At 42.3% G+C, this 285,342-nt stretch overlaps 15 protein-coding genes, 2 non-coding genes and 1 pseudogene across 19 annotated transcripts; 15 read left to right on the top strand and 3 right to left on the bottom strand.

Moving 5' to 3' along the window:
* Window positions 1-34,152: 34,152 nt before the first annotated feature.
* Window positions 34,153-54,280, top strand: ngfa (nerve growth factor a (beta polypeptide)). Its single transcript, XM_085344899.1, has 3 exons — window positions 34,153-34,303; window positions 52,667-52,774; window positions 53,107-54,280. The coding sequence occupies exon 3, from the start codon at window positions 53,118-53,120 to the stop codon at window positions 54,006-54,008; it is 891 nt and encodes a 296-aa protein (XP_085201025.1). The 5' UTR covers window positions 34,153-34,303; window positions 52,667-52,774; window positions 53,107-53,117; the 3' UTR covers window positions 54,009-54,280.
* A 5,485-nt stretch (window positions 54,281-59,765) lies between these two features.
* On the top strand, window positions 59,766-71,672 carry LOC146610204 (tetraspanin-2-like). The gene is made up of 8 exons (XM_085344022.1): window positions 59,766-59,960; window positions 66,048-66,150; window positions 68,095-68,192; window positions 68,293-68,367; window positions 68,446-68,529; window positions 68,643-68,699; window positions 68,795-68,878; window positions 68,964-71,672. The coding sequence occupies exons 1-8, from the start codon at window positions 59,892-59,894 to the stop codon at window positions 69,027-69,029; spliced, it is 636 nt and encodes a 211-aa protein (XP_085200148.1). The 5' UTR covers window positions 59,766-59,891; the 3' UTR covers window positions 69,030-71,672.
* On the bottom strand, window positions 71,499-76,285 carry LOC146610203 (mitochondrial glutamate carrier 1-like). The gene is made up of 9 exons (XM_085344021.1): window positions 76,190-76,285; window positions 75,676-75,801; window positions 75,371-75,426; window positions 74,778-74,868; window positions 74,585-74,703; window positions 74,285-74,480; window positions 74,024-74,181; window positions 73,850-73,925; window positions 71,499-73,731 (listed from the first exon to the last, which is right to left on the bottom strand). Exons 1-9 carry the CDS (start codon window positions 76,210-76,212, stop codon window positions 73,572-73,574), a joined length of 1,005 nt encoding a protein of 334 aa, XP_085200147.1. The 5' UTR covers window positions 76,213-76,285; the 3' UTR covers window positions 71,499-73,571.
* A 1,111-nt stretch (window positions 76,286-77,396) lies between these two features.
* LOC146610202 (follitropin subunit beta pseudogene) lies at window positions 77,397-78,116 on the bottom strand (annotated as a pseudogene).
* A 2,830-nt stretch (window positions 78,117-80,946) lies between these two features.
* LOC146610201 (Nuclear RNase P) lies at window positions 80,947-81,238 on the bottom strand. Its single transcript, XR_014905039.1, has one exon.
* Window positions 81,239-125,542: 44,304 nt separating this feature from the next.
* On the top strand, window positions 125,543-142,407 carry camkvl (CaM kinase-like vesicle-associated, like). Of its 2 annotated transcripts, XM_085344649.1 has the most exons (11): window positions 125,543-125,637; window positions 126,659-126,790; window positions 127,040-127,114; window positions 128,981-129,119; window positions 131,292-131,412; window positions 132,996-133,071; window positions 135,255-135,391; window positions 135,647-135,725; window positions 135,803-135,890; window positions 139,691-139,699; window positions 140,929-142,407. In XM_085344649.1, exons 1-11 carry the CDS (start codon window positions 125,543-125,545, stop codon window positions 142,405-142,407), a joined length of 2,430 nt encoding a protein of 809 aa, XP_085200775.1. The 2 variants fall into 2 exon arrangements, with proteins under 2 accessions (XP_085200775.1, XP_085200774.1); XM_085344648.1 differs by lacking the exon at window positions 139,691-139,699.
* Window positions 142,408-143,964: 1,557 nt separating this feature from the next.
* Window positions 143,965-159,762, top strand: uba1 (ubiquitin-like modifier activating enzyme 1). 2 transcript variants are annotated; one of them, XM_085345500.1, is made up of 26 exons: window positions 143,965-144,157; window positions 147,235-147,351; window positions 147,431-147,489; window positions 147,595-147,763; window positions 150,698-150,832; window positions 150,916-151,022; window positions 151,107-151,197; window positions 151,327-151,459; window positions 151,569-151,666; window positions 151,832-151,978; window positions 152,151-152,327; window positions 152,549-152,656; window positions 152,746-152,826; window positions 153,522-153,674; window positions 154,117-154,282; window positions 154,383-154,579; window positions 154,977-155,041; window positions 155,445-155,640; window positions 156,524-156,598; window positions 156,682-156,871; window positions 157,016-157,101; window positions 157,465-157,557; window positions 157,811-158,002; window positions 158,307-158,408; window positions 158,506-158,606; window positions 158,695-159,762. In XM_085345500.1, the coding sequence occupies exons 2-26, from the start codon at window positions 147,235-147,237 to the stop codon at window positions 158,828-158,830; spliced, it is 3,174 nt and encodes a 1,057-aa protein (XP_085201626.1). In that variant the 5' UTR covers window positions 143,965-144,157; the 3' UTR covers window positions 158,831-159,762. The 2 variants fall into 2 exon arrangements, with proteins under 2 accessions (XP_085201626.1, XP_085201627.1); XM_085345501.1 differs by lacking the exon at window positions 143,965-144,157 and adding an exon at window positions 145,504-145,759.
* LOC146610199 (small nucleolar RNA U6-53/MBII-28) lies at window positions 158,093-158,214 on the top strand. Its single transcript, XR_014905047.1, has one exon. It is a non-coding gene; the product is annotated as a small nucleolar RNA U6-53/MBII-28 (small nucleolar RNA).
* Window positions 159,763-160,338: 576 nt separating the features above from the next.
* arhgef3l (Rho guanine nucleotide exchange factor (GEF) 3, like) lies at window positions 160,339-165,362 on the top strand. The gene is made up of 13 exons (XM_085345502.1): window positions 160,339-160,482; window positions 160,811-160,859; window positions 160,990-161,040; window positions 161,580-161,633; window positions 161,772-161,879; window positions 161,974-162,132; window positions 162,524-162,586; window positions 162,667-162,763; window positions 163,192-163,268; window positions 163,433-163,690; window positions 164,358-164,528; window positions 164,698-164,890; window positions 165,052-165,362. The coding sequence occupies exons 1-13, from the start codon at window positions 160,445-160,447 to the stop codon at window positions 165,297-165,299; spliced, it is 1,566 nt and encodes a 521-aa protein (XP_085201628.1). The 5' UTR covers window positions 160,339-160,444; the 3' UTR covers window positions 165,300-165,362.
* Window positions 165,363-166,496: 1,134 nt separating this feature from the next.
* Window positions 166,497-170,103, top strand: usp21 (ubiquitin specific peptidase 21). Its single transcript, XM_085345146.1, has 11 exons — window positions 166,497-166,652; window positions 167,096-167,152; window positions 167,246-167,363; window positions 167,458-167,572; window positions 167,742-167,861; window positions 167,952-168,016; window positions 168,099-168,286; window positions 168,935-169,013; window positions 169,114-169,221; window positions 169,745-169,859; window positions 170,010-170,103. The coding sequence occupies exons 1-11, from the start codon at window positions 166,497-166,499 to the stop codon at window positions 170,101-170,103; spliced, it is 1,215 nt and encodes a 404-aa protein (XP_085201272.1).
* A 1,900-nt stretch (window positions 170,104-172,003) lies between these two features.
* LOC146610195 (rho-related GTP-binding protein RhoA-C-like) lies at window positions 172,004-173,889 on the top strand. Its single transcript, XM_085345147.1, has 5 exons — window positions 172,004-172,075; window positions 172,621-172,776; window positions 173,217-173,337; window positions 173,423-173,553; window positions 173,651-173,889. Exons 1-5 carry the CDS (start codon window positions 172,004-172,006, stop codon window positions 173,822-173,824), a joined length of 654 nt encoding a protein of 217 aa, XP_085201273.1. The 3' UTR covers window positions 173,825-173,889.
* A 1,824-nt stretch (window positions 173,890-175,713) lies between these two features.
* Window positions 175,714-186,941, top strand: rbm10 (RNA binding motif protein 10). The gene is made up of 23 exons (XM_085344251.1): window positions 175,714-175,802; window positions 176,308-176,361; window positions 176,441-176,984; window positions 177,077-177,235; window positions 177,319-177,388; window positions 178,777-178,850; window positions 179,735-179,821; window positions 179,945-180,005; window positions 180,099-180,257; window positions 181,789-181,949; window positions 182,130-182,227; window positions 182,847-182,934; window positions 183,019-183,223; window positions 183,343-183,452; window positions 183,530-183,611; window positions 183,769-183,860; window positions 183,977-184,168; window positions 184,340-184,531; window positions 184,650-184,706; window positions 184,786-184,977; window positions 185,453-185,500; window positions 185,581-185,636; window positions 185,876-186,941. The coding sequence occupies exons 2-23, from the start codon at window positions 176,345-176,347 to the stop codon at window positions 185,964-185,966; spliced, it is 2,835 nt and encodes a 944-aa protein (XP_085200377.1). The 5' UTR covers window positions 175,714-175,802; window positions 176,308-176,344; the 3' UTR covers window positions 185,967-186,941.
* A 242-nt stretch (window positions 186,942-187,183) lies between these two features.
* Window positions 187,184-191,345, top strand: lrrc23 (leucine rich repeat containing 23). The gene is made up of 8 exons (XM_085344252.1): window positions 187,184-187,268; window positions 188,874-188,983; window positions 189,073-189,193; window positions 189,290-189,431; window positions 189,722-189,852; window positions 189,984-190,120; window positions 191,029-191,233; window positions 191,313-191,345. The coding sequence occupies exons 1-8, from the start codon at window positions 187,188-187,190 to the stop codon at window positions 191,343-191,345; spliced, it is 960 nt and encodes a 319-aa protein (XP_085200378.1). The 5' UTR covers window positions 187,184-187,187.
* An 879-nt stretch (window positions 191,346-192,224) lies between these two features.
* On the top strand, window positions 192,225-200,087 carry tktb (transketolase b). The gene is made up of 14 exons (XM_085344527.1): window positions 192,225-192,456; window positions 194,724-194,841; window positions 194,930-195,043; window positions 195,188-195,285; window positions 195,598-195,789; window positions 195,934-196,061; window positions 196,143-196,339; window positions 197,616-197,780; window positions 198,065-198,221; window positions 198,303-198,433; window positions 198,517-198,600; window positions 198,704-198,800; window positions 198,940-199,059; window positions 199,285-200,087. The coding sequence occupies exons 1-14, from the start codon at window positions 192,350-192,352 to the stop codon at window positions 199,455-199,457; spliced, it is 1,881 nt and encodes a 626-aa protein (XP_085200653.1). The 5' UTR covers window positions 192,225-192,349; the 3' UTR covers window positions 199,458-200,087.
* Window positions 200,088-203,663: 3,576 nt separating this feature from the next.
* LOC146610191 (extracellular matrix protein 2) lies at window positions 203,664-219,339 on the top strand. The gene is made up of 11 exons (XM_085345496.1): window positions 203,664-203,856; window positions 204,025-204,179; window positions 204,651-204,887; window positions 205,027-205,140; window positions 205,220-205,316; window positions 205,571-205,686; window positions 207,179-207,311; window positions 207,444-207,601; window positions 207,773-207,912; window positions 218,544-218,870; window positions 219,174-219,339. The coding sequence occupies exons 1-11, from the start codon at window positions 203,664-203,666 to the stop codon at window positions 219,337-219,339; spliced, it is 1,836 nt and encodes a 611-aa protein (XP_085201622.1).
* Window positions 219,340-224,905: 5,566 nt separating this feature from the next.
* Window positions 224,906-241,380, top strand: bgnb (biglycan b). The gene is made up of 8 exons (XM_085343929.1): window positions 224,906-224,963; window positions 230,210-230,471; window positions 235,376-235,488; window positions 236,333-236,546; window positions 236,666-236,776; window positions 237,072-237,165; window positions 239,740-239,878; window positions 239,979-241,380. The coding sequence occupies exons 2-8, from the start codon at window positions 230,225-230,227 to the stop codon at window positions 240,174-240,176; spliced, it is 1,116 nt and encodes a 371-aa protein (XP_085200055.1). The 5' UTR covers window positions 224,906-224,963; window positions 230,210-230,224; the 3' UTR covers window positions 240,177-241,380.
* A 495-nt stretch (window positions 241,381-241,875) lies between these two features.
* Window positions 241,876-248,049, top strand: b4galt3 (UDP-Gal:betaGlcNAc beta 1,4- galactosyltransferase, polypeptide 3). Its single transcript, XM_085343928.1, has 8 exons — window positions 241,876-242,120; window positions 242,724-242,817; window positions 242,904-243,430; window positions 243,571-243,806; window positions 245,267-245,457; window positions 245,557-245,679; window positions 246,494-246,598; window positions 247,060-248,049. The coding sequence occupies exons 3-8, from the start codon at window positions 243,148-243,150 to the stop codon at window positions 247,385-247,387; spliced, it is 1,266 nt and encodes a 421-aa protein (XP_085200054.1). The 5' UTR covers window positions 241,876-242,120; window positions 242,724-242,817; window positions 242,904-243,147; the 3' UTR covers window positions 247,388-248,049.
* Window positions 248,050-254,158: 6,109 nt separating this feature from the next.
* On the top strand, window positions 254,159-269,328 carry LOC146610188 (V-type proton ATPase subunit S1-like). The gene is made up of 9 exons (XM_085344953.1): window positions 254,159-254,360; window positions 254,486-254,566; window positions 261,167-261,204; window positions 263,326-263,392; window positions 264,828-264,910; window positions 266,302-266,540; window positions 266,707-266,757; window positions 266,894-267,137; window positions 267,471-269,328. The coding sequence occupies exons 1-9, from the start codon at window positions 254,159-254,161 to the stop codon at window positions 267,705-267,707; spliced, it is 1,242 nt and encodes a 413-aa protein (XP_085201079.1). The 3' UTR covers window positions 267,708-269,328.
* The last annotated feature ends 16,014 nt before the right edge of the window (window positions 269,329-285,342 follow it).

The raw sequence follows: 285,342 nt of genomic DNA, 5'->3' as shown, positions 1-285,342 counted from the left end.
CATCGAACTGCACATGTTTTATATTAGTGATGTCCGATGAGCACTTGTTGAATATTTTAGAGGCTTTAAAATTCTTCAATTTATTTTCTTTGTTCTCCTTCCCGATGTCTGCAGAATAGACAAAGTAGTCAAATTTTCTCATTATTTCCCACAAACAACTTTCATGAATGAATGGATAACGCATGTTACCTGCAAACCTTGTTTTCACATAGTCAGCCATAACACAAAAGAAGAAAGTCTGATGTTTTTTTATTAAATAAGGCTGCTAGGACAACACAGGACAACCTTTATTTCACAACAACAAAATACAACCAAAATAAGATCTGTTTGTATCTCTTCATCTTTCCATTGCTGTAACCTACAATGCAACATGCCACTTATGATTGACCACAAAACAATAACTGAGTTGCATCGTAGACAAGCAGAACAGTCAGTTCAGCAGAAATTGAAAAAGTCCAGAACACTAAAACCTGAAAACAATTACTAAGGCCAGCCAAGAGACAACAACAGAAACATGCATTCCAATATATGGTTATTTAGCTCTTTGGCCAGTATCCATACCACCCATATTCCTCTGATGGATTGCATTTATGTAACTCCAACCCAAAATAAACCAGTGTGGTTTGAGCTATTAGTCTGCTAGCTAGACAAAGGCTTTTGTTGGGTTTGTGATAGAAGCGATAATTTGAGCTGAAGAAATGCGTGTATTTATTTTAGGAAAACTCTCAGAATTCATTGGTTTGGGCTTTTTTTTTTTTAGTATTCCTCTTAACTTTAAAATGTATCATTAGCAATACACTCAAAATGTGTGTCTGCAAGATTAGATTTGTCACAGCTCGCTAAAAAGAGTACACAAGTAGCCCTATCATACCTCTGTCAGCCAATAAGTACCAAGGTTTATCCCACAGCTGAAAGCACAGAGCAGCAGGCCACTGCAAAGCACCACATTGCAACTTCTCTTCTGCTCTTTCATTCTGTGATTCACTCTCTTCTTCACACACACACAATTTGGCCTCAGTTTCATTCATGCTACTCCTCCATTAAGGGTCCTGGTGGTGGCAGTGGGGCTGCCCTATCAAACGCCTGAGCCCTGTTTGATCTCATTCTAGATTTCAAAGAGGGACACCTGATCCCCGCCCTGGGTGAGGTTGGTGGGGTAGAAGGGGATGGGTGTGGGGAAGGATCATGGGCAGTGAGTTCAGTGTTTGCAAAAGATTGGTCTAGGCCCGGTCCCCTCTTTCTGCCTTTCCCCTTGTCTGCCTCTCTTTACCACGGATTCTGTTTCAATAGACAGGTAAAGATGGACAGGTAGGGAGGCTGGGGTGGAGCCAGGGATCATCTCATATGACAAATCCTCATCAATTGCCACTTGTACTTGAAAATGTAGATTATAAACAACCACTACACAGTTTGTGAAAGACAAATGTAATTTTGTGTAAAGTGATTCCAGAATCGCAAACAGAAAACTGCAAACGTATAATCGGATAATCAAGTAGCAGCTGTCAGATAATTGGATTAAAACACTCCAAAAGGCACCAGTACCACAGACACAGCCAAGAGGTTCGATTCAGTGATTTGAATTGTCTTAAAGAAGGTAATGATACCTTAAAGCAGTAATAATGTGTCCAGGAACACCAGCTACACATTGGTTTACTTTTTATGACAATGAAAGGTTGACACTTGTTTTGTTCTACATTTTGAACATTTAGTGTAAAATGAGACTTGCATATAAAATACTGCAGCTATTTAATAGCCTTTCTCTGTGCATATACAAGCAGTTCAATGTAAAATGTGTACAGTCTTAATAGAAACTGCTCACACAGCTTTTTGGCATATGCACAAATTCTGTGTAAGAATGAACTACACACACTTAATGTCCTGGCCATTAAGCTTCTATAAATATTAAGTCTGGAAGGGAACTTGTTTTTTTGTTTTGTTTTTTCTAGTGAGACGTTTGCTTTTTCGGTCCTGCAAAAACACTTTTTTATTTTTGTGTTAAAAAGGCTCTTTTTTAAGTTATTTTTCATTGCGTGTATGAAGTGTTTTTAATGAAAGTCTTGAGTTAGTGCAAAGTCTGATTGGGCATGTTATAAACCTGGACCTAAGGGGCCTAGTGTGTTCTGGAGCCATAACAGGAATCTTCACTGTTTAAACAATCACCTTCCAAGCAGGTGGATTTCCTGCCAGTGGATGCGGATGTTTTGAACTTAAAGTTTATGATTCTTAAAAGACAACCTTGGAGCTGATTGTTGACCAAAGGCAGGCAGATGTTCACATCATCTATCAAACATGTAAACAGATGATTACTTGTTTGTTCAGACACAAACAAACAGTGTGTGCAATCATACAGAATACACAGTATGTTATCCTTTACTATACACATCAGAGACGTTCTTACACTGTTTAGAAAGGTTTGAGTCACAGAACGGAGAAACAGAATCATAGCTTCAAAACTAAAAGGAAATGGTGAAATTCAAATCAAGATGTTTCCGCTGGACAAGGACAAATTATTTATGTTAAAAACACCATTAAATACATCTGTAGCTCCACCAAACCCCTAAATCATAACCAAGGCTTATAAAGCAGTGCAGAAACCTGGTCACACAGTGCAACACTGAAGACCCGAACTTACAGGGCCATACATTGCATCACAAATGGTCTGTTAAAGACTGAAGCAACTCCTCAAATGATTACAGGAACCCCCACATCATTAAACAACTTACACACCACAGCTGAATTATTCTTGTTGATGTGGGATTCAAGGGATCTGATGTGCAATGACTTCTCTAGACCCTTAAATCACCCATGCGTCAATACATGTCAAGAGAAATCAAGCTGAAACCTCTGATGCAAGATTGTGCGTACACATGTGCTGGTGTGAGTGCATGCATGTGCAAAATGTGATTCATGCAATGTCAGACCCAGAGGTGTCTCTGGGGCAAGTTGCACCACGATGTCACAGAGTCAGAGATGCCAAACATACACCTGTGTCTGGAAGAGTGTCTGTAATTTGACCCCAGCTGTCGCGTTAGGAGAGTGCTGAGAAATATGTCCAGTGCTGAAAATAGTGAAAGAAACGTTTAGCAGCTAATTTTATCGATATTCTTGTGTGGCACAGGAATAATTGCATACTTGTAGTTTTTCAAGAGCAGTTACTAACTAATGACACAGACTAAAAGTTATTGGAGGGGTTTATTCATATAGCAGCAGCTTTGGATCTGTGCTGATCTTTCCTTTTTTTTCTAATGAGGTGATTTAATGAAACATACACTTTGTAATGGGAACCTTGTATTGTGCATTATTGCTCTTTTACATGCTTGAAGACTTGCAGTCATCCCACTATGCGCACACCCACACACACAGACACACACACATTATTGCATGTCTCAGTGAAAGGTTGGATAATTATATGTGATTAAGTAGTGAGAAATTTCACACTGCATCAATTAACCTGGACTCCCACCCAGCAATTACAGCATTTCCATTTCGACTAATTACATTAGCATCACAGTCATTTCCAATGTGCTCAGGCGCTGTGGTTTTAGTGGTAAGTCTCCACTGCAGAATTCCTGTATGGAGTTCCCACAAACTCATGAAGTTTTATGCAGTTTCACTGGTTTAGATAAATAAAGACTTCTTATTATGACTAAGCAGCCAAATGCCTTAACTTTATGAGATTCTCTTCCATGCCATTAGCATTGCAGTATACTGTAGTGCATCACTATCAGTCAAGCCTGAAAGTGTTATAGTAGGAGTGTGGCAGCTTGCACATTAATTACAACAGTGCTGGACCTATTTGAACTATTTGAAGCGAAAGTTTACAAAGGTATGATCATCTGTAGGACAAAGAGACCTGTCTCTCCGTGGGGTTTTATGGTCCTGCATATTTAAGCATTGTAAACAGTTTATTCATCCAATTAAAGCTAATGATCCACGCTGAACAAAGAGCAAGGTGGGGCAGCGTTTCCAAAACTAACTCCATAATTTGTCTTCATGGACAATGTTTATGTTCACTTTCGCCTCACGAGCCCTCACCGTCTCCCCTTCGTCTCCAGCCACATTCCTCCAGATGGGACGGGGTGTGTTGAGTCTGGTCTCCAAGCTCTTGTGCAACTTGAGCACATCACCTGGCATATCAAAAGCCAAGATTTGTTTTTTCATGTTATTGTGCACTTGAGTCAAACGGCCTATCTGGATAAATTATAAAGTCCCTGGTTAGAAAAAAAATCTGCAGTGACAAAATTTCATGTGATTTAGATTAGCTGGGAAAACTGCAACCACCCCCACGAAACACACACACACACACACACCACCCCTCAGCTCTGACCTGTGTTATGGTTTCCAAATTGAAACTCAAGCCCACAGAATGTCATACAGCAGTACAATGCAGTGTGCTGCCCATGCTGTGCTCAGCATATGTGGGCAGGATTGGTTTACTAAGGTCCAATGTTTTATTTAGCATGTGTCAAAGTGGTTGTGTGTGTGTGTGTGTGTGTGTGTGTGTGTGTGTGTGTGTGTGTGTGTGTGTGTGTGTGTGTGTGTGTGTGCTTGTCATTAGGGCATGTACCCCATGTTTAAAGGAGCGTCAGGGAATACTAATCAACAGTCTATTACAAATGTGATTGATGCATTTTGGCAGACAGCATCTTGCATCGCTTCTGTGTGTGTGTGTGTGTGTGTGTGTGTGTGTGTGTGTGTGTGTGTGTGTGTGTGTGTGTGTGTGTGTGTGTGTGTGTGTGTGTGTGTGTGTGTGTGTGTGCCTGTGCAAGCACATGTCTCCATATGTGGATAATATTTTATTCAGCAGATGTCACTGCCCCTGGTCACACTCATCTGAACATGAAGACACTCAGATGCAACCTGAAACTACAGGCTTGTAATAACCCTGAAAACATTAAAAATAAAGGGGGGACATGACAATTACCACCTATTAGAGTCTGCCTTGCTCAGCTGCACACAGCGTACCCATGACATGTGGTTCTTCTCGCATGATTTTTTTGTTCAGTAGGTAAATAGTTAAGTTAAAAATAATGTCTATACCTGTTTTTCTATATTATAATGTGTATTTACGACAAATGAGTAAATATCAAAATCGTTTTGATTACTTAAAAGCTTTTAAAACTGATTGCAGCTCCTCACAAAGACATAAATGAAATTAATTCAAGCTGTAGCCCTCCCGTAAAAGGCTTTTACAAGCATATTCTTTACCAGCATGTTAACTACCATAATCACAGCAGCAGCCCTCCAACGAGCCAGTTTGAGAGGAGAGAGGAAATCATTTGTGCAAAGTAGTGATCTCTAGCCAAAACGATACTTAGAAAAGAATATGTGGGTTACATTAGCTCCCATCATTATTTATCTCTCCGTCAGCTTCTAAACTAGCTCTAATGGATGTCTTTCCCCACGTATGTGAAATGTCTGTAACGTTCAGTTTTGCTCTCTTTTGGCTAAGCTTTTTAGTCTTTTACTTTATCTTTACTTCTTTTTCTTTTGGTTGCTCTTTTTGAACAAAAACCCTTCACTCAAATATCCACTTCCTTTGTTTTGGTTGCCTTAACTTTAACTTTCACAGTCCAATTTCTTTGAGCAAGCTTGTGATTTTTGCAGTCAGATTATGAAATTGCTACTGGGAATCCATTCAACGCAGCCTCCCTAAGAGTCTTTTTCACATGTAAGCACTTTAAATTGCTCCATGTTTATTTCCTAACGGTAGTACTGTTTGACAGCACGTAAACTTTGGTCCAGGCAGAATTGCTAACAGCTCACTTCCAAAGAAACTGTCCTTAGAGATGGACTGTAATCAAAAGGAGCCATGCGAGGTTTTATGTTAATGGTGTGTTAGTTCAGTTGAATTCCACTTAATGGACTAATTCTTTATATGCTGAGTTCTTTTACAAGACTTGCCTGGTATTCTGACATAGGTGGCCGTGACAACTGCTACGTTGAAACCAATTAGTCTCACAGTCTGGTGGTACAGAGGGATACTTCTGTATCGCCTGCCAGATGGCAGGAAGGTGAACAGGCTGTGTCTGGGGTGAGTATTATCTTTGGGCTCACCAATGTTAATCATGCTACAGATGGGTGACAGCAACATACTTGGTGATTCTAATCACCCACTGCAGAGCCGTCGAGCCCGTACGCATCAGAATCAGAATCAGAAACTTTATTGTCATTGTCATGAGAACAACGAAATTAAGAATGGTCCCCGATCATTGCATCATCCCTAGCAATATCAAAATATAAATAAAACAATAAAATTCAATAAATAAAATAGATAGAATACTTAAAATACTAATAAGATATAACAGTAAAACATTCACATACATTCCCACACACATGCTTCAGACCGTGCATAGATTAACACAAGAGTGGCGTGATGGACATTTTTTTGTAGTATTCAGATGTGTTATTGCAGTTGGATAACAGCTGTGTTTGAGTCTATTAGTCCTTGCTCTGATTGCCCTGTACCGTCTGCCTGAGGGCAACAGTTCGAACAGGGAGTGGCCAGGATGTGAGGTGTCTTTTATGATGTTTTGGGCCTTTTTAAAACAGTGGGCGTTGTGTAGAACTTCCAGTGTGGGGAGAGGGCAGCCAGTGATCTTTTGGGCGGTGTTAATGATCCCTTGGAGTGCTTTCCTCTGAGCCCCTGTGCAGCTAGTGTACCAGATGCATATGCAGTAAGTTAGAACACTCTCAATGGTGGCTCTGTAGAAGGACACCAGCAGTCTCTGTGTGATGTTATTCCTCCTGAGAATTCTCAGGAAGTACAGTCTCTGTTGGGCCTTTTTCAGCAGCTCGGAGGTGTTCACACTCCAGGAAAGGTTCTCCTCTATATTGACTCCCAGGAAGCGGAAGCTTGCCACCCTTTCTACACAGTCCCCATTTATGAATAGTGGTTGGATCTCTGCCTTTTTCCTTCTGAAGTCTATTATGAGTTCTTTGGTTTTTGAAGTGTTGAGGAGGAGGTTATTGGCCTTACACCATGACGTCAGCTGCTCCACCTCGTCTCTGTACGTAGACTCGTCTCCCTTGGAAATGAGCCCCACCACTGTGGTGTCATCTGCAAATTTCACAAAGATGTTGCTGTGGTGGCGAGGAGTGCAGTCGTGTGTGTAGAGAGAGTAGAGCAGTGGACTGAGCACACAGCCCTGGGGTGAGCCAGTGCTGAGACTCAGGGCTGAGGATGTGTGATGGCCAACTCTGACTCTCTGTCTACGGCCCGAGAGGAAGCTGTTGATCCACATGCAGGTGCTGTATGGAAGCCCCAGGTCTTGTAGCTTGGCCACCAGTTTGTGTGGAAGGATATCCCATACCTTGTTGTGATTTTTCCAGTTTTATACAGTTTGTGTTTTGCCCTCTTGAGTTTCTTCAAACAGCTCTAACAATACAGTCAGTCAGGGAACACCCCTGCTAAATCTGTGTTGGCAGTGATAGATTATTTCATTTCATCTGTCTGGTTAAATGGTAACAGTCCTGATTGCAGTATTGTTACCCACTCAAGATGTATGACAGCGTGTATTAGGCTGTTTAATTGGTAGCCTCTGAGAACATTGCGATTGATTTTCCATGGCTGTCCACACCGCCGCAGACTCAAGAATAGGCCTCCATTCTTGTGTGAGTGCGAGACGGAGCTATAAACACATGTTAATGGCCACGGACACCTGTGAATACTTCACTCTAGGCCCCCTTGGCTCTCTTTCGCTATTCTTCTCAAACGCACACTCACACAGACACACACACATTGATGTGTCTTTCCTGCAAGCTTCCCAAATCACGTCTGCATCTGTCAGTGGGTGTATGTAGTGAAAGTTCCTGGTTTTCCATGTTTTATTCTTTTTATTCTCTGTGAGTCATCTCCATATGTGTGCAGGCTCACACACATGCAGAATCCCTCCTGCAGACTAGCAATTGAGACCACCTGGTCACAATCAGTCAGGGCCAGGGGTTAAAATCATAGTGTCTTTAGTGTGGTGGAAAAGCGTCATGGGGAGATTGACAAAGCTGGAGGCAGGACTGAGTTGGATTTGGCAAAGTGTGATGTAACCACACTTCCCAAGCCTGAACACCTTCAAAATTCATTCATCTGTCTGTCGGATCTACCTCTGAAAATTTCCAGGCCCTCAACCGTGACAGATGTGGTTACTGTGTCATACAGACTTCAGTGCAAAAAATTTCTGCAAATGCTCTAAAGCCACACATTTAAGCATTTTCAGAGGCATAGTTCCAATTACACAGCTCTGATGTGTTACAAGGGAAATTTAATGGCTCAGAGTCTGATAGACCGCACATGTCAAAGAACTAAATCCTTCCTGTGAGAGGTATTGAGCCATGAGCAAAGGTTAACTGGGCCCCATGCCGTTTGATGCCTACTTTTCAAACCTCTGACTTATTACATCAGAACTTTAGTGCAGGAAGTAATGCTAATGTCAAAGACTGGGCTATCTGCTGACATTACATACCGTTAAGTCAAAGTAATCATCCACAGATGTCCACAAACTCACACAGAGATTTGGGGTTCTTTAAGAATCGTTTTTACCCAACGATTTTGAGCGTGCACCAACAGATTAACACTGACAGGAGCTGACGGAGAAGCAAAAGATGGCAACCGTGGGTTTGATCAAAACAGGCAAGCAATTTCCTGCCGACTCTGACCCATTACTGAAACTCAGCATCTGCCCACACTACATTGTATCAGTCCCCAGGTAAAATCTGGGGCAAGTCAAAGACAAAGAAAAACAAAGAAGGTCCTGAGTAACGTGTTTTCCTTTTTGCTGCAATGTGATACTTTGCTTGTAAGGTCGAACAAATGCTGTGGAAGTCCATACTCTACTGTGAGGAGCGTCCTATGCTTCAGACAGTGTGTGTCCCTCACCACTATCATCCAGTATGGCAACTTTCTTGTCTCAGGTACTCAAATAATATAATGTTTTTTAAAGAGTTTGAAAGTTTAGAGTCATCACTTTGTTTTGGTTTTCCCACTTCCCTTCAGCATTAAGTATTTTTTCAAATGTAGCTGGAAGTTGTTGGCTTAAAATAAGATGCAATCAGCCCTTGTGTTTCATCCTGCACTTACATACTCCTCTGTGCAAGTCAGGGACTCAGTGTCATCTCTGTTGTGTAGAAATCAGTCAGCTGGTTTTAATGGCTGCCTTGTCTCTGTGCCATATCATTCTTTCCAGAAGTGTTTCTCTTTTTTCTCTGTCTTCTAGCTCACTCTCTCTCTGTCTATATTTCTTTTTCTTTCTCTTCTAACTCCTTTTTTCAGGCAAGATGTAAACCAGAGATGGCCCCGATGGCAACACACACACAAAAGTTGTTGCTACAATAAGCATCTCATAACAAACAAAGAAATAAATGTGTGAAGGCAGAGGCTGTTCGCTGTAGCCCTTCAACAAGCGTTCGACACTCTGCAGGCCTTCCGTGTTGCAGCAGGAACATCTGACACTGTTAAAGTCAGCGGAGACAATGCGAACAGGACAAAGTGCCAGTTGGATATGGGATGAAGTACATTCACTATTTTCTTTCTGTTGGGAATGATACATTGCCTTCTCCATATATATATACACACACACACACACACACACACACACACACACACACACACACGCACGCACACACACACACACGCACGCACATTTTGGGCTGTGTTTGTTTTTAGTTAAAATAGACAATCCCATTTGAACTGCTTGATTCTAATACACAGCTGTTACTTAATATCTCGCTGCTACTAAATTTGTCCATCTCTTTACAACTGATGTTGGTTCTGTAGGACTTATAGCCAAACATGCGACCCTTTTTCAAAACAATATAAGAAATACTTCAGTAATTCCCTTTGTGCACTCGTGTTTATTACTTACAGGAACCACTTAAACGTGAATGACTATCCCATGAAGCACGTAACTTCTGTGCCGATGTTGAAGTTGAGTTACTATGGTTACTAAACAAATCTACTTTGCAATAATGTTACTTACTCTTCATTGTGGAGTACGTAGGAGGTAAGAACTTTCACAAACTGACTGGTTGCAATTGTTGCATCATTTTACAGGACCATGCTCAAATTCAGTGAGCTCTTGAAAATAGTGTACCAAGGGAAATTATGTCTTAAAACATGTTTGTTTGTATTTAGAGTACATGCTGAGGGTTTTAAATCCATCTGTTTTCTGAAAGAGATTAGGGATTAGACAAATCAAAGCTAGCTTGCACGAGGTAAAAATGTTAACTGTCCCCAACAATGTCACAGAAGTGACATATTTTATCGTACTTTTTTTCCCCTCTCTTCTAATTTCCTCCTTATACCTTTTGGGTTCCTCAAGGTTTTGGTCAGGTAAACAATATTATCAGTTCTATATCATTTGTCTATATTTATGCTCCAAAAAAGGCTCAGTGGGGTATCATATAAACACTCCTACCACCCATACATTATGTATCAAGTTACTTCCTAGTTACAGCCCTACTTTTTTAGTCTATACACATGCATACGGACTTGGACATGGGCATCTTTAAATCACAGTAACAAAGCAGGTCTAACATGGCTCACCATACCAGTACGACAGTGTTGGAGACTTTGGTATTTGTATGAATAAATGTTTGTTTACAGTGAAATTCCTCTGCTGTCAAAGGCAGAAACACATTCCCTTGTAGGAGTGTTAGGCGTGAGGTCCGTGCCTTACATGTGGTTTGGTTTACTGTTATTGTTATGTTTTTTTCCAAACACAGTCTTGCATATGGAGATAAAAGCATAACTGGTCCCAAGCTGTAAATCTTGTGCACATACACAACGGCTTCATTCTAAGATTACACGAATAACCATGAAGTGTTTCCCAGGTTCTCTTTTATTCTCTGCTCTTCAGCCAACCTCAAACAGCCGCTGCCTACAATGATGAAAATCATGGTGCATATATATCCCAAAACCATTCAGGCAGTTTCATCCCATTTTCCCTGTATTGTTGTGAAGCTGGTATTCGAAAGACTTTGTGTTCACAGTGGAGATTTTTGTTTGTTTGATTGTTTTTGTTTTTAGATAACAGCTACTTCCCCCATGATGTCCTGCAACAGACCCTATGCACCGTGCAGGATGACTTGGATAGTGTAAATCCATGAAGGGAAATGTTAAGCAGCTACAGTTACTCTAAGGCTTAATGTGTGATTCTGAGGCATCGTGTCTTACATATCCACCCACTTTATTGGAAAAATGCCACATTCGTTAAGATATCTTCTGGGATCTCTTGTCTTTGGGGGGAGTCATGGTTCATACCAAAGGCGTGATTATAATGGCGTCATTTTTAGTTTGTTAATGGTTTGAGAAGTGTAACCCAATGATCTTAGGATTGCTGAATAAGCACTAAACAAAAGTGCCTTTCTATGTTCATCACAGTTTAGTTTTTCTTTGTTCTGGTAAAAGCCAGTCAGGCAATAGCTTCTTTAGCACATCTGTCAAAGTAGGTATAGCCAAGTGTTAAAGCTTTAAAGTAGGTGTAGGATTGGTGACAGCGAGAAGTAAGGTTTGGCATGGCGTGGTCAAAGGATAATTGAAAAATTGGTCTTGTGCAGTCCCAGTGGGTTAGCAGCGAGTTAGACGCAGGTCTATGAATGGAGAGCAGGAGACATCTTTATGGCTCTGAGGCCCTCCCTCACTGTTAGACAACCCTAAACACAAGGATATCTAGGTTCAGCAGACCGCTGGGAGCCAAGAACATGACGTGTATGGATTTAAATGTGTGTGTGTGTGTGTGTGTGTGTGTGTGTGTGTGTGTGTGTGTGTGTGTGTGTGTGTGTGTGTGTGTGTGTGTGTGTGTGTGTGTGCACCCATGCTGTCTCTTACCTAGTTTCCACATGCAGCTCCTCAGAATTTGACACGAATACTTTTTGAAAAGGAAGCCGGTGCTTCTGGGGGGGGGGGGGGGGGGGGAGCTAGGCTCTCCATCCTGCTCTATGAACTCTGTGGGATAAAGTGAGAGTGCATAGATAAAAACACAGTCGAGCATGTTTTCTATGGGAAAATCAATGGAGAAACACGGCACCAATTACAGTGAAAGTTAAATTTGGCCATAAACACAGGCTGGAAATGCTTACTGAAACATTTTGTGTAACACGGTAAGCAGCTCCACCTTCATCGCATAGACACAGGATATTGAAATCTCTTTGGGGTCCATAATGAAATGATTATGAAACAGCCCCCATGTTTGAGTGAAATGTTGGAACCCCGTGCTGAATCGAGGGTGAAGCCACCACATCTTTTACCAGTTAAGGCGGCTTAGAGAGCAGCCATCTTGCTCCAGTGACCTGCGTTGATTAGAGAAGTGTCTGGCACAGAGGCAGGCTGTGTTTGCCAAGCTCTAACCACCCAAGAGCAGCACTGCACACACACGTGCTCCTTCTCACATCCACACTTTCCCATAATCACACATACGTAGACACAATGAAATGAGAATTTATTTTATTATTATAATTATTTTTTAATATATATAATATAATTAATATAATATATAAGTTGTAGCTGGCTTCCGAAAAACATAACTACTCAATTTTGGGAATTCATACCCAAAATGTCAGCTGTGGGTCAGAGTGAGTCTGGGTTCCTCATCATTTCCAGTCATTTAGGATCAATTAGTTGCTTCATTCCATTCCGCTGATGCTTCCTTTGCTCTTCATGGGATTCAATGGGGTGAGAACTGTCTTGTGGAATACTGTAATGGGAATGACTTGGGAGTTAATCAGTATTGTCTGCAGAGTTACACAGGCTGTGTGAAATATTCCACCAGTCAATCCAACTGAGCTTCTGCTTGGACGATAGTTATATCTAAAATATATTCAAATCAGACATGATCCCAAACCACAAAGCCGGGATAATTGCTGAAGGATATCTCACTCATAATCCTTCATCTTTTCCATTTCTTGTGTCACTCGTTTCACCGTGGTTTTCTCTGCCACCCCGCCCTCAATAGTATTTAGCGCACAGAAACATTGCGAGTGTTTGACCGTGCCTTTTGCACCCAAGAGAGCCACATTAAAGAGCTCAAATGAAAAGCAGACAGATGTGCGCTTAAAGGGAACATCTGTCCGGACCTATCCTCATGTCAAATGAGGTATCAAGAACTATGAAACTCAAAACAGGTTTTTTCATAAAGAATTGGAAAGAAAGGAGCAGAAAACCCCCCAAAACGTTTTGTTATCATTTGGCTTTGTTTACATGAGGAGGTGTCTCACTAGAAAATTAAAACTCCATTTCCACTCGAAAGACTCGGTTTCTTGGTTTTTGGCCTAATCTAACAACAGAAAAAAACACCTTTGGATGCTGTTTAACTTTTGGCTGGAAGTGCAAACATGATCCCAAAGCCATCATTTCAGAGATTTGAGCAGCAGTTTGGATTTTGAGTGATGGCTCAGGGGACAACGTTTCAACATTTTCTTCAAAGATTAGTATTTAGAAATTGTTATGTCCTGAAAACATCACACTTGAGCACAGCTGGTGTTTAAAGGCTGATGTCCAATTATTACTTCTTAGCTCTTATTTAATTGTTTTCTAACTCACTGTGGTAACTGATGAAAACTGGGAACATGTTCAGATGTTGCAACAATGAAGTCCGGCAGGCCAAAAAAGGCAAGTGGCCAGATGATCAGAGATTTTGCAAACAAGCCAAACAGAGAGATTGCAGACAATATTCCAGGATTTGTGTATCATTACCCTATATCACTTGCAGATTGCCACTTCTTCTTGCCCTGTCAAACCTACAATGTGTTACATTCTCAGCAATTAACTTCCACCATCAGTTTTCTTAATAATGTGGTTAACAAGGGTCGTGGTAGGACTGAAGCTTAATCCCAAGTCACTGGGTATGAGGTGGAGTACAGGACAGGTCATCAACCCATCACAGTTCAGCCATTAAAAGCTAGAAAAAACCTTTAATGCTCACATGCACAGCTACACCTAGAATCATAACTTAATCTGTTTAATAACATGCATGTCTTTAGACTGCAGGAGGAGCATGAGAGAACAGGACAGTGCTTCTAAAACATAAAGTGGTGTGCATAACCTAAAAGAGGCAGCTTTAGAGTCCAGCCTGATATTGTTAACCAGCAAATTATTGAATTGCTTACAAAAAAAAGTTCAGTGAACCATCAATTTTATGAAATGCAATTTGGTAAGCAAAGTAGAAAAATGTAATCAGGAACCATTCCACTATATCTTATTCAGTGCAAGGTCCAAATATGAGAAATTAATAGACTGAAAATTGCTCATCATATTAATTCAGTGGCAGAGATGGAGGGTCGGAGCCTGTAAGAACCACAGTAGTCTAAGTCGTTAATATCTTCAAACAGGAGCACGAGAACTTTTCTGTTTTGCTTGACTGGCACAATGGCTGCAATAATATTCTGTACGAATGTTTTAGATTGTTTTTGGCTTCAAGGCCACTCGATGTGGTTTATTAATTCAACTAATTAATTCATCAGCAACAGTTTTGGCTGCGTCACGATTTGTGTTCAAGCCTTTACGATCCAAGATTTTCTCCAAGCTTTAACTTCTGTCAAAGCCAGCTGTGGAGTTGTGAAGGAAAAGACCCTGAACTCTACAAAACTTCTGTCATGATGCTCCACAGCACCAGACAAATTACATCTGCCTTCAGTCTGATCCAATACACGCTACATTTTCAGCAGCTGATGTTTTATGGTTTGGAGATTCCTGTGTCCCTTTGTGAAAAGCCTTCCCCATCCCTCTCTTACTTACTCCTTACTATTTCTTTTCCTGCTCCACTTCTTCTCATTCTGGACACCCTAATTGCTTTAGCAGATGCTAGCTTAAAATTGCAGATAGTGGCTACTGTGTGGCAGCAGATGTGCCCCGTATTCTGGGATGTTTATAACTATAACTAAGCTCTGCAAGCCAGTACCAGCCCTGCTGTCTGTCAGACAGCAGCAGCAAGCCACCACACACAGAGGAGGTGACGAGTTTAAAGGACAATAGGAGTATTTGTGCACCATCAGCCAAGCTGATCCTGGGTGCCTGTTGTGTATTAGTGACCTTGCTTTTTGAAATCATGAAAGTGCCCGTGTCAAATTTAAATGCATTTTCTCACCTTCCCATTCATTCAGTTTGGGATATTCATGCAGACACCCAGTATTTGCATATAAACCTGATGTTTTAAAGTAACTGAATATCTGCCCACTTCAACGTGAAGCTCTACAAAATAGATAAAAATGAAATTGTGTATTTGTGGACTTCAGAACGACCTTAATTCTTTCTGGCAGAGATTGGGCAAAGTACTGGAAACATTCCTCAAGGTCCATATTGACAGCATAGCATCACACAGTTGGTGCAGATATGTCAGCTGACCAGACTCTCCTGGTCCATCCCATCCCAAAGGTCCTCTGGATTGAGATCCTGTGACTGTGGAGAACATTAGTGAACTCACTGTCATGTTCAAGAAACTAGTTTGAGATGATTTGAGCTTTTTGGTACGGCACATTATCCTGCTGGAAGCACTTGTCAAAAGACAGGTACACTGTGGTCATAAAGGGATGAATATGGTCACCAACAATACTCTGGTAGACTGTGGTGTTGATGCTCAGTTGGCTCTAAGAGGCCCAAAGTGTGCCAAGAACATATCACACATCACTACAACAGAAGCATCCTGAACTGTTAATAAAAAGTAGGATGGATCCATGCTTTCATGTTGTTTACAACAAATTCATACTCATCAGACCAGACAACGTTTTTCAGATCTTCTATTGTCAAACTGTGGGAAGCTCTTTCTAATTGTAGCGGACAGGAGTGACACCAGGTGAGCTCTTCTGCTGCTGTGTCTGCTTTAAGGCTTTTATAGATGTTCTGTTACATATCTCAGTTGTAATGAGTCACTATTTGAGTTACTGTTGCTTTCATTTTAGCTCAAAGCAGTCTGCCAAATTCTTTGCTGACTTCTTGCATCAACAAAGCATTTCGCCCAGGGAACTATCATTCTATTTTCTATAAACCCTAGATGATTGTGTGGGAAAATCCCAGTAGATCAGCAATTTCTGAAATACTCAGACCAACAAATCTGGTGCCAAGAACCGTGCCACATTCAAAGACACTTATACCACCTTTCTTCTCCATTATGTCTGCATGCCTAAATGCAAAAGAGTTGCTGCCACGTGACTGGCTGATTAGATATTTACCTTTCACGGTGAAATAGGCACCTAATGAAGTGCATTCATATTGTGATCAATACTATAAAATGGGTGATATGTCAAACCTTTCTATCAGCGTGTTACCCCAAGGAAATTAAAGAAAGTAACTACAAAGATACACACTTATCAAGAAAATGCTTTTTATTGATTGATTGATTGATATGAGTAGGAGGAGTCCTGAGCTTTGGTGGATATGCTAAAGCTTTTGTTCAAACAAAACAGCTGATTCTGAAGGGTTTGTACTGATTTCTCAGGTTACGACCCTAAACTTTATTCTGCTCATTACTCTGAAAGAGATATTTGAAGTACATGTTTCTAAAGCAGAAGCATCACGTGGAAGTAAATTCTCAATAACACTGATGCTGTTGTTTATATCAGTAATTCACTACATCCAGGGCCTTTCCAGTAAACTCTTAGCTTTAGTCAGATCTAAACACACGACAAAAATGGTCTCGAAGACTCACACAAACGTCAGTACATTCGATCTGGTGTGGCCCTCTAAGTAGCATATATCTTTGTATGTTGTGTACATGCCACAGTTCATCTCTGACCCTTGGTGTAAATTCCTCTGTATTAAATGCTGTGTGATATTGTGGTATTTAGCTTTCTGCTCCCTGCACCGACTCATATTGACATGATCTTTTATTTGCCTAAGTACATGAAGAACAGCTCAGGACAAAGGAATGACCCTAAAAGCTCATAAACCTTAAGAATGAACAAACATTTTTTCTGTTTTTGAGCGAGTGCTGAAAGCCTTTCTTGGTCTTCATATGCAGCTCTGGTTCAAAGGCTGCAAAGTCTCATCAGTTAATGCAACAAACCACTGCTGACCTTTACATCTATATGTCGTCATCCTAGACGTATGTTAAACCTGCACTGCTTTTATTGACCAGCAGGGGCTAACTTTATCAGTTGTTTCTAATATGACGTCACATGACATCTTACTGCTTGAGATTTGTCTGCAAAATTGAACGTGATGCAAGATGTTGCTAGGGAAAACTGACAAGCTATATGTTCCTTGATATTGCTCACATGTTAGGTGAAATCAGTTTCAAAGAAGGTGCTGCAACAATGACTACTTGGTGACTGCTTTGGTTGTTAGCAGATTCCCACAGTGGCCTGTAGTTTATCGTGTTTGTCTGAAAACACTTAACTACTCAAAAATGGAAGTATAAGTTGAGAAAGGCCAAAGCACGTTGGAAATGGAGAAGGCTCACCTTTAAACTTGGACCTCAGAGCTGAAGACAACACGTTTCAAAAGCCACAACTTTTAGTCTGAAGCTGTGTTTCAGCGCAGAGTTTCTTAGATAAGTTGTATTTGGAGTTAAGTTCTTCATTTTCATGCAAACTGTGGGTGACTGTAGCAATAACAAAGAGGCTTTTGCTAAATAGCTGAAGAAGATAAAATTTTCTCTAGAAGAAAATGGGGGTCAGTGACCGGTCTCTGGGCCTGTGTGACTGGGGCTTTAGTAATTATTTTCCCAGGGACTGCAATCAGCCTCCAACAACCACTCATTTTCCCTCACGATGGGTGGTTGCCAGATGGCCACTGACCAGTATCTAAGCCTACTGGGGACTTTTTCACTAATCCTACATTGTCACAAGTCCAAAATGTCCAATGAGTTAATGTCACGTGGTTAGCACATATTCAAATGTTTGCAAAACCTCAATAGATGTCTGATTGACTACAACTCTATGGGAAAATAACCCGTCTACTTCTTTGATCTATGAACTCAGTAATACTTTCTTGATGAGTTCATTGTCATCAGAAGTGAGTTTATGATCAGTGGGTTTCACAGTTTCACAGAGTGGGGTGTTGTTTAGAGCAGCCCTTGTGATTGACAAATCACTGCTGTTTTTATTGAAGTTCTAACATCATAAAATACTTTCTCAGCTAACACCTTTGTGGTTACCGAAAGCCCTTACTGCATGTCGTGTTGAATGCTTTGGCCTGGAACGATGTCTTGACACATATGAAGCTTTTCCAGTTCTGCTGCTGTCTGTACACATGGGAAAACAGCACCTTCACAGTTAGCAAGCTTCGATGCGAGCCCGCTGAGTTTATAGAGGGTGTGTCTCTCCCATAGACCAGCACTGTATTGAATGTTAGAGGTATGAGGGTTGCGTCTAAATTTTTGTGGGGGTAGTTAATCAAGCTTTTCCTGAGAAGTTTAATCTAGGTACACCGCTGGTTTTCACTCTCTCTCCTGTGCATTCCAGCTATGTAAAGCAATCCTACTCAGGTTCTTACATGGGTTTCATCCTTTACCTGCTCTTGTAAAGCACATTGAAAAAACAAAACAAACATTGCGTCTGTAAATACATTTTACATACCCAAACTGTACAGTTTAGTTAATATTAGAATCACCAGGGGATCACGTTAGTCTCATAAGGACGTCACAAGTTAGTTATATTTGTTGGATATGAGCAGATTTCTTAATCTGTTTTCCTTCCTTGCAACATCTTTATGTAACATGTTATCACTGCAGAGTTAAATATTGGGATGCAATCTTATCACAAAGCCCGCATCATACAATGGACCCCCATCAATATGAAAGAGAGGTTTGGTATTTTTTCTCAGAAAAACCCAGTAAAAATGAAGTGTCTCGGCGTACACACGGCAGGAGACTTAAACTATTTTTATTTTTAACAAAAGGAAACACATTTTCTCACTAGACAGGTGTTGTGTTTTGCGCGCGTATGAATGAATCCCTGTGTATTCGGTGTCTGAAGGTGTGCAGTTATGTACATGTAAACAATGTTTAACCTTTTAAAAGCTTTCTGTGTGGGACTTTTGAAAGACGAGCAGCGTTCTTTGTCTACTTGCAACCCACTCTGCCCCTCATTCCCCCCGCCCAATGTTTCCTCTCATCCTATAGTTTTCACCCAACCCCTTTACTCTTGTTATGTGAAGTCTTAAATTCACTTTGACACCTCAGTGTTTCAGCACGAATCCCTGAACCATGATCTAGCCATTTCCATATACAAACATTGCATTTACATCTGTGATTGGCGACAGAAAGACCATAACCATGTGCTTCCATAACAAGATCTTTCCAAGACTGCTTACATCAGCCAAGGCTGAAATTCCTTCCACACGATGCACACTTTGTCCCTGAATCCAGGATATCTGGATCCACATTGGATTCTTAAAAGCATCGACAGCTTGTCTCACATTTTTTCATATTTCAGTTTTATATGTATTTTTATTTGATATGACACAAAATGTTCGATGGGGAAAAAATCCTACATCCAACCCCTGAAGTCAGTTCTCATATGGGTGAAACCGGATCTCTCTTAAATATTTTACATAAATTTATATTAAAATTAGGAGTTTAATCCTGCTAACAGACACAGAGAAGCAAACAAACAGACTTTATGATTAAAATCAAATGCTTTGTGACCCATGCAGGGAAGTCCTATGTAGACATATAAGCTGCAGGACTGCTGGAAAACAGGGCTCAAGTAAATAAGGAATTTTTTGTTTGTTTGTTTGTTTTCTGCTTGTTTCCTTATCCCGTGGGTTGAACATATGCTAGAATTTAAAAGTGAATTGCTAACTACTCATCAAGCATTAGTGAAACTGTGAACAGTGTGACACAAAGCAGAAAGAGAGAATATTCACCTTCAAAGTAAAAGTAGAAAGGCACAACTTTGAAGGTGAACAGACTCCATTTCCAGTTTCCACTTTCTCAAGTTTCACTGCTGCTCAGTGGTTGGCCAGACGGATCTGTGACACCCATGCAAATAACATGCAGCAATCTGCTAGTGAGCAAAGCAATCACAAGGAGGTTTTTGGTGCGACTGGTTTCACCCAGTGTCAGACAGCAACCTTCAGGAACCACTCGCCAACTAATCTGCGAATAAATGTGTTCTCCATAAGGAAAGGTTGTTTCTACATTATGCCAACTAACCTTTAGCTACTGAAACTTATCTCAAGCAGGTTTTGTGATGTTTTCTGCCTAATTTCTTTCCACTCTTCATACTTCATCATTCATCTTTACTTTATGGCAAATAAAAGTTTTGAGTTTGTGGATTTAATTACTTAATGAATTAATTATGAATTACTCAAACCAAATGTAAAAATTTCTATATTTTTGATGAATGGATTAAGTAAGGCCAAGCATTGATTTATGACACTGAATAGAAAATGGGATGGGATGATGATGTCAAGTGCCGTTTGCATTCTGAATACCTGCTCGAGCTTGCTCACCTCTAGGTTTCGTAGTGTTGATCACAACAGTTATTGTCATGGTCTACGGTGGGTGGCTGGTTTTTCCATTAGGCTCCTGAACTGACCTGGGATCCGCCCCTGGGCAGGGCCAACTCCAGCTCCTGCACACCTGGAGCCTATTGCAGGCTATCAAGCCAGAGGGATTTAAACCACACATCGATGTTCACTCACTGCCAGTTCGTCATCAACCCATGTTGGTAACAGGTCTTGTGTTTCAAATTCTCGCTGTGATTTATCTTACTAACAAAGACTCTTTTGTACTACAGTTGCTGTACCCACCCTGGCTCACTCCACCTCCGGACTCGGGATACCTAGTGATCATTTTGGAAATCCCTCTGTGCCTCACCTGCCTGCCCTCCTGCCATCATACTCCATCTGGAGCCCCGGATCTCAGGTCAGCCTTTCCACGCCACTCAGCCTCCCCTGGATCTTCATCATCCCCCTCTCAAACACTCCAGGTCCCTAACTGCAAGTAAGAATTGCTGCTCTTATACTGGCCACTTCTGAGCTGCCTTCACTACCTGCCTAACTCCTATATCCTCTCCCCTCAGTGTGACTGTTCCCCACTCAGCTCCGTTCCACTTCTCAGGCCTCGTTCCCTCGCCCTAGCCACGTTCCCCTGGGCACGCCACACCAAGGCTCCACGTCTCGTCATTTTCTGTCTTTGCCACGTTTCCTTTTTTTCCCCCCTTGCACTTAACCGTAATAAACTGTTAAATCATCTACTGTCTCCGCTCTGGGTTTCTGCACCTGAGTCCTATTCAGTACCGGCCATCCGTCGCCGTGACAGTACGAACTGGCCAACAAATGGACTCAGCAGACCCAGTACGTGCAGCAGTCTCCAAGCAGGGAGCCGTTTTAGGGGCTCATGAGCAAGCGTTGCAGGTTCTCGACACCCGGTGTCAAGCCATAGGCGAGACCCAGGCTAGGATCTTAGCTTCCCTGCAGGAGATTCAGTCGGCTCTTTCCCCTCCTCCAGGCCCATCCTCCGCGTCCCCTGCGCCCGTGGCAGAACCTCCCCAGTCTTCCCCAGCTCCGACCCCTTCGGGCTCCGTGTTTCGCGATGCTGCATTCCCAGAACCCGAGCCGTACTCTGGGGAGCGGGGCCGCTGTACGGCCTTTCTACTGAAATGTTCTCTCGCGTTCACGCATTCACCCCGTTCATTTACTAGCGAATCAGCTCGGGTAGCATATCTGGTGGCTAAGCTACAGGGCAAGGCGCTGTTATGGGCCGAGGCGTACCTGTCGGCTCACCCGCTCCCAACCTGCTCGTTTGATGATTTTCTGTGCGAGTTTAAAAAGACCTTTACTCACCCAGTATCGGAGGGTAGTTCTGATGAAAGGTTGCTCGGGTTGCAACAGGGGAGCCGGAGTGTCGCTGAGTTCATTATCGACTTCCGTACCGCAGCCGCCGAGGCCAATTGGCCCGATCATGCCCTTCGGGGAGTGTTCCGTCGCGCCTTAAACGACGAGCTCAAAGACCAGCTCGCTTCCCGCGATGAGCCCGAATCCTTTGAAGACTTGGTCTCCCTTTCCCTTCGGATAGATAATCGCCTGAGGGAAAGGGAGGCAGAAAAGAACCAGAAACATCGTAAACCTGCGCCTCGTACGTTTTCACTTCCTCCACCGTCACGTCCGGTGTCAACATCCGCTCCCGTTTCCGTGGAAACGGACGCCGCTCCGGAGCCTATGCTAATCGGCCGCTCTCGTCTCACACCAGAGGAGCGAGAACGACGGCTTCGGTCGGGCGCGTGTTTTTACTGTGGCTCAGTGGAGCATAGGTTAGCGCAGTGTTCGGTTCGGCCAAAAGGCTCCGCCCGCCGGTAATTTCGGGGATACAGGTGGGCGGATCCTCTTTCAGTTCCAAACCCCGGTTAATTCTACCAGTCACCCTGTGTCTAAATAAGGTTTCTCACCCCCTCCATGCTCTCGTTGATTCCGGAGCAGAGCAAAATTTAATAGATTTAGCTCTCGCTAGACGCCTTCATTTGCCACTCAAGACTCTCGATCCTCCCATCCCTGTTACCGCATTAAACGATCAAATATTCTCTCAGATAACCCATCAGGCTGGCCCCGTAACCCTCGTCACCTCTGGAAACCACCATGAAGCCATTACCTTATTCACCTTCTCTTCTCCTGATTCACCACTCATCCTAGGCTACCCCTGGCTACAGAAACACAACCCTCATATAGACTGGTCTGGAAGTAAAATCGCTAGTTGGAGCCCTTTTTGTCTAGCCCACTGCCTCAAGTCTGCCCTATCGCCGGGTGCCCCTGACACTAACACCTCGGGCGTTGATCCGGTTGACCTCACACTCGTCCCACCTGAGTACCATGACCTCCAGGAAGTTTTCAGTAAAGACAGAGCGTCGTCCTTACCACCCCACAGGCCTTATGACTGCGCTATCGACCTTCTACCTGGTGCTCCGCTTCCCTCTAGCCGGCTATTCAACATCTCCAGACCAGAAAGAGAGTCCATGGAAAAGTACATCCACGAGTCATTAGCTGCAGGTATCATCCGCCCATCCTCCTCTCCAGTGGCCGCCGGCTTCTTTTTTGTGGAAAAGAAGGATAAATCACTCCGTCCATGCATAGACTACAGAGGGTTAAACGACATCACCATTAAAAACAAATATCCTTTACCCCTTATCAGCTCAGCCTTCGAACCCCTCCATGAAGTCACCGTATTCACCAAACTGGATCTCCGCAATGCCTACCACCTTGTCCGCATCAGGGAGGGGGACGAATGGAAAACGGCTTTTAATACGCCCCTAGGTCATTTTGAGTATTTGGTCATGCCGTTTGGGTTAACCAATGCCCCCGCTGTCTTTCAGAACCTGGTCAACGACGTGCTCCGTGATTTCCTGAACCAGTTTGTCTTTGTTTATCTTGATGACATACTCATTTTCTCCAAGACCCCCCAGGAACACCATGTCCACGTCCGAGCAGTCCTCCAACGCCTCCTGGAAAACCGACTTTACGTCAAAGCCGAGAAATGTGAGTTTCATGCACAATCTGTCACTTTTCTTGGCTATATACTCGCAGGAGGGCAGGTGAAGACTGATCCAGCCAAGATCCGCACGATCCTGGAGTGGCCCACGCCCACGTCACGCAAGCACCTACAACGTTTCCTCGGCTTTGCCAATTTCTACCGGAGGTTTATTCGCAACTACAGCCAGGTAGCCACTCCTCTCACTACACTCACATCCACCAAAAGACAGTTCATCTGGACACCTGAAGCTGAGGTAGCATTCAGTAGGCTCAAGCGCCTATTTACTTCAGCTCCAGTATTGTGTCACCCAGATCACTCCAAGCCATTTGTTCTAGAGGTAGACGCGTCCGACGTCGGCGTCGGAGCAGTCCTTTCACAGCATTCAGGTTCCAAGGTCAAGTTACACCCATGTGCCTTTTTTTCACGTCGACTCTCGTCAGCTGAACGCAACTATGATGTAGGAGACAGAGAGTTGCTGGCTATTAAGTTAGCCCTGGAAGAGTGGCGTCACCTATTGGAAGGAGCTGAACACCCATTCACCATCTTCACAGATCATAAAAACCTTACTTACCTCAAAACAGCTAAGCGTCTAAACGCCCGCCAGGCCCGTTGGTCTCTGTTCTTTGATCGCTTCAAGTTTGCCATCTCTTTCCGTCCAGGTTCCAAGAACGCCAAGGCTGATGCCCTGTCTCGTCTTTACGACCCAGACGCTGAACCCACCGAACCAGCTCCTGTGCTTCCTGCCTCCTGCCGCGTAGCGTTTTTATCCTGGGACATAGAGGAATCCATCCAGCGTGCTTTACTGGATGAACCAGACCCTGGCACAGGTCCTCCGGGCCGCCGCTTCATTCCCACAGCAACCCGTTCGGCTGTAATTAAGTGGGCTCATACCTCCCGGTTTTCCTGCCATCCTGGAATCGGCCGCACCATCGCACTACTACGTCGTCACTTCTGGTGGGCAACTCTGGAACATGATGTGCGGGACTACGTCTCTGCCTGTGACGTGTGCGCCAGGAACAAGACCCGAAATCAGCGACCATCCGGTCTTCTACAACCTCTAGCCGTACCTTCTCGTCCTTGGTCCCACATTTCCCTGGACTTTGTCACTGGACTGCCTAGGTCAGCAGGTAAAACAGTGATACGCTCTGTGATCGACAGGTTTTCAAAAGCAGCTCACTTCGTTGCCCTGGAGAAACTACCCACTGCCACGGAAACTGCAAGACTGATGGTTGACCACGTCTTCAAACTCCACGGGATTCCTGCCGAGGTCACTTCTGACAGGGGACCTCAGTTTACATCCCAGGTTTGGAAATCTTTCTGCTCTGCCCTGGGTGCTCGAGCCAACCTCAGTTCTGGTTACCACCCTCAAACCAACGGGCAGACTGAGAGGCTCAACCAAGAGCTGGAGTCCATGCTCCGCTGCATGGTTTCCCATAACCCGGCTACCTGGTCAGCACATCTCCCATGGGTGGAGTATGCGCACAATTCTCATGTTTCCGCATCCACTGGTCTCTCTCCATTTGAAGCGTCCCTGGGCTATCAGCCTCCCCTCTTCCCTGAGGAAGAGGCTGATTTGGCTGTGCCTTCCGTCCAGCACCATCTCCAGCGCTGCCGCCGCGTCTGGACTCGGACCCAGGAGGCACTGAAGAAAGCTGCTGCCCGCCACTGCCGCTATGCAGATCGTCTACGGTCGCCAGCTCCTCGGTACGCTCCAGGGCAGAAGGTGTGGCTGTCGGCTAAGGATGTTCCCCTTAAAGTTTCCTCCCGCAAGCTGGCTCCTCGGTTTATTGGGCCGTATGTCATCCACTCGGTCATCTCGCCCTCTGCTGTGAAGCTCGAGCTTCCTCCCAGTCTGCAGATTCACCCGGTTTTTCATGTTTCCCAAGTCAGGCCTGTGCTGTCCAGTGTGCTGTGCCCGCCTTCCGACCCCCCTCCGCCCGCCCGGCTCATCGATGGTCATCCGGCCTATACGGTTCAGCGGATCGTTGACGTCCGTCGCCGTGGTCGGGGTCGCCAGTTTTTGGTGGACTGGGAGGGGTATGGGCCTGAGGAACGTGCCTGGGTTCCTCGCTCGTTTATCCTTGATCCTGCTCTTGTCTCTGATTTTTTTCAGGTCACGTCGCGGGCTGGGGACCGGTCGGCCGCCGGGTGGTGTCCCTTGAGGGGGGGGTACTGTCATGGTCTACGGTGGGTGGCTGGAGTTTCCATTAGGCTCCTGAACTGACCTGGGATCCGCCCCTGGGCAGGGCCAACTCCAGCTCCTGCACACCTGGAGCCTATTGCAGGCTATCAAGCCAGAGGGATTTAAACCACACATCGATGTTCACTCACTGCCAGTTCGTCATCAACCCATGTTGGTAACAGGTCTTGTGTTTCAAATTCTCGCTGTGATTTATCTTACTAACAAAGACTCTTTTGTACTACAGTTGCTGTACCCACCCTGGCTCACTCCACCTCCGGACTCGGGATACCTAGTGATCATTTTGGAAATCCCTCTGTGCCTCACCTGCCTGCCCTCCTGCCATCATACTCCATCTGGAGCCCCGGATCTCAGGTCAGCCTTTCCACGCCACTCAGCCTCCCCTGGATCTTCATCATCCCCCTCTCAAACACTCCAGGTCCCTAACTGCAAGTAAGAATTGCTGCTCTTATACTGGCCACTTCTGAGCTGCCTTCACTACCTGCCTAACTCCTATATCCTCTCCCCTCAGTGTGACTGTTCCCCACTCAGCTCCGTTCCACTTCTCAGGCCTCGTTCCCTCGCCCTAGCCACGTTCCCCTGGGCACGCCACACCAAGGCTCCACGTCTCGTCATTTTCTGTCTTTGCCACGTTTCCTTTTTTTTCCCCCTTGCACTTAACCGTAATAAACTGTTAAATCATCTACTGTCTCCGCTCTGGGTTTCTGCACCTGAGTCCTATTCAGTACCGGCCATCCGTCGCCGTGACAGTTATGGAGTGAAAGTGAATGACTAAAGTTCTTTGAGTAATTCTGAGAAAAAAAAAAGTGTGACGTGTAGAAATCAGAGAATGCCTTCTGATGAGCGCTGGACTAGGATGTGAGTCACGGCTGGTTTGACTCCCGGTGGATGTCGGGAGGATTTTTTGGTCTTGTGTGTCATATCTATGGAATTCATTTGAAAGGGCGACAAAGTGGTTCAGTGGTTGCAACCGTTGCATCAGGGCAAAGGACTCCTGAGTTCAAACCCTGACGTCAATGAGGAGTTTGCACGTTAACCCTGCACTTCTGGACCTCTGGAAATTCCAGTCATTAAAAAAAAACATGCTACGTCAACCCTCCGTATCCAGGTCCAGGGCAGTTTGGTAAAAGATATTCCAGACTATATTTCCTGGAAATGCTTTAAAAAAAAAAAGGAGTGTGTGTGTCGATGATGGGATGATGGGAACAGTTTTCTTAGCAGAAAGTGGTGAAAACTGGATTCTGTCAAAGAGAATGTTTAAGTTTCTTTGTGCTATTTTGGGTATTAAAGTGGAAAAATTGGTGGAAAGTTACCACGAAACAGACTTTGATATCTGAGTGAACCTGAGCCAAGTGATTTCCTGTTCATAGCTGGTTCTTTTTTTTCTTTTGATAACATCTCCTATGTCAGACACACTGCACACTGTATCTTAAGTCTGCTCTGCCATTTCTATTGCCAGCTCAAGTGTGTGATATACATGCATACGGAAAGGATTTAGAACCACAGTGTGTTTTGAGGCAGAGAGAAACATATTTATGCTTTGTGAGCTGTGAAGCAAGAGACCCAGATATAGCAGCTCGTTTACAGGACATTATGCCCTCTGTGTTCGTGGGACATGCAGTCGGTATAGACGTTTATAGAGACATAGTGACAGAAATATCATATTCAAAAAATAGCTCATTTTCTAATATGGACAATGCAGTCATATCTGAAATTAGTTAGTATGTTATTGTTTTATTTACACTATATTTACACATTTTAAAAATTAATCTGGAACATCAATTTATATATATTTGTTTTCCTTGATTGGTAAATCCATTAAATCAATTCTCAGAAATGAATGCTAAAAGCATTAAAAAAGTGCAAGAGTCCTGTGACAAGACGTGAGCAGCAGTGTCTCTACAGTGGGATGATGGCTCTCATCCTTTGACTTTGGCAAAGACCCAGAAGTGAAATTAACACAAGATGTTGGTAACGTAATTTTGCCAAAATCTCTGGGAATGGGTTTCAGTAGCAGTGAGCCATGTTGCAAAAACAATGGTGAGAGAGGCTAAAGGTTAATACACTTACTTATCCAGTATCCAGAACCACAGTAACAGACACAGGCACACATAAACACACACGGGGACTTGGGGTTTAATGAAGTGCTTGCTTTCCATTGAGAGCAGATTAGGGTTGGAGGGCAAACTGTGGGAAAAACTGGAAAACTATTCAGTTCAGGAAAAACATCATAATATTTTCATGCAAAAGGATGGACATTTTGGAGTTTTTTCTGTATGTTCAGGTATGCTTTGCTGTCACTCTGCATCCATCGGTACATTGTGTGTATGGTGCACAGTATGCATTAGTTTGAGCCTGGCTGTTTGCGGGCCTGTGTTCTATGCAGACTGTCCTTGGGGGGACAATGGCAGGATTCTGCATAGCGGAGCCGTGGGAGGAAGGGGACAGAAGAGTCAATGAGTGAAGAGGCTTCTGGATGCGTCAGCACAAGGCCATGATGAGGGTGTAGGAGGACGGGTCCTCTAACGCAACAATGCATCGAGGAACATCCATTCAGTTGCCTCACAGGACAACACGCAGGCAATATAACATTGGGTACACATTGCTAACAAAGGTGCAGGTGAAATTAAGCCATCCATCTCTTTGACATATGGATGACTGGGACAGAAAGTGTCAGTGGCTGATTATTTTGTGTAGATTTCCACTAGTCATCAAGAAATAGATCAAAATGCTGCTGGGAAATGTCCTCATTGCTCAGTCTGTTTAAGTATAAAAAAAGCAGGTATAAAAATTGATGTCAGAGATCGTTTGCATTAGGATAATGATGGATCTCATTATAGTTAGACGATAGATGATTGTTTATGCATCCACCGGGAACATTTTGCTCAGATGACATCTTTTCAAGTTTGATGTGTAGCTCATCAGTTTTTGCAATAGTGCAAAAGTTAAAACATAAATTATGTGATCAGAATAAAATTAATATATGTTCTTTGAAAAGGCAAATCAAAGAAAATTTTCATTAGTTATGAAAAGAGTAGGTCACAAATCACAACAACACAAAACTAAGTATTCTTCTATTTTTTTCATTAAAATGCAATATTATGCTAATTGAAAAGTGTTGATTTATTTATAAATAAAATACTGCAGTGTAATGTAGTGAGATACTTTAAATGTTGACGTCTTTTTAAAGAGTAATCACACAATTATAACATCTATTATTACCTTTTCTGTTAAGTTTGACACAGTTACATACACCAGCAATTTATCTGAGTAAATGTTACAAGTGCCACTGCCTTATTTATAACAAATCAATACAACAATATTCAAAACAGACATGAAAAATCTCAGTGACTTCACTCATGGAGCTGTTAATGTTAAAGTTCAAATACTTAATTAACAAGGATTGTAATCTTTTCAGTGATATTGCTTGTTTGTTACCAGTGTTTCTGTGGCCAAGTGAAAAAGAGACACCGTGAGACTGTTTAAATGTAACTAAACACCATTTTTCTGGCCCTGGGATAGAAGAGTCACAGACATTTCTAAGTGTCCACTAGTGAATGTTACACTATGTAAAAAATAAAATAAAATAAATCCAATCAACCACAGAGAGCCAAACCACTTCCTAACATCAGTTTACAGCCGAACAGATTCCAACAGTAATTAAACAGTAATCAGCTGTTTAAACAAATCATCATTGTAATCTTGTGAAAATCCATTAAAATAGCATCAACAATCATTGCTCTGGCAAACGTGTTCTGGTGTGTTATGTGGATGACTAATAAATGCTTAACAACAGTATGGCAAAGTCAGAAGTATATTACATCATTCTTGCAACAACTGACATGAATGAAGATGTTTACGCCTACCTGTGTGGGCGTACACATGTCTGTAACCAGAGGTGGGACCAAGTCATTGTTTTGCAAGTCTCAAGTAAGTCTCAAGTCTTTATCCTCAAGTCTCAAGTCAAGTCTCAAGTAATGTCAGGCAAGTCAGAGTCGAGTCTCAAGTCACTGGTGTAAAAGTCCGAGTCAAGTCACAAGTCTGAAACTTTGAATTTCAAGTCCTTTCGAGTCTTTAAAAAAAAAAAAACGAAAAAATAATGTTGCAGTTATGCTAAATGTAAATATTAGACCATGTAATTTTTAAATCTGTGTTTTTCTCAACACATGACAAAATAGTGAACTTAGAAAATATACACAAATTGTGAAATTGCACCTCTTTAAAATGCAGCTCAATTAAACCTAGCTCCAAGAATAATTTTCACCGACAGTTCTGAGATAAGCTGCATGTTATTCTTGGATGCGGTTGTAGGACCAGCTTTAAAATCGCATGACAAAAATATACACATTAAAAAAAACTGTATCACCAACGTAGCCTGGACAACATTTGCTAGTTAGATGAAGTCAGCTATCTCATCGTAGCATATTTATATGCATATTTATAATCATACGGTTCTTGGAGTGAGTGCATACACTCATGAAGTTTAGTAACTTCAGGTCACTGCAACAAGCCCAGGTACAGTTTACCGACGGATGGGTGCAGGACCTTGAAATGCACCGTGTAGAACGAAAGACCATCGTACGTATCATAAGTTTACCAGTCTCACAAATTGTCGTCATAAATACACATTCCTTAACAGTTTATTAATAGGACCTTTGAGCTCAACGGTAATTAATTAGTAGTGGAAATAATTTCTGGTAGCATCACAGAAATGTAGCAGTGACAATAATACTGTATGCTGTAATCGTACTGGGCAATTAGTGATACAAAAAACCTGTTTTATCCTGTGAATAAAAGTATATGTTTTTGTCAATGTACCATAATAACAGAAGCGAAACGCAATATTGTGTCAGGACAATTTACTATTTATGCACAATAAATAAAGGAGCATAGCGCGACAATTTCTGTTCAGCGCCAGACTTGCTTGTAACCTATATCACCAATTATGTTATGAAAATGACGTATTAACTACTAAAAAACACTGACCTTCGTGTAAATGCTTGGAGCAGACTAACCTGTGAGCTGGAGTGTTCTGGGATGTTATATTTGATCTTTGAATGGCTGCAATCCAGGCCATCCTTCGCGTCTTTGTTACTTCGGAAACATGGCTTGAACAATTTCTCTTCAACGACGTAATCCGATAACAACCGATCTCTTTACCCGTCGGCTTCCCGTGGCTGTCATGCGACCGGCTATTGCAGTTAATAATACAACAGCTTCTTGACATTTTTGTGTTTCTTTTTATCGCTGTATAACTGATTTTAATTGAAAGCCTGCGTGCGCTAGTACCGCTTGCCACAAGTTCCCAGAATCCTTTGCGGTTCTACCCGTGAATGACGTCACATTTTCAATCTCTATATAATATGCATGTTAAATTTTATATTTGGGGTAAAATATCAAGTCTTTTCAAGTAAACCGGTTCAAGTCCAATTCAAGTCCCAGGTCATTGGTGTAAAAGTCCAAGTCAAGTCACAAGTCTTAGAACATTTTTTCAAGTCAAGTCTAAAGTCATAAAATTAATGACTCGAGTCTGACTCGAGTCCAAGTCATGTGACTCGAGTCCACACCTCTGTCTGTAACTCAACGGTATCTTTGAGAGTGGAGAAACCTGCCCGACCGCTTCCTTCCGGTATTACTGGGAGCATGTTGATCAGCTTGTCATTAAGTGCTTGGATGAAAACGGTGAGAAATTTGGGTTTATACATGGATTTATTGTGGGTTCGCTGCACTAGTTTGATGTTGTAGCATATCAGAAAGAAATGTACTCATGTTTTGTTTTGTGTTTTTTCTGTTTAGTTGTTTTTCTTTTGTTTTGTTTTGTTTTGTTTTGTGTTTTTTTTTTGTTTTTCTTTTGTTTTGTTTTGTTTTGTTTTGTTTTGTTGTTTTATTTTGTTTTTCTTTTGTGGCAAGTGAATAAAAATTAAGAAATTAAAATAGAAAAAATAGGGGAAAGAATATTCATAAAGCCAGATGGCGGATGAAATAACTTTTTTGACGTTCTGTCAAGCAACACGCGACAGTGTTAGTCGAGGCTAAATGTGCTTCTCTAGCCAACAACAGAAGGTGGGGCAGGTTATTCGTAATAGAGGAGGTTTGACAACATCCACTTTTCTGTCACTGCATGCAGATTGTCCATCTCCACCCATTTCCATCTCATTAAGCTTTTTATTATTGTTATTAAGCCTAGTATAAGCTTCGTTTAAGCCTATGATTATTACCACCTTATTGTTGGAAATAATGGTGGATTTTAGTCTTTAAGCTTTATAAAGCTTTATAAAACAATGTCTATATATGTATGTCCCCTTTAATAAGTATACAAGCACATTGGCAGAGAATTTGGGTTTTATAGCAAAGCTGTGTAGACGCTGTAAGGGATTTGCTCGTTCCGCATCACTTTGAAGTCACCTGTGGATGTTTCAGGCTCTGGTTGCCTAGGTGACCGTAATATATTTAATACCAGTTCATACATAAATCAGCTGGATTGTTCACTCTCATTGGTAGTCACTTCAGTTGTTCACCTGAAAGATGAGAAAGGTTTATCATCCATGTCGTGTTACCAGCAGTTATGCCTTTACACCATTCGCTTTCTTCACTTTCTGCGATCTCCACTCACCAAAGTGCTTCCAGTCTTGAGGTAGCTCACCTACATTAGGCCCGCTGTCTTTATCAAAACCAGACACACAAGTGGTTTGGTCCAAACAGCAACACAAAAGAATCATTTCACTGCTTACATTGCAAAGTTTATATTTCCCTTCATGGAACAGCAAGGTCTTTTACCATCAGCCGAGCTTTGCATGGGTTCTGTTAAGAAAAACCCTTCAAGGATTTGCTACGCACAAACAAATGCTGGATCCATATCAGCAGGTGAAAGTATGAACAAATAAACTCATGCTGTCTTCTTTAGGAAAGACAAACAAATCTAACAATGGGCAAATTTTCCAAGTCGGATAACACAGGAGATAGCACTGATGTACTCACTGTTACAGCTGATGACCATTTTAAGGGCTTCCCCTCTCTATGATATATGAGTCCAAGAGTAAAAAAAGAATCTCAATAAGGCTTACCTATGATGAAGAAGAAAAACAACAGCTGCGTGCCTTGTTATTGGACTTTTAAATTGTATGAAAGCATAATAGGTATACTTTAAATAGTTTAAATCATGTAAACCTAAGGTTTAAACTCTTATATGGAGGCACTGTTGACCGCCGCTCCACCATAGCAGCCATAGTCACCCCTCCTTAGCATTTTTCACACCTAACCAACCCCAGAGTGGGGCGTAGTTCAATAGTTTGCTGTCTGGAGTCTCCCCCTTTAGAGTCTCGATAACCACGGCTCAGGCAGTTTTGACAGTTACAAAAACCTTCACACATACACAACTTACAAAAAGCTCAAAAAGAGCTTTGCCACCTTTGGGGAAATGCCCACTTGGGCCTGAACTCAACAGTAGGGGGTCAAAATTCTTGAGCAGAGAGAGACCCTTCTCAAATTTTCACCTGTGTTTTTTCTTCTAGGCCCCATTTGCAACCAATATAGATTTCTCATTAACACTAAAATAGCACCAGCTTTTCTTCTGAAACTAAAGGAATTTCATTTTCCCAAGAGGAAGAAAAAGAAATAACACTGACACACAATCCTTCAGTTCCCTCATTTTTCCTCTCTAGGTCTGTCAGGAGATGGGTAGGATGTCTTTCTGCTCAGTGCCAGGGGCTCTGACAATGATATGGTTCAGGTCAGAGAGAAGCTGTGAAAAAGAAAAATTACGTACAACCAGATAGAGGCTGAGAAGGGAAAACCATAAAATGGGAAAACAAATATGGATAAACCAGGAAAGAACAGAAATATCAAAGAGACTGTTGTGATACAGGAGCCTGGAGGGGCCTGATGAATGCAGGGCGTGGTTGATGGGACCTGTGCGTTTGGTGTTTAGTTTTACGCTGCCGTATTTCCCGTCTTTTCTTCGACTGAAAAGTAACAGACATGAATTCCTTGTTGCAACAGACCATCAAAGTTTTATTAGTATTAGTCCATGAATTTCACTGAACTGTGCACATTTTCTAGGGTTGGACAGCAGAAGCCTGCGACTATTTGCGCAGTCAGCTTTTAAAGACAGGGATTTTACAACATCCCTAAAAGAGTTAATGAGTTATTTACCCTAGCTGGCCTCCATAACTATGCTGCACTACTAATGATATATTTTAGAGTCTGTGCGGCTAGAAGTAGCAAGAAATGACTCATATAGTGGAACAATAACGGCAATCAATGGCCCTCCTGACCTTACATATGACTTCAACTGTCACATGAACTGTCTGAATCAAATGGAGGCTTTTTCCACTGTTTTATACACACATGGATGAACGGAGAAAAGAAAAAATGAATGTCACTATTGAACATTTATTAAAAGTGCCACTTTTTTCTGTCACAGACGCACGTGGATAGGGTAGGCACTAGGACCTGCTGTGAGCCAAACAGCAGGGAGGAGAAGCTTTGGGACTGTAAACTTTTAGAGCAGTCCATTTCCCAAAGAGTGTGGGAGGGAGACAGACAGAAGTGGATGGCCCAAGACCTGGATTCACAGCTTTAAAAGTAGGAGCGGGATTTTGAGTTTGGGGCAATTCTTCCCCAGGCCTGGAGAGAGTGAGGTGGAATATAGCAGACTTTCTGTGGAAGTTTTTACTCAGTGGGGAGAAAGAAAAAGGAGCATTAAAGGGTGGTGAGTCCTACCTTGCTTTTTTTTTTTTGCTTTGTTTTTCTTTTTATTAAACACTGTAAATATGCGGGGCGTGTATCCACACATGGCACAGAAGCAGAATCTATTACAGAAACTCTGAGAGCATGTTGTTAAATGTAAGTTGAGCCTCTAAATTGAGATTGAGAACAGCAGCAGCCACTTTTCTATAGAGAGGGGGGATTTCAGCTGACTGCAACATACATGAGGCACTATTAAAAGTTTACTGAGATAATGTTGCTGATGATTGCATTTCTATGTCATTTTAATGTTGTGAGCCGGGTACAGAGGTTTTTCAGGTATTTGCAGATGCAAAGATCAAACGGAGGAGGACAGGGTGTAGAAAGAAGGAGAGAATAGAGGTGAGGAGTAGAAAAAAAGGGGGTTCTTCAAACTTCAATGGGAACCCGTTTACTGTTCAGAAAACTCCTGGGACATCAGGTTACCTTTTCTTTTTCTCCCTCTCTCTCTGTCTCTTTCTCTTTTTTCTATCTGTCATTCTCTCCACTCATGTTACACAATTCTCAAAAGACTTGCAGATTCTGATGAGCTCCAGTGTCCAATATGAAGCATGTTGAGGGTGTCCTCACACCTGGGTGGGGCTTGTTGTTTATAAGGTGTGCTACTAATCATTTTTTCAACTCTTTAAACTAAATTTTTAAAATTGTGTTGTGTATGCGTGCGTGTGTGTGTGTATATGCAAGCAAGCGTGGGTGCTAAACACAGACCTCACGCCTGCCACTCCTACGAGGGAATTCCTTTCGGGGTTTGACAGGAGAGGAATGTCACAGTGAGCCAAAGATTACACACACAAACAAACATGAAGCAAATCAACAGTGTCACTAAAGGCTTCACCTTTGTCATATACGTGTGGCTCTCTGTGAAAAACACATTCATTGGTTCTAATATAATGTGCCGAGGATGCTGTTTGGTTGTGGTCCATAAAATCACCAAATATCAACACTGATATATCAATATAGGTATCATATAGATAGCTGTTATGTTTTGTCACCCACCAACGTACCTGTATTATCTGCTTCAGCAGCAGTGTACTGTATTTATGCACCTTTGTGTTAGATAATAAAATAAAAACAGCTGAGGTTACTGCAGATTGGAACGAGTAAAGAAGTAAAGTTTCTTTAAAAACAGTGAAGTTATAAGTAAATGGCTGATGTTACTGGAGGGGATGTGATTGCCTTCATCTCCTCTCTGTTGGCCCTCTGTTGGCAAAGTGCTGCAGCAACCTGACTATATATCCTACATGACATGCTCTTCTTTATGGTTAACGCAGGAGGAGTCAGCCAAGGCTTAGTTAAAATGAATGTTTTGTAAGTTAAAAATAAAAATAAGATAGGCCGTAGTCAAACTTCAGGTCTGAAATGAGTTTTCTCAAGCAAAACAGGTTCTTTTTCTGAAAGGGAAATCACAGTAACTGTTATTACTGATTATATCTAGAGTACGCCTTGTTGACCTAGCTGCCGGTCTGCCATCTATGCAGACCGACCTGGACACTTGCTAAATTTGTAAAAGTCCAATTTATGACATATCTCTCTTTTTGCTTTTACCTTTTTTTTCTCTAATAATTAGAAAACAAAAGGTTTTCCTGTGTGTAACTGTGTTTGCAATTGAAACAGAAATGGTTTTACCCTGTAAATCTTTCAAACCTAGCAATGCATCCAATGCCAATGCTAAAAACAACTTAAGCCATATGAACTACCGTTCGTATATGTATGGAGGGCAGATGGACAGTGCTGTTTTCCCCCGCAGACAAAGATGTCTGTGATTATTCATGACCCTCTCAGGTTTCCCTTTGAAGCTGAGTTACAGCTTTCCCTATGTTAGCACCAGTGTGTGCAGTTGTGTATGTGTGCATTAGTGTGTGTGTGTGTGTGTGTGTGTGTGTGTGTGTGTGTGTGTGTGTGTGTGTGTGTGTGTGTGTGTGTGTGTGTGCGTGTGTGTGTGTGTGGGAGGGAGGGAGAGCGTAACAGAGTAACTCTTTACAAATGAACAAGTATTAAACTACTTAAACAGTGAAGAGGAACATATTCATGTGCAGCAAAGAATGGCCATAAGGAAACATACTGTAGAGTGTTTTTATGTCACAGCTATTTACCCAGAAAAAAAAATAACCGTGTTGACCTTTTTAAAGTTACAGACCAGCGTAATACATTTATCCCTTCTTGTTCTACATGCTGCATTTTTATCATTTTGTCAGTTTAAGACTCAAACACCACTGACAGCTTGTTGCTCTGCTTGCTATGTGGACAAGTGACATAATCTGAATCTGCAGTCACTCGGATTTTGACAAGAACAGGATCCACCCCTGAAACACATAAAGGAGGAGATGATGTGGGCTGTCTAGACTGAATGGTTGTATAGGACACCTGGGCAAGGGAGAGGCTGTGACAGCACACCTGTACTGTCAGTTTATCTTTGATTCTTTAACCCGAGGCCAGCGACAAACAGCTCTTAAAGTGACTCTAGATTTGCAAACACCATAAAATAAACATAATTTTAGTTGGGTTTTCAATGAACAATGAAAATTTTTATTATATCTCTTTTGATGGACATCTTTATTTAAATTATCAGTTGCACTTTGATTATTAATGTGACTAAACTGTGTGCCAAGCATTAGGATTATTCATGCAGTAATCTGCAGGCTAATATAGGATGGGAGTCATGTGACGCAATTTAGGTGACGTTTTAAAACCCACAGCTTCATGCTACTTCAGTAAAAATACCGTATCACCAGATTACACTCAAGTACTACTTGCAGAACTAGAAAAAACGGGGCGGTGCCAGTTGGCAACAGAATATTTAAAGGTTTCTTCACACTGGATGATAATGTCTTATCAGACCACAAAAGCTGGAGGCAGAATAATCATTTGCATTTACACCTGCCCACAAGCATTATCTGCACACCTGATCAGCCTCTGAATTGCTTTGCAAGCCTTTTCCATGCTTCATGATTCTTCATGCATCCTTTAGAGTAACACTTTTCGTAGCATTACACAACAGGTAGTAAAATTAGTAATATTGTGCGTATTCTAAATCCTTATGTGCTACAGTGTGGTGAAAATATATCATTGGTGATGTGAAGATGAGATTTCTTGATATAAAGGCTTATTTGATTATTTTACCATAATTTTACAATTTAGTAAACTAGTAGTTTTAAGGTGTAGGTTTTGTTAAAACTGTTTAAGTCAAACTTTGACTTTAAAAAATGAATCTAATAACTAAAATTTATTAGGTGAAGGAATCTCGTTTCTTTCTCTATGAGTGATGGTTATGCTCGATAAAGCAGAAGGAAGCATCCCTCTTTCTCGATAGTTCATGGGTCAGAATGTAAACCCAGGGCGCTGGTTATCTTTTGGGTCAATACACAAAGTCGGGTGAGAACATCTGGCGTAAAGTAAACTAGTCGAAGGGTCTGTCTGAAATCAGTGGGAAAGGTAAAAGGTCAGAGTTGGAGGTTATACCTCTGTGCTTGTGTAGGAAAAGCGGGATCTGGAGGCCACTGCAGGTCAGAATCCCGAAGGAGCTCTGAGCAGAACAGACAAAAAATATATATATAAAATATCGGAAATGTAACATCAGCTTTCTGCTGTAATTCTTGTTGACATCTCTTTTACAAACATCTTCTCACAATGTTTGGAAGGAAACGTGTTCAACAGAAATCTCAGCTAACATTGTTTGACATTTGTAACTTACTGGATTTGAACAGGGCTCTTGTCAAACATGTGCAGGATTCTTTATATGGACCTGGTTTTCTGCCCCTTTGCGCTGCACACAAACACGCTTCCGGACTTTTCCACAGATGAAAACTGAATCCAGTTGCAATTCTGTGTTGAAGATCTGATTTTGACAGGTGCTGCATCAAAGGGTTATGTCTGTGTGCTCTGATCTTATTTCTATCTCTATTGTGTGCATAGTACTATATATGCCTACAAAAAATACATCTAAATGTACTGACATGCCTGCTCATTCCACATAAATGCCTCTGTGACTTTTAGCTATGGCTTACTCTGGTTTCATGCATGTGCACGCAGCACAAACACAGTAGCTGAAAAATGGCCTTTCTTACAGCTATAATAACAGTGTTGTGGTCTTAATCTGTTGACTTTGTGTTTGTCTGATGTTGTGAATTGTTTCACTGCAACTCCTCGTTAGATGTGTGTGTACATTTGGATTAACGTGATGACACTGTCTCACTCTCACTTTCCTTTGCCTTTAACCCAATTGGTAGTTTAACTATAGCTTGTCTGGACATGAAACTTGCTCTTGTTGCCATCAACAGAACAAAATACTTGGTCTCCTCAAATATTTAGATTCAGTACAAAAGCCTCGTGAAAATAGCCTGATAGTTCACAATAGACCTTTTTTTGTAACAATGTTCTTTTTTTTACTCTACACAAACATCTCTTCTTATAAATTTTAAAGTGATACAATTTTCTCACCTGGCTATCAGAAGCTATCACAATACAGAGTGTAATAGTAACGGACACCAAGCCCAGCAGTGGGAGAATGGGGTTTGTCAATGAGTATTCACAAAGCGCATGTGTGTACATGTGTATGTATACATGTTTGTGTTGGATACCCTTCAAACACATAGACACGCCTTAGCCCCAAGGATACAAGCGAAGCCTCTCATTATGCACTCATTTTGATTCTGCCGATTTCAGAATGCACAGAATGCATGAGGATGAGCCACTGGCTAGTCGTAACAGATTAGCCTCCTGCACAGCCAGCAGGAGTTAACAAGGTGTTGTTCTACATATAGTTGTTTCAGCCAGACAGGATCCTGCAAAATACCAATACATCAAGGACTTTACAAGCAATTTTCTCTCCTCCAAACTATCCGTTTTATCTGTCATCGAGTTTTGTTGCAGTTAAAACTCACGGATTAATGGTGAGTCCTCAGGACTTTTGGGGCGTATGATGCTGCAGGCAGCAATTTCTCTCTGCTAGATTCTCTTTTAAGCCTTGTATTAAGCTCCATAGTAAATATTCATTTATCTAAACTCCTGTTCCAAGTCACTTACATGCAAAAAAAACATACACACACATAGAGCTGTGCTGGAAAGTAGCCACTTACTCTTTCACCAGAGCTCTGCTCACACAGTGAACATGGCATGCTGCTAACAGACAGAGGATGGGCCTGGGAGGTCCCATGCAGACAGGTGTTAGACATCAGCCAGAGGGGAAAAGTGTGGGAGAGTCAGGAAAGGAGGGAGATATGAAAAGGGAGATAGGGAGAGTGAGAGACATAGAAGCAGAGAGAGAGAGTGATGACAGCACGATGTGGAGACCACACAGAATAGAAACTGGTTCGGTCAAATCTTTAGTAAGAGGTATCATGGTACAATCAAACAAACACTGGGAGGGACAAAAACAAGATTCTTTGTACAATCTTGAGCAGATTCAGTGCACTTCTGACAAGCCTGTCTATAAGAGTGCAACAACATGGACTGCAGTAATCAGTGTTGTTTGGTTAACTAGAGACGAAGCTGGGTATCCTGGTTTTCATAAAGCTGGCAAAGTTCAGCCTCAAATTTGACTTTTTTTGGATGCATTAACAATATACAGCACTTATGCCTCCTTCAGACATCCACTAATGTCTTTCAGTCTGACTTAATGTGAAAGTATCTGTTTCATGTATGATTGTGCGTCATAAACACGTTTAAAAGTTAATGCTGCAGCCTTACTAGATAAGAATAAGAAACATTAGAAATAGCCACAGATTTCTTTTAAAACCGGCCCAGTCTGAGTGCCTGCCATTACAACAGACAGGAATGTGCTTTTTAACAATTTTAGCATTTTAGCACAAACACTAGAGCACAGATGGATGGTAGTTCTCATGCCTTGCAGACAGGCTTCCAAAAATCACCTAGTTTCCCTAATTGCCCCACAATGTTACATATATCACAGACTGAGATGTTAATAAGATTATTAAAGATTGAATCAGAAACTAACAGCACTGTGTTTTTCATGCAGTGAGTGAACCTTTATAAGCTGCTGTTCACTGGCTGTCTGTTCCACTGGACCAGGCGTATAGCAGTTATCAGTTAAGAATAAAACCATAGCTCCCAAATTTAAAAAAAACAAACCCCAACCTAATGCATATTTACCAAACCCAGAGTGAGCGCTGCTTTCAAAAAAGTGGGGCCAGTTTTTTCCTTATTATTATATTATTGCTGTCTTTTGAGGTGAGTTGGGTTGTGAACTTTCTGCCATTGTTACCACAAAGTTTTTGATTAAGAGTCACCAGTCAACAACCCTCTGGCAACTTCTTGAGAATAACCTGTATTTCTTTACTGTTTGGCGTGTGGTTGCTAGGAATGGGTATCGTTTAGGTTTTATCCGATACCGGTGCCAAACCGGTACTTTTGAAACGGTGCCGGTGCTTAAACGGTGCTCAAACCAGTGCTTAAAGAATGGAGAACACAAAATTGGTCCTAAAACCTCTCATGTTCAGCTGTTTTTTTGTAAAAAGATAACAATGTTAGCCTTTTCTGCAGCTATGGGGCATATATGGCATCACTCTTGGCTGGCAGCAGTGCTTAATCGATGGAAAAAACACCAATTTTGTCTAAAAACCTCTCATGTTTAACTGTTTTCCACTTTTTCTTTGGTCATTTTAGCCTTTTTGTCCAGGGTGAAGGGAGTATCTGCCATCAAACAAGAAGACAGCCGCATGTAACTACGACGGTGTTTGCTAGTTCACCTTACATGCATTAATGTAATAACGTGGTTAGCCTACTCAACGTAAATTACACACAAACAACATTAAGCTACTCACGCAGAGAAGAACAGCTGCTGCTGCATCATCATCATTTCTGCTACACTGGCAGGGCTAGGGGCCAGGACTCTCCTCTTCGGGTTTTTGGGGGATGTTGCTAACTCCGGGTCTGATAACAGGCACCACACCCGCAGTAGATGTGCACGGTGTGAGGTCTCGCAGCAAACTATCAAATACGGCGCATTTCTCGGCTTTTAAAAAAACGCTATGCGTCGCCAGCTGTTTAATCGAATTCTTGGTGTTACCTCCTTTGACAGTATCACAGTATCAGCTTAGAGCACTTGTTGCTGCTGAGTTTGCTCTTTTGCTGTGAAGTACAGCCAGACTTTGACCGCTTCGCTTTGGGCATTTTTAATCTGTAGCTCTGCTCTAAAAGAACGTACGTACCTGGACCCGCCTACTACGCTCGGAAACGTAAAATGATTGGCTAGAATCTAAAGTGTATCACAGCTCAGGGAAAAAAAGCACCGAAATAAAGCACCGAAATGTGCGCTGCTTTTCGGTCTGGTTACTACAGTTTATGACAGAACCGATACCGGTACCCATCCCTAGTGGTTGCTGGGGGTTGCTGGGTGAAATTAGTCTCAAAGAGAGTGCTTTTGACTGCTTTGCTAACAGTTTCACATGGAGGTTTTTGTTCCATATACAACTTTGGGAACAATTTCACCTGCAGACTACAAGCAACCTCCCACAAACGCTCTCCAATGAGTCAGAAAATATAAATTTAGGTGTGTGTATATGGGGCTTAGCAGTTGATTTCACAGTGACAGGAACCATTCACAAATGATCAGGGAATTTCCCTAGCAACTGGTGGTTGCCAAGCACTTGCCAACCAGTCTCTAGGCCTGTGTGACTGGGACCTAATGTCATGATCCTGGGTCCTTTTGTGTTTTCTCTTCGATTTTGGTTCCTCTGGTTAGTGTTTACTCTGTTCTGCCCGTGTGTTCCTGTATCTAGTCCGCGTTTCTTAGTTTGTGTCCTTTCATGTGTAAGTTCCTGTTTTATTGTGAAGGTCTGCGTCTTATGTGAGTGTTTTCAGTTTGCCTCCCTAGTCTCGTCATGTTAATCACTCCCAGCTGTGTTTCCCACCTGTGTGTAATCTCCCTGTGTTCTCTGAGTGTATTTAAGTTGTGTTTTCTGTCTTAGTTGCTGGTTCGTCTGTGTTGTTTCCCCTCGTCTCCCCGTATGTATTTCCTCGGACCTCCCTGCATCTTCGTTTCTGGTTTGTGTTGTTAGTTTCCCCAGTTTAGGTTTCCGGTTTCATGTTCACCCACCATTGCTGTTTGTACCCACTCCTGTAAATAAATACTCACCTGCACCAGAGCTGCCGCCTTTTGGGTCCTTTCTCCAACTCCACACGGCTTGCCCCGGCAAACCGTGACACCTAAATTGTTTCAATATTGCCTTTTTATTAAAATCTATAAAATATAACACAACCATTAGGGTAATTTTTGCATATTTTGCTTCTTTAGCGTCATGGAGCAATATTGGTTAACACTTCGCCCTAGACCCCAAAAACAAAAGCAATTAATCAGTTAAATCTAAAAAGTATTATGAGAAAGAAGTGGAAGGTAAAACTATTCAGCCAGCCTTTCAGACTGTTTCCTCTGTATTTGTTGACTATGTTTTAAAATTAATTTGAATTAATTTGAAGCGTCATGAAGGGATGCAACCAGAACTACTTTCCATGTATTAAAGTTTCCTTTTAGCTGTCTGTCAAACGTGAGAACTAGTTGTGTTTCCTGTGTCGTATATGCTACCATTACCAAATTCAATTAAGAATATTTAGAGAAAATCTTGCGTGCATATCTTAATGTTTGACATAGCATATACTCAGTCTTGCGTGACCACACCCGTGCTCATGGCGACAGACAGACCGCAACATAAACGGTGCGTAATGGAAAGTTTTAGTCTCTTAGCAAGCACATCTGTCTATTTACGCCCATGTTTCACTTTACGTTGCGCTGAAATCTACCTGGATGACTCACTCGGGGGTTGCTCAGCTGCTGATTTGTTTACAATACCATGAGGTGGCAAAATTACACACATTTGTCTCCTCAGATACTGCTGTTAAAAATACTCTGCTAAAGGTTTGAGCACTAAGATTCAACTTCTTTACTCAAGTAGAAGTGTTGAAGTACAGGCTCTGGAGTGTAATCAAGCTTTGGAGGACATTGCTACCAGCTCACTGAATCTAATGCCATAATAGTATCATACAAAAATAATATTAATATAAGGGAATACACAATTTATTTAAACTTAAATACCAATTCTAATGAATATACTCACCTTGAACATAATGTTATGAAGGACACAAGTAAAGGCAACCAAAGGAAATCTAATAAATGACTCTACTTACTGTTGCATTTATTGTAGATGGATGATTTTGCTTCTTCAAGTAAGTATAGCCAGGGGTTAAAGTGGGATTTGGCAGGTGACGTTGGTTGAAGTGGTAGAGCGTGGGAAAATGAAAAACTTAGAAATACATTTTGTGTACATTTTGTGATCAGCTGACCTGTGCTGGTGTTTTATGTTGTGATCGGCCAAATGAATTATTAAGATATAAGCAGATCTTATAAGAGCCATCGTCGCTGATTCTCCAGCTTTGACAGCATAGATCTAGTATAAAGGCAGAATTCAGTGAGTTAATCTAATCAAAAACATCACCTTAAATTTAATTTGATTTGTGCAACCTTGATGTAACATAACACTGTCCATGAACATCACAGCTGCTCCGCACATTCGATTCAGTTCAGTTCAATTTTATTCATGCAGCGCCAAATTACAACAACAGTTGTCTCAAGGCGCTTTATATTGTAAGTGCCACAATAATATATTACTGTAAACTTCACCGCAATCCTGAAAACTAACCAGTTTAGCCTGCTCTCTCCCTATGCAGCCTTTGAATAATAACAAGTCAGTATACTTCAGTTTCTTTGAAGTATACTGACTAAGTTTTTTTTCCCCTTCTTGATTTCTTACTCTTTTTCATATTTGTCACATTTAAATGTTTCAATTCATTAAAAGTAAAGATAAATGATGATTTCATTTATTGAAGGAAAAAAAGCTGTCCACACCTACATGGCCCTATGTGAAAAAGTAATTTCCCCATAAAGCTAATAACTAGTTGTGCCACCCTTGGCAGCAAGAACAGCATTTAAGCATATGTGATAAGTGGCAATAAGTCTTTTGCATCACGGTGGGGGAATTTTGGCCCACTTCTTTGCACAGTTGTTTTAATTCCATCACATTAGAGGGTTTTCAACTATACAGACGTGAATTTATTGGTGTGTTTCGAATCATTATCCTGCAGCATAAGCAAAGTGCACTTAAACTTTAGAGCATAAACTGATGGATATTCTCCTTCAAGATTTACTGGAAGAGTTCATAGTTCCATCATTAATGGCAAGTCATTCAGGTCCATGTCTGACGGTGGGTATGATGTTCTTTTTATGAAATGCTGTGTTAGTTTCACACCAGACCGAAATAGTGCGAAAAGTTCAAATTTTGAGTTTGCCAGTCCACAGACAAGACGGACCTCCAAATATTTACCCAAATTTTTGTGCCTTTTTCTTTGTTCTTCTTATCCATAAATCATTAACACTAACTGTGAGTGCTGTTCACCACTGTTCCACGTTTTCTCCATTTATAGATAATGGCGCTCACCGCGTTTCACTGGAGTTCCAAAGCCTTCGAAATGACTTTGTAACCTTTTCTCAGCTGTTCTTGAGTTTCTTTAGATCACTGGATTTTAGTCTAGTTAACTCAAATATAGTGAACACATATGTAACAAAGCAAAAATCAGAAAAGGGACAAATACATCTTCCCAACGGTGCATGTGTTTGTATTGATATTACAAATATTCATATTGGAAGATGGATCAAGTCAGAGAATTTTTTAATCCTAAACCACTCTTTGCCATTTTGATTAGATAATACACGTTCCCCAACTGGACGAGTAACAGCATGAGTGAAACTCTGCATAAATGGTGTTTGAGTTTTACTCTAACAATAAAGCTACAATATGATCTAACTCAAGCCTGAAACTGCTGGTTTTCTGTTAAAGCTATTGAGAGAAGACACAAAGTGATGAAACTCCACGTTTTCCTTTCTTTTGAATGCTTTGTAACTCCCCATTGCCTTTATTTCCTCCCTCTGACCCTGTCCTTGAACTCTTCTTTGTCTCAGTGTCTGTTCCACTATAAACTTGCCCTTCCTTACTTTGCTTCTCACATGCTCCTTTATGTGTGTAATTCTCTAGATATCTTATTGCCCATATGCATCCCGCCCTCCAATATTGCTGCCTCTCCCTATCCCTTGATGTATCTGATTCCTTCCTCTCCATCCTTCTGTCTTCATCGCTGTCTGTGGCCAGACAGGCATTCTTGCCTCTGGCCCTCCTCATGTCTCTGTGCTGCTGTGGGATTTTTAGATGCTCACCAGGAAGGGGGAGTTATTACCAGAGCCGAGCCAAAAGATTAAACACTTGTCACGAGAAGATTGTTGAATGTCAAGGTCATAAAAACTAGGGTTCTGGAAAACATGTTAATCATTGTGTTCATCCTGACTTCAAGGCTTGGAGGATCAGCCTCCCACGTCCACTGGTCCAGTGCAGGGAGAGGGTGGGTTGATTGGGGATGGGCCCATTATGTGGAGAGAAAGAAAGGGGGTGAAAAATGGAGAGAATGGCTTTCACTAACAAAACTGTGATGCTCTGACTGAGGTTTTGAGTGACTTCCAAAAAACTGTCATGTCTTGAACTCGGCTGGAATCGAACAACCAACATTTTTAGTAAGATTATAGAAAGTAGTTGAGCAGTTTGGTCAGAAACAAAGTTATAAAACTTGCTTAATACATCTCACCGACAGCTGAGAGAGTGAGTGAGCCAAGATTTTAAATCTTATTGAACAAATTCAAAGCTGTCTGGTACTTGTCTCCTCAGCGGCTGTGGTCTGAGAACACTTCGGCTTCATATTTTGCTCTCAGAAGAAGGTCCAGCAGAGTTTGGCGATTGTACATTAAGAGAGAGTTGACTCTACACTGGCGCCACTGTGACTTAAGTGTTTGCTTAGATGATCACATATTACTAATTGCTAAATGAACTTAAGTGACAGAGTCGAGGCCACTCTCCCTCCCATTGATCGCTGGTCGGTGCCCATATACGCCATCATCCATTTGATTAAACCACTTCCACTCCTTTTAGTTCGTCCCAGCAATCACTTCATGTTTCTCAGGGGTTTTTGGCACTGTGTGCTGGTACCCGTGATCGGCCATCAGCTCAAAGACCTCCTGGCAAACTTCTCGTTTCGGGCTGCTACCAATACTACCATCAGCCACTAAACACAAAAACATCTGCATCTCATGACGTCTGGTGATGTCATATTTTCATATCAACTCAGCTTACTAGGAGCAGGTACTGAAAAAGTTTCACCTAATGGAAACCGAGTGGAGTCAAGCCAGCCTAGAAGGTATAAGTGGAGGAGGGCTGCTGGTGTTCATGCTTTGTATCACAGGCGAATCACTCACGTTGTTCATTAATAAACAGTTTTGTTGCATGCTGACATTAATCTGATATTTTCATTGACAGTGGAATAAATTTTAGCCCTGTTTGTACAAACAAGCTTCGATTTGCTGCTTTTGCTTCCAAATTACTGCTGGAATGAAAGTATTGTTTATATTTTAGGTTCCTTTCACGAACGCCACAATGATTCAGTCTTTCTATTATGATGAATCAGTGTTCGACTTACTGTAAGACATCATGTGACAACAGTGGAACGGTTGACGTCGCACTGCAGCCACGTCTTTGCTTTGTCTCAGGTTTACCCGTAAATAAAACATGACTGTGGAACAAATGTTGTCAAGAGATGAAATTGAATGTGTTGCTGCACGAAGTTTCGGCAACAAAGACTTTCAGGTCCAACAGTATAGGAAGAGCCCTGGGATTCTTGGAACTGTTGTTCAGTATTTTGGTCGCCCTTAAATGCCCCGGGGCTTTGTTGCATTGTGGGAAGCTGTGACTTAAAGTCAACATAAGTATGTTATTGCGCCTATATTCTGCCGGATACACTGTCAGCTTTTATTTGTATGTATTTGTATTTGTATCCTCTTGACACAACACTTTGACATCTACTTCTCTTGAGTAGTTTAATAAAAGTGTAAAAGTGAAGCCATATGCGGACACAAAGCCCAGTTATTCCAGTTCCAAGAAAAATTCATTCCACAGGAAATGCTAATAGAAATCCTGTTGTCCTTGTGTTTGGTGAATATAAAAAAGTCAGTCACTTTAAGGCTTCTGAAGCAGAACCAGTATATATATTATTTTATCCCATAACAAAACATTTATGTATGCTCTGACTTCAGCAAGAGTTGGAAAGAAGAAAGACCCTCTCCAGTTAGAGTCTATGGATTTTATCAGAAAATGGTTGCGTAATTTTCCCCAAAGACGAGAAGATAATGGTCTGACCCTGTGCTTTGCACCTGCAAAGATGCACTATAGTGCTCAGATCTGCTTGCTGTTAGGCACAGAAACAGTCATGTACTCAGGAAGTTACCTCTGGCTTTTAACTGTGAGAGTAAAGATGAACACTGGGTCAAATTCCAGGAGCAAAAAAAAAAAAAAAAATGGAGAGACAGATAAATGAGAGACAGACGGAGAGAAACAGAAACCCAGAAAGCACGAAACAGCAGGATGAAGATGCTGGCTCTTTGCCAGTTTGTTCCCTTTAGTTCCAACACCATGGCTCCCCTCTTCCCTGATATTCTCAAGATGCCCTCGGCAGACATACAGAAGCTTTTATTTTACAACAGCTGATGGCAAAAACAGCTGTGCAAAATAGAGTATATTCATAAAGAATCATTTAGGTGCTGTCCTTTGGATGGTTGCTTATCAATTACCATCCCCTACTGCCGTTGTCATTTACAGTCCTCTAACACTGCAGGCAAATGTAACTGAAATGTTTGCAGAAAGCCCAAAGCTGTGGTTTATTTAAGATGTTTTTTGAACTACTGAGCCAAATGTTCAGCTGATTGCCAGCATGCCTCTCTATGGCTGCCAGTACCATTTAAATGAACGCTCGGTCTTTTGATAGCTACTCATTTGCAGAGGAATACATTTTAAAGTTGTATGTGCTGTTACCTGTGCATAGTTAAACCCTTACATATTTTATTGTTGGACATAGTAAACCGATCGAGTGAATTCAAGTTCATGTCGAGACCTCATACTTTGTTTTTCCACGCTGTAGCATTTGCCAGCTCCACATTTTGCACACCAAATGTTATTTTGTTCTCCATATCTCGCATCGTTTGTCATCCCTGCGACGAGTAAAGTACTTTAGCAGGTTATGTGTGCCTGCATGTGTGACACTACCTGTCTCGTTCCCCCCGTGTCCTGTGGCTAAAGCAGCAAAGTTTGGTGGTTGAAGTATGTCTGATTTACAGCAGGTGCTATTGTTGTCCATGTAAATGTCTTTTTAACATAAAGACCAGGGGGCGGTGAGGAACAAGGGTGCAGAACAGTACGCCACACAGGCTTAAAAAATGGCAGCATCATAGTAAATGGAAAACTGAACTATCATTAAACTCCTCTAATATAGTTTGGTTTTTGTTTCTGTTGGTGGTGGCGGTTAAAATATATATTTTAAGTTAAACAATTAAATTCACTTGAGAAAATGATGGCTCTAAGGTTAAATGGCTTTATGCAGACAATTTGAATTACAAATTGGCAAAACTAATGCTTAGTTAAGACAACTTAAAAGGTAAAGGTCACATCTGGTATCAAGAATCACCAGATACAACCTGACAAACCAGGAGAGTGACAGAAAAAAGTGTGACAAACTGGGAACAAGTAATAAACAATTAATAAATAAGATAATATGGTTACACTGGTAAGATAAGTGTGAGACAGCAGTTTTAAGAGAAAGCTTTTAGCATGATGATAATCTTACATTGGCAGCAACTGAAATCAGGAAAAGCACAAATGCCACAGAGAAAACAGAAAGAAGAAGTCAGCTGATCGAGGGTGAAATAACTCATAACAATGCTTCGGCTGAAATATGGAAGAAATCCACACTTTTAATGCGTAAGAGAGTCCAAACATTCTTTTAATTTTGGTGACTGCTGCACGTTTGCTGTGCCAAAAAATAGGAGTTTTAACGTGTTTCCAAGAAAAGACTCAGCCTTCCGAGAACCTTTGGGGAGTGTAATTTAATTGTTATTTTAACGCTGCATGACATCATTTTATGTGACAACAACTCGTGGCAGGTTGTTGTATCGGTTTCACATGGCAGCTAATCGAAACTGTGACACGTGATTTTCCTTCTGTAGCTGAAACATCGTGAATGGAAGCAGTGTAAGGATTATTTCGAAGCGTTATGTTATCGGCGAGTGTGTCGCTGTGAGGAGAAAAGTTCAAACTCTCTTACAACAGTGAGTTGTGACAAAAAGACTTTCATTTCAAACTTTCTCCAAAAAGCAAAACTCGTTTAGACTGAACACGAACTAGTCCAATTTTTTAAACACTGATAACATTTTTAGAGGAAATAAATATATCTTCAACATTTGGATGTGTGTTAAAGGAGAGAGCACGTTGACCTGGCGGTCATCCTGCCTGATAATTATTTCCAGTGGTTGACAGCAGGAGGAACTGTGCTCCACTGGGTTGATGAAAGACACAGAAAAGCTGTTTACCTTTCTCTGTTTTGCGCTCGGCCTCTTTTCTCTCCTCCTCCCTCTATCTCTGCCGCTGTCAGTCTCTCTTTCTCACCCCCTCATAATCTATGGCCGCTGTCATCGCTCTGAGAGAGCGGCGTGTGTTTGTTTGACACGCTGCTCCTGCATATCTTTTAACAAGGACATGTCACTAATAACTAATGTATCACACAGACAGGAAGACACCCTCGCTAACTGTAAACTAACCCCGGAGTGATGGCAGGCGATGCTCTCGTGCCTTCTTGTTTCACACGAGTGTGTAATGCTGTAAACTGTAGTCTGATCATTAGATCATCTTGTGGACTAGCAAAAAAAAGAAGTGTTACAAAGTCAGTACCAGTAACTGCGTGGCTGGTTTCCACTGTCTTTGGCTACATATGTGGTCTCTAAAGTCTTTTTCCCTTCCTGTTGCCCAATGATTAGTTTTCTAGGTCACAACCCGGCAGCTGTGTGACTAATGTCATCTTTTCCACTTGCTTTCATCAACTTTGGCAGTCTGGTTTGACCAGGTAGTGCCATGTGGTGCGTGGAACCCCAGCATGTGAAAGTGATGGATGACTCAAGAGAAAATGGTCTTGATTTACAAAGCTGGCCAATCAGCTTATTGTGAAAAAAGGGAAGCTCCTTATATTGATGGATGAATCATAAAAGAATATTGAACTACGGTTTCGTTTATCCACCAGTGTATTAATACAGCATGTGTAGTGTCTGGAAATATGAACCATACAGGGTCTGTCCTTTCTCTGGTTTGTGGTTTAACGGTTTTGGAATGCCTCTGTCATTACTTGGCCACAGGACTGTCTCCTTCTAGCTTTGCTGCTCTTCAAGGTACAACATTTTACTTTTTATCACTGCTGCAATGATCTTCCTTCTCTAGTGTTTGATGTAGGGTGTTAGCACCTAAATCCTAAATCTAGGATTCTTTTTTCCAGGCTCAATGTGGGCGATGTTTTTAAACTCCAGTGTAAAACGCAGTAGTGCTTACACAGAATCGTAAAACAAACAGTTTAGGGAGGAGATGTAAATCCTGCTCAACGTTCAGGAGAAACACCAGCTTGTGTGTTTGTTTTTCTGTGTATTTGTGCGAGAAGGTCAGAAGGATAGTCAGGCCGATTCTGATGCAGTGCCGAAGTAATTCTGTAAGTCAGAGGTGTTCTGCTCTGACCTGTGTGCTCATGCTCTGCAGTGTTTACGCTCCACCAGCATTAAACATAAGCCACATATTTTTAACATGAGGATCCTTCACCATAGGCCTTGCAAATAGTGAGCGGCACATCAGCCTGGATCAATCAGCTCACTGCCTGTTTGGTCCGGCTCCATGTGTGCAGGGTGTGGGTGTTTAAGTGTGTGTATGGTTGTGTTTATTGAAGCTAAAATACAATACAAAACCAGTAGGTATGTTTTATAAAACTATAGCTGTTTCCATCATCCGTGATTACTTGATTGTTTTACTGATCAGCTGCCAAACTGACTTTTTGGCAGTGTTTGAATAAGTATTAACAGAAGACGTCGTAACAATAGCACAGCGTAAAAGTATTGGATGCTTGTTAAACGCTGCATTAAAAGATTTACACAAGTAAAGGGCGTGGATCTACTTTCAAAAGCTAACAATCACAAAAACAAGAGTATATGAAAAGCTTTGTCTAACCGCAGGAAAGCTGTAGCGTTAATATTTGAGTAAAGAGCAAAACTGCACCGAATACAGTACTCGAGTACTGCATCATTACCTTTTACAAAGCCAACAGCAGAAACATGTTTAAAGAACATTAAAAGTCAAGGACTTTAACATTCTTAGCTTGTGGGAAAATACCTGAAGAGTGATTTAAACTCTTTTAGCTGAGCTGATATTCCTAATGGGAACAGAGCCAGTGACATTTTGATATTTTTCAGCTGTTTGAAAGGTGGACGCTGGTCTGTTCAGACGCAACACTGACCTCTGCTGGTTATAAGTGCTACACTGCAAGGATTACAGCAAAACTGGTTTTTGCAAGAAAACTGTAAAATATCACGGAAAAAAATCAGGTTTCTTTTTTGTTGTTGTTTTGTGAAGATTATCATATATCACTAATTGCTTTTTCTAACTTCCTCGTTTCTTTAATCTCCTTTCAAAAGGCTCCGCCTCCCACACCAAAGCAGTAAAACATGTTAAGTTAAATATTTATAACACTAATAAACTTGTGTTCCAGCACTAAGCAAGCAAAGTGAAACACCGACACAAGTTTAAAAAATAACAGTAATGCTGTCACACCAGCTTCCACTGACCTCTGTGACCTGCTGGGTGTTTGTCTGGAAGGAAGTGGGTGTATTCACACACAACGCGACGCTGTGCAAACGATCCATGAAAACAGCATTATGTGCATGTACACATACAGATGCATGGCACTATTTTCAGTGCATAGGTTCACTATGTAACGAGTAACACTGGATGAGGTGTTAAATGCCTCACATTCCAGTGTACGGAAAACGCAAGCTCTTAAAGTTAAACATGGTGAGTGTGTGTACACGGCATGAGATAAGGTTAGGTAATGATAAATTGTGTATGTCGGTAAAAAAAGGGTGGCAGGTTTGCGGGGCTGTCTAAATAAACGAAACCGCTTGTTAAGCATGTTTACATTCCTGATTGCTCTGAATGGCTTTTATGCCCATCTTGTCCCTTTGCAGGGCACTTAAACACATACTCCTTTTGAGTCGGAGGTTTGCCTTTAAGATTACTTTTCCTTTGATTTGGTTTGATCTGAAAAACGATAGCTCCAGATGTATTTATGAAAATGTCAACGCGTATTATATCTGACTAAAATAACATTTGCACAAGTATTTAGTGTGTTTTTTGTGTGTCTTTTGCAGAGCTGTAGTTCACGGAGTCCAGATGGCAGGCATGAGGGGCCCGACCTGCATTGGAGTCTGGCTCTAGAGTCCACAGGGGCTCACACTTCAACTGGACACATTCCACAGGTACCCTTAAACACTCACCAAGAGTAACACGTAAAAAGCAAGACATACTTGAGCAGGACCAAAGAAGTGCTCAGTGAATCAGAGCAAAAGAGTCAAACTAAGAACAGAACTAATGCCCCCTTAATGACAACGTCAATGATTCTGAATCTTAGATGTCACAAATGCACAGTAAAGGTAAAGTGTTACATTTTCCAAGTGGATTGCTCACTTAGAAACTATTTATCAATCCTTTCATACATTTTTCAGTGCATTTCAATTAGAAAATGTGTGAAACTTTTCACTTTAGACATTCATGTGACATTATCTCAATTGCGTGTTTGTGTTTGGTTTAGGACGTGTGCCCATGAGGTCGTCATCACTGGTCCTGCTCCTCCTGATCGGCGTCCAGGCTGTACTGAACATGGGAGGTGGATTGGCCCGGAGTGCCGGGGCACCCAACCACAAAGTAGGACAGCAGACGGCAGCCAATCACAGAGCAAGACAACAGCACACAGTAGCCAGGGACCATCTTACTGAAGAACACACTTCAAAGCAGCATCATAGGACCAGCCACCACAGGACCAAGAGGCCTCATCGGGCAGCTTTAAATGCAAAGGATAGGAGCCCTCTTGTTGGGCACTCTACGTTGGATTCCCTCCCTGACCCCTCCATCCCAGTGGTGGATCCCAAGCTCTTCTCCAAGAGACGTTACCGTTTCTCACCTCGTGTCGTCTTCAGTGAGGTTCCACCATCACATGATGCCCTAGAAGGTGAGGGCTATGAAATTGATGGAGTTAGAGGGGTGAGGGTAAGGCGCCGAGCAGGATCACGCACCATGCACCGAGGAGAGTACTCGGTATGTGACAGCATGAATACCTGGGTGAGCAACCTGACAAAAGCCACAGACATGTACGGAAATGAAGTGGAAGTGCTGCCCAATGTTACAATCAACAATGTGGTGAAGAAACAGTACTTCTATGAGACCACCTGTCGATCCCCTACTCAAAGGGGTTCTGGAAACGCAAATGGAGGGAAGCCGGGGGGTTGGGGTGGAAAACAAGGTTCCAAATCAGGCAACTCGGGCTGTCTCGGCATCGACAGTCGCCACTGGAACTCCTACTGCACCAACTCACATATTTTTGTAAGTGCCCTCACCACCTTCAATGAACAGACAGCCTGGCGTTACATCCGCATCAATGCCGCCTGTGTGTGCGTCCTCAGCCGGAAGTCTTGGGGAGGAAGACGGGGGCACTGACTGAGGCGGACGCCCGACCACCAGACTATGAACCGAGCACAAACATTTCTCATTAACAGCCACTGCAGCTTTATTGCTAATACTGTAATCCTTTCCCACACATCCAGACAAACACCCCCACTGACCAAAGCATCCAAACAACACACGTACTTAATGCAAACACACACATCCACACACTCGAACATCTGTCCAGCCCCTCGGCCCCCCGACCCTACCTCAGTCAAAGAAGTCCTGGTTGTTTTAAATTATGAGGACTGCATGTCATATTTATGGTTTATACAGTCAAATATAAAATTATATACCGTATGTGTATATATACAAAATGAATTCAAGCTTTTAATGTTGATGTTATTGTTGTTTTTGTGTTGTTCATGCTGTTATTTATTAAACACCTCAGTACTTGCCCGGTTTGTTGTGTCTGTTTGAGATCATGCTGACCGTCACACATCTGCAGGTCTGATCAACTCTGGTTGTTTTAACGTCTTTTAGCTCTTTGCTTTACAACTTTAGTTTCATTGTCTTCTGTAAACCATTACAAAATCCAACCAGCCGTTATAAACAGGTTCGATAAACTTTAGCGTTTAGCTCATGATAAATCCAAAAGCAGTAACCTTCGGGGAAACAAACAAGACACTAAACTTTATTTGATGTACTTGTGTTTTCTTTCTTTATAATCTTTGCTTATATTAAATATTGTAAGCATATTCACATATACAGTACCAGTTAAAGTGGGGACGAGAAATCTCAACATGTGCAGTAACACGGGGTTTCTAACAGTCATTGTCTTCTTTAAATGATTCCCACGTGCAAAAGCTAAAAGTCACAAGCCCAGACACTGAGTCACCTTAAATATTTTCCAAATATTGTTACCACATAATTATTATTATTATTCTATTTTCTTTTTTGTTCTTTTTTTTTAATTCCCAAATTTCTGGTGACTCATGTCTCTGCATTAAGATATTCCAGCACCCAAAAGCAGAGGAGGCAGTAGAAAGACTTGTATGTGAACATCGATGCCTGAAGGAATGTGATTCATTCCATGCAGGCACGAGAGACGTGCTTTGCATTTTATACACACAGATTTATTAGCTGTGATGTTCCCAGTGTTCCCAGCAGTAGTGGTGACTTCTCGCCAGCTTGGCATACCGGTGTAAACACTACGGGAAGTCTCTGTGCATTTGTACTTGGAAGGAATGAATATTGCATAGAGACAGGTTCACAACTAAAGAAAGAATAGCAAACTGTATCTTAGCAAGGTACTAGGGCCACAATGAGTGCCTACAACAGCTTTAATGTTTCTGATCTTAGAAAGTTTGGACACTGGTGGGAAAACATGCACATTTTTTCATGAGATAAGCTAAATGCAAGCATTTTTTTCACATGTAAATGCAACATCTAATACATTATTTTTCAATACCTTGTTTGGCCTTAATCAGATTATTAGGACTTGTGCTGCAAGTCAACTAATGCTTCTATAGCATGATCAATTTCAAATGTTTTGATACTCAGCAAGTGTGGCTGTGGAAATGTGAAGCTTACAAAGCCATGAAAGACTCTGTAATCATATCAAGTCAAACATGAACACCTCCGAGGTAAAATATCAATCATCTGAAATGTCAGGAAATGGCAATCAAGGGGAACTGAGGGGAAAAAGAACTAATGTGAAACATGTCTGCTAGGCTGGAAGGTTGCACAAAAACCTCATTGTGACTATAAAGAAAGTAGCTTAAGGAAGTAGCCTTGACTTGTTTACAGCAAAGGTGTAACCCTCCAACCTCATCAAAAGTTCAACTCGAAATCTATTGATAAAACAATTCAGCTTTGGAGGAATGTTTGGTCAAAGAGATGAGATGCATTTGATGGTTAAACATAGACTAGAAATGTGCTTTTGATTATGTGACATAGGTGCTGATACAACAGATCAATGTTTCAAGCAGCCAAGAATCCACTATAGGTTGTCCTCACCGTTCTCTCCCACACAACAATGACTGTCCGGCTGCATTTTCAGTTTTCTATGGGGCACAATTAGTCTTGACTGAAGCTGTTGACTAAGGGATACGAAGTATTGATTATATTTGAGCTAAAGGCCCCTTGTGATGCATGAATTCCAGTCACCATTTTGCATATTCCTGTGTTGTTTCTTTTTTATTTAGGAAAATATATTTATCACATTCCCTCTCTACAAGACATGTAATCATAACAATAATTCATGGGCAACAGTGAGACTTTGTCATTTGACTTGATGTTGTGTTTTGATAAGATCTGTGACATGCTAATTAAATACACTAACCACAACACACCACCTATCACTGAAATATGAGGTCTTACTGAGGGCAAAGTCCTACGGAGCCCCGCAAGGGACATGGGAGAAAAAAAATTAAGACGCACTTTTGCGAGATCTCGCAAAAGTTCATCGTAATTTTTTTTCTCCCATGTCCCTTGCGGGGCTCCGTAAAGTCCCGGACTTGGCCCATGCACTCGCGCATTCATGGCTAAAGCCTCTATTTAGGTGAGAATCTGCTACCCTCTTGTGGTCACATAGAGAACTGTACTTAACACTCAGATGAATAGCAGAGAACTTCTCTCACATAACTCTATTTCTTCCAAACAGCAGTTGAATTCTGCACCTCTTTTCACATCCTTGCCAGATACCTGGCTGCACTCTCACCTGCACTAACCCTGCGGGTTCACAGGTGCTTTTGAGCTCTGATCGTGTTGCCAGGAAACCTCATCACAGCAAGGCTGTCTGATCAAAGGGGGTTTTTTATGTTAAAATTGTGGCCTCAAAATACCTTTCACTTTGGAAAGAGCTGCTAACAGGCGGTCTGCTAACCCTGACATATTTTCCTTTGATTTTGCTGCAGTTGCTGTGAAGTTATACAAGACACTTGAAGCTTAAATCAGTGTCTCAAAGGAGAAGCAAAAAATCGCTTTTCTTTGATGAATCTTCTTTATGTGCACTTTTCTGAAATAGATTGACGTCATAGAGGTGAGCACGACTCAAAACAGTGACTCCATTACATTTCCATCACTGCACACATGCAATCAAAGAGTCTTTGAACGAAGCCCATTGTAGCATGCATTTGGCAGGGTGCAAACTGAGTGAAGCCACAGAAAATTCATTCTTGGTGTGACCAGCAGATGGCGCTACGCTGCCAGGGTTAGACAGTCTGTTTAAACGTGCCTACAAGTTTGGTGCTATGAGAGTGTTGAACATCTCTTCATTAATATGAAATATAAAATAAATTACAATTTTGCGTGAGGCTGCATTGATTTTACAGCTGGCAGGTCTCACGGAAAGGGCGAAGGCCTTCCTCCAGACCAGGATGAAACAATGGGCAAACATCTGCTCTTGATGATCCCACACATTCAAGAAACAAGAAACAAAAGTATGATCTGCTTACAACAGAACGCCAATAACAGTGATGACAACATGCTTCCAAAAAGACTCAACTTATACACGTCGCCTTCCAAGTAAAGTCAAACCTCGCCTTGAAATACCAGAGCCATAATAGATCAACTCAATGATTGACCCATTAAGTATCTTGTTGAGCTATAAATGATCCAGCTGGTCATTTGTTATCTATTTTAGTGGAGGCTAAGACCTGCACATACTTTTCATGTTCACATGTTTGGAACTGCATAGCAACTGAGCCACTAACAGCCAACAACAGCGAACAAGCTGAGTGGTCTTATCAGCCTTTCCACTTTTGGAGCTGCTCTGAAAAGTGTCCAGTGTAAGCTTTGTTGTGGTTTCTTCATCTTCCACAGTTCCTCTAATGGGTCTCAGAACACAAATAGGGGTTTTTAACTGATTCAGTTTTGAGACAGATGCACAGGCGAATGACTGGAAACAGTTGCATGTTTTCTCTAAAATCTCTACCATGTCAGTTCTATCTGATTCTGCCTCCCCTTCAGCTTGGCAGACCACTTTGTTTCCAATATGAGGACATTTTTTGACCAGTGTCTGACTGCCACTGATAAAAAAAGACATAAATAATTTTCTTTGGCTGTTCTCCCTGCTTCCAATAGCTGTATGGAAAATATGTTGAATATGGTTCTCTGCAGTTATTACATGTCATCGATGACAAACATCCGACAGACGAGCTGCTCTTTCCATTTCATTACCTGCACATATAAGTCTGTTAATTATACAGTAATGGTTCTTTTCACCCAGTGATCCAGCTGCAATATAAAAATAAGAACACTAACAACCTGAACTGGTTACCTAACTTAGTAATTTCCATTATTATATATTATTTTGCTATGAATTATATCGTACGTAATACATTGTTTGAAAAGTGTCTTCACTTAATTATTTAAACAGATTTTAGTGACATCAATATGTTGACATATTTTATGTGAGTAGGAAGAAAATGAACTTGTATGAACTCATCCCACCAGGATTAGATTAAGCACCACAGGCAGCTAAGGATAGAAACTGTCTGTTAGCCCCCAGGCCATTCACTGAAATTTAGAAGTAGTAACTTAGCAACGAATAAATAATAAACGTGTCAATATATTATCAGACAATTATTTTTATTTTATGTTTTTTACCCATCTCTTTCTACACCAGGCCTAAACTGGTACATACTCTTTCTGGGTTTACAGGAAGTGTTTGCCTCAGTGATTGCTGATAGGAAATGGCCCAACACTATCGTGGCTGTTGCTGAAATCTTGAGTAAATCTTGTTATCTGTTGTGATTACAACAATAAACTGATGAAACATGCTTTTAAACTTAATGGCTGCGGAGACATACTTCCTTTGTTTACTTGCTTTTCCCCATACTTCATGTGTGCATAACAAAGCTTTTGATCAGCCTAAGGTGTTAAGAATAGGAATTAATGCAAACAACACAAAATTCATGTCATCACAAACATGTTTTAAGAACTGTTGAATTTATGAGTTTCAGCAAGTTTTTTTTCATCTTTTTCAAAATTATTTTTTGAAAGCACAGCGAGCTGAAAGAGAGGAAGGAATGTGCTTACACACCACTCTTTATCATTAGTTATTATTCACCTCTGGCTCTCTTCCACAGTGCATTCTTTCTCTTGTCTTCCTCCCATCACTCCCAACGGTCTTGGCAGATGGCTGACCCTCCCCGAACATGATTCTGGTGGTTCTTCCTGTTAGAAAGGAGTTTTTCCTTCCCACTGTCACCAAGTGTTCCATCAAAGGGGATCATTTGAATGTTGGGGTTTTGTCTCTGTCATTGTAGTGTCTTTACCTTACAATATAAAGTGCCTTGAGGCAACTCCCGATTTGATTTAAGACTGAATTGAAAGTTTGCGCTGAACATACATTTTGAGTAATGTAATTAATACCCATTTCTAATCACCAACCAGTTAATTTTTTTTATCTTTATCTGGGACTTTATTGTATATTTCACTTTCCACATTGAAGGTAGGCTGCCGTTATGCAGAATGCGATACATTTCAAACAAAAAACAGCAAATAAATATACAAAGCCAAAATAAACTTAAAAACATTACAATTTTATTAAAAAATAGTAGCCTAATTCCGTTTGTGGGAAACTGATGTCTCCGTTTACAGGCAAATAATAAAAAAAAACGTCCCCATTGAGCAGTCTCAACCCCCCCTTCTGCCACCCTCTGCATTATTGAAAGGGGCGGTCTGGAAAGAGTCTAAGCGGATCCTGCAGTGTGTGTGTGTGTGTGTGTGTGTGTGTGTGTGTGTGTGTGTGTGTGTGTGTGTGTGTGTGTGTGTGTGTGGTAGAGAGAGAGAGAGAGGCTACCGTGACAGCGTCTCTTGATGCTGAAGCGCTGTCGCAGTGGGCTGAACCGCTGTTTCTTCTTTGTTCCGTCAGGGTAACCATCTGAGTATTTTACGGAGATAAACAGAATAAAGTGTCATTCAGTCGCAATGGGGAAGGTGGAGGGAGGAATGAAATGCGTGAAGTACCTGCTGTTCGTGTTCAACTTCACATTCTGGGTAAGTGGATGTTTTCGGTTCCGGTGCTGATGAGATGCAAGTTGCGCGTAAATAAACGACGAGCAAGTGCAGCAGTGCGGAATAGCAACTCTCACTCCGCGCGGCAGACTTTCGCGTCCACGTGGTGTTTTAGCGGTGATGCAAAGGCGCTTTGCGGTTTTCACCCACGAATATCTGCTTTGTTTAGTTGCTTTCCAGCACGGGTTTGGGCTGTTCTGCGTGGCGCTGAAAGGGTGACAGCTAGAGGTTTTTTAGTTTTGGCTCTCCGGTCTCAAATCAGATTTTCCACAGAGGAAAATCCCGCCCCCCTTCTTCTTCCCGGGGAAGCGTGTTTTTGAAAGGAAGACTGAATGAAAAGGCAGAGAGGGACACAGATTGAGACACAGCAGCGTGGAAAACAAGCTGAGCTCTTTGCGCTCTGTGCTGTATTTCCTCATTAACACAAACTGTCAACTGACTTGTAATCAAGAAAAGCTCTGCTCGCACTTCTGTTTTCTTTACAAGCAGCACTCAGAGATAAACTCATGCTACTCCAGACAGTCAGGTGGCTGCCAACGATGGATATACGTCGGTGTGTTATTTTGTCTTGTGCACATGCTTTCCACACGTGAATAAACCTCACAGGTTTGGCTATTCATTCCTTACAGATTCTTTGTGTGACCGTGAGTGTTGGGCTGCACTTTGCCTTTATTTATGCCGCTGTTCACACTCACCACTCATGGACAAGTTTCTTTGTGTGTGTGAAAGAGACTTTTCCAACAAGCATCTGTGGAGTGGATCAGCGCCCTGTGAAAGGATCTATTGTGACAGTGGGACAATGGCATAATTTCAGGCTGCTGCTCGAGCCCTGGCTGCTCCTGCTTAGCTAAGCAGCAAAGCTTGCATGAGTCCCACTTCTCCTACGATTGACTGGTCCCACCATTGGCAAACTCCACTATCCCTGGCTTGATGGCACCTGTGAGTGGACACTTGCATGCCGAGGGGTAAAAATGAGAGATATGACAGGGTGAGAAAGAGTTAGCCATCCGATAGGCAAGAGTTAAAGATTTAGAGATGGAGGATGTACAGTGAGGCAGACAGTGAATGTGACAGAAGAGAAAAGGGTCACTGGGAGATTGCGAGGGATAGTGTGTGCGTGCTCACATGGTGTAAGAGGGACAGTTGGCTTGAATTTGACCCAGATAAAGACAGAAAACAGATCAGTATGAGCGTGTTGGAGTGCTCTGTGGATGAATGCCGACTGCTTGTGTTACAAATGAAAAAATGAAAACAGAAACTATTCTTCATTTGCAGTTTTTAGTCTGCTTGATTACCCACCACTCATAATCGTTGCACGCCAATTCCCGCTGGGCCGCAGTCCTCTCTGTTGTTTATGGAGTGAGTGATGAAGAGAAGGGAATGATGAAAGCAAATAGGATTTCTTTGAAATCCCCTCCTGAGCCCCAGTTGACGGTTGAACACTAATACTCTGACTGTAGACCGTTAAACAGAAAATAAATCGTTTTTTTACCTCAAGTATATAAAGAGTGATATTACTGTAGTTATACACATGAAACACACACAGACACACACTCCAGCTCCCACCATTCGGGTGAGATGAGATTCCCGCAGAACCCTGTTAAAGAAAAGGCCACTGATTAAACGCAGGCCAAGCTATTGTGTATATTTCACCATATTTCTTCTGTAAACAGACCATCAGTACCTCGCTGCCTTGTCTGCTCTGTGTTCTTTGCCCTATTTAGTAAAAAATTAAGCCAGCAAGGTAAACAGAAGGCTACAAGGCAAACACTGTCTCAGAGTGTTGTGCACAAAAGGTGCAGTAGGAAACTTTAGTTTACCGGTTATCAGTCCAACAGAAAATAATGTCCTTGTTCTTGTGCAGAGATTATCATCTTAAAAAGGTCACACATGTGCTTGTAATCTTTTCTTCCACAGTTTCTCAATTTGTTACAAATGATACCATTTATCTGATGCAGTCAAACTGCAACGTTGTTACTTATGAGTCAGCTATAGTGACACTGGGTATCACATTGAGGGAAAGTTTTGTTCTCCTGTTTTTACATCTAAAGAGCATCCGATGCAATTTCTAAATAGAGTAGGATCTAAGTATGCGCCAGCTGCTTTTTCACGGATCAAACATATCAAACATTTTAATCTGCATTCTGTAAATCGTGGTATAAATTAATACAAAAACATATTTTTCCCACAATCAATTAGAAAGGAAGATTTACTTTCTTTCTAATTGAAAATGAAAGTGCCTGCTGGGGAGAGTACCAAGTCTTTCACAGAAATGAAATGACCTTATCCAAAGCAAATGAAAGCCACAAGACTCATAAAGTCAAGATGTAACAGTACAAAGAGAACTGAAACAGAACTGAAAAACCCTGCATGAATACAGTATTTAATGCAACCAAACCAACCAACTAAAAGACAAACAAAACAGAGCACTGGGGTCATGTAGGACTTTTAACACGCATGCAGCAGAACAGGGTAAGAGTACGCTAAAGGGACATCACTTCAGGAAACATTCAAATGTCAGCTGGGATAGTTTGCAACTCTTCAAGCCACCCTATTCTCAAACTGCTGAATTAAGAAAATTGATGGATGGATGGAAAGTAAGTGGCTTATGAACCTAAAGGACACGAGATCAAGAAAAACTGGTATCCCATGTTGACACGTTGAGTAATTAATTCCCTTGTAAATGTCAGACTCCACTGGCTCCAGCTCACATAATTCTTGTATGGCATCATGTTATTTGACATTTTTTGTTTGCTTTCCTGCTGCCACTTCAGCTGGAGCAGGTTACTCATACTTTGACCGCTGTCTGGATACATTTAGAAGACATTGTTTTGAAGATTTCTGGTAAAAAGCCTAAAAAAACACTTTTTGTAGATGTGTTTCACTCCACCAGCCCCGCCTGTGGCTGAGTACAATAGCATTTACTCCACCCATAATTATGTCGCTCCTATTTACACTTTGCTGCTGCCCATCATTTTTAATGTGCCCTTGCTTCTGTTTTTTCCTGAACATGTACCAGACAAAAGACTATTTTAAAAAAAGCTTAACCAATTACTGCTGGATTTGAATTGTTTGAAAGGGATTTTTCTTGTTACTTTTATAAACTATTTTTGGTTTAATATACAGTAAAGCTCTTTTTTTGTCTGAACTAGAAAGTGGATAATGCCACAGACTGTCTGACCAAGACCACAGCCCTGTGTCAGCTCAGCCCCTGTTTTCATGGAAATTCCCCTCACAAAAACACTATGTAACGGCACTTTTAAAAAGCAGGCCTTAAACTGTAAAAGAACCTCAATAAAGCTCCAATACCAAGATTTCCATCCATTCCTGCAAATATCCAGACATAAAATGTCATGGTCCTGGGTCGTTGACCCAGCGTTTTGTGTTTTGTGACTATTTCCCTCTGTTCTAGTTATTCTGTGTCCTCCCCCCTTGTGTCCGGTTCGGGTTCTAGATTTCCTGTTTTACTTTGTAGGTCTGTGTCTCGTTATGCCCATTAAGTTCCAGCTGTGTCCCCTCCTGTGTGCCATTTCCTCATTACCTGGTGTGTGTATTTATAGTTGGTGTCTGCCTGTGCTCCTCGTCGGCTCGTCTGCGTTCATCCATGTATCACTGCGTTCCTCCGTGTAGCTCTGCATTCTATGGTGTTTCGTTCCTGTCTCTGCGTCTCTCTGCCCCGCACCCCTTTTGTATGGTCTCAGGTTTGTCTTTAGTTTCTCCCAGTTTAGGTTTGTAATTGCTCATGTTGAGTTGCCTGTTTTTGCCACCACCACCACCTTGTAAATAAACATCACTCTGTCATCAGTTCGCTGCATCTTGGGTCCTCCTTTTCCTCCACACCACACGGCTCCCTCCGCCAGCCGTGACATAAAAGGCATTGGTACTGAAGGGGGGACACAGGGAAAAACTGGTGTTTTGGAGACTTAGGCTATACAGAACACACCCGAGAGATTTTAATACTCTGAACAAAATGTGTCCGTAGTCTGTGCATGCAAGCAGAGGAGTCTTCTAATGACTTACTCCCTCCTTTTCTCTCTCCCATCCCTATTCCAGTCTCTCTTTCATTGTGTCTGTCAGTTTCCATCCTATTGTGCACTAATGCATATAGTCACAGGGAGACAGTGGGTCTTTGTCCTTTGGTGAGATTGGGAGGGCAAGGCTGCGATGAGGTGGGGTTAAAGAAGGGGGGCTACATGGGGATAATCAGGGGGTGGTAGCAGAAAACAAGGGAGGGGTGTGGCAGGGGAGTTGGGGGGAGGGGGGGGTAAACCAGGGGGATATGAAAGCAGAGAGGGTATTAATGGGACCTTTGGGATATTCCGGCTCATGATGGGAATGCATTTAGCGTGGCAGCTATTGACTGCAGTGTTTTGAAATGTGATTTGGAAAAAGGCTTTTAAATGCAATCACAGCAGTAATGAGCACAAACCTCGTTCAACCTCAGAACCACCTGCTCTTCAAAACAGCCGCAGCACGATCTACAGCAGCCCGAGACGGCCTTGCTCTTCCAACAGCACTGTGTGCATATCCACAAAATCCAGTAGGAAGCAGTAACCGCTTCACATTTTGCACCAACACCATCGCACCAGGTGTTCTGACAAATACCACCGTTAAATAGATCCAGAGCCCCTCTCCATGCTAATCCAGCCTGGTTCAGTAAGTCTGCAGATCCTTTACTTCGCTGTGCTTTATCACTTTGGACCTGCTAATCCTGAAACCCCAAGAGCTCAGCTGTCCCATACATCACCACGCATCACACTAAATCCTCGATTCGGGGGGAAACCGGCTTCCCAGCACCTGTCCCATTCCGATGCTTTACAGCTGAGCTGCTGGCTTCACTTTAAACCAACACTGTAAAATTCAACCTGTGGAAAGAAAGAGGCACAGGAGTCAGCAGAATAAGGGGGAAGATTAGATATACAAAGCAAAGAAATGGAAAAAAGAGAGAGCAAAGTAAACAAAAGCAGCATTAAGATGGAAAAGTTTGTTTTTGTCTGAATTTGGCAGCAGAGCTTCTTTCTCCAAATAAATTCACCTAACAGAGCTTGAGGACACATAAACAGACACACAAACATCGGTCTACCTAAATTCTAGAACTAGGATGCCAAGAAACCATGTGACTCCTAAATACTCACAATTTAGACAAGTCGTTTTATTTCTCCGTGCACACAAACACACACACACGTATCGGTGCTGTTGTTTTGAAGCTCAACATGAAGGTTTTTAGACTGGATTATCCTCAGGGGGCCGAGCGATCATTAAAACCTCTCTATACTGATCTGTAAGTGGAGCATCCACAGTGACCCCTGCTACTCACATCTCTGTAAAAAGGGGAAAATACATACAGTTGAAGGTCTTTGCAGCACTTATGGAACACGTTCTTGCTGTGTAACGCTCCCTGAAAGTAAGAGGCTTGAGTATGATTTTGTTTAATGCATAGTAACAGAGGTTTAGATGAAGGAAAATATGAGCGACATGTAACCACATTTCCAAACAAACAGGAGAGCCTGTTTAAGCTCAAGGTGCCACAGTGCTGCACACAGCCAAGCTGGTCATTTTCTCCCCACTGGGAAGCCAGTGGTCGTTAAAGGGTGTTTCCGTGTTACGTAAGATGGCTTTGCTCTGCTCCAGGGCTAAAATGCTCAGATGATCCACCCTTAATGTGGACAGACATTTTCACACAAAAGTGTGACACGTTTGCCTGTCTGCTCCTTTAAACTGAATCTATAAAGAGGGTGAAGGGATTGTTGTGTCTTTCAGGAACACCAGCAGGAGGAAGGAGAGAGCCGGTTTGCAAATGGAAAAAAAAAGTGCTGGGAAAAAGCAGCGCTTTTGTGATCCTGGCTTAAAACAGTGACCGAGATCAAGAGAAAAGATAGTATTTGTATGAAAAACATAGTTCAGTGTAAAATATATCCAGGAGTCTGCTTATTTTTGCAACTCAGTGCATTAAATGCATCTGGTATTTTTGAGGGTTTGGTTACTATTAAAGCAGCACATCATTGTCAGCTATTTTTTATCATTTATTTATATAGAGAGTATGTCTCCTCTCGTTCTTTCTCCACCCAGCTGATGGGCTCCTTCGTTCTGGCGGTGGGACTGTGGCTCCGTTTCGACCCAGAAACTGTTTCTCTGCTCAGCGGCGATAAGGCACCAGATACCTTCTTCATTGGTGAGCACCACAGCGCACCTTCGCTCATCTTTACAGCCAAGTCTGGCACGTTATAATTGTGTAACAATACGCCGAACCACATCCAGCACAATGCTGTTGATTTAACACATGTGTGGGTTAATTCACCGCAGGTTTTGGTAAAAGCTCTGTAAAACGCTTGTTGTCAACTGAATGTGATGAATTGTGTTTTCGTCACCACTGGGAGTTGTTTTTCTAGTAAAGTCCGGTTTGGGTTTGGGTTTTAAAGAAACGCAGCTGGGAAATCACTTTAAATGGGTCAAGGGAAGGTCTGCTGTTTCTGTTAACAATTAAGCTGAATATTAGGAATAGAAATGGAGAAGTAAGGCAGGAATTGTGCCAGTTGAGTGGCTTGTTTGATAAATGTGCATTAACTTATTAAAGCATCAAATGTTCTCTCACACTTTTTAAATTAGCAAACTTTCATGCTGGCGATGAGTGGGAATAACAGGAAGTGACTGTGGTGCAGTGTGAATACATTAGTGGACTCGCACGGGTGTGCACCACCTTTTAATCGGTCAATCTGCCCAGATGGAAAGAAAGAGGAGGAGGGGAGAAATATATGGACAATTAAAGAGAGTTACATCATGCAAATGGCAAACCTTTGAAGCAAAAATTGGACATAGCATAATAATAAAGTGCTGAATGTTGAAGGGGGGGAGAGGAGTGGATTTACAAGGGTTTTCATGAGCTGAACACATAGTTTGTGTCATACTGAAGATATTTGTGGTTTCTTTTTAGGAAAAGAGATGCTTCTACTCTTGACTCCAGTCCAGCTAAACTGCTTTGGGGGATAACATGGTGTAATGGTAGACTACCTCTGGGAGAAATATTTGCTTACAGAATCCTGTAACACTGTTAAGGCATTTCAACACTTCTGCGAGAGTGCCTGTGAACTGAAGTCAGACGTCCATTGGAATTGACGGAGTGGGTGGCCCCTGTCGGGTCCTCTGAGCGTCTAGTGCTACACATGGGTTTGACAGCGAGCGCTGTACCCACAGCTGAGCACCCTCAACAGTTGCTAGGGCTTGTTTCCATAGCATCAAACCCACACAAAACTTTCTTTTTAGTTGAAAATTATTTTTAAGATGGAAGATAAAATAAGTTGGGACACAGAGGAAAAAAGGAAAATCTGATTTCCAGTATTTTCTTTCTTTCTTTCTTTTCCAAACAACAGTTTTGTTTAGCTTGTGGCGCAGTGCGAGCAGCAACATCACTTGTCACCAGATGGAAGAAGTTAAAAGCTAATTAGCCATCCTTAACTGACAGCACATTTAACACCTCCTGCTGTCAAAACTCTTTACAGGCAACTAAAGAAAAACCTGCAGGGTTACTGTATTGCACTTTGAGAAACCAGACCTCTCTGTCTCACTCTGACCTGACCCCATATAACATGAGAGCACCCTGCCTTAAACTACCCTCTGTGGAGCTGTTGCCTCACAACAGACCCCACTTGCATGAGATTACATGGAGCGGATCTGTTGAGTTCCTCCCTACAGACCAGCCCATGATGCACTGTGTGTTTCCTAATGAGACACTGAATGGTTAGCCAAGGGGCATGGCATGAAGCATCCACTCAGACCTCCCTCTAAGTCAGGCTTTTGCTATTAAGGGTATTTACTGAGGACGCCATTAAAGGGCACAACAAGAAGGGCTACTCTTAAAAGGGGATGTGGCCAAGCACCAATTTACACAGCAAACAGTACAATCAGAAATTATAATGCCTCTGTTTGTTTTCCTTGGCACTACGACTAACTCAGATTACAATCCTAGTCCTATGCTGCCCCCTTGTGGTGACTCTGTAACATAACCTAATCACCAAAGGAACAAGATGCGGGGGAAAGCTGAGCGTGTTGACATGAACACAAGAAATCTTTTGTATACCATTCCTGTTCATATTAACAAGAACCTTTTATGTTCCTCCAGGTGTGTACATACTTATTGGTGCCGGCGGTCTGGTGATGCTGGTCGGTTTCTTTGGCTGCTGTGGAGCCGTTAGAGAATCACAGTGCCTGCTGGGTTCAGTGAGTAAAAATGCACACACATCATAAGCAAAACTCCAACTGGAATGCACTTTTGGCATTTTATACTTCCGAGTAGTAAACGCTTAATCCCTTTTTGCAGTTCTTTGCCTGTCTGCTGATCATCTTTGGGTCTGAGGTGGCAGCAGGAGTGTTTGGATTCTTAAACAAAGACAAGGTACGTTCATTGTTTCACTGTTTTTGAAAACTGCAAGCAGTACCAATAGTCCAAATTCACTTTTCTTGTCTTACACAGATAATTGAAGATGTCCAGAACTTCTACGCAAAAACCTACAATGAAAACAGCAACGGCACTTTGATCCTCTCTTACCAGAAAGTGGTACATATAGAAGAAAACAATTATGATCAACTACATATATGAGGAATCATTGCTTTTTTTTAATGCTCCCTATAATAGGCCTTGTCTTCTCATATTTTTCCTCCCATTTTAAGCTGAGCTGTTGTGGAACTATAGAAAACCGATGCCCCGATGCTGAAAAAGACACCCGGGTAAGACCTCGAGCAGCTCTATACAATCAGCAGAAATTAAATTGGTTGATATCAAATGAATGAGTCTGGTGCCTTACAAAACATCTCCTCTGCAGGACTGCGAGACGGGCATCAAAGACTTCTTCAACAGTAAACTCTTCATCGTCGGATACGTGGGCATAGGAATTGCTGGTGTCATGGTGAGCAGGGAGAAGAGAAAAGTCAGGAATGCACATACGTACGTGATGGCGGATAATAAGATGATTTGTGTTTGCTGCTCTACAGATCATTGGGATGATTTTCAGCATGGTGCTCTGCTGTGCCATTCGCAACAGCAGGGAGGTCATCTAAGACGGATCCTTGGCCTCTGCTCTGACCTGCTTCTGTATCCAGCCCGTAAAGACTGTACAGCAATTCGTATTAAATGTCATCTCCTGTCTGTCAACCACCTGGGGAGCCAGGAAGTAGAACATGTTCGAAACAATCCCTTTCCACTGCAGTGCTCATCCCCTCCCTTGTGCAATGATCTTTTGGTTTGTTTTGTTGCTTATTTATTTCCAGTCCAAAGCAAACAACCACAGTCGACCTTTCACAGCATTCTGGGAAGACTTTCACATATCAAATGGGAACAGTACAAATTCTATTGCGGAGCAGACAACCTGTCAAATAGCTTTTCCTAATGGCCACAAATTTTGAACCCACATACTATCACAGCAGTGTGAAAGCTTTTTCACACAGCCTTGACGCTGACCCCTGGGCTGTGGGAAACTTAAGCCTGAGGAAGCAATCTGAGGTGAAAGCTGCTGAGTTTGCTTATCTGTGCGCACAGAAACACACACACAGACACGCAAATACAGCTATGTTGTGCTACGTGAGCCCACGATCTTAAAAAAGATTTCTGCATCTCAGAGACCGTTTTGATTGGTTGGATCGGTGTGGAGCGTTACTCATGCGCGCTGTATTTCGATCCGGCAGGCATCCATCGGGATGCCCCATCACAGTGTGAGCGGACACTCCGTGAACCACTCAAACCACACAGGTTACACTAAATGACCAAAATCCAATGATCTTATTAAAGAACTCGTTCATATTTAGGGAAATCCACCTATTTGGTTTATTTTTAGAGTTAAGTGAACAGATTGAGGCCCAGTAAACATACATTACAGCCAGTTAGCTTAACTTAAGACAGTCAACATGTCGTCTCGTAGAAGAAGGAAAAATGTGTTCGCACTTTTTTTGTTACCTTTGGAAGGATTCAGTTTTTTTTCCATATGTTCAGTATTTACTCTCAAACAATTAAGTTTGGATGTAACTTCCTATTTAACAAATATGAAAGCAGCATTCATCCTGTCATGTGGCTCATGGACAGAAAGTGAGTGTATTTCTCAGAACTCTCATATCTTTGCAGAACTAGGTTACTTTGCATGATAATGTTCATATACGAGCATAATATGTTGTCTAATTTAAGTACTACATTCCCAAGCTGGTGTGTGCTGATGAGTTAGGCAGATCACCAAACTCCAAATTCCTCTATTGAGCAGGAATGAGCATGAAGGCTACCTGAAGAGTTACACAAATGTGCTTTTGCAAATCCAAAAGAATATATATTAACTTCATTTAAAAGCATCTTGTGTGGTCCAATGAAAATAATCTGTTATGTAATAAAGCGTCCCATCAGACACTGTATAGAAGACCCAGACCCAGCGGTCATGTTTACAGGCTAAACTATCCAGTCAGCTGAGAACAGGCACAGGTGGTGGTTAAATGTGCTCATCTAAGCCAGGCCTCTGATGTCTTCTCACTTGCGTCAGTTTTCTCTCGGTGCCTTAAAATTACACCATCCTCAAAAAGAAGCAGTAGAATAGTCTCTATATTTGACTCAGTTCATTAACCTCAGCGTGTAGGAGGGAAGGATAGACGACTCAGCCTGGGTTGTTTCCACCTATCCAGCTTAAATCAGGCCATTGCTTATTCTATAGGACGTTTTCCAGCAGGCAGGACAGTAGGATGTAAATATGTTTCTTTTTCTATTGTACATTGTTTGTGCTAAATGTGATAGTTACTATTTAACATGCTGTGTTTAGACAGATGTTGGCAGTAGCTGTACAGTGTAATAGTGGCGAGATTGTTTGTATCCACACAGCTCGAACAGCGTCTGATTGATGTGCCTTTCTTGAAGCTGGTCGGTGAGCTGAACGTAGTGAATAAATGTAGCAACAGCGTGCACGTTTGTAGACTTGGACTGCAGTTAGCTGTCAAATGTATTCGACGAGTAGCAGACGGGGCTCGACTCGTCATTTTATGGCGTGTTTCACAGTGCTGCGTTCAACTCGAGCTCAGCCAAGGAAGCTGACGTGGTGCGAGCAACGACTTTCCTGCCAAATATTTCAAAAGGCTTTTGGTACCAAGGAATCCTGTAACGAGGACTCAAAACAATCATTTTAATGCTGATTAAGTTCCAACAATCAAGCTGCGTCAGACATGCTGGTCAATATTACTATTCTTTGTTTTTTCCATTGCATTGTAATGTGGCACAAGCGATGACAACAAGTGAGACTTGATAACCACTTCAGGGTGCCAGGAGGCAGTGTTTACTCTGAAGACTGAAGCAACACAGGACTATCACCAGACTGTCACTTCAGAGGCACAGTTTACTGCTACCAAAGCCACCAATCTGTTGCTGTCTTCCTCATTTCTATTTGTTAGAGCAAATCTGGAGATGTAACACACTGTGCACCTCAAAAACTCTGTACACAGTCAAGCCTTTCATAGATGATTGTGTGTTAATTTATTTTGATACCATTCCAGGCCTCTCAGGAATATAGGTGTTTGAAGTTTAATAAAGCTTTTTGAAGGTTTTGTAGAGCTTCACGTGTCTGTCCTTCCATTATTGCATCACAGACATTTGCACAAGTGCACACAGGGAGGACATGCTGGTCTTTATTGGCCATTTCCTTTTGGAAAAGTGTTCAGTGGTAGTAGATTTACAATTGTATGTGGATGATTAAAGCAGATACAAGTTTATATATAAACTCTGAAAGCATTGACGTTTCTTTTTGCACATACACAGATTTAAAGTGTGTGAGATTGTTGTTTAATATCTTGGGATCGGTCCACACGTTCACGCAGGATGTCAGTGACACGCTCACGGCACACTTCTAGCAATTTCCATTAATGAAATCCATCTGCAGCATTTTCCTGGATGCGCTCTAAATGTAGCGATATTTTTACCTCACATCATGAGAAGTGCTGACACAGCAAAGCTCCTTTAGAAAATAAAATGCAAATAATTTAGAAGTTTCTAAATGCAGCACTGCACAATTTAGAAGCAATGGTGATCCCCAGGAAAACCAGTGAAATCTCCAGTGATTAAGTAGGTTTCCAGATTTAGTTGCATGAGTTTCATGTCAGAGGTTCACATTTCTGCACTTGATCTGTAAGGACAGCTGGATATTAAGTTAAAGGTATAGTTATGTGTGCAATCCAGCTGGCTCAAGGACTGCCCGGGGTGAAATTACCTCAGCACTGCAGCACGAGCACTTTTACTGCCAAAATCTGAACCACGCTTGTGGTGCATGTGTAAAGGAGCAGGGTAACACCTTTCAGGCCTACATAAAAACAAAATATTAAATCATCTGAAGTTAATTTGCTGCCTGTTTCCCATCAGCGAGTGATTACAGACTAACATTCAACACTTCAAGCCACACACACTCAACACAAACAACAGAAATAAACGCTGCATTTACAGACATTTATTCAGCATTTATGTATTTACAAAAAACTGCTCTAATTTGGCTCCACTTTGCACAGTTTGAGAAAACTGAAGAAAAACCTGCATATTTACATTGGTAGAACAGTTTAAATGACTTTAACCCATGAAAAGGTCGAGCAGGCAGAGAATCTATCATTACACTGTTTACTGCCTCTGAATGCCTAACATGTCATTGTGTGTGTGCTCCTGCATCTCTGACAGCTAGAAATCAGACAGACAACCACAACAGACTAAGAGAACATGGCTACATGTAGGTCATGTAGCACCTTTTTTCTTCCACGTTTGGTCCCAAATGCCAAATGAATCCATCAATAAAGTCTTTACCATTAAACAACATTTCCTTTACCACAAAAATGTGGTTCTCTAAAGTCAGCTGCAGGTGGCCTTGTTGGGCTTTATTTGCAGAGTTAAAAAACACAAACAAAAAATACACAGAGTTGTGTAGAAGAGACTCACAGTGAGCGCTCAAAACTAAAATTCACTTTAGATCAATCACAGTTGTGTACGTGGTGCGAGAACGGGGAACAGGAGACCTCTTAACCAAACGTTTCTTCTTCATCTTTTCTAAACCATCATCCCTAGCTGACAGAATTTGGGACGAGGTTATGCCCCTTTTTTATTTATCCTCTTAAAACAGGACGGAAGTGAAGTAAAAATGTTCTACCACTATTGTTTTATGCTAATTGGCACAGTTATGTCTCTTCATAACATTAAATACCATCACCTCATAGTTGCCAAGATAGAGCAGTTAGATGGAAAACCAGATTAGGGTTGCAATGAAAGGCAGGTGATGGAGTAAAGCTGAGAAAGCAGTGAATAGTCTGGTGCCCCTGAAGCAGAGCTCTGGGCAAGTGAGGAAAGCTCTGTCTCCCAGAAAGATCCAGTGAAGCACATAGACTGGTAAACTTCAACCTCAGTCTCTTAAAAAAAGAGATCTTCATGCTAAAGTCATATTTTTAGACCATTTTAAAATGAATGGCATATCTATGATCCATTTAGCATTTTACTCGAAACCTCCAACAATAAAGAAGGTACACAAAGAGCTGGATCCATTGCTACACTCGGGGCATAGCTGCTGTAATTTAATAAACCAGCAAAGGTTGGAAACAGCTTTTTTTTTTTTATGCAGAGCAGATGTTGTAGGGTGTGTACCCCAGCAGGAACTCTCCAACACCCACAAAGTACACAACCTGTGCAATGCCAAAGAGCGGGGCTATGACAAGGGCCCGGCAAGTAGCTCCCTTGAGGAAAGCTCCAGGACCCTCTTTTCTCAGGATCTTCCTGCAATTAACAAGACAAGCCCAGAATTAGTCTTTGATTTATGCTATCGAGGCCAAGCCAAGCAGAATGTTTGTTGGTGATGCTGAGAATCCAAAGCTATGATTTAAGCTATGTTCACCTGATACAGTCCACCACGCCACTGTACGTTTCTTCATTAGTTCCTTTTCTGAGTGACTGGAGCCTTGTTTTGACAACTGCATGAGACAGAAAATTATAAATTATGCAAATAATAAAATGATGTTCTTCTTTAAAATGTCACTTTACTTCGTAGTGCACCAAATGAGTCTCTCACCATCACAAGGACTGACAGCCACAGCGGCGATGGATCCAGCCAAGCAGCCAGACAAAAAGGACCAATAGAAAGGGACGGATGGGTCGTCAGATGAATGCTGGCCAAGCTGGTGCACATGTGCAAAAAGAGGAAAGTACACAACAGAGAACGGGATGTCCCTGAAAAGATAAAATACAAACAAACATGTTTGGATTGATAGACAGAAAGATGTAAAACTGGTTGATTAAACATGTGATATGGCAATACATTTGCACATCTCACCTCATCAATGTGGCCCCAAGACCCCTGTATAGTCCTGTAACACCCTTGGTCCTCAGCAGCTCTCTGGTGATCTGTATGGCAGAAGTTCGCATGGCTTGAGGCCCAGGGACGGTGTTATAGGAACGGCTAAGAACTGCGCTGGCCCTGCCCATCTTCAGAGTTGTTACAACAGCGGGCATCACTCTCTGCTGGGCAGCTGGCAGAAACAGGAAATCTAAGTATTTTAGAGCTGAAACACCCCCAAACACCAGTTTTGTTTGGGGGTGTTTGCAAATGATTTGCAGATGTAGATGGTTTTACCTATCCTGCCTGCATCCTGCAGCTGGATCTTGAGCATCTCCATGGGTGTGGTGACAATGACCTGGCACATCCCCGCACAGCATCCCGCCAACATCTCCTTGAACACTGTCAACTTACCACTAAGGACCCAAACACGTCGATTAGATAAAAAATAAATAAATAAGAATGACACTGGATGTTAAGTGCTACTCACCCATCTTTGCTCAACATGTGGCGAAAGAAATCATTAGCAGCTAGTTTGATGGCTTTCTCTGGGGTTACCAGGGTTAGATTTACTGCAGCACCTGCAACAACAAACCTGCTTGTGACAAACTTCCTCCTAATGAAGCAAAGGTGCAGACTTGCTGAAACATATTAACTCATCAGTCTGACAGCACATTTTCCAGTGCAGGAAAACAGGAGTATAGAAACTATCCTGACTGTAGGAATGTGCAAAGCAAAACGGAAATGTTTAGCAACAGAACAAAATAGCCTGCCACTAAGCTACTGTGACACAACTGACTGCATTTTTCGCTGCCTTGCACCAAACCATTAATGGGCCAGTTTACTCAGGCTTTGATCCAACACTGAATGTGACTCAGCATCTGTGCGTCTTATTAAATTACCCAGTCTGGTTGTATTGGTTCCACCAATTTCAAATAAGGTCAGGCAATTAAAATGTGTCATAGATCTCTTTGCTTTTACATATATCTGCCAATGTAGGTGATGGCAGTTCTTGCAAAACTAGATAAAGGACTTTGGGGCAAACAATCACTTGTAAAAACTGCAAGTATGGGCAAGTATTACCTCTGTACATGCCAAAGTAGCCCTCAGATTTAACTGTCTTCACTAGGCAGTCCATCCTGGTGAGAAACATGAGATTCACAGTGAAGGTTGTTATCATTCAGTGTAGCAGAATGGTGTCATTACAACATAAGTGTCACTGAAACATAATGATGACACAGCAACAAGAACAGGAACTTGCATAGTAGAAACAATAATGTATTCACACGCATTTTTAAGAAGAAGAAGCACTGGATTATGAAGATACAAACTATACTAGTGTTGTCGCAAACTATCAGTGAGTTTTCATTTGCAGGTGCCGGTCTTACATGTTCTTGTAGATTTGCTGCCCACTGCGCTGGTTCTGCAAGCGCGTCTTGGCCAAGTCGATTGGGAACACACAGGTGACTCCTACCATGCCTGCAATCCCTCCATTGATCAGTTTGGCTGGTAGACTGTACAAAGGCAAGTCGCAACAGACAAGGACATAACAATCATTCTTTTTCCCACCATTTCTGCAGTTACACAAAGAAGGGCGTTGACAGGCGAGGCGAGAAAACCTGCTCAAACTAAGCTGAAGTAATATGAAAGCAACTCATTATGCTTCTTGGTGTGTGACCCATACTAGTGTATCTCTTTGTAGAAGCTATAGAAAATAACTTGTTGACAAAGTAAAGCAAACAACTCACATATAACTGTAATAAAGTGCTACACATCGGCACAAGAGCAAAAGACAGGTGGCAAATTCTGTGTTTATTGTATAAAACTATTGGATTGACAAAAAAACAATTAGAACATGCCTCGTTCCTATTATCTCATCTAACTTGGTGCACAGGTCCGTACCTTATCTGTTGTTGCTGGGCCATGGTTCTTGAATTTGGTGAGTGCAGAAGTTGTTTTAGCACAGAGGGAGAGCAGGCTGAGAGTCCCTGAGAGACACTGAGCAAGGCAAGAGCAGAAATAAGCTCAAGGTGATATATATAGAGGAAAGTCCGGCCCTGCAGAGACAAGGATAAATTTGACTCTCCACCCACTGCATTACCAGCCAAGTTAAAATCAGGGTCAGTTACCCACCAACATCAAAGCACAATCCTAATATCCAAATCAAGGCAGGCATACACCCATCTGCAGTGTGTCATTTCAGATGAATCCAGCTCTTGTCTCGAGGCGTCTTGATTGCAAACATACACTCATACAATGGATAAAATCATAAATTAAAAAACAAACAGCTACTGCGCCTGATAATAACGTGTGATCTGAGTTAGAAAGTTAACTACATCTGCTCTGCCTAATTACAAAAGCTTTACAGTTTTTTGCTTTTTGGTTGTTTTTTTTAACCCGTCCTGCAACTTTTTCCCGGGTTGTTAAATTTATTTAGATGTGAAAGACATAGTAAAACATCGGAGCTGTATTCGAAAGAATCGTGGTTACTTACGGAAAAGAGCTGGGACAGCACGCCTTAAAATAAAGACTTTAACGCTGCTTCATATCCACCATCGTCTTGGTTAATAAATTAATGAATGAGTAGAAAGAGGAAGGAGACAAGCTACAGCTAGGTGCGCCTCAGACCTGACTTGGGAACCAATAAAAATTGATTCTCTAAAAACTGGGCGGGACAAACAGACCATGACGCAACATTTATAACCGTTTCTCTCAGACATCAGCCGAGTAATCCTGATATCTCTGATATGGTTCGTGCTGGCTCACAGCAGGAACCCATTTCCTGGAACCATCATTCTTGCTATTGTTAGGTATTGTACTGGGTCTGTTCATGGTCCAGTTTATTATTATCGCCACCCAACCCCCTAAGCTAAGCAGTAACCAAATTAGCCTTTTTTTTTTTTTATTTAATTTATTTTTTATTTGTTTATTTCAATGTTTTTATTGTAATTTCACACTTTTAGTCATAAAAGACAAAAAAAATCACAACTGTATTGCATGAACAGACTGTTTTATTGCAATATCATAATAAACTAGAGAACAGAACATGAGATGCACTACAATAACATCAACACACACAAACACGTAGTCATTTTCATTAATAGCTGAATCACTTCCGTGCAAGCGCGCTGCTGCTTGTATTGGAGTATTGTGAGATCTCCACAGCAGACTGGTTCTGTTTCTTCACACTGTCAAGTGTCGTGAAGCACTGATCATAAGGGATACGGCTGGTCCGGACGCAACGGTGTGTGCGTGTGTCACAGCGCCTACAGCTGCAGCAGTGGGCTGCGGGATAATACAGCTGTGGGTTGACATCCTTGGGACAACCAGGAATATGGGCAGCCCGGTACACCAAGGAAAGAGGAACACAGCTACGCTGGATCAAGAAAGTCCTCCCAAATCGTCCCCTCAAATTAGTGTCCTGGAAATGAGGAAACAAGGCTGATGACGACAATATTCAATGAGAACGGAACAAGGTGCCATTAAGATTTTTATATGATTAATATGTGAAAAATCCGCAGAATGTGTTACAGTTTGATATGTCATCATTACCTTCATCACATTTATTGTTGTCTCAAATATTCTCAAAATGTCCATCATACAGTTTGCTTAACCTTTACATCATTGAGTTTCCATGAAAAGTGTAACTGTGTGCAGAAGTTGTCACCTGGGTGTAACAATAGCCACTGCAGATGGTAGTGTTGATGGCCACGCACTGGGTGCAGTCTTGCTTCTCAATCCATAAAGTGTAATTCTTCAGCATACAGGTATACACCGCACCAACCATCAGCACACACAACAGCAAGGATTTCAATGCAAACAGAGGCATGCTAAATCTGTAAACACACACGAATGTACGGACAATTAAAGATACATGCAAGAAAACAGAATAAACAGATGCAATCAGAACGCTATCAATGCAACGTTTGCTTAGTTTCACGCAAACCTAAACTGAAGAGAAAAAAACAAACTGTGACATATGACCTTAGTGATATCTTGGAACTACAGAAGTGTCAGTTCATTGCAGAATCTGTTATGATGAGACGAGTTTGGTTCCCTCCTGTTCCCCTGGAAGTATCTGAAACTATAAAGGATGCCCATCCGCTTTTATGGAAACCTTAATCCACCCTGAGTGCCCCAGTAGACTTTGGTATACATCATTATTCCAATAATCGTGTCAATATCACTGCAGGTTGAAAATGCTGCCACAACATCTGTGCAAACCACAAACAACAAGTTATGCAACTCCAGCCCCGACCCTCAAACGTGTATGGCTGGGCAAAACTGATCCATGTGACTGATTCCACACGTTTTAGGTCGTGAGACGCGAAAGAGTCAAAGAATATTCCTCAAACTCAGTCTCCGTTTAAAAGTGCATTCAAACTTGTGTCAGTAAAACACATTGTAAGCTCCTCATTTAGCAGAGTGAACGCTCACTCGTTGTACTTAATGATGATGATGTTTGAGCAAACAAATCGTTTATAAAATGTGGAACTAGAGAAACAGATTCCTCTGTCTTTATGTTAAAAACAATTAAAGAAAAGTATAAAAGTTCCGAATAGAATCAAATGGAGACAAAATCAGAAATAATCTCATTTTACTTATGAATTCTGCTGTAAGTGTAACTGCTCATATTGGTTTGGCCTGGCTGATGCTGGGTCAGCCCGTGTCCTAAAAGTAAGGTAAAAAGGGTATAGCCTCTTTAGCTAAGCCATTAATGCTCCCATAATTCCCATCTGTTCTTAACAGAGGTGGCCATATGCCCTCAGATTTTTCCTCACTAAATGTTGTAAATAAACACGTTCAGCCAACACATGTAGGAGAGGCCTTTAAATCTGCAGGCATTTTAAAGAACTGCACATGTATAAATTTAAAAATTCAAACTTCATTAATTTTATTCAAGACTCAACTTTACACAATAACCGAGATATAAAATTTAAATGAAAAATATGCAATTTTGTGTATAATTCTAAAAATCTGAGAAACCCCCAAATGCAGCTTCTTTTTCTTACAGGTTAAATCTCTCAACAGTAAATGTATTTCTAACTTTGATTAGATTAAGCTTCCATTTTTCTGATGATAAACCATATAAAATCCACCCTGAAATACATTAACTACGCTTTTATTAAATTATTCATCTTATACTCACCATGCAGTCTGACATTAAAACTTCTTTATTCTTGCGACCTGGTCCCTGATGTTGTCACTCTGTTTTCGCTCTACATTTAACATGACGGTCACAGTTATATACTGCAGCCATCAGATAATTACAGCAAACTGGGTCGTGGACAGTTCACCAATTATCTGTGCCGACACACATCCCGCTTTTTTGAGACCAGCAGATTATTATTTGTATGAGGTATGAGAGAAGAGAACAATCAAACTGATTCATATCTCTCTCCAGACATTACTGTGTCAGTTTAATACTACACGGTACATATTCTGATTAGTGAAGATCAGGGTTAACTTACTTAAGTAGCAATATTAATTACATAAATATTTACATTTTTTGACTACTTGCAATAATCCTTCCATAGTATATGGAACTGGCACACAAAGCTACTATTTCATTTAGAAACAAAACAGATTTGCACACTTTCAAGTAGCACGCAGAAAAATCAGAAAGTATGCATGTTAAACAATTTAAAATATTTGATACTTACAGGTTAACCTGTAGGTTACAATGGGAATCTTAAAGATGTTTTGAGATTTAGCAGATGCTGCTGGGCTGGTTTGCTGTTCTGTGCTTAACTGCTGTAGTCAGTCACACAGATAGAAGGATCCAGAACTCATCTTGGAGTAGGCCAACTCAATAGACATCATTTCATTTGCCTCCTGTTCAACCCACTCTGTGAATGTGTTATCACTGTGGCATCATCAGATGATGTTCGAGGTTAAACTCTGTGGCTCTGTGTTTCAAGATCGTGCGGGCAACACTTCGTGTTCCAATAAGGCTAAAAAGTGGGGCAGAAACATGAACTGGTTTTGTTTGGGGGCCAAACTGAAGCTGTGCACCAAGGACAGTAGGACACAATATGATCACGGAGTTGTTTTCTGAAAGTTTAGTTAAGTGGTTACATGTTAAACAAAAAAGCAGTATTAAATAAAGATCCACAGTAAACACTTTACATACAGGTGCATCATCCGTAAAGACACCTAAATTACAATGCCAGTATTTTTCAGCGTTGTGCACTGTGCACCTCAAGTGTTCCACTGAAAAGGCATTATTTTTGTATGATAACTTGCACATGTAAAGCAGTATGTCATAAAAAAACAGGTTCTTGGCACTTCTTGTGTCTCACCAATGTCATATGCACAAACTGCATGTGAATATAGGCCAATGCAAGACCAAACAAGCGTATTAAGAAACATTAACATTCATCATTAACATACATGAGGAAACAGATGCTTTCAGTGTCTAAATCCAGAAGCATTTCCTTTTAACCTTGTGTTTACATTGCCCTCTCTCACAGAGAGATGTGAATATTTTGAATATGAATATTTCCTACAAGCATTTCATGTGAGATGCAGATTTATGATTTGCATTCACAATGTTGTCTTATGCGTGTGCCACAGTCCAGAAAAGTCTACTGTCATCAAGAGGACATAAATGACCCTCCAGTCACATGATCCTTGATGGTTTAATATTTGTGCAAAACGTGGGGGGAGAGTAGTCTGAATTGGGTTGTGGAGATCTGCCCCAACTCATTCATCGCACTCAATCGCCAGCCGCGAGCGCTTCCAAGTCATCAGAGAGATGCATCCACCTGCCAACCGGCTTCTCCTGCTACACCTGCTCTCATTGACCCATGCTTTCTGTTCACTCGCTCACCCGGATTCAGGTGATGCCCTGCAAGGGCAACGATTGGCTCTTCTCTCAGACCTTCCCCAAGGTGATTGGTGGAGTGACAAGCACTCGGCACGTGACCTCTTCAATGAGCTTCCTCCCACGGATTAGCACGCGCTGCACACCAGGTATAACTAGGGTCAAAAAGACGCGTGGAATCCTTATCACGGTTTGTTGCTTTAACGAGTATTTTGGGAGGGTTAGAATTTGAGCTATCCCAGAGGGAAACATAATTCACAAATGTGTTTAGATTGTTTTTAATTTTATTTTAATTAATTTAAATAAAAGAAGGAACTGAACGCCCCGTTGCATTCTGGGCCGTTCAGTACACGCCGTTCACTGCGATTATTGTTATTTCGATCAAGAAGACTTTTTAAAATGTATTTTATAGCGCAGAGGAAAAAAAATATAAGCAGGAAAACTTCAGCTAATGTGTGAGTACAACCTGTTGGTTGCTTTTCGTGTTGTTAGTGACTTTATAGGAAACCTTTGTCAAGATAAGGAATTTAACAAATAACATTTCAGCCCATGCTTTCAGAAGATTTACATCAAAGACTGATGTTTGCTCCATTACGACTACATCGCTGAAATCGGCTACAATAGAAGACGAGCAGCCAAACCCAGACGTGTATATAAAGCTGTGCTTGTATCCAAACACTAGATGGCAGGCAAGCACAGTATCAGACTTGTCTTCTCAGCTGTGAGGAACTCGTGTGTTCCTGCATCTTGTGATTTTATCAGCTTGTTTAACTCTCGCCCACAGGCAGCTGTAAGGTGAAGAGTATAATTCACACAAGCAGAAATGTTTTATGAAGCTCCCAGACCCCAAGGAGATATAATTAACTCAATGCTCAGAGGAACAGGTGTAAAATGAATATGGCCAGATCACAGATGGCATGCAGGGAAATTTGGTTCTGAGCCCACAGAAAAGGTATTTATTGTGTTTTCGTACGAAGGAAATGAGGCTGAGTCGCTGTTAAACGGCATAGCTTTCCTAAACACGTGCACAGAGAAAGCTCCGTAGGCGGCAGTGAACATCCTGCTTCCTCAGTCATATAATAAATGGTCAAGGCAAGGTCCTCTTCACACAGCGAGACAGCCACAAATAAAGAGTGGATGTACATCTTGATGGGGGGGGACAGTCCAGATTTCCAATGAATGAAATCAGAAAATACAGCATCACCAAGGACAACATGTAATAATCTGTTTTCTGGGGCCATAGAAAGGTGCCATAACGCTGATTTTAGAACGATTTGTGTTTTCTGAGAATATCGAACAGCTCAATATGTTCTGTCATCTGAGGCTTTTGCTCCCTACAATCAGCCTATTTTAAGTTGGGTAACAGAGAGATTTTTAGTACTAGGGCCATTTTTGGAAGGAAGAAGAGAAACTACTTTGACCCAAATCATCTCTGGTGTCCTTGAAGACACTTATTAAGAACCTCGGGAATCTGGAGAACACCTCTAGACAGCTCTTCTCCACTTCTCCTCTACTCTCCTTTGTGATCTTCCCTGTCCTAACTTTTATTCCACCTTCCCTTTTTGTCTGTGTGCACCTTCACTTTCACTCACACAGACCCACAAGGCTCCCACAGGGGCTCAAAATCAATCTCACGGTGCTTAAAATAATCAACCTAGTTGAGGCAGAGGGCTTACCAGTAACATGTACAGTAGCTCACGTCCTCACTCCTTATTTTTACCTCCACCCCACCTCCCTGATTGTGAGTGACTGGCAGCCATCTCAGGATTTATTTTGCTTTCTTTTCATTTTAATATTTACCCAGGCTGCCATCATTTCATTTGGAGTTCAATTTTTTTGTCATATAGTTCATATAAATGATTGTATTGTAAGCTGTACTACATCTCTTGTCGAGTGACAGCTGGGGAAGGCTCTTGCTCCTTACCATCGAGAACTGGATTAGCACTGGTCTGATGACTGGATGGATAGATAGGTGGCTGGATGGGTGAAGTCATGTATGGGCAGGGATTCTTATATTTAGATCTGATTCCACATGAGTACCAATTATTTTCTTTTTCTTTTTTTTTAATCTTGTAATGTCACTGCTGTAATTTTCATCATAATCTAAATAAATATTTTCGTAAAAACATGCAAATCTACTCTATGTACAGTTGCGGTCAACAGTTTGCATGCACTCATCATGGGCATGAAAGTCGTGGTAATTTGGGGCTTTTAATGATTGATTTTTCTGGAATGATTGTACACAATACATCTTTAATGACTAAAAGAATATTACTTGTGTGCTCAAGTTTGAATTTAGTTTGGATTTTCTCTCTTCCACACGAGGTCAAAAGGATATACACAACCTTAAAACAGTATATTGAGTTTATGCATCCCACTAATATTTTTGGTAACCATCAACAAGCTTCTGTCATAGTCTGTCTGATATTTTTGGGGAAAAGCCTAATGTTACCCTGCTTTATCCGTTGCAAAAGCAGTTTTGATGTATGTTTGACATAAATTTCCTGTTGGGACTCCCAATCATGTCAAACCATCCAGCTGTGGGCTTTCTTTGGCCCATTTGACCATAAAACCATCTCCAGAGGCATTTGTCTCGTCCACGTGGGCAGCTCAAAATTTCAGTTGAGTTTGAGTTGAGCTGAAGCTTCTTTCTTGGTCAACACCGTCTCAATCTGTGACAATGTAAAACTCACCTCACTGTGGACATTGACACTGGTGTTCCAGCAATTTCCATATCATGGCAAACACTGAGGTGTTATTGAACATCCTAACCAACCGCTCATCTTTCAGATCTTGTCAAAGTAGAGATGCATCTAAAAAAAAAAACTTATACTTAATATACGATTGTTTGGTCAGTCCAACGAGTGCTGTCATGCAAATCCTTTTTATGCTGCAAAGAGAAACTCGCAATTTGCATCACTCAGTATCACTAATGATAATTAAATAGGCTTTAATTATTTTCAAGTTCAAAGGCACTGTAAATCCTTCAGCATGTATGAATTTAAGTAATTCACACCATAAATGTGTGGGTGCAAGATGACTCACTTACTGTACACGTGTGTGAAAACCTGCCTATTTACTGAAAAAAGAAGGGCGATAAAGGTTGCCGGCTCCACCTAATTGGTGGCACCTGTCACAGTAAGTTTTGACCCCCAGAGAAATATCATCGATCACCCGGGACAAAAATAGCATCTGGAGCCCAGCTTCCAGCCAACAATGAAACTTTCTCCTCCTCACTCGTTCTGGTAATTAACAAAATCATTCACACAGATGAATCTAGCTGACGATCTTCAAACAATACCCATTCATACCTGTTACAACCTTTAACTAATGAGCTCTCCTTCTGTTTAAGCTGCTACTTTGAGGAAAACATTTGAAAACTGCAGCATGGCCCAGGTCAGATCCCAGAGACACGTTCAGTGAAAAAATCATGCTTTGTTTTCCTTTTTCTTTTCTTGTCTCATATTATTGATTTTTAAAGATATGCAAATTTGTCCCAACACAGTGCTCAAGTCAAGGAGGCAATGCCCGCCCTACATCACAACTCAAATATAGCTACACCAATTAAAGCCAGTTCTTGTATGCTACACTGGGCATGTGGAAGAAATCATTCTCCATTACTGTATTATAATTCTCTTGATGTCTGATTGTGCAGCAAGTCAGTGGATGAAAAAGACGGATAACTTTGGGGAGGAGCAGCACGCTTAATTGGATTCTGCATTATTGTGAACAGGACTGTAGAGATGACAGAAATGCTCCTGATTCAGAATCGTTCGTTAGTGGGCAAAATAAATGGATCAGGGTGTTAAGTTTAGCCCTAATTATTCTGTTTATCTTTTTGTTTAGTCCCTTTATCTCCCTTCCTTGCTTCACTACAGCTGTCAGAGTAGGAGTAAAGTAATTGCAACCTGTCTCTGGTCTACACTGGCCATCAGCCCAACATAGAGAGCCAGAGGAGGGCCACAAAAAGAAAAGAAGTGGGAAAAAAAGATGCGTTAACAAATAAACTGAAGGGAGAGGGTGGGGTGAGTAGACAATGTAGAATCTATAACAGCGAGAAATGGAAAATATAAAGGAGAGTGACCACGTGAACAATGCTGATGAAGATGAGAACGAGCGGAGAGAGGGCCGGCGAGATGAAAGGATGGAGGGTGAGCAGAATGGCAGAGGGAGAAGGGGAGGGTAAGCTTCCGACAAAAGGAAGTGGGAGACAATCCAGTAAGGCACATGGTGTGTGTGTGTGTGTGTGTGTGTGTGTGTGTGTGTGTGTGTGTGTGTGTGTGTGTGTGTGTGTGTGTGTGTGTGTGTGTGTGTGTGTGTGCGCGCGTTGGTTTGTTTGTTTCTCACACATGTTTGAGCACCAACATGGTAAAGGAGTGCAAGCAGTAGCTGGTCACAGCCCCTAATAGCATTATATTACTTGGTGCCAAATCTGAAAGGCTAGATTGCAGGCTGTTAGGGATTTAATTCTAAATTAAGCCTGTAAGGAGAATGTTTGCATGTAAATCCATGTACCAAACCATTACTCTGTGTGTGAACACAACAGCTAGAAACATGAAATTATAGTACTGAGACAACTAAGAGAATGCCGAGCTTGGCTCATAAAGCTGTCAGATGTGCGCACACATATGGATGTGTGCTCAGGTAAGGCTAATAATTACTAAGATGCTAAATGCACATTTTTCAACCTTTCATTCAAGCCTGTGAAGTTTATATCAGCTGTTAAGCCTCCAAACTCACACACATGCAAAGATTCACATTGAAAAACGATTGGAGTGCAGCTAAAGCGTGAGGAGTGGAGGAACAAAGGGGAAGCAGAATGTGACAGAGTGAGTGAAGGAAGGCCAGAGCACTGACTCTCCTTCTCCATGGCTGCTGGCCTTGAAGCCTGCTGACTCCGAATGGCACGTTTGGCAAAGGAGTGTTTACTGTGAGTCCTCAGAGCTATGATGCATTTTAATCTAAATATAAGGAAGTATGTTTTATTGTTTGCTTTGATTGCACAATTTGGCTCAGCTCCCTTTTCAAACATGTTTTTGTCCAAAAGTGGCAGATCTTTAAAGTGGGGGTTTGGCTCAGTGTTGATGCACTTATCGAGGTGAAGGTCAGTGCTTATTATTACAAATCCTATGACTCAAAATGATGGTTCGCAATAAAGCATAGTGGTCACATCACACATCTGTACCAACAAGTACAAACCCTACTCCTGTGCCCTCTTAACCATACTATATTTATTAGAATGCACAGCAGTATCATTGAACAGCATCTTTTTGAGCAGACCTGCTTATTTTCTGATCGTATATATTATTTGAACTTGTGGAAAATGTTCACTTATTCATATATCTCAGCAAGAAGCCTACTTAATAGATGGTATACTTGAAAAAAACCACAAGGTCACTCATTTATTCAACAAAATATCAAGCTGTAATTTTATTCTATTGAACAAACATAATATGAAAGTTGGCATCATAGGCTACAGTGTCCCCTTTAGCAACAATAACTTTATTGAAACATATGCAAACATACATGGAAATCCAGTATAAAGAGCAAAAAAAGATATTTGAAATTTGAAAGGCAATATCTGACATGACCTCCTTTATTCTTAAACACAGACTGAATTCTCTTAGACAAACTTTCTTGTAATTTCTTGAAGTAGTCTTCAGAAAACGTTCTCCAGGCTTCTTGAAGGATATTCAAAGCTCTTCTTTGGATGTTGGCTGCCTTTTGTTCTGTTGTCTGTCAAGATGATCCCACACTGCTCCAGTGATGTTGAGGTCATGGCTCTGAGGAGGCCAGTCCCCAGAGCTCGTACCTGTGATGGTGACTGATAAGTCTTCTGTGTTTTTCTATCCAGGGAGGATTTCCCTGCAGTGGCAGTGTGTTTGAGGATGCCGTGCTGACAAATGAAGCATTTGGCACTCAGGTGCTTTCCAATAGGTCAAAATGTGACAGTACTTTTCCTTAAACCAAAACCAACAGAAATGCATGGCCCATCACAGAGCCTCCATCATCTTTTACTGACGGCTGTAGACACTCACTGTTGTAGCTCTCCTGACCTCGGTGATTTGAACCAGAAATTAGACATTTGGATGGATGGATTCATCACTCCATAAGAGATATCGCCCCTCTGTTTCAGCCCAGTTCTTGTGTAATTTGGCATAACCCCAACCTTTTCTGCCTGTTTTCCTTCCTTAAGAATGGTTCAAAAGCGACCCTTTCACCATTTGATGAGGCTTCAGTAACAGTGCATGGATCAATGCCCCCCTCAAGAAAACTGCTCTTACCATCACAAAGAATATTACCATATGGCCAGAGGGTGCCTCTCAGCAGCTGCAGGACTGTTTTGACAGGACTAACTGGGATATCTTTGAACATCAGGACTTGGAAATGTTCACAGACAGTGTCCTCTGCTATATAAAACACTGCATAGACACTGTTACAGCAGTCAAACGGATCCGGGCTTATCCCAACCAAAAGCCCTGGATGACCCGGGAGGTCAGGCAGCTGCTGAAGGAGAGGAACATTGCGTTCAGGTCTGGCAACAGGGATTACTACACCACAGCCCGATCCAACCTGAAGAGAGGCATCAGAGAGGCAAAGGGGGACTATAGGAGGAGGATCGAGGACCATTTGAAGAGTAATACCAGCCGGCAGGTGTGGCAAGGCATCCAGCACCTAACCAACTATAAGATCAATCTCGGAGCTGCGGACGGTGACCTGGAGCTGGCAGAGGAGCTGAATATCTTCTTTGCCCGCTTTGAGACCAGGGTACCGGAGGTATTGGAGCCACAGCAGCAACACGCCACCCATAGCAGCACCACCCTCACCCTGGAAGAGCACGAGGTGAGGCGCATGCTGCAGGCTGTTAACCCGAGGAAGGCGGCGGGTCCTGATGGTGTGCCAGGTCGAATATTGAGGGATTGTGCAGGACAGCTGGCTGGGATCTTCACCAGGATTTTCAACAAATCCCTCGCACAGGCGACTGTCCCACTCTGCCTGAAGTCCTCCACCATAGTCCCCTTGCCTAAGAAGCCCCACATCACCGGCCTGAATGACTACAGACCGGTGGCACTCACCCCAGTGGTAATGAAATGCTTTGAGAAGCTGGTCCGCAGACACATCACAGCAGCCCTGCCCCGCAGCCTGGATCCACACCAGTTTGCCTACAGAGCAAACCGATCCACGGAAGACGCTGTAGCCACAGCACTCCATGCTGCATTAACTCACCTGGAAGAGCATGGTAGCTATGTGCGGATGCTCTTCGTGGATTACTGCTCAGCTTTTAACACCATCCTTCCACACAAACTGGTGGCCAAGCTACAAGACCTGGGGCTTCCATACAGCACCTGCATGTGGATCAATAGCTTCCTCTCGGGCCGTAGACAGAGAGTCAGAGTTGGCCATCACACATCCTCAGCCCTGAGTCTCAGCACTGGCTCACCCCAGGGCTGTGTGCTCAGTCCACTGCTCTACTCTCTCTACACACACGACTGCACTCCTCGCCACCACAGCAACATCTTTGTGAAATTTGCAGATGACACCACAGTGGTGGGGCTCATTTCCAAGGGAGACGAGTCTACGTACAGAGACGAGGTGGAGCAGCTGACGTCATGGTGTAAGGCCAATAACCTCCTCCTCAACACTTCAAAAACCAAAGAACTCATAATAGACTTCAGAAGGAAAAAGGCAGAGATCCAACCACTATTCATAAATGGGGACTGTGTAGAAAGGGTGGCAAGCTTCCGCTTCCTGGGAGTCAATATAGAGGAGAACCTTTCCTGGAGTGTGAACACCTCCGAGCTGCTGAAAAAGGCCCAACAGAGACTGTACTTCCTGAGAATTCTCAGGAGGAATAACATCACACAGAGACTGCTGGTGTCCTTCTACAGAGCCACCATTGAGAGTGTTCTAACTTACTGCATATGCATCTGGTACACTAGCTGCACAGGGGCTCAGAGGAAAGCACTCCAAGGGATCATTAACACCGCCCAAAAGATCACTGGCTGCCCTCTCCCCACACTGGAAGTTCTACACAACGCCCACTGTTTTAAAAAGGCCCAAAACATCATAAAAGACACCTCACATCCTGGCCACTCCCTGTTCGAACTGTTGCCCTCAGGCAGACGGTACAGGGCAATCAGAGCAAGGACTAATAGACTCAAACACAGCTGTTATCCAACTGCAATAACACATCTGAATACTACAAAAAAATGTCCATCACGCCACTCTTGTGTTAATCTATGCACGGTCTGAAGCATGTGTGTGGGAATGTATGTGAATGTTTTACTGTTACGTCTTATTAGTATTTTAAGTATTCTATCTATTTTATTTATTGAATTTTATTGTTTTATTTATATTTTGATATTGCTAGGGATGATGCAATGATCGGGGACCATTCTTAATTTCGTTGTTCTCGTGACAATGACAATAAAGTTTCTGATTCTGATTCTGATTCTGAACTGAAGATCCAGCTACAGAAAACCAGGAGAACTGTTGCTCAAGGCCACTTTAAAAAATACACAAAGCAAACTGTAAAGAAACGAGAGGTGGCTCAAATATGTTGCACAGCTCTGTATTTTGAGGAAATAATAATCAGTCGTTGACATCACCTGGCTGGCTTCCTGTAGCCACCCCTTGTGCATAAGAGAGCGGCTGAAAGTAGCTTCTACCTCCTGCTTTAAATTCCTTCACTGCATCGCTATCATGACTACGGTCATTCTATTACTCCCACCATTTTTCTTTTTGTAAGGTCCAATTCAACTTCAATTTTAAGCCAGTTGTCCTCACATTGTCTTCAAGCACTGTTTGATTTGATGTAGAACTCATAGTTGAGTCAATGACTGCAAGCTGCCCCTGAGGCAGTGAAGAAACCGAGAATCACAAAATTCCCACCACTGTTTTGCAGTTTGTGCAGCTCTTGGCATGATCCTCACTGATGTGACTGTATGCTTACATTTCTCCTGTTCCTTGAGATTTGACTGTATCTCTCTGTGTGTACGTGTGTGTTACACAAACACACCTATACACTCCTTTGTATGTCTGTATCCACAGCAAATGGAAGCGGCAGTAGACTCAAGGTCTCTTGTGAAAGAAAAGACTGCAAACACCTGGACAAAAAAACCAAAAGCATAATGCCACACACTGCATAGGTGTGTGTGTGTGTGTGTGTGTGTGTGTGTGTGTGTGTGTGTGTGTGTGTGTGTGTGTGTGTGTGTGTGTGTGTGTGTGTGAAGGCTGCAGGAACATAAAAGGAGATATCTGTTGCCTCTGCATCAAGCTCAACTTGCTAACTCTTTCTCCTTCACACACATGCACACACACACACACACACACACACACACAGGCACACACACACACAGACACACACATGCAGTTCTTTTTTTTCTTTTTCCCCCTCAAACACACACATGCACAAACACACATATACGAGCAGGCAGGCGACCTCACAGACGCATAGAAACCCAGTATTTAGTTCCTGCGTCATTACAGTAGCCATCTGTCAGTATGCAGGCACACATACACGGACTTGGCTCTGTGTATGCATCCACTACTCACTCACACACACATGCACACTAGCCAGAGGAATACACTCACCCCAGGAATATCTCACCCTGGTGACCCTCTGTGCCCCGCACGCCCCGTTGCTTTGATTGATTTTCTATAAAGATTCATATTCTTGGCTCAATCTGAGAGGTGAAAGGCTTTCTTTCCCTAGTTTTCTCATCCATTGTTCTGTTTTTCTCCTTTCCCTTGTCTTTCTCTCCATCCCTACCCACGTGAATCTGTCTGTTTGTTTGAGTCTGCCAAAGGCTGATGTCATTGTCCACCAGCGTACTTCCAGTGCGTGAGATGAAATGAATGTTAGATATAATCCCACGGTTTTAATCCCGGCCACTCCCAATCCGCTGCCTGCACACACCGGACAGCCGGAGAAAAATCTTATGATCAGCACAGTTTTGTTTAACCGTGAAAGCACGCAGTGTTTGGAGAGGAGTGCGGGACACACAGTTGGGCCTCGAGCAGCCTTTAAAAATGATCTCACATTATTCAAAGATGCCCACCTGCTGTGCTCATAGAGAGAGGGAGAGAGAGAGAGAGAGAGAGATGAAAGATTATTTATTTCTCATGGGTGGGAGACAGTGAGTGAGCGAGCGAGCGAGTGGGAGGGAGGGCGGCAGTCAGAAGCAAGCAAACTAATTCTCAGACAGTCGTGCCAGAGCAGGAGCTGCAGTTCACCTCGCTGACTCTGTCGGTTTAAAAGCCATTTTAAGTGTTATTCAACCATTAATTTATTCCCAAGTAACAAGTAGGACGATACTTTCCATTTTGGACAGGGGGCTTCAAACACGCGCACCCGCACTTCTTCCGAGCCGCGACAACTCAAGGTAAGGCTTCAAACTTCAAATGACAAACGCGAATTAATTTCATGTCTCCGTATTGTATCCTGCGTGGCTGCTAGGAAGCAGTAATTAAATAAAAGATTAGATAAAAGAGACGCTTTCTTTCCTTTTCTCCTGGCGCGCTGCTTCTTCGGTTACTGCCGACGTGCGCGGTGCAGCCAGCGTGCGTAAAGCAGCTGCAGCGATAATCTCCAAAGTGGCAACCAGCAGGACTCATACAGCGTTACTGGCTTCTTCTCGTCCCATAATGAAAACAGAAGGAACAGATTACATCTAACAAGTAACAACGACTTTTTTAAAGAGTAGGGGAGACCGGGGATAGTTGTTACGTGGGTCAGTTGTAACACTTCCAATTTCTCCAATCAGGGCTAAGTTTCAAATGATGTGACTCATCCTGTGCATGCCCAATTCAGTTCTGCTATCACATGTGAAAAATCAGCACATTTTGTCAAACACAGACAATTTAACATGAAAAAAAGTAATTTGTAGTCCAAAAAGTAAGTTTTTCTAATTTATTTCAATTTGTAATAGCATTATCTGCTTTGCAGTTAAACTCATCAAACTTAAATTATGTTATTTGTATGTCTATGGGGATATATTCTGTGTAGGTCTTTAGTGCTAATGTTTTAGCCGTTGGCTGTAATGTTAGCTAGTTCATGGCTATAGGAGTCTGGGTCAGTTGTAACAGCAACAGTCTGGGTTAGTTGTAACAATAATGCAGATGTTACCACACTATTACTTTAACTTATATTAAACAAGTTGGGGCAACGACATCAGCAGAGAGAGGTTCACTGGTCGCTTTTGTATATGTGGTTAATGCCATTGGCAACACAATTCCTCCACTGTTTGTGTTCCCACACATACATTATGCAGACCACTGTGTCAGAGATGGACCAGTAGGAAGTACTGGTAGTGGAAATAAATCAGGATGGGTGCAAGAAACAGATTTCCTCATCTTTCTGAAGCAAACCACACCAAGGTAAGCCATGATAAAAAGTAATGGAATTGCGATGCTGGTGAACAACTACATTTTTTCAGCTTCATTGTTATGTTCAAAATTGGTGCAAGAGTTGTAGGTTATAATGCCCACTGAGCCAATGAGGCCAAACTCAAGGAAGACCAACCAAAATTAAGGAAATATTCAGTTGCAGAAAATTCCATAATTTGTCATTTTGGGGGTGGGGGGGGTGGAATATGTTCAAAAGCTAGATTTTTGCATTCTATCACACACACACACACAGCTACATAAATGGATGTAAGTGCATTCATGTGTTGAATAAACAAAGATTACATGTTAATGTTTTGTTAGTACCCTTATTTCATTGTGTTACATTTTACCCCAGGATGTGTTACAACTAACCCAGACTATGGGGTTAATTGTAACATTTCACTCTTCGTGTTTGAGGCCATACCATGCAATGGGTAATTGTGCTGCAGAGAAAATAGCTGCACTATTTAATAGCAGAGACATGTAAATACTTTGCATTACATTTTGAATCCACTACCTTAAAAGAGCTCCAATTTACAGACAGAAATGTCAAAAATGTTACAACTATCCCCGGTCTCCCCTAATAACAAACGACGGTGTTGGACGTTTGTAACTTGCTGCATTAAGTTTTCGTCCTCATGCTACTGAACCTTAAACAGTTCTACAACAAAAGTCTGGAAAATACGCTTAAGGAAAAGTGAGAGCGTTCAAAGCTCTTCGTCAGAGAGGTGTTTTACAAGTGCAGCTCATCCTTTTCACGCTCCCAGCACAGCAGCTGTATTAGTTTTGAGTAAAATTAAGAGACCCCCTTAGAAGAAAAACAACCTAAAACCTTCACATATTCATCCTCACATCCTTTCTCTCTCTCTCTCTGCTAAACCGTATCCAGCTCTAGGTTTACCAGGTTTTTTCTTTTTCTAACCATGCATTTCTACACTTACTAAGTCAGCATTATGAGTTTTATGCTGAATCAAGGCGGCTGATTACGTTTAAAGTGGGCTTTTCAAATAAGTGATTATGCTCAAATGCTTTGAGAGTGACTGCAGAAATCATTTAATGTAGTGGCCAGTCACAGCCTTCACAGAGCACCACTTTTTCATAAAAGGGACAGCAAATGCAAATGTACTGTTTGAATAATTTTATTCAAATATATTGAAACCGATAAAGAGTTTATTAAAGACACAATGGATAGTACATCATATTTAATTTTATTTTTTATGAGGCCACCCCCTGCTGGCCTCATTAACTTCATTAATGTGAGCTCCTGCAGTTTGATAAAGTGGGCTGGCAGAGTGGAGAAAACATGAGAGAAATCCATGTATATGCTGCTACACTATTGCACCCCAGAGAGAGACAGAGTAAAAGAGGTTGCTGAGCTGAGAAAGCAAACACAGTGGCCAAGGAAAAAAATGTGGATGTTTACATATTCATCTCATTTGACTTGTAAGGGCTGCTGTGTATTTCCCAACACAGTTTCTTTTACTCTCTAGATTTAGCGCGCTTTGATTTTATGTAACAAGGCAAAAAATAACGTTTCAAGCATCACATCTCACACAGTTCACACCTGCATGCTGAGCTGTCAGCTTCACAATATGCACTGTCGGTATAGTTATATATATAGTTATAGTTATTTCTTTATTCATTCATCCTTCCAAGCCTTCATTTCACCACCCACTGCTCTTTCATTTGTGGCCACTGTCCCTTAAACCTGTAAATTTTTTAATGCATCTCCTGAGACCTCGTTTAGAGTTTGTAGAGAAAAGCTCCAGCCTAAAGCACAAAAGGCTTTCACATCGCTTGTGAGTTTTGTCATTGTATTGTTCATCGTGAAAAGGCAGCCGTGCTCGGATTTAGCTGGACAAGCCAAAAAGCTGACAAGCCAACACTTCACGTTCCCAACCAAACAAAGGTGGTTTCACTGATACACGGGATGTGTGTAATCAGGTGTATCTGTGTGCATTTACTTTTTTTCGTTGTTGTTTTTTGTCAGTCACCAACCTGCTTTTTTGATAATGGAAGCTGCGGCTCAGGTTGTGCCCTGCATCCAGACAACAGCGAACGCTGCCTTTTAAAAGTCAGGTTTCATTTTGAAGCTTTTCATCCGGCAGACCTGTGACATGCAGTCAGAAATGTTTGCAGAACCAAGGACGACGAGTTGCGTATAAATCAGCTTACTGTAACATAAAAACTGAGATATAACATTTAGTCATGTGCAGTTTATGTGGCACGTAACTGTCGGGGACACAGTTTAAATCTGAGTGCTGACCTGCTTTACCTCCACTGAGCCTTTTTATAATTTGATCACGTTTGTTTGGCTGTGAGCTTCTTTTTTATCTTCAGAATATATGAAAGCGAGTATTTTTATGTTGTTTTTGAAATATTTTAGCATTTCTTCAATGAGAAACTGATTGTTTAAAATTGGTGCACTTTGCTGGTGGGTTATAAACAGTGTTACACAACACATACTGTATGTTTCGCTTCCTCTGCTTTACCTTAAACCAGAAGAAAGGATTGCTTGAAATACCGACACATCAGCCCAAGTATTTCTTTATGAAGCGAAAGGTTAAAGGAAATGTGCAACTAAAAAGGAAAATCCTTAAATATAGAAAAAGTAAATGTTGTTTATTAATAAGGGTGGAGAATGTTGGGGAGAGAGCGCCGCATATCCGGTTTTATCTGCCCCTGCAGGCAATTTTACAGATTTATGATTTCATCAATAGCTGACCTAATAGGTAGATGCTGGTGTATTGTGGGCATCAATATCCCATTATAAAGTAATGGTATGCCATAATAGTAGCTGATAACTGTGGATGCTGTAAACACCCTCTGATTCTGGTTGATTCTGAATGTTTCCCTCTGAGTCTGCTGCTCAGAACAGAGTCGCAGACTTTGGTGCAATCTGTAACGGCCATGTCCATGACCACAGAGCTTTTCCATCACGGCAGCCCTCACAGATTATATATGGTGGTTGCAGGAGATCCATCAACATGACTTTAAGGACCCTTCGTGTTCGCTCTCTGTCACTATATTTGGTAGGCAGTAATGATCCTTACGTGCCCCCCGGGACTTGTTGTCATGAAGAATTTGGCAGTGTCTGTGGCAAACACCGGGCTACCGGAAAGTTGAATAGATAGAAAAAAGTTTGACAGCAAATAGTCAAATCAAAAACTTGTTTTTTTTCCTGCACACATGCTACCTATGTTACATAAGCATGAGCTTCAGGATAAACTGCACACACAGCATATGCTTGTGTTTTTTCTCCTTTACTGAGTTTGGTGCCAGAGGTTTCTAATGTCCTGCCATCCTTGCTCATCTTCTGCCATCCTGCTCTCTCATACTCCCATGTCATCTGCTCTCTGAGTCTGCAGCTGAGCCTTCTGTCCCTTGCTGAACTCTAAATGTCTGTCTGTCTAGTTATATATATAGCATTACTAACATATGATAACGTGTCAAAAGTACATATTATAATATATGGCTAATGCAGCAGAATACAGGACTGGAAAATGAACCAGAAAAAAGCTTTTGGCCATTATGGAAAGTTACCTCTGAAAATTTTATAACTTATCCTGGAGTTTTACTGGTCAGCGTGAAGTTCGAGGGCAGGCTGCCTTGATTGACGGGTTTGCAGACACACAGAGTTCTAGGGAGAGAGAGACAGACTCTGTGCAAGGAACAAGTTTTGTTGCACTTGGCTGAACACGGCACAAAATATGTAAAAACAAAGAAAAAGATGTCAATTTGCTAAATATTTTCAATTTAATAAAATATGCAGCAGCAAAAAAAACTACTAAAAAAGTGGTCTGTGTAATATAATACAGAAACATGGTATCAGTAGTGGTAGTAGCAGTTGTATCCAGTAGCCTAGCTTACTTTAGCCCCAAACAGGTCACCAAGCTGGACCTCTCTTCTGCATTTGTCGCCTTTTAGAACAGTTTCAATGGGATTAGCTGACATATGCATATAACATGAACTTCTGTGTAATACAACCTATGCACAATTTTCTTCAGTTATCTAGTTTACTTCATGCTAATTAGCCCGTGCAATGTGCCCATGCTATAGATGTGGTTTGCTAACCAAGCTTGCCAGGTTCAACTAATAACCTAGCACCTCACCTTTTTATCCAGATATGGTAACTTAAGCCAACACTGCAGCTTCAGAATGCCCAATGTCTGATGCCATGGTGCAACCTGATATCACAGCAAAGCATTTAATAGACACACCAGTCCACCATGTCCATTTCACACTTTGCCTCTCCCAAACATGAAATGTACACACGTGCAGAAGAGACGCTTTATTTCAAGCCAACATGAAAATAATCACAGGAAAATGTTTAAACAGACATTATTAACACATTTACATATATGGACATATTAGCCGACTAGCTTATTCATTTCTCACAATTACCATGGACTGTACTTAATATGTTTTTAGCTCACTACCAGCTTCATGGCTTTACAAATATTATCTCTCCTTGCTGGAAATACATCTTCTCCATGTTTTGGAGAGGCAAAGTGTGAAATGGACATGGTGGACCGGTGTTTCTTTTGCCGTGATACTGGGTTGCACGGTGACTGCATATTCTATTCATTCGTTAATGTACAGCTAACGCAGGCGATCCAAATGAAATGCCTGATGTTTCATCAGATGCAGTTCCCCTTGTGAGATTAATATTCTAGTTATTGTGCATGACAATTAATAAACTGATGCTCAAATAGACCAGACCACAAATTTCATCTGAATTTAAGTTCAGTTCATAAAAAGGTATGTAGTATATGCTGTACTAAAGTATATACAGTATTATATGATATAATAGGGCACTGTCTATACTAAAATCACAGATGTCATCTACAACCTGAGATCTGCTGCTGTCAACTGGATTGGATGGCTGAACATTTCTCAGAATATTTGTCCTTAACAGAGAAAGGCTTAATATTAATATTCCAACCTGTTGTTAACAAGTGGTAAGCTCAAGGCTGACAAATAAAGCCATTGTAGAAGTGCCAAAATCAGTTATTTTAATGGCCACTCGAGTGACTCCAATGACCCACGTCGTTGTAATGCCAAACTTCTGCATGTCCATGCAGCATTTTTACAGCCAGGTGCAAAAAATAGACTCATCTCTATAGTTAATTTCCCCTTTAATAACAACTCTCTGTTGTTAATATTTTCTATAACCTATCCTGTGCAGTACTTAAAATTTGGTTTTGATTGACAGGTGTGCTGACACTGGCAGCTGTAGCTGAGCTGTCACCGCCACTGAACTGGACCTGTCAGCTGTGTTTGTGCTGCTGGCACCCTATGGAGGATTTTTATTTAAAGGAATTATCTCATAAATAATATGGTCTGCTATGAGATAAAGAAAGCTTTTATTTGGACTCCAGTGTCTGTGAGGGAGATTCTAGCATTTTCTTAAAGCGTTTTCACATCTATAGGTTGTTTACTCTGGACCAAATCAGTTAAAGTTTGTAAACTTATAGCTTTTCCCAGTGATTTGGTTTCTTTTCACATAGAGAGGGAGAAGGGTTTGCCACTACGAACCATGTGAGAATGTTGAGTCCGCTCATTGGACAGATGTGTCTGGGTGGGCGCAGCAAACATAAATGCAGGAAAAAGCTGCTGTGGACTACTGGAGAAAATGAAGAATGAAGTTTACTTTACAGCTAGTTGCCAGCCTGTGCACACCTTTGCACATCTATAGTAGACATCCCAGAATACAAAGCATACGTGGCTATGGGATGTTCTTTATCTCAGACTTGCAGCATACACCGTGCAGTTAGTTTGGATCGAGGTCAGATCACATTCACACCATAAACTTAGTAATTCTGGAGTTTATTTGCAGTTGTTTCGGGCCACATCCTAGTGTGCTTACTGTGTTCATATCTGCACAAATGAACCTCAGCAAGGGGGAAAACAAACCACAGTTGTAGAACTTTAATTATCAGCTAGACTATCTCAGCCTGTGTGACACAGTTTATGGATGTTACGTCTGTATCTTATATGTAATCTATGACTGTCAATCGATATGGCTGCTGCAGGTTGGAAAGGGAAGTGCTTGAAGTGGGAAGTGAGAAGCAGCTTCACCCAAACTTGCTGTCCGTCACATTGAATGGCAATGAGATATTTTTCTTGAAATCTGATTCCTTCCTAGCCAATAAAAGGGGGCAGTTATAAACAGCAGAACCGGGAGATGTCATTCTAAAAGAAACAAGCAAACAAACTGCTAACCTGCAAATGGAAGAAGCTGAGGCACTTTCTCTCCTTTCTCTTCTTTCGGCCGCTCCCTTTAGGGCTCACCAGAGCGGCTCATATGCCTCCATCTCGCCCCGGCATCCTCTTCTGTTACACCAACTCTCTGCATTTTCTTCTGTTGTATCCCTTTTTCCTTCCTGCCTGCGAGTGCATTACTCAATATCCTCTGTCCAGTATCTTCTATCCCTCTGTGTATGTCCAAACCATCTCAGCCTTGCCTCTCAAACTTTGTCTCAACCTGAGCTGTCCCTCTGATATTCTCATTTTTAATGCTGTCCTTCATCCTCACTCCCAGTGGAGCTAAGAAACACATTGAATAGTTTTCAGTAGTCTGCTTGATCTTACTTAACTGTAGAAAATAAAAACTAAAGTGCCTGCTGTATAGATTGTCATGCTGCGCATTTGTAAATCAAACCCTGGGGAAAAAAAAAAAAAGTGGATAAACTGCAGCCAAAATATTTATGCCAAAACCAAATCCTTGGCCCAGCAACGTGTTCGCCAAATCTGAGCCAAATTCCTCTGGAAATATCTAAAATGTAGATTCAGAGATAATAAAAGAGTTTCACCACATTTTACCAATCCAAAACTCCAAGGAAGGAACAGCTGTGTTCCCCACATAAACAGACGCACCTACACACACACATAGATGTGTTTTCCTCTCTGCAGTGGTAAAAAACATCAGAAAAACAGAGAAAACACAACATTTAAAACTCTGACTAAAAGAATCAATAAAATTCTACCAATGCGTCTGATACCTTCTGTCAACCTGTGCCAGCGTAACCCTGCAAAATCCTCACTGACTCATCAGGACAGAACGAGATGGATAAGCGCTCGTAAATGTGACCAATTTACTGCAATGTAAGATGAGCCGTGTTGCGCTGATGAAATTAAGTCCAAGGTTTACGTATAGAGAGGGTCAAACAGAGAAAGTGTATACTTCCTGAAATGTTACACAATAACACTGTAAATATGCTTTCTCATTACTCTGGTGTTTTATGCATGGTGTTGTTTTATGGCTTATATATGACTTCATTTCATTTTAATAAAGTCTATTCATTTTACCCAAGGCGATAGCAACACATCTAATCTACACTGCTTTCTTCTCAGTGTTTCAAAAGTTCGCTAAGAATTACCCTCAGTAAGAAAACACAGCATGTTTGCTGACCTTTCTCAAAGATATCTGACTTTTGCACTAAAATATACCAACTTGAAAAGACAAGCAAGAGACCCTCTCAAGGCTGGATGTTTGCAGGCAGCTTAATCATACAGATAAAAGATGGTTTTTCTTCACTTTGTTGTGGGATACTTAATTAACCAGTATTCAAGGCCTTGTAATATATGGAGAGAAACTATGAATTAGTAATGAGTTATCCAGTCCCCGGTGCTCTCCAGTGTTGGAGGGAAAAGAGAGAGAGGGATTTGAAGCGACAGGGAAAAAGGGGGACATGGAAAGAAAAAGATAGATTAGAGCGAAGGGTAATACAGACAGAATGGAGACAGACAGAGAGAGTACTTCATTAGAGCGGCTTTCATTACAAGATCCTGTGTATATTGTCCTCTGCGTCTTCATCTGTCATTTTTCCATCTCCTCTTCCCCTCATTTTTTTTCTTTTCGCTTTTCCTAATATTTCCTTTCTCAGCTTCTCTTCGATCATCTTTCTCTTCAACCTCAGGCCTGCTCTCACTTTCCTCTGTCTCATATTTTCTCCACTTCTTCATATTTATCTATGTCATTACACTGCTGTGAGAAGAACTGCACCGGCCTTGTGGGACGAAGTGGGGAGACAATGAAACTCGTGTCGTTTTCCCTCCACCAAATAGCCCTCTGGAGGCCAAGCAGCAATCTCTAACACACATCATGTGGCCCAATTTTGCCTTATCTGAGCCCACTCACCTGTTCGTCGGGGTTTTACTCGTGCTAGTGAAGACTGAACAGAGCTAAAACCGGGGCCCAACATTTTCTTTGAGTTCAGCAAAAAAAGAGTCAAAACTGGGCTAGAATCTGGGCCAGCAAACAGGCACAGATCAGAAAATGACACAAAGGGTGCAAATGGAAAACAGAAAGTTCCCCACCTCACCGACTGTAGTCCTTCACTGCTGTAAAGATGAGACTATAAAGAAAATCCAGAAGTACCATCAAACTTGCCCATAAGTGTCATTTACTACTTCCTCGTCATCATAAGGAACACTCATTTATTGCTTGCCCTATTTGGGATTCATCACTTGTTCTTCCTTCACCAGCCCTGTCTGCATCACCCCTTATGTAACACCCCAAGCTGTCGTAACGATGGATCCAACAAGCCACTGCATCATCAGGCCTTCAACTGTTGCTCCCCATCTGATCGTAATGATGGCTGCCAGTGCTACTACCCCTCACATCCTGGTAACTGTCCCCCTGAATAGCACTATAGCTCGAGCAGGCTAAGGACAGCTGCAGCACAGCACATTTTAATTGAAAACAATTATGTTAGGGACTTTGAACCAGAGGGAACGGTTGGCGTAGAGGGAGACAGATGCAGGCAATTAAGCATACTGGGAAAATAAGGTAAATTTGAAGTGCTGATTTCATTACACCAGAGGGGACACACTGAGTGTCTCCACTTTCTGCACTGTGGCCGAATGCATGGATGCATGTAATGTATAGTGTTTAGTTTCAAGGCAGCTTCAAGAAGAATTACAAATAAAGAAATTAGGAATCGCTTTTGGATCGTTCAGCAGCCGACAGACAACTACGGGCACGGTGGGATGGTGGGGGGAGTTCAGAACTGATCCAGATTTATTGGCTCAGCTGGCCATAAAAGAGGGTTTATCCTCACATTGCATTATGCAAGCCAAAGTCTCTGCTAGCTACAGGTGAAAGATGACTGCTCGGCAGACGCAGATTCTCCCAGTATCTCGCTCCTCCTCCCTCCTCTCTTTTCTCTATATTGCCCTCTCTTAGGATGGATGAGTTTAATACTGAGGTGGTTAGAAACAGAGGCAGATTTCCTCAGTGAAGTTCATTCTTTATATTCTGAATGACTCATGGGATGAAAATCAAGCCTTCTCCTCATCCTCTTGTCACCCAACCATATCTCCTTCCTTTCCTTACCCTTTGGCTTTTACTTTTTCTTGGCTTCCCCTCTTTGTTGTCTGTGCTCCTGCTATGCTCTCTCACTCTGCTCCATTACAGAGGCTCCCCGGTGATTACTTTAATGCATCTAGCCTTCAGTAAGAGACACTCAGATTTTGAAAGGTATTGATGGTAACAGATATGCCTGGCCTTAAAATCTTCTACTCACTTCACATATTCACTCGCTTTAAGCAGGTGCATCTACATGATTTACAATCCAAGCTTGGAAGTATTTTTCTATCCTAGACAGGATGGAAAAATACTTATAGAATTGTTGTTTTTGTAATTATTATGTTGGAAAATCCAATGATACACAACCGAGCTCATCAAAGAAAATGTCGTTTATATTAATGATACATTGGCAACATCCTGCTTCCAGCTATTTATCTCCACTCTGTCCTTATCCAGAGAGAAAGCACTGTTAGTGCTCTTGTTATGTAAAAAGGAAAAAAAGAGAAAAGTGTATATAGTCTAATGGCTGAATAATTGAACATGTCAGTATGCATGCTGCATAATCCATTCACAAAATTGAAAACCCTCACAAATATTGACAAGTGGTCTCTTGCTTGCCTTTAAAGAGACATGGCACTGAGCGAAGAAACAAGTAGCTGCGGGGGAGCAGGAGATAACTATTGCAGTCTGGCTCATCAAAAACACAGCAATAGCAAGAAAAATGGTGAGAAAGCAGCTAAATTGGAGAAAAGCTAGAGCATACTCTGCCTTTGCGCTGACCTGGTTCCAGTTAATCCGCCTACTTTACAAGATGAACATTACCTCCTCACTGTATTTATAGAGCCTGTGTGTGTGTGTGTGTGTGTGTGTGTGTGTGTGTGTGTGTGTGTTTAAGCTGTGGGTATGTGAATGTGATTCTTTTGTTCTAGGTGTGTCCATGATTGTAGAGTAAATGAATTCACTCTACATTCATGGAAAGTCTGTTTAATTTTGGGGCAGCAGGTCTGATGGGGAAAAAGACCCACCGTGTAGTCACTGCTTGCTTCCTTAATGCTGAGTTTCTATAGTTGTTAAATACCTCCTCCAACAAATTTCTTTAATTAACAGAATTAAAGTTTCTGTTCAAATGCAATGTGAGAAACTAACACTGGCTGAAGACCCTTCCTGGGCCTTCTTATACAACAGCTTATTTGTTATCCTTTTCTCAGAAAAAGGTAGAACTTGATGGAACAATCGAACTTGATCCTGAAGCAGCCTGACGGTCTTTCCAGTTAGAGCCAAGGAGATGGTTCAGTCAGCACTTGTTCTTTTTTCCTTCTCATCCATGTCACACGTTTGTGTTGCAGATGTCAATAAAGGTGCAGTCATGGTGCTTATATATATAGTTAGCTCTGATGAGGAGGATCAAGGGTATTTGTTTTAAGTGGTAAAATATGGCAATGCATGAGTGCCAGCTAAAGACAGACTTGGTGTATTTCCCAGGAAAAGAAGTCAGTCTGGTATAAGTTCATTTTCTAGCTATAAGCAAGAAAGTACAGGCGAGGAGGAAGAGATCCAGAGTATTCAGGGGTCAGGGCAGCAAGTGCTATTCAATAAACGGAAATAGCACATTCATGTTAGGCTATTATTATGTGTCTTATTCCCATGCAGTACCTCCCTAGAGCAGAATATAGGATTCACCCACCTGTCAAATTCCACTTTAACTTTTAGCTCCCATAATAACCACTGTTAGCCAGAGATGTCGTTGTTTCTGTTAGCTTTAAACAAAAGGATATGTAAAGAGGGAAGGAATACTCTTTGACTTGATGGCTTGATTTCCATCATGTGTATACTTTAAAGGAGATTTGTCCCCCAACACAGCATCTAGTTTTAAAGCCATGACACCTTACATGCCAAACTGAGCCTCTTCTCAAACTATCAGCTGAATAAAGGTGCTATCACAGTACTAGCGAAAGCCCTCACTGAAAGACAACTCACAAAACTGGATCGTAGTAAAATGATTCAAATACTAGCAGTGTCGTCATCACAGGTAGGCTATTTTCATTCTGTGGTCCAACTGTTTTGCTTGCTGGCGAGTGCCAGGCTGTCACCGTGGCCTTCACGAGGTGTTATGATTTTATTTTCAGTTTGTTTGTACTGCTGCCTGTAAGAGTGAATTAATGTAATGGTAATCGTTGCCAATTTCAGCAAAATAATACAGTACCTAAGTCTTTATGCCACCACAATGTTTCTGGCTGCGCTACAGCTGGCAAACGAAGTATGACGCTTTCAAAGCTCAGTTTTGGCAACTTAAAGCACTTCGTTTAGATGGATCATGAAATTATTATTGTTCTGAAACAACATAAGTTACAGCTCAGGCTGAGGACAATTACATTCATTTTTTTTTGTCCAGAACAAGGCAACAGACCAATTTATTGACTCTACCATGCCAGGAGTTAGATTATTCTTTGAATTCAGCTGTTTTCAGTCCCGTTGCCACATGTGTATGAAATTAAACACCGAGCCACGCAGGCTGCTTTTACAAACATTTTTGTTATAGAATGACTTGCTCTGAAAAGCTCACAGAGTTTGAGTATGGTATTGTAATACGATCCCACTTTTGCAGCCAGTCAGTTTGTGAAATGTCTTTTAGATATTTCGTGATCTGTAAGCGGTAGAATTGGAAATGTTTAGGAACCACAGCAGCTCAGCAAGTGGCAGTTTGTGTAAGGTTGTAGAGCGGGGTTGCCAGCTGCAGTGCTACAAACCTCCTCTGGCATTAACATCAGCACAAAGACTGTGCACAGAGAGCTTGGTAGCTTGGTTTCTCATGGCTAAGCAGCTCCTGTATGTGTGTTTTTGTCCATATAGTGTACATTGCAAGTGTATCTTACTCAAATCCCAAAACAAGACATGTTGCTTTTATAATATTTTATAATCATATATAATATCTTCACAAAAAAAGGATGGCAGTGACCTTGACCTTTGAACACCAAAAATCATTCTGTTCATGTCAATATTTGTGTCCAAAATGCTTTAAGGTATTCCTAAAGAATCCATGAGAAGGACACTTACATTCTGAGAGATGGATGGACTGACACTACACAGCTTTCAGCCATGGCTGCTGCAATCACAGAGACTTGCCAATAAACCTGATCCGAAAAGCAATTCCTCTGACATATTCGACCAAAAACATATATAATTCCCAGTTTCCTAAAGCTGTATGTTGAGACAGGGAACCTCAGTGTGTGAACTGCGGTTGTATTTGCACTTTTGTCTCCCTGAGAAAATAGTGCCAGTGAAAACACAAAGAGCTCATGATTATTTAACTGGAAGTTGTTTTCTTTTCTCCACAAAAACTATCATCTAGCAGCAAATTTCTACATGAAGTTACCTCCAGTAAGCTCGACAGGTATACTGATGCTATAAAGTGTGAGCAGGACCCACTCACTGTTTAAAAATAGAGAAGGCCCTGACAGTCCTACACAAAGCTTCACAGCCGAGACCTCTGTTGAAATGGTCTCCAGCCTTATGACTCTTATCCAAAACTTCAATCACTGCTCCCTTCTCCTCCTCTTCTCTGCTCCTCCTCCCCTTTCTTCCTCTCCTTTCTCTCTCTCGGGGGAGGGGATTTTGCTTCTATAAGTCTTTTATCGCACTGAATATTTCACAAAAGTGTTTTTCTTTTCTCCTCCTTGCACACATACGCACATTCCTGACTTTCTCGCGGAAGAGTTCTCACTTTGACTCCCTCACACTTTTCACATCTGTCATCTTCCATGTTTGCCTCCATCCTTCATTCTTCCTTTTTCTTGTCATCTTTATCACAATCGTGTTTTATCCCCCGAATGCTAGTGTAGCACGAATGTTTATTCTTTTTTCCCACTAGAGTTGTTTCCTTCTCGCTTCCTTTCGCACTCAATTAACCCTCTTTGCTTCTTCCTCCCTCATTTCAACAAACATCTCCTTCAGGTACTTTATAACATCTTTTCTGACTATTCCAGGAATGCATTTGAATATATGGGCCTTAAAAGGATTTAGCACCTTGTGGTCAATACATTCTTCTGTTTGGCATCTATACCAGCTTCCTGCTTCATTTATTCATAACGTATGCTTACATGGATAAAGCGAATAGTGCATCTGGTTGAGTTAATTCAGTTCTACGGCTGGAAATGAGTTGCAATATGTTTGGCTAAACTTGAATTATTAATTCCCTAGTTCAAAAGAATCCTTTTAAACAGGATTGGCTGCGTACGTCACTGCTACAGGAAACCAGCAGCCAGCTTCATTTGGTCTCCACACCGGTACCATTTTTACTCTGGTAACTTGTACAGCACGTTATGAGCACCTTTGCACTTTGTTGAATGCACTTTAACTAGAACTTTAATTGGCACCGCACTTTAAGCATAGATTTGCACACCTACAACCATTTGCACACAAGAAGTTCAATTATTTATTGGATATGTATTGAGTATTTTAATCATTAGCAGGTAGCCTTTTGTTCCAGGACCTGCACAGCTGCTCCTCATTAAGAAGTGTGGCGGTTCCCTGTGAGGAGAAAAGAATCGTTACCAGGAGCAAATAAGATAAGATAAGATAAGATAAGATAAGATAACCTTTATTAGTCCCACACGTGGGAAATTTGTTTTGTCACAGCAGGAAGTGGACAGTGCAAAAGTTATGACGCAAAAATTAGAATACAATAAGAATAAATACAGTACACAACTGTACAGAATAGAATAAAATAATATACTATATACAGTAGAATAAAATAGAATAAAAATATACAATAAGATAAAAATAGAATACGAATGCTATATACAACTGAGTAAAAATACAACGATGCCAGAAAAGATTATTGCACTTAGTATTATTGCACATGTGTGGATGTGTGTGTTTGTTCAGTTAAAGTCTTTGTTGTGGAGTCTGACAGCAGTGGGGAGGAAAGACCTGCGAAATCTCTCCGTCCCACACCGTGGGTGCCGCAGTCTCCCACTGAAGGAGATGCACAGTGCTGTCACAGTCTGCTGCATGGGGTGGGAGATGTTGTCCATCAGGGATGACAGCTTAGCCGCCGTTCTCCTGTCACTCACCACCTCCACTGGGTCCAGAGGGCATCCTAGAACAGAGCTGGCCCTTCGGATCACCCTGTTCAGTCTCTTCCTGTCCCCAGCAGAGATGCTGCCGCCCCAGCAGACCACACCATAAAAGATAGCAGAAGCCACAACAGAGTCATAGAAGGTCTTCAGGAGTGGGCCCTCCACCCCAAACGACCTGAGTCTCCGCAGCAGGTACAGCCTGCTCTGCCCTTTCCTGTAGAGGGCGTCTGAGTTATGAGTCCAGTCCAGTCTGTTGTTCAGATGAACACCAAGGTACCTGTAGCTGTCCACAGCCTCAATGTCCATACCCTGGATGTTCAGTGGTTGCAGTGGAGAATGCTTGTGCCTGCGGAAGTCTACCACCAGCTCCTTGGTTTTACTGGCGTTGATCTGGAGGTAGTTCAGCTGGCACCAGTCCACAAAGTCTTGAGTCAGTCCTCTGTACTCCTTGTCGTCCCCATCAGTGATGAGGCCGACTATTGCAGAGTCATCAGAGAACTTCTGCAGGAAGCACTGGGTGGAATTGTGGGAGAAGTCTGCAGTGTAGATGGTGAAGAGGAACGGAGCCAGAACCGTTCCCTGTGGGGCCCCCGTACTGCAGACGACCCTGTCCGACACACAGCCCTGAGTCCTCACATACTGTGGTCGGTCGGTGAGGTAGTCCAGGATCCAGGTAGTGAGGTGATGGTCCACTCCAGAGTTCTCCAGCTTGTCCTTCAGAACCGAGGGAAGAATGGTGTTGAAGGCACTGGAGAAATCAAAGAACATGATTCTCACAGTGCTTCCAGCGGTCTCCAGGTGAGCGAGGGAACGATGTAGGAGGTGAATGACGGCATCATCCGCTCCAATGCCAGGCTGGTAGGCAAACTGAAGTGGGTCCAGTGATGAGCTTATTAGGCGCCGAAGCTGAGCCAGGACCAACCGCTCCAGGGTCTTCATCAGGTGGGATGTCAGAGCCACCGGCCTGTAGCTGTTGAGGTCCTTGGGGCGTGAAGTCTTTGGCACTGGTACAACACAGGAGGTTTTCCAGAGCTGTGGGACTCTTCCCAACCTCAGGCTCAGGTTGAAGAGGTGCTCCATCACCCCACACAGTTGGTCCGCGCAGCACCTGACGACCCTCGAGCTGATGCCATCTGGACCCGCTGCCTTCTTGCCATTAATCCTCCTCAGTTCCCTCCTAACCTGGGTGGTTGAGAGAGACAGGCTGGAGCCTTGTGTTGAGTGTGTATTGGATGCTGTTGTTGGGGGTGGGGGGGAGTGAGCAGGGTGAATAGAGGAGGTGTGAAGTGTCTGAGGTGTCAGACAGTCTGCTGTTGTCTCTCTGGGGAATATTTATGTGTAAAGAAGTTTCTTGCTGAGATGTGATTACTCACCTGTCTTTTTGGTGTCCTGTCCAGGCTGTTTGACCAAATTAAACCTTTTCAAGGTTGCAGAGAGGCCATGAGTTAAGAGAGTGTGGGGAACGTCTGTACATGGGTTTTTGGTGTTTTTGGTGTAAGGTTAAGAAAAAAAATATGTAATTGTTAATAAATAGTAGTAAAATATATATGTTTATTTAAGAGAGTGCTTGTTGTATATAGATGGTGCAATATTTGAATTTGGTAAACTCACCTGTGAGTAAATAATGGTTTCGTCCTTTAATAGCTGGCTGCCATTTGTCATTAGACAGAGTGTGGTTTGTGCTGCTGTTGGAAGGCTTGAGCTGTCATTAATAGTCCATGGAGTTGTGTCATATGTGGACAAATAACCCTCTCTTGCCTCAGTTCAATTGGGGCGACCGTGGCTCAGGGGTGTTGGGAAGCGCATCTGTAACCGGAAGGTTGCTGGTTCAATCCCCGGGCTCTCTGTCCTGGTCGATGTGTCCTTGGGCAAGACACTTTACCCTACTGGTGTTGGCCAGTAGGGTACTCACCTCCCTTTGGAAGAAGAACAGAACAGAACCAGGCTCAGGGAGGGGCGGGGCCATCTGCTGTGATTGGTTGGGGTGAGAGAAGGAAGACGGGATAGAAGATGTGCTGTGGAAGAGAGACAGAGGTTAATAACAAGTATGACTCAATGCAGAGAGGTGTACTAACATATAGTGAGTGAGGAAGGTGACTGAAGAAGAAATACTCAGTGCATCATGGGAGTCCCCCACCAGTCTACACCTATTGCAGCATAACTAAGTGAAGGCTGAGGATTCAGGGTCACCTGAATCCTCAGCCTTCATCTACACTGTAAATCTAACCACAAAAGACGGCCTTGTGACAGGTCTGCAGAATTAGTCTATTTTACACCAGTTGTGTCTGTTTGTCTCATCAATTCAGGCCTCATTGTTTTGTGTGCTTTTTCTGTCTTGAAAAAAAGAAATTAAAGTTTGTGAATAATTTCAGTAAAGGCTCTTATCCAATACCAGAGTACAATCACTTCTCAAAATTTTCCAAAATTAATTTGGAGGCATCTCAAGTGGATCGCTGTCATTCTGACCACAATAGCCCGCCTCCCATTTCCCTCTCTATCTTTTCTTTCCCATTCATCGTCATCCGCTCCTGATTGTGGTGACAAGCGTACAAGTCAGACATTATGTTGAATACAATGTATATCCAGATTTTCAAATGAAATCCCATTAGAGGATGTGGTTAATATTTCATACAGATGCACAAAGCTAAGAATGTACATGAGCCTGCATTAGCCTCAAGCTAATTCTACCAGTCATCACTTACTGTGAATCCTATGAACAAGTTGAAGCTTAAAAGGTACAATAAAGGTCTGCCAGCCTGAGAGACACTGCTTTTTAAAAAATCTATTTCAGTCTATTATATCCTTACATGACTTGGGAAGATATGCAGTAACAGAAGAAAAAATGTGCCAGGCAGCAACACAATACAAAATAAAATGAATGTAATAAATTTACAGACAAATTCTGTAGAACTTTTTTACTATGTGTGTGTGTGTGTGTATATATACATATATATATATATATATATATATATATATATATATATATATATATATATATACATATATATAAAAAAAACACCCAGCACGCCCCTGCGGGCGGTTTATCCTTCAAGCTCGGGTCCTCTACCAGAGGCCTGGGAGCTTGAGGGTCCTGCGCAGTATCTTAGCTGTTCCCAGGACTGCGCTCTTCTGGACAGAGATCTCCGATGTTGTTCCCGGGATCTGCTGGAGCCACTCGCCTAGCTTGGGAGTCACCGCACCTAGTGCTCCGATTACCACGGGGACCACCGTTACCTTCACCCTCCACATCCTCTCGAGCTCTTCTCTGAGCCCTTGGTATTTCTCCAGCTTCTCGTGTTCCTTCTTCCTGATATTGCTGTCATTCGGAACCGCTACATCGATCACTACGGCCGTCTCCTTCTGTTTGTCTACCACCACTATGTCCGGTTGGTTAGCCACCACCATTTTGTCCGTCTGTATCTGGAAGTCCCACAGGATCTTAGCTCGGTCATTCTCCACCACCCTTGGGGGCATCTCCCATTTTGACCTCGGGACTTCTAGGTTATACTCGGCACAGATGTTCCTGTACACTATGCCGGCCACTTGGTTATGGCGTTCCATGTATGCCTTGCCTGCTAGCATCTTGCACCCTGCTGTTATGTGCTGGATTGTCTCTGGGGCATCTTTACACAGCCTGCACCTGGGGTCTTGCCTGGTGTGATAGACCCCAGCCTCTATGGATCTTGTACTCAGAGCTTGTTCTTGTGCTGCCATGATTAGTGCCTCTGTGCTGTCTTTCAGTCCAGCTTTGTCCAGCCACTGGTAGGATTTCTGGATATCAGCCACCTCCTCTATCTGCCGGTGGTACATACCGTGCAGGGGCCTGTCCTTCCATGATGGTTCCTCGTCTCCCTCCTCTTTCTTGGGTTTCTGCTGCCTGAGGTATTCACTGAGCACTCGGTCAGTTGGGGCCATCTTCCCAATGTATTCTTGGATGTTCCTTGTCTCATCCTGGACTGTGGTGCTGACACTCACCAGTCCCCGGCCCCCTTCCTTCCGCTTAGCGTACAGCCTCAGGGTGCTGGACTTGGGGTGAAACCCTCCATGCATGGTCAGGAGCTTTCTTGTCTTTATGTCAGTGGCTTCTATCTCCTCCTTTGGCCAGCCTATTACCCCAGCAGGGTACCTGATCACGGGCAGGGCGTACGTGTTGATGGCCCGGATCTTGTTCTTACCATTCAGCTGACTCCTCAGGACTTGCCTGACCCTCTGCAGGTACTTGGTGGTTGCAGCCTTTCTAGCGGCCTCTTCATGGTTCCCATTTGCCTGCGGGATCCCCAGGTACTTGTAACTGTCCTCTATGTCTGCAATGTTGCCTTCTGGTAGTTCAATCCCCTCAGTTCTGACTACCTTCCCTCTCTTTGTTACCATCCGACTACACTTCTCCAGTCCGAACGACATTCCAATGTCATTGCTGTATAGCCTGGTAGTGTGGATCAGTGAATCGATGTCTCGTTCACTCTTGGCATACAGCTTGATGTCATCCATGTAGAGGAGGTGGCTGACAACTGCTCCGTTCCGTAGTCGGTATCCGTAGCCAGTCTTGTTAATGATCTCACTGAGGGGGTTCAGGCCTATGCAGAACAGCAGTGGGGACAGAGCATCTCCTTGGTAGATCCCGCACTTGATGGTGACTTGTGTTATGGGCTTGGAGTTGGCCTCTAGTGTTGTACGCCACATCCCCATTGAGTTCCTGATGAAGGCTCTTAGGGTCCCATTGATCTTGTACAATTCTAGGCATTCCAGTATCCAGCTGTGGGGCACTGAGTCATAGGCCTTCTTGTAATCAATCCAGGCAGTGCACAGGTTGGTCAGTCTGGTCTTGCAGTCTCGGCTGACTGTTCTGTCTACCAGTAGCTGGTGTTTTGCACCTCTGGTATTCTTGCCAATTCCTTTCTGTGTCCCACTCATGTATTGACCCATGTGCCTGTTCATCTTAGCCGATATGATGCCTGACAGGAGCTTCCATGTAGTACTGAGGCAGGTTATTGGTCGGTAGTTGGAGGGGACCGGTCCCTTCTTGGGGTCCTTGGGGATCAGGACCGTCCGACCTTCGGTTAGCCATTCCGGGTGTCTCTCGTTAACTAGCAGCTGGTTCATTTGTGCTGCCAGACGCTCGTGGAGTGCAGTCAGCTTCTTTAGCCAGTAGGCGTGAACCATGTCGGGCCCTGGTGCTGTCCAACTCTTCATACTGGAGACCCTTTCTTGGATATCTGCCACTGTGATGGTTACTGGACCCTGTTCAGGGAGGTCGCTGTGGTCTGCCCTCAGATCCACTAGCCACTGAGCATTGCCATTATGGGTTGCGTCCTTCTCCCATATGCTCTTCCAGTATTGCTCCGTCTCCAGCCTTGGTGGTGCTGTTCTCTTATTATTGTTCCCTTGCCACTGAGAGTACACCTTTGCTGGTTCTGTGGAGAACAGCTGGTTTATTTTCCTGCCTTCTATCTCTCTGGTGTACCTCCTCAAGCGGCTGGCCAAGGCTGTGAGTCTTTGCTTGGCAGTTTCCAAGGCCTCAGGTATGGACAGCTTGCTGTATTTCTTATGCACCTTCTTTGTCGCACCTATATATATACACACATGGCTGATGTGGTCTAACTATGAGTGCAATACAAGTACAAAAGTGCTGGTTCTCTGACCTGTGTCTGTGTGTGTGGGGAGGAGCCATCTGTGTGCAGTTACGTATCTGTCCTGAATATATGCCCAAACTGGATCATGCTAGCAGCCATATATCATCCTCATCATCCTCTCCCTTGCTGCCTCTTATTTCTCTTTTTTTCCCCATCTTGATTATCTTTTTTTATCTCATCGCTTAACCCCTGTTTCACCCACTTAAACCTTGAGACCAAGCTACCGCAAGTCTTGTGCTTGTCCAAGTCACACACAGACATGCACGCGTGCAAGTGGTTGTGCATTTGCATTCAGATGGTACATAATAGGTGCCTCTATTATAGCAAAGGTATGGTGTTTGGTTCTCTTTCTGCTTAAACCCATTTCTGATATAATATTTTCATATCATCACATCACAAATCGGCTACCACCATTTCCATTTGCAAAAAATAATAAATAAATTTTAAATGTAACAGCTGCATCCTTTGTCCTTTTAATTATAAATGCCCCTTGTTTAGAATTGAATTATGTAGCTATGCGTGCTTGTGTGAGGGATAAGCCTTCGGGATGCAGATTACTGCAGAAGTGGAGAAATGTTACGGCCACCTCGCACAAACTAAGAATCTGAAAACTCACAGACAACCCATGGGAAGATAATGAGAAGCCAAATTTGGCTGAGAGGAAAAGCTGAACAGATTGTTTCAGGTTAACATGCACTGGAATATTCAGAAATGTGAGGCTTAACATACCATCAACTGTATTATTTAGCAAAAATAAATAAATAAAAGGCTACTGTAATGAAAGTAAGCGCCCATCTACAGCCACAAGATGTTTTGTTCCTGTCTAATAACTGATGAAATGAAGTCACCATAATAGAGCGCTGCTTGGAACCTTTTTTTAAAAACATCTTGCAGTCGATCCAGGAGTTACAGCTCACGACAGGCTGTATTTCATATTCCCTGCTGAAGTTTTTATTGATCGAGGTTTGGCTCAAAACAGTCAAGAAGAATCTTTGGATAACTGTATGAGACACACGGGCTATTTTGATGCACAGCAGCAAAGTGACCTTCTGTTCTTGGTCGTACAGGCACATTTACTTCAATCTATCACTATCTGGCATCATAGTCAGTAGACATGCAACACGTGATGTAAACAGAGGAGGAGAAAGCGAGGGGAGTGAGCAAAAGGAGTCAGTTGCTTTGATGAAAATTAGCAGAACAGCCGGGTTGGGAAAACCAGCAAGAAATGTTTGTTTTTTCATTCGATTTTGTGCACATCTTTACGTGTCTCTTTTACTGTGTCTTAGTTTGTTTACTGTATGTGTGCATTGTGTGTGGGTGTGTATGTGCGCGTGTGTGCCTGCAAAGCGAGGTGTGGATTGAGCCTCTCATTTGAAGTCCAGGTTTTTGGAGAGGCACTCTGTGCGGTGCGTCCAAAGGCCATGTTTGGTCACAAAAGGAATGAATTAATGCAGTCGTGATCAATGGAGATACCCACAAAAACATTAACGTCCGCACTGACACATACACCGATGGATGCTGGGAAAGAAGGTTTTGCAGTTTAATTTATTCACCTGAGAATAATAACAAGTCCAGTGGCAAAGTACGTGTGCATGTGTGTTTCTTTTGTGTGTCTGAGTGCGTGTAGGTGGTGTTTGGGTAGGTACATTTGTGGTTCTGTATGTGTTGTCAAAGACTGAAGAGGGATTTGTGTGTGTGTGTGTGTGTGTGTGTGTGTGTGTGTGTGTGTGTGTGTGTGTGTGTGTGTGTGTGTGTGTGTGTGTGACAGCTCTCTCTCCACATAAGCATCTCTTGAGCATCTGAAAGTGGATTAAGTGTAACCAAAAGTGCCCCAAACACACGCAGAGAATTCACGTTGGTTGATAAAAGTTGCATCAGCTCATGGCCCTAGAGGGAGCTGCGTTTTGACACATTGTGTATTTTTTAGAGGAAAACCACTTGACAGAGGTTGTTGCTCCTCCCTGGTGACCCAGTCACAAACACACATGTACAGTACACACTTGCACACTGCCTAAAAGATCGTCACGTAAGCTTCCTGCATGTCTTCCTATGAGTATTACGGCATCCCTTCATGATCCCAAACTCATGAAACATATCCTCTCTCTGTCCTTTTGGCTTGATCGAGCATTTCATGTCGACACGGTGTGACGGGGTGAGGAGCTGACAGGCGACGTTTAATTCTTGGTTCTGTGTTTGGCACTGGAGCATTTTGCAAATGTTTCCTAGCAGGGAAGCGTGAACATTAAGCGTGTGATTCCACACTGGCATCCATTACTGAAACCCTTAATAAAACATTTTGGCTTGTTGTTGATTTTTCATTTCTGTAATTGCTGTTCTGAGGTTATTGCTCTGACAAAGATACAGACACAGCACAATCAAGAGGAAGCGTTGTATAGTAGCTCCAATTAATAACACACTTGAAGAATGTGTCACACACTTTTATTGTTACGTTGTAAGCTCTGATTAATGCTGGAAAACACAGAAGTGAAGTTCAACAAGCCACTTGGTCTCAACAGAGACTCTGACTCTGATTTGGTTTTTGTGTCGATGCGTTTTAGTGAGTGCACAAATGTAATAAACTGATGATAAAATGCTTGGTAATGGTTGATGTTTTTCATTTGTGCAGATGTCCTATTGTAGAATCAGAAAATTTACTGACAAAATAAGAGCAGACAAATGGAGCCCACAGCTTCTAAACATTGCTTGTAATGCTCTTGTGTTAATGTCAGGCTGACAGAATTACAATTACAAATCAGTGTTGTCTGAAAGGTCCTTTTCCCTGTGTTCATTATAGTGTAAGGCTGGCAGTTTCCAAGCACTAATCCCCACATGGGTGAGCATTTTTAGACATCTCGACTTCCTGGGAAAGAAATACGAGATTAGTGGGAAAACAAGGCCAGAATTCTCAGAAAAATAATTAAACATTTGACTTGATTTCATACAACCAACACCTGCCCCTGGAAAGAAGGCTATTGCATTTCACTTCTGGTGATGAGTCAGATAGTTACTGATTATTTGGGAAAGTCAAGAATTTCAGTCCATTATAATACCGGTTAAATATACGCCGGTTTAAGCAGCCAAGAAACAGATCTACATTGAGGTGGCTCAGGCATATGACTAGGATGCCTCCTGGATGCCTGATATGTGAGTCGTTCCCATGGGCAGGAGGTTCATGGCAGAACCAGTAGACACTGGAGAGGTTAATTCTTTCAGTTTGCTTGGGAACACCTCACCTCAGTGTTTCCCTGGAATGGCTGGTGGAGGTAATTCTGCTTTAGCAGAAAAAGATGGATGGATGGATAAAATGGTACTATAATGTACACCTATTACAACACACAGTTTAAGGTTCACATATAACTTATACTCGACATCCTTATCAATGACACAAAACCTTAGGTGAACCCTTTAATACAGGGGTGGGCAACTCTAGGCCTCGAGGGCCGGTGTCCTGCAGGTTTTAGATCTTGAGGCCGATCGTGGCTCAAGAGTCAGGCGTTCGTCTTGTAATCGGAAGGTTGCTGGTTCGAGCCCCGGCTCCGACAGTCTTGGTTGTTGTGTCCTTGGGCAAGACACTTCACCCGTTGCCTACTGGTGGTGGTCAGAGGGCCCGGTGGTGCCAGTGCCTGGCAGCCTCGCCTCTGTCAGTGCGCCCCAGGGTGGCTACAATGTAGCTGCAATCACCAGTGTGTGAATGTGTGGATGACTGGATGTGTAAAGCGCTTTGGGGTCCATGGGGACTAGTAAAGCGCTAAATACAAGCCATTTACCATTTACCCTGGGTCAGCACACCTGAATCACATGATTAGTTCATTACCAGGCCTCTGGAGAACTACAAGACATGGTGAGGAGGTCATTTAGCCATTTGAATCAGCTGTGTTGGATCAAGGACACATCTAAAACCTGCAGGACACCGGCCCTGGAGGTCTGGAGTTGCCCACCTTGCTTTAATATTGAAAACCACAGATGAATTTGTCATATCTGCATCTTTGCGAAACAGTATCCAAAGATTAAACACGTAGGATTTTTTGAATGTAGCATTTGTTTTGACCTTGGTCACAGCAAACAGCTGAGCAATCGATTAGGGTAACCAAATGTCAAGCAAAGTACAAGATGCACCACCAAGTTGTTTGCCAGCTAAACTAACAGTTGGTCTGTCAGCTGGTCCTCCGACTTGATCTACACTGAAATGTTTCAACAGCTATCGATGTCCATGAGATCTTTTACAGACATTTGCAGTTCAGAAAAACTGACTCATGCACATAATGTAAATGTTATAATGTTAAAATCCATAGAAAACACGTCACGGCAGCGTTTATGCATTCAGCTCAAATCTAGACACGTTACCTTTAAACTTTGTTTACCGTATTTCTGAACAGCAGTGATTTTATTAACTCCAGCTCCCAATTTTCCCGTTACCATCAGGCCTTCGGGTTTTCTTTAACAAGATTAGCAACGTTTTTGCATCGTAATACTTGTATTTATATAAAGAGGAAGGCATTAAAACAGACAAGGCAACACAACATGAATAAAACCACAATTTGGAGTGAATGAATAGAGGGCGAGGGAGAGCGAACGGGGGAGGTGGGGGCTCAGGCTTTTGTTGGTATAAATGTATTTTTTACAGTTCCTCTTTTATGAGAGAGAAGAAACTATAAACGTGTAAATGCACCAACATGTTTTATGCAATAGATTTGCATAATATATTCATGAAGTCTACTTTTTCACTTGCTTATGATCCTCTACTCACCTCCCTTTTACTCTGTCTCGCTCTCACTTACTGTCATGTGGAGCTCTGTTGTGATTTTCCATTCCGCTCTGGAGGAAGTGCTCGCTCCTCGTCTGTGTGTGATTTTGTATGCCACAGTATGTGTCCGACTCATGGATGAAGTCAGTTTTTGTCAGAAAGTTACTTACACAAACACACTTGGAAAAAGCTATCACTAACCATCATTCGGTCTGACAGTTGTATAGTTGTATAGGCACAGTGTGTGTGTGTGTGTGTGTGTGTGTGTCTGTGCGTGTGTGCCTGCAGGTCCTGCCTCAGGCTGCTCTGGTGTCAGAAAGAACAAGCCTGTCATCATTCTGCGTAAGCTACAGGCAAACACACAGACACACACACTTTTGTCAAAAGGTACTCTGTGGCCCCTCTCCCTGAGGATGCACTTACTGTGCAAGACCTGCACAGATGCACTCATCCACTCTCTTAATGAGGGGACAGAAAACAGAGGGCAGACAGTGGGGTGGGGGTTGAAGCTGACAGTATTACTATTACTGACAGAGTCGTAAAACGTTTAGAAACACACATATATGTATAGATATATGTGTGTGTGTGTGTGTGTGTGTGTGTGTGTGTGTGTGTGTGTGTGTGTGTGTGTGTGTGTGTGTGTGTGTGTGTGTGTGTGTGTGTGTGTGTGTGCACGCGTTTTATTTGGATTGTACTTTAACACTATCAGAGTGAAGATATTTAGGAAAGAAGGAACATTTCGGCCGGTTCTCATCTGTTCACATTTCAAGTGTCAGGTTAGAATCAGGTTTAGGTTTGAGTGTGATAGTAAAACTTAAGGGCAAGAGCCCAACACATGCATTATGTCAGCAAATGTCTTTACAGAAATAGCAGTAAAAGCGACCGTGTGCAGCAAGATGAATTTGGCTAAATTTCCTATGTCTGCATTTGGAAAGAGGTTCCTGTCTCCGTCTCTCTGGGCCGATGTGATGAATTTTCATCAGTGTGTTTCCTTATTAAGCCTGTTTCTGCCATGCCTCGCAGTCACACAAACACATTAACTGTCTCTCTCCCTCACACACAGGCATCGATACACACATGCACACACACATAGACAGGCCTTAGATGAGAGCCACTCTATGAGAAATGAAGGAATTAGTGCTTATAACAAGCTCGAAGAAGACCCCTTACTGGGAGCGCAGTGGAAGAAACAAATGTAATAGATGTTGATGCGACACAGGAATCATATCCATGCATAACAGCCATTATGTGACATTTAGACACACATAACTCTTCATATTATAAGTTTACTGTCCAAATGTGTATGTGAGTGTGTGTGTGTGTGTGTGTGTATATTTCAGATGATACTCCATTCACCGTCTGTTGTTCATGCTTGTGTGCTACAAGTAAATGTACTACATTTGTTTTTATCAAGCGCTGATAATTGGCCCTTCATCTGCTTCTCTTTCTCATACCTCTCATCCTTCTCTCCTGTGTACGCTGTCATGTCCTCACAACTCTTTTATTTGTCCCACTTTCATGTGGCAGCATCCTGATAAGGTCTGGGACCAACCTCTGCTGTGTGCTCTGCTCAATATGGGGCACACACTTGTCTACTCAGGCAATGAGCCTAGTAGGAATTGGTGGACTAATTTCTGCTTAATGGCATTATATTCTTACTGGGGATGTGCTTTGTGGACCAAAATGACATAAATGGCAATATGAAAGGGCTTATTTCCTAATTGCACCTGATGCAATTCTTACATAATGTTGTGGACTTGATGTGAAGGATTTTTAAACCCCCAAGCGTTCCATGATGAAAAGTCAATTTCAGCCTTGTTTTCTTTTCTCTGTGTTAAGTCAAGTAAATAACAGGAGCTCCTGACTGATCAATAAGGAACAGGCTGCAGCTGTCATGTCTCGTTATACATGGATGAAGAGGCACACGCTGATTTGCACACACAAAAACAAGCACATGAATATCAAGGCGAGGGCAGAAAAAAAACAAAGATATGGTTATTATTTTTAATCGTATTAAAAGTATGAAACACGGAGGTAATGATTTGCTTAATAACCCTCTCAAGGCCTTTTAGGGACTCAGAAAATGACCTCCTGTCACATAATAGGTTTGTTTGTACATTTTAAATATATTTAATCGTCTTACTCTCACACACACCAGTTTGCTCCGTGGTGTTGTGGTCACACGTTCATCTACAAAGCAAAAGATCCCAGTTTGGTCCTGAGGGAGACATGAATCCTTTTGGGGGCACCTGGTGCAAAAATCTGTCAAATCAAACATGTGGAGCTACCTTCAGCGGTGACCCCTTGTGAAAAAGGGAGGGGGGGGGGGGGTCACAACAGGATAGATTTCTTTTCTTTCTCCAAATTCTTCCTGCATATCAGTGGCTGCTGTATCAGTATTAACCTCCGATGTCGCCTCTCCCTATCCCGGCTCCTCCATTTCTCAGCCTGGGTTTGAAATGATCACCTTTACAGGTTGACTAAGTCAAGGATTTGGAAACAATAATGACACAAAAGCTTTCAGGACAAGTGAAAGACTGAGAGAAGAAAGCTGGAGAGGCAGGGAAAGAGATGGTAAATGGCCTGTATTTATATAGCGCTTTACTAGTCCCTAAGGACCCCAAAGCGCTTTACATATCCAGTCATCCACCCATTCACACACACATTCACACAGATGAAATGGTTAAAGTGAAAACATGCTATTCCTGGGCGCCTGTGTTGATGCTGTGAGGTAGGCAGAGTGCATGTCTAACACTAACACTAACTATTCAGCATGCTGCTCTGCCAAGGACAGTTGTAGCGAAGCTCTGAAAAATATACTGTCTCTGCGTATGGAGGCATATGCAACCTGACATGCGAGGCCTGTCATGTTTCGTTCAAGCAAATCTGCTGCTCTCATTCTTCTCCGGAGGCAAACATCGACATACTTGTTAATATTTTCCTTCACAAACACACACACATGCAGACACGTACACTTTGGTGCCGTTTATCTTATTATACTGTGCATCTCCAGTCACCTCTTAACAAAGGCAGTGCAGCATGACTTAATCGAATTGTGTGGATATCAGGATTTGCATTGTGGTGATGAAGATAATGACAATGTTGTCGATTTGCAAGCAGCATCAGTCTGACAGTGACAAGGACACACTGACACAACTAAGCACTTGACTGACAACACAAAAAGCAGCTTCACACAGCAGTGGGTGAAATATTTACATAACATCCATTTGCAATTATTCTCAGCTTTCTAAAACTGGCAGCACATCCAAAGGGAAAGTAGACATAGCGCCTTGTCACACACAGCGCATGCCTACTGCGTTTCTTCGTGTCTGTTTTTCTGTTTGTGTTTAGCCCTGAGACAGCGTCGATTTGCCGATAAGAAAGAGACCGTTTGCTTTTTCTCCAGAGAGGCCGACTGAGCCTGTGCCAAGTGGGACAGAATGGCTAAAGACATGAGTGGCGTTAAATAGCAGAATCATAACCTTGACGCCAAGAACCTCTGAAACACTTCCTGTATGAGCCGATAAAAAGCTGTTCTGTTCCATTTTAGCCTAAACACAGCACTTGTGAACAGCCACACAGACACCCACAAACGCAGAGCTGTGCACCGGCAATTTGATTTAGGGGTGCCGAAGATGAAGTGTGATGTCTCGGATAGCTCGGTGCGGCTTCACACCGAAGTGTGCGTGTGCCTGTGTGTGTTAATGGGTGTGCATTTTATAAGAATATAAGGAAAGTACGCAGCAAACTCTGCAGTTGTTGCAAGGCTGCCTTTTTTGTTCCCTGCCAGCGTTTCCTGAATTCTACATTATTAAGTAATGTCGATGGACTCTTATTTAAAATTTCAAAAGTTCAGCTGAAGTGAGTTAAGATCCATGTAAATCATGTTATTCCCATTTGTGTTACAGTTTTGTTTAATTATAGGAGACTCAGTGCTTATTTTGACCACGTTTGACAGTGTGAGCTGAATTGAGTCTCCTGAGCTCTGCGCTTGTTACGTTTTGTGGTCTAATTAGAGGCAGTATGAAGGGACAGTTAGTTCCTCATCCCTCAGAAACACTGACTTATTTTGTAAGTACTGAAATCATACATTAGTTACTCCCTTCTTATTAAAATGAAAAATATAAAAATACATTTTCCCACCTGTAGGTGCTCAGTCATGTCTCCACCAGAGATGGGCAGTAACGCGTTACTGTAATCCGATTACTTTTTTCAAGTAACGAGTAAAGTAAGGGATTACTATTGCAAAACGGTAATTAGATTACCGTTACTTTCCCGTAGGAACGCTGCGTTACTGCGTTACTAAAACCGTGATTTATTGCGAGAATGTCTCATGACAGTGACGTAAGCGAGTGCGACGTTCGTGACAACAGCTGTGTGCAGATCAACAATGGATCATATATCAGTGCGGAGAGAGTATGAGCGTGCAGCGTTTAAAGCGTGGAAGTACTGACCTTACTTTGAGTTTGATTCCATAAAAAGTGACAAAAACATTAGTGTCCGCTGTGCGCGGGAAGAAAACTTCTTTTTACACCAACAAAACCCCTAAACAAGCTCAGAGTGTGCAACGACGTAATGGGAAACTCACAGAGAAACTCGCGGATTCTTCCACTGACCGCTGCGGCACACCTGCACCAGGGTAACCCTCCGCCTGCCCCACTCCTGCTTTACAGGTGAAAATAGAGCAACAGGACCGCTGAGTCTTTGACTTTATTTATTTTCTGCTGTGTTTTACTTGCATCTATTTGAAAGACTGAGTGTAAAAACAGAGGTTAATATCTGTTATTAACCTCTGTCTCTCTTCCACAGCATTTCTTTTATCCTGTCTTCCTTCTCTCACCCAACCAATCACAGCAGATGGCCCCGCCCCTCCCTGAGCCTGGTTCTGCTGGAGGTTTCTTCCTGTTAAAAGGGAGTTTTTCCTTCCCACTGTTGCCAAAGTGCTGCTCATAGGGGGTCATATGATTGTTGGGTTTTTCTCTGTATCTATGATGCGCCTTGAGGCAACTTATATTGTGATTTGGCGCTATATAAATAAAATTGAATTGAATTGAATTGAAAAACAAAAAAATTTATTTTATGTGCTGGAATGTGCAGAAAATAGGTTTAAATGTTCAACTAATTTATTCAAGTCAGAGAATGTTGCATATAATTAAATTTTTGCTTGATGCATAAAGTTAAAAGATTAAAACTAATAAAACAAGTTAAAAAAAAAGAGACTTTTCCATTTGATTACATTTTGTATGATGGATTATGCAGAAAAAGTAGAATTGGGCTGAAAGATCTATCGCTTTATCACCTCTTCAGGTTGTAAATTGTGTTTTAAAAAGTAACTAAGTAACTAAGTAATTAATTACTTTTGAAAATAAGTAATCAGTAAAGTAATGGGATTACTTTTGGGGGGAAGTAATCAGTAATTAGTTACTGATTACTTTTTTCAAGTAACTTGACGCTTTCTGACTCCGGGGACATCCTTTCATACCCTTACCAAACACAGTGAGTCTGACAAAGCCTGTTAACATATACACACATACAGCCACATGTGCCCACACTTACACTCGCAAAGAAACACACTCACCTGTGCAAGCATTTGCACACAGATAGCTGTGAAGCTGTGAGGTTGATAGGTACTCTCAGTCTGCCTCTGCAGTTCTGTGTTTCACACTTTGTTCTGTTCTCATGTACACTATTTTCTCTATCCACCTTTCCACTTAGTCACAGTGCACTTTTCACTTTGCTTTTCTGTTCCCATTATTTCTCACCTTTTCCCTCGTCTTCCATCTTTTCCAGTCCTTCCCTCTCATCTCCATTCTCCTCATATCCTCCATATATCTCCTCCTACTCCTCGTCAACTTCGAGGCTCGCACTGACTCAGTATTCTGCAGGTACGGTGTTTCTTTTCCAACTATTTATTTATGAGTGACTTATGTATGTATGTATGTATGTATATATATGTATATATTGTACTATTCTTAGTTAGTGTATTGTCTGTCTTGTCTTAATGTTGGTTTAAAATGGAGCACTGTAACAAAAAATAATTTCCCCCAGGGATCAATAAAGTATTCTGATTCTGATTCTGATTCTGATTTTTATGGCAGTCTGAGAAACATTCTCTGTTGGCACAAGGAGAGAAAAGGTGAGATACACTGTAACTGAAAGAAAGTACCCTGGACTGATTACATCCCTCCAAATGGAAAGCACAGACAGTTATTTAGTGTTCTTTTTAAGGCCATCCACATTTCAAACCCTCTGGGAATTTGTACTTCACACAAAGAAGTGAAGTGCTTCATTTTAAGTTTCAACTAAACCGACACCAACTGTTAAACAAACTGGAGGAAAAGTTTTTAAAAACGTTAATGCCAGTGTAAAGGCAGAAACAGATTTATTTTAATAGTGTGTATAGTGTCTGCAGATGGGGACAGAGCAAGAAAGGGATGGGCTGAAAACGTAGCATCTCAAAGTTCTTGGCAAACCCATTTCCTGACCCTTCTGAAGAATAATACTTGGGGCTTGGCAGCCTTTACTTTATTTCAGCGGGTACACTTTGTTCCCAGAGGGATGGATGTGCTCCATTCATGCCAGCTTCACCTTCACCGTCCTGGACCTTGTCATGGGATTGTTGTTGCGCTTACATAATCTTCTGGCAGTACTGTGCATTTTCACCACTAAATACCTCCCATCTCACCGGGCCATTACACTCACACAAGGATGGACATATGGATGCATACGTACACACAGGCACGCACCCTCCTGCTCAAACCTCTATCTGTACTTGCGACTTACCCGCATCAGCCTTTATACTTGCTCAGGCACACACTTTTATACGCCTGCACATACACACATTGTATCCCAGCACTCTGGATTAGGGGTACAGATTAAAGATTACGGCCAGCACTGGGATTACACAGTACTTTCCTGCCCCTCCTCCATCACAGGACAGACCCACCTCTGGCCCTATCATCTACACTGGTGATGTCATGCACACAAAGAGAAGAGAGAGGATTTTATGTCACTGATATTCATTCCTTAATCCTAAATTAGCACCCACAAAATGCCATTTCTGCTAAGGATTGTCTTCTCTCCTGTTATATATATCTGGCTATTCCTCTCTCTCTCTCTCTCTCGCTGTTACACAATAAACAATGAAGTCATCTTTACATTACTGGCTCTCTCAATGCAATTACTCACATTAATCAAAGCTCCTTCTCAAATGTCCCATTCCCTCCCTACTGCGTCATTTCCTAACTCAATTGAAGAGACTCGGAGATAGAAACAATAGAAATTATACGACGAATGGGAATAGGTTCGATATTAAGGCTCAGGTAACAGTACGTGATGGAGGAGAAGGACCTTGAGGATGCATGAGTGAAGTTTCCAGGGAATCTGTCTCCTACAGTAGATGGTGTGCTTAACAGGTGTGGGTGAGGATTGCCTGAGGACTGTGGTGAGATGGTATATCGATTGCTGATTCACTATCTAGATCCTTCATATTCTACCTGGGCGTTTGGAACCTCCTGTGGGGTCACAAGCTATTTTAAGGTAGACATGATAAGAAGATTTTATATACAAATATACAGTATTACATACAGTATGTGCAGTGTTAACAGTATGAGTTACTATCAGGTGAAAAGACCAGTGCAGTATTATATGCAGTATATGCGAGGCTAGCAGCAGGAGTTACGATGAGATAAAAGGGAAGCATTAAAAGTCATTCTGTGTCATATCAAGACTGACAGACTGTGAACAAAAGAAATTATGTCATTAAAATCTAGCGGTGTCAGTCCAGCGATTGGTGAAGAAACCAGCTGCTTCAGGGATGCAGGGACACTGCCCTTTAGAAATAAAGTTTAACTTGAACTTGACAGACGTTGCACTGAATCTGCAGACTTTAGCAGAGTAAAGAGAAGCTTAGTGGGTAGCTTAGGGTCTGTTGACAAGGCTGGCATAAACCAGGCTGCCAGAAGCATCGGCATTCACATTTGTTCTGAAACTGACACGGTTGTATCTGTGGCGCTCCATCGTACTGTATATTTTAAAGACTAATAGTAATGACGCTCCTTCAGTCTCTTCTGACTTCAACAACTGGGAAGCTTTCACAGTGTTTCATCAGTAACTCTGTTCCTCTTTAATACGCTGGTTTTTGCCTCTCCGTTTCCTTTTATCTGTCTGTCACCTGAAGGCATCTTCAGAATAATTTATTTGACCCCAATAGTGAAGTGACTCAAAGACCTTTCTCTTCGTTTTTCATTTTTGTTTCTTTTTAGGTGAATGCCGTCATGCCATTTGGGTGCCTTGCCCTGCGAGATGGGCGAACGTATGACACCATATCTGATGTCACAGACAAGTATGAGTTCGGACAAGTCCTGCGAGCGTGAGTGCTATAAAGCTTTATGCACGGATTTCTTTTCCCTCCTCTCCATTGTAAACATTTCACAGGCACAAGGTTTTCATTCACCTCATGAGTTATTTTCTGAACTGGACAGTTCTCACCACAGCTTTGGTTTGGCATATTAGAAGGTTTCACTGCAGGAATGACAGAAGGTAACAGCGCGATGCTGGTGTGTAACAGACAAATGTGACAAATTTGTCCGTTTTAGCCAATTGTCTCAATATTTTTGATTGTAAAAGTTCAGGAAACACATTGTTCGAAGGCTATTGTTTATTCACTGGATCTATTATTTATTCAAAAAATATTTAGACATATTGCGTAAAACCTCTGAAAATCAGTTTGCTGCTCAACTGGCTGAAAACGAACCATTTTCTTCTGCGCACCCCTTCGAGAAACACGAACTCACACACACACAGGCAGGCATGCAAACCATACACACAAATACCAATCAGTGTAAAAGGCCATATGGCAACATCAGCATCTGGCCTCAGAGATTTCTGCTCATCTTTTATATAACACACACACGCGTGCATGTACACACACACAAACTTAAAAACACATTAAGTCAGAATTAAGTGCAAAGCTTTTGCTGTAGGCCTGTACATGTGCTTCTTAAAATTGTGTTTATCGCTTTTTCTTTTTCATTCTCATTGTGAAACATTGCAGTTTAATTTTCCATCACGAAGCTTCCCTGAATCCATTTGGGTGAAGTACTGAATGCCCCAAAGGCTCAAAACCTAATGCCGCCCAGCTGATGGGAGCTGTAAGACCCATTTCAACCCTTCTATCCAAAGCTTCACCTCCTAATTAAATTATTTCACTGAGTTTCACCAAAGCAGCCAGTGTACTCTTTGTGCCCCTAATTTGAATATTATTCTGTCTCTCCTGGACCGCGCTCTCATACAAAAAATATCAGAAACTTTCATCCTTCTTCCAGCATTTACTCTTTCTGCTGTTCTCAGTCTGTCTGTCTTTCTGTCCATTTCTTTTTCTTATCGCGTAGGAAGGAGTTCTGCGAGCTGTGCCTGGCAAAGGACAGACAAACAGACAAGGTGTTTGTCTGCAAGAAATTCCTCAAGAAAGATGGCAGGAAAGTCCGCAAGGCTGCCAAGAACGAAATCATGATTCTGAAACTGTACGCAATCAGTTTGTGAACAGATGGATGTATGATTGAGCAATGGAGAAAGGCGGAGAGGAGGAGAAGGAGAGAATGTTTGGATATACTAATTTTCAAGTGAAATGAATTGTGCAATAATTCTTGTTGATATTGTAAGCTGAGATGTGAATTGTGCTTTTTGCTTTATTTAGTCACCTGACAGACTCCTTAGCACCTTACGTTTGCACGTAGCGTCCTACAGCCTGTGACTTCTTTTGCCTCTTCCAGGTTAAACCATCCAAACATCCTTCAGCTGATAGATACGTTTGAGACTCGGAAGGAATATTTCATCATCCAGGAGCTGTGAGCATTTCTTTGAACTTTTCCACCGATTGTCTTTCTCGCGTTAACATCATTGTCAGTATCTGTTTGAGTGTCGTTTTTGTGCATGTGCCGTAACACAAATCCAGCAGCTCGAGGGTAGGAGTTGAGTCTATCCTCTTATTACTGTGTGCTCTGTTGTTCCCCTCAGACACAGGGGAAGGTGTTAGATTTGATGAGATATTTGCTCTTAGTAACACTCAACATTACTCAGTGCTCCTGAAGCACTGCTCTGCTACAAGAGAGTCTCTGTGGAGAGCTTGGGATCGATACACTAGAACTCACCTAATCCACATCACTTGTGACTTGCGCATTTTGATATTTGCAGCTTTATTTGAAAGCAATAATAATGACTGGAGCAGAGTGGACACATTATTTATGCCGTGTTACTGAAACAGAGAAAGACAAACTGCACTTGCAGTCATTTGTGTGTACATCGGGCTATTTATGTGTAGCTCACACATTAGCCCAGGCACCAGACCTCCTGCTGGAAGCATTACATGATAATCATTGTCATCGTTCATCTCAAAATGTAACTAAGTATGTTAGAGTAATGACCAGAGATGGGCAGTAACGCGTAACGCGTTACTGTAATCTGATTACTTTTTTCAAGTAACGAGTAAAGTAAGGGATTACTATTGCAAAAACGGTAATTAGATTACCGTTACTTTCCCGTAGGAACGCTGCGTTACTGCGTTACTAAAACCGTGATTTATTGCGAGAATGTCTCATGACAGTGACGTAAGCGAGTGCGCCATTAGTGACAACAGCTGTGTGCAGATCAACAATGGATCATATATCAGTGCGGAGAGAGTATGAGCGTGCAGCGTTTAAAGCGTGGAAGTACTGACCTTACTTTGAGTTTGATTCCATAAAAAGTTACAAAAACATTAGTGTCCGCTGTGCGTGGGAAGAAAACTTCTTTTTACAGCGAAAAAAACCCCTAAACTTCCAAGCAAGCACCGAGTAGCTACGACGTAATGGGAAACTCACAGAGAAACTCGCGGATTCTTCCACTGACCGCGGCACACCTGCACCAGGGTAAACCTCCGCCTACCACAGTCCTGCTTTACAGGTGAAAATAGAGCAACAGGACCGCTGAGTCTTTGACTTTATTTATTTTCTGCTGTGTTTTACTTGCATCTATTTGAAAGAGTGAGTGTAAACACAAAAAATATTTTATTTTATGTGCTGGAATGTGTAGAAAATAGGTTTAAATGTTAAACTAATTTATTCAAGTCAGAGAATGTTGCATATAATTAAATTTTTGCTTGATGCATAAAGTTAAAAGATTAAAACTAATAAAACAAGTTTAAAAAAAAGAGACTTTTCCATTTGATTACATTTTGTATGATGGATTATGCAGAAAAAGTAGAATTGGGCTGAAAGATCTATCGCTTTATCACCTCTTCAGGTTGTAAATCGTGTTTTTAAAAAGTAACTAAGTAACTAAGTAATTAATTACTTTTGAAAATAAGTAATCAGTAAAGTAACGGGATTACTTTTTTGGGAAAGTAATCAGTAATTAGTTACTGATTACTTTTTTCAAGTAACTTGACCAACACTGGTAATGACTAATAGTATCGTTCTTAATTGCTCAGCAGTGCTGGCTCCAGCCTAGCAGAGAAGGTTGTTTATCCTTCGTAAATAAAAGGAAACTGTGCTGCAAAAAGACTGAAAGTGGTTTACAGTGTTTCAAAATAGCCTTTTACATGTCATGGGATTTTTAGTAATACGTGTACTTGTGCCTGTGTGCACGCATGTGTGTGTGTGTGTGCATGTGTGTGTGTGTGTGTGTGTGTGTGTGTGTGTGTGTGTGTGTGTGTGTGTGTGTGCGACTGCACGCAGTGCCACAGGAGGAGATGTTTTTGACTGGATTCTGGACCAAGGGAACTACACAGAGAGAGACGCTTCCAATGTCATCAGACAAGTCCTGGAGGCTGTGGCATACTTACACTCCCTCAACATAGTTCACAGGAACCTGAAGGTACATGCTGACTGCCTTTCTGTGTCTTATGGCGTGTGTGTGTGTGTGTGTGTGTGTGTGTGTGTGTGTGTGTGTGTGTGTGTGTGTGTGTGTGTGTGTGTGTGTGTGTGTGTGTGTGTGTAGTGAGTGCCACTACCATAAAAAGATAAAAATAGATTAGTGACTAACTAACTTTGTCGAGTGAGCAGAAAGCAATATTAAGTATTTAGTCAGCACAAAATCTTTGGAGACACATAAAAGCATACTTCTGCCATCCCGGTAATGACTGAACGTTTGATAACATTGTTACCACGGGAGTAAACACTGTCTTTATGGCTTGAAACAATCTCTAGTGACAGACACGCATGCAGAGAGATTCATATCTTTAGCGGACATCATCAAACCATTAGGAATGAGCTACAACATCTCGTGGGCTTCAGACTCCCTCTACTGGTAAAAGATGAAATTTTATTTTGCTTAAACCTAGGGGCAGAAATCAGATTATAAACCAATCAAACCAAATCAAAATCGAATAAAAGTGAAATTGAAATAAATGCAGGACTAGAAATGACTTCTTACAGGGAAACCAATACTTGTGTTAGTGTGTTTGGGTTTGGCTTCGTCGTGGTCCAGAAACAACATGATAATTTGTTGCACATATTCCAGCTACATTGCTAAATCTGCTGGTTCATTACATCTTAATTTTGCTTGTCTTGCTAACAGGTTGACTTATCAGTGTTATTGTTCTGACTTAAGCATGCCTGATGTGAAAAAAACTAAATTGCCTCTTAATCTGGCCTAATCCCTCTATTGTGATCATAACACAAACATTCAGGTGAATAGAGCAGCGTTGCTGTGAACTTTTCTTTTATCTAAGGTTCTAGAGAAAGTCTTTTCATCTTAGTGAATATCTTTGTGATGACTGCTCACTGCTAGTGCTGTTAGCTACATTTGGCAGAGTCAACTACTTTATTTTGCTGGACCATCTTGAAACCTAGATTGGGATTAAGGGATCGTCTTTACATTGTTTTCATTCTTACTTATTTAACAAAATCTTCTCTGTGGCCAAAGCTAATACTTGATCCTGTGCAGACCATTTGAATTAGTGTCCCTCGTGGCTCAGTACTAGGACCACTTTTGTCTTCTATATGCATGCTGCCTCTGAGACAGATCCCTCACAGCCACATGCCCCATCACAGCTATTTAGATCACACACAGTTATTTGTCTCTTTGCAATCAAAGGTCTACACACCTCTATAAGTGACATCAAATGATGATTACTCTTGTACTGATGATTTGCACTGGAAGGCTGTCAGTTTTGCCTCGATTAGCCCACTAATGACTTTTAAGTAAATGGCCTTGAGCTATATGATATCAAGGACTTATTAACCCCTTGTGTGTTATTATTACCTTACTGGAACTGTTTTCGACATATCAGGATAACATTTAATGCTACAGTTCCTACAAAATAGAAGTTAAGTCGATTAAAATCATCACCTTTTGGATTGTTAAGAATTTTCACCACTGTTTTGTCTGAAGGTCTTTTAGTTGTGAGATGTTTGAGGGCTCTCTTGCATGCACTGCATGTTTCACATCCCTCCCATCTGAATAGATTTTTCTCCTGAAAAGCTTTCTTTGGTCTACACAAACACACTGCTCCTAAAGGCATCTATCTTCACTGGCAAACTAGTTTTGCTCCAGTACTCATTTTCGACAGGAGAGATTTGTTTCCTGAGCTGCTGATTACATACAAGAGTTACCTGCAGTCATAGTTTCTTGCACGCATGAAGTTTTGTAGTCTCACCTCTTTGAACTTGAATATACTGGAGTTTATGCAGCTGTTAAATTATTTGGAGATCCATTTTCGCAGAAATGTGTAAGCCAACAGTTTTCATGAGACTCACTAAATTTATGACCTCTTTGTGCAAAAAGTACATAAATGTACATTTACCATCGTTCATTGTAAGTTATTGTTCCTGTTAAGTCCAATAGTACAGAGCATAAAGACTGACAGTTCTTTGGATTTGTACAAGAGTTGTTTTGGCAAATTTGATGGACATTCACTTGGTCCTGATCTGTTAAAATACCCACCATCAGATATTTAAACCAGTGGCCCGTTTCTTTGACTCCATGGTGTCATTTAGTACGTGTGAAATTGTGTAGGAATGCTATTTCGTTTCTCATTCTCTGTAGCTGGAAAACCTGATGTACTACACAGAAAACAACCATAACAAAGTAGTTTTGCGAGATTTCTACCTGTCCAGATTTGAGAACGGACCAATCACGGAGCCGTGTGGAACACCGGAATACCTGGGTAAGTAACTCCAGACATCACTTTACAGTGTGTGGCTTTGTTTTGGAACCAAATTTTCTTTTCAGTTTTTCTCCATCTATTATCCTGTTTTGTTTTTTCCCATCTTTGTTTTCTTCTGTTGTGTAAATGTGACTGAGGACTTGTTTTTTTGTTTTTTTTCTCGCCTGTCCCATTTGGTTCTTTAGCCATCAGAATTGTTGTCTGAAGACCAACAAGGATACCCAATGGATTTACTTTGCCAAATGGATCATCGTGGCATTGCCGTATTGGTCCATTTGGTCGATCTTTGTTTTTATTATTTATTATATTTTATTTTCAGATGTTACAGACGGGACAGACATGAGTGAGGGATAGGAAAGGGAGAAAGAAAGAGGAAGGAAAGGAAAAACAGAAGGGGAGAGGGACAGTGAGAAAGGGGGGGAGAAAAAAAATAAAAATCTCCTGGATCACCTGTTGAGAGAAGAATAGAAAACAAGCAAAAAAAGACCAAAAAAAAAAGAAACAAAGCAACATACTAAACACAACACCATCGCATTAATCTAGCTAAGTGTAAACAGCAGTAAATACTAAATATTCAATGTTGTTGTGCAGCACGCAGGACAGATGTGCTTCGAAGTAGCAGCCAAGAAAGGTGTAATTTGGGTCTACGAGCAGTGAACACCCGTGTGCATACCTGTGTGGATCAGCGCGCTTGTATTCCAAAGGTTTCTCCATGTAACGATCTGCTAGGGAGTGTGGGGGGGCCACAGCCCCGTCCTCCAGGGTGTGAAGCAGGTATGGAGGAGATCAAAACTCCAGACATCCAGAGGCCCCCAGAACACAAGAGACCAAGGAAGACCAACAGAGGGGCAGCCGCGCCACTGTTCCAGTAAGAGCTGAGGAGAGTCCCAGATGAGGGCTCACTCAGCAGCCGCGGAGCAGAAGCCAGGGGGAGTTGCAGTGACGCGCCCGTGAGCTCCGCCGGCCGCCAGCTGTGCCTGAGTGACCGAGCCCCAGGCCGAGAGGCCGGGGGCACCCCACCCCCGAAGGGGCCCGAGCGAGCCCCAGGCTCCAGGCCCCGATAAGCGGCCGCCAAGGAGTGAGCCGGTGTGTACCTGGACGCCCACCCCCAGGTGACTGAGGACTTGTGCTACTGAGCATTCAGAGTTCAACCCCAACAACCAGCCAGTACACCGACAGAAAACATAAGCAGAACTGCAAACAATCAAACTCTTCTATTCTATTCATCTCATTTCATGTGCGCTGTCTCTCCTCTCTGTGTCACTGAGATTTATGTGAGGGCAACTTGAAGTACACGACTGGGCCTTGGCCTGATTCTCTCACCGAAATGCCAGGACAGTTATTCATGATGCTGAACTGAGTAATTACACTAATAAATAAGGGAAGCGAATAGTGGCCCTGGTGGGGAAATGATGCAAACAAATAAAAAGAGGGAATTAAAACTGGAGATAGCCTTCGGAGGTAAGTTGCCCGTGCAGCTTAGAGGCATAAATATGGTGTGAAGGCTTGTAAATAAAATCCTCGGACATTTCTCTGCCTCTTACACACATTCTGTATCTGCTTCATTCATTGCTGTTTCTCAGCTCCTGAAGTGGTGGCTCGTCACCGATATGGCCGTCCTGTGGACTGCTGGGCTGTGGGTGTCATCATGTTCATACTGTGAGTCTCACTGCTAGTTACAAACACTGTGATGTAACACTCACTAGGCTTTAACAGGATTACTTTGTTTGATATATATATATATATATATATATATATATATATATATATATATATATATATATATATATATATATATATATATATTAGGGGTGCAACGATATTCGTATCGATATTGAACCGTTCGATACAGTGCTTTCGGTTCGGTACGCATATGTATCGAACAATACAATTTTTTTTCAATTTTTTTTTTTTTTTTTTTTTGTGTCCCGTTTGGATCTATAGCCATCAGAATTGTTGTCTTGAGGCCAAGAAAGATGCCAAGAGGATTTATTTTAAGTGGATCATCATATTGGTCCATTTGATTGACCTTTATTATAATTATGAATTTATTTTATTTTCAGTTGCAAACGGGACAGACATGACTGTGGGATAGGACAGGGGGAAAGAATGAAAGAAAGAGGGGGAGAGAAAGAAAGAAAACCAAAGGGGAGAAAAAAAAAAGAACAATAAAAAATTTGTAATTTATTTTATCAACTTTCCTTCTGACGATGCTGTCTGTGTTGAGCGCTCAGTGAATCTGCGTTCGACTACTCCGCCTAGGCTCGAGAGTGCAGCCTAGGCGGAGTAGTCGAACGCAGATTCACTGAGCACTCAACACAGACAGCATGGTCAGAAGGAAGAGCGCAGGGCAAGCTAGCGAGACAGAAGTGGACCTCCCCACCCTCATTCAGATCTGGCGTTTGGAATTATTTTGGTTTTCATGTGACGTATGACCCTGAAGGTAAGCGAGTCATGGACTAAAGTAAAACAGTATGTTGGATGTGCCATGCAATGCTCAATTACATGGGTGGGAGCTAGTGTGTTAGCGCAGTTAGCTCGTTAACGTGTTGGCCGTCTAGCCCCTCTGTATAGGGTAGCTCGTTAACGGAGATTTGCCGTGTTGTGGCGTTAAGGTTATTTCAACGAGATTAACCTGAAAGCACTAGTGGGAACACAACGAATATGACTGCACATTTACACTGACATCATCCTAGTGCAAAGACAAAAACAACAAGCACGCATGCTACAAACTTTAGCCGAGTCATTTAGACAGCTGTTAGCACAGGATTCTCCTTATGGAGACCTGATATGTTTAATATGCTGCTGAGAATATAGCCCAGAAGAAGCGGATAGTATAGCTTTTATTTTGGAAAGAGCCATTTCTCTGTAATAAACTCTCTTTTCCAAAGATGAGTGATTCCTCAATCAGATACAGGGCTCGCAATATCGCTAGCCCGACGTCCCGGGGCTATCTCTGCCCTGCCTGTCGGGCTATTGTAGGAAGGAAAAATATATGTCAATGCTTTTGCATTCTTTCAGAAATGTAGCTGGGTAATTATGTCATTGGGTGAGCCACTGTCAATATGTGACATATTGAAATCGCGTTTGAATTTGCGCTTGTTTTTTTGCTTTCACTTTGCAATCGCGCGAACTGTGTATAGAGAGCGACAGCACTGATCTGTGAGTGATGATAATTTGTGCACCAATTCCTCTGACATCGTCTTATTAATCGTTAGCTTACTATGCAAACATGACAAGTGAAATCTCCCGCAGCTTAAACATGTGAGAGGTTGATCGCGCAGAGAATCGCTGAGCTTATGTGAGTGCGGCAGGATATATATTTCACTACGATGACCTGGATGACTGAGAACCTTCACAGACAGATATATATTTTAGTTCTGCTGAGCCAAATAAGACAGGTCAGGGTGAAGAAGTGAGAGCCAAAGAAAAGCTTACCACAAAACGGAGAAGTTATGACAAATCAGACTATAAGGCAAAAAGAAAGTGCAGCTTTATGGTTTCATGGACAAAAGAATTTCTGTGGCTGCAATATGACGAGCTAAAAAACAACACGCACAAGGGTTAGGGTTAAATTTAAAAACTGTACTTTTGTGTTAAAATATATATTTATAATTTTAATAAATGACAAATTAAAAAGGCATGAACATTTTTTTTTGTATCGAAAAAATATCGAACCGTGACACCAAAGTATCGAACCGAACCGTGAATTTTGTGTATCGTTGCACCCCTAATATATATATATATATATATATATATATATATAAGGTCTGTCCATGGGATAGTTACGCTTCTTCTGTCTCTTTCTGTGTTTTTTTGGTTGGTTTTTTGTTTTTTTGCAGCTTGTCGGGTAACCCTCCCTTTTACGATGAAACCGAGGAAGAAAACACCGATCTGCATAATCGCATCATTTTCTGCCGGATTGTTGCTGGGGATTTTGAGTTTGATTCTCCTTACTGGGATGACATTTCACCTGCAGGTATACAACTCCACCACATGGTGGCAGTGGATACTTCACTTTCTTTCTTAATACGACAGTTTATCAGTAAACTTCATTTAGAGCATCAGTAGGTAAAACATTTTGTGGCACTTTTTTATCAAAATTGCCATGGTCATGAAATATTTTGCAGAGCAAAACTGAAAACAGCACAGAATGTTTTAACGTTTTCACTTTTTAAAGACTGCATATATGATTTCTTAAGATGCCTCGTTTGCCTTTTCATTGCTCTTTCAGCTAAGGAGCTTGTCTGTCGCCTGATGGAAGTGGACCAGATGTTGAGAATCACAGCGCAAGATGCGCTTTTCCATGAGTGGTAATTATGTGTACATGCTGACAATAGCAACAGGAATCTTGGCACACAGCTACATTTACTTGTATGTTGTGTCTCAGGATTGCAGGGAACGGTGCATCAGAAAAGAACCTGAAGGATGGCGTGTGTGCCCAGTTTGAAAAGAACTTTGCAAAGGCCAAATGGCGGGTATGTATTCACTCCTGCTCTGTAAATGTGAGATTAAATGAAGTTGGAAATAATAGCAACAGAAACATATTGGAGGAGAAACCATCATCATCATCATCATCATCGTTTATTTGTATAGCACTTTAAGAACACACCAGGCAGACCAAAGTGCTGAACAACACAGATCAAAACAACAACCAAATTAAAAATACCATAAAATCATTACAAACAATAAAATAAATAAGAAGGTGTCAGTTTCCTACAGAGTTAAAAGCCAGGGAATAAAAATAGGTTTTCAATCTGGACTTAAAGACCTGCACTGATGACGCTTGTCTAATTTGGAGGGGAAGGTTATTCCAGAGCATCGGAGCCGCAATTGAAAAGGCACGGTCTCCTCTGCATTTCAGCCGCGACTTAGGGACCGACAGCAGCAGCTGCTCAGCTGAACGGAGCGAGCGAGGAGGAACATGTGACTTCAGCAAGTCAGTTAAGTACACAGGAGCCAGACCATTTAAAGATTTAAAAACCAATAAAAGGACCTTAAAACGAACCCTAAAATCAATGGGAAGCCAATGCAAGGAAGCCAGAACCGGAGTGATGTGATCGAATTTCCTACTACCGGTTAAAAATCGCGCTGCCGCGTTTTGCACTAACTGCAGGCGTGACAAGGTGCCCGACCCGACCCCTATTAAAAGGGAATTACAATAGTCCAGACGTGAGGTGATAAAAGCATGAATAAGAGTTTCCAAATTGGGTTTGGAAAGGAAAGGCTTAACCTTCGACAGGCGTCTGAGGTGATAAAAAGCTGATTTTACCACCCCACTTACATGACCTTCAAAAGTAAGCGCAGAATCAAGTTTAACACCAAGATTAGTGATTGAACTTTTCAGATGAGAGGTCAAATCACCAAAATCAACATCTGGAGAATCAGTAGAACGATGCGGGCCATATAAAATTGCTTCCGTTTTGCGACCATTAAAATTCAAAAAATTATTTGCCATCCATAATTTAATATCGCTAAGACAGTCAAGCAGTGATTGACATGGGGAGGTATCCAAATGACTAAAAGGTAAGTAAAGCTGACAGTCATCGGCATACAAATGAAATGACACTCCGTGTTTACGAAAAATCGCACCAAGGGGGAGTAAATACAGCGAGAAAAGTAATGGCCCAAGGATAGATCCCTGGGGCACACCCCAAAGCAGAGGGGCCACAGAGGAAGCGGCCAACCCCAGCTTGACACAAAAACTCCTTTCGGAAAGATATGATTTTATCCATGACAATGCCAGATCAGAAATTCCCACACAGTGATGTAAGCGGGAGATCAGCAGGTCGTGGTCCACTGTGTCAAATGCAGCTGTCATATCCAATAAGACAAGCACAGCATATTTACCACGATCAGTAGCAACAAGAATGTCATTCATAACTTTAACAAGAGCTGTCTCCGTACTGTGAAAGGGCTTAAAACCAGATTGGAAAATTTCAGACAATTGCGAGTCGCTCAAATAATCCAACAGTTGGGTATGTACAATCCTCTCCAAGATCTTGCTTAAAAAGGGAAGTTTGGAGATAGGTCTAAAATTTGACATAGTAGAACTATCAAGGCCAGGTTTCTTAAGTAAGGGGTGTATGACTGCATGTTTAAACCCACTAGGAACTTGACCGGTTAACAGACTAGTATTGATAATTTTCAGGATATAAGGTCCAAGGATGGGAAATACTTTTTGGAGAAAGCGGGGAGTAACAACATCATTTGGGGAGCCACAGGGCTTAGCATGTAGCACCAACTCCTCTAAGTCACGCAGAGAAATCGGTGCAAAAGCAGGGAATAAGCTTGAGCAAGGAGAATGCATGGCCGGATCAACAATAGGTGGAATCAGAGGCCTCAGGCTAGCAATTTTGTCCACAAAAAAGGTGATAAACTTATTGCACATAGCCTCAGAGGACGGCAAAAGGTTGTAACCCTCCAAGTTAAGTACAGAATTAATCGTATTGTATAAAACACGAGGGTTATGAGAGTTGGCCGAAATAAGTTGAGAAAAGTAGGAGTGTTTATCGGCCTTAACTGCCCTCTGATAATTTTTCCAACTAATCTTTAGGGCTTCCAGGGAGACATGCAATCTGTCTTTTTTCCACTGTCTTTCACATTTCCTACATTGTCTTCTAATAGCTCGGGTATGATCTGTTAACCAAGGATTAGTCTTTGATTTACATTTTCTTACTCTCAAAGGGGCAACAACATCAAGCACAGATTTACAAGCAAAATCAAAATACAAAAGTAGGTCATCTGCAGTGGGCAACTCAGGGGCATAAGACATTAATTTGTCAAACAGTATAGAAAACCGTTCGGCAGAATCAGAGCCAAAGGCACGATAACATCGAGCAGGTGCAGTCTGATTTGCAAAAGCGTTAGAAGGAGCAATATCAAATAAGATAGGCATATGATCAGAAAATACTGCATCTTCAACCCGTACATTGCAAACAGATAAACCATGAGATAAAACTAAGTCCAGTGTGTGACCACGTTCTTGAGTGGCACCACTAACAAATTGGACAAAATTAAAAGAGTTCACTAAGTCCAGAAAGTCCTTGGCCAGGGGCTTCCCCGGACAGCAAACGTGAATATTAAAATCACCAAGCAGGAGGATCTGGTCATATCGTGATGCACAATCTGCAAGAAACTCGGAGAACTCTGATAAGAACACCTTGTTATATTTCGGCGGGCGATAAACAATCGCACATAACAACGAAGGCGAGTGGCCCAGTTTACATAAACAGAGTTCAAAGCTGGTGTAGCGAGACGAAGGGAAAAGCTGCTTCAAGTCCAAGTGAGCCTTAAAAACAACAGCAAGCCCTCCTCCGCGACCAGAAGCTCTCGGAACATTAAAAAAGGTACAGTCAGCGGGTACTAGTTCAATGAAAGCGCTTAACTCACCGGGAGATATCCAGGTTTCAGTCAAGAAGAGTAAATCCAGAACACGAGAGAGAAAAAAATCCTTCAATATGAAGGTCTTGTTGACCACCGACCTGGTATTTATTAGACCCAGCCTGAGAGGGACTGGGTCCAAAACTTCCGAGGTATTAGCAACCAGATCCACCGGTCGAAGATTTTTCTTGTCAACTCCGCGCCAGCGCATATGCCGTAGAGGAGAGAGTTTTGCTGGACCATTTTCGAAAGACCCAACAACAGGAACCAGCCAGGAGTCCACCGGATCCAAGGCACGCAATGGCACCAATAGTTGCGGACAAAAGCGGCGGATGCAGCGGAGCTCATGGGGAAAATGAGCAATCCAGGATTTCAGCTTCACAAGACGACCTCCACGGTTACCCCGTCTCCTACGTCGCTTCCGCAGATCCGGTGACGGTGGTAGGGAACGCCAGTACGGTGGTATTGGTGACGGTGGTAGGGAACGCCAGTACGGTGGTATTGGTTCCAGATAGGGAGGAAAAAAGCCTTGGTTGTCATATTCAGGCCGGTCAGACATCCGGATGGATAAACCTATTTCCAATAATGTCTGGCGATCATAGGAAAAAGTACAACACACATGTAACACAAAGTTAACTAAAAACAATAAAACAAAACAAATAAAGGAGAGCGATAGCGATAGAAACCAGGTGAAGACCAGGGTGTTAATGTGCTTTTAGCTCCTAACACAACTCAGCAGAGGTATGTTTAAAGTCTGTGAATGACATGGTGGAACTGATAAGGCGATCCAGGGATGAGACTGGTGAAGACAAAGAAGGAAAATGGTGGCAATGCTAACCTAACAGCTTAAGTAACAGCAACAATCCTCTTCTCTCTTTCTCCATGTGGTTCCCAGGAATTAAAGGTATTGTTTTTCATTCTGAAGGACAGTGGAAGGGCAGAGCATGGGGAGAAGCTCACATTTAGTCCAGAATGACTCGATAACACGTCTCTCTGATAGCCAAATATGCTTTTAAATTAAAAAGAGGTTTTTATCAGAAGCTATCTCTATAAAAATCAGTTTGGAAAAAAGGTTATATTAAATGTTAAACCCAAGTCAGCTTTGAGATGTATTGATCATGTCAGGGGCCGTTGAAACTCTTCCCAAGCTCTGTTCCTGCCCACTGTCACTCTGCCTGTCCCAGAAGAGATCCATCCACTCTGCCCCACTTTTGTCATTGGATTACACCCAGATGTTCAAAGTGGCCTGCTCTACTCCTTTCCTTCTCCTCATCTGCACTGGTTTATGAATCCAGATCTATAAATGTGAGATAAGCAGCAGAGAAACAAGGTTTTTTTCTTCTTCACTACGTTTGTAGTATTTAAATTAGTGTAGATAAGGAGAGGGTCAAATGGAAAGGACATAAGGGTTCTTAGCCACTGTGAACTTATGAACTGCCGTGATTTATACTGTAAGGCCCTCTGGCATTCCTCTTACGTGAATCCTGGCCCATTGTCCCATACTGTTGTTACATTTAAATCATTTTTGAAGCAATACAAAGAAATCTCAGTTAAGAGATATTGTTCTCAGTAGCATTTTTGTGTCCTAGTGGCTTTTCACTTCCAGAGAATTCAAGGGAATTCGTTTCCCTGGTTTATTAGCAGTTATTAAGCTCACACGTTCCCCCCTGACTCCTTCAGTGTTTGTAGAGCAGAAGGAATCAGATCGGTGTAACATTTATAAGAAGGGGATTTATACACATTTGCTTGATTACTTTTTCCAGTCAGCAAGCACTCAAGGAGTTTCTTGGGGAGGGTGAGACTTGAGATTGATTTAAACCAGGGCACAATATGTCATAGCCTTCTGGAAGTAAACAACCGGCACTAATCTTCCTTCATGTCACACAAATCATATCTCAGCTCTTAGTACGAAGTTGCAAAAATCATGGTGTGTTGACAGGCTTTTTTCTCAAATGCTTGTACTTGAAGCTTATTTTTTAAGCTTTTCCATAACTATGTTATCAAAGTATTTTTTTATTAGCAGGGGGGGAAGAGGAAGTATATTTTAACGAAAATGAAATGTACTGCAAATCTAATTCTTTACATCCTAACCATCCTTCTCTTGTTTTTCTTCTACTTCTGTCTGTTTCGCAGAAAGCAATCCGTGTCACCACCTTCATGCAACGCCTGAAGAATTCAGAAGCATTGATTGATAGCTCTGCTGAGGTTCAGGGCAGTGAGGAGGCAGGGGATGGTGAAGGGGGTGCTTCGCAGGGAACAAGTGATGAGGGAGAGAAAGGGATGAGTGATGGTGGGGTAACATCAAGTAGTGTGTCTTTAGAAGTTACTATTGAGAGTATGCCCTCTGGGATGGACCAGAGTAAAGAGACAGTTAAGGCTGGAGAAAAACAAGAGGAGGTAAAGATGCATATAGGCCCATCTGTAGGAACTTCGCCATCAGGTGTAGAGGACCTTTTCTGTCAACCAAATGCAGTCCCCAACTGTACCCAGGAACAGCCTGACAAGGTTGGTGCAAAGAAAGGCGCAGGTGACGGAACCAGGAAAATGGCTGCAAATTTGGGCCAAAATAAAGCTGTCCCAGAATTCAAACAGACGCCTGCGGTGAGCCCTGAGGCCTCAAAGCTATTAGACAGCACTTCGGGCATTAATCTTGACAAAAAACACATATCGTCCTCCCCCGACCCCAGCAGCAAACGTAAAATGGCTGCAACACTTCATGCACCTTCACACACAGCATCCGCTGCTGCATCAGCCTCACCGCTGAAGAGACCAGTCACACAAAGCGAGCAAAAGGATGAGACTGACGGAAGTTGGTGTCAGACACAAGTACCTGAAGCGGTGGCTGAGAAGTCTGTGGTGGCGCCAGTTACTCCAGCAGTGGGGCCAGGTACAGGGGTGGATGGAGGACTAGAAGTTAGGCTCAGGGGCAATGAGAGTCCAGTAGATAGGCAGGACAGGAATGCCAGAAGAACAGATAGATACAGCGCTGAGTTTAGTATACCAAGAGCAGGTGCTACACCGGGACAGGCTTGCTATGCAGTTGGAAGCTCTGCTAGCTTGGGCCGTCATGCCACACCATACAATCCAGAGGTTGGGGCTATGGGGATGGCTGGGAGCTATGGGAGTCCATACAGTTCCCTGTATACGAGTGGAGGAGGTGTAGGGAGGTATGGAACTGGGCTACAGCACAGTGGGGGGACTTCAAGCGATTGGCAAATGGACAGTGTGATCGAGCAGATAGAAAAGCAAATGGCTGCTGTGCTGGAGAAGATCGAGGGAGACATGCCATCGCTCCTAGAGCAAATCAGTGACTGTCCTGCTGAGCAACCTCGAGCTCGGAGCACACACGCTTCTCCCGCCACCTCTCGTGCACGCCCCTCACAGCGGTCCACATCTGCAACCACCGGCACCCCACCACCACTTCCTACCTCTCCCAGACCTGTGCTGCCATCTCTTCCTCACATTAGCATTCCTCCTCCTGCCTATCCCCCACCATCTCCACCCACAGAAGCCTCACCCCAGGCGCTGGGAGAGCAGGAAGACAGAGATGGACAGGCGGCTCCTGCTCATTCCAGCCAGTCACCAAGACCTGGGATAGGCAGGGGACTATGAGGCAGGTGTGCATGATGCAATACACAAAGGGAAAAATACCTGGAACACTGTATTCATAGTTAAACTTAAGGATTTAATGACTGTCTCACCCAGAAGGACTGCCTAATTGTGCTCAAAAAGAGAAGTTATTACACTGTTGTTTGGTTTGGCTGCATATACCAGATGATCCTACCCCCCTCTGACATTCCAAACACTTTCGTCACTGGAGTCTAGAGGGATTAGAGTACAATATATCTCTGTACGACAGCTTCACAGATCAAGATCTTAAAAGTTGGTTATGCTAAATCCAGATTGTGTGCCTAAATGTTTACCACACAACCACCTCATATGGAAATCCAAGCACTCAACAAATTTGCAAATTATGAAGCTGCACAAATAAGAATGGCAAAATCCTCAACTAACAGTGAAAGAAAAGCTCTAAATAAAGTATTGTCCCCTAAAAACTGTAAATAAACTGTAAATAAACAGAATCAAACTAGGTTCCTAAGTCATATTTTTCTTCCATGGTGTGAACTTCCTCATATCCAAAGTGACATTTACTTTTTTTCCTTTTTGCTCAAAGCAGATTGTCCCATGATTTTTTTTCAGTTACTATGTATTTATGTGGCTAGTTATTCTGTTGTGATGGTTGGTGTCACAAAGTTGTACAGAAATATGTGAAACTGATCTGATAAAGCCATTCCCCTGGTTGCAGGAAATTATAATTTGTTTTATTAAACGGTATATTTAAACTTAAACTGTCACTTAGACTTATGAGTTGTTCCACATCTGCCGGAGAGCTGGGGGAAATATACTGTGTAAAGGCTTTGCAATAACACAGTAACACTTACATTTTCTCTCCTTTTTTCCCCAAACATTTCCAGATAGTTTGTTTTCATTTGCTCCAGTTTTGTCAGCACATTCATTTGGTACCGTTAACTGGACAGTCCTGCCTATTTTATCCTTTTCATCATAAAACTGTTCTGACTTTTGTTCTGCTATTGGGTGTATGTAATACCAGATTCTGTGCTTTTCTCCTGAACAAGTCTAGATCTCCACTATTCTGTCCCTATGTAAAATGTGCACTGTTTGCAAGTCTTTCAATAAAAGTAAGTCAGTAAATACATGCATATATATTGAGTTGTTTAAAATCATTTGATCACTCTTCAAAAAAAACATTTTAGAATTACAGCCGAGTTTTGTTTTGTTTTTTACGTGCTTAATCAACATTTATCCAAAAGGCACATTTCTGACAGGCGTTCTATTATGTTATCCTATGTGCCTACAAGTCCCATAAGGCACTGCGTGAACTTCGGTTTAGTCCATGCTTGTAAGGGTACGGGGGTGGAAAAAGTAGTCTTGTTTCTAAATAAACAACTAAACCACAAAGCAGTGTAATATTCAGTACGCTTTATCTTCTAGATGGGATGTGTGAGCGTTAACGATTAATTAAAAGACAGAGCAGACACAAACCAATCATATTCATTTTCAATTAACCCCAAGACCCAGAATGATGGTTGTGCCTGTAACGTGCACATGTTGCTGCTTTGCTTTGCTTTCAACTGAAATAGAGTGAGGGGAAACGGTTTGGGAACAGCCGGACAGGCAGCCGTCCAGCGGAAAAAACTCACACAGAGCCCGCCACCGTGACACACTTTTCACTTTGCAGTCAGTGGCGGTGTTGAATTGTCACCTTGGTTGTTGTTTTTCTTTGCTTAAGCAGAAGGCGATTTTTAATACTCCAGATCAGGCCGAGTAAATATCGGATGTGGTAAGTTCTGCACACTTGTGTAAGCTCTCGTCCTGGTTATGTTAGCCGCAGCTAGTTTGCTAATGTTAGCTAGTTAGCTAACATAGCGGCACAAGACGGGGAAAAAGTCGCTGGGTGGCTAGATAGCTCGAAAGCTAGCCGCACACAAGCTAACAACTACGCAGTCTTTTGATGTGCGTTATCGATAGTCGTTAATATTAGTTGCAGGCGGCTGAGCGAACCATTGCTCCGCTAACGGTAGCTAACAAGACACTGACACGTAACTGTTAACGGCAAATTAGCATTTGTACATTTTTATGTGCACGGGGTTGCTGTTTTAATTAATGTTAGGCGATAAATAACGTTAATGGTATCTAGAAGGCTAGTTGCTTCAAACATTTGATGGATACTACGTTGAAAGACAGACACGAGCTAACTGGCATCACGAGCGTACATGCTGGCACTATTTTTTTTCCTCGTATATCCGTTTGTATATGTAGGGTTCCCGTTTCGATAGCACGTTTATCGGCGTTATCACAGTAACCTAACACTGGCTAGTCTGTGTTTAGCTTGTCAAGTTAGGCAGCCTATTATTCGGACATCATTGATATTCGTATGCTTCAGTTCAAAACATTTTCTAGTTGGAAGATGAAAATAGGGGATCACCTCGACATGTGTACCCGAGTATATGCGGCCCACTCTTTTTTTTTTTTTTTTCTGGGCCTTTGTCATTTACTAGGCACCCCCTCCCCCAATACTCTTCTGCAAGGAATGCTCACCCCTAACCTCAGTGTGACTAAAACGCCCAGACGCTCAGCATCACTAGCTAATAAGGATCGTACACTATCCGACTTGAGTAGTGATAATTGCTGAATTCATAAAATGGTCAAAACAATCGGTGTGTTAAGTGGAATGTAGCAAATTGTGCTCCAGTGAGAGTATATCTAATGGCGTTTAACTGTGAAATGTGTTCTTTCTGATGGTGCATTGTTGCAAGTTTGGTGTTCAGCTTTGTTTATGGAGTTCACATGAAGATGACTGGTCCTTGCTAATCTGCCTCTGAAACAAAGGTGTTGTTACTGATGAGTTACATTCAGCTCCGTTAAGGGAGAATCCTTTCATGCAATGGTCTCAGACATACCCGCAATTATTTTTCTCATTAAGTGTTGGGTTTTTTCATTAGATTATTGGAGATCCTACTGTTCATTGTACAGTAAGATATTTGGCATGCATCCTCTCGTAGCGAGGGCGGGATCAACGCGCTTTAGCTTGGGCTTGAAGAGCCAATGAGCCGAGGACCTGGATGAGCAGCGTGCTTGCAGCCACCCTTTCCTGTTGAATATTTCAGCCCCTGCGTCACAGCTCCTCCGCCCCTTTCTCCCCATCTGCCATTTTGGTTTTGTTCCTGTCTGCAGTCGCAAAGCCAGCAGCGCAATTACATAGGAGAGACTATCGGCACAACGACATAGTGACTCGACAATATAGTGCAGACCACCCCAATCCCGCATCGCGTTTCTTTTCTCTGTACAAATCGTCGAATATACAATCAGCGTTTTTACTGACAGCTACACACAGCAGGAGAGGAGCGGGTTCGCATTGGGAAGGGACCGAGAAGGATTATTGGTAAGGAAAAGGAAATCAATGGAGCACGAGTGTAGTGGCTTGGCTTGTATTCGCGGTGTTTATGTTAAGTGACAAAGTTAAATTGTCTGTTTGTTAGATGCCTAGACATTTACCCATATCCACATAGGAGCTGTGGTAGACTACTGTCAAATCCGCTGCTCTCCAGTGCGAGGTCGGTTGGAGTGTAGCCACAGCTGCTAGCTTGTAAAATTGTGTTCCGCACTGAGGGTAATGCGGGCCTAGGCCGAGCTGCTAATGGATAAGCTGACAAGCTGGTGTTTTCTTCCCTCTAAGTTATTAATGTTTAGACTCTGTCCACTTGCCAAATCACTTAACCGATTAGTTGCTCGGAACCTACTTAGTTTTCTATTGGTGCTGTTGTCTGACAGTTAATTAATATTTTTCCACACGTTGAGATCTTTAAATCGACTGCTACCCGCTAACGTTTTCTAGTAGGATTGGCAAACTACAGTAACAGCCGGGCGGCTTTGCTGTATCATGCCGGACGCCTTCATTTTCGGTTTTGACAAGCGCGACCGTTCAGTTAACGGTGATATGAAGGCTATTTTAGGCTGGTTGCAGTCGTATGAAAATTTGCCCAGGCCTCGTCATAATTTAAAGTCGTAGAGAGGGTTATAAACTGATACGTGTGCCTTGGGAAATGCACGGAAGTTGGCGCCGCATTGGATGCGGAAATTGTGCCCGACCTTTTTTTTTTTTTTTTTTTTTTTGTGCACCCAGATTGTATTTGAAAAACGCTGCGGCCCTCCGAGTGCAGAGGTTTATCGCGACTACTGCGTTAATCAGAAATCTAAATACATAAGTAAATGCATTGCTATTAAATGTTGCCGTTTAGAGCTTTCTTGTAACGTCGCCATCTACAACTTAGTTGCAGCACAGTGTGGTCCTTGTGTCCGCACCTGCCAGCCATTGTGTGGTATTGCTCAGTTTACCGCAGTGAACTTTTAATGATTCAGCTCTTTTCCTTGAAACATGTTGGGTGTCGATAAATACCAGGAAAAAACAATAGAAGTATCTAAACAAACCTGTGCTTTCTGTGTGTATGAAAGAACCGTAATGCTATTCATGTCTCTTCCCAGCCTCAGTTCGTTTTCTAGCAGATTTGTGTTTGGCCTGAAGCCAGCCCAGCTGCTCTCTAGGCTAAAAATCCTCTCTTCAAAATGAGGGGGACTGGTTAGCCTTTAGTTTAGGTATTTATTATAATGGAACCATAGCAACGAATTATAAAATTACTGAAGTTTATATGAATTGGAATCAGTTGGCTTCTGAGAACCTTCAGGAAACCCAGGCTTGTTGACAGTGTGCTGTCTTTCTTTTTTTTCTTAATGATGTAAAATGTCTTTCTTTTATTCTAGATTTATTGCAAACTACCAAAATGTTATAGGGCAGTTGTTAACTGGTAACATTCATGTGCTTGAATGACAACTTAATTTATGATGGTGGTTAATGCACAGATGTCCAGCTCGCCGCTGTCCAAGAAGCGTCGCTTGTCAGGAACAGAGACGAAGACGGGATCCCACTGCTCCTCCTCTAACTCTGTCAGAACTGATCTGTCCCACACACCTGCCAACGTGAGTGCAAACACATCTACTCTATAGAGTGAGTAGAACTTGTAACGTAAACTGATTGCACTTCGTGTTGTTTTCCCAGGGCATGGCTAAGAATGGCAATGATGCTGAGATCGATGAAGGCCTGTACTCAAGACAGCTGTAAGCTTCTTTTTTTTCCTTTTTGTGATGTTGGACTTGATGGTTATTGGGCTTGACATCTACCAATGCATAATGATGCCAATGGTTCTTTATGTCATTATTTAGTTACGTGCTGGGCCATGAAGCTATGAAGCGCATGCAGAACTCCAATGTCCTCATCTCTGGTATGAGAGGCCTTGGAGTTGAGATTGCCAAGAACGTGATCCTGGGAGGAGTTAGAAGTGTCACTATACATGACGAAGGAGTTGCAGAATGGAGAGACCTCTCTTCCCAGGTGTGTGAAAGCACAGATATTTAAATTAAAAAATTTTGCAGTAGTTTATTTTTCCCGATTAAGTTACCGTATTTTCACGCCCATAAGACGCACTGTACTAAAAGGCCCAGTCTCCGTTATGTGTGCCATTACTGCATTTAACACACACATAAGGCGCACCTGATTATAGGGTGCATACAAGTATGCGTGTTTAAAAATAAAGCGGGAGCAAAACTGAGTTTGGTACTCACATTTTTTATTACCGGTAATTGTCATCAATCAAACCCATCGAAGTCCTCATCCTCTGTGTCTGAACAGCTGCGCTAAATCTCCATCAAACGTGCCAGGTTCACTTTCTTCACTGTCAGAGTCACTTTCCGTGCCGTGCGGCTCCTCGGAAATGATGCCGGCTTTTGCGAAAGCTCGAACAACAGTGCCAGCAGACATGTTAGCCCAAGCATCTACAATCCATTCGCAAATTGTGGCGTAACTCGCCCGGCGCTGCCTTCTACTCTTAGTGAAACTGTGGTCTCCATCGGTCATCCATCGCTCCCACGCCGCTCGCAGCCGTACTTTGAACGGCCGGTTCACACCGATGTCCAGCGGTTGGAGTTCCTTTGTCAGGCCTCCTGAATGACAGCAAGCTCACAGTTCATTTGCTGCACTTGTTTTTTCACATCGGCTGTGAGATGGGCACGCATAGAGTCACAGATCAACAGCGATGGTGATGCGTGGAAAAAACCACCTGGTCTCCTTACATACACCTCCCTCAGCCACTCTTTCATCATTTCCTCATCCATCCAGCCCTTCTCATTTGCCTTAATGATGATTCCTACTGGAAACTTCTCTTTAGGCAAAGTCTTTCTCTTAAAAATCACCATAGGCGGCAGTTTCTGTCCATTAGCATGGCAGCCAAGCACAACAGTAAAAGAAGACTTTTCGTGCCCCATTGTGCGTATCGCTACCGTGCTGGTCCCCTTCTTCTCCACAGTGTGACTCACCGGGATGTCGAAAGTGAGCGGCACCTCGTCCATGTTAGTGATGTGGCTGGGCTGGATGTGTTTGTCGGCGATGTGTTTGCTGCAGTAGGAGCGGAAGATGGCCAGCTTTTCCTTATAATCCGCTGGAAGTTGCTGCGCTACTGTAGTCCTGCTCCGGATGGAAAAATGGCACCGTTTCATAAAACGAAAGCACCAAGACGGACCTCCTCGGAAATGTTCAATTTTCATTTCTTCTGCTAGCGAAACTGCTTTTAGTTGAATGGTGAAGTCGAAACGCTTCTCCCACTCGTTCTTTGCTCGATGATCCACCGCTCGAGTCTTTCCTCCAACTCGGGCCACCTCGCCTTATGTCTGCGGAAACTCAGCTGCGTCTTCTTGACCTGTCGGAGCTCGTTTTCTAGCTTCCTCCACTTGCGAACCATCGATTCATTAATCTTAAATTCTCTCGCGGCTGCTCGATTTCCATGTTCCTCCGCGTAGCTGATGGCCTTCAGTTTAAACTGTGCTTCATAAGAGTGTCTCTTTGCCATTTTCAGGGTTGTTAAAACAACGATGTTCCACATAATGCACATACCTGTCCTTTTATACAGGTATGTGCGATTGTCCCGGTATATACGATCAACGCCCACACTTCACCCTTTAGCGTTCTCATGGTGTTCTCTACTACGTCCTCCTTACAACACACAGGGCGCACTGCACTATAGGGCGCGCCGCACTTTTTAAAGAAAATCTAAGGCTTTTATGTGCGCCTTGTGTACCGTATTTTCGCAACTATAAGGGAATTGCAGTTTGTGGACTCGCCTGTTGTCTGAGCACGATTCCAAAGTGCACTGTGGCTTTATCTATTGAGTTATGTGTTGTTGTGTATTGCTAACATCCAGAAAGGGTACTAAAGCCACCCCCACCCATGAGCTGACCCAGATTTACCAGTGGGTGGCCTCTTCCCAGTTTCATAATCGTAGTACAGCCAGTCTGTTAAAGGACATAATTTCAGCAGAGTAGATTGCGTTTATTTGTCTGTGAAATCCTGTTATGTCTCATCAAACTGCAAACATGTATGAACAGATTCCTTGGGTGTTAACTTGAGGCAGTTTTCTGGTGTTGTTGCTACAGAAGTGTCATCGTGGTTAGACACAGATTTTAAGACTCGCTTGGGAACATAGTCATTTTATACGAATGATGTTGGGATATGACATTTTTTCATTTAAAAAGATACACTGGTATTGTGGCTTCTATTATAAGACACACCCCTAATTTATTTACAGGGCAGCTTAAGTGTATTGCATTTGCATTGTACATTTGTGTTTTCAATTATGTGATTCGGTCCTAATAACAGAAATATGGAAAAAGAAATGGTTAACCTGTAGTTTAAGAAAGCACTTATTGTTGATGTGCTTCAGGAGCTCAAATAATGCTTTGAAGTTTTGAGACCAAATTTTACATTTAGTCTATATTTCATTTTACCTTAAACTTGGGTTTCTTTGCTTGGTTTTCTCTGGGCTGACAGTCCAAACTGGTTTAGGGCAAATGAACCAGCCAAGACCACTTAACAATATAATGTTAGTCCACTTCCAAACTGAGTTGGGTGGGATTTCTTCTCTTTTCATCTAATCACTGCTTAGCTTTCATAAATATAACAGCATAACTACAAATAAAACTCATCTGCTCTTGATAACCATTTTAATGTTATGGACTTAAGCGTGAGAATGCAGGGAGTACACTGTGGTCAGTCAAGCCGTTTAAGTGGTAGTCTGTTGTTTTTATCCTCGTTGACACATTCTGAAGTCCTTTCAAAAGAAAAGGCGGACCCACAGAAGAATATGGCTAAACACACAAATGAAGTAAAGTTCACACTGAGTCAATGTTATTCACTAGAATATTCCTTAATGTCATGTTTGGCTATAGTATTGGCAGTTATTGCTTAATGACAGCATCAGTATTTCTGTATGGCTAGTTTTACCTTCGGGAGGAGGACCTGGGCAAGAACAGGGCAGAAGTGAGTCAGGCCCGCCTGGCTGAACTGAACAGCTATGTTCCTGTGACTGGTTACACTGGACCACTGACTGAAGACTACTTGACCAAGTTCCAGGTATAAATTTAGCATAAGAAAACTCCCTAGTCATTTTACCATTTCGGAAAGAGTTTTTAATTTTGTCTTATTTTGAAATCTAGGTGGTAGTGCTGACTAACTCAACTCTGGATGAGCAGCAGACTCTAGGAGAGTTCTGCCACAGCAAGGGAATCAAGCTGATTGTTGCAGACACTCGTGGTCTGTTTGGGTAAGATTAAGACTCTGTTTAGTGTTCACATGCAGTGCATCCGTCAGCATCTAATGTTTTTGTGCTCTAATTTCTCTTTTGTAGTCAACTTTTCTGTGACTTTGGAGAAGAGATGATTGTGTATGACACCAATGGAGAGCAGCCATTAAGTGCTATGATTTCCATGATCACAAAGGTTAGTCTTGGTTCTTTTATCCCCCCTGACAATGCTGATTTTTCTTTTTAACTACTACCTGCTTTTTAGGAGTAAATTAAAGCTTCATGGCAGCAGTGCCTGAAAAGTTGCACATTTTGGTTTCCCCAGGACAGTGCAGGGGTCGTGACATGTCTGGATGAAGCTCGTCATGGCTTCGAGAGTGGAGATTATGTTACGTTTACTGAGATTCAGGGTATGACTGAGCTCAATGGTTGCAAGCCGGTCGAAATTAAAGTTCTTGGTAAGAACACACTCTTTTTCTTTTTTTTTTTTTTTGTTCCACCATTGAATACATTTTGGTCACTCTGTTATGAGTTTACAAGTTCATGCAATGTCCTGTATTTTACTAGGTCCATACACCTTCAGCATCTGTGACACGAGTGGCTTCACAGATTACATAAGAGGAGGAATAGTTTCCCAGGTTAAAATGCCCAAGAAGATCAGTTTTGTAAGTAGCTGCCGTTTTGCACATGGCATTACTAGCATGATCTCATTTCCACAGATGGTGTAGTGTGAATTCTCATGGTAATACCAATATAACCTTACCATCTGGCATTGCTGTCACCAGTGGAAAAGCCCAGCTTCACTACCTTGCGTTTCTTTCCCTGTTCAGAAATCTCTCTCCTCATCGCTGGCCCAGCCTGAGTTCCTGATGACAGACTTTGCCAAGATGGAGTTTCCAGGACAGATGCACCTAGGCTTCCAGGCTATCCATGCCTTCCAGAAAAAACATGGCCATCTTCCAGCACCTTGGAGCCAGGTACATATCACTCATGATGGTGGGATCTTCTTGGAAAGGGGGAACCACTTTGATTAAATGCTTGTGCTAAAATAAAATAGTTCCGCATAAAAAAGTGCAGCACAACACAGCAAAAATAAAGTCTGTTTATAGTTAATATTTTGTAATTTACCGTGAACTGTGTGCATTCCAGGCGGATGGTGAAGAGCTATTGGCATTGGCCAAAGACGTGAACTCTGCTCAGACTGGGTCGGCCAAAGTGGAACAGCTGAATGAATCTCTTATCAAAAAGATGTCATATGTTGCTGCTGGTGACCTGGCCCCTGTCAATGCCTTCTTTGGAGGGCTGGCTGCACAGGAAGTGATGAAGGTCAGTGGAAAGCTGTATGCAAATTGAAGATGAAAGCTTTGTCCCTACAATATTAAGTGTAGTTGTTCGTTATATTAAAGAAAAATCTATTTTAATCAACAGGCACTGATAAGCCCGTTCTTATCAATGCTTATGAAGAGTCATTTTACATTGAGTATGATTAGACGTGTTTTGAAATGGAGAAGGGTTTCCTGTATTTCATGTGCTGTTTGATGTTTTAGGCATGCACAGGAAAATTCATGCCCATAATGCAATGGCTGTACTTTGATGCCCTGGAGTGCTTGGCTGAAGAGGAGGGATTCATGCTCACAGAGGAAGAGTGTGCCCCTGTAGGTGTTCAAAGCATATTCAAAATGCAAGTACTGAATGTAGTTGCAATAAATGATGGTGCTAAATTTGTTATGTCTTTTTCTCCAAGAAAAACTGTCGATATGATGGACAGGTTGCAGTGTTTGGCACCAAAATGCAGGATTTGCTTGCCAAACAGCGTTACTTCTTGGTGAGTGTCAGTGTAAAAGTTCTGTTGCCTTCTTCAATTTCCTGTTACTAGGAAGTTTTAAAAAATAAGGTTGCCAGAAAAATGTTGTGCAAAAGACAAAAACTTAGAAATACCTTTATGCCACTATAAAATACTATGAGCTAAAGTCTGATGAAGAATATTTCTTGGTGCTGTTCTCAGGATGCTAGGGGAAATGGATCTTATGAGATCTTTAGTGGTAGTGTTTATCTTTTTGCTCTTGTGCCTAAAATTGTCCAACAGAAAGTTCATTCTTGTTTGAATGCTCGGTTGAGGTTTTTTTGTTTTTGTTTATTTATAATTTGATTTAATTGCACAGTGACAAAGAACGCTGTCAGTTCTTGGGATATTCATGGGCAGTTATTTACTATTTGAGATCGTGAGTGAGATGGTGGCAGCTGCATCTAAGCCAAAATATATCAGCTGTTAGTTCTTTGTCTCATAATTGGCACAATAGTGTATCGACACTGCCATGTTAATTGAGTGCCACCCACCATGTCCCAGTGCATGTCAGAGCTGTTGGGTTTAACCTTTCTGGTGGGAATCCGGCAAAAAGACTGTCAGCTTTACCCACTAACCATAAGCATTTCTCTGACAGTGAGTGACACGTGTAAATGGAAGGTTCAACTGTATGACGACCCATTATAGCTTTATTCACAAATTTCTAATCCTTCCAGGTTGGGGCTGGTGCCATTGGTTGTGAGCTGCTGAAAAACTTTGCCATGATTGGACTGGCTGCTGGGGAGGGAGAGGTCATTGTGACTGACATGGACACCATAGAGAAATCCAACCTCAACAGGCAGTTCCTCTTCAGACCTTGGGACGTTACGGTCTGTATCATCTTAACTCGACTTGTTTGATGAACTCTATTGATCGATGTTTCCGCACAGCACTCTTTATGGCTTTCCTGTAACACCGAAGTGCACTTATAGATTATGTTTTGTATGTTGATAGAGGCAATTTAAACTTCAGTGTGTGTGTGTACGTGTGTGTGTGTGTGTGTACGTGTGTGTGTGTGTGTGTGTGTGTACGTGTGTGTGTGTGTACGTGTGTGTGTACGTGTGTGCGTGCGTGCGCGTGCGTGCGTGCGTACGTGTGTGTGCGTACGTACGTGTGTGTGTCCCTGGAAAAGAAAGCATTAATGTGGACAGCAGTGACCTCTGTACAGAATGTCTCCTCTGATCTTTGTTCTTTTGGTCACCTATGATAATGTTATTAGTGAGTTGACTGTTTAGTGTGTGTGTGTGTGTGTGTGTGTGTGTGTGTTAACAGAAAATGAAGAGTGACACGGCTGCTGCTGCAGTGAAACTGATGAACCCGGCAATCAAGATCACAGGTCACCAGAACAGAGTGGGCCCTGACACAGAAAGGATCTACGATGACGACTTCTTTGAAAGCCTTGATGGAGTTGCCAATGCACTGGACAACGTTGATGCACGTAAGAGATGATGAGACATTAAGAATAACTGCTTAATAACTAGGGGGAAATGGATTCAGTAAAAAAAAAAAAAAAACGTGCGTTTTCCTCTAATGTTCAGGGATGTATATGGATCGGAGGTGTGTGTACTATCGTAAACCCTTACTGGAATCAGGCACTCTGGGTACCAAAGGCAATGTCCAGGTTGTGATCCCTTTCCTCACCGAGTCCTACAGCTCCAGTCAAGATCCACCTGAGAAGTCCATCCCCATCTGCACCCTCAAAAACTTCCCAAATGCCATTGAACACACGTTGCAGGTTAGTATATGCAGAGCCGGAGAGTCTCAGAGTGTGAGACTGGCCAGGCAGGATCAAATCTGATGCTTGGAGTCAGCGTGGCCCACAAAGTAGTATTGAGAACAGCCATACAGAAACCTTTGTGTTAATCTTTACTTTAAAAGACTCCACCTGGTGTACCAACTACACAATGCACACATGTAATAGAGGAGTTAATCACTTCAGCACTATATGCTTCAGAGAATTTTATTGCATTACCTGTTTCTTCATATGCTTGATATCTTCATATAGGGTTTTGTTTTTTTAATAGCACTGTGTGTGGTTAGTGTGTCACAGTGTGAATGGAACTATTGTAGGTTTACCAAATATTTCGTACTTCTATTATTGAACTGCTGTCCTTGTGGTTCTTTCTGTGCAGTGGGCCCGCGATGAGTTTGAGGGACTATTCAAACAACCCCCAGAAAATGCCATGCAGTACCTCACGTATGTCGCTTTTCCTTGTCATTCTAATGCAATCACCTGTCAGCATTTTACTTGCCTATATGCTGGGCTCCTTTCATCGTAGAAATTCTTCACTGATAAAATGACTTTTCATTAGTGGACAAATTTCCTCATTAAGTCTCATAAGTGTTTGTGGATTGTTGGTAATTCAGTACTTATAAACTTGTATAACTTGCCTTTCAACTAAGAATCAATCTTGTAAATGTCACAGCCCCCTCTTGGTTCTCGTGGCGCCATTGAGCTGTCTTCTTGTAAAATCTAACCCAAACCTCATGCTCGAAATAATTCATAAAATCAGCCTGCAGAGTAAATGGTTTAAAAAAAGATGACAGCTCTTCACATCGTCGAAACTAGTCAATGAGGTTTATAATTTCCGTTCTTGCAGAGATCCTAAGTTCATGGAGCGTACTCTGAAGCTTCCAGGAGCTCAGCCTGCGGAGGTGCTGGAGGCTCTTTATAAGAGTCTTGTCACAGATTGCCCCCAAAACTGGGCTGACTGCGTAGCTTGGGCTCGCAACCACTGGCAGTGTCAATACAGCAACAACATCCGCCAGCTACTGCACAACTTCCCACCAGATCAGGTACAAAGTGAAGGTGCTACGAGATGAATATCAGTTTCTAACCGTTATTGTCTGATCTTGGTTTTACGCGTCTTATCAACTGTTTGCAGCTATAGTTGCATTGGTGGTATTCATTTCAGCAACAAGAAAAGTGTTGTCATTTTTCATACAGTATTGGAATATTAACTTATTCAACAGATTATATGAAGATGTAACTTCTGCAATGGCCACACGTTATGTCTTGTCTTCTGTTTTTGAGCTCTGTGCAGGTCGGCTCAGTGACACCAAATTTAGTGAGAGGTGCTGCTGTGTGTTACAGCACGTGTTAGCACAGAGTAGCATAGCAGCTGATAATCTGATTTTAGCTTATAGCATGAAAGTTGTCACAAACATGGTAAACTATACTCGGACCGTGATATTGGTTTTGAACATTTCTAAAATCGTTTGATGGCAGATAAATTATTTTAGTAAGTCACAAAAACATTGTCATGATTAAGAGACTTTTATATAAAAGTAAACTACTTTACACTCTTGTGTAAAGACAGTTTGGGGCTTCCTGTATACTTATTCATGCCAGTTTGTACATCTCATTTCCCCTGAAAAGCCATTTATAGATGGTGGGCATACATTAGAAACAGCAGAAATTACATTGTTAAACTTCAGCTGAGTCAAACGGCAGTTTGAGTTGCTGCGTATCTATTGCACGAAAGGCTGCCTAGTGGCTCAGTCAGCAGTACTGACGCTGAACCACAAAACCCTAGTTTGCATCTGTAGTTTCTCACCCCCTTTCCTGTCATTTATCCACGGTTTCCTGTTTAATAAATATGCAATTGACACAAAAATTACAAAATGGACATGAAAGGTTTCCATTATAGCACTTATACATTTATCATCTGTCTTTTAGCTCACTAGTTCCGGTGCTCCCTTCTGGTCTGGCCCAAAGCGATGTCCTCACCCGTTAGAATTCAGCACTACCAATGTAAGTGTGCCGCTGTCATTTATAAGCTTAATATTACCGGAGTCTAGTCCAGCCAGGCTCAAACTAATGAATGTTGTTTTCAGGAGCTGCATATGGACTATGTTGTGGCAGCAGCCAACCTGTTCGCTCAAACATACGGCCTGCAAGGCAGCACTGATCGTGCAGGTGTGATCAAGATCTTGCAGGATGTCAAGGTGCCCCCTTTCACCCCACGTTCAGGAGTTAAAATCCACGTCTCTGATCAGGAACTGCAAAATAACAATTCCTCTATTGGTATGTTCACATGTGGTTGTGTAATAAAGCATATTTTGGGGGGATGTTACATCAGCTAAGAGTTGTTTGTGAATCTTGTACGGAGTCATGTGTCATTGTGGATGCTTTGACAGTAATGCAACCATTGATCTTGTGATTATGCAGATGATACCAAACTGGAAGAGCTGAAAGCCATGTTGCCTTCACCAGAGTCCTTCCAGTTCAAACTCACCTCCATTGACTTTGAAAAGGTAAGGCGTCTCCTTTTGTCAGCTTTAATGAAGATAAATAACATTTGTTTAATTTATTACAGTTGCCGGTAGCAAAGCTAGTCAGTGGCATTGAGGACTTTGTTCTTTTTATCTGAAAGATTCAATAAAACACAGCATCTGGCTTTGCAGTGAGGCCAATTGGAAACCTAGTCTGTTAATAATAATGAGAGTAAGAAAGTATTGTTTCCATAGCTTTCAAGGCTAACTCTGCTTAGATGCCTTTAAGTGGTGCACTGCCAGAACATTGTAACTCTCACGCTAGAATTTCAACCTATTAATATAACTTGAATCAACACTACTGGTACTTCTGGTTTGTAATGGCTGTGGCCTATATGTTAACAGGATGATGACACCAACTTTCACATGGACTTCATTGTGGCAGCCTCCAACCTGAGAGCAGAGAACTATGACATCCCCCCCACAGACAGGCACAAGGTAAGAAAACAGACCCAGCTGCTCTCACACTGGTGTTAATTGGGAAATGTGCCTGCTAATAGTATTCGTTTTGTAATAGTAATGAAAAAACATTTGAGAGTGCACTCTGTGAAAACAAACAACTTAAACTCAACCTCAGAAATTTACATTTTGCTTTTTCTCTATGTGCACTATAAAGTTTGGGGGGTGTTTTTGTTGTTGTTTGTTTGTTTGGTTTTTTCCCTTCATCACTGTCCTTTTAATCACCAAACAGAGCAAACTGATAGCTGGTAAGATCATCCCTGCTATCGCCACTACCACAGCAGCAGTTGTCGGCCTAGTGTGCTTGGAGCTCTTCAAGATTATCAAAGGACACAAGAAGCTGGAGTCCTACAAAAATGGCTTCATGAACTTGGCCCTGCCTTTCTTTGCCTTCTCTGAACCCATTGCTGCTCCAAAACACAAGGTAAGCAAATACGTTACCATTTGCTGAGATTTTAAAAAGATGCGCACGATGTCTGCGCTGTAGAGAAATGTTTGACTCCAGTATAATAAACTCCTGTGATGATTAAGCCATGCTAATACTGATGCACTAGTCAGATGCATTTTGCACTGCCTGGGTGTAAGTGAGTTCAACTTGTCTTCTCACACTGATGGCATCAGTGTGTGCTGAGGAGAAATTTTAATGTAATAACTGGTTTTCTTATTGAGCTTATAATTAAGATCTCTTATAATTAATATGTATATACTTAAAATACATTTTTTCGCAGTACTATGAAATCGACTGGACGCTGTGGGATCGCTTTGAGGTCACAGGACTGCAGCCCAATGGGGAAGAAATGACACTCCGACAGTTTCTGGATTACTTTAAAGTATGTTGAGCTCATGGTTTGGTTTTTGGTTGCTTTTCTCCACACTGACATGTTCTTGGCATACAATTAACCACGATCTGTTTCTGTTCTGTATTAGAATGAGCATAAGTTGGAGATCACCATGCTTTCTCAGGGAGTGTCCATGTTGTATTCGTTTTTCATGCCTGCTGCCAAACTTAAAGAGAGACTGGACCTACCGTGAGTGCACGTGCATACACCTGCTTCCTCATTTGCATGCTGGAATTTTAAAGTTTGTATTCACTGGTTTTCTTTCTGTGTCCTGCAGTATGACGGAGATTGTGACGAAGGTGTCCAAAAAGAAGCTGGGCAAACACGTGAAAGCCCTGGTGTTTGAGCTATGCTGTAACGACCTTTCAGACGAAGACGTGGAAGTGCCCTATGTCAGATACACCATCCGCTGAGCTCCGCACTGAGCCCACCCGCAGGAGGGTGGGAGTTACAGGGGGGAGATGGGGATGGGGGTGTTCTGAGTGAGGAGCTAAAATGGGGATTGGGGGTGCGTGGGTTGATCCAGGTCAGCTGTATTGGATCAATCAGTATTTTTTTAGGCCTGTGGTTTGTGTAAACCTGTGCCTGAGTGTACATAGCCCCAGTAAGCTGAATTAAGAATAACTGTATATGTTAAGAATCCAGTTGGTTCTTGGCTGTGGGAACAGGGGTGTCACTGGAGGAAGGGAGCATGTACACTGGACATCCTGATGTTTCTCAAAAGCACCAACCTCTTGAGTGAATTGATAAGCCTTAGTGGTCTCTTGGTACTCCATATCCCAACCAGTGTCCCTAAAAACCATCACTCTTATTGGCCTTCAGCAGTAATGGAGGTTTTTGTTTGATTTTTAATCTAATCCACCTTCTTCCCTCCACTATACTTGCTCTCTCCCTCTTCCAACCTCTGTCTCATAGACACAGTCCCACATTAGTTTCTTTTGTTTTGTTTTTTCTTAACATATGCACCTAATTAATATGTAAAAGGTCAGCCCAGGAGACACCAATAAGCCCAAGCCTTTCCTGACTGGATATCTGACTATCTCACACCACCTGAATACCCCTGCCAGTGTGAGGTACCCCTACACCCTCATTAAACCCACTCTGTGGCTTTGGGAGGGGTTCGTGCACATGACATTGGTTTTCTCTTTCTCATTATATTTTATGTGTTTTGTTATTTTCCATTTTATTTTTTGGGTGGTTGGACAGAGTTTTGGCGCACACACGTGGTAGATCCTAAACTGTCTTTCTACTTTGTTAACTCCAAATGACTTAACTGTAAGAACAGGGCAACGAGATGTATCTTGAAACGGGAGCACTTAGTGTGATAGTGAATAAAGATGTAAAAACATACTGAAGAAGACTGTGTGGTTATTTTTGTGTCTCACACACACACACACACACACCGACCGTGTCAGTGGCATTCAGCAATGTTAAAGTGTCAGAGGTTTGTTTTTCCTGTCTGACCTGTTTCGTGTTAATGAGAAGTTTCATTATTAAACACATCCGGGAAATGCTGCCTGAATACCAAGATACCAAATGACAGTGACGAGAGTAATCAGATTTCTTTTTTCTTCCCCTTTTACTCCGGCGTTAAAGTAAATCATCTGTGATGGCGTTTTGAATTTATAAATGTAGGCAAAGGATAATTTTTTTGTTTATTTTTTTTAAAAGGCAAATGGCTGTAGCTAATCTGTGCCACACAGGAGCAAGTATGTCGTTAGGTACTTTAGTGTGTGAAGTGCTCTTAGTTTAAATACACGTTTGATACGTTTTGTGTAAGGCTTTGAACGCTCCTCCCTGACGAGAGCGGATACATGAATGTGTGCAACTCTAAAGGATGTGGTCGACTGTGAGATGAGGAAGAAAGTGAGGAGGAAGGAGTACACTGAACTCTCAACACACTTCCTGCAAACAACTCGCTGTAAAGGACCCAAACAAAGAAGACGGGTGTAAATTTGGATTATTTGACCATTTGTGATTTTGAGAATGTGTCATGATTTGGTAAAGATGCACTGAAGAGAGAAACGATGGAAGTGGAGGAGACTGGTGAAAAAAGGACTTCCTGGTACGGTACCTTTTGCATTTATTATGCTTCCACCTTGGGCTGCTCTGTTACAAATTGGTGCTGAAAAATATTCCTGTTGATTAATCGTACTTCGTGTTCTAAGTGAATTTTCTGTGTTTGTCACCAGCATGATTACAAAACTTACATATTTGTACGACATGTGGAACAAAAACTCATTTTAATGCACTTTGCTAGAGCACGGCACATAAACAAGTCATTTGAATGTACACTGTCTGCTTAAGTGTTATTTTGAATGTATCACACAATAAGATACGTTCCCTGTATGAATGTTTAATTTGTGCCCAGTAAGAGCTTTTCTTCTTTTCAGGTCCGGTGTGCCAGCAGAGGGACACTCAGTCCTCTGTGATCATGCAGGGGTAAGCTGCCACATCGGCTTTGGTTCTTGCACCATCTTTTTCCTGCATTAAAAACTAACGTTTAAAAAAAATTAATTATTGTCCTAAAAACTAGTCCAAGAAACTCACTTTCATACACTGCTGTCTTTAGAAGAAGAGAAAACAAGACCCGGCCCCTGAACCTGTGATCAGAATCTCAGAGGTGAGTAAGAGACTGAGACGCATCGATGCTGCTGCTTCATGTTCATTTCTCTGTTTCTCTGTAACGAACGGAAGTTAGTCAACCTTACCTTTGTGACCACAATGCTGAGTGCAGAACTGACGGGAGATGTGAGCGCTGTGTTTGCAACCATGGAAGTTTTTGCAAGTCTATAAATGGAGTTTGTCTCATTTTCTTAAATTCCAGCTTATCTCTGTTTATTTTCACCTTTCAGATATTCTTTTTTTTTTGCCAGCTGTACATTACATCATCCATATAATCCGAGGCTTTTTATTGATGCTATTAAAGTGTTGCTTGCAATTAAGACACAGCTGATGTGGTTAGTGTGGCAAAAAGAAATAGGCAGACATCTTGCAATTTCACTATAGAGGCACACTTTCAACCTTCTTCCTCTTTGAAAGACACACAGGAAATGAGAGATCTGCACCATGCAACATCTCGCCTCTCACCATCTTTGTCTTTCCACTTTCCTGAACTCGCGTGTACCTCGAGTTGATTTTTAACTTTTTAACATGTTTCAGGACGAGGAGGGAGAGGATGAGTGTGAAATGACGTCCGACCTGAAGGAATCGGAGGTGAGGTGTTCTGCAGATGCCAGATTTGTGTTCAGTTGTTTTAAAATCCTCTTGTGCACAGTTAGGTTTGAATGAATGAACCACAGCTTGTGGACTATTTTGTGCAGATCTTAAAAATGTTTTTTTGGTTCACTTCAGGAGCCCAGCAATAAGAGGGTTAAACCTGTGGCAAAGTCCAATAGCCTGACAGGCGTCTTAAACCCTGTGAAGACCCCTGCTCTGAAGCGCATCGGCCAGTCTATTTCGGTAACAAACACACTCGCAGTCCAGTCATACAAAGTGACCAGTGAATGAGTTTTGGGGTTTTGTATAACAGTCAGCTGCTCCTCTCTGTTCTCAGCGGTCTATCAGTTTTCGTACAGAAGCTCGACCTTTGCCCACAGCCCCCCTGCGTTCACGGACAAAGGCCTCCTCGTTTCCACGTCGCCGCAACAGCCAGTGTTGGAGTGACACTGTGGAAAGTCACGATCTGACTGCAAAGGAAATCAAACGGCAAGAGGTGCGCTAAACAAAAACCTCGTTATTAAAATACCTTGTTACTATAGCAGAATGTGTTTGGGGGCCTGTATATGGGTCAAGTTGTGTGGCTGTGGTTGCCGTGTAGGCGGAGTAACTTGTACCTACTCTTCATTTCTGTGAAGCTGCTCTTCATGGGTATTATGAAAGAGGATGTGAGCTGGCACTGAAGGCTCAACTTCCTTTATTGAACAATCAGCTGTGAGAGCTCGTGTTGTCTATTTAACTGACTTCTTATGCAACTCAACACAGTGTGTGTGTGTGTGTGTGTGTGTGTGTGTGTGTGTGTGTGTGTGCGTGCACGCGCGCCGATATCTTTGTTATCACACTGGCAATAACGTGCGCATTCGTTAACTATTTTAAATGCCCTGCAGGTCATATACGAGCTAACCCAAGGAGAGAGACAGCTCATAGAGGACCTCAGTTTGGTTAAGAAGGTAGCTGCTCAACCTGAACAACACATTTAATCCACTCACATGCAGGCTTTTATGTGCTAACTGCCCGGGTCTGTTCCCAGGTGTACTATGAGCCCATGTTGAAGTTGGACATAATGACAGAGAGTGAGCTTGGACAGATCTTCGGTACTCTGGACTCACTCATCCCCCTCCATCAAGGTAACTTTGTTTTTGTGCAGCTTGTGCTGCTATCTCGAGCTCCACTTATGCATCAGCTCATTTCCTGAATATGAAATTCAGGCAATGAGGTGAAGTCTTGATAAAGTATAGGTTGTTGCAGTTCAGTGTAATTACATCACAATCTGAAATAATTACAAGTAAACAGGAGCAGGTAAAGTAGTTTTACAGCTCATACCATGTACTAAATGTTATCTAGGTATAATTTGAATTAAAGGCTCATTAAAAAAGAAATAAAAGCTTCTACACTGCCCAGCCCTGAAAACAAACTTCATAAAATGGGAAGTTGTATTTTTTTAATTAGTTTTTTTAGAAGTGCCGTATTTTTATGCACACTACTTGTTTTTGAGCTGTAGTGAAATAAGGTCAGCACAACTTGGAGTATCCTGTTTTCTTTTAATTCATATCAGATCTGCTGACTCGTCTCGAGCGACTGAGAGGATCAGAGAAAACGGTTGGAGAGGTGGGGCCAACTTTAATGCACTGGGTGAGTGAGAGAAGAAAAGTCAGCCTTCAGCTTCTCTCTGATTTTCCTTCTTAATCTTAACGTAATCTAACTTCTGTCTTTATGCATGTTTCCATCTTTCTTTTCCCGCTGACTTCACCTTCTTATCTCACTGCTGCGCACTCTTCCCATGCTTCTCTCTGCAGTTTCCTTGCCTGGAGGCGTATGTTACATATTGCTGTAACCAGGTGGGAGCCAAAGCTTTGCTGGACCAGAAAAAGCACGAGAAAAGAGTGGAGCACTTTCTGCGTCTGTGTCAGGAGTCCTCGTTCAGCAGGAAACTGGACCTGTGGAACTTCCTGGATCTCCCTCGGAGCCGTTTGGTCAAGTACCCTCTGCTGTTGAAAGAGATACAGAAGTGCACTCCGCCAGACCACCCAGATGAAGACACGCTGCCGGATGCTGTGAGTCGGGCTCCTACACAATCATTTACATCTGCAAGCATGTGAGAGAATTCACAGTTTAATCAGTGCCAGGTCTGCAGCAGCTGCAAAATACTGAAATGCACACTGGCACGTTATCAAGATGGTTGCAAGGTGTTGCTTTTAAATATAAAGCCTATAATTATAACACTGATTAGTTTTATTTTTACAGTCTAGCAAAGCATCCTCTCTTTTGTTGCATCAGATGCTGTAAATCCAAATTATTAATATTCACACATTTCTATCCATCAGTCTTCAAGTACGTTAAAATACAGTATTTCCTTTCCTGCGTTGCACAACAGTGCCTCCAGATGGCAACAAGGCCAGTTATTAATTCTTACCAGTATATTCACTAATCTGGCTCATCACTTTTACATTTACAGTTTGCAAAAGCAAATAAAAACATGACTCCGCAGTTAGTGCTGCATTTAAGATGCCTGCAGTCTCTTTAAAGTTTCCTTTGATGGTGTTTGAAAGAGGATACTGTTGACTAAACAAATTATCACACCAAACCACTCATTTAAATATGTTCTAAATATTCATAGTCATACTCTCTTGGCTCCAGCCCAGAATTTTAGCCCTACAAGAAGCAACAGGAGGAAAAGGGCCCTGTGTTGATGACATATTAAAAAGTCTTGGTTCTGTTCAGTTGGAGTTGATCCAGAGCATCGTGGCAGAGGTGAATAAAAAGACGGGGGAAGCAGAGTGTCAGTTCTACAGGCGGGGCCTGTCCTACCTCGAAGAGGGCCAGAGAGTGCCAGAGATCCAGCAGTCCCGCTTCATCTACTGCCATGGAGAACTCAAGAACAATAAGGGCCAGGTAGATGTTGTTTACTGGTCTTCACACTTTCAGAATCCAAATGAAGAGGCTAAAGTCATTTAAGGAGGGCAGAAGATGTTGGCTGTTCAGATTTGAGTGCTAGAAAGTTGGCTTCTCTGCCTTAGAAACTGTGTCAGCACATTTCTCTTGATCACTTGTCCCCCGTCAGCGGCTGCATGTGTTCCTATTTGAGCTGGTGTTGGTGCTGACGAGACCAGGAGAGGACAAGGACGGTGGTCAGGTGTTTAACGTGTACCGGCAGCCTCTGCCCAATGCCTTGATCAATCTGGAGGAGATCCCAGACGGCGAGGCTGCTGGAGGGGGCACCTTCAGAGGAGCCTTCACAGGGGGAAACGATAAAGGTAATATGATCGCATAATCTGCATACTTTATTTGTTTCGTATTTGCTGGTGAATTCTGTGACACAAACAAATGTCAGTAAGCCATCCCCTGTGCTCTGTTTTAGCTGAAGTGAAACTTTCCGCTCACCTTCCTTCTCCCTTCTCTTCTTTCCATCTTCTAGTGAAGAATTGTTTCCGCGTGAGCAGCAGAGGGCGCGCCAAAGCTCACTCGTACAGCCTGCAGGCCAACGACTCCTTCAGCAAGCAGCAGTGGATCACCTGTCTGCGCCAAGCCATCGTCCAGTCACGCGACAGGACAGCCCACACCAGCCAGTCACAGTTGTCTCCTCACCACGATCCCGCCCTGTATCACATAGCCGAGCTCAGCCTCAGCTCGGACACAGAAATGGCAGACCACACCAGTCGCTGACTGTCAGACTGAGCGGCACGTGTACATTGACTGTCTGCGAATGATGAATGTGTTTAGATATTTTCAGCGATATTAATGTTCTTTTTATTATTTTTTCCTGTCTGCAATTGCAGTGATTGCTGTATAAAGTCAGAACAGTACTGAATGTGAATTGACCAAAGAAAAAAATTTGTCTTTGAGTTTGTATAATTAATAAACTGACACGTAAAAGATTGTTGAGGCACTCGTGGGAAAGTACACAAAGACAGGTCTAAGTATAGCCAACAAGATCTACAGAGAAAGGATTAGAGCTGATTATCCTCCACCCCTCCCTCTCGCACTCTCCATCTCCCTCCTTCTCTCATTGACACCGGTGACAGGACAGGGGAGAGGTAGACTTTCAGCTCTGGCCAACAGGCACACAGTGAAACAGTAGACGGCCCCTTATGCATTTTTAACAGCTCAGCAGATGATGGGAACAGTTTGGTTGGGACAGTTTGTCCACAGATAGAGTGACCAGGTGATCAGGTGAGTCCGGACCGCTCTGTGTGTTTGTTAGTCCTGCTACATTTGACCGGCTTTATTTGCAAAGTTACTTTGTTTGCAAATAAAGTGTTTACGAGTTACCTCCAAAAGTCAGTAACGTTTGGCATTGCTTAGATCTCAGGAGACGCCTCGTGTGTGTGACTGGTGTGTTATTGATTACATAACCGAGTGTTTTAATGTGTTCTGTTGAGCTGAATCCAGCTCGAGTGATATTTCCAAAAATGCTTTTAAAATTTGTTTTAAACGTGACATGTTCATGTGTGGATGCAAACTTTCTGTGCTCTCGTGCGTGCCGCAGTAACGAGACAGTTGTGTAATGGATCAGCTTCATCTACTTATGAGACGGGTTTAGCGTCAGAGACGGTCATTCACAGAGTACTTGTTCTTTTTTTATTCCCTTCAGCTGTAAATGTCATTTTTCTGAAAAGGAAAAAGTTCTTCATCATACTTCATTCACCAAAGAGCTGGATTACATGTCTTGTGAGACAGATTAGGCCTGTGTGAGACCACCGCGTCCTGCTCACCTCTGAGTCTGAATGTCAAATAAATTAGGAAGAACAGCTTTCCCCATCTCAGGCGCAAACCATCTGGCTAGGATTTCTTTGGGAAGGCCACCTTTCTATCTCAGGACCCATTCTGTTAGCGACTTTAGCCGGTTACTAGTATAAAAGGATGCCTGGAGCCAGCAGTGTCAGTGGGGAGGGCTCTTGTGAAGCTCTGTGTCGGACCCTGGTGTCTCAGAACGGCCTCCAGAGAGAGACGACCGACATCTCCCAGTCTGTCCTCTACACATCGCTGATGGGCCTGCTTCTGGTCGCTGACAATGAGGTGTGGACAACACAGGAAAAATATGGCGTTAATATATCCTCAAACTTTTAAAAGCTCTTAAAGTGAAATTTTACCTGAGAAAAACACAAGCACAGACAAAGAAAGGTGTGAAGTTGTTAAGGGAGAATACACATCAACACACATGTTTAAACACCTGTCAGCCCTCGTTGGTCTCTAATAGGATGAACTCTCGAGGCTGACCTCCTTTTAGTCTCTTCTGCTATGCTAATGAGATAAGAAAGCTAAATCTGTCCTGCCAAAGTTAAACACACACTGACATGGCGGAGTCAAGGCAGACAGTCACATGGAGTACCAGCACATCCAGAGGTCACGTAGTAGGACACACACTGTGTGTTTTGAAATAAATGAACAGTGCTCTGTATGGTACTCGCAGATCCGACAGATCTGTGTTCATCGACTTCCTTTTGTTTTTTACATTTCAGAAGGAGCAGCTCACCTTAGGAAGAGGCAGGACTGGCCTTAGAAACGTAGGAAACACCGTAAGTAAAGATCACAGATGAAACTCTTAAAGGGCCTCTGAAATGAACATTATTTGACATCACTCTCCCTTTTTTCTTTTGTTTTGGACCCAGTGTTTTCTAAATGCAGTTGTCCAGTGTTTGTCTCACACATGTGGCCTGCGGGGCTACTGCCTGCTCAGATCTTACAAGCACGAGAAGTTCTCCAAAGAGGAAGCTAAACTGATGGAAGGTGCATTTCCTCTCCTTCCTGTTCTGTCTTGACTGTCTCTCCTGCGTCAGAGTTTCATGTTTTCTTCTTGTTTCTGTTTTTCTTGCCATGCCAGCTTTCTCTAAGGTGCTGTCGGGCCTTTGGGATGTAAATGAAGGAGACAAAGTTGTAAATCCTAGACAGTTTTACAATGTATTCACAGAAGCAGTGCCTTACTTCAATGGTTACAGGTGAGGATATGGATTTGTTTTGTGGGGGGGTTCTGTTTCGCCTTTCCTCGAGGTTAACAACTTTTTTACCACTTATGTGTAAACTGTTAAACTCCTTCTCTTGTTCCACTTGTACAGACTTTTGATTCTTGTGAAGAACTAGTTGCTAATTTTTCTGCGTTCACCACAGTCAACAGGATGCTCAGGAGTTCCTCAGGTTCCTACTCGACAAGCTGCATACCGAAATAAATCGCAGACCATACGTTAGACGAGCCGGGAAGGAGCCCGAACAAAAATTTGCTAGGTTTCGGTGTGTATGCTAAAATGAATAAATCTGTCCTTAAAACAGTGATTACCTGCATGTGAGCATGTTCTGATCATTTTTCTTATCCTCCCTTAGAATATCTGAGGAGGCGGCTGTCATGTGGAAGAAGCACTTGGAGAGAGATGACAGCATAATTGTTGGTGAGGAGAGCCACTCCAGTCAAATTCATCCATTATTTTTATCCCCGTTAAAGCAGACCGCTGATCATTCTGGTCCCTACAGATCTGTTCTCAGGCCAGCTGCGGAGCTCACTGCATTGCTCAGTCTGCTCTCACTACTCCAACACGTTTGATGTGTTCTGCGATTTGTCACTGCCCATCCCCAAGAGGAGTTCTACTGGGGAGGTCACGCTCAGGGAGTGTCTGGACCTCTTCTCTCAGGAGGAGAAACTGGACAAGGAGAATTCGCCAGTAAGTTAAAGCGATGATTGTCGAATCTCAGCAACTGTCTGGATCAGCAATAGTGTGATTAAAACATATCGACACAGACACTGTAAGCAAGGAGATGATTTAACACAGTTTTGATCCATTTATGACCTACACATATCATTACGTTTTTGTCTTTATTCCATATAAAGATCATAACATATAGATGTGTGAAAGAAGTCAAATGGCTTGAACAGTAAAGCTACTTTCAGCTGCTCTCTTATTTACATGGGGGGTAATAACAGCAGGTAGCTCCAGATGTGGCAGATGTTTTTACACTTCCTGTCACAAGCCCAAAGGAATTTGTGTCCCCTCCCGGGATCAAACCGGGGAGTTGGGTAAACTGCTAGACTCCAAACGACTAATACAGTGATCTCATCAATATGAAAACATTTCAAAGAAATGCAATCATCTGGCACAAAAAAACATTTAATTTCATAAACAGTGAGGCAGATGATGAGAATTCTCGAATTTCTTTCTGTCATAAGAGTGTCCAACTTAAGTGCATCTTAGTTATTAGTGGCTCACTAAACAACATTGCTCATTTGTACTTGATATATACGCCGGACCCTGTGTGCATGTGTAAGGTATGTTGTGTTGAGGTGTGTATATGTGTGTTTATACATTCTTCAGATGTGCGAGAGGTGTAACAGGCGTACAGAGTGCACCAAGCGGCTGTCTATCCAGAGGTTTCCCCAGGTTATAGTGATCCGTATCCTTGGCAACAACTCTTCCACTTGTGATGCTTTTAGGCGTGTGATTTTTATCTGCACAGATGTGTGACGCTAATAATACTTAACAGTCTCGATAAGATCTGAACCGTTTCACGACGTCAAGGTGGTCCATCAGTAAAAGCACTATATATGTGTCCTTCCCACTCACCAACCTGGACCTTGGACCATACGGACCTGTCGACTGTGGTAAGAGAACCGAGCCTGTCTGATCCATTCATGCTGTGTTCCTCTATGCTGTATTTTCAACAAAAGGAGTGCAGCTAAAGGTTGAAGCAATAAAATGTGGAAGAAAACCTGGGCTTTTAACTTTTTGACACAAGTGGGTAGAGCGCACTACAAAACCGTTTTAAGAGCTTGCTTTACATGATTTTATTTTGACAAATGGCTGGTGAGAGAGAGGAAAAAGAGAGTTAGAAGAAAAGGCATAAATCAGCTGCAAAAAAGGTTTTTAGCTGTGAACTATGAATCTGTTGTTTTAAGCATAGGGAGGTTAACATGATGATTCACTGACTCAAACCATGCATTGTAATAGAAAATAAAGGAATATTGGGATATACGCAATCATATCCTAATTTAATCGCTTGCAACAGAGATTATTCCATAAACTGCACATCTGGAATTCTGACACAATACAGTTCTGAACCCTGGATTAAGTAACTCATTGTATTTATGTTACTATATAATTCTGGATCTATGTTTGTCCCCACAGGCTCAGTTCTGTATGATTTATATGCAATATGTAACCATGCTGGGACAGTAAACATGGGACATTACACAGCCTGCTGCTTAGATGAAAATGGCTGGTGCTTCTACAATGATTCCAGGTGAGATATCATTTCGTTTTACACACAATATATACATATTTTGACAACTGTACATCAAAGGTGGTCTATATATTTGAGAAACCCTGCTTATTCTGTATTAAGATATGTTTGCATAAACCTGAAACTTTCCCTTCGTCTGCCCATTGACAGTGTGACTCCACTCACAGAGAACCAGCTTCAGACCAATCAAGCCTATGTGCTGTTCTACCAGCGCAGCAACAGCACCGCCACCGTCAGGAAATAGACTGGCTGCCAAGCAGCCAATCAGAGCAACTTTACCTCCAGTGTCCATAGAAACAAATAGACAGCAGTATTGTGCTCTGACATCGGCAAACTTCTCATACTCGATGAGCTTACCCTCAAATGAACTGAGGAGGAGGAGAGCAGCCATGCTCAGTCTAACAGGGCTTGAAGACATGGTCCTCCCCCTAAAAACCGTAGAGATGCTTTTCAAGTGTCTCACTAAGACAGCTCAGACAGACCATAGCCTTAAGAGTCTCTGTGCACTAGTTCTCAGGCATGAGCGAGTGACGTGCTTAGAATGATGCAGAGCTCTTAATGTAATACAATCACGACTCGTGCTTGTTATGATATTGTGCAAAAAATTTTTTGAGTTGGGACATACAAATATATGCAAAAGACTTGTTCCCTTGGGTGAAATTACAGTTTGTGGATTTTTGTAAGTGAAAATACATAAATAAAAGCCCTGCAGAAATCTCTAAATAAAATGAACCTTTTTCAAATGTCAATCTACTTTTTGTTAAATGTAAAAAGTTATGCAGCGATCATGAAAATGTTCAGTGAATAATTACGCATTTTATTTCAGGTGCCTGTCAAAACACTCGAGGTCATCTCACACAGAAGAGTTAAAACTAGAGTAATAAACTGACAAATACCCATCAAGCTAATAAACAAAATCTACAATATGCAAAATTGTTGAGATCAGAGGATTCATATTAGAAGACCATCAGAGTGAATATGCCACTTTTAAAGAAGCGTGTCTGGTGGGATGGAATTCCAAAGGTGGTGAGCAGAGTACTGAGGCCTCTAGACCCCATGGTAGTCAAATGGCGGGGAATGGACAGTAAGAAGGAGGGAAGAAGAAGAGTGTGAATTGTTTTGCTGATGTGCAAAAGTTCAGAGAAGTAAAGAATCTTGAAATCAGTACGATTTTTAAGTGGAGCTGCTGAAGAGCAGGTGTGATGTGATTAATGGAAGGAGTTCTGGTGATGGTGTGAGCAGCAGAGTTCTAGACTTGCAAGGAAAAACAAAAAGAAAATCGTTACAGCAGTTAATGTGGGACGTAACCAAGGTGTGAGAAATGGACCAAGGTGATTGATGTTACAAAGATGAAAGTATGAGGATGCCTGAGTCAAGAGGGAGGGAGAAACTGAGGAGTTGTCAATAGGGAGGGTAAAAAATTACATTTAGACATGATGGATTTGTTGCCAATGAGGAGAACCTCAGTTTTATTAATGTTCAGTTTGAAAAAAGCTGCATTTGATTTGAGTCAAATGCAGAAGGCTGTGGGTGGGAGAGTAATGGTAGGTTTGTTAGACAGGTAGAGTTGCATACAATCAGCATAACAATGGAAGCTGATATTAAATTTATGAAGGGGTCCCAGGACAGATTCTTGGGGGACACCAGTAGTAAATGGGATTTATACATTTTTTTATTAATAAACTGAGTGCTGCTGGAGAAATAGGATGAGCATGGTTAGTCAGCTGGGGAGACTAACCAGACTGGAATGGTGCATATGTACAAATGCATTCATATATACACACCCATTTTGTGTGTATTCAAACTATAAACATACTGTTCACCTATGGTGATTATGGTCACCATAGGTTGACATTCCTATACAAATTAGTAGTCCAGTACCTTAACTTAATTAATGAATTCGCACAGTTCGGAGAGAGCAATGTCCTTCAGACAAAATACCCAATTTTGCTGAAAGTAATATGGATTTGCCCCAGATTTCAACAGATCCTTCTTTTGCTCATGCGCCACCTCCCCGTCAACTTTCATAAAATTCAGCTGGGTTGTTTTTGCGTTATCTCGCTAACAAACAGATAAACAAACGGCCACCTATGTATTATTCCCCGTCACACCGGTTTTTACTTGCGAATGACGTAATAGTGCGCATGTGTACTAGCGGTGGGCGGAGTTTTCCAGTCGGTCAGGAAGAGGAGAAAGGCGTACAGAGAAACACCAAGGTAATCAAATTCTCCATATAACGTATAAACTTTAAGCCGATTCTTGTTTCAGGCGCATAAATATGGCTGTGATGGGATGAATACTGTAGTTATAATTTAAGAGGGAGGATTTTGAATGACAATAATAAAACTCATAGGAAACACCGCTAGCTTTCCTGCTAGCAAAGGCTGGTTTGACAGGCCCCAGACTGGAGTAGTCGGGCTTTTAGTAGGAATAGGAATGTAGCACGGAAACGTTTGAGTAATTGTTTCTACACCTCAGTGGCACCTCCGCCTGTTTGCCATCGGTTCCGGCTTTAAATGTACATAGTAACGTAAGCTAGGAACTATTTGCCAAACTGTACGGTTAACGAGACCTCTGTGCGTTACTAGCGATTTCTGATGTATTTTTGTGCTAGATGTCAGCAAAGGGAAACTGTAAGCGAAGCATCGGAAAATTTTAGTCCTATTTAGACTGCTTATTTATTAATGCACCTCAAAGTGTTTCTTTTTAACTGGGGAGTATTGTCTTAGGATGCGCAACAATGTTTTCAACTCTTCCATAGATGGCTGCTATCAGAAAGAAGTTGGTGATCGTCGGTGATGGTGCGTGTGGGAAAACCTGTCTCCTCATCGTGTTCAGTAAGGACCAGTTCCCAGAGGTCTACGTACCCACTGTGTTTGAAAACTATGTGGCAGACATTGAAGTGGACGCGAAACAGGTGAGAGGGAATGATGGTTTGCAAATAATTTTGATTGTAATGCTGTGGGTGCTTGTATGGCATTTAAATAAAAGCAATTGCCCTCTTTAATTAGTTGCTAATGGACCGGTACTTGGCACCTTTCTACTCAATTTGAGCATTTGAAGTGATTTCTGCCAGTCTAGTGACATTTACTCAATCATACATATTTATCTAACATTCGTTATCACACTTCAATGGGTGCATCAGGGGCAACTCATTCTTCAATATCTTGTCTCAGGATGCTTCAACACAACCAGTGAATTTTTATTATGTTGCATCGTGGTCATCAGACTAGCTGCTGCTATACCATATCTAGTCTGTCTAACTAATCAAATTATATTATTGTCATTTCTGCCTTTGCTTATCTTCTTCCGTAGATTTATCCAGTCATTTAACTCTGTTACTCTCTGTCTTTTCAGGTAGAGCTAGCACTTTGGGACACAGCGGGTCAGGAAGATTATGACAGGCTGAGGCCCCTGTCCTACCCAGACACAGATGTTATCCTCATGTGCTTCTCTGTGGACAGTCCTGACAGTTTAGGTACCATCTGAGCACCATCCATACTAGTAAGTATTGAACCCCTTGATGTATGTAATTAATTGCTTTTTCATTCTCCTCACTGTAGAGAATATTCCAGAAAAGTGGACTCCTGAGGTGAAGCACTTTTGTCCAAATGTTCCCATCATCCTGGTAGGAAATAAAAAAGATCTGCGCAATGATGACCACACCAGACGAGAGCTAGCCAAAATGAAACAGGTAAATGTGGTGGCTTCAGAAAATTCAGCTAAACAAACAAGTTAAATCAATAAAATAATATTCAAATGTAAACTTTCTTTGTGACATGTGTCCCCAGGAACCAGTCAAATATGAAGATGGCAAAGAGATGGCAAACCGCATCAGTGCCTACGGCTACCAAGAGTGTTCTGCCAAAACCAAAGATGGTGTGAGGGAAGTCTTTGAGATGGCAACTAGAGCTGCGCTGCAGGCCAAGAAGCGTAACAGGAAGTCCACCTGCCTACTGTTATAGGCACTGGGAGCAGAGGGGGCTGTCCTTAAGCACAGATAGAGAGGACAGGCTCCACTGAAATTTGACAGGGGGGGATATTTGGGGTGGGGGAATGGGAAAGAAAAGTTATGCAGATGCTCAATTTCCGATCACCCAGTTACCCCTAGCAAAGTGGAGCAGATCTGAAATGATTCAAAAGACCACACACACCATGGTTTTTGGACTCTTAAGTTGTGTGCCACTTTTCTTGCATCAATTTAAATACAAAAGAAAAGAAATCTAATCTAGAAGTTTGCAGGGCAGGTTATGGGTATAATTTGAAGTTGACTAGTTCAAAACAGGGGAGCAAATGTGCCATGATGGAAATTAGGAGAGAAAAGGTCGATAGAAGGCCAAAGACACTGAGAACACAAGAGAAGTCAGAAAAGGACATGATTAGGTTTGAATTTAGGCCATCTCTAAGTAAATTTTACACAGTATCGCCTACATGTAGTGCCTTGAGAGTGATGGTTGTTGAGGGGTGGGGATTCATAACTTAGGGTATTATTTGTCATTTGTAAGAGTCCACACCTCACATTTGAAGGCTTTCTCCCTGTCACTGGCTTGGGTACTTCAGGCCCATTTTCTGACTCAGGCGATATGCAGGGGTATGCCTAAAGTTAGATTGTATGAGATATTTTCCCATACAGAATTACTTACCTGTACTTTAGAGTGTGTGTATGCATTTGTATGGTAGTTTGTTTTTCTCCAGTGCAGCTCTGCATGCAGTGAATGTGTGTATATTTGTGTGGTTGTGTATTAACATGTGTCTACGTACTGTATGCATGGAAAGGCCGTCTGTGTCACTGACCTTAACCCCTGTTTTCCATGCCAAAGTTACCCTCCCCCCCAATGGCCACATTTCATGGCTCAGGTGGGTAATGAAATTAACAGCTACTCAGAGTGACATAGAAACCTTCACTTTACTGGAAGACATCATACTATATAGCCAGAGGCACAATCAGGTTAAACACATGAGTTTTTAGGACCTTTTTTGATTGTGTTAATCAGTGGGTCAAATCATAAGTGGTGTAGCTGATAAGTTTAATATTCTTTCAGATAGATGGTAGGCTTATCTTATCACTATATTATCTGTTATGTACTGTATGTCTTACAAGGCCTTGTAAGGACATGGTAATGTTGTGTACTTCGAGTTTGCCTTTTACTCCATTCTCCCCATTCCCCTCTTTACTGATATTGTCATTATTGTACTATATAACTTTTTATTGTTGATGCCTAATTTACTTCATATATTTTAATCATTTTACTCGATCCTGTTGTTATGGTCAGCTTATGTCAGTTAAATGATGAATTGTAACCGCTGTCTCATTTAATTAATAGAAAGTCAAGGTCAAGGGGCTGGGCCAGAGTATTTTGAGGGTGGGTTGCTAGAGGGTTTTTTGTTTGTTGTTGTTGTTTTTTTTCGTTTTTTTTCTTTACTGTGATATGTATGGGTATTTCTGGATTTTTTTTTTTTTTCATAAAGCTGGTATTAGGGTTATCTGTTTTAAGGTATTTATGTGTTCTTTGATTTATTCATTTATTAATATTTACCATTTCCCTGTCTTTTTAAATTACTTTCCTGTTGTTGTTTTTTTCCTAAAATAAAATTGCACATAACATGTCTATATATCTGATTGTTTGATTGTTTTGTTTTTTGTTCATATCAACTCTAATATATAAATACATTTGTAACAACGCAGTGCATTTTTACCCCCTTTTAAATCAATCATGGGCTGCAAGTTTAGGACTGACCCGTTCGTCTCGTCCAATCAGCGTCGACGTTAATGCATTCGCTTTCCAGCAACCAATCAAATTCCAGAGTAAGGGATTTGTCCCTCCCTCTCTGAAATGTCTCGCTGTGGCCATTTTACACTTGCTTGCCTGAAAATAAAACACCCCATTTACCTGGGCTTCAGCGTGATATTTACAGAACAATTGTAGGTTACATGAGTTACCGGTGAGTTTTCCCTCAAATTTCACACAAGACTGCACTTGTATTTCTAGCTGCTGACAGTCGTTTAGAGAGAATGTAGCCTCTTGGACTAGCTAACCAACCTCAAGCTAACATAGTTAGCTTGGCCGCTAACGCAGTTGACCGTCACACGTCATTGTTGTTGATTACTCCTTTTTGGATTGCGGGTTGATCCTGTGCGTTGCGCACTCAGTTTATTTATTTATTTTTTTATTAATGGTGCAGGGTTATTTTGCTGTTTGTTTATTTGTGGCTTTTAGTTAGTAGTCTGTGTAGCACTGAGAGAAGTCATTTTGATATGTCAAAGTTGGAGAAGTCATTGGATTGTGCAAGGTTTTAAAAATTAAAATCAATCTAATTAATTATTCACACTTTGCACAGCCTATGACTTTAAGGTACCTGCTCACGAGGTTGTACAATTTCAGCGTGGCTCTATAACGTGTTTCATCTGAAGTGATGTGTGATTTGTGTGCTGCATTTCTGTAAACAGAAGAACGACTCACTAGGGGCAGAGTAAGTGGATCAGCATGGACTATGAGAGAAGGTGAGTTTAATGTGATTTTCACATCTTTTTCGCGCATTTTATCACACAAGTCTCTCACGCAGTTTTTTGTGGTCAGCAGGGGTGGGCGAGGTGATCGCCTGGGTCGCTATGGTGGCACTCACAATGATCACAATTTCCGGGACATGGACTATCGTGGCTATGGCCAAGAGGATGAGGAGGCAGGCACGGGATTTGATGTCAGAGTGGAGGGTGATAGACAGTATGGCAGTGATGAGCAGTCACTGGGTATCCATGACTTCTCACCGGGTTGTCTGCAGGAGCATCCGGGGTTTCATCAGAGAGTAGATGGTAGAGGAGAAGTAGGGCGTGAGGGGAAAGGGCTACTGTGGTCCCCTCACACCTCACAACCTGATCTAGCCCATCCTATACTCCAGCGAGAGGAGGAGGGATCCAGGCAGGAATTTGAGCAGTTACGGCCTGGCCTTCAGGAAAGGGGACGGGGGAAAGGTGGAACAGGCTTTCCGGAGAACAGTGGCCCACATTCAGGAAGCAGGGAAAGCAGCTGGGGTCGTGGTGGTTCCCATTCCGAACAGGTGGAATTCGGTACAGGCAGACAGCGAGAGGATGACAGGTTTTCTCGTCCTGGAGCAGGAAAGAGAAGGGTAAGTCAATATCAGTCCATCTTTATAATTACTACAATACACATTTAATTGTTGTTTGGTTTTGGTTATTAATTTGTGGCGGATGTGTGTAGGCATTTCCAATGAGAATGGAGGAGCATGCTGGCCCAGACCTGTCCCACAAAGAGTTGGATCAGAGAGACCAGGATTACCGTGCAGAGCTAGACCATAATCAGCGGCCCAGCAACATCATAATGCTTCGTATGTTGCCACCCAGTGCCACTGCCAACGAGGTGCGTATTTGTCTCAACAATGGCCAGTTGATGCGCAGGTTGTTTGTGAAAAGTTTGAAGCTAGAATTCTCCTTTGTCCATAGATTCGTGCACAACTTCAAGAGCAGGGGATCCAGCCGAGAGAAGTTCGCCTGATGAGGAATAAATCTTCAGGTGAGAAGTTGTCCATTGCCCCTCTTTTCTTTTGTGTTTCTTATGATGCTCTTTTTTTCTTTCTTTTGTTTCTCAAACTCATGCACTGCCAACACTTCCATTTCATTGCTTTTTCAGGTGACTTTTCCATACCTGCTTTGTCTTTTCTTTTATTAATAAGTGTCTTTTCCTCTATCCTTGGTGGCTATCTTCTGCTGTATGGTAGATAACTGTTGCAAAATACCCAATCATATTTATCAACTCATACAGGTCGAAGTTTTGCATAGCTTCCTGCTTTGATACTTTGGTCTACAGATGTCTGAAGTCTTGCTAGCGTTTACACAGGAAAAAGAAAATTAATGCACGCTTCACAGCCCTGACTATTTTTTCCTTTTCTTTTTTTTTAAGAAAGCATTCATACCATCATAAGTTGTAGTTTTTTAGTTCATGACTTTGTTTTTCCTTTCCATCTTGGCGCCCTTATTGTCTTTATCCTTTAACTTCTGCCTTATTGAAGCGGGGTGTGTCTGAGTAGGTGTTGTTCACAAACTAACAGCGTCAAAGAGGAATCAGCATCTGAAGCAGATTTTGCTATTGTCGCTATTTTAGATGCAAGCGTTGCTGCTACTTCTCAGCTACATATGTTTCAACCATACCACTCAGAAAAGCTTGTGGTTCTTTTTGTGTCATTTTTCTTTTCCATTAAGGTCATTGTCTCACTGGCCTCCCACTTTGCTAACTCTCTGGTTGTCTGTAAGGTGTGCTTATCTTACACCGGCACACTTACATTCCCCCACACTGCTCTCTTTCATACATCACCGTTTTACTGTTTTTGGTCTGTCTGTCTGTGTGTGTGCGTGTTAGGAAAAGTACTCATGTAATAAATGTTTAAATGCTGATCAATTTGTAATTTCAATAGTTGCATATCTATATTATCATTTATTGCAATGTCTGGACAGGATATGGAGCATTTAAGAGGCGACCTGCCATCACAGAGCTAGATTGTTCAGACTGTGACTCGCAGAGTAGGAGAGACATTGGTGTGCACGTGTGTGTGTTCTCTTGCTGCCTGTGCGCTTCATCATTAAAAACCAAAGAGCTCAGTTTCAAACTGATGAGTGGGTAGCTCTCTCTCTCTCTCTCTCTCTCTATCCCTCCCTCTTACCTTGACTCTACTGAGTTACTTGACATTACATCCTCCTGCCCATGCAGAGAATTTGACAGTGCCTCTCCAACTGACTATCATGTGTGGTATTTTTAAAGGAGAGAGGAAGCAATGATTTTTTTTTTTGACTGGTGCTGATACAGGGTCTCTCTCTCCTCTGTATATGCAGCACTAACCCCTCACTGCGTTGTTGTTGTTATGTTGTTGTTGTTGTTCGGTTGCCATGGCGCTGGGCGGTGTCCAGGTCAGAGCCGAGGATTCGCCTTCGTCGAGTTTAATCTCATACAGGAGGCCACCCGCTGGATGGAGACCAACCAGGTCACTCTCTCCTACACAGACACAAATACACATATATAAATGTATTCAGTGAGACACAAAAGCTAATCTCATACAGTCACGTCATACCATCCTGTGCTTAAAATGCATTCTAGCATAACAATAAAAATTAAGAATGATTAAATAACATCGGTCCTCAGGTAGGTAGTGCTTGAAGGAAGATTCCTCTTTTCTTTCCACAATTACAATTAGACAATTCAAACCAATTCATGTTGCATAATTCTGACAACCAAGGGGCAACTTGATAGTTCTCATAGACGAGACCTCCCAGTCAAACTGATCATCATTCGTCCATCATATTCTCCTCTTTTATTCAGTGACTTGTCTCGCTTTCTTTCCTGAGTTCACAGTACCACCTTTGGGATAGTATGACAGTGTGAATATAATGTCTCACATGGTCTGTTGTATGTTGAATCAGAACCAATATATTGCTTCATTTTCTTGTTTTTGAGCTTTTCACATCTGCCATGATTACATCTTTAGGACAGAGCTATTGTCTCTTTGGGGGACAAAGGTGGTGACAATGGGATGGGTTGTGTGGACAACTTTGGAAAGGTTTCCCCTTAAGGGGGGAGGGATGACACAATTGAACAAAGCACATTGTGTCCTTTAAAAATGGGCACTCACAGACTACATATATACCATCTCACCATCCGTCCGAATTTCCTAAAGCTGAAGGTCAATTCTCTGGTGTCCTCTTCCTTTCAGCCTCAGTTGTACTCTTTCTCTCTATTCCTCTCCCTCTCTCTTTTCCCTTTCACTCTCTCTCATCTCTTGTGAGATGAGGCCTTTCTATGGCATGTGTGGCCTAATTATCACTGATAATCATTCTTTGTTATCCCCCCCTCTCTTTCTTTTTCCTTCAGGGAGTGCTGTCGATTCTAGGGCAGAGAGTGTCGATGCACTTCAGCGACCCCAAACCGCGTGCCAATGAGGACTGGCTCTGCAACAAGGTCCGGTGCTTGCTATGAATTACCACGATGTACAATTTGAATGCGTGTTATATAATATAAAGCCAGTCATTCATTTGGCTAATTTATGAAGATTGTTAACAAGGTTGTATAACAATTCAACAGTGTGGTGTACAAAACTTCAAGAGGAGAGAGAAGTGCTTTAAATGCAACGTTCCTAAATCGGGTAAGGTTTCACTGAATGTTTCACCTCTTCTCTCCTTTATAACATGAGGTCTTGCTTATTGAACAGTAATACTAACATGTTGTATTTTGCCAGAGGCTGAGCTGAAGTTGCCCCAGGTACAGAAGGACTTGCCTGTTGGTCTTCAAAAGGAGGGAGCCCAAGGTTTGTTGCCCTTGCCAGCACCTTACCACTCTTCTGGTCCTCCTGTCACACCGGGCCAAGCTCCACAACAGGCAGATGTTGCTAATGACAGTAAGTCATCTCCTCTAATAACAATGAAAATGATAATGCTAATATTGGTGATGATGATAATCATCTCTGTTAATAAAGCGTCTTTTAATTTAAGGCTTACAAATTGCTTTGACAGACCAAAATGGAGTACTGGGAGGGAAAACTTTAAAACATTAAAGAAAATATGTGGACTTTACTTAAAAACTGAAAACCTCATATTAAAAACACAACAAATATAATTGTATAAAGTCATCACAAATGACATCAGATAAAAGCTGGTTCATAGATGGTCACAAATTCTGACCCTGGTCTTCCCAAGTAATTCTTCAAAAAGTGAAGGGTTTTAATGCCAAAAGCACCTACAACTGCCTGAAGGACTCTCAGGCTGCAAACTAGTTCCTCAGTGGTTAAAATTTCTGCTATATAGCTTGGTGCCAGACCGCCACATGCTTTGACATGATGAATACACTTTAAAATCAGTTCTAAAAAGTGCAGGGAGCCAATGGAGAGAAGCCAGCTTTTGGGTGATGTGATGCCATCTGCTCAGTAAAAAGCCAGACTGCTGTATTCTGAACCAGTTGGAGGTGAGAGAGTAACTTTCCATTAATTCCAGAGAGAAGGAACTTGAGCCTTACTAGAATAAATTAATGACATTATTATTTTTTTTGCCAGGTATGACACTTGTACAGCAATTCTCATTTATAGGAAGCAAGACTGGACTTTTTAAAACCCACGAGAAAAGACTGAAGTTGCAGCCCCAATTTTCTGACAACAAGCTACACGCACGCACTATCACAGGTTGTTTGTAGGACTGAGCAATAAAGTAGAAGATTTTGTGCCATCCAACAACTGGCATCACTGAAACAGTTTAAGAGGGGTCAGGAGATCTCCTGGGAAATCTTTGTCATCAGTATAGCAGTGAGAGGGGATATGAAGTCATAAAACGTCACCAAGTGGAAGCAAATAATTAGGACCTAAAATAGAACCCTGTGGTACACCCACAGTGACCAAGAAGGTTTGTTGTGAAACATATAAATGGAAATACTCGTGTTCCTCATCATAGCAATATTTTCTTTTAAGAGACTTGGGGGATAACCTTATGTCTAAAAATTGTTTTTAATGATTTCTTTTTTGCCACTTTACTTAGCTAAAGCTTGTAGGCTTTGTGTGCATCAGTGTACTTGGGTCACAAATTGTTTCATTTTTAGCTGTAAAAGACTGTTTTTGTCTTTTTGTCACCCTGAGATGTGGTTGGGTGGGTTGTGTGGACACCCAAGTTTGTAAATGCGATGAGTCACGAACAAGGTGATGGATTTGAAATTCATGCCATAGCTGCATCTACTAAAAATCTCTCGACTAGTTTGAATTTCACTGACCTTAACCTCAAAGTCAGAGGGTTAGGGTGAATGCAGTAACTCAAGTAGGAGGTTTCAAATTTATACCATATGTGCATCTACTTGGGAGCTAAGGGGTAGCACTGACAGCTGCCAGTATTTGTTATTTATTTAAACGACAATGCATCTTAAATATACCTCATCCACTCTCTCAACAGCTTTGATACTAAGGAACCTTGGCCCACATACATCAGTAGAAGCTATTTTGTCTGCTTTGGCTCCGTTTGCTACCCTCTCCCCTTCCAACGTTCGTCTAATCAAGGACAAACACACACACCTCAACAGGGGCTTTGCCTTTCTACAACTATCTACCATAGTGGTGAGACACAAGCTCACACACACATACACACATAAGCCAGGGTTGTTTTTGTTTTACTGACTTGTATCTGAAGTAAACTAAGCAAAACCTTTTTAGTTTTAGCTTACTTATTTTATTTTTTTAATGAGCTTTGTCTTAAATATGCGTTCACCCACCCAGTGGTCTGTGTGTGTTTAACAGGAGGCATCTCAGTTGCTCCAGATTTTGCAGGCTCTCCAGCCACCTCTATCTATTGATGGGAAGGTCATTGTAGTTGAATTTGCCAAAGGCTCCAAACGGTAAATGCTCACACACCCAAACTTAATTGCAAAGAACATACGGGGACTCCACGCTTTACTATATTATAATTGCACAGTGGATGTGGGTGGCTGTAGCTCAGCAGGTAGAGCAGGTCAGCTACCAGTCGGAAGATAGGTGGGTTGGTCCTGGCTGCTCAAGTCTGCATGCCAAAATATCCTTAGTTAAATACTGAACTTTAAGTTGCTCTCCTGATACATCAGTTGAGGTGTGAATGTGTGTAAAGGTTAGAAAGATAGAAAGCTTAGAAAAAGGTGTTTGCATGAATGGGTGAATGAATTAAATTGATTTATTTATATAGCACCAAATCACAACAACCGTTTCCTCGAGGCCTTCGACGACATGGTGTATAACGTGCTTTGTGTGCTAGAGCAAGGTACTATGTAAGAGTCAGGCATTTTACTGGAGTGTGAAATTAGACTAGTAAATGGACTGATCACATTACAAAGAAATGCAGGTTGATCATGTGATTATTAAAATTGTAAAGCATTTTGTGAATGTATTAGAAGAGCAATGATGGTTGAAATTAAGCTATTCAATGTAACAACCCTCCAAAAGCTTTTTGATTAGAGCCCTCACTCTGTCTCTTGTCTATGTTAGGGATGTGTTTGTAACGGATGGTAGCAGAGTGAGTGCTGCTACAGTGGCCAGCACCGCTATAGCTGCTGCACAGTGGGCTGTCACTCAGGTAAAGTTTGACGTATTACAGCATATATACCACATCCTTAATACAGATTGCATGATCACTGTATTTATTCTTTTAAATTCTCAGACCTCTCAAAATGGACCAGGTGGAGGCCAGAGTGTTGATACAAGTGTGTATCAGCAGGGGGCAGCAGTGACATACAGTCAGGAAGGGCTTGAGTATGCAGGGCAAGATGGCACAACTTTCAAGCCCCAAGCAGATAACAGGGTTACTGCTTTGACAAGTGGAGTAGCTTCCCTGAATGGAGCCTACGCAGGAGGAGCAGCCCCAGGTTTGTATGACATGCCAATAAGTTTATAACACACACATATCTGTATATCATGTAGTTGCATACAATTACATTAAGCTTCCTCTGAAGCCACTTATTTGCACTTGTTTGCCCATGTGCAGCTGTCATTTCATCTGAGGCAGCCAAACCTGCATCAGTGGTTGTGCAGCAGCCGCTCATTCATACACAGACTCCTCTCATCACCACAGCTGCCACCACACCGGGGACACAGGTAGAACTTGATGCCTTTTCCTTCTTCCATTTGTTCCTTGTGTTTTTCCTGTTTTTAAAATCTCTGTCACTTCACAGGTTGAAATAGTGGGAAAACCACAACCAGCTGCACCCAGCCAGCCTGCAATCCCAGGCACTGAACATGAGCTCCAGCAGTATCGTAAGGCTTCATGTATTTAGTGTTCCCTCTGGGGAATTTACATCTTCGCTAATAATTGCAAATAATTGCTGCTGACTACTGGCAAGCTTACCTTTCATTCAGGAAAAAATATTGAAAATCTGACCCTGATGCAAATACCATGTGTCTCATACTACAGCTGTGCCAGATGTCTCCACTTACCACTATGACGAAAGCTCTGGCTACTATTATGACCCATTTACAGGTCTCTACTATGACCCTAATTCACAGGTAAACAGCCCAAAGCAATCTATATGTTTTGTAGGACATTTGTGTGTGTGTGTGTGTGTTTCGCTTATGCCCCTTGGTATTTCAATCTGTTTTTGCATTTCCCTTTGTCTTTGCAGTACTACTACAACTCTCACACTCAGCAGTACATGTACTGGGATGGAGAGAAACATACGTACATTCCTGCTGCCAGTCAGTCAAACACAGAAGGTGCTCCTCCAAGTGATGGTGCAGCTCCTTCAGAATCACTGTTTGCTACCTCTGGCAGCAAGGAGAAAAAAGACAAACCCAAGAATAAAACAGCTCAACAGGTGCTGATACACAGAAGTCAGCTTTTGGACATTATCATTTCTGGTTTAACAAATATATCTGCTAATGGCTAATTGAAGTTAGATTTCATAATTTGCCACCCATTCAGTTTGACACTTAAAATATGTAGTTAAGTAATTTTTAACTGAGTTTCTTGAGGTTTGTTATAATAGATTGCCAAAGACATGGAGCGTTGGGCTAAAAGTCTCAACAGACAAAAGGAGAACATGCGTTCTGTGTCTTCATCCCCTGCCACCGGCTCAGCAGCACCTCCTGGTTATACTCGGGCACCTGGACACAGTCGCCTAGATGATCACAGAGAGTCTGCGAGTGCTGATGCAGGCTATGCTGTTCTAGAGAAAAAGGTGTGTTTTATCTGTAAATGTCTGAACCCTCAGGGCACGAGGTTGTGATAGTGGCTGTCTCTGAATCATAGACGCAGATATGAACAGATCACTGAATCAATGTTTTTCTGTCTTCCAGGGGGCACTGTCTGAACGGCCTCCGATTTTTTTGGATCAGATCCGCCAAAGTGCAGAAGTAAGGAAGTGGGAGAGAGAGATTTTGTAGGTGTTAGAGGTGTACATTTTCTTTATTTTCTTCTTTTTATTGTTCCCAGTCGCCTCCTCGGCAGCAGGGTCTGGTCCCAGCCTACAGTGGAGAAACTGACAGTGAAGAAGAAGGAGGCGAGAAGGATGAAAAGGAAGGAAGATTGACAGACTGGGTTAAACTGGCCTGTCTGCTGTGTAGGAGGCAGTTCCCAAGCAAGGAGGCCCTCATCAGGCACCAGCAGCTTTCTGAACTACATAAGGTGGTTTAAATCAAGTTTTACTTCATCATAAAAACTCTACAAATGATAAGTAGCATCAGTGCTCTGTTGAGGAGCAACACCATACATTCTGCACTCGTGTGCACAAGTACTGAGGCACACCACCAGCTGCTGTTATTGGTGATTAAAGGCACAATTGTGAAATTGGAGAATTTGAAAGTGGGCAGATGCAGGTGCATACATGTGCTTATTATGCACTAAAGCAAGTTGAATTTGGTTTCTGGCTTCTAAAGCCTGAAAGCAGAGCCTATAAATGAAGATCTTATTTATTTTAATCGGTCCAGTGAAGCAAGGTCACCTTAATCTACTTGTTAACAGCCGTCCATTCAGATTCAGTTTTACAGGGTGTGTAAACTGAACGTTGCATATAAGACCTTTGTGCGCAATACGAGTGTAAAATCCAGTTTGGCATTCCTGTTGCAGCTGTGACTTGAATTTCACTTCTTTGTGCCCTCAGCAAAACCTGGAGCAGAGACGAGCCCAGCAGGAAGCTGCAAGCAAAGAGGTTGGTCAGTCCTCCACATCTGCAGAATAATGTTGAAATTCGTGTTTCTTTTAAAATAATTTTATCTTGTCTTTTTGCAGAGACTAGCAGGTGGACTTGACGGTCCTGAACTTAAGAAGAGGAAGTTTAACCCCATGTAAGGAAGCAGCAGTGATGCCACTAACTAGACGCTGTATGTTTTTTTGCAACTTATTCAGGGTTACAGCTTGCTATTGACACTGCCATGGACTGGTTCCTTTTTTGCTTTAGTTTTATTCTAGTTACAGCTTTGTGTGGCGGTGATGTTGGTGCAACTGTATAACTTAACTATGATGTATGTGACACAACTTATTTGTACTTGTGTGTCCCCTTACACTTTTTGTTTTCTTCCTGTAGTGATGGGGTCACAGGCACTAGTCTCGGTGCAAGAATGCTACAGGGAGGTGTGAAAAGAGGACTGCTGTTGCGCAATATGCAAGTGGAGTGACCATTAATCTTCCTGACCCACAAAGGACAAAGACGAAGCCCAGCACGCAACACTTCACCATTAACATCATATAGATAAATATATTTAAAAAACTTATTTTGATTTGACATTAGTTACCTCAACAATGGCAGTGCTCAGTGGTAATAATCTTATGAACTGATCCTGTAGCAGTAGATGTCAGGATATTGCACAGATTGCACCTTTTTGCTTGCTTCCTGAATGATGCAGTTTTGAGTTCTCACTTGCTTCAGAGCCTGTGTGTGTGATAAACAAGTTTTGTGGACGGGAAAACATTTGCGGTCTTTATGTCAGCAAATTGGGATTTTTAATATTACTGTCTATGCACCATAGATTTTTTTTTTTAAATTAATGCTATATGCCTTGTCATTCAGTGAATGACTAATCTGGGCTTGAACTGTGTACATTTTAAAAAGAGCATTTTTATACAACAGTGAAAGCTAACAAACTCGTGGCCTCGTGAATTGGACAGGATCGTGCTAACACTAGTGTATAGGGTTAAAGTGTCTCAGTTTATCATATAGCAGGTGTAGATTCACATTCGCTAACTTTTCAGAGAAGTATTTTTTATTTCTGTATTTGTTCAGTAATGTGACCGTGTTTCATCAAGCTCATGTAAATGAATTCAAAATAATACATTTTCACCAATATTGACTCGTGTATTGTGTGGGCTAGTCAGTAAACTGTAGCTAATATGGCAACATTTTGCATTGAAATTTCCAAAGCTGTTTATCCGCACAAAAAGAGGAATGTAATGTGACTGTTGGCATCGGGTTTGTCAAGCAACACTGAAATGGTGAAACTGTATCGCTGTTGCAAACTACGTTTGTGTTCCTTAAATTAATTGTGCTCCGGTTACTGCGGAATGGTTTCTATGGTGATCAGCAACAAATCCAGTCGTCGGTTTGCTGAGAGCCATCGGAGAAAAAACACTTGGATTACCTGTAATAACCAATAAACTTAGCTGTCTTTCCTTCATATTACGTTGGGAGGTAACATTCATAGTATGTCATTCACAGTGTCTGCATGTGTTGGCAGTTCTAACATAAATGTACAAGGCTAAACCCTGTAAACAGATAGCTAGCTTGGTCGGGCAGCAGTCACAAAATAAGCAAGTTAGCTGGTTGGAAATCCTGTTGCAGTTCTCTAATCCGCTCTTCAGCTGGTCTGTAACTAGTCAAATTATAAGGCTTACTAATCGGGATGTCTGACTTTGACGAAGACCCAGTATTATCGGATGTTGAAGGAGGAGAAGAACACCTTAAAGAAGCCGAAGATGAGAAGGTATGAAAGTAAATGGGGGGCATGTGCCGAGCATATTTACAGCTGACTCGTACATGTTAGCGGATATCTCTGCTGTTAATTTGGTATGAATCACGTGCCTCGCCCTGATTACCCAAACAGACTCAAGGTAATGTCTGATAAAGTTGGAGCTTGTCTGTTTACTCGTGTGTGCACCATTCAACCCCCTCCACAGGGTATTTTCTGGGCATATTAGTAATAGGTCACTAGTTTCCAAAAGAGGCAGCTTATTGTAAAGTGCTCCTACAAGTGGTTTTGAAGCTCTTCCATGCTTAAATTCTAGTTGTTGACTAATTAGTGACAGTTTGAGCCTTGGGAGTGGCCCTGCTCTGCTGGCGGTTTTACTAACATGGATTAAGCCTAGTCTTAGAATAAAAACATTTATCAATGAAGATCTTTATTTTTTTCTGACGGTAGGCTTGTCCGGGAAACTGTCTTGGCAAAACGGTCAAATCAGTGGCTAGTAATTTGTTGGTCCATTACTATCCAGATATATCTTGGGTAAGAGAAGACTTTTGAATGTTAATTCTATGTGGCATAGGTTCAACACGGAAACATTCCTCACAGATTTTGGTTGATATATTGACGTGACAGCATCACACAGTTGCAAATTTGTCAGCTGCACATCCATGATTATACACGCCAAGGTGCTTTATTGGATTCATCTTCAAGGGACCACTCTCAAATTATATGAGCTTTGTGACATTGCACGCCATCTACCCAGTAGAAGATGAGTACATAAAGAGCCATTGTCAGCAATGACTGTTGATAGGAGAGACTGAATCCATGCTTTCATGTTGGTTACACCAGTTTCTGACCCTGTCATTCAATGCTGTTGCAGAAATCAAGACTCAACATTTTCCAATATTTTGTTGTCCAATTTTGTGAATCTAAATTCAGATTCAGTTTCTTACTCGCAGGTGACAGGAGTGGAGCTCAGTGTGGTCTTCTGCTGCTGTTGCCCATCCTCTTCAAGGTTCAACATGTGATGCATTCAAAAATGCTCTTTTGTATTTTGGTTGTCATGTGGGATTATTTGGGTTACCGTTGCCAACTCAAAGCAGTCTGGCCATTCTTCTCTGACCTCTGAGATCAACAAGAAATTTTTGCTCACTGGATATTTTCTCTTTTTTGGACTACTCTCTGTAAACCCTAGAAATATTTGTGTGGGAAAATCCTGGTAGATCAGCAGTTTCTAAAATACTCAAACCAGCCTGCCTGGCACCAAGAACCGTGCCACATTCAATGTCAGTTTTCTTCCCCAATCCTTTGCCCAGTTTCAGTTTCACTGGGTCGTTTCAGCCACTGACTGGGTTGTCTTAACTCTGTATGTATGCCTAAATACATTGAGTTGGTGCCATTTGATTGGCTGATTAGATACTTACCCTAATGAGCAGTTGAACAGGTGTACCGAACAAAGTGGCTAGCCTGACCTTCACCTTACATGATAACTTGCTGTCATTGGTTTATCATTGTGCAATTTAAGCTGTCATTCATTTTGTGTTTTGAATAAAATAAAGTTGTAGTGCGTTTGTCGTTTCTGTGTTGAAGCCACTAGCCTTTCATTTATATCTCATTTTTGTACAGGTTGAAGTTCAACATTTAACTCAAGAAATCATAAGTGAAGGGCTGTCATTGCTTTGCCGAACAGGAAATGGATTAGCACACGCATTTGTCAAGCTGAACCTTCAGAAAAGGTAATTAGAGAAAGATGCCCGCAGAGCAAAACTGTTCTGTTAACTTGAACAAGTTTCTTCTGATTCAAACCAGTTTTCTTCACCCTTAGAGGACTGGAGGATATAGCTGCAATCAACAGTTATATTCACATACGTTTTCTGGATTTATCCAACAACCACCTTACTGATCTTTCTCCTTTGTCATCTCTGACCCAGCTTCTTTGGCTCAAGGCAAGAAGAAATTCCTTATGCATTTAGTTAAGGACATCTTTGTGGCAGTAAGAATCTCTTTAATTACGTTTATTGAATGTAATTCGTCTTTTGTAGGTCGACAATAATTCTGTGATGTGCTTCAAAGAGCAACCGTTTGCTCAACTGACCTACCTGCAGTGGCTGAGTATAGCAATGAATCAGCTAACTGATGTAGATGGCCTAGTTGGGCCTGCCTTGGAAAGCCTCAATCTTACAGGTTGGTTTATTGGTTTTACGTCAGGTAAAGTGGAATGAATTTATTCAGCTAATCTGGCGATCTCTACGGCAAAGTCAGTCAAGTAAGAAACCGTTAATAGTTGGGTCCCTTATCCAAGCCGCAGAAGTTCTTGCAAGTATAATAAAATACGTTAAGCGAAAGATATTGTCACTGTTATTTGATATAAATAGTTGTTCCTGCAAAAAGATGGGAATTTACTATTCCACATGTTATCACTGTTAAAAGCAATATTTGACTTAACTAAAGATGCCAACAAACCTTGTTTGCAGGTAACCATATTCAGAGGCTTAATGGTTTCCAGTACGGCAGTTTTGCAAATCTGGTAACTCTAGAGTTGAGGGGAAATCACTTGGAAACCACTGATGGCATCAACCTTCCACATCTCCAGCAATTGTATCTGGTACACAAAGTGTCTTGGTTTGGTTATTAACACAGACATGATTGATTAAGTTAATCCTTCACCACTACACTAATCCCCATGTAATAAACCAGGTACCTGGTTGCTTGTGACTAGTCTTGCTTTCTGTCTAGGCCCAAAATGCTATCAAACGTCTTGAGGGTTTGGAGAAGTTAGAGCGCCTCACCACACTTCACCTTCGAGACAATCAGCTAGAGTCGCTCGACGGCCTCAGTCCCAGCATGAAGTGTCTTCAGTACCTCAATGCCAGGTGCATGCAGTCACATGGAAAACTTCAGTCCTGTGAGAGACTAAGTAGACACCATAATTAACTAGATGTAACTTGAAGTAATTGTGTATGACTTAATCAGTCTCTTACATTGTGGAGGAATTTTGGTTCTTTACAACATTGCTTCAGTTCGTTGGGGTTTGGGGGCATTTGTTTATGAACATCTCTCTTAAGGTTCTGTCAAAACATTTCACTGAGACTGAAGTCTTGACTTTGACTGGGACATTGCAACACTGTGGCAAAACATTTTCTTTTCCAGACATTCTGTTGTAGATTTGCTGCTGTGCTTGGGACTGTTGTCCTAAAAAGTTTGTGTTTCACTCAATGATTGCAAGGTGCCCAGGTCCTATGGCTACAAAACAGGCCCAAATCATCATTCTCCACCACCATGATTGACAGTTGACCCGAGGTGTTTGTCCTAATAAGTTATGTTTGGTTTTCACCACAAATAGTGCTGTGCATTACAGGCAAACATTTTCACTTTTGTCATGTCTTTCCAAAGGACATTGTTTCACAAGTCTTCCGGTTTGTTCAATGCAGCTTTGCAAATCTAAGCTGTGTTGCCAAGTTTTGTTTTGTTTTTTAGAAGGAACAGACTTTTTCTTGCCAACTCTTCCAATTAAGCTGTACTTGATCATTCTTTTTTGTCACAAATTAATCAACTCAGTGAATCAAGTGCAATTTGAGTAGTAGCTCTTGGCTGCTACTTACCTTCTTAATTCCAATGGAAGCAGTTATGTTGTACTTAGTTTTTCACAGCCCTGCAGAAAGTCCTATGGATAACTTTATTTTTCACATGACTGCAATGTGATGTAACAATAAAGATCAGTCATAATAACGCTTCCAATAATCCAGTCAGTAAAAAACAATTTGTCTTCTTTCTCCCTTAGAGGCAATGCAATCATAGATGAGACTGATCTACGATACATCGGCTTTCTGTCACAAAGCCTTCGCGTGTTGGTTCTCTCTGGGAACCCAGTCGCGGAAAATTCCGAATACCGGATAAATGTGCTGATAGTAGTGCCACAGCTGGAAAGACTCGACAAAAATCCTGTCTTCCCTGAGGAGAGAGCTGAAGCCTGGGAAAGAATCAGGGTAACAAAAAAACAAAATATTTTTTTATTTTTGGTTTTATTTTTTACCCTTTTGATTTAGTGACATTGTGTAATTTCAGGAACTTCAAGAAGAGGAAATGTATGCACAATAAGATGTGTAATTTTGCCAGAATGGGGAAGTGTTGGACTGACTTCATTTTTTCTTTTTAAATGGCAGACCTGTTGTCTGTTGATGAATGACCACATACACCTCTGTATGAAGTACTCTATGTTTGATAGAGTAGCTCAATCATCCATGACTTTGCACAAAAAGTGTTTTTCATTTCCATACACTCATTGTTACAGCTGAGCTATTTAACAATAAAGTTTTAGAAAATGTTTATTTCTGATGTGTCTAAATGCAAAAATGACAACTGATGCAAGCTGAAGTGACTCTGGCTAGTACCTTGTGCCTTAGTACCCTGTATTGTTCATAGACGGTGGTGTTAGACAGACTCCATGTGTTTCCCTGAGTAAGGATGAGAGAGCAAAATCTGCCGTCGGCTTCCTTGTTGGCAGCCATCCAGCTACAGTTTTAAGGGGACAGTGACATTATGGGCCTGTGTGGCTAATCAGCAGATTTCGGAATCAGATCCTGCGTTTGTTTGACTGGCATTTAAACACACCATCATCATTGCATAAATATAACCAGGACGTTAACGTCCCACTTGAAGAAAACATTCATATTATAGTAAGTTAAGAAAGCGGTAGTTGTTCGCACATCAGTGCAGTGCAGCTCCACTTGTGGATACCTGTATTTTCCATAAGGGTAGTAGAATAGGGGTCCACGCTTTTGTTACTGTTATTTTGGAAATTTACTGATTTTAATGAAACGAGATCGGCATGAAGCAACATTTGTATCTTGAACACGCTGAGAGGGACTGACGAGGGCGGCTTGAACCACCACTCTCCCTCCAATGGTTTGATTTGGTGGGCGTGGCTGTTTGAGGAAACAAAACCCGTCCTGTGCGACGTCTGCCCCTCCTCTCCTGCACTTAACACCGGGCAGCTAGCAGCTCAGTGGCCCAGCGTTGACACGACGACACCGGGGAAGCAGCCTTCGCACTGAATTAACCACGACTACTACCTGAAGCAGGCGACCATACGTCCGTAAACCATGACTAGCTACCACAAACCCGATGAAAAGACTCTGCAAGGACTGAAGGACGTCGCTAACAAGCTCAGGATCAACTCCATCAAGGCAACATGCGCCTCTAACTCAGGGTAAGTTGTTCAGAGTTGCAAACATTAGCTGGAATATTAAATAAATCCTGTATACAATTAAAAACACACACATATATATATATATATATATATATATATATATATAGTATGTGCTATAAGGTTACTGGGGCGAAGGCGTGCACTACCTCTGGGCCTGGGTGCACGTGCTGCAGATTAAATTCACGCGGTTACCGAGCCACGGCAAGCCGCTAGCAGCAGGTTTGCTACCTGATGTTGTGCGACTGCTCTGCGAAACGTTTTAATAAGTTACGCTGTGACTTGAGGGTAGCCGAGCCCACAGCTATTGCTAAGGCTACCACATGCTAACAGTGTTTGTTTGGTTTTTTTCTCTACAAAGTAAATGACGGCCTTATTTACTGGTGGCTAGACTCTTAGGCACTCTAGCCTAGCATACATGCGTATAACACTTCAAGTCAAGTGGTTATTAACATCAACAGGCGTTTACTAGCTAACAGAAATTACATGATAGGAAAGGATGGATCTCTTGGTTGCGTTGAGGCTGAGTTTTGCTGCTGGCTCCTAGTCTGTTAAATCGCCAGCTTGAGGATATCTGCGTTAAGTATGGTAAGTCTGGGAAATGGCTATTGGGAAGGGGTTTGTGGTAATACTTCATCATAAATATTGGCGTTCCCAGAATGCCAGAATTTTCTTTTTGAGCTATCGCTGATATCTTCCGTGTCGCTGTCGGGAAGTAACCCAATAGGTTGATTCGAGTCCAAGCGGGAAGTAGGAGTTGACGAGGGTGTAGCTTTATAGGGATTAGTGTGAGCGCCCTTTGCTCGGTTAATATTCACTTTGGAGAGCAAATGGATCTATACAAGGGCTACAATATCCAAAACTGAAACCGTAGTTTGTGAGTTGGCGCTAATCAAGTCAAGTCACCTACTACATTTCGCATACAACACAACACAACACTTTGTTTAGACTTGTGTGACGCAGACTAAAGCTTAGAGTCGCATATCCTGCTTCATAACATCACATCTGAGACAGAAAAGTGGATGTTGGAATCAAAGAGGCAGTAAAAACCCTCAGCTTTATTTATAGTATATGTCAGCCACCTGGCCAGATGCTTTAGTTTGTGCTTGATTCTTACAATTATCCCTCAGCCAGTTGGTGTGCATTGTGCAATTTTTATTTCTTTTTCATAATCTCAAATGCAGCCTTAATGTACAGTTGACTAACCTGTTTCCTCTTGTTTCTTGACAAGGAAATGCAGGAGCTTATTCTAACTGTACTATGAGGGCTTTATAAAGATTATATCCCTGGCTGTAGCTCAGGTGGCAGAGCAGGTCAGCCACTAATCAGAAGGTCGGTGGTTCGATCCCATGCTGCCTCCTGGCTGCATGCCAAATATCCTTGGGCAAGATACTAACCCCATGTTTGCCTACTGGTGGTGGTCAGAGGGCCCGGTGGCGCCAGTGTCCGGCAGCCTCGCCTCTGTCAGTGCGCCCCAGGGCAGCTGTGGCTACAATGTAGCTTGCCATCGCCAGTGTGTGAATGTGTGTGTGAATGGGTGAATGACTGAATGTAGTGTGAAGCGCTTTGGGGTCCTTAGGGACTAGAAAAGCGCTATACAAATGCAGGCCATTTACCATTTTTAAACAAAGGACTTCTTGAGGAGCATTGTTCCTCAACAGTCAAAGTTACACTTGTGCCTCTTTCTTTTCCTTGTGGTTTTTCTGACTGTCCTTCATTTCTCAGCAGGTTGTCTCTCAACAGAAGAACACGTGGTAAACGGAGCATTGAGTTATTTTAAAAGGTTTATGCTGATGTTTGTTCAGATTGGATAATTTGTTCCAAGCATGGTTGATATGCGATTTAACCTGCATAGGGAAGCTGAGATGTGTTGGGCAATGTGGAATTTCTAAATGGTTACAGTACTCGAGACTGTGTAGCAACTAACAGTTTCACAAGATTTTTTTTTTCCTCTGAAGTGTGGTAACCTGGCTGCCTTCCTGAGGCAGTGATGGTCTAAAATAAATAACAATTAACAATATATGACTTGTGCTAAAGAGCATCATCGTTTGGCATATTAAATGTTTGCTGTGTCTTGTAAAACTAAAACTGAGCGTTTGTTTTTGTGTTTTTTTTTTTGTTTTTTTTTTTGTTTTTTTTTTGTTCTTTTTTTTTTTTTTTAAGTGCAGCAACACATGCATGTTTATGCACTTTGGGTGGAGTTTCTTTTCTTTCTAACCCGTCGGCATTTATACTGTCACAGTAGCCTTTCTGTTGTTCTCTCTCTCCAGTCATCCCACATCATGTTGCAGTGCAGCTGAGCTCATGTCCGTGCTCTTTTTCCACGCCATGCGCTACAAAGCGGATGATCCTCGCAATCAGTGTAACGACCGCTTTGTTCTCTCAAAGGTAGGTGCATATCCTTTAATTGAGATTAATTGCTCTGTATTTGGTCAGCAAACCTGAGATCTGTTAACACTCTCCTTCTTATTGCCAGGGTCATGCTGCACCTGTCCTGTACGCTGCCTGGGCAGAGGCAGGTTTTGTGAAAGAGTCTGAGCTGGTTAACCTGCGTAAGATTGATTCTGACTTGGAGGGACACCCCACACCAGTGAGTCGGGAATCTTGAGACCCATTCTGTTCATTATTATTTTTTATTTTTATTTTTTTGGAAGAAAAAGACAAAATTGTGTGCAAGCCACTCTCTGTATCATGTACAACTTCCCTTCTTTCCAATTCTTCTTTTCAAACACAGAAATTGGCTTTTGTTGATGTAGCTACTGGATCTCTGGGACAGGGTCTTGGGGCTGCATGTGGGATGGCCTATACCGGCAAATACTTTGACAAATCCAGGTCAGTGTGTTTATGTATCAGTGTCAAATCATAAGACTACCAAACATTTCTTTAAAACTTGCACAGGGTTACCTGAAATATTTTTGCCCAGTTGTCAGCGTGTGGTGTTAATCTAAAGTGGATGCTTTATACTCACATTTGCTCAAGACCACTTAAAAGTAGTCTTATTTACTCTAACTAGGAAGCTTCTTCAGTGGTGAAATCCTGTTACTGTTGTTGTTGTTATAATCTGTTGCACTGCAGCAACAGAAAAATTCTCAAAGTAGATATTATGGAAATTCTCATGTCTGTTATTAACTGACTGTGTTGTAGTTATCGTGTGTACTGCATGCTGGGAGATGGTGAGTGCTCAGAGGGCTCAGTTTGGGAGGCCATGGCCTTTGGTTCCCACTACCAGCTGGACAACCTGGTGGCTATCCTGGATGTTAATCGGCTTGGTCAGAGTGAGCCAGCGCCTCTGAAGCACGACATGGAGACCTACCGCAAACGTTGTGAAGCCTTTGGGTCAGCACGTGCATTTATCTCAGCTCATAACCTGTAGAAACAAACTGTCCAAACTTGACCTTATTATTTGTCTTTCCCTGTATTGATCTGCTTTTTGATGGTCTACAGACATGTTCAGATGTTAATAACATTCTATGTGTGTAGGTGGAACACGTATGTTGTGGATGGACATGATGTGGAGGAGCTGTGCAAAGCTTTCTGGCAGGCTCAGCAGGTCAAAGGCAAACCGACCTGCATTGTTGCCAAGACATTCAAGGGCAGAGGCCTCAAAGGTTGGTGTGAATAACTTTTTTGTATCTAGTTAGAACTGTTCTCTGAATTTTAAACATGACTTATTTGCCACTTAACTGTAGGTATTGAGGATTTGGAGAACTGGCATGGAAAGCCGATCCCCAAGGACCGGGTGGATGAAATCCTGAAAGATCTGCAGTCACAGATCCAGGTGCCCAACAAAACTCTCTGCCCTGATCTGCCCAATGAGGACACAGCGCCAGCTGACCTTAGCCCCATCTCACTGCCTTCACCTCCAGAATACAAGAAGGGAGACAAGGTACCTTCAGAGTTGCTTGTTTGTGTCTAGTTTTAGTTTTTGAGTATTGGATCTTTTGGAGTAATGGGTCCAAAGTCACTCAACACTGAGTGGTCAGCAGTTTAAAGTTTACCGATACAGTTGTCAGCATGAATCTTATTTAGCACGAGTGGTGGCTTTGTTTCATTACTAATATGGCACAAAAACACCACCTGGAACACTTGTCCACACTTAAGGGTCTTTATATAATAAATTAAATATAAATATCCACTTTCCTTTGCTTTTTGTCTGCTCAGCCACATGCAGACTCCTGCTAGGTTAAAGATATCGAGAAACTTTGCAGTGTTTACCTGTAGATACAGCGGAGACACGGACATCAGTATTCACTAGCAAATTTTTCTTATCTAGGGATGTAGTTGATTAGAAAACTAGTTTAAAGTTTGCCATCCTGGTTAGTGGACACCAGAAACTAAAAGGTTAAACAAATTTTTCACAATTTAATGTAGAATTTGCTTAATCCTTGGGACTGAGAGTTACTGAGCTGTTGTAAACCAGAATTGTGAAATTAGAACAGTTTGGCACTATTTTAACCTCGAAAGAAACTGGTGAATTTGGGCTGCGTCAAATTATTATGGCTTAACTAAAGCGTGCATATCCACAATAACCTGGAATACGAGAAGACGGGTGCTACTAGCACTGCTAACATGACCCCCACTCTGCAGTTATCTAGTAATGGCATCATGTGCAGTATTGTGCAATGTTAACCTCTTCAAATACCTTTGAAGCACACATGCAGTATTTGTACAGGCGGTGTGTACAGGGCTTAAAATCTTCCATGACTGAATCCCAGTGTGTTATTTTCTATTGCACTGTTTTATATCCCCATACCTGTCAGAGCTGGAAGATTAAGCACATTTTAACTGTCATTATGATTTTGTCTTTGAATGATTGTGAAAACCGTTCACGTTTTTGTTCCTATGATATAAAGAGGGTGCAGCAGTTTTTACAGCAGTACAACTTTCTTCAGCTGGAAGTAAATCTCAGACTTTCCACACATGAACCTGTGAAACATCGGATGTAGTTTGCTTTTTGCAGCTTTTGCTAACTGCGGGGCTGACGCTGTCTGAAATGAACATGATTTCAAAACTGATGTGTGTGAATTATTGTGACTGTGCAGAATATTGTGCTGCTCATCATGTTGGTAAAGGTTCTTTTTCACATGTATGTGTTAAAGTGGATATAGCTAAGCATAGCAATCAAGGCTGTTTGTTGCTTAACCCATTGTATTTTCTGTTAGATGGCAACAAGGCAGGCATATGGTGTGGCACTGAAAAAACTGGGCCAGGCAAGCCAGAGAGTGGTGGCACTCGACGGAGACACCAAAAACTCTACTTTCTCAGAGACCTTCAAGAAAGCCTTCCCTGATCGCTACATCGAGTGTTTCATTGCTGAACAGAATATGGTAAACGATCCTTCAGTGCTCAGGCTGATTTATGCTAACTATTAGTCAACCTATTGATCCTGGAACCCTGTCACAGTTATGAGAGACTAGTACCTGGTTTGCTCTTCAGTACTATAATCTGCTCCAACTTGGTCTAATCTGTTACTGTACATTCACACATGATAATCTGTCCTCTCTGCTGCTTCTCATTTGTGCCCAGCTGACTTTGCGCTTAGACCCTTACTAACCACATCCACTGTCATTTTAAACTAAACAGTGTTGCTGATGTCTCCTTACTACTGCAGGTAGGAGTGGCTATTGGCTGTGCCAGCCGTGACCGCACTGTTGCATTTGCCAGCGCATTTGCAGCATTTTTCTCCAGGGCCTACGACCAGATTCGTATGGGAGCCATCTCTCAGACGAATGTCAACCTGGTAGGGTCTCACTGCGGAGTCTCCATCGGTAAGCTTTTCATCTGCTGGATTTCTAGTGAGCAGTGCAGGTGTGAGTGTCTGTCATCCACTCATTTTATTCTGGCTTCAGGTGAGGACGGTCCGTCCCAGATGGCGCTTGAGGACTTGGCCATGTTCCGCGCCATCCCAACATGCACTGTGTTTTACCCCAGTGACGCAGTGTCCACAGAGAGAGCTGTTGAACTGTCATCCAACACAAAGGTTGGTGGCCACCTTGTGGTAGCTTGATCTCTTCATCCTGTTGGAGAGCACTCAATATATTGTAATGCACTTTCCATTTTCAGGGTATATGTTTCATTCGTACAAGTAGACCAGCCACTGCAGTCATCTATTCCCCAGATGAGAAGTTTGAAGTGGGTGTAGCCAAGGTAACTTTTTTTTTAATCTCTTTTCGTTATAAATCTAATGCAGTCAGTCTTCATACCAAAATGCCCACCCCAAAAATGTTTATACATCTATCTCTGTGGTCAGGTGGTTCGCCAGTCTGATGATGACCAGGTGACTGTCATTGGAGCTGGTGTTACTCTGCACGAGGCCCTTGCTGCTGCTGATACGCTGGCTGCTAAAGGTAACCCACACTGCCCTCTAGTGGACACGTGCTGGTATTGTTATGAGGACACACAGGGCTTAATGCAGGGACTCCTCAACTGGCCAGTGAACCACTATAGCCTCTATAAACCTGTAAATTTCCTTATGCATTCTTATAGGAAAGAACATCCGTGTGATTGACCCATTCACCATCAAGCCCCTGGATGCTGCTACTATTCTGGCCAGTGCCCGAGCAACAAGGGGACAGATCATCACTGTGGAGGACCACTACAAGGAGGGTAGGTTGAGTCTGTGCATACAGAAAGCATGTTTGTGAAAGGGCAGGAATTTTCTTATGGAGGCAACAATTATGGCTCCTAGACGTTAGATGGGTTTGGTTTTAACAAACAAAACACAACTTGAATAAAGGAGCATCATATCATGATTTGCTGTGTTGTAATTTAAAAGAAATGCCAACATCACTTTTATGCATTCATTCCTTTTGACGGTCCTCCTTTGTCCAGGTGGTCTCGGTGAAGCGGTGCTGTCAGCAGTGGGAAGTGAGCCTGGTATTGTTGTGACACGTCTGGCAGTGGCTGGTGTTCCCCGCAGTGGAAAGCCTCAAGAGCTTCTGGACATCTTTGGCATCAGTGCTAAGTATATTGCCGAAGCTGTGACTCAGACCTTCGCAAACTAAGAACTGCACTTCATTTTCCCTTCTCGTTTTTGTTTTAAATCACAACAAACTTGCAGCTGCCAGGCACAACCATGGAAAACCTAACTTTCAGTTCCTACTTGAGTTGTGCTAACCCTGTATTAATATCAGAGATGAAGGGAGATGAGTGCAGTGCGGTCATAGCCTATAGTGCTGATGGTACTCCCCTATGTGCACCTCTTAGTATCCTTGCCTCCAGATGGGTTCTGCCGTTTGCTGTTATACATGTTTTCAGAGTCTTGTAAGGTGCACAGTTAAAAGCATCACTGAATACTGTACTTAAAGTGTTATGCTGATAGATGAAAAGCCCATCATACAGCGATGTGTCCTAGTGATGAGCTTCAACATCTGTGGCACCGACCATCAATGCTTACACATTCCTGGCAAGCATTCCTATTGTCCTCCCTCTCAGCTGGTAGCGCTGTTACTGCTCGTCATATTATCATTTACTAGATTACTTTTGTAATTGTGTTCAGTAACTGCCTTCAGTGCTTGGCTATTCCGTTTTTAAACATCCCACTGTCTCCTGACCACACGGGTGTCGCACAACATTTCCAGCGCTTAAGGTCACAGAGATGCTATTACTGCTGTAGTGTGAATTAAAAATAATTCTCCCAATGCTGTTTGTCTGTGCTTATTTATATAAGCCGAGGCCAAAGTGTGGACCAGCAGTCGCAAAGTAAATGTCAACAATGAAAGTTTCCACTGGTCTCTCACTCACACACACACACACACACACACACACACACACACACACACACTCTTCCTGAAAAATGAATTGGTGTAGTAATGAAGTTATAAAGGATCAAATGATAATTTATTCAGTGTGAAGGTGAAAATATGAATGGCTTCATTTTAAATAAACTTAAGTTAGTCTATAAATTACAGAAGTGGATTCTGAAGGGCTCACATGAAGTGATATCTGGACCCCTGCAGGAGGCCACATCAACATGTGGTATTGCTAGAAGGTTTGCTGTGTTTTCTACCACAGAGTATGGAGCAGAATCCAGGAGACAAAGTTCATGTAACATCATTTTAAGCTTGACCAGTTCTGTGGTGTAGTTTTCCAGGAAGGCATTTCCACCCACACACACACACACACACACACCTACAGGCTCGGCAACCGCACCCTGACTGCCTTTACTTATCAAGATGAAATCCTTAAACCTATTGTTACATTGGTGCACTGGGTCCTGGGTTCCTTCATACTCTAAGCCTCCACACTCGCCTCACCTAAATCCAACTGAACACATCTGGCGCATCATGTGTCATTTTCATTTCCCCTAAACAAGACCTTCCCAAAGTGTGGGGCCTCCTGGGCGGGGGGCGGAATGGGGCTAGCCTGGGGCTCCCACACAAACGCAAAGCAGGAGATGAAGCATCGCTGAATATGTTTCCAAACCAACTTCATTCTAAGCCAAAGACTAGAAAGGCTTCACCTGCACAGGTGCGGAGGTAGGTCTCCCTGCAGGGTTGGTCTTTCCTTCGTCGGGAGCATCGCTGGGCTGTTTACATCACGGACAAACAGGATCCCACAGCTGTTTATGTTTTTAAACCCATTTTGCACAGAGAAGCATTTTTTTTTAAATGTATTGATCGCAGTGTTGAACATTATTACACAGGAAAAACAACTACATTAAAAAATAATGACACCGTGACGCCTCTGCCTTTGTAATGGAGGGACAGTAACTGCGTGTAAAACCTGCAGATAGAGACACAATACTGTTAATCTGACTGTCTGCTCTTCATCTCATGTAAACAATAACGTGGCGCACAGCGTGACGCGGAAAAAGGCACATACCTTTGACTTTGCGTGATGAGCTCTGTATTCCACGTCCACACATAAACGCAAAAAATGAGTTATAAAAAATCTCCGTTTTCGGTGATTCGAAACGCCGTTTACGTGGACGAAACAGCTGCGTGTTCAGAAACACCCGTGTAGGTGCGGACATAGTTTATTTTCGTACTACCTGCAGGTTACTTGTATTTGCTTAATTGTTTACTAAATGTTTGAGGTGTGAAATAAACCGCAACTGAGCAAAATATGGGCGCGTGCGGTTGGAGGGTGTGTTAGTGTGTGCGTGCGTGTGCGCGCGAACATTTTTCTATAAAACAAAGGGGGGCCCAGCGAAAAAAGTTTGGGAGCCACTGCTCTAAACAATGCGCCGTTCTTTGTTCCTAACTCATTAGGTACTTTTTTAAATAAATGATTATGAAATGGTAAATGGCCTGTATTTGTAAAGCGCTTTACACATCCAGTCATCCACCCATTAATACACTGGTGCTACGTTGTAGCCACAGCCGCCCTGGGGCGCACTGACAGAGGCGAGGCTGCCGGACACTGGCGCCACCGGGCCCTCTGACCACCACCAGTAGGCATCAGGTGAAGTGTCTTGCCCGAGGACACAACGACCGAGACTGTCGGAGCCGGGGCTCGAACCGGCAACCTTCCGATTACAAGACAAACTGCCAACTCTTGAGCCACGATCGCCTTGATAAACACATCTGATTTGAAATGCCGTTCAGTTGTGAGCATAAAAGCTTCGTTATTTCAGTAACTGCCTGTAACCTCAGATGCTTCATGACTGCAGATGTTTAGTTTATTACATTTAGCATTTGGCAAACTGGTGTCAGAGATGTTACAAAGCTGAAAGCGGTCATGCTGACTTTAACATATTCCTTCAGAGTGAAAAGAAAGCAAAGATTAACTTGGTCATCCGCAGGAAGGATAATAAAACATGCGCTGTTTCTTAAACATGTAAGTGTAGTCATGTAAGTGTGCTGTGGAAATTCAGGGTGTTGTCACACTCAAGGAAGGGGTTGAATGTGGTCTGTAGATGACAGCGTGCTCCTGTCGAGATATAAAAATGAATCATCTTTGGAAACGTTGCTATTTACTTTGGAGGAGCACATGAGGGCCTGACTGTTTCAGTGTTTAGTGTCAACTTGTCCAGAGTGCCATTTGGAATATGTCTGGATTCTGCTGCTGTCTCATCAGTTACTCTTCAGGTGTGGAAAAACACCAAAAAAGCATAATCTGCAGATTTGATTGCATATTACAGTAGTAGTGTTCATTTAAGAAGATGTTTTGAAGCACAGTCGACTGAATGTAATGTTTGTGTATGTGTATATGCGGGGACCAAACATTGGAAAGTTGCTCTACTTGTGGGGACCAACAGTCACTTATGGGGACAAAATGCCCCATGAGTTTGAAGACAGGGTTAGGATAAGTGTAAGCAGCTAGGGAAAGCAATATGTCAATTAGATGTCCACACGAAGATATGAAAACACGACTGTGTGTGTCTGCTGAGCAAATAAAGAGGTTTCACCCCACAGTGAACATCCCAGTTTGGCTCCACACTCAGTAAGGGGCAGACGGCGAGTGTGAGGATGTACACACTCCGCCGTCGATGTGCAGAATGTAAAGACGTCCTCACTTTTTATTACTCAGAGTTCATGTTTGACTTCAGACATAGATGCTGGCGGAGGTTTGCCAAACAAGGTTGCCTCCGACTGGGACTGTGTACCAACCGTCTGCTCTTGGACAAGGTCTGCTGTACTCATACTAACATTCTGATGCCCTCCAGAAAAAGCACAAAAGTGACAGCGGTTTACAAAAACACATTTGTCAAATCACAACAGAATGTACGACTAAAATCTATCACCAGTGTGCAAAACTTACTGCACTCCAGTATCACCCCCCGCCGTCCTGTCAGCGTCTCTCCTCCAGGAGAGAGAAAAAAGCTGTTCCACGTAATGTTCGCAGACAGTTATGAAGTGGAGACGAGGAGGAGCAGGGTGTGTCTGTATTTCACGGTACAACAATCGAGGCTCTTTATTAACACTGAGAGAATTTATTTTTTTACCTCTCCGCCTGCTGGATGTCCCTTCCCGCTTTCTCTCTCTTTCTTCATTTTAACATTTACTCTGAGCAGCGAGCGCGTGCAATATGTTTGACCACTGCTTCAAGGTGACTCAGAACAGAAGGGAAACCACAGCGTTTACTCTGCATTCATAAAGCTCCAGGGTTTACTGAAGAACTGTCTGCTTGTCTGTAAGTAGACTTCTAACCATCTGCGCTTCCTGCTCTGATGCTTCTTCTTGGCTTCAGCTCTGAGGATTAGAAATTAAACCCTTTGGGCTTCTCTGCATTTGAAAAAAGCTTGATTTGAGTATAAATATACAGCAATGCAAATGCCATGGACGTGGATCGTGTTCATCTGTCTGAGTGGAATAGTTTCCTCAGAACAAAACTTGGACTCTTGGCATGACGTGGATGCATTAATGGAAGTCTCTGCTGAGATATCCGAACTAGAAATAGCACCCGTTCCTTCGCCAAGGATCGACGCAGGGGTGACAGTGTCGGGTGCACACACTGCTGGTAAGTTTTTAAAGTCTGCCCACTTTTGTCTGCACGCTCTTGGTTAATAAACACTTAATAACTGAGAATTTTAACCTATTTTGCGCACAGAGGATTAAAAATCGAACAGTGTATTCCTTCATGACTGCATTTTTGGTTTGATTTATGTTTTCTGTTACCCTGGTGAAGAAGAGAGTGAGGATGAGCATCTCCAAGCAAATGCTGAGAAAGTGATCAAGCAGGAAAAACATGGCTCTGGAAACCTGGAGGCGATCAGAAGAAGGAGAAGTGCCTGGGGGAAGAGGAAGCATGCAGCCACAGTGGAGTCCATCGCATATAGAATAGTATGATGAGACACACAATCATATTACACCATCTTTTAGGTCATGTCGCCGTCCTGTCTGGCAGCTTTTGCAATCAGATTTTATGATCTGAATTGTTGTGCCGAACACATTTTGCTTTTCCAAGATAAGCTCTAAAAATTCCCTAAAGGCTCCTCTTCTTCATGTGTTTCTTTTATCTGCCTATTTATTCATTTCTATTCGTGTTGTTTCAGTTATCAGAGTATATGTGTAGTACGACAATGTCTAAGCTGACAGGCGGGGGGGAAGGAAGGCAGTAGAAAATAGGAGTGAACATATAACAAAAGGATAGAGCACAAACAGAAAAGCACGGTGTACTGGCAACTGGTGCACCTGTCAGAAACAAAACAAAAAGAAGAAACATGCAGCACCTGTAACACACAGTCCTTATGTGAGACTTGTCTCTGTTTCCAGTAATTAATTCCAGTAATGGTCTCCTGCTACTTTCTGTAGGCGGGTTTGGGGCGACCCGTTGGCGGCTGGAGAAAGCCTGGAAAAGGAGGGGAGGACAGCAACGCTCTTATGGCTGCACTCAGGGAACTCCACGCTGAGAAGAAAAGGCTGATGGATCTCAGGAAAGCACGAGAGGAGGAGGATGATGAGGAGGAGGACGATGACGATGAAGACGACGATGAAGACGACGACGATGATGATGAAGAGGAGGAAGAAGAAGAAGAAGAAGAAGAAGAGGTTATAGTTTGTAATATTAGTTATCTTTTTTAACTTGTCTTATTTACTTACTGATTTGCTGGGTAATTAAATGTTGTTCTTTTCTTCCAAGGAGGAAGAAGAAGAAGAGGAAGAGGAAGAAGAAGAAGAAGAAGCAGAGGAAGAAGAAGAAGAAGCAGAGGAAGAAGAAGAAGAAGAAGAAGAAGCAGAGGAAGAAGAAGAAGAAGAAGCAGAGGAAGAACCGACTGAGTCGCCCAGCAATCAAACAGAAACGGTTTCTAACTTTATAGAGTTGCCTGTTACATATTACATAATTTCCTTGGGCATTAATAAAGTTTTCTGATTCTATTAAGTGTCAGAGCACTGAGAGAGAGATCAGCTGCAGGGGCATCGGCATTACTCACCTGCCAAGCTTCCAAAACCTTGAAGCCACGAAGGTGGATTTAGCAGGTATGTGTATATCTACAGCTGTAGTCAAAGAAAGCACCCAACAGAAATTTCACAGATTAAAAAAAGAAAAAAGAGCAAACACAAGAGCTCAGGAAGCCCAGCCATCATTAGTGAGCCATCGATGCCCATATTTTTGTAAACAGTGTTATCCTGGATTTACCACTGGAATACATTACGACGTGGATTATTATGCTGCCAGCTAGTGAATCATCAAATTGAAAATTGAAGTGTCATGTGACTGACTTTATGTTCAGAGAACAACATCAGGATCATCACGGCACGAGCTTTCTCAGGCCTCCTGAACCTGGACATGCTGGACCTGAGTCGAAACATACTGGATGATGAATCGTTCAGCCAAAACCCACTTTCTGTGAGTAACACTGCTCTCGCTGCATCTTTTAAAATTACTCACAAGTGACATATTTTTATCCCTTTATTTATCTATTTATATAAAAAGTGAAAAAGTAAAGTAAAACCAGTAAAGGGTGGTGGTTACTCTGACTTAAATCTACTGCTCTTGTACTGAGGTTTGTGTCCCAGTGAGTAATATATAGTAATATGTGTGTAATACCAGTGTGAAAATCCACCACAAACCAAGGCTGTCCAACACCGTTTGACTGCAGAGTTTCTCCCACTCGTCTTACAACTGCAGTTGGAGACTTGCACTTCCAGTTCTGCCTGCACTCAATGAGTTTTCTAACTATATATTTTTAACTGCACTTTATGTCTGTTGGGTGTTTTCTAGAAAATATTTACTGTCATGAAATATCAAGTATTATTTATCCAGACTGGGAATGGAAAAAACAAACAAGTGTCACTGACAGTGACTGAACTCTGTTAGAAAAGTCAGTGTTGCTTCTCTCATTGTCTGCTGGCCAAAGAAAGAAGTGATAAAATAATTTACAGCAGACAACAACAACAACATTTAATATACCGCCAGACTGTAGTTTACCTTCGTAATGAGACAGAAAGTTTGTATTCACTGTCAGTTCGAGCCACAAATAATATTCTGGGAAGAACTATTTGGTGTGTTTAAACAGCACCAGCAGAGACAAACACACATATCAACAAAAAACCCAAAAAACTTTACGCCTCGAGGCCTGAAACTGAACCCTGTTTGACTTTCCTTTGACGTGGACGTGTTGAACTGCTCTGACATTATCCTTAGTAGCTCCGTCTTCACTCTTACAGAGAGTCCTCCGCCTGTCAGTACTTTTCTGACTTACAAGCACATTTTATGGGTCACTTTGCATCTAGTTAAAATAAAAAGCAGGCTATGTCCTGTATCATTACGGTAATAAAAGAGCACTGAAAATGCATTAACTAATCCGTCTAAGAATAACCTCTGACCACAGGCCACACCGAGGGAGCCTACCACACTCTGACCAATCATTACACACTGCCACTGCTATACTGTCACGGTATTGGCTGAAAGAACCTGCTGGAAAAAAGCTGCAGCCAATGATGTGGGGAATATGAGGAAATTATTTTTAGAGGAATATTCTTCTTCAGTTTCTGCTCACATCCCTGTAATGACAGGGGATTGATGGACTGGCTGGAGGGATGCTGCAAAGTCCTGTCCACTGCTTTTATTCACCCATCAAAACCACAGCAGCTTTCACTGAAGAGCCACCCGGAGTGGCTTTGCTAAAAATATGAGAGGACAGATCACATGAATGGAAGAGATGCACAAATGTGACATTCTTTCATTTGGTGTGTTTCTGTGAGCTCTGTGATTAAATCCCAATTGGCAAGCAGGGATGGGAAATTACGGACTTGGAGACAAGTATCTATTTAGTGTATTTTATCATCCCAGTTTTGCTCAACACCTATTTATTTGTGCTGCATTTCATTTCATGCAGAACCTGACCTCTCTGAGGAAGCTGGATCTGGATGACAACCGCATCACCGTGATCCCGACGCTGCCTTCATCTCTGGAGGAGCTCAAAATCAAAAACAATAAGCTGAGTGGACTCACACCGCACTGCTTCAAAGGTACACATCGTGTGTGTGTGTGTGTGTGTGTGTGTGTGTGTGTGTGTGTGTGTGTGTGTGCGTGTGTGTGTGAACACAGTCATGTGTAAAAATTATAACAGGTGTAACATCATAGGTATTATTTCCTAATAGGTTTGATGAATCTCCTGAAGCTAGAGCTGGGAGGAAATGCTCTTCACAAAGCCAGTGTGTCCCCTCCAGCTTTTAGGCCGCTACAGAGACTTCTTGACCTCCAGCTGAGCAACAATCACTTCCGGTCGCTACCACTGAACCTTCCTCCCTCTCTTCAGGTGCACATGTACCACATTTTCGAGTCATTTTTTCCTCTTTCTCTCACTGCTTGGAGTTAGACACTCTCGGACACTGTTTGCATATTCACTGATTGTTTTCATTTTAAACTGTCACATTTCTGTCTCCTGTATCACACCTCAGCATCTGTCTCTGTCTTCCTCATTCTGTAGACGCTGCAAATGAATGAAAATCTAATTGAGGAGCTGACAGAGGAAGCGCTGAGGGGCTGCATTCATTTGAGAGTGCTCGAACTCAGGCACAACCGTCTGCATGAGCAAGACATCGCTACCCATGCATGGACGCGTCTTAAGTATGTCCATCCATCCATCCAACCCAATGTTATGTAGTTCCTTCATCAGCCACCAGAGGGCAGCCTGGTGTTGCTTAGGAATCTGAAGACGCAGCTGTCATTTGTTCAAGTTCAAAACACTTTTCACTTTATTCTTGTGGCCACTAAAAGATATGAAACAACAAATTTCCATTAAACGATGAGATTTTTTTAAACAGGCAGTAATTTAGTATCACAGTAAAGTAAATCATCGATGTTTAAAGCTGATGCCTTCTTTCAAAAATGACTGAATTAAAATGACAACACATTTGGAGTGTTGGACATCAGCTTCAGTACGTGTTTTCTCAGCAGACATTTAGACTGATTTACACAAAGCCAGACAGTTTTCTCATTTCTTCTTCTGCTTCTCTCTCAGCCTTCCTCACACAGACAAACACATGTATGCTCACATATCACACACATTTTGACAGCTGACCTTGTGTACTTGGATGAGCAGGCGTGTGAGCGAGGGCTTGAGGCAACTGTGTGCATCTGTATGTGTGTATTTGTGTTTGTGTGTGTGCTGTTTAAATATAGTGAATTCCAGTGGGTTTTTCTTTTTTTTTTGCTCCTTAGGATCCTTGCGAACCAAAGTGGGAGCCTCAGGGAAAACTGAGGAGATAGAGAATGCAAAAGAGAGTTGCAGGAAAGTGAAGCTGTGGAGATTTTGTATATAGGGCACAAAGCAGAAGCATTAACTTGAGAAGATGCAGTCTGGGAAAACTTTAGGAAGTGATGAACTCTTGTAATCTTCTAGATGCAAAGCAGACTCCAGGACAGGAAGATGGAGTTCACTGGAGGAAATTCGAACAGACTGTCCTGAGTTTTCATGAGACTTGTTTCTGATGCCTGACACGTTGACCTCATTAGTCGTGAGAGCATCAACTTCCCATCGAGTCTGCAGGCTTAGTAGCTGGGCCTTCATTTTAAGGCTTCTGCATAGACACCAGACAGTGAATAAACTCAGCTTGACCTAAACTCCGCTTATACAGCAGGAGACAATAAGTAAGGTCGCTAACAAGATCAGAACCCTCCCTTCCAGCTGATTGTCTACAGACCTTTAATAGCATATCATCATGTGGTCCTACTGAGGCACGTTAAGAAACAGAAAGTGCCTGAAAAAGCTGAGAAAACAAAGATCAAAAGTGAATTGCTTAATGTGAAAAGAACTGCAGTTGGCTGGGTCTAGTTCGCAGGGTGCTTCTGTTTCGTGTCACAGTGTTGCTTTGCTTCTAGCTCGGTGATCGAGGTATGAGTGGGGAGAACGAGGTAACAGGGAGCTGGGATCTTTCTCAGGCAGACTGGGCTCACTTACCTCATTATGTATTTAAATAACGTGTAATGAAAACAGAACATTTCCAGAGCCTGTGAAATGTCTCTGACTCATTTGGGATAACCCCCCCCCCCATATGCATTACTTCCCCCTCATCAGTCTACACAATAATAGCAACGGTTAATCTTATTTTAAAAGAACTGAAATATCCAGTATACTAAAGTATTCAGACACATCCTTCTTTTAATGATCCTTCAGATTCTACAAGTACAATCTTTCATTGCATATTGGATTCACTGGACTTAATCTAAAAGCTCTGACACTTGATGTTGTATGTAAGAGTAAAAACCAGCGTGAGATGTTGAGAAAATTGCCTGTTAAGGACAAAGACGTGATTATGTCAATGCATAAGCTGAGGGAGAATACGGAAACATATCTGTAGCAGTCTCGGTGTCCAGGAGTAAACAGGGATTACTCAGTTTGGGGAGATTTGTAAGATTTAGAGATGGGTCAAGTTCTTAGAAGGACAATCATTAATGTAGGTATCCACACAAATGGCTGCACAGTTTGCCAAAAAGCGCCTGAATGGCTTGGATACCTGGTTTCCACTGATTCGTTCTTGGCTCAGTGCCTCTCTGGAGACAGCGCTGTAGTGCTTTCTGAGAACAAGCTTACATTTCAGCAGGTTTGAGATTTTCTTTCTTTTCTGTGGGAAACAAATGTGCTGGCTGCGTCAGCAGATCAGCTTTGAAGTTGCTGTGGTGGCCTCTCCTATACTGGTTTGGGCCCAGCAATTTTGTGATTCTGTCTCTCTGTCACTTTTTTTTCTTTGGTGGGAATGCTACCACGTCTGAATGGGTTCTGTCATTGCCACGGTGGAAGAGGTATTAGAGCATGACATGCAAAATCCTCTGAAACAAAGATTCATAATTCAGTTCATAGTTCCCGGGGTCGTGTGCATGATTGAAACCAGGCACTAAGAAGCGATTAACACCATCGCTACAGTCCAACGCAGTGGTGGCACGATCCTGTTGTGGGATTTCCTGGTACATGGACACTGATGGACGCACAAAACCATTTTAATAGAGCTCAGGTTCTCAAACTGGGCTAAGGATTACATTCAATAAGTCAGAAATCTAAAGCATCACTGAGAAGGCTGTTTTGGGAAAACTTGGTAAAAAACCAGAAGTGTACAAAAGTGGTGTTGTCCTCATAAACAAAAAAGGATGTGTATCGGATCTACTTTGTGTGTTTCAGGATGAAAATCAAATGATTGCTCCAGTTAAAAGAACATGAATGCATTACTCGTTTTTCACGAGGTGATGTAGCTAGAGTTATGTAACCTTTAGCTAAGCGATGCATCGGAATACGTCTTCCAACTCCAACAACTGTGCCTTCCTTTGTTTGTTATGTAACGAAGCTGCGCTGGCATACAATTAATGCTGTTGCACAAGCAGTTAGATTTGACTCTTATCAGGCACAATGAGCAGCCTGTTCAAAAACACAGCTGCACAACTAAAACAGACACACACATGCACACACACCTGACACCTGCCTGTGTCAGTGCCTGATCTCAAACCAGAGCATTTTCTCATTTGCGACACTACGCCCATATGATCATATTTCATTGATAAAGTCTTTCCGGTTGCAGACTGTAGTTTATGCTGTCAAACATTTACAGAAAAATGACGGATTGTGTAATAATGGATTTGTTTTATTGCGTGCTCTGCAGTTTGACTTAACACTCTTGTAAAAGGATCATCGACTTAAAAATACCCAGTAACAGCCACTCCAACTCCGTTAGATAATAACTGACAGAAGAGCCGAGTATTTTTTTAATTTGGTTTGTGCTGAAACAGATGGCTGTTACGGCACATCAAATGTTATTTTTCTCCATTATTTTTTTTATTATTTGTGTCATTTTGCACAGAGAAGCTGTCATGGGAGATCTGTGTATATTTATCGTCGCTGCAGGCTTAGACGGATCGCATGGAGGTGCAGGTTCAGTGATCATCACACCAAAGATGTGTGTGTCGCATCGTGACGTGTCTCAGCCTGATACGACTTGTATCAAAAGCCCTTTTCCTGTTTGGCCCGGCGCAAATTGGTTTCGTAATGAGCTTATATAAACTGGGAAACAAACACGGCGCACACACTCTGCACGTGCACACACTCTGTACGTGCACACACCGGCTAAAATATGACGCTAACATCAAGTGAAGACCGCTGGGTTTCATTTAAGTGATCTTCAGTTCACATTTAACGGTTTCCTGCGTGGTTGCAAACACGTAACATTTAGCAAGTGTAAAAACTCACTTTAGATAAAAGACTGTGCTGCGGACCTGGCGGACGTCTTCACCTCTATATATAACACCTCGTTGTCCTGTTCACTGGTACCATCCTGTTTCAAAGCAGCAACCATCGTTCCCATCCCAAAACAGTCAAATGTCACATGTCTGAACGATTTCAGACCTGTGGCACTCACCCCCATTCCCGCCAAATGCCTGGAGAGACTGGTCATTAAACACATCAGAGCTGCTTTTCCACCATCCCTGGACTCGCACCAGTTTGCATACAGGGAGAACCGGTCAACCGAGGATGCGATCGCCACAGTGCTGCACACATTACTGAAGCACTTGGAACACAGGAACACCTATGCACGGCTCCTCTTTGTAGACTACAGCTCGGCTTTTAATACCATCCGGCCATACAAACTCCGTCCCAAACTCCACCAACTGGGACTTAACTCCTCTCTGTGCAACTGGATTGTGGACTTCCTCACTAACCGTAGACAGAGTGTCAGAGTGGGTAAGAACACCTCTTCCACCCTTGTGGTCAACACCGGTGCCCCTGTGGAGGCTGTGGAGGAGCTTCGCAGGTGTTTGGAGTCTACAGACTGGGACACAATGAAGGCTGCTTCTAACAGCTTGGACGAGTTTACGGACACTGTCACCTCCTATATCCACTTCTGTGAGGACAGCATTGTGCCATCACGCACCAGGGTGAGTTATAACAATGACAAACCCTGGTTTACTCCTAAACTCAAAAAGCTGTGGCTGGAAAAGAGTAAGGCGTTCAGAAGCGGAGACAGGGACTGCTACAGAGAGGCCAAGTACAGGTTCACTAAAGAAGTGGACATTGCTAAACATCAGCACTCTGAGAAGATGCAGCAGCAGATCTCAGAGAATGACTCGGCCTCTGTGTGGAAAGGTTTTAGGAATATTACAAACTACAAGCCTAAAACCCCCCACTCCACTGATGACTTGCTCTTAGCCAACACCCTTAACAACTTCTACTGCCGTTTTGACGAGCCATCAGGCAGCCTTCACACCTCCAACGACCCCAACAATAGAGGCACTTTGGACACTCATTCCCCCACCTCTCCCCCCTCCATAGAGCCATCACCACCTTCAAACTGTTCACCTGCAACACCCGCCCCCTCACCCCACACAAAAGAGGATTTCACACCACCTCCTCCGACCACAACTCTTCATATTCATGAAGCAGATGTGAGGAAGCAGTTTAGGAGTCTGAATGCTCGGAAAGCTCCCGGCCCAGACGGTGTGTCTCCTGCCACCCTCAGACACTGTGCAAACGAGCTGGCCCCAGTGTTTTCTGGCATTTTCAACTCCTCACTGCAGGCATGTCATGTGCCTGCCTGCTTCAAGTCCTCTACCATAATCCCTGTCCCCAAGAAATCTAGGATCACTGGACTAAATGACTACAGACCCGTGGCTCTGACATCTGTGGTCATGAAGTCATTTGAGCGCCTAGTTCTCTCCCATCTCAAGACCCTCACGGCCCCCCTCCTGGACCCCCTGCAGTTTGCATATAGAGCCAACAGGTCTGTAGACGACGCCATCAACATGGCCCTACACTTCATCCTGCAGCATCTGGACTCCCCAGGAACCTACGCCAGGATCCTGTTTGTGGACTTCAGCTCTGCCTTCAACACCATCCTTCCAGACCATCTCCGAGGCAAGCTTTCCCAGATGAATGTGCCTGATCCCATCTGCCGGTGGATCACTGACTTCCTGACGGACAGGAAGCAGCACGTGAGGCTGGGAAAGAATGTCTCGGACTCCCGGACCATCAGCACCGGCTCCCCTCAGGGCTGTGTTCTTTCTCCTCTGCTCTTCTCCCTGTACACCAACTGCTGCACCTCCACCCACCAGTCTGTCAAGCTAATCAAGTTTGCAGATGACACCACCGTTATTGGACTCATCTCTGACGGGGATGAGTCTGCCTACAGGAGGGAGGTTGAACGTCTGGTGTCCTGGTGCAGCCACAACAACCTGGTGCTGAATGCCCAGAAGACAGTGGAGATTATTGTGGACTTCAGGAAGCACACAGCCCCACTCCCCCCATCATCCTGACTGACACCCCCATCACCTCTGTGGACTCATTCCGCTTCCTGGGTACCACCATCACCCAGGACCTGAAGTGGGAGCCCACCATCACCTCCGTCATTAAGAAAGCCCAGCAGAGGATGTACTTCCTGAGGCAACTGAAGAAATTCAACCTGCCAACACGGACGATGATGCAATTCTACACCGCAATCATCGAGTCCATCCTCACCTCCTCCATCACCGTGTGGTACGCTGGAGCCTCTATCAGGGACAAACAGAGACTGCAGCGTGTTGTGCGCTCTGCTGAGAAGGTGATTGGCTGCAGACTCCCATCTCTGCAGGACCTGTACACCTCCAGGACACTGCGGCGTGCAGCCCGGATCTCAGCTGACCCTTCTCACCCTGGACACAGTCTGTTTGACCTGCTCCCCTCAGGCAGGAGGCTCCGGTCCATTCGCACCAGAACCTCTCGCCACAAGAACAGTTTCTTCCCCTCTGCTGTTGGACACATGAACAATAACCACATGACTGTCCCCGCCACTAACACATGACCCTACGCTGTGTCACTGCATCATTTCATGTCTGGCACTGATCACCACCTGCACTCATGTATATATCTTTCTACGTAGCACTCATAATTCTTATTCTCATGTATATATCTCATGTATATCGCATGCACATATCTTTCTTTCTACATAGCACTTTAATTCTTATTGTTTGCACTGAAGCACCGCAGCAATTTCCTAATGTTGTAAACCTCAACATCTGGCAATAAACCCATTCTGATTCTGATTCTGATTCTGATTCTGATTCCTCAGGGGTGTGTTCTGAGCCCTCTGCTATACACTCTCTTCACCCATGACTGTATTTCCTCCTGCGCGTCCAATCTCATTGTTAAGTTTTCAGATGACACTACAGTGCTCGGACTTATATCCAACAACGATGAGACAAACTACAGGACAGAGGTGCAACAACTAGAGTCATGGTGCCACGACAATAACTTGGTCTTAAACACCAAAAAGACCAAGGAGATCATTGTAGATTTCCGGAAGAGGGGTCATAACAACCATCTGCCTCTCTTCATTGGCAGTGAGGCGGTGGAGAGGGTGAGCAGTTTTAAATTCTTGGGGGTAACTGTGACCGAGGACCTGTCCTGGGGCAACCATATCACCTCAGTTGTACGGAAGGCCCAACAGCGCCTCTACTACCTGAGGAGACTGCGGAGCGCACACATTCCCAGATCTCTGATGTTGAACTTCTACAACTGTGCCATCAGCAGCGTTCTGACGTATGGATTTCTAGTGTGGTTCCCCAGCTGCACCAAGGCCGATCAGCAAGCACTCCAGCGGGTGGTGAAAGAAGCTGGCAGAATTATTGGAACAAGTCTGCCAGAGATCAGTAATATCTTCCCCACTCGCTGTCTGAGGAGGGTGCACAGTATCCTGCGGGACCAACATCACCCTGCGCGCCACCTTTTCCATCTGCTGCCCTCAGGGAGAAGGTACAGGTCTATACAGGCCAGAACATCCAGACTGGCCAACAGCCTGTATCCACAGGCTGTGAGGCTCCTGAACTCTCTGCCCCCCTCTCACGGACAATAACCATATCCAACTTCTTAATAGCAATGAACTGGTCTGCATTGGTGCATCATATCTTTATTCTCTTCCCCCTCCTGCCCCCCCCCCCCCTCTTTCTTAAATAGATAACTATCATATCTGATATCATATCTCACAGTACAATAATATTGAATGGGTGCATTGTTGTATTTTGTCATGTTTCTCAGGTCTTTGTCTGAATTTCTACGAACATTATTGCTAAGGATTGTCTTATTGCATTGGAGTCACACTGGGTTAAATATGTACACTTGGGTTTTAAGGGGTATTTATTATTTTCTTCTTTTTTTTGGGTTGTATGGAAGCCCCAAACGCAATTTCATTGTTCTTGACAATGACAATAAATAAATAAATACTAAAATACTAGATTTATAGAACGCAAAAAAGTCCAGTTATTTGTTCGAGTAATGCGGTAAATGATTTCAAATATGCTTCTGTGTGCTTTCAGTGGCAGCTGGCAGAGGCTCCAGCCCCTCAGGACCCCAGTTGGAATTAAAAAAAATGATTGGAGGGACTGTTTTCAACAGATCTCACAAATACTTCCAGATATCAGCCAGTGTTAATACATCCAGTGCGCACAAAAGTGCACACGCAGCTTTAATAAGTCCAGAACGTGCCATCATCCATCGATCGGTGCAGTTTCAAGTCCAGCTGCAGGCGTTCAAGTCTGCTTGGCATAATCACAGAGCCTGGCTTGAATACTTCGACTATTCTGTGTAATCCCGACGCTGTGGTTTCACCGTAAATGGAGCCGTGTGTATCTGTAAGTGCAGTACCCGTTGTAAGCAGACCATCACCCTGAGCAGCTGCAGGACTGGACTACGCTTTGCACAAAACCGAGACAGACTTGATTTTTTTTAATGAAAAAAAGAAAAGCAAAAACATTTGCTTTGGTGTGAATTGTGTGTGTGTGTTGCCTGGAGTAGCTTGTGTGTTGTGTGCTTGTGCATGACTATTTGATCATAGTATGTGCATCTTTTTCTTTTTTGGGTGGGTGAATAGCAATTTCAAATCCATGCATTTGCATCCTCGCTGCACCTCCTTGATGCCCATCTGTGTCTGCCAGCATATTTATTTTCTGTGGATGCGCATAGTTCATGTCATGTTGTGCGTATGAGAGTGTTGTTGTGTTTTTGTGTAGGTGCCAAGCCAACGGGTGGAGGTCTCTGAGAAGAGAGGACTGTGTGTCTCTCCACTCATTAATACCATGTGGTATTTAAACACTGGTGGACTGCTGCTGAGCTTACTGGCAAAGTCTTTGAATACAAATCAGCTGCACACAACTGGTCTAAACTGGTACACAGAAACAAGCATAGTGATGTGTTTTATGGTTTCAAGTGGGAACAGAAATCACTCTTTTTTTATTTATTTAATTTAATAGAAATTCACAGAAAATCGTGCATTTAGCGCCTGCTGGTTTCTTTGTGTGCTCTGTGCTGCTGTGCTTCCCCAGGTTTCTGAAAGTTGTTCTCAGAGATGATGGAGGTGGAGGACGTTCTAATGCAGATTAGATACACAGGCTGTACATGAAAGATTGATGTCACTCATTGGTTTCAAATTGCATTTTGAAGCCTCGACCCTACTGCTGGGCCAGCTGTGTCCCTGAAGTGCACTGGTGCACAGACTACGTTTGTTATTCACCATGTTGGAGAGTCCGTGTCACACATCAGGCTTTATTGTTTGTCAGGTCATTTCATTAAGGATGACAGGCAGCAGGAGATCAAAGACAACAGAGAGGTCAACAGTGAGCTGTGTTGGCACACGTGCCAATCAAAGACACCAGTAAGAGTAATGTGTTATATAATACTGGTGAGGTCTGATTCACTTTTGGAGCCAGCCTTAGGTGGTCCGGACAGGAACTGCAGGTTTTGGCACTTCCACATCCATTGTGCAACCATCTCCACAGATCCCGTGTTTTTCTTTCAGTTGCACCACTGTAGTGTGACCCAGAAATACGTCTGGGCAAATATAAACTATGCTCCTTTTAAAAAAAATCAAAAAAACATCTTTTTGTGTTGCAAACTAATGATGTGAACAGGGACTGGATATATACCATAAAAAGTTTTTATTGCCAGTAAATAAAAGTAACTCTTGGAAAAGACAAACTAACAAATAATGATTAGATCTGCTTTTATGTTATTGTTACCCTTCGAGTACCCTTACATGTGCTGATGCAGTATTTCATCATATGAAATACTGAAAGAGTTTATTTTGGTTCTTCTGTTACTGAATATTTACAGTCGCACCTTAATAGCCGAACCTGTTAGTGGGTCATAGTGTTTATTGTGTGCATTTTATTCTAGAGCATTTCACCGTACACACAAAATGTGAATATTTTGCACAGCCCGGACAAATCTATGGAAACATGTCTTGGTAATAATCTTGAATTCTGTGCACAGTCTTGAGCAAACCCTGGTTTCTTTATATTTAATAGGAAAAGAGGAAATATGTGCTGTGGTTTATTGAAACAGGTGTAATGTTCAAAAGAAGGAGAGTTGCTGTAAGCTTTCTATTGTAAGCTGATAGTAACAGAAACTGTGAAGCAGACAGCATCAGTCAGACATACGTTGGCCCACATGTGTTCAGCATCCACAAGCCTTCACTGATTGGGCCCCAGTTCCCATCACTCTGTAGTCATTAACTGGCCACCTGAATGTTTTCTGAGCCCTTTTGTTCAGTGATGTCAGTGAATGGAGGAAGAACCGAAAATGAGGTTTTGTCTCCTGCTGTGAGCTGTGCTGTAAACTCAAAACAGCTGTGTAAGACCTTCTAATAAACACTGAATCACAGTGCTGCAGTGCACCCCGAGGACTGCTTTGATAAGTCAGAATTATTATTATTGTCTTTGTCTCAGACCTCAGAAATCTGGTCCCAGCTCTGTGGCTATTCTTTAGGTTTCCCATAAGCCAAACATTTTCTCTATCAGCAATTCTGCCTCAAATTCTCCCCCAAACAGCCATCGTACCCCTCAGGCCCCACTGTTTTATTGGCTGGTGCACCCTGCTATTCCACCACACAGGCCCGCCTCCCTTTCTCCCCAACAGCGCGATGCAGGAGGCCAGAAATGATAAAACATGAGATGAAAGCTGAGATGAAAGGTTTATGAGTCAGTGTGGATGTGGGTCTATTGACATGCTTAATCAGGAAACCTGCAAAACCTAAAACACTTCATCATCACATGCTTCTGCTGAGCAGCTAACCTCAGCATTATCACTAGTAGAAAGGTTGGGAGATCACTGAGATCTTCAGCATGATGCCATAAGTGCTGTGATATCACTGGAAATATGGATCTCCAGGTTGTCTCTGAGCAATTTCAGACTGATTGGACGTTTCTTTGCAAATATGACTGAGATTATTCTATGCACTGTATTTCTTCAGGTCCTTGGAAGCCTTGGATCTATCTCACAACCTGTTCACTTCCGTTCCTCTAAACCTGCCGCGCCCTCTTCGTAATCTGACCCTCCAGCACAACAGCATCAGTCACATCCCAGCCTTCACGTTCCGTCACCTGCGGCCCGGCCTGCGGTCCCTGTGTCTGTCCCACAATGACCTGAGCAACGACGCTATAGAACAGTTCTCTTTTGTTGGATCTTACCGCTCGCTGAGCGAGCTCCTATTGGACCACAATCGCCTCGGAGAAGTTCCTCGCTGCATCCGGCAGTTTAAAAACCTGCAGGTGCTGAGACTGAGCAACAACCAGATCAGGTAGAACTGGATTTTCCATGAAGTCAAATGTGATTTCTATAATGCTGGGATGAGCTTACTGCTTGCTTGTTACCCAATCCTGTCTTAACACCATTAGCTCTGCTGGTTCCATTGAAATGATTCTAAGGAGCTTAACAAAGAACACATTCAATTTCTTATGTAAATGTGTTTCTTATCTTTACATTATATACGGCTTTTAGACTTTAATTTTAAAATAATAAACATTTGAATGTTTGGTTTCTGCGTTATTTCATAGTGAAAATTGTCTGCCTAAATTTCAGTGTGCATATGTTTCAATTATAGGCTGGTGAGGCAGTGGAGCGTGTGCCACCCACGCAATTCGGGCTCCTTGGCTTCAGTCCACCTCGAAAACAATCTGCTGGAAGTCGAGAAGATTCCCCCAAACGCTTTCTCCTGTCTCACTGACCCTCAGGGCCTTGTTCTACATCCACAGCAGTGGTCTGACTGATAGGACAGACATACGGGAACATTTCTTCTCCCACGTTTGCATCACCCTGTAATGATGCAGTGTTTGCAGAAAAAACATTTTCACCATGTATGTTGCTTAGTAAGCTGCAGCTTTCATTATATCATCTCTAAAGCCATTTTCCTCTCACATCTTTGATCATTTCAGTATGTAATAAAGCAAATATGTTCTTGACATTGTGCTTAAAATAACTAATGTTGTAAAAGTTGCTTTTTATATTGTAACAGATGCATTGCAATCAGAATGCACATAAAGCACAAGTTTTGTCTTTTCATTAAGGGATTTGATACTTTGGGAAACTAAAGCAAAGAAAAGGATTAACCTGTGTCTCTAGCCTGAGGTACTTACAGTAGTCTGAGCTCAACTATTTAATTAGTGGAAGAGGAACTAAAGCAGGATGTTTGGAAGGGCAGAGATGGCGTTTGACCGCTTCATGATCAAACTTTAGCTCCCTGAGAGAAAGTGAGATCTCTGGCAACACAGTGTGAACCTCAGGGGGCCATTAAGAAGAAAAATATAAACATCATACTAGTTTCCTACAACTAGAAACCCTCCAAAATAAACACTCTGACTGTGAAAGCGGGGCCTCGTTTGGGGTCTCCAAACATGTAGATGATGACGTCAGTCACGGTGTTTCAATAGTTGGAGTGCAAACATGTATGTGTGTGCGTGAGAAGAATGAGGCAGCAGCAGGAGATGAGGAAAAGCTGAGGAACATGTTAAAGCTGAGTGGAGCTCGGGTATAAACGACAGGCTGGCTTTTAAGATACAATACATCCATTGTACTTAGGAAGCCTCTAAGGTGATCAGTGAAACATGAGAATATTCATGGCAGTGAGTTCAATAAGACTCGGCTACAAGGGAGAGAAGAAAGGAGGTTTACAACACGGGGAGAAGATACAGAAGCCGGGATCAGATCGTGTTCAGAGTGCTTTTCCCATCTGGAGCTCTGTTGTTTACTGACAAACTCTGTGTTTCTGTCCCACTCTTAACATCACTTGCTCGTGCCACCTTTTGCGCAGAATAATGCAATCCTGTAAGCGTGACATGCAAAAGCACTCCTAAAGAGAACAAAGCAGAGGAAAAGCAGCCACTCTGAGTGTTTTCATTCATCTAATCCCACGTTAATATCTCCATCGTCAAAGCGTAACGTGACATTTCAGGGCGTTTTAAAAGAACGCATGCAAGTGCGAGCAATCAAATGCTGCAGCAGTCTCTTTAATTAGTTAATCCACTCATACTCAGACAAAACACATTTCACAGTATATCACTCAGAGTAATGTGTATAATTAAAACGATAAAACATTGAGTTGTGTTTAGCGCACGAAGTCGTAATTTACGCAGAGTGCGCTTGCTGTGTTGACAAGCTGGCTTAAGGTATAAGGTTTCACCAGAGTGCGGTGTTCCTGCAGCTCTAAATGAAGAACAGAAGGCCCCCTGCAGACGCTACAAACACACTCGAGGGAGGGAGGCGGGGAGCGATCAACACTTAACAGCACAGCGAGTGTATTTGTGTTATTAACGATGGAGCTGATGACAAAGCGAAGCAGGTTATAAAATCCGGTAGACGTACCCTCTGAATATGAGACAGACCCACATATCCTTCTCTATCCTTTCTCCCTGGGCGTGTGAGCACATGCTGGATTTGTGCTCTCAGCCCTGTGCATGTGGTGCAGCCTCCAACCTCCATAATTGTACAGTCATTTTGTAAACAGCATATTACTGTCTAAGAAACTGCACATTCACATTTATAGTGCAGTTCCTGTACTTACAGGCTAAGCCGAAGCTTTGCACAAAAATGAGCGAGCTGTGTCTCTTCCTCTTTTTAACCTTTCCATCTTTGCACAGATGGATTCATCAGTTTTGAATTGAAATCCTTAAACATGCCTCCACAGCCTGTCAGATGGAGTCTTTAGCAAATGTCACGGGCTCACCACTTCACTTCCATGCATGACGCCACATGTGACGTGACTAAACTGTTAAATCAACGCGCTGTCATAGCCAGCAGCTGTCTGCATCCCGTCGAGCTCAGTCTGACCGGCCCTAGAGGGGGGTCGAGCTTTTTGTCTCCCATGTAGCTCTCCATCCTACCCTGAGACGACAGCTTCCTGTGTTTGTTTTTTGATTGGGCGTTGGCGGATGAAGTGCTGGTTGATAAAATAAAAAGGCCCAACACTTACAGAGAAAAACTGCTAAAAGATTCTCTTCCTGACTCGGACTGTGACAACAGAGAAACAGATAACGCGAGGCAAGAAGAGAGAGTATGGATGCAGGGTCTAAAAGTGAGGACACTGTTTTTGCTAGAACTTGAAACTGTGCATTCTCTGCAGGTATAAGCATCACTGAGTAGGAAATTGTTTTTCATTTAGTTAAATCACAGTGTAAAAGAACTAAACAACATATGAGTAAATATCATCCAATGGTGCATAGCCTTGATCATGGCAGTAGCTGTCTAAGAGCTAGTGGGTGTGTTAATCTCTGGAGACACGTTAGATGAACACTTGTATAGAGCAGAAAGAGTTTAATTTAGATGCCAAGCCCTGTAGCTACAGCCCAACACCATAATCAACCGAACCACAGCGAGAGAGACACACAGGCACACAGAAAATTAAAATGCGTGAAGCAGAGGGAAAGAGCACATTTACAAACGGGAGAAAGAGAGGAAGCAGGGAAAGAAGGAATGTCATCTGCAAAGTCCTTTATCAAAACACTGTCCCCTGCCAAAAGCCCCTGCAGGGCACTGATCCGGCCCGCATGCCTTTCCACCACTGTGGATACGACACTGTTAGTGACAAGAGTAGATAACTAAACGTCAGACAGGCAGTGTCAGCTTCTTCTTGAGTTTATATGATGGCAAAAGTGATTTTGTGCTGACAGGCCTGGAGCAGCAGAGCTCATGGATTAATGTCTGTGTGGCAGTCCTTGTGTAATGTCATAAGAGTTCCAAGATCGTGTGGCTCGCCAAACTCACTGCTCCCTCGGTCCGGGTGCTGGCAAATCGGTTAGAAACAACACTTCATCCTGCCAAAATGAAACTTAATAGAAAACTGTGAAAAAGGCCCAAAAGCATATGTTTTATAATCCCAGAACTAAAATATAAACTTTGTCCACTATTGTGGTGCGACTAGCTGCTATCACTAATCAGACGGAAATGGGCCACTGGATGTTTCACAATAAAAGACGGGTTTATTTCACCAGCTGCTGACTGCCAGTGCTTAAAGAATTACATGGAAAGCATCTGCAAGCATAAAGCACAGCTGTAGCTGCTGTACTCCCAGAGAAGGATTAAATGTCCTGGGAGTTTCCCCCTTCTTTAGCAGATATTTATGTAATCTAAAAATGCATAGGATATACAGTACACAAACGTTTCTATTGTCAGTAAATAAGTATTGTCTTAAAAATCAACTATGATTTATCTTATTGTTACCTTCCAGTGTCCCTTAAAAATGGTGCTATCTCACTGTTTGGGCCACTCAGAGGGCCAGCTTCTTCTCCTGTGGTGCTACAGTATATTTACAGTTGCACTATAATGAAAATGTGTGAGTCTGTGTGTGAGTCTGTTAGAGAGCGACGTGCAAATTTTCTTCCACAGCAATTCAAAAGTGGAATTTCCTGACCTGTTTTGTCACGACAAGCCTCTAGAATAACATCATTGGCACTGTCCATCAACTCATTTTATTCTTATCCAGTTCAGGGCTGCAGGAGCGCTGGAGCCTATCACAGCTACCACAGGGTGAGAGCCGGGGATCACTCCAGTCTGTGGGCTAACACTGAGGAGCACATAAACACACCTACAGCCTATTTAGAGTCACAGTTTTAGCCCAACCCCACTAACTGCATGTTTTTGGGGTGTGGGAGGAACCAGAGTACCTGAACAGGACATGAAATTTCCACATAGAAAGTCCCAGCCACATGATGGATTTGAACTCTGGACCTTCTTGCTGTGAAGCAACACTGTTCCACCATCCTGCCCTAATAGCCATCTTGAAAACTGTATACATATAACGCTGTGCAAAGTCTTGAGCAGCCATTTATATCGTGCTAGGTAAATGTGGAGATAGATGCGCAGACATCTTGAAACAGGAGGAAATGTGAATGGACAAAACAGCATATAAGGCAAAAGCAGAGTTTGTACAGTTCTAACAAGATTATCTTTGGCACGACCGCCTTTATTCTTGACACAACCCTTGTTGTGATTTGGTGCTTCTTTGGATGTTTGCTCCGTTTTGCTTCATTGTAGGTCTAGATGACTCCACGCTGCTTCAGTAAGGTGCGGGCTCGGGGATGTCAGTCCATGGCTGATAGTGTTGCTGTGTGAGAGTTTCTGTCCAGGTATGGTTTTACTGTGCTGGCGCAGTGTTAGCATCACTATCGTGCTGAAAAAGGAAGCTGTTGGTAGTCAGAGAAAGCACTTCCATTTTGGATCCAATCTACTTTTCTGCTTTCATAATTTCATCAATTTTGACAAGATCCCAACACTGCTGGCTGAAATCCAGCCTGTGACATACTATGTTTTATAGACATTCACTTTTGTATCTCTTTCCTCCCCTATAATTAGATTTGAAGCAAAAAAAATCAAATTTGGATTCATCACTCCATAAGACCCATTGTCACAGATTTTCAGTCCAGTTCTTGTGTAGTTTCATCATTTTTAAGAACACACTGCACCACACTAAGATATGCCAAGTTCTTGGCTAATAGCACTTTGAAAACCACCTTGTTGGTCTGTGTTATCGACATAGATTCAACTAAAGAAATGGAAACAGATGAAACAAATGTGTTCTGCAGCGGGCTGCTAATAACAAAATGTCAGAAGATAAAGGATATGTTAGCTCTTTATAGGCACAGAACTGGTTCATCCTTTACGTTAGGTGCATTTATATGCTTAAATAATTTATAGGTCGGTGTTAAGTGGCCTAACAAACAAAAACAATTCCTCTGATAATGGTCAGTTTCAAGAACTTAACTAAAAATTTGTGAAAAATCCGCCAATGAACTTAAATGCACTTAGGACGTCTTGTAGAGAAACTGCAGAAATATTACTCAAAGCCACTTGAAAGAAATACAAGAAACTGCCTCCTTGGATGCAAAATATAAAGAAATAAGGGTTGGCTCAAGACCTTTCCACAGAACTGGCCGTAAATAAAAAGACCCCTAATTATTCAAAGTTGTGGATGTTATCTGCTGCGGTTTCACTGCAGAAACGATTGCTTGTAATATCACAGCTCTGCTACTTTCAGCCGTTACTGGCAGGCTGCTGAAATACAGCAAGGAAGTAGACCTACTCCCTCCTCTTCCTCCTCCTTCTTCTCCGAAGCTCAGAGCCTGGCTTGTTAACTTTATGGGCTCAACTCCCTCGGAACGCAGTCATTTCCTCGACTTGGACTGGAAGGCGCGCACACGGTGGCCTGACGCGGAACGCAGTTGCACACGGAGCTGCGGCTGGATGTCAGCGGATCATAGGGAAACACCGCGATAATCCCTAAATGTGATTAAAATATAGGATATTTTATCATCTCCAAGATAAACTGACGCACAGAGGGAGAAAAGCAATCGTCAACCTACTTTTTGGAACTTGGAATAAAAATCTTATTTCTTTCCCAAAGGTAGGGGAGTTGGGTTATTTTAATATATGTACTTTTTAACTTGGCAGCTGACTCGGAAGCAACTTTAGTATAAATGTGTATTACTTCAAATGAGATAGTTGCCTCCGCTTTTTTCTTTCTTTTTTCTTTTTTTTTTAACAAAAAGTTTCCCAAATATTTTTTAAGTTTTGATGGAGCTGCCAGCGTTTATATTTATAGCTGAAAACACAGTACACTGATAGAAATGAATAGAAATCATTTTAATCATTCATTTATTTCCCTGCAAATATCTGATTATGAATATGTGTATTTGATGGCTTTGAGATTCAACCTGTTGCATCTTGTGGTCCATAGCGTTGACCTGTAGTTTTAGCTCTTACCCCAGGCGCCCACAAGATGGCGCAATGAATCTCCAAAGCTCATTCAAGCTCTAATCTTCTAAAGGTAAGAAGATAATTAAGCAAATCTCTTTCCACTTAGTTGGTTCTCTAAATAAGTGGGCTCTTATTCTATCATCAGGCTCTAAATGTAACATCGTGTAGAGCAGGTCTTTTAGGTCCATCCATGCATCCTCATTTTGGGAGAATAATTATAGTGAAACAGCCATTCGAGTCCTTCTTGTATACAGACCTGCTTTACCCTCAAATTCAGCTCTGGGTAGGCCGACACACTGTGTGTGGAGGTACTTTCTTTGGCAAAAAGATTATTATAGCTCGCTCTCCTCTTAGCTGTATTTTGTTTTTTAACATAATATTATGCAGACAAAATATGAAGCTCTTTGAAGAACAACCTTTTTCCTCCCTCAGTGACCCAGTTCTGTCTTGTAATGATCATTATATGTCCAGTGGTTAACTCCCCTGTATGAGACACTGAACTGTCTCCTTAAAGACAGGGAAACTGTGTTAGTCTGACTTCAGCCCGTCAAAATGATGGTCTGAAGCTTCAGGAACAAACAGATTCAGGAACAAACAGATTCAGGAACAAACAGGCTGCTTTCCTATTGCCGCTCTACACCTGCTGCTCTGTCTGTCCTGTGATTCTCACTATCTCTCTGTCTATCCGTCCACCTGCCTGCCTGGGCACTTATTATGGTGCACCTTTGGTCATCTCCAAGACAACCTGAAGCTGCCTACATTTATTTTTTCTATCATACACTTGCCTAAATGCATACTCAGTCCCATGCAGCTACACATTCTCTCTGCAGATGGTAGTTATCATTTCTTTTCTCCAGTTAGAAGTTGTGCTTTTTTTGGCCATGTTTTGACAATAAAATATGCCAATTGTTCCATTTTGGGTTGTCATAAAGCAACCATTGTTTATAGTCTCTCTTCATACCACACTTATAACTGGCCCAAGTTTTGGAATAGTCCACATGCTCTGAGGCTCATCTGCCCACAGGCGTGGATCCTCAGGTCCTACGCTCCTCTCCAGCTGACTGATTAGGCTCTTTTTTTGCTTTTTAGCTTTGCTCTGCTCACTGCTGTGCATTTGGTTAAGCCTCATCTCTGCAGCACTGAGCTGCTCACCACCACATCCAAGCTTGGTGGCATCAGAGGAGCTGCCAAACAGTTCCTTTTTTTAGGGACGGCAGTCACCAAATTACAGCCGCTGGGGCAGTTAACTCCACCCGAATGCTTGTACCAGACCCGCCTAACAGCCTGCCTGTCTGAAGAGTGCATGAATTGGGGACGCGTGTGAGTGTGTCAGAGTCTTTGTGTTTGTTTGACATCCTACTTGCAAACATTGTGGTAGGTTTACACTTGTGTAAAAATGTGAAACAGGTGTACAGTGTTACCCACGCTGCTTACAAGATCATATGTCATGTATTCGTGAGTTAATAAACTCTGACACAAGGTTATTAAAGCAGGTGACGTGTGTCCGAGTTTACTGCAGCTTCTGTCCAAGTCAAGGGGAAAAAACGTTCTCACTCAGTGACCAGATTTCTATTTATTCTCTGCAACGCCATGTTAAGCCATGTCAGATCGTTTCAGCACAGTCAGCACTGTGATCACTTGGAGCCACCGTGTGATCTTAATCGGCACCAAGCGTTGACGTGGCGGCTGCCAATACAGTGGTGTTGCAGAGCCAGCTGGCACTTGCTGAGCTCTCTGCCCCACCTTAATTCTGCCAACTCAACTCAAAGCAGAGCTGAACTGTTCCAGAGGATGAAAACGAGGTGCGTTTTACGTCAGGTTCACTGTACAGCGATGTCACAGGGTGAGACCTCATCTCTCGTAGGGGTCAAAGTAGGAAAAAGATGAATGTTTCCTCTCTTTCATCTGCAGAACAGAGTGACATTACTGGCATCTCAGAGAGCACTGAGTTTAAACATATGTATGTTTAGCTTGAAAAAGGCAAATGCTATCATTTTTATGAACTCTGGCTGTAACACAGTGCAGTGATGTGAGGCGCGATGAATAACCCAGGACTTGATGGATGCTTTTTACCAGAACTACGTCCTGATGCAACCTCACATCCTTTTGGGGTTGCGTCAGGAAGAACATCCGGCATAAAAAACAGCCAAATGAAACATGGAGAGATACCCACCATGTGAATAAAGGAGCAGCCGAAAGCAGACTTTACTGTGCTCTGTCTCAGAATCTACGTCTCTTGCCTCTCCCTCTTGTCCAATTTTCACATTTGAATTCAACAGTGAAGAATTGGAAGTTTCTGTTTTCGCCTGCCTGTTATGACAGCTTCAACCACATGTGGTTGTTTACACAGACATATTAAGTGTGAGTATGTGGGCGTGACTGACAAACTGAGAGTGAGGCATCTTTAAGCTTGCAGGGAAATTCCTTAATTTTCCGTCTTTGGTCTGTTCACTTTTTTTTGAAGGTAGAGGGATGTTTGTGCTTGTGCTGTTTCAGCACCGAGCCCGAGGGATCAGTAGCAGCGCTGTATTCTCAAAAGCATGTGGATACGCATAGATTTAAAGGGGATTTCTTCCCAAACGAAAAACATTAGCCTGGTTGCAGCTGCAAATTCAGGTGCAGTTTCTGTCAATTCAGACTCAGTGTTTTAGTTAAAAGCACTAAAAATAGATGTAAAGTCCAAAAGGCAAAGATATCGACTGAGTGTTCACTTAATTTTTGCCAAGTAGTGCAGGAGAGATGCTACGACTTGGAAAGTCCTTCTTTTGTTCCTGTGATCCTTCGGCTCCCTTGTTGCCCACAACCTTCTGCTTACACACAACTCCCACTTTTTCTTTCTTCTCTCTGTCTGTCTCATAATTATCGTTCTGCTCTTTCCTTTTTCCTTTTTTGTGTCGTCTGCACTCCCTCCAGCTACACACACACACTGCAGACAGTAAAGTGAGACAGGAATAGCCAGCCATCCATCCATTAAACCACTCGCCCTTTGGATGGGAGGCGAGATGAAGAGCCAAGGCAACAACAATTAAGGCTGAAGGCTTTGGTTTGTTTCCGTCTCAGCCCGGATGTTTCACAGCTCACAGCTGGAGGGAAAGAAATTCATATGTACAAACACCAGGGTTGGATAAAAGTGGGTATTACCGACTCCTTAATTGTGGGACATAGTAAAGGCTTATCTTCATGACGTGTTTATAGTAGCCTTGTATGTAATTCCTGGGTGATAATAAACCGTATCGGACTTGTTCCTGTCTCCCTTTTTTTCTTCTCTTTGATGCTCAGCACCTCTGTCTGCAAATCGTCTGTCACATCGCTTCAATTCTTTGGTCTGACTGAGAGAAAAAGGCTCCACAAATTAGATCATGGGTGACACTTTTTGTGGATTTACAACGTATACTTCTTATACCTCCCATAATGTTGCAAAGGGACAAACTGCAGAAATTGTAGGTGTATAAATAGGTCTAGTGGTGTCTTCTGTATATCTTCCAGCTCTTTTGTGTGCTGCGTGTCATTGTGTGATGCTGACTATATGCCCTAGCTGTGTCCTTTTGGCTGCATTCTTCTGACCAAGCCAAGGCCAGTGGTGCTTTTTCTTTTCTGGTATAATTTGGCAGCTATTTTTATTGCAGGGAGCAAACTACAGGGGCCAGATATTTGTGCTTCCTGGCCAGGTCCACATCCACGTCTTTCTTCTTTCCTTAAATAATACCATTATTTCTTTGAGTAGAGAAGAAATGCTCTAAAGACACGCTCACTTGCTTCCATCTGTTAGCTCCGCCCTCGGCTCCCCCTTGTACTCCCCTTAGTTCTGATAATATTGGGAGTTGAGTCATTTCATCTTCTTGTTTCCAGTGAAAAACAGATCATGTTGCTACAAAACTCTTGTGTTTATCAAGGCCCATTTGCATACTAACCATCTTTTCAGTCTTATGCAGGATTACGGAGCTGGAGATCAGAGGAGGAATTAACACGAAAAAATGAGAGCTTAAAAGGTCACTTCATAGGATTAGCCTCTAGGGTCATGTTTACGACTCTGTATGCTGCACGGCTCAAGTGACCTGCTAACAGTCTCGCTCTTTTTTTTTTTTCTAGTAATGACTTTTTAGGGGGACGAATGACTGTGCTGAAGTGTTAGTTAGGTCAGTGCACCCTGTGTAAAGTAGGCAAACAAAAATGCGCACGCACACACACTGCTTACATGTCTGATGACATGTAAGCAGTGTGTGTGTGCACGCGCATACTATGACATCATGGCGTCTGTTTCCTGAGAAACCATGCAAACCTGTATGCACACATTTGCCCTTGCACACCCACTTTCTCCTGTAAATGAATGGTGGCTTTGTTGCAATGCTCATTTGCAGGAATAAACTTTTCCACAATTTACTGTAGGTGATGTCCCTCGCGCTATCTGATTGGCTAGTTAGAAGAGACTTACTCTTATGAGACCTGTGGTGTGCACGAGGCAGACAGTGACATGGTGCGGTTGAAGTCACTTTTCTTCCCAGAGTCAAATGCTGGCAAGTGCTGGAGGGGACTCGGTGCATTTGCCCTCCATAGCCTTAGTTTCACTCGTCCTTCTAGGTGTGCAATAAAGAGTAGGGCTGTAATTATGAATGAGCAGAGCATTTCATGCTATTTTAGAGTGAAATGAAATACACCAGCGAGTATGTGCTGTCTGTGACAGAACAGGTATCCAGCCCTGCCCATGCAGTTTTCCTTTCTCCTGCATGCTTACTTCAGAAACACTTAGATGTGCATATTCCTGTTCTCACACACACACACACACACACACACACACACACACACACACACACACAAAATGTCTCTACACTGGATGAAATTTCTACTTTGTTGCATTAACGCTAAGGCTACTCTCGTTCCTTTGTGTCTTTTCAGGTGCTTCAATTAGAAATGTTGCCACATTGCTCCTTTCTGCTGTTGCTATGCGCGGTCCAGCTGCCCTCCCCTTCCTCTGCCTTGCCCTTTGAGCAGAAAGGCTTCTGGGATTTTGCCCTGGACAGCATGGACGCCGAGATGACCATGGAAATGATGAGGGATCCTGAAGAGGGTTCAGCTGACGATCTGTTCCCTCACGAAATACCCACATGCCCCTTTGGCTGCCAGTGCCATCTCAGGGTCGTCCAGTGTTCTGATCTCGGTTAGTGAGTGTGTGGGAAGGAAATAGAGCATCAGTATGTATTTGTGTAAAGCTTTGTCTTCATTTCACAGTGTGTGAGTGTGGCAGGAAGTTCAGAAAGGGAAACAAAATAGTTGTCTTACTGGTCCAAACCTTGCATAACATTTATGAGCCCTTCTTTAGAGTGGGAGGGAGGGGATTTCTCCACTGGGATAATGGTGGTATATTTTGACAGGGAAAGGCATGTCTTTGAGGGATTTGGTGTTCCAGACTTTGAGGGAAGCTACTGGGTGGGAGAGGAGGAGACACTGTGTGAGCAGAACAGAGTAAAGATTATATCAAAAGATGTCAGGAGTAACCGAGAATAAAAGAAAAAAGTGATAAAGTCAGAGAATTAGAGGTCGGCAGAGAAAATTAAAAAATAACTGATACTTACACGACACGTTTTTATCCTCAGACTGACTCGAAACACTTTCTGCTCACTTTTGGCCTCATTTACCCCAAAACATGCATTCATACACTCACTTTTATCTATGCCTCGGCACTTCTGTCTAATATTGATCTACACATTCACATTCCAGGGAACTGAGGGAAACTCAGGGTTCAGTATTTTGCCCAAGGGCACTTCAAGATGCACACTGAAGGGAATCGAACAGCTAACTTCTGATATGTAGGAGACCCGCTCTACCTCCTGAGCCACAGCCACCCTACGGTGGGCAAAAAAGGGAACTTTGTAAATGAGTCTTGTAAATGTTTTTGCACATATGCTTGGTAACATCTAGTATTAATGTCAACTTAACGTCTAACTACTTGCTCTTTGCATTTGTTCTTTATTAACCAATATAAAACACTTATTTATGCCTTTTTCTATATGAAAAAAAGCACAAATGACCACATATTTCATGAACACTAGGCAAGTTACTGGGACTGGGAATTATTGCTTAAAAGCATCCTAATTAGGCCAACTGCTCTTTGTAAATAAGAAGTGTATGTTTTTCTTATACAACAAAAAGATTCTGAAACTATTCATCAAGTTTTGGATCTCAGATGTGGTCCGTGATGTGGACCACTCAGATGTGGTCCAGTCTAAAAGATAAAGTTCTATTTTTCCCAATTTTGTTCTTCTGTTACAGAATGTGTATTTTCAAGGTTTAATGCAACAGCTGAAAAAAATTTAACACACACATAATACAAAACCCCTTTAATAGAATAATTAGAGTTAAATTCATGTTTTACTTCCCTACAGACTAGTGACCCTGGGCCCCTTCTGGAGGCAGTAGCTAAATTTAGTTCCAGGGAATATTTCTGTCTGATGTAGTTGCAGCAATTTGGACAATTTGACACTAATTTTGCTACAACTAACATTACTATTCAAACAATACTACCTCAGTCTCTCGTATGCTCACTGTTGGTGAAGTGCCTCTAAAAAAAGACTGTAAAATAGATGGAGTGGTGACAGTGAGTCACACTTTTGGTTTGCAGATTGCAAGTTGCACACTTGTCATTTTGGGGATTGCCATGTTGGTTTGTTGAAGCCAGACATGACAATATTCAGACAAGAGGGCAAACCTGGAAATTTGTCAGTTAAAGCTTTGTGAAACAAAATGCATTCGTAATTCACTGTGATGTGAAGTTGGGATGCTGACTTCATAAGAAGGTGTAAAAAACAGAAATCATCCACTTCATAGTTGCCAAGCAGGAAATTGTAGCTATAGATACCAAGAACAATATAACAACGTTTAAACATAAGCATGTTTATTTCGGCTCTGATGGGCTCACAGTTTTTGGCACTTCCACATTGCTTAATTTTTCATCTTGGTCACCTCATTACGCTTATTTAATCTTCTGCGTTGTTGTAACCAACTGGGCTGAAGAGGAGTAGTGCGAGATATAGTCACTTGCTAAAAAGATGTGTAAAAACAGCTGTTGAGTTTCTTTTTATACTTAAGCAGTCTTATTCTTGGAAACTATTATGGAAATGCAGATAACCAAATGGTCTAAGGAAAGAGCTTTTTCAGTTCTTGGAAATAAAAGATCTGCATATTTTGTGTGGAAATGCATGTGTGTGAAAAGCAGCCAGCTTTGAACGAGTGACCTTGTGTGACTGTCTTTGTACTTCGGAGACAGTCACACACGAGCATGAAGATCAAACTGCTGGGGAAATATGAGTAGAACTTCACTTTAGATAGAAAACATGTTCAGAGTTAGAAAGCCTATTTAGACACTTCTAACAATTGTTAGTTTTTGCTGGTTTAGATTAAAAAACCTTATAAGTATTAAGTACTGAAAAGGTGAGAATGTATTTCTATCTTGACATATTAATGTACAACTTCTGTATGTTATTAATAGGCAGTTATTAGAAGGTAAAGAAGTAAAAGTCTCAATTCCTAGTAGTTCTAAAATATGGCCAAAGACATTTAAAATTCTCTAAAATGGCAAATAAACAGCATAAATAAGCAGCTAAGTGCTGTATGCACCTTGTTAGTTCGCTAGCTCGCTAGCTAGCTAGGTGATGTGAAAGACAATGAGGTGGAAGCTTGAGAATTAAACCATTTAACAAGATGTTAACAATTCAATTCAATAAAACTTTATTGACCCCGAAGGAAATTAAATTAAATATTGAGTTTTTCTTTTATGATTTTAACACCTCGTGAGGATTATTTGCAGTTATATTCACTATGAGGAATAAACCACGTTGAGCTAGTATTAGCGGTTTGTTTAAAAATATATTTTTGCTTTTCCAGTAGATAAAAATAAAAGCAGAACTGTGCCAAAGTTTGCATTATGTTTTTACTGTCTGTCTGTGAGTTAAGTCGTTTCCATAAAAGCATCCAGTACAATTTAGTCACTGCAGACATTTTAAAAGAGACTAAAAGAAACTGAGTTATGTCTTAATTATGGATGTAAAGATTTTTCACATTATACTAGCTATATAACTCTAATAAGACGCCTTGGTTTAGACATAATGGTTTTGTCGAATCATCATTTTACAACCTCTATATACTTACTGTCCCTGGTCTTTCAGCAGCGGGTAAATGTGGAAGCGTATAATTTCCGAGATGTCAAGTGCTTATTTAGAACAGATGTATTTTGGTGCTGGCGTCTGTCTCCTCTCAGTGTGGATCCCAGCATGATGTTGAGTATTTGTGTTGAGTTGAACTGGGGTTTTAGAGGGTGCTAGTTTTGTCAGTTTGCGGTAAAGGCTTTGAGATTTGTGGCAGATGTGGTTGAAGAGCGGTGGTTTGAGGTTTAGAGGGTTTAAGGATTCATTTAATCAGGGTCTCGGTGAAAGCTTTTTCCTAGGTATTCCCATCAAGTTTGTTAGTTTTGATGCCTGGCACGCAGATTTGAAGGTTTCCAACTGGCAGGAGGCCTGCCAAAAGCTGCAGGCGTTGACTGCAAGGTAAATATTTCCTACCACATGAATCATCCTGGTAACATCCTGCACCCTTAGAGTCTCACAGCAGCTGTAATAACTTTATTGCATGTTTAAACAAAAAAAGAAATCATAAATGCAGAGCGTGGTTTATGATTTAAAGAATATACTGAGGATAGAAACTCGATATTTTCCACACAGCTTTCACGAATGTATATTTGCTCTCTAAAGGCAAAATCTGCACTAGATCTCTCTGTGAGGACGCGGTCGGAGCCGAATGTCAGAGGGAGCGACTAAGGCTTGGATCTTATGTGGTGTCATGGAGGGTGTGGCACAGCACAACCAAAGCCATATATCTAAAATTACCTCTAGATGGACAGCTCTGTGGGTCAGATGTGGTTGGTGGCAAACTCGCTCCCAGTGGGACAGCTGGCACTCTCTCACCAGCATGCCCAGTTGCATCATGTCCTCGGTCCAGATGAGGTCGTCCCTGGTTGGGATTCGTCCACTGTGGCCTGTCTGGATTAAGCTACCACATCTGATACACTCGTCCACGTGGCTCTTTGATGTGGTCTTGTTAATGATCACTGGTAGCTGTGTTTATCTGTGCGCTGAGTCATTTTTCCAGAGCTCCCTGAACAAAATAGCAAAGGTGTATTTTCTAACGCCACTTTGGTGTTCACGTGTCGCAGTCTGTTCTAGGCCGTTTGAATTTATCGCTTGGTAACCAAAGATAACAGACTGTGCCCTTCAGTGATGAAACATTCAGTGTTTTCACATCATGAAATAGTGTTAAAAATCAAACATTCAGCTCTTTCTTCTGACAGATATTTGTATAATATTGATTCACAGAACACAAATATTCTGGGAAGTCTCGAATGATTCATGAGTGAAGTTCAAAACAATACTGTGAGGAGAGAAAGTGCTTGACTGTAACAGACCACTCAAGTCACAATCAGGTTAAAATGCAAAGACTTCTTCTCAATTCAACACTTACCCAACACTCACACATTAACACACACACAGCTTTTATTCGTCTGTAGATGTCGGGGCTGTGCCAGTCTCCTTTCTATTTGATGTGTGACTTTATAGTATTTAAATCACATCCTTTGTGACTTCTGTCAAATTGGAAACCAGATGGGAAACATCTGGTGTCCCCATCTGGTGGGAGGGGAATTTATGTTTCTGTGTGCGACAGTGTGTATGCTTGTCCTTGTCAGCGACAAACCAATAATGGTAGCTATACACGGCGTGCTGACGTGCGTGTGTGACCTCCATGGTCGTGTCTATGTCCACCTTTCATTAAAATAATAGACAAGGAGCACCGAGGTACTCATTTGCTACAGTGTGGGAGTGTGATTGGGTTAATTCTTAGGCCTTTAAACCACACACTGTCTATTTATTTTCCAAAGTCGGTGTCTGGTTGAAGTAGTCTTAGAAGTTCCCAGTTTAAAACAAACTGGCTTATAGGGTGTTGGTTTGTAGTCACCCATGGGAGCGTTTACCAGAGGTTGATGCCCTTCTGTGTTTTCACTGCTTTTGTCTTCAGGTTTCACCGAGGTGCCAACGAATATCCCTCGAGACACCAAGTTCCTGGACCTGCAGAACAACCGTATCACTGAGATTAAAGAGAACGACTTCAAAGGCCTTACTAACCTATATGTAAGAGCCAGAAACACTGCACAACATGTTCCCCACTCCCCTTCACAATAAAGGAACGGCTGTACTTAACATTTTTCACTGCCTGAATGGGACCCACAGCCAAACAGCCGCCTCTGTCTCACACAACCTGAATTCACAACAATCAATTGTAGAAATGATTACAACTCTAATGATTAATTCTCAGGTTACTAAAATATGTAAGGAGTTTATATGTATTTTTTAACCTGTGGGACTGTTAAGCAGCTTGCTATCTACTCCTTTTTTCATTAAAGGCATCAGCATTTGGTTCAGTTACATTCTTAAGAATCGGCTCAGCATTTCTCGAAGATCTGCAACTCAGTCATCTCAGCTTGTGTTGGCTTCGGTAGTGAGAAATATAATTAAGACCCCCATTTCTCTGGGATTTAAAGGTTAATTTCCTTGCTTTCTGTCGTCCTCCGCTATGAGAGCTTTAATTGTATTAAAGTTGGAGCCTGAAGCCAAATGGGAGTATTCGAGCTCTCTCAGCAATAAGGCTTTGCTTACTGCTGACCCACATTCTGGAGCTCTGACCAAGAGAAATATTAAGTCTGGCAGTTTAGGAAACCCCTGACATGAAATAACACAATACCATCTCTATTGAGTTCTGCTTACATCAACTACATCTGTCTCCATCTTTCAGCCAGTGTAGGTGGGGAGTCTTCTAGCTGAAACACGCTTATAGTAGGAGCAGAGGGCATAAATAATGATTTTCACATTTTGTGCTTCATTTTTCTTTTTTCCCTTTCATTTTCTGACTTCCTGGTAGCTCATAGACCAAATGGGTGTTGAATTTGGCCTCTCTTTGGTTGTTGCTTCTTTTTAGGGCCTGTCTCTGAGGAATAATCTTATTTCCAAAGTCCACCCCAGAGCATTTGTTCCTTTGAAGCACATGCAGAAGCTCTACTTCTCCAAGAATTTGCTGACCACTATCCCCAAAAACCTGCCTGCCTCTCTGGTAGAGATAAGGATCCATGAGAACCGCATCAGGAAGGTCCCAGCTGGAGCGTTCGCAGGACTGAATAACATGAACTGCATAGGTCAGAATCCTAGAGGACATTCTGTGATGCTTTGCTACTGCGTTGCATTGGCATTGGATTTTAAAGATTAAAGGGAAGGTATTTTATTTCATGCTATGATGTTTTTTTGTTTTTTACAGAAATGGGAGCAAATCCCATCCAGAACAGTGGATTTGAACCTGGAGCGTTTAAGGGACTGAAACTGAACTTTCTGCGTATATCAGAGGCCAAACTAACCGGAGTCCCAAAAGGTAAAAACTTAGCTTTGTGGCTAAAATGCTAGAGATCTTTCAACATTCTAGTATTTGGTAGATTTACAGTAGAGTGTTTTCTTTAGTAAATATATACAGCAGTGTTTTTATGTGCCCTGTAGCACATTGTGATAGACCCCAAAAACATTTGAATGCTCAGATTTTTGCATCTATCCCTTTTAGATATTTAAATAAAAAGCAAATGGTCAACATGACAAAAAAGGAATGTCCAGCAAGACACAAATCTGTTGTCTCGCTGAAGTGAAGTCTTACATCTATGTTATCTGCACTTCAGATCTCCCACAGAGTCTCCATGAGCTTCATCTGGACCACAATCAGATCCAGGCTGTGGAGCTGGAGGACCTGAGCCGCTACAAAAACCTCTACAGGTCTCCTTCACACTCAAACACCAGACTCATTTCTGAGCACAGCTGAGTTCTTGCACCCTGATCACATTCCCAGTCAGCAGTGCCCCTTAGGGGTAATAATACAAATTACATTGACAGGCCACTGAAAGTAGCAGGGAGCTGACCCACACCGTGCAGCATGTGTGGTGTGAAGACATCACGGGCAAAACCATGAAAGGTTTAAAAACATTATAGGACAACTTTTGTCAGATGATTTGAATATTTATTTGCTGCACATGTTTGGACAACATATGAAAATATCTTCTGTCAGAAAGAGCCATCATGTCTTTTAATGGCTGTTCCAAGTTTCTTCCATCTCTTTTCTGCATATGTCTCCCCTGCAGGATTTCTCTCGTGTTAAAGGAAAAGCATTAGAATGTCTAGAAACCAAAAGTAATCACAGAGAGCACAAATGCAGTCTGTATGGAGTTCAAACTGTAGGCTACTTATAAAAGAAATACAAAACAAATAGACGTAGCCACTGTGAGATCAACCATTGGTTTCTGTGATCCACATTTTGCAGTAATGTTGTTTTCTCGGACGATGCGGTTATCATTTTTAGATAATACAGTGGAGAGGTCCTGTTCACCGACTTTAACCCTTATAAGTGGCTCAAAACGACCTGGTGAGGTTGTTGTCTTGTAGTATCTTTGTAATGAAAAGTTGTAATTATTTCATATTTGACCAGTTCCTCAAAAAAACATGTTTTATATATTGAAATTTTTACCTGACCTTTCCTACATTTGACAAAATGACTTGCATCTTCTTTCTATGGAATTTCATGGGACCCTTCTTATCAACTGGGGCTGTCAGCGATATATATTTTTGGACCACAAAGAGTGCAACCTCTCAAGGATTATTTAACTAACAGACAGCCTTCATTCAGCCTTCAGGCAGCGATTCATCCCCACTGTAGGCGACTAGCTTGTGCCAAAGTTCATAAGAATCTGGGGGAAACCACTGACCAGCAATTGTGCAGTCCGTTCAGAAAGACAAGATGCAGCATCACCACGGATAACGTTCCCCCCTGTGTGCCTTTTGCTGCTGGAGACACGATTGTGGGGACTCTACAATAGGACAAAGCAGACATCCTTCCTCTGATGAAGGCTACTGACTCCTGGGGCGTTTACAGCACTGAGTTTGGATTCAATGGCAGCCTTACAGTGCTCAGCTAAGTCAGCAAGAGATGAATGACTGTTGTACCCCTGAGCACAATGTATCACAACAAAATGGTGGCTGGTACCAGAAAAGTGAAAAAACCCCACAATTTTTCATATTCTAAAACAAGACCAAAGCAGATGTAGATGCTATGGACCAGATGGTTGGCACCCACTCTGCACCTGCAAGTGTAAAACATAGAGGTGGCCCATGCTGCTGTGGTATAACTTGATATTGCCACCCTTGATGCCGACACCTTCTTCACAGCTAAGCACCCTGAATTCAAGAATGGTATCACCAACGCATGATGGGTCTTCCTGGTGTGGCAATAAGAGAAGTCGGCTGGAAGTTGCCTCCAACTGCAAACTCCAATCAATGAAGCAAAGGTGTAGGGTGCCAAAAGCTAAAAGTCGGCCACAGGAAAACAGCAGACAGGGCCAACCAAAGACAACAATATTCCATATAACAAAGATCATAAAGTCAGCAGTCGGTGTGGAAATGCACTGTGTGCAATGATTACAGCCAGAAACAGCTGGTTTGTCACAACTACAGTGAAGGACAAGGCAATAAAGAGAGAGGAATTGTCTGGACACATGTGCATATATTCTCTTTCACACAAACAAATTGATCTCAACGTTGTTCTGTTGTGTAATTTTTTTCTATTCTAATTTTCTAAACGTTTAAACATGAAATCATCATCTTGTGTGGAACAAAGTTTAGTACAAAATGTAACACAAATGATTATTTTTAACCAAAATGACAAAAGTATAAACACAACGATCTTAACACGCATCATTTTTGACCCACCTATGGACGAGTGGAGGGTGAGGTCACTCGTGCATGTAAAGGTTAAATATTGGAGGTAAGGACTGGCAGACAGTGACTGGCTAAAGCTCCTTGTGCCAGCAGAGCACTGCCCTGACTATCAGCCACTATCACAATGAAGTGGGCTAAAAGACGTTCACCATGAAGATGTTATGAAGGGTTAAACTATGTTTTTATGCCACATTGCAAACATGCTTTTATTGCTGTTAGCGTGGGCATTTTAACATGAACGTCTGTGGGGATTGAGACACTTTCCGTCCTCGAATAGCCCCAGCAGGTACCTCATTTTTTGCCACATATGCTTCATTTTTCAGCCCATTAAGTTGCTACACAGATGAGAACAAAGACTTTCTTCCTCTGCTCCTGTGGCATCGTGCTGCATTTATAGTAGTAGAGACAGGCTGACGTGGCCCTATTCCTCACCTGGCTTAATATAACTTTCTTAAAGTGATAATAATCTGGAATTATCCTGTTATTTCGGCTCACAATACATGAAACATTTGAGTGCAATGTGCCATGCATTGGCCCATTTTCTGCCTGTTTAAAATGTTCCTTTCGCCTGGCATTTTCCAGGTTGGGCCTTGGGTTTAACCATATCCGCAACATAGAGAACGGCAGCCTTTCCTACCTGACCATGCTGAGAGAGCTGCATCTGGACAACAACCGCCTCACTCGTGTTCCCCAAGGCCTTCCAGATATGAAATACCTGCAGGTGAATCTAATGTGTGCAACCAATTTTGATTTCCATTTGGTATTGATTCTCACAGTGCTCTCTTCTACTGTCCCTCCTTTGCCACTGCGGCTTTTTTTAGGTGGTTTATCTCCATTCCAACAACATCAGCCAAGTGGGTGTGAATGACTTCTGTCCTCGTGGATTTGGGATGAAGAGGACATTCTATAATGGCATCAGCCTGTTCTCTAACCCTGTCAATTACTGGGAGGTGCAGCCAGCGGCATTTCGCTGCGTGAGCGACCGGTTCGCCATTCAGTTTGGCAACTACAAAAAATAAAAACCAGGCAGACGCTGGAAAAGAGGGAGGATGATTGATGAAAGGATGAAGAACGGATAATTTAAATAATGAAATAAAACTTGAGATATGGAGTGAGGTGAATTTATATCTGAGATTATTAATTTTATTATTATTGTTTTTGTAAAGAGGATAAGTGAGGAAGAGGGTGGGCAATAAACTGATGAAACAGGCAGAGAGGAAGTGAAAAATACAATCCCATGACTTGAAGGGAGTGGAAAGCAAAAGGCTTACAGTTCTGCATGTGAATTTTGCTTGTTTTGAATTCAAGGTTCTGAAAGTTTTTTCTGTTTGATGAAGTCAAAAATGAGAAGAATGTTTCATTCTGAGGAAAACCGAGTGCTTAAAACTTGTGAAACGCTCCATTTTTTCACAATAGTTCTTATTGTAATTGAGGTCGTTCTTCTTATATTAACATTCTGGTTACGATTATGAGAAAAGAAATAGAAAAGGCAGCGCATTATAGATTTTTATATATAAAAGGTGCTTTTTATAACTTTCTGTGTGTTGATTTGGTAAATACATTAAGTCCTCCCTGTTTCACTGGTCTGAAGCCATTTGGCTTGTCACTCTGTGATTAAATTATACTGTATTTATAAACCAAAATTTGGGCTTTTCCCACCATCTACAGACAAAAAGGTTGCACTAAAATAAAAACTTCAGTTCAAGATAACAACAAGTGGACTCAACAACAACAACAAGTGACAGGTTTAAATTCTGCTAAATAAATGTGCCTATTGAACATATTTGACTGAACCACCACCCTGTGCCATTACTACATATTACACCATCTGAGCAATACCTTAATACAGTATTTCATACGGGAGCAGTACAGTAGTGGGAATGTGCCCAAGATGGAGACAACACACAGTCCGCTTTGCTTTGAAACAATGAAAGTAGTGTGTTCACTCTGTGCTACAATCAGTGGTAGTGTCATTGCATCGTTTTGCACAGTTTTTTCTGCTTTGCCTTTTCTGCTTGGAGGTTTACTACGAGGCTAGCCTTTTGTTTTGTTTTGCATTTGTAGACCTATGTGGAAATACTTTAATATTATGTCTTACGTCCTGTCTCTCTTCTGTAATCTGACAACCTACTGCTGCATGTGAATAAAGACATTTTTAGTCTGCTGCATTAAGTGCAAGAACAACCGATCGCCCTGGGTTTGATGCTCTGTGAGAAATAAAGAAGAAATACCAAAAAATGGAAAACATTTGATGAATGAATCATGAACTTTGTACAGAAAGAAGCTAAAGAGAGTTGAAGTCTTTTAGTTCAGCCTGACAGAAAATGATTCTACAGACAAAGGTGGTATTCCTGTGTATTCTAGGTGAGAACTGTTTCATGCACAACATATACTGATAACAGTGCTCTTTCAGAGCTGATGATCTCACCCACACAGAGAAAAGAGGGCGGTGACGCAGGAAATTCGCCCTAATCAGTCAGTACTGGGTGGAAGGGAAAAACCTGTGAAATAAAGTCACTGGATACATTTAAATTTTCCTTATGATGGCACAGTCAACCTCTCGTCATCATTATTAGCATTTACTGCGCACGGTCAGATCTTCACTGCTGGCACAATCACACTCTCCTTTAATTTTCAAATGTGCCGCTGTGCGCGTCACCGTGGTGCGCCTCTCCTCCGTGTTCCGATGAGGCAGAGCGCACTTGTCTGTGTGTTTTGTGTTGACACTAGAGGGGTATGCGGCGATGATCTTGCGTGTGAAAACGTCTGCAGCGGTTTCGGAGCAGCTACGGACACATTTCGCGTTGGACGAGAGACTAGGAGGAGGGCAAAGACGATCGACCGGCATCAGCAGGAGAAAAACAGCATCGCATAGTCCATCGCGCCGCTGTAGCGACCGTAGCGGCCCGTCGATTCTCAGAGGAAGCCAGGAGCTGGATTTGACATGTCGCAGGGATGTGCTGGTGAGTCGGCTCGTGCATCGGGGTGCGGGGAAGCTTGCGCGAACCTGGGAATAGAAATCTTTGACGTAAACGAGAGCCTTTGCGGGTAACGGGAGAAGTCGCGTACACAGCAATGCTGCTGCATACATGTCACTGACATATTTTCCCTTTAGTTATGTAAATACTGCAATACATGCTCACTGCATGGGCCTAAAGATGGATGCTCATAGGCTAATCACCTGCATGGCAGGTTGTCCCCGGTCATAACCACGGCGCCTTTGCGTTCATCCACTTCCTATTCTTCTTCTTGTTTTTAAGTGAATGAACTGTCGTCTCCCTGGGAAACTTAGCATCATATTAAGTGATTAAGCCACTCGCGCTTGGATAGCTGTCGCATCTAACTGTTTGGACTAAAGGGGCTGCGATGTTGGGTTCATTTGTTTGATCAGACTCGCTTCCATACGTGCATCATGAAAAATGTCAGCTGAAACGAAGCCATTCTAAATAAAGAAGCAAACATGAATGACATTTGTTTGTAGCTGCTTGGCATTCCCTGGCCTATTTTAGCTGGGACAGGACTGGTGCTGCATTGTTATGCATTCAGTTCTTTTCTTTACCTCGCAGAGAGCCTGATGATGACAGGAGGAGGAGAAGGAGAGAAGTGGAGCGAGGCTTTGCTGGTCCCTGACAGGTTTTAATTAGACCCGTACAAAAACAGGTGCCTGACATCTAGACTGTTGTAATGTAATAATGATACAAACAACAACGGTCACCATAAGGTAACAGCTGTTCTTTTTCTTTCAGCTGACGCTTTGTGGTCAGAAGGTGATGGCAGTGCTGACTGAGCTTCACCACTACTACCACCCATTCCTAAAAATGGAAGCCCACCTCCAGTGCACCTGAGCCCACATTTAGTGCTCCTTTCTTCCCCTCCCTCTCCTTCTGCCTTTCCTTGCTCATTCTCCACCTCTTCCACAACCCCCACCTCACTTAACTGCAATACTTCCCCTCATCTCCTCCCATCTCTCCACTCTGTTTCCCTAGAATAATGGCGTACTGTGGGCGCTCTCTGGACTCTCCATGCACGTTAGCCTTGCTGATAGGCTTCCAGTTTGCCTTTGTGCTCTATTTCTCCCTTGGGGGCTTCAGAGGCCTGGTGTCTGTCCTGGTGCACACCACAGAGCCCGAGTTTGATTACTCTCGACCACATGATGTATACACCAACCTCAGTCATCTGGGAGTACCGCCTCCCCCGCCTCGCAACTCTGGCACTGGACCCCCTGCCACTGGCCCACCACTAAGAGACTGCCAGATCCCTTCTCCATTGCTGGGTGAGAGAGAGAAGGGTGACAAATAAATGTTTGTGAGTGTAGCACACAGTGAAACGCAAAATGACTGTTGCTATTTCCTTTGTATTCTTGAGCTGATAGAAACGAAGCCAGAAACATTCTGTCTCCTTTCCTTTGGCCAGTTGGACCCGTGTCTGTCCATCTTTCGTCTCCTCTGTCTCTGGAGGAGATCAGACAAAGAAACCCATTAGTGTTGCCAGGTGGACGCTACCGGCCTCCAGACTGTGAACCACGCCACCACACAGCAATAGTGGTGCCGTACCGAAACCGCCAGAGCCACCTCCGTGCCCTCCTCTACCACCTCCACCCCTTCTTGCAGAGACAGCAGATACACTACAGCATCTACATAGTGCAGCAGGTCAGGTTATGTATAAGTGAGTGTGCTAGCTGTTTTATAGTGATTCCTCCTGTGTCTTGTTCAGCGTGATTGTCAGCAGCTGCATGTTTGCCTTCCATGAGCAAAAGCAAAGCATTATGCAGTGGGATTGTTGTTCTAGTGGATCAGAGGTGCTACTGAGTAAAACGTTTGCCTGCTGATGTTAAGGGTGTAACAGTAATGGTAGTGTATGTGCTGCTACAAAGTATTGGTCTTGTGATATTGGAGTATTGGGCTATGGTTTGACTGTATCTAATATATACCACTTTATTAGGGGCACTTGTTCAACTGCTTGTAAATGTAAACATCTAATGAACCAATCACTGTGCAGCAGCTCGATGCGTTTAGACATGTAGACGTCATGACAACCAACCCAGCTAAGCATCACAATGGGGAAGAAAGGTGATTTCAGTGACTTAAAACGTGGCATCATGGCTGGGCTTGTCTGAGAGACCGCTGATCCATCGGGATTGTCACACACAACCATCTCTGGGGTTTACAGAGAACAGCAGAAATCAGCAGTTCAGCAGCTCTTTGGGTGAAAAGGCCTTGCCGCCCCCCTTGGCTGTGCCCCTGCCCCATTGGTCATGGTCATTATTGCTGACCATACCTATCCATATCCATCCTTTTTGCAATTGCAGTGTACCCATTTTCTCATGGCTGATTCGAATAGGATAACACACCATGTGACAAAGCTATAATAATCTCAATCTAGATTCTTGAACATGATATTGAGTTCAGTGTGCTCAAATGGCCTCCACAGTCACCAGGTCTCAATTCAGTAGAGCACCTTTGTTTTGTGCTGGAATGGAAGCTATTCCAATAACTCTACAGCAACTGTGTGATACTGTCCTTTCAGTACAGACAAAGATGTTGTTTTTAGCGCCTTGTTGAATCTGTGCATTGAAGAATCAAAGAAAGGAGGTGTACCTAATTAAAAAAGTGTCCAGTGAACACATTTGAATGTTGCTGTTTTTACAGCTCTTGTAGGACTTCTAACTAGTTTTATTGCAAATTATAGTCATTATTATTATAGTGTGGTTTCATTTAAAATGGTTGTGAGATATGTGTTTGTTAGCTTTATCTGCCTGGACCAGTGCAATAGAGGTGAATTGTTTTTAGGTTACAGCTCTCGATCTAAGCAAATCATACCTCAGATATTTCCGTGGTAGATGGGACGTCATACTTTCTGTGTATTAAACATTACATTCCCATGCTACAGCTGAATTTAACCATAGTGGTGTAGTTGGAGATTCATTTTTTCCTTCAGGTAATAAGCAAATCTTTAAAATGATGTGCTATTAATCAGTGTCAACAAATTCCCCTGTGCTCTGCTACCTCAAATATCCCTGTTGTTCAGAATTTCTAAAAACTGCTGCATTTATTTAAGTCTTCACGTATTAATGTGTAAATACATTAATCTGCCTCATTTGATGTTTCAGTGGGGAAACAGCACTTTTAATCGAGCCAAGCTGTTAAACGTTGGGGTGCGGGAGGCACTCAGAGATGAAGACTGGAGCTGCATCTTCCTGCATGATGTTGACCTGCTGCCTGAAAACGACCACAACACCTACACCTGCCACAAACAGTTTCCCACACACCTGTCGGTGGCCATGGATAAGTTCCGATACAGGTAGAAGCACAGAATAAACGAGGGTGGGGCTGGTCTTTCATACATTTGCATTGCCCTGAGACATTATTTTCAAGATTGTGCGTGCTGTGACCCTCCCAGGTTGCCATACTCACAGTATTTTGGTGGGGTATCTGCGGTGACCCCAGACCAGTACATGAAGATGAACGGCTTCCCTAACCAGTACTGGGGTTGGGGCGGGGAGGATGATGACATTGCTGCCAGGTAAAGAGGATAAATGAGGCAGACACCCTGCATGATGTAAACTGTAAACTGTGCGTGCTGGGATCAGAACTCCATGCATAACCATTTCAGTTTGCCTCTTCTTGTACTTTTTCACTCTTGCTCTCGTCAGTCATCATTTTCTCATGTTTACAGCTTCAGTACCGCATGTTTTCTTTTGCTTTGACTTATATTTTATGTCCTAACATCATCTTTCATCTTCATGTCTCCTCCCATTGCTGTGGCTTTGCTCTTTGTATGTCTTGCAGTGGGCACAATGGGTATGTTCACATGCACTAGCTTGCAGACTTGGACTAGGCTGTGTGCTTAAGAGTTTTCAAACTCTTCTCATTTCTTTACTGTGCTCCCCTCTTTCCACTCTGTGGCTTTTCCAACATTTGCCAATCTGTAACAACTGAGTGCAACAATAAAATTTAATTAGGACAACACATCCAAGAATGTTTCACAACCTTTGGAAACACTGCCTTTTGTGCATGATCTTTGCAAATTATATCATGCAGAGAACATTCGCAGCATTAGTTACACCCTGTTTTGGTTGATTTAGATAACTGGAGTGGTACAAAAGCAACAGATGGAAAAGAAAAAGGGAAGCGCAGTATATTCTTCCACCCATAAGACATGGCAGTTTGTTTTCACCCTCTTCTGTTCGTAATCCTGATTTTTCCTTCTTTAAATGTAGCCCGCAGGGGGCTAGATGTTTATGTAAAGTTTGTTTTTGTGAGATTAGCTTTGCAGTTTTATGCAGCACATGTTTAAGAGTCTGTTTTTGGCTTACTGTTGTGTGCTGCTGATCCAGAGTGCGTCTGTCTGGCATGAAGATTGTGCGCCCTCCAGTGGCCATTGGCCATTACAAGATGATCAAGCATAAAGGAGACAGAGGCAATGAGCAAAATCCACGCAGGTACGTACTGGCACACTCACAGGCATGTAAAATATTTGTAAAGACTTCTCTTTCTTCATCTGATCTAATGGAATATCTGCCTCAGTAAAAGGGGAAGATATTCAAACGACCTGATCACGTCATGAACTTTTCTTGTCTCCAGCTGTTCCCATGTTGAGTTTTTACTGTTATAGTTGTTGCTTTTTGTCTGTTGACACAGTGATTTGTACAGTTTGTCCTCTGCTTACTTTCCCTCAGGGCGTGTGCTTGTATCTTCAGACTGATTGTATCTAAAACGTAATTAGGTCTTATCTCATTCTCCATGTCATCAGCCTTTTATTAACTTTTATGGAAAGTCTTTGTCATTAAAAGCAATCACTTTGCAGTATATACATCTTTGCCTCCTTGCAGAGAGCCAGATGAAAAGCTTTATGTTGGGTGAAACCTTCACACAATCTTAAATATGGCTTTTGTCATTCTAGGTTTGACCTTTTGAAAAGGACCAGGCTCAATTGGCGCTCTGACGGCCTTAACTCTTTGACCTATGAGCTGCTTTCCAAAGAGCTTGAGCCGCTGTACACCAACCTGACCGTCAACATTGGAGAAGACCCCCATCTGGCCCTGGGCAGGGCCCCCATTCCTGTGAAAGCAACAACCCCTGCCCACCGACGTAGCACCAGCAAGACAGGAGACCCATTCAAACAGGGAAAGAGGCAAGAAGTGCCAGCAAATATGACCGTGGCCAAGACAGAACCTGGTCAGTCAAAGACAGCCAATCAAATAACACAGCAGAAGAAGAAGATGAAATGAGACTAGGTGCATATGAACCTGTAGCTTCCCTTTTCAGTTTGATCTGAAAGACAAAATGGAGAAAAGCAGCATAGATCTGTTCTGTCGTGGGACTTTTAAGTACAGCAGCTTTTTGTGCTCGGTGTAGGTTCGGGGTAATTAGGGGTAATTACACCACGGCTCAAATGAAGAAGCCAGTTTTGTCAACGGGGTGAAGAACACTTCTGAGTCACCTCGTCTTGGCTCATCATCTGCTAAATGTGATGCCGGCTGTGGTGGCTGACACGTCTGTGGCCGTGCTCAGCAGAACCAGAAGATGAACGATGGGCGATTCAGTCATGTCCACGCGGAGGTTCAAAACAAACGGTGAAAATGAGACAGCATATATAAAAACCTCTGCACACAGACTCGTCTGTTGCAGGCAGACCTCTGGCTTCGTCCAGTCTGCTCCCAAAAACAAAGGAAACTGCTGCTGTCTGTCTACGCCACTCTGCAGTGGGTTTGTGTTTCTGTGCCTTCTCTCTTTTATGCGCGTTTTATAGACTGGTATAGCTGCTTTTAGATGCCCACACAAGGTTAGTTTGACCTCTTCTGCCACACGGGAAGACTTAGAAGGCAGGGATGACGAAGCTGACCCGGGATTAGAGGAAATTTGTTCAGAACTGCCATTTTATATTTCTGTGCATTGATCAAACGCAGACCAACTCGATAGATATGGGACAATTCTAGAGTTTATATTTATATAGAGAGACTTCTTTATTTGTTTACCGTTTTGTTTTACATGTCCTACCTTACAGTCTGGTGCCTCTCTCTCTCTCTCTGACATTTAGTTCATAGACAATCAAATTACATAGAAGAGAACTCTGCATTCAACCACATAACAAAATGAGGAAGTACTATCATGCCCGTGTCCACGCCTGTCAGATAAACAGACTGGTCATGGTATTCGTTGTCTAGTTTGACTATACTCTCAACACATGGATAGACCTGTGCTTCTGATATTACCTGTGATTGATTATTTTCTTTTAGATTAGTCAAGTATGGTTAAAAATAACAAACAAACTCGCAGACGACACTTAAAGCGTGTGACTTTCAGATGGTGTTTAATATCTAAAGTGGTCGTGGTTACACTGCAGCACTGTGGATAGATTTAGGTCAGCTTTTGATTAGAAGCCCTGACGTATTCGTAGGCAATATAAATGGATGTTTCTTTGCTGTATTGATTCCCTGAAATGAAGCTTCTGTGTCTTGAAGGGGATGAGACAAGCCAGCAGGACAATGTGCTTCATGTAAACACGGTCGCAGGGCTGCCAAATCAGGACATGCATGTAGGTCATTTTCTGTTGATCACGTATAATCTGAAAGCATCAAGTATTTTTTTCTCTGTTAATTTGTGATGTATTATTTCCAGTGCTCGTCTCTCTTTACCTTACGCGAGGGCAGAGTTCATGAGGGGAGCATAGTTTACTGGTGAGGGACTAGAGTCTGATTCATTCATGGGCGACAGGATTTCTTGCTGCTAATTGACTAGGAAAACTGTACAATTACAAATAGCTTAAGATGACATACTGTAACACTACGTTTGTGTTGTGACACAAACGGGTAATGTATTACTGAAGCGAATTTGAATGTATTTAATTTATTGTGTAAGTACTGAGTCACTGATAGTAATGTGCAGACCTCTGAAGGGATCTTGTGGTGCAGATGTGTGAAACACTCTTCTCCATTGCAGATCAGATTATCATTCCTTTACATCACATCTCCACATTTCTCGCATATACATTGTGCCTCGTGAGATGAGCCACTGAACTATTAAAGGTATGCTGCTGGATTTTATGTGAGCACCCTCAAGTGGCAAAGTCGGGCATAGCGCCAGCCAAGAGGGGAGCAAGGACTGAATGAAACTGCAGAGTTGTGACATGAATGTTAATCATTCGCGGTCGCCATTCACCGTTTTAAACCAATCAAATCTTTGCATTGCTCTGGGTGGACGGCTTCTCGGTTACGTCGTATCACGTGACTGATCCTGCTGGTTTCAAAGGGTAAAGTAACAGACAGCTTTGTGGACCATAATCAAAGAATCTTTGTTTATTTTGAAATAATGTTTTAAGCAAAGAATGTTATATAAAGGCCGCATTGAGAGAACACTTAGAATAAATAGGATCTCATTTCTTAGCTTTATAAACATGGTTATATATCATAATATTATCCTCCATATATCATATTATCTGGGAGAAAATCCTGTATGACATGTAACACTGACACACTGGAAGCTTTTAAGGACATTATATGGCATAATCTCAGCTGGATTAATCAGCAAACTATGTGCTTACCTGGAGACTGTTCTATATTTAATAAATAGGCTAGTTTTTATAAACATTTTCGCATACGTGTTGGAAATATATATTGTTGGAAAGCAAAGTCAGTAAACAGCATCTAGATTTCATAGCAACAGTTTCTGTTTATTTGTTATTCATGAAGTTGTTGACGTTTAAATGATGAGACTCACTTGGCTGGAGAGACGAGATGCTTGCGCTCTCGTGACAAACGGCACGCGGATCGTACAGTGACGTCACCGAGAGGGACGCTGATGCCCGTCTGCAATCGAGGCTGCCTTATTTACCGACGTTATCTTGAAGATGAAAGTGTGTATGTGTGTATGTGTGCACGCCGTGTGTCAGTGTAGAGCACAGTCAGCAAAAAAGGCAACGCAAGCATATGATGGACAGTGTTGTGATAGCGAGCAAATATGTATTCCAATAAAAACGAAATCAAATAAGGCCTCATTTCGATGTTGTCTATGATTATGATCGCTGCACACATTTGATAACAGGTATACACACACACTTATGCAGCGTGCATGCCACACTATCAATACACTGCAGTGCTTATGGTGAAGCACTTACCCTCGTCGAACACTCAAAGCCTCTTAATGAATACCGCCTTTACCACTCTGATTGATGGTGCTACAGCTCAAAGACTGCAGACATCAGATGCTCATGCATGGCTGATAGATTATAAGTCATATATCACCATCCACTCATGCTGTGGAGTGGTTTAAAAACCCCTCACTAACCTGTTACATCACCCAGTGTATTGCAGGCCTCAATGTTCCATGTAAGCATCAAAAGCAGGATTAAAAAGTTGGATATGAGATCATACCTATAAATAGACAGTAACCCCCAGCTCTGTATGTTCGATCTGTTTCATAATCTAAAAAGCTGTGTGACTCACCAAGAACGGGCGAAAACACAAAATCATGAGCAGGGCTGGACAAAAACATCCCCTTACAGCCAATCCCACTGCAGCAGCAGCAAAGCCTCGAAGAGGACTGTGGGGCTGAATCAACAGCCTGATATTGTCAATGATTCCTTACTGTACAACTTCTGCTGATAGTAATCAAATGCAGTAACCATGCCCTAACAGGCTTTTGTGTGTTTTTAACCAATCAGAATTTATTAGCAACATTCCTGCTTAAAGTCTGACTGGGCAGACTCAGTAATGTAAGTAATACTGCAACATAGCAAAACCCTGAACCCCCTCAAGAGCTCAGCTTTTCATGTGCTAAAGAAAATGTTTTGGATTGTGTCGACTGCATAACTGTACTAAATATTTTTGTGGTTAGATCATTCTTTTGTATGTTATGTGCTTTTTGTGCTGTGAAACAGTCTTTAGCTTTACATTTGTGTATATTTTGCTTCAGTCAGTTCCTATAATTTTAGCCAATTTTAAACTGCACTTTTAGGCACTTGGTACTAACAGTTTGTCCAAAACTAAAAAGTTTGCATTTCTTTATTTGAGTCTATGAAAAATGCCAAAGATAACATAGTTGGATGTGTACATAATAATATTGTTGCTTCATCAAGGTCATTTCTAAAATGCTATCAGCTGGAATCTTGGTGTGCAGTATGTCCTTAAACAATTTAAGGAAACTAGACTAGTGGAGAACAAAAGAAGTGGTAAAACAAAGTCCCGACACGGGACTGAGAGATTTATTCAGTTGATCCATCTGTTGTTCACTGAAGGCTCATCAAAAAGGTAACAGTGAAAGAGCGGCTGAGCAATTAGTAAGAATGGGCAACATTGAAGAAAAAGGCTGAGGTATGCCAGAGTACACAAGAACTGGACTCAGAATCAGTACCAATGAGACATATAGACTGATGAATCCAGTTCTGAAATGTTGGGTTCAGTCCTGGTCAGTATGTTCATAGGAGGTCAGCAGAGACAACAGTGAGTGCCTACAGCCATTTGAATAACACAGTGGAGGCTCGGTCATGGTTTTGGGCTGCATTTTAGTCAAATGTGTTGGGGGTCTCTCAAAATGGATGGAACTGTGAACACAGAAATGTACCATCAGATTTTAATCCACAATGCAAAACCATTTGGATTGATAGTGGCTTTATTTTCACCATGACAATGATCCCAAACGCACTGCCGGTGCAGAAAAACACAGTGGAACACTAACAATCATGGACTGGGCTCCCCAGAATCTGGATCTCAACATTATGAAGCAGTGTGGGATCATCTTGACAGAGAAGAAAATAAAAGGCAGCCAACACCCAAAGAAAAGCTTTGAATGTCCTCCAAGAAGCCTGGAGATCTATCACTGAAGACTGCTTCAGGAAATTACAAAAAAGCTTGCCTAGGAGAGATCAGGCTGTGCTGAAGAATAAAGATGGTCATAACAAATATTGACTTCCAAGCTCATTAAATGGTAGAAACTCAATTTTTGCCTTATATACTGCATTTTCATTTATTTTTGCAAATGTTTCAATGAATCGCTGCTGCGATTTCTCCATTTTCCAAGCTAAACTATCTGTATTGACCATCCTCGAGAGCGGAATGGCATTGAGGCTAATGTCACGAGACATCACTGGGTAATACTTGTTGTGATATTTTGATACCATGGTAGCATTTACAGGATATTGTTTTATTGTGATATTATACAGAAAAGAGTTACTCAATAAGGCCCATTTAATAGTTGTTTTTCTCTTTCTCTGTGACCCAAGAATTAATGTGTAAGACTCACAGGCTGGTACCCCAAGGTCGAAAATACCACAGAGACGAGACCACTTCCTTACTCCCATCCTCCCTTTTTCTTTATCTCTTAGAAAAAGGCTCGTTAAAGGCCAGGTGGTTTGTTTCAGAATTCACTAATGAAAGAACTCTGTATTCTATGTCTAGGAGTGTATTTTGCTGGGATGATCATAAATTGTAGCTGAACTGATAAACTACACACAGGATACTTCTTTGCTCACAAGGCAGGAAGACGTTTCCTTATTTGGTCTGTACCGGTTTGAACTGAGAACTTGCTGACACACGAACCTTTTTTTCCTCTATATAAACTGTTATGTACTAAATAAACCTTTGAGTCGATTTGGGAAGACAACCTGAAGCAGTCTGTGTTTCCTTGTTCTCCCAAGCTGCTCCCGACGTCGTAACTAACCCAGCTGAATGGCATACCTGAGTGTTACTTTGAATAATTAGGAATCTTATAAGGAAAGGACAAAACTCTGCTTATCGCTCGTGCCTTGGAGGGAAAACCGGGATGGACATTTTTTCCTTCAATACTGTCTTCTGAAGTCATCACACCTGATTGTCTTTTGTGATGCTGTCGTGCTCTGATGGCAGCAGTGACAGTCTAGTTTGCACTTTCCCTGCAGTAGACTGACACAGTGGCCTGCTGAAGTGACCGAGGCAGGCTGACGCACTGTAGAGGGCTGAGGCAGCCTTCGGTCAACTCCTGTTACTGTATGGGCAAAAGTCTGTCTCATAGCTGACCTCTCACACATTCAGCAATATTTTAGCCTTAGCACAAACACACACGTCACTCACAAAACCATGCACAGCCACATATCTATCTATCTATCTATCTATCTATCTATCTATCTATCTATCTATCTATCTATCTATCTATCTAGCTATCTATCTATCTATCTATCTATCTATCTATCTGTGTGCAGACTTTATCTGCAAAGGAGGGTGAGCTACTGAACACTACTATTATTCTAGAGAACCAGAGTGATGTTTGCTTTATGAAAGAAAGCGACGGGGTATCCACAATTTCGCTTGGCAGTCGTTCTTATGAATCATTACCACGCATCGATGTGAAAATCTACCACGATACTAGGTCACCACATGCAGTTATATAACCACTCTTAACGAAAATCATCCCATCATGGGATATGGAAATGAAAGATAGGCCTTTGAGAAGACGTATCGAGATCCTGCGGCGTCTCACGCATGCGGGCTAGATAATGAGGAGGAAACGGAATCAGCCGTGGGGGTCTTCAGTGCTGGACCCTCGCTCTCGTCTTACCCACGGCTGCTCAGCTGCTTCTGTCATCCATATTTGCAGCCTCAGTGGACAATTTCCTCAGCCTCGGGCCTTCTTCAGTGCTCACAACAACACATCAAATGAATTAATTCTGCTACTGTGGCAGCGCACTGGCGATCTAGGTCATGCAGCTCTGGCTCTGTGTCCCCCCCCCTCCCTTCGGCCACCTAAAGACATGTCCACATCCTGCTGTCCTCCTACACAACCTGACCTTGTCATTCTCAGGTGATTTTCCACAGAGATACGAGTGTGGCCGTTTAGTCTGCGCGTGTGTTCGTGTGCGCAGGCGCGCGTGTCAACGTGTGTGGCCGAACGTGTGAGTACGTCTGTGCCCACTGTGCTTATTTATTTATTTATTTATTTGTTTGTTTGTTGGTAGCATAGGTATGATGAAATGTTTTTGAAGAAATGAAAAAAGAACTGAGCCTCTGTGGCGTGCCTGCAGCCATGTGAGCATGAAAGAGGGGAAAGAAGACCGAGAGCGCAGGAATGGATGCGGGAGGGTGAGCAAAGTGAGAGGCAGCAGAGGGAGGATGACAGAGAAGGGAGTAGGGCGAGAGGAGAGAAGGTGCAGCGAGGAGTGGGGGACTGTGACGCACACCGATCGACTCTGCTCGCAGCTGATTGGCCGCGGTGCCTGCCAGTCAGAGGAGCTGGGTCTCGGGCGCTGCTTGAAGAGCAGATTATGAAGCGGAGCGCAACCAGCGGCAGTCTCCTCTTATTGTCTCAATGGCTGCACACGCATTCCTCCTCTGCTCCCTCGCCTTGCTGTCCGCTCTCAGCCGGCCTGGGCTCTCGTTCCACGACGAAGAAGCACAGCCAGGACTTACCTATGACGAAGTGCCTGAGATCTTGGACAGGAGGTAAATCCATCTCTAAGGCTGTGAACAGAGGAGGGGTGTAGGGGAGGGGGAGGGGTACACGGAGATGCATGCAGGGATGCTGAGATGCTGATGTGTTCTCTTAGGGTCGTTTTTGTCGCCCCTCTCTTTCTCCTTTGCAACGCTTTTGGACATTTCACCTTGGGTATGCCTCAAATTATGGGTTCGGGCAGTGTTGGTGTGCCAGAAAGAGCCGAGGTGCGAGGCTTTGTTTGCCTCAGTGTTGGGGACTGCATCAGACGCTGCTCATCGATCACGGATGGGGCTGTTGTCTCTGTACAGTAGTGCTGGTCTGGCAAGAGGAAGCTAAATAAGGTTGGGGCAGTGGGCCCGCAGGAGAGGTAGAGGAAGGAAGGAGAGGAGAAAGAAGAGAAGACAAGGAAGCAGGAAGGAAAGGTAAACAAGGATGGGACAGGGTGGAGAGGATGCATCAGGGATGGTCTGTTGGGGTCTGTTTACTGATGCAGTCAGTGAGAGAGGAGGGGGAGAGAGAGAGGAAGAGTGGAGAGGAGAATTTTAGCCAGCTATGTCTGCATAATGCACATGCAGTCCTGCAGGTCAAATCTGGATAAAATATTCAGGGCTCAGATGTACAGGCATTCACAACAGTGTGACAGGGACAGCAGCGAGCAAGCAGCCAGGGCTTTTGCTAGCGCCAGTTCCTGCCTGCTTACAGAGACATCACAGCAAAGACCTATAATACGGTGCCAAATCCATGTAAGGCTCTTGAAACTATGCCATGCACGATGGTTCACACAATCCTCTATAGCACAAATGCTTCAGAGCCACAGTTTCTCATTCAGTGCTCTTTAATCATAGTTCAAATGATTTCCCTTGTTATTGCACTTTGAGTGTGGTAATACACTGTGGAGGGGTGGGAGATTATTACTGCGATGCTTTCATTTGTTGCACGAACAATCTTATCTGTACACATGTTTGCAAGTCAGGGGCACAAATAACTTGGATTTAGAGCCTAATATAAGAATTCTCGCGGGATTTCTTTCATTCCAGCTCAATTTGGAGTCGTAAAACCCAGACAGATAGCCTCTGACAGAGAAAGGCTGCGCAAACATCTCCAGGGGTTTGTGAGCCTATTGCCTGGATCAAACTTTGTATGTAACTCTGCAACGTAACAGCTCTGGTCCCCAGACGCAGCCTCGGTCTCAGCGCTGACACACTCCGAAATGCTGTTACATAAAAGCAGCCTTGTAGTGGAGCATAACACTGGAACCGTAGAAGGAAAGGTACAGTGAGACAGAAGGTTTTGCAGGAAAGTAATGACAAGACAAAAGGCAGGAAACGAGACATTGTGAGTGAAGTGATGTCTGGTACTGTAGCAGATGCAATATGGAAGTGGCAAAGTTTAATAGCCTAGAGCTTCGCAGCATTATAAAGCTCTTAGCCATAGACATATTTAGTGTAAATCATAATCTGTCTATAGCTAAATATCTAAACTTTTAAGCATGTTATAATTAAATACATTTTAAATAATATTCAAAATTTTCCAGTAAACCTTTGGCAATTTAAATATATATATTTGCATATATACTATAAATTTCTAATAGGATTCAAATGAAGTTGTAATTTTGGAAATCACACACTGAGAGAGCAAACGCAGGAGGTTCTGTAGCTGCAGTTTAAAGTTCTTATGAAGTGTTTAAAATGTTGTTTCTATTTGGACCTTTTTATGCTGCAAGACTAAGAAGTCTTGGAGACCTTCACAACATGCTCCTCTGACGTTGTGAACATAACATCAGAAGATCATGTTTTAATGTTTTATGTTTTAATCAAACTTCAGTTAGTTCAGTTATCCATGGAATCCAGTTTTAAATTAGTAACGTCCCGATACATTTCTCAAACATTTCCGTAACACAGTATCTTGAGTCTGTGACATCACACTTGCATTTTATCACTCCCACTGTACAGTGAAAAATAGCCTCCGAGTGTTTATAATTCCCAGTGGTGTCTAGAATAGCACAAGATGTCTTGCATGCTTTTCCATATTAAGGTAAATTTATCCTCAAGTTGCAAAAACCTGTCAATATAAATTGTTTTGTATAAAACGGTGTTTTTTGCAAAGAACAGAGAGCAAGTATACGATATACAGCTCATCAAGGCTCCAAGTTGCACCCACTGTCCCACGCATGCTTGCTTCAGTCTGTTTGTCAGTCATGTGGCTGTAACTGTAAAAAGTGTATCCATCACGTTCTGTAGTCAGCATGTGCTGAAATGTATCTTGACCTGACTTTAACATAGAGATTAGAGGTCAAAGTGCTAGATTTCCAGTAGACGACTGTTGAGTGATCCTATTTGGAGAAAGATTAAAGGGTTAAAAAGACCAGCAGCTAATTGTAGAATATTTCACTAACTATTTAAAATCATAAAAATGTGTACTGTGTTTACAAAATGAAAAAAAATCAGGTCAAAAGTGAACAATCGTGTGTTCTAGTCCCTGTTTGAATGCACTCATAACGTTTCAGCACTGCTGCCCTGACCCTTAACCCTTTGATCTCAAAGGAGTAGGAAGATTTGCACAACTCTAGCACAACCAGAGCTCCACAGAAATAGCAGCCAGACTCCAACCAACTCCCAAATCTTAATCTGTACTAATAAATCTATCAATAGGCCAACACCTGCACAGTCTGGGATTAAGACATGTTTTCCTGCCTTGCCAGGGATAATCGTTTATTGTCTGATTAAATAATTTTAAACAATTGAAAGTAGAGTATGTTTTGCATGCCTAAAAAAATATTATGGCTCTGACATTAATGTTAGCCAGCAATAGAAGTTCTTCCTGTACATTGTGAAATGCTGCCATATCTGGGTTTGAAGTTTCATGTAGGTATAATACAAGGAAATATGAGCAGTTAGAACACATCACTGGATGCACAGCTGAGCTACACAATGACAGTGATTGTAGGCTGAGAGATCTAAAATTAGTGGATACATATATATATGTTAAAGAAATGTTACCTCTCATCATTTTGTTGCATTTTGAATAAAAAAATTCAGTTTGTGAGATGAATGAACCACAGTATTTAAAACTCATTGTACTAAGGCTGTCGAATGTAAAGGGTTGGGTGGACTGATCGTGGTTTACAGAGCATCACAGTGCAGCGCTCTGTGTTAGCAGAAGCTAATGGGACTTGTTTACAAGTTTGGGTTCAGGCACCACACCTTTTCTCTGCTCAGCAGCTCACAGCAGAAGCCCAGACGAGCCGAGATAATCAGCTATCTGCACGCTTGAGCAAGAATGTCCAGTAAACATGTACCGACTGAGATCCCACGTGTAGGCTTGATAGATTGAAGTGCTGAAAATATCTGTAATTTTAAGATTGTCATCATTATGTATTGAGGCTATCATCATACTGTTAAAGTGGACACGAATAATGCATGGGAGCACGTTTGAACATTTGCAGGGGGTTTATTTATTTTGTTATATGTGAGGGGACTGCGGGGACCCAAGGAGTGGCTCAGGCTTGGCTTTGATTATATAAAGGGTTTGTTCAGCACTCAGGCACCGTGTGACCGGCTGAGCCAATGATGGGGCTGCAGAAGTCCAGGTCTGCTGATATCGTGAAACTGGCACAGGAACAGTCGGCTGGGCTTTAGTTAGCACTTGCACACTTGCGCAGCCTCCTCTGGCACCTATCAGCCAGCTGAGGCCCGGGAAGATGTGCAGGAAGACGTCCTTATTTGCTTGTGGTTGATTTAGTTCATCTGAGTGTTTCTGTAACTGAAATGTTTTCATTAACTCGTAATGAATATCAGAGAGATAAATATATATCAGATATTAAAGGCTTTTTGAAGTCTTTTTGTAGCTATAATATCATATATGTCCCCAATATTAGTGCAGGCAGTCAGTGAGCAGCAGCCAAGTGTCTACCACGTAGTGAGGTTTCAGTTGCAGCTGCCTGCTGCCAAATGTAGTGCTTTTGGCAGCTGTTTCATACAGTCATGCTTACCCAGCATTCACCGAGGCAAATATAAATATTTGGATTTACCATATACATAAACCCTGTTATTGTTTTTCATACAATAGCTTAGGGAGCCAGTACGTGGGAGCGAGTCCTTTGGAATGTATACATAAGAATACAGGACGACTTGGACTTGATGTAAAAGTTGGCACACGTGTGTTATAAATGAGACTGACACTAGAGCGTGTACTCATTACAATTCAGCAGAAATCATCATGCCGATGCGGCTGAACTGATGATTATTATTATTATTCCTGCATCTGCTCACCTGATAACTGCAGCAATGTAGCAAGAAAGCTGAAACGTCAACAGTGCTGTTGCTGTGCACAGAAAGCCCGAGTCTCTGTCCACGTATTTCATCCCACAAGCTTATTGCAGAATTTCATGTTTTGTTTTTTAATATTTTTTTTATCCATATACCTGAAATTATAAAGTTATTTCATGGAACAAAACACAACCTGTTGTATAAGTAACAGTGAGGTCATATATCTCTAATAATGATTTGATATAGTTTTATATAAAAATGAAAGGAGATATTTATTTCACACACATTTTCCTGCCATGTTTTGAATTGAATTGGTCGTCATGGCCAAAGTTCAAATCGCTTGGACCTCTGTACAGAAGTCACGATTTCAGAGGTCAGGTCTGATGCAGTCTCCAGTTCTAAACGCTGCAGCCTCTGACATCAGTCCTTAATCTCTTCATCTTGTTCTGGGCCTCGTCGCTCATAACTTGGGCCCCAGTGGACCTGGCCTGTTCTTACCACTAATCCTAATCCATCTGACACTTCACTACACCATAGTGCCCAGGTGGAAACGGCACCATACGGCCAGATAACTGCTCCAGTCTCCTGGCACTGATATGTCTGGCAGCTTCCTCCCAGACTAACCGTCTGATTCCTTTTCATTTGTCAGCTGTCTGCTTACCTGCTCAGTATCCCACCTTCACCTTGGGCTCCTAATTAAAATTGTGTGAAATAAATCTGCATTTTTAAACTCCAAAATAAGTAAATAATAATAATAAATAAACTGTAAGAAAATAAATTCTCATGTCCCCTTTTTATCACAGGATTTAAGGGAGGTTGTTGCACTTTTGTCTGAAACATAATTGTGAGCAGTCCTTCACAGCAGATGTTTCAGTTGGCTTTTGTGCGTTTAAACGTTGTATAAATATTCAGGTCATCCTCTTTCTGTCTTTTAAGAAGAAATTTGCAGCGTTGATATTCAACTAAATAACAAAGATAATGACAGAAGTTCCCTCCATGCATTGTTTTTGTTGTACTGCAGTTCATAAAATGACTTGAAATGCTGCCAAACAAAGCTGAGAAAGTGACTAAAGTAACAGGTGATGACCCAAAAGACAGATGTTAATTGTAATACTCACTCCAACAGATCTTGGGATTTAACTTTTATAAGCCCATTATAACTCTCTAGCTTAGGAAGCCAGTCCAAATAATGGATGAGGGCAGGTCACGATCAGGCTTCTAGCTGGACCGCTGCAATAAACAGAAGTAGCTAGCGCCACTTCGTAAGCCAATTGTTGTATCACGTCTTTGATTAGACAGTTAAAAGGATCAGGATGAGCTTAAGAAGTCCAGGCTGTGTGGAGTTTAAATAGACCAAGAGCAGCAGGGCAAGGACAAAGGTGTGGAAAAATCTGTTCCCAGTACACAGTGTGGGTCAGTCCCAAATCAAAGACACATTTATAGAAAAAGCCACACACCAGACAAACAACAATACAATGAGTAAATGTGTCGTTGTGCTCTGTGCTCCCACATGGAAAGAAGTCTTTTAAATATGGCACATATACACGTATAAACAGACTAAAGAAGCATAATTACCTGTTTGGAAATGACTTCGCCTGTTTAAAGACTATTTTAGAAGTCTAACCAGAAAGATTTTGTTATTCATTAGACAAAAACAAGCTGAACTCGTGTTTTTACACCCACATTTGAGCCGGCACACTAAACCGTTCAGAGAAGTTTGGAATTACTCAGCATAAAATGCAACAACTAAAAAACAACATTGTCTGTTCAGCCATGCAAGTAAATAACTGCATAAAGTTTGTTTCACTATTTTTTTCAGCTGTTATTTGTATAACAGTAAATTTCAAAATTCTTTGATAGCAGTAATAATAGATTATAATTAGTAATAATTAGATTTTAGCATTAAAAACATCACTTTAGCTAATAAGCTTTTACATACTGCTGAATCAGCTGTTACAGAGACTTAAAATGTGATTTTGTTAGTTACCATTAATGTTACTTTAGAGCAGCTGTGGCATGAACCTTGCATTTGGTGGCATTTTGGTCTAAATGCTAAAACATAAAACATATCAGTTAGATATATAAAACAGCTCGTTTTGTTGTATTTCATGGAACATTTAGTTGCACGCAGTACATTAAAATGCACATGTTTTTGCATAATACTCAATTTTATGTAAACCGACCTTTTTTATTGTTGTTGTTGTGTGTTTGTTGTGTTTGTAGAAAATGGATTTTTGCAGCTGTTACAGATTGAAGCATTATTAACGAAAGAAAAGTCTTAAAAATGATCCTTTGTGTTGCAGTTGCAGGACCTGATTGTGTGTTCTGTCTTTCCCACAGCAAAGAGAACCCCAAACAAGCAACAAGAGTCACATCAAGTAAGTAACAGATCTGGTGTGACACGAGGCCTGATTCAATCAAACCTGCCATGGTAACTTTGACACTGATGTGTTGGATAGACGTGACAAATGCATTTCTTTCCAACACTGGAGACATTCAGCGTTATGAAGTGTGGAGCACATACGATCCGTGCACACAGTGGGAAGACGTGCTGCTGTTTTTATGCTCTCTGACACAAAGGTGGAAAATCGATGAAAACATTCTTTTCCGTTACATAAACGTATGTTTCTGGATCCAGGGCCCTGTGCTTCGTACGTCGCTTACTACATCCAAGATCAAATGAAACATCCAAGACCAAGGGCCTGTTCTTCGTACCTCGCTAAGTAGGTTAGCCGGATTAGATTGTTGACGATTTCGCGTGATCCTGGATCAGTCGGTTCCCCGAAGCTCATCCGGGACTTGCTGTCATAGCAACAGAGCCGTAAGCGTAAACCTGCTGGGGAGCAGGTTTACTTTATGTAAACAGGATTAGATCGCGGCCACTCAGGTATGTCCGCTTCATTTATACGAAAGCAACAGCGATATTTTTCCACTGTTTCACCATAAATAAATATTATCAATGTAACTAAAGATAATGCAGCACTTGATCCTTTTATTGATGTCACACAGATACATACAGGTCATTTCCTAAAAAAGGGAAATGTACTATTAACATTCTATTACATGTATGTGATTATTACAGATGTAATTCATATTTCAGAGTAGTAATTGTAAATTACTTCGTGTAATCAAGATGAGAGACCACGGCTATAAAAGCGAAGGTGGATTTGGGAAGCCTGTCGCAGCCATGTCCTGTCCGTATACGCGAGCAGCCCATTGCGGAAGGTGCAAGATTGATAAGGAGAGTCCTCAGAATTCAGCGTATATTGCGGGACAGACAGGATCCTTTAGCTCAGCGCGACAGTGTGCTCATAGAGAGATATCGATATTCCCGTGAGGGTATTATTCACTTAACCAACTTGTTGACGAGGGGGTGCAGGACCACCACCTGTCTTTTTTTCCTCTGCCCTTTTCTTGGTTGCTGTTATGAACAAACTAACAGAGTATTACAGGCCAGTATTACCTTGCCAAGAGACGCAAAGCAATCTAAGAGATAAATATTACCATTCTGTAGAATACTCCTGTATTCCACTTTTACTTGTTCCCATGTTCTTGTGGGTCCTGTTGTGGCTCTAATGTGAAAGGGGATATAATATAACATATTATAATATAATATAATGCCATATGATATTGGACAATATAGTGTCATATGATAGATCTACCCTACCGCCTACTGGTGTTGGCCAGAGGGGCCGATGGCGCGATATGGCAGCCTGGCTACAACCGTAGCTGCCTCCACCAGTGTGTGAATGTGGGAGTGAATGAATAGTGGTATCGTAAAGCGCTTTGGGTGCCTTGGAAAGCGCTATATAAACCCAATCCATTATTATTATTATTATTAAATTACCTACGAGTTTGATTTGTCAGCAACTTTCTGCCAGCCCTCTCTCCTTGCTTTTGCAGCCTTTGCAGTGTTCCCTTGCGTTTTAATTAAACTCTGAAACTCCTGAAATCCCTCACTCATGAGTTCTTGCTCTGCTGCCGAAAAATACCGAGCGCGCCCCTTGGACATTTTCGCCGACCAATCAGCGGGTTGCCGATCAATGTTTCTACTATCGATACGTAGCCCCTTTTACGACACCCAGTGATGTCACATTCCTGCGTCCAGCTGTACTAATCGTCAACAGCAGGTGTGTTCGGGGAACCGGATTAGCGAGCTCACGGTTAGCGCGATGATTTGATCTTGGATGTGTCATTTGATCTTGGATGTAGTAAGCGACGTACGAAGAACGGGCCCCAAATCATCGCGCTAACTCTGAGCTCGCTAATCCGGTTCCCCGAACACACCTGTTGTTGACGATTAGTATAGCTGGATGAAGTAATGTGAGATCACTGGGTGGCCCAACAGGGGCTACGCATCGATAGTAGAAACATTGATCGGCAACCCTTTGATTGGTCGGCGAAAATGTCGAAGGAGCGCGCTCGGTATTTTTCGGCAGCAGAGCAAGAACTCATGAGTGAGGGATTTCAGGAGTTTCAGAGTTTAATTAAAACGCAAGGGAACACTGCAAAGGCTGCAAAAGCAAGGAGAGAGGGCTGGCAGAAAGTTGCTGACAAATCAAACTCGTAAGTAATTCAATAATAATAATAATAATGGAGTGGATTTATATAGCGCTTTTCAAGGCACCCAAAGCGCTTTACAATGCCACTATTCAGTCACTCACATTCACACACTGGTGGAGGCAGCTACGGTTGTAGCCACAGCTGCCCTGGGGCAGACTGACAGAAGCCAGGCTGCCATATCGCGCCATCGGCCCCTCTGGCCAACACCAGTAGGCGGTAGGGTAGATCTATCATATCACACTATATTATCCAATATTATATTACATTATATTATATTATAATATGTTATATTATATCCCCTTTCACATTAGAGCCACAACAGGACCCACTAGAACATGGGAACAAGTAAAAGTGAAATATAAGAATATTCTACAGAATGGTAATATTTATCACTTATATTGCTTGTCGTCTCTTGGAAAGAGACCCTGGAATACTCTGTTTGTTTGTTCATAACAGCAACCAAGAAAAGGGCAGAGCAAAAACAAAGACAGGTGGTGGTCCTGCACCCCCTCGTCAACAAGTTGGTTAAGTGAATAATACCCTCACGGGAAAATCGATATCTCTCTATGAGCACACTGTCGCGCTGAGCTAAAGGATCCTGTCTGTCCCGCAATATACGCTGAATTCTGAGGACTCTCCTTATCAATCTTGCACCTTCCGCAATGGGTTGGTCGCGTATACGGACAGGACATGGCTGCGACAGGCTTCCCAAATCCACCTTCGCTTTTATAGCCGTGGTCTCTCATCTTGATTACACGAAGTAATTTACAATTACTACTCTGAAATATGAATTACATCTGTAATAATCACATACATGTAATAGAATGTTAATAGTACATTTCCCTTTTTTAGGAAATGACCTGTATGTATCTGTGTGAAATCAATAAAAGGATCAAGTGCTGCATTATCTTTAGTTACATTGATGTTATTTATTTATGGTGAAACAGTGGTGGAATATCGCTGTTGCTTTCGTATGAATGACGCGGACATACCTGCGTGGCCGCGATCTAATCCTGTTTACATAAAGTAAACCTGCTCCCCAGCAGGTTTACGCTTACGGCTCTGTTGCTATGACAGCAAGTCCCGGATGGGCTTCGGGGAACCGAACGATCAAAGATCACGCAAAATCGTCAACAATCAAATCCAGCTAACTCACTTAGCGAGGTACGAAGAACAGGCCCCTGATAAACAGTATTTGTAAACACTTAGCACCGTAACTGTGAAATAAACTGCCGATGAGTCAGTGTGATGACGCAAAACAGCTGGAAATAGATACGAGCCTGAGCAATGAGGTGCACACAAAGCCTCTTTGTGACTGTGTGTGTTTAATATCGTGCGAACTTCCACGATTATGTTGCAATCTGTAACGCAGTATTGCAAGCAGCCTTTTTTGTGTACCAACATCTTCAACGATGCGGTAACGTGTGCGTGTTTTCAGGTCAAGATGGTGAGTACGGCTTAGAAAGTGAAGAGGTTTATTTGACGCCCGAAGATGAAAACCCACTCAGGAGAATACTGCAGGTACAGTCTCTCTGTTCTTGCCTGGCTCTCTCCACCATCAGCCATTCGCTCGCACATACAGATACACACCGAAACACACACTAGGATGCTCGCAAACAAAACAGAGCATGCTCACTCAGCCATACTGCATGACCTTGAATGTGGGAATATTGTAGTCTCATATTCACCAGAGGTAAAACATCTTTGCCACCCACACACAGGACTGCTGCCACTGAAAATTCTGCAATAAACATGCTGCATACGCTGTTGCATCCAGTTGTATCAGTTAATACTGGTGAACTGATTCTTTTATAAAGATTTTTATATCATTACTGTTATAGTAACGACTAGTTTTAAAATGTTTTGGAAAATTGCCACACATACCCAGTTATTTAAGAGTAATATCACAGTGTGACTACGTCTTTATATATATATTGTAAATTAGTGCTGGCTTAAGTCAAACAGCCTCCAGTGACATGTAGCCTTTGAGCACAGAGATTAAAAAGCCAGACAGAGAGGCAGTTACTATTTTCACAACCAGCAGAACAGCTGCCACACAAATGTCTGCAAATTCAGAAAGATCCTGTTTTCCACGCACAGCTCCTTCCTCATTTAGCATTCAAGTGGCGGTTGGTCCACTGAACTTTACACACGAGTGAAATTATAATCATGATGACAAGCTTGACAGAAAGGTGATTTTTAAATTGCCCTTTTGAAATCAAATATCACTGCATGCATAAAAAGGAGGCACGGTAGCTTGTGCACTAAGTCAAGCTCGCTTGGTGTGGAAATAAATCAGGAGCTGGTTGGCGATTGTATGCACGTGTCACGTGTCACGCTGACATATGCTGTGGAAGAGCAACGGTGACAGAAACGGCTGCACAGATGAAGGAATAGGATAAGTTGGATTTATGGTCTCTGAAGCTGTTTCCTTGTTGAGCAGCTGGATCCACCAGGGTCTGCTTTTATGGGGGGGGGGGGAAGCAAAACTTTATACTGTTTCATTTAGATGATTTTACAATGAATAAGTGGATTACACTGTCGAATTGTTTGGCTCACGTTATATAATTATATAAAGTAATCACAGGTTACAGAATATTTTATTATCCTCATAAGCCCCGAGCCTAACTGATCTCCTGCCTTTTGCCCCCGTATCAGGGGGCGTTGGGGCTTAAGAGGTTAATTTGATTGGCTTCAACAAATAGAAATTCTTTTGATTTCTAGATTAACTTATTTATTGAACACACTGTCACAGCCACTTCCAGCCTTTGAAACAGGGAAAAGCACATATAGAAAGCGTAGAAGGATGAAGCTGGGAATGCAAAAGTGCAGCTACTCGTGCTTTTTCTGCAGATTTACTGTCATTTTTGAAATTGCTCCTGTGCTTAATGACTTTCTTCATATGTTGGCAGCCTTTTAACTGGCACCATCCTGGGATTTCTCACAGTAAGAGGAAGCTGCTCCAGTCTCTGATGGGGCCTTATGGCCCGCTGAGCGTGTCTTACAACGGGAAGACTTGCATTCTGTTTAAGGCAAAGCGACTCGCTATCCGCTACAGGAACCACACCTTCATCGATCTAACTGAAAGGGTCTTTAACCCAAACTCACCTGTGGACACTAAAGGCTCCATCTGCACCAAAGAGAAAGCTACGTAAGTCACTGAGGACCCCTTACTGCGCAGTTGCTTTAACATTGTGCATGATGCATTATATTTCACAACCTTGTTATCAGACAAGGCAGTAGAAGGAAGTTGATCTTGCACTGACGGTTCCTCTGGGTTTCTGTGTTAAATGTTTACGTTTCTTTTTCTGCCGAAGGCTTTCTTTAAAGTTTGGTGACGTGGAGGATTTGCGAGGTCTTGTAATAAGGTAAAAACACACTGACTAACTTCCTACGTTTTATTTATCACATTCAACATTATTGTTGTATTCGAACGTACAGTTTACAGCGTAAGTGGTCGTGTGCGGACTGTGCATCTAACAAACTGAACTGTGCCTCCACCAGACTACAGATGTCCAATACTTTTTACGAGGCAGCTGGTCAAAACTGGTTCACACTAGACAGCGTCCACATCCACTACAACTGGACCCAAGAGGCTACATTCAATGCCAGCGAGGTCTACGCTCCTGCCACTTCCTCCTACCATTGCCAGCACGTCAGCAGCCTGCACAAATACGACACCCTGCTAGTGCCCAGCTCCCACACTGACACATCTGCTAACTGGCACATCACGTTCACTGATTTCCAGGTATACTGTCGCACAAAGGGCACAGCCTTTGTTGTGTAACTCTTCTAATAATGTCTGCACATTTGTCTGTCCTGGTCTCTATACGTGTGCATGTTTGCCAGCTTTTTGCCTTCGTGCTACACCTGTTCGGCCATAGGTCAGTCAGTCTGTCCTTTTCCTGCCTGTTTGGCAGACTGTCAGTCTGTTTCCACTCTGTCTGCTCAGCCATCTGCTTAGGCTGTCTCAACCTGTCCATCTGCCCAGTTTCTCGATGCTTGGTAAGCCCAGTAAGAGCCAGTTGTCCTCTTTAGTTCAGCCTAATCTCATCTTTCTGGCTTCTCTTTGCTCTTCCAGATCCAGGCCTTCAATGTTCAGTCAGACAAGTTTGCATCGGCCAGTGACTGCGCTACTTTCCTGACACCAGCCATCCTCATGGGCTTGGTGACATCTTTGATTCTGCTCCTCGTCTTAGCCTATGCCCTGCATATGGTGGTACACCTTAAGCACATCGACCGCTACGAGGAGCACAAAGCCACAGTCTACTTCCCCCGCAGTCCAGAGGCAGAGTTGCCAGACAAAAACAGTCTGTGAAGGAAAGCGAAGAGCCAGAAGATGGCAGGGGAGAGAGGGAGAGAAAGCTGAGAAGCAAGGCTGCGGGGAGCACAAGGGACTACAAGATCGAAAAAGTATCCTCCACTGAATATTTGTTTAACAAAATGACAACTTTGCCTGTTCATATGAAAACCTTCCAAGTCTTAACTGCTTTAAGTAAATGTAGACCGTGGTGGGATACTTTTTCATCTTTCCTCATTGACCTGCGTCTCGGCGTCCATATTTTGAACGAAGCCTGTGGATGTTCAAGCCTCTCCCAGAGATGGCTCATGACCCTGATGTCAAAGGTCAAGGTCTGTCCCGGGGCCCTGAAGGGCAACAGTGTATACAGTTCTTTACCCCAGTCAGCTATTAAACACCTTATCAGCCTACCAGCTGTAGCTAATACAGCTAACATCAGATGTATAAATGTATGTACTACATGGCCGACAAGCTTTTACGACAAAACTTTCTCTGACATTGCTGTAGGAAATACTTCAAAGAGCCAGTTTTACAGCAGAGATAGCCGTATTAGCTACATGCTGAAAAGTCTACTTTGGCTAGTGCAGTGTTTCCTAATAATGAGGATTACAGAGAGGCTGGCTTAAGTTGCAGCTTAAAATAATCAGATATGGCATGAAGTAGAAGGAGCTTGAAAAGCTGTGGACTGGTAAGCAGAGGGAAATTTCAGGAACCACTGGTCTAGCATCGGAGTGACTGGAGTGAATGTGCCAACACTACTGGCCCTTCAGAGCCTCTGGCATCTCTCACCCTGCCCCTGAACAAGACTGCTGCTTGGGACTTAACTGTGAAATGGCCTTTAAACAGACCAGCAAGATAAGGGGGTTTCTACCAACTAGCACAACACTGGTTAGTGCGAAAGCACTAACCACAAACTCAAAGACTCTACAAGGAACTATGCTGCACAAGACGGCCCGTCGTAGGGCTTGGCAGGAACGCGGGTCTTGGGATGAAACGACTCTCGTTGTTTGACCAGGGGAGGCCACGGTCCTCCATCTGCACCACTGGATTTGACTGCCAAAGTGAAGCTACAAAGAAGTTGCCATAAATTATGGTGAGAGACAGAATAAGACAATGTGAAAATAAAAGCTAACCATTACAGCTATGTACAAAACAAAAAAGAGACACACAACATGTACAAAAGTGTCACTCTGCGGAGGTTTTTTATATACATTGTAATCATGAAATACTATTAGGTACAGGATGACTATGCTAATCCTCATAACCAAAAGGATATACAAAGCTGTAGATACTTTAAGATCTCTATACGATCATAGCTCTTTACTATCTTCAAATACTGCACAAGTAATAAGCATAAGCGTAAGACATTGTGCTCAAGGACTGGTGAAAGTATCAATGCATATGATTTTTACGACAAAGGATTAACATATTACATTGTTTGTCTATTTGTTTTACGCTGGGCTGAGGATGTAAGGTCCAGTTTCATTGAACTGTAAATTACAGTGCAAATTCCTACCATAGAAGGACAATGCTATGGAATGCCGTCCATCCATCAGGACTCATAGATGCCATTATAATGCCAGATGCCACACTAGCAGCAGTAACAGCATCAGTAAGTCATTACTTCTGATAAAAACACTCAGCATGACAGTAAATAGATATCTTAACATTCAATATGGCAGTTCTGTCAATCTGTAGCAGTGTGAAATGTGTTTTTGGTCATAAATGTATCCTACAAACTATGAAAAGATTGGAGGCAGTTTGTCTAAGCACAGACTGATGTAGACTGAACAATAAAAGATATTCAGAGGAAAAAAAGTCTGTTGTGTTTATATTAGAAGTAGTTTGCTGCACTTAAAAACATCAATACACATACTCAAAACATCATCATGTTTTCTTTTTGGTAACCTGCATAATATTGTTTCAAACATTTTGTTCATCTTGTTAACTGTTATTCAAATTTCAGATTTCCAGCACAGTGTCCAGGTCGGGCGCCAGGCCCCCCCCTCCTGTGTGCCATCTGCTCTCTCCTCTCACCTCTCTCTGATCTAAAATGTCTTACCTGCCGGCAGATACCCAATAAAACTCCTTCGTGGAAACATCCAAGGCAGTCGCAGCCATGAGTTAAATTGCAATCTCAAGCCAGTTCTCTTTTCTGCTTTTGATGCTTTTGAAGAGATGATTTCACAGGATAACTCCGTATCCGCAGTTTGAACAGAGTTCACATTAAATGATTCATCCACATGCCTCTGAAACAGGCTAAAGTATGTGCCTCAGACTAGACGTGGCTATAATACGACTCTCCTTGATGATGAATAATTATGAAATAATATTCTCAGCCCTTAACATCACCCAGAGCAGCTGAAATGCTACAGAGACACCTAGTGGCAACAAGTGATCCTATCAGCTAGCGCTTGGCAGCGGCAGCATCACAAATGTAGATTTCAAGATGTGATGCAAGGGTTGGGTCAGTGCAGAAAGTTGTTGAAACACGTTGTTGCTTTTTAAGTCTACGGAGATAAAAATTATAATTAAAAAAATGTCACTGAAGCAAACAAACGACACATAACTGGTCAGACATCAGACAGAACTGTCAAGTTTTTATACCCTGATTCACATCCAGATGCCAGCAAACACAAAACTGGACAAGAGAGAAAACAATACTTATGCTTGAAGAATTTAAATTGTTTGTTAAAAGGTCAGTCGTTTGTATTTTATGGTCATTCTTGAAGTTTGGTGCTTTAGACTTGTAGTTCATTTCATTCATTCTGGTTCAGAGGGACTGAAAGTGTGAGACAACATGACAGGGAAATAAATTGTTTCACAGGACTCTGCATTCCTGTGAAAAACAACAAAAACACATACTGCCTCAATACACTTAAGTAACTAATCATAAGTAATTGTGATCACATCTCTAAAGTTTTTCTAAAAGTAAATTTTGGTAGTTTGCTGGTTGGAGGACTCAGATGTGCCACAATCTTCCCAGGAGTGAATGTCCCAGAAAATTCCCCCCAAGGTCAGACCATGCAATTCCAAACAGCTACATCTCAGACTATGCAGGCCCCGGTTAGCATGTTACACTTAAAAATTCATGACCATAAAATTATAAAAAGACTAAACAAGTTTGGCTATTAGCAAAAGCTGCCTCTACCCTGTAAAAGGAACATGGACACATCCCTTGGGTTTGCTGCATCTGAACCACCTATAACACTTCTGTTCTTTGGACAGACGAGATCAAAGTGCAGCTGTTTGGTCATAATACACAGCGCCTCGTTTGGTGAAAATCAAACATAGCATATTGGCACAAACAAGCTGAAGCATGGTGATGGAGGGCTGGTGATTTGGACTTGTTTTGCAGCCACAGGACCTGGGCAGCCTGCAGTCACTGAGTTGACCATGATCACTGTATACCAAAGTATTCTTGAGTCAAATGTTGGGTAAAAAAACGTACTTTTTACACGTAAAATGCATCACTTCCTGTACAATAATGACAGAATGAACACACTAAATTGCCATCAAGGGATTGTTTTTATGTGGAAAAATGTTGACATCTTGTGGTCCAATCCTTGGTACTGCATTTGAAAAAGAACAGCAGAATACTCTTAATAACGGGTCTTATGCTGATATATTGTTCACGAAAGTCAAGAAAGCATCAGGTTACAATCCGAGCGAAATGTTAAAATAAACATTAACTCCAGAAGCGGGTGAGCAGTGAGCAGTGACTGCTGGTGGATTCATTTTAAAAAGCCACTGTTACAGTGCCCACTTCCTCATTTCTTCCTGATTTTGATGTATCAGTAAATACATAATGCAGTTTTTCAGCAATGATTTCATTTAGTAACAAAAACTAGCTATCCAAACCTACCCGGCCCTATGCGACCTCTAACCTCTAACCCCTAAACCTAATAACTGCTTGGCAAGCATTTGCGATAACTGGATGACTGACAATGAGTCTTTCACATTGCTGTGGAAAAATTTTGGCTTACTCTTCTTTGCCAAATTAAATTGAGCCACAATGGAGGGTTTTTAAGATTGAATAAAATGTTTTTAAGGTTAACCAGCCTATTTAATTTCTTGACAAACCATCCTGATCGGATTTAAGTTCCGACTTTGTCTAGGCCACTCCAAAACCTTCACTATGTATTTTAGAGCTACTCAGAGGTGGACTTGCTGGTGGATCATTTTCCTGCTGCATCACCCATGTGTGTCGAGCTTCAAGGCTTGAACAGATGGTCGGATATTTTCCTGCAGGATTTTCTGGTAGAGAGCAGAGTTCAAGGTTCTATCAATTGCAGTAAGTCATCCAGGCCTTGAGGCACCAACGCAGCCCCAGACCATCATACTACCACCACCATGTTTGACTGTTGGAATGATTTCTTTTTATTTCAATGTTAGTTTTATGGGACTCAAACATTTCAAAAAGTTCAACTTTTGTCAAATCAGTCCACAGCAGAGATACTTAAGTACAGTTTTCATGTTTCGTGTACTTTCCTTGAGTCTTTATTTTCTGATTACTTTTTACTTTTACTCCCAACATTTTTAAACAAATATCTGTACTTTCTACTCCTTACATCCTCATAACAGGCTCCTTGCTTTTTCTTTAACAAGTTAGAAAATGCCAGCCTCCAAACATCAAACCCATCTGAGCCTAAACAACACATGGAAGGCAGTCCTGTTGGTCATGAAAAGAGATGCTGAGTGGCAAAGTCAGGGGTTCAAAGTGGGAGCTTTTGTTGTTGTTGTTTTTGAACAACACTACGTAAACGACTGCAGATGTCCATAAGTTGCAGTGCTTACTTCAGCATCTAGCTAACGCTACTGAAGAGGAGCAGAGGAGGAGTAACTTTTTTAAGTGTCAGGTAATTTAAATGCAACGTTTCTATCAGCTCAACAAACATCAGCAAACACACAAACTGTTTGTGTGCAGCGTGTTGCTGAAGGTCCTGCTGCTGTTTTCCACTGGGAGAGAAAAGAAAGAGGGCGAACTTCACTCAGAGATGGAGAGGAAGAAGAGAGGTTATTTTTAAAGGTAAGGGCTGCTCAGTGGGATTTGATACATTACAAGCTTACACGTCCTCGTGTTTTTAAATCAGATGTTGGGTGTACAGTCGTTGGTCTGTACTGACATTATTTTTTTCATGTTGTGAAACATGCTGCAAGTCAAACTGAGGCAGACTAACTGCCATTTAAAGGCTGCATAAAAGTACTCTGCAGGATAGTTTGCTGTACTGTGATGGATTCAGCACTTTAGTTAGTAAAGAATAGTGTGTGACTGCTGTGGTTTCATGGTCAGAGTCGGGTTACATCAAGTGTAGCAGAGATTCATATGAATTTCAGCTGATGACGCTTAAATTCCGCCTTCATACGAAAATTTTACAGTCCAATACCTATAAAGACAGCATCAACAGTGTAAGCAGTGATGGGAATAACGGCGTTACAAGTAACGGCGTTACTAACGGTGTTAGTTTTTTCAGTAATGAGTAATCTAACTAATTACTATTTCTATCGTTACAAGGCCGTTACCGTTTCTAACAAGAAAATGCGGTTGCGTTACTATTTTTCAACAAACAGATGGCTGGAGCTGTGTTCAGCTCACCGCATCTTATATCAGTTGCACGGAAGTTAGGAACGTCTATCGTTTCATTTTACGCTATCGTTTGTTTCGTGGTGTCGCAAAATAAACTGTTTACGGCAATATGTTTTCATGGTTTTGATGGTCACTGTAGTGGCTATATTCATTTCTTAAAGTTCTCTCTTTCTCTTACATTTAATATATCCACACTACAGATGGGCCTGTTTTTATGTTAGCAACAACGACAGTAAAACCATCGTGTGTCCGCTTGTTTATTTTCCACATAAACCTTTCACAATAAAGCTCAAGATCCTGTTGAGACTTTTCAAAATAAACTGAATCGCGTGAAATATTTACCGATGAGAAGCAAAAAAGAGCCGTCAGGTGCTAAAAAATAAACCTTAGACTCAAACGTTAGAGCAGGCTTTTCCCTGCAGCACGCTGCAAAGAAAACGACGGCTGTTACAACCTATGTCTAAAAATGTGTAGTTTCATGCATCGGTAAAACACTCGACTCCAGATACACGACGCCCAGCTGGAAACACTTCACGCAAGTCGAGCTGCCCGAGATTCACAGAATTTACAGAAAATGTTACATTTTTGTTTTTCATATCATTGTTTATATTTAGATGTTTTATATCGGGATATGAGATTTTGGTCATATCGCACAGCCCTAACGGAAGGAGCTGTAAGTAATCTGGGCGCTACAGCGTTTAGCAGCTGCGCTCCCCCAGGCAGCAATCACTTTTTGGCACAACACCTGGAGCTAAGGGGGCAAAACAATGATATGAGTGCTGCTGGTTGACTGAGGAAGAATAAAGTAGTCGTGGTAAGCCAATCACATGACCACTTAAAGACAAAGCAACAAGGTGACATATACCAGTTTATAAATTGTGTTGATGGGCCAGTAAAACCAGTCATGATAAACAAGATATATGCTGTTTATTCCTCAATAGTTTCCTCACGTTTACTGTCTAAGGACAGCGCAGCGAGACCTCTCTGCTTATGAGCAAAAAAATACAAAACAAAACAAAAAAACAGCCCTTTGGTGTTGGTGGAAAAATGCACCATGTTGACCAATCAAAAAATGATATGGCAACATGACATTTGGTTGTTTAGGAAGAGGGGGAAGTTTTAGGAGTGAGGGCGAGAGAGAGAAAAAGACAGCAGAAAAAGAGAGAGCGAGTTTTGAGATGTGAGAGATTTGAGACGTTTAGCGTGTTTGCAGTGTGTAGTTAATGTGTTGTCTTGTGTAGTTAGTGTGTAGTGTTGTGGATAGTTTTGTGTTGAGGCGACTGCTGTCTCCAGGTAGAAACAGCAGTGATACACCTGCTGCTGTCAGAGCTGCAGGTATCAGGCTGTGATGTTTCCTTTATAGTGGACAGAAATGATGTTTTTGCAGTGGCACAAATAATTTGTGTGGCATCTTATTGAAGAACAGCTGATTGTTCTGTAAATAGTTTGAAATGGTTATTTAAAAAATCAAGGTAAAAGGTAAATGGATGCAAATAACTTTGTTGTTTGCAAAACTTGTGCATAGGATTTTAAGATTGACAATTTATATTTGCATTTAAAGTTATGAAATATGATTCATTAAACATGTTTGTGGTTGTTACAGTAAAAATATCACTTTTTCTCCTCGGACTTTATGGTTTTTGTCTGATTTTAGATCAATTGTGTTAATACAGTCTGTAAAAAATGAAAACATAACTGTAGATTCAGACACGTGAGGTTGTGCTGAAAAGGATGAGACCAAACAAGTAAACAGTTTTTAAAGGTGAGATGTGGAGGAAACATCAAAAGTAGTTAAAAATGGACAATTATACCCTGGACCCCAGAGGGTTAAACTTTTTTTTTAAAGTAACGCAATAGTTCCTTTTCAAGTAATTAATTACTTTTAGAATCTTGTAACTCAGTTACTAACTCAGTTACTTTTTTGAAGAAGTAACTAGTAACTATAATTAATTACTTTTTCAAAGTAACTTGCCCAACACTGACTGTCAGTGTATGGAAATCAGCCAGGACACATCTGCTTACATCTGGTTTAATTTAGTTGTGTAAATACACAAAGAGCAGCAGGTCAGCTGATCACAGCCTGTACACTAAGCATATGCGAGCGCTCAATAGAAATTATTGTGAGTTATGTTTCTTTTCCCACACTAAGCCATCACAGACACTTTTAGGGTTCCCGACCTGCTGAATCACACTTTAACCCCGACTGTACACATCTTGTTTAAGGCAAAGCCATTAAACTTCTACAATTTGGGCAACAGAAAAAAGAAAAAAAAGTTGAGTATAATAAGAATTAATTCTTATTGTTGAATCGTGAACACTGGCCTTAACTTACGAGTGTGATGAACTCCTGGATGAGTCGACAAAGTGCTCTTGGAATAATTTTGGTAGGCTGTTGGGAAGGTTTACCATTGTTCCAGATTTTCTACATGTTTGGATAATGGCTCTCACTGTGTTTCACTCAGCCTTAGAAATGGCTTTGTAGATGTCAATGACTTTGTTTCTCAGCTGTTTCTTTAAAACGAGGCATGATGTGATATTTTTTCGAGATCTTTTCCTTACTTCACTTTGTCAGATTGGTTCTATTTGAGTGATTTCTGTATTCAACAAGTCTGGCAGTAATCAGACTTGGTTGGATGTGGCTAGTGAAATTAAACCCTTTCAAAATAATGTGGATAATCACAGTTAATACATGATTTGCCAAGAGGCGGCAATTACCTCTTTAAACAGGACTAGTTATGTTTGAATATCTTTTTCCCTCATTAAATGAAATCAGCATTTAAATGCCTCATTTTGCATTTTCTCAGGTTATCTTTGTCTAGTATTAAACTTTGTTTTATTATCTGAAACATGCAAGTATGATAAATATGCAGAAAATGTAAATAATTAAATAAATAAAGAAGTGGGGCACACACACTTTTCCACGGCACTGTAAGTAGATGAAAGTTTATCTGGATACTTCTTCAGTGGAAAGGACACAACCTGAGGCATGTCATATTTCCTTTTCAGTTTTATTTGTAATAACTTCCTGTGTTTTGAAATGTTTCTAAATAATGAAATATTCCAATAATTTTTTCCCAAATGGTCCCAGATTCTTGGACACCACTGCAGTGGGGTAACTAATTTCACGATGTGCTGCAGTTTACTGGTTTTTTACTGATGCACTGTAGCCGACAGACACATGAAATGAAGCTCTGTTATAGAATGAGGAAATCTGTGACTGTGTGATTGTAATGACTGCACTGAATATGTTGTTTTATATCACATCCACTGGGGGTCAGTCTAGATATGCAGCAATGTGTCGCCAAAGGAACAGGAAGATGCTAAATTAGGACTATTTGCTACATGATATGAACAGAAGAATGGTGATAATGGCATTAGCAGCAATTACAATGGAAAGGACCGAAGCAGATTCATAACACAAGACACAATCAGAGCATCGCTGCAAAAATCAAACGGGGGCATGGTGATATTATTTTCTCAGGTATCTTGATTATCAGAAAGCTTAAATTAATACATAAATTGAATTACCTGATGAACCATAGTTTGGCTTCCCTGTCATTAGTGAAGTGTAGCTTCATATAACGTGCTGTAGATGTCAGTGTTGATTTGCATCTCAGGTTTTTTTGACTATGCTGTAACGCTTAATAAACCACCTACAAAGGACGAAACTATGATCCTTTATGAAATCCATTCTAAAGCAGAAATCCAAACACGTATTTAAAAGGCTGAGAGCACCATGTGGTCATGATAACAACTCGTTCCATAACCACCCCCATCAATCTGCATGGCACTATCACGCAAGACATTTCTCCTAATCTTTGTTTGCATTTAACGCTTTAGCACTTGAATTTAACAAACACAGCACAAAATTATCGGAGGAAGAACGGCAAAGATTTATCAGGCACTTTAAAGGACACGGTAAAAAATTGTGTGTGCTCAGAGTGAAGCGGAGACTTTTATTCGACCAAACTTCCCAGCATTTTGTGTTTTCCCTTCTTCTTTGAGACATGAGCAGAAGAGTAATGTTTAGTGTTTGTTGTTAATCTCACCCTGTACAGAACTCCAGAGCCAGGATCCTCAGAGTGTTCAAAGCTGGGGATTCGGACTTTGTGGCCGCAGCCTGTGCAGAGACAGATAGGCCTGCCTGTTTTATATGTAAAGCTGCCAGCCAGAACGCACAGGCCCACAGGGTACTCCATGCAATTCCTTTGTTGCAGCCAAACTGTGGCAGGGTCCCACTGCCTAAGCTGCTTTTTATTCTGGTTGCACGAGAGATTGGAAGACACTGAAGATGGAAGGTGGGTAAAGTTGGGTGTTTGTATGAATCTCTGCTCATGTGCTTTTTACAAGACGTGTTGGGGGCAGACCTGGATGACAGCTTCCCGTTTAAAAAATGGCTGACTGTAGACAATCCAGTCTTCCTCTTTTCATTTTTCTCGGTATATTACTTGTTTGGTGTGTCCACTGTGTTAGAGATAACATAGCTCAGCACCTCCGTGCCAGGATTATTCTGCTCTGTCAATCACTGATTTGGCCCAATGGGGCACTTTGATGTGTGTTAGCACTCGGTGAGTCGACTATTAATTGAACATCACAGTCAAGCCAATCACAGCTTCTGAGTTCCTCATCCGCTATCAGCACAGCCGTGGTGAATGGCCTCATTTTCGCCTCTTGGGCATGTTATCATTGCAAATGAGTTGGTTATCAACAAGACAGCGTAGACTATGAGGCTTAAACAAATAAACAGTCCAAGGGTGGATCAGAGGAGCTCCGCTATGTGCTGCTCCACAGTAGCTAAGTCATTTTATCTGAAGATATGCTTGGCTGTTTTTGTAAGAAGCACATTTGGGTTACAGAATGTGTGGTTTACCGATAGATTTTTCTCTTATTATTAAAGGCTAAAAATAGGCTGCTTTGACAGCTGTGCCAAGTGCACGGGCTGCATTTCAAAATGTGAAGAAACGCTGATAAACTGTGATGTAATGATTGAAACTATATACTGTTGAGTCACTCAGCTTTTTTCTTTTCGTTTTTGTTTGCAGCTGAACCGCATAGTGTTTCTGAAACAATACAGAGAAAGCACACAGCAAGGAAAAGGTGGTGGGCTATCTTATTGTGCTCATTCTCAGAGTAATTTCCTGTAACACGGGGCATGGCTTTGGTTCTCTCGGCAAACAGTTCGCCTTTGAAGAATAATTTGAAATTATACATTTTAATAAGGTGCAGCAAGGCCGGGCCAATGAGACGCAGGAAAAAGATAAAAAGGAGATTGCATATCTGAAATAAGCTGATGATGGAAGGGATGGGACCAATAAAGGAGAGGGGGTGCGAATAATGGGGCTAAGGAGGGAACTTGTAACAGCAAGGTGTTTTTTCTTTAATTGAAGTGGCGGGGGAATGTGGAATGGGACGCTCCGGGCAAATCAGCTGGGAACATGTTGTGAATGTAATGTAACACTTTGGCACCATTTTTAATATGCTACACAAAACAATGCAAATATCGCAGACAGCTCCTCTGCTGCCTGTTATTTCTCCACATAATGAAGTTGCCTCTCCCATCAAGTCTTCTCTTTGAAGCAATCAGACAGCTGCTTGAGTCATTTCACACTGTTTGTTTGAAGACGGGAAAGTAAATTGACAAGTTTACACAGTAATACAGAAGTCAGACTGTCCACACGATTTGCGTGTTGGATTTATTTTATTTTTCTTCAGTTTTTATTATTGCCATGGCCACCAGCATCATTCCTCTGTCGCTGCTTTCTGTCTCGCTCTTATATCTGACTCGTCTCTTATTTATGCCTTCTTTTTCAGTCTTCTATTTTTAGGCAGCATGTCTTTAATTATGCATGTTTTCATAAGATGATATGCATATCTCTCTGACACACGGCCTGGTCCCTACTTTCTTTGTGTTTACGAGGCTTACGTTGAATCTGGAAACCAGTGTGAGAACTGTGCAAACTATGAAGTGTTTGATGAGATCAGGAGATAAAGCCACAGAAGGTAAAGGTGTTGGACTGGATGGATGGTCAAGCATGCATACCTGCATGCATGCATGCATGAACACGTGCCTGTGCTTCTTGTTTTCGCTGTGCAGCGCTGTTCTAAATATTTGTAATAACCTTCTGATTTTACTCTTTGTTTTCAAACAATGATTCATCAAAGTTATTAAAAGTATTCAGCTTCCATTGCTCTGTCATTACACTTTTAATGATATGAAAAATAGAGGGATATAGTGAGATGTTGATGGACATTAAACGTTCATGTCAAGATTTGTGCAAAATTATGGGGTTATTACTGTGCACTGGTCGGCAGCTGAGAAGTCAGCATGACTCCTGCATTTCCTCACAAACCTAAGGTGTGGAAAGTCATGCTGATTTGTCACTCAGATTTCTAACAAGACAGACTCTTAAATACCAAAATATATGACCTGCCAAATCTTTCTCCTTTCCTACACACTCCTGCTGCGCTCTCAATGCCTTCAATTTCAGACCTTTTGCACCTTCTTTGTTCAGGTTGAGCTCAGGACTCAAGCCAGTCAAGTTCTTCCACACCAAACTCACTCATCCATGTCTTCAGGGACCTTGCTTTGTGCACTGGTGTGCAGTCATGTTGGAATAGGAAGTTGCATGAAATTTCCCAAAATGTCTCGGTATGCCTTTCACTGGAACTAACTCTTGAGAAACAATGCCTCACCATAATCCCCCCTGCACCAAACTTTACACTCGGCACAATGAGATAGACAAGAGGCAGGGATAGCTCAGTAGGTAGAGTGGTGGCCCCATGATCGGAAGGTCGGGGGTTCGACTCCACTGAACTCCACTGAGCAAGGTACCGTCCCTACACACTGCTCCCCGGGCGCTGCATTGGTGGCTGCCCACTGCTTCACTGGGTGAATGGGTTAAATGCAGAGGAACTATTTCCCTATGGGGACTAACACATACACATTACAGTTTTTTTTAATTGGTTTGGTACTATTTTCACAACTAAAGTGTGCATTTTCAAATCTCTCAGTACAAAACTCACATTTGATCACATTTGTAACACCACTAGTCATTCTTTCAAATCTGATGTCATGAGTTCATTGTATTTGCACATATTTTCATTCCAGTTAATCATTGTTGCAGAACACATGATCATTGTGATATATTCTGAGAACATTTGCTTTACTCACCCAAACAAAACAGTAAGATCTTTTTTCAACGTAGTACTTTTACCAATCATTTCATGCAGGAGCAAATAATACAAGGTAAGCGTCTCAAATTGTCCTTGGTGATGAATGAGTGTAACTGAACTGTAAAACTTTACACAGCAAATATTACACTCATGTTCAGGCATAACCAAAAATTTTATATATATATATATATATATATATATATATATATATATTACACACATATACACACACACACACACACACATGAAAAAGGGAGAAAAAACAACAAGTCATTTACATAAGCACAATATTCTGTTCACCTGCAACACCCCCCTCCTCACCCCACACAAAAGAGGATTTCACACCACCTCCTCCGACCACAACTCTTCATATTCATGAAGCAGATGTGAGGAAGCAGTTTAGGAGTCTGAATGCTCGGAAAGCTCCCGGCCCAGACGGCGTGTCTCCTGCCACCCTCAGACACTGTGCAAACGAGCTGGCCCCAGTGTTTTCTGGCATCTTCAACTCCTCACTGCAGGCATGTCATGTGCCTGCCTGCTTCAAGTCCTCTACCATAATCCCTGTCCCCAAGAAACCTAGGATCACTGGACTAAATGACTACAGACCCGTGGCTCTGACATCTGTGGTCATGAAGTCATTTGAGCGCCTAGTTCTCTCCCATCTCAAGACCCTCACGGCCCCCCTCCTGGACCCCCTGCAGTTTGCATATAGAGCCAACAGGTCTGTAGACGACGCCATCAACATGGCCCTACACTTCATCCTGCAGCATCTGGACTCCCCAGGAACCTACGCCAGGATCCTGTTTGTGGACTTCAGCTCTGCCTTCAACACCATCCTTCCAGACCATCTCCGAGACAAGCTTTCCCAGATGAATGTGCCTGATCCCATCTGCCGGTGGATCACTGACTTCCTGACGGACAGGAAGCAGCACGTGAGGCTGGGGAAGAATGTCTCGGACTCCCGGACCATCAGCACCGGCTCCCCTCAGGGCTGTGTTCTTTCTCCTCTGCTCTTCTCCCTGTACACCAACTGCTGCACCTCCACCCACCAGTCTGTCAAGCTAATCAAGTTCGCAGATGACACCACCGTCATTGGGCTCATCTCTGACGGGGACGAGTCTGCCTACAGGAGGGAGGTTGAACGTCTGGTGTCTTGGTGCAGCCACAACAACCTGGTGCTGAATGCCCAGAAGACAGTGGAGATTATTGTGGACTTCAGGAAGCACACAGCCCCACTCCCCCCCATCATCCTGACTGACACCCCCATCACCTCTGTGGACTCATTCCGCTTCCTGGGTACCACCATCACCCAGGACCTGAAGTGGGAGCCCACCATCACCTCCGTCATCAAGAAAGCCCAGCAGAGGATGTACTTCCTGAGGCAGCTGAAGAAATTCAACCTGCCAACACGGACGATGATGCAATTCTACACTGCAATCATCGAGTCCATCCTCACCTCCTCCATCACCGTGTGGTACGCTGGAGCCACTATCAGGGACAAACAGAGACTGCAGCGTGTTGTGCGCTCTGCTGAGAAGGTGATTGGCTGCAGACTCCCATCTCTGCAGGACCTGTACACCTCCAGGACACTGCGGCGTGCAGCCCGGATCTCAGCTGACCCTTCTCACCCTGGACAGTCTGTTTGACCTGCTCCCCTCAGGCAGGAGGCTCCGGTCCATTCGCACCAGAACCTCTCGCCACAAGAACAGTTTCTTCCCCTCTGCTGTCGGACACATGAACAATAACCATATGACTGTTCCCACCACTAACACATGACCCTACGCTGTGTCACTGCATCATTCCATGTCTGGCACTGATCACCACCTGCACTCATGTATATATCTTTCTACGTAGCACTCATAATTCTTATTCTCATGTATATATCTCATGTATATCTCATGCACATATCTTTCTTTCTACATAGCACTTTAATTCTTATTGTCTGCACTGAAGCACCGCAGCAATTTCCTAATGTTGTAAACCTCAACATCTGGCAATAAACCCATTCTGATTCTGATTCTGATTCTGATATATTTTGTATTTTATTTTCATCACTTTTACACAATTAATCAAGCCGGTCATTAACATTGGGCCATAAATTTTCATCAACATCACAGTGGATGTCTTCGTTGTTCAGGCACCGTGGGAAAAATCTCCTGGCATGACGAATCCAGGCTTGACATTGCTCAGCAGTTATATCACCACAAGCTTCACACATGGCTTGAAGAAGGGAGACATGCTCATGGGGATGGCGATCATACACCTTCCACCTCCATGTAGAGAAGAATTCCTCAATTGGGTTGAGGAAAGGGGAATATGGTGGAAGATAGAGTGTCATGAAGCGAGGATGTGTTTGAAACCATTCCTGAACCAGCTGTGCATGGTGGAAGCTGACATTGTCCCACACAACAACACAGACAATGTCTTCTCCCTGACAGGCCTGCTCCAGTTCATTTAAAAAAAACTATCAGGTGTTCAGTGTTGTATGACCCTAGAACTGGTCTACAGCCTACCACACCATCTTCAGATATAGCTGCACCCATTGAGATGTTTCCTCCACGTTGTCCAAGGACTTGGATGGTAGCCCTTTGTCCAATAAGGTTACGTCCTCTGCGTCTAGTTTTTGCCAGATTGAAACCTCATCAACAAAAATATACTTGTGATGATTCACAGCAGCGTCCAGCTCCATCACCCTCTAAAATGATAATTTAGTTAGTTTTTTTTACAACTAGTAGTTGTCAGTACTGTTACAGTAATTGCATGCCAGTTTAGTGTTGTACCTGAATATATTCTGAACGCAGTTGTTTCACCCGGACATTGTTCCTCTCAAAAGGAACCAAGTAAATTTGTTTCATGGAAACCTGGTGCTTCTTCAAAAGCCGGGCAATCGTTGGAAGGCTAATTGATGGCACATTGGCAAAGGTGTCATTGTTGTTCTCAACAGCCTGTTTGATCTCAGACAGCCGTATGTCATTCCTTGCCCTGACCATTTCCACCACAGCCAACACCTGCTGGTCAGTCAAAACACGTGGGCGACCACCACCAGGTTGTCTCCTGTTAATTCTGAGGACAATCATATACTGTCAATATTGAAGTATTACAAATTACATTAGTGTAAACTGACAATTACATGTTGTTCATCTATACAATAGAGTACTATATTTTAGAAGTGAAGTTGCTATAGCAGACATACCGGTTTTCTTGGCGAAAAGTTCTGATGATAGAGCTGACAGTTGACCTTTGTAAATTAGGCTGTACCAACCTGGCAGCCTCAGCCATGGTAAAGCCTCTGTTAACCACATGGTCAACAATGATGGCCTGGACTTCATTAGAGATGATGGTGCGTTGTCTTCTGCCTACATTTCTCTGAAGACCACCTCTCTGTCGAGGAGCAGCACCACCACCTCTTCGATGAAGGTTTCCTCTCCCTACGAGTCTATCCTGCTCCATATTTGAACAGTGCAAAGTCTCAAACACAGTTCTACTTATATGGTAACTAATTGTGATCATCAGGGGGAAACAATTAGCAAGTATAGTGTTTCTAGATTGAAAGCTCTTGCAGCAATGTGTAACTTACAAATGACCAGACAACAATCAGTCAAGTTGAAAATCCATGGACATAATGGATGATTCATTGATTGAACATTAAGATCAGTTGAATTAAATGACAGACAAATGTATTAAACTGAATAATAAGAGATGCAAATCAAAAATTTGATAGTGATAACATTATGAAAGGAAGTAACTGTGAACAAAACATTTATTTAGATGAAACACTTATTTTGTGTAGTGAAAATGATATTTTGTCATAATGTGTATTGTACTGACACAATTGAAAATATGCTGAAATGTTTGAAAAACGTGCACTTTTGATGATCTGTTGTGATATAAGTACTAAGAGTTTTGAAAATGTACCAATTGCTTGTGAAAACTGCGCCAAACCAATAAAAAAAAAAACTGTAAGTATGTTCCCCTGGCAAACCTAGACTTGTCTACATAGCAGGATGATTCATGACTCCAGAGTAAAAGTCTCCACTGCCCTAGAGTCCAGTGGTGGCTTGCTGCATCCGACTCTTTGCATTGTGTTTGATGATGTGAGGCTTGGCTGGAGCTGCTCAACAATGGAAACCCATTCTATGAAGTTCTTGATGCACTTTCCTTCAGGTAATCTGAATTTGGAGGTGTGTAACCATTAGTTCTGTATGAAGGTGGCGACATCTCTCCACTGTGAGCCTCAGCATCTTCTGTGATTCTCTACCACTTTGTGGCTGAGTTGCTGTCATCCCCAGTCACATTTTGTTCTAGTAGCACTAACAGGTGACTAAGAATATTTACTAAGGAGGAACTTTCTCACTTGGACTTCCTACAGTGGTACCACACTGGAACTGACACAGTTGTTGTAGAAGCAGTCTGCATGCCTAGGTGCTTGATTTTATACACCTGTGGCCATGGAAGTGATTGGAACACCTGAATTCAGTGATTTGGGTCGGGGGATGCTTTTGACAGTATAGTGCATCTTCACTTTCTTAGCATGGTCTATAAACAAAGGCACATGGACTCCCCTCCATTGCCAAAATATATCAACAAATTTCTGAATCATATAGAAGGCTTACAGGTCTTTCAGATTCTCCAGCACATCATTTTTATGTGACTACATACAATATGGCAGTTCTGTTGTCTATTATAAGTATCACAATATTCCATCAGCTCATTTCTTTCTCAAAAATAGCTCGATGTTCTAACTGTTATCTCTGGCCAGAGGAAATGACTGGTGTATAAAGGCCTTTAAACACAATTATCCTCACTAATATGCGTCCCGTTATGTGATTTTCTTTTTTCAACGACAAGTTCATCTTCGGTATGATTTAAGAAAGCAGTTACTTCACCCTATTA

Source organism: Diplotaxodon limnothrissa, linkage group LG20, assembly GCF_057381915.1.
Source record: "Diplotaxodon limnothrissa isolate DT_005_m linkage group LG20, D_limnothrissa_male_GT1.1, whole genome shotgun sequence".
NCBI lineage: Eukaryota > Metazoa > Chordata > Actinopteri > Cichliformes > Cichlidae > Diplotaxodon > Diplotaxodon limnothrissa.
This window is presented reverse-complemented; position numbering and strand designations above follow the sequence as displayed.

What these genes read in the sequence shown, in the direction of transcription:
- camkvl (XM_085344649.1), top strand. Translation starts at nt 125,543, where the DNA reads ATGCCATTTGGGTGCCTTGCCCTGCGAGATGGGCGAACGTATGACACC. An exon ending in TAGTTCACAGGAACCTGAAG is followed by an intron (nt 129,120 to 131,291) that starts GTACATGCTGAC and finishes CATTCTCTGTAG; the next exon opens with CTGGAAAACCTGATGTACTA. An exon ending in GATGCGCTTTTCCATGAGTG is followed by an intron (nt 135,726 to 135,802) that starts GTAATTATGTGT and finishes GTTGTGTCTCAG; the next exon opens with GATTGCAGGGAACGGTGCAT.
- usp21 (XM_085345146.1), top strand. Translation starts at nt 166,497, where the DNA reads ATGCCTGGAGCCAGCAGTGTCAGTGGGGAGGGCTCTTGTGAAGCTCTG. An exon ending in GGAAGCTAAACTGATGGAAG is followed by an intron (nt 167,364 to 167,457) that starts GTGCATTTCCTC and finishes TTGCCATGCCAG; the next exon opens with CTTTCTCTAAGGTGCTGTCG. An exon ending in AGATGACAGCATAATTGTTG is followed by an intron (nt 168,017 to 168,098) that starts GTGAGGAGAGCC and finishes TGGTCCCTACAG; the next exon opens with ATCTGTTCTCAGGCCAGCTG.
- ngfa (XM_085344899.1), top strand. Translation starts at nt 53,118, where the DNA reads ATGAGGTCGTCATCACTGGTCCTGCTCCTCCTGATCGGCGTCCAGGCT.
- LOC146610203 (XM_085344021.1), bottom strand. Translation starts at nt 76,212, where the DNA reads ATGGCCCAGCAACAACAGATAAG. An exon ending in CAGCAAATCTACAAGAACAT is followed by an intron (nt 75,427 to 75,675) that starts GTAAGACCGGCA and finishes GTTTCTCACCAG; the next exon opens with GATGGACTGCCTAGTGAAGA. An exon ending in CTACTTTGGCATGTACAGAG is followed by an intron (nt 74,869 to 75,370) that starts GTAATACTTGCC and finishes TTGTTGTTGCAG; the next exon opens with GTGCTGCAGTAAATCTAACC.
- tktb (XM_085344527.1), top strand. Translation starts at nt 192,350, where the DNA reads ATGACTAGCTACCACAAACCCGATGAAAAGACTCTGCAAGGACTGAAG. An exon ending in TGGAGGGACACCCCACACCA is followed by an intron (nt 195,044 to 195,187) that starts GTGAGTCGGGAA and finishes TTTCAAACACAG; the next exon opens with AAATTGGCTTTTGTTGATGT. An exon ending in AAACGTTGTGAAGCCTTTGG is followed by an intron (nt 195,790 to 195,933) that starts GTCAGCACGTGC and finishes CTATGTGTGTAG; the next exon opens with GTGGAACACGTATGTTGTGG.
- b4galt3 (XM_085343928.1), top strand. Translation starts at nt 243,148, where the DNA reads ATGGCGTACTGTGGGCGCTCTCTGGACTCTCCATGCACGTTAGCCTTG. An exon ending in GATCCCTTCTCCATTGCTGG is followed by an intron (nt 243,431 to 243,570) that starts GTGAGAGAGAGA and finishes TCCTTTGGCCAG; the next exon opens with TTGGACCCGTGTCTGTCCAT. An exon ending in GCATCTACATAGTGCAGCAG is followed by an intron (nt 243,807 to 245,266) that starts GTCAGGTTATGT and finishes TTGATGTTTCAG; the next exon opens with TGGGGAAACAGCACTTTTAA.
- bgnb (XM_085343929.1), top strand. Translation starts at nt 230,225, where the DNA reads ATGTTGCCACATTGCTCCTTTCTGCTGTTGCTATGCGCGGTCCAGCTG. An exon ending in GAATAACATGAACTGCATAG is followed by an intron (nt 236,547 to 236,665) that starts GTCAGAATCCTA and finishes TGTTTTTTACAG; the next exon opens with AAATGGGAGCAAATCCCATC. An exon ending in CGCTACAAAAACCTCTACAG is followed by an intron (nt 237,166 to 239,739) that starts GTCTCCTTCACA and finishes GGCATTTTCCAG; the next exon opens with GTTGGGCCTTGGGTTTAACC.
- lrrc23 (XM_085344252.1), top strand. Translation starts at nt 187,188, where the DNA reads ATGTCTGACTTTGACGAAGACCCAGTATTATCGGATGTTGAAGGAGGA. An exon ending in CCCAGCTTCTTTGGCTCAAG is followed by an intron (nt 189,194 to 189,289) that starts GCAAGAAGAAAT and finishes CGTCTTTTGTAG; the next exon opens with GTCGACAATAATTCTGTGAT. An exon ending in GGAAAGCCTCAATCTTACAG is followed by an intron (nt 189,432 to 189,721) that starts GTTGGTTTATTG and finishes CCTTGTTTGCAG; the next exon opens with GTAACCATATTCAGAGGCTT.
- arhgef3l (XM_085345502.1), top strand. Translation starts at nt 160,445, where the DNA reads ATGGAAGTGGAGGAGACTGGTGAAAAAAGGACTTCCTG. An exon ending in GGTGAAAAAAGGACTTCCTG is followed by an intron (nt 160,483 to 160,810) that starts GTACGGTACCTT and finishes TCTTCTTTTCAG; the next exon opens with GTCCGGTGTGCCAGCAGAGG. An exon ending in CCGACCTGAAGGAATCGGAG is followed by an intron (nt 161,634 to 161,771) that starts GTGAGGTGTTCT and finishes GGTTCACTTCAG; the next exon opens with GAGCCCAGCAATAAGAGGGT.
- LOC146610195 (XM_085345147.1), top strand. Translation starts at nt 172,004, where the DNA reads ATGTGTACTAGCGGTGGGCGGAGTTTTCCAGTCGGTCAGGAAGAGGAG. An exon ending in GCGTACAGAGAAACACCAAG is followed by an intron (nt 172,076 to 172,620) that starts GTAATCAAATTC and finishes ACTCTTCCATAG; the next exon opens with ATGGCTGCTATCAGAAAGAA. An exon ending in TTGAAGTGGACGCGAAACAG is followed by an intron (nt 172,777 to 173,216) that starts GTGAGAGGGAAT and finishes CTGTCTTTTCAG; the next exon opens with GTAGAGCTAGCACTTTGGGA.
- rbm10 (XM_085344251.1), top strand. An exon ending in GATGAGGAATAAATCTTCAG is followed by an intron (nt 177,389 to 178,776) that starts GTGAGAAGTTGT and finishes GGCGGTGTCCAG; the next exon opens with GTCAGAGCCGAGGATTCGCC. An exon ending in AGGAAGCTGCAAGCAAAGAG is followed by an intron (nt 185,501 to 185,580) that starts GTTGGTCAGTCC and finishes GTCTTTTTGCAG; the next exon opens with AGACTAGCAGGTGGACTTGA.
- LOC146610188 (XM_085344953.1), top strand. Translation starts at nt 254,159, where the DNA reads ATGAAAGAGGGGAAAGAAGACCGAGAGCGCAGGAATGGATGCGGGAGG. An exon ending in CTGCCAGTCAGAGGAGCTGG is followed by an intron (nt 254,361 to 254,485) that starts GTCTCGGGCGCT and finishes GTCCGCTCTCAG; the next exon opens with CCGGCCTGGGCTCTCGTTCC. An exon ending in CCTGAGATCTTGGACAGGAG is followed by an intron (nt 254,567 to 261,166) that starts GTAAATCCATCT and finishes TCTTTCCCACAG; the next exon opens with CAAAGAGAACCCCAAACAAG.
- uba1 (XM_085345500.1), top strand. Translation starts at nt 147,235, where the DNA reads ATGTCCAGCTCGCCGCTGTCCAAGAAGCGTCGCTTGTCAGGAACAGAG. An exon ending in GGCCTGTACTCAAGACAGCT is followed by an intron (nt 147,490 to 147,594) that starts GTAAGCTTCTTT and finishes GTCATTATTTAG; the next exon opens with TTACGTGCTGGGCCATGAAG. An exon ending in CCATTGAACACACGTTGCAG is followed by an intron (nt 154,580 to 154,976) that starts GTTAGTATATGC and finishes CTTTCTGTGCAG; the next exon opens with TGGGCCCGCGATGAGTTTGA.
- LOC146610204 (XM_085344022.1), top strand. Translation starts at nt 59,892, where the DNA reads ATGGGGAAGGTGGAGGGAGGAATGAAATGCGTGAAGTACCTGCTGTTC. An exon ending in CACAGTGCCTGCTGGGTTCA is followed by an intron (nt 68,193 to 68,292) that starts GTGAGTAAAAAT and finishes CCCTTTTTGCAG; the next exon opens with TTCTTTGCCTGTCTGCTGAT. An exon ending in TAGGAATTGCTGGTGTCATG is followed by an intron (nt 68,879 to 68,963) that starts GTGAGCAGGGAG and finishes GCTGCTCTACAG; the next exon opens with ATCATTGGGATGATTTTCAG.
- LOC146610191 (XM_085345496.1), top strand. Translation starts at nt 203,664, where the DNA reads ATGCAAATGCCATGGACGTGGATCGTGTTCATCTGTCTGAGTGGAATA. An exon ending in AAGAAGAAGAAGAAGAAGAG is followed by an intron (nt 204,888 to 205,026) that starts GTTATAGTTTGT and finishes GAAGAAGCAGAG; the next exon opens with GAAGAAGAAGAAGAAGCAGA. An exon ending in CCAGCAATCAAACAGAAACG is followed by an intron (nt 205,141 to 205,219) that starts GTTTCTAACTTT and finishes GATTCTATTAAG; the next exon opens with TGTCAGAGCACTGAGAGAGA.